This window comes from Schistocerca nitens, chromosome 1 (genome assembly GCF_023898315.1).
Source record: "Schistocerca nitens isolate TAMUIC-IGC-003100 chromosome 1, iqSchNite1.1, whole genome shotgun sequence".
NCBI classification, from domain to species: domain Eukaryota; kingdom Metazoa; phylum Arthropoda; class Insecta; order Orthoptera; family Acrididae; genus Schistocerca; species Schistocerca nitens.
In genome coordinates, this window is record NC_064614.1 from 825,223,930 (window position 1) to 825,512,287 (window position 288,358).

Consider the following 288,358-nt stretch of genomic DNA (forward strand, 5'->3'; position numbering starts at 1 on the left):
CAAGGCTGTCAGTAGTTCTAATGGAATGTTGTCTACTCCCGGGCCCTTGTTTCGACTTAGGTCTTTCACTGTTCTGTCAAACTCTTCACGCAGTATCATATCTTCAATTTCATCTTCATCTACCTCCTCTTCCATTTCCATAATATTGTGCTCAAGAACATCGCCCCTGTATAGACCCTCTATATACTCCTTCCACCTTTCTGCTTTCCCTTCTTTGCTTAGAACTGGGTTTCCATCTGAGCTCTTGATATTCCTGCAAGTGGTTCTCTTTTCTCCAAAGGTCTCTTTAATTTTCCTGTAGGCAGTATCCATCTTACCCCTCATGAGATAAGCCTCTACATCCTTACATTTGTCCTCTAGCCATCCCTGCTTAGCCATTTTGCACTTCCTGTCGATTTCAGTTTTGAGACGTTTCTATTCCTTTTTGCATGCTTCACTTGCTGCATTTTTGTATTTTCTCCTTTCATCAATTAAATTCAGTATCTCTTCTGTTACCCAAGGATTTCTACTAACCCTCGTCTTTTTACCTACTTGATTCTCTGCTGCCTTCACTATTTCATTCCTCAAAGCTACCCATTCTTCTTCTACTGTATTTCTTTTCCCCATTCCTGTCAATTGTTCCCTTATGCTCTCCCTGAAACTCTGTACAACCTCTGGTTCTTTCAGTTTATCCAGATCCCATCTCCTTAAATTCCCACCTTTTTGCAGTTTCTTTAATTTTAATCTACAGTTCGTAACCAATAGATTGTGGTCAGATTCCACATCTGCCCCTGGAAATGTCTTACAATTTAAAATCTGGTTCCTAAATCTCTGTCTTACCATTATATAATCTATCTGAAACCTTTTAGTATCTCCAGGGTTCTTCCATGTATACAACCTTATTTCATGATTCTTGGACCAAGTGTTAGCTATGATTAAGTTATGCTCTGTTCAGAATTATACCAGGCGGCTTCCTCTTTCATTTCTTAGCCCCAATCCGTATTCGTCTACTACGTTTCTTTCTCTTCCTTTTCCTACCGTCAAATTCCAGTCACCCATGACTATTAAATTTTCATCTCCCTTCACTACCTGAATAATTTCTTTTATCTCATCGTACATTTCATCAACTTCTTCATCATCTGCAGAGCTAGTTGGCATATAAACTTGTACTACTGTGGTAGGTGTGGGCTTCGTGTCTATCTTGGCCACAATAATGCGTTCACTATGCTGTTTGTAGTAACTTGCCCACACTCCTATTTTTTATTCATTATTAAACCTGCATTACCCCTATTTGATTTTGTATTTATAACCCTGTACTCACCTGACCAAAAGTCTTGTTCCTCCTGCCACTGAACTTCACTAATTCCCACTATATCTAACTTTAACCTATCCATTTCCCTTTTTAAATTTTCTAACCTACCTGCCTGATTAAGGGATCTGACATTCCATGTTCCGATCCGTAGAATGCCAATTTTCTTTCTCTTGATAACGATGTCCTCTTGAGTAGTCCCCACCCAGAGATCCGAATGGGGGACTATTTTACCTCCAGAATATTTTACCCAAGAGGACGCCATCATCATTTAATCATACAGTAAAGCTGCATGCCCTCGGGAAAAATTACAGCTGCAGTTTCCCCTTGCTTTTAACTGTTCACAGTACCAAAACAACAAAACCCTTTTAGTTAGTGTTACAGGGCCAGATCAGTCAATCATCCAGACTGTTGCCCCTGCAACTACTGAAAAGGTTGCTGCCCCTCTTCAGGAACCACACGTTTGTCTGGCCTCTCAACAGATACCCCTTCGTTGTGGTTGCACCTATGGTACGGTTATCTGTATCGTTGAGGCACGCAAGCCTCCCCACCAACGGCAAGGTCCATGGTTCATGGGATAAACATACTGAACTCAGCTTATTAATTAATTTGTCTATGTGTTAGTTCTGTTTTAACTTGTTATTCAACTGAAATCCAAGAATATTACACACTGCGTTTCATTTAATGTGTGACTGTTGATGTCCAATTCTGTCACTAAAAGGTGATTATTGCTTGTTTGAAACTGTATAAAATGACTCTGTGGGATTAAGGCTTATGCTGTTAGCCATGAACCACTTGTATGTCTGTTCAACTAAATACCCAGGTATTACAATTGCGAACAACTTAAATTAGAAGGAACACATAGAAAATGTTGTGGGGGAAGGCTAACAAAACACTGGATTTTATTAGCAGGACACGTAGAAAATGTAAAAGACCTACTAAGGAGACTGCCTACACTACGCTTGTCCGTCCTCTTTTAGAATACTGCTGCACGGTGTGGGATTCTTACCAGATAGGACTGACGGAGTACATTGAAAAAGTTCAAAGAAAGGCAGCATGTTTTGTGTTATTGTGAAATATGGGAGAGTGTGTCACAGAAATGATACAGGATTTGGGCTGGAAATCATTAAAAGAAAGGCATTTTTCATTGCGACGGAATCTTCTTACGAAATTCCAATCACCAACTTTCTCCTCCGAATGCGAAAATATTTTGTTGACACCGACCTTCATAGGGAGGAATGATCACCATGATAAAATAAGGGAAATCAGAGCTCTTACGGAAAGATATAGGTGTTCATTCTTTCCGCGCTATACGAGATTGGAATAAGAGAGAATTGTGAAGGTGGTTTGATGAACCCTCTGCCAGGCACTTGAATGTGATTTGCAGAGTATCCATGTAGATGTAGATGTAGATGTTCTGCTGTCATCTGAGCTGTCTCCTAAAGCTGGTTTTGAGCCCTTGATCGGTACATGTATGTTGTCAGCTGACTTGCAGTTTTTGACCAAAGTGTTTGAATCTTTGGAAGATCGTTTATGAAGGTACAGAACACGATTGAGATCAGTAATGGTCTTGGTGGTCCCCATGTGTTATTTCCTTATTTCCCCCATTACGAGGTTATCTTTGTGCCTGTGACACAATCTTTCTGTGAGAGCATGTGCTTTCTGTTACAAAGAAAACTGTCTATTCATGCAAGAGGGAATTAATAACACTTAAGTATTCCAAGTAAAATTTTGTGATTCATACAACAAAAGACTTTGAAAAAGTCACAGATGTTGAGAATTTTTTACAAAAGCCAAACTGAGAAGCAGGTAAAAAATTCTGCTCATTTACATTAGTCAGTATTCTATTAGGCCACCTTCCCAAACACTTCTGAAGATACTGAAAGAAGTGAAACAGGTTGTTGATAATTATAAGAGGTTTGCTTGCATCTTGCTTTATAGAAAGGTGTTGCTATAGCTTTTTCAAATGTAACAGAAAATGTGCCCCGACTCACTGATTTGTTGCAAAGGTAGCCTAATGCTAAACTGACGTCTATTGGTGGTACATGCAGTGTTTGCAAAAGTTCATTTAATAGCCCATTTTTGGTTGTTTATTGTTGGGTGCAATGTTTGCTGTGACTGAGGAAGTAATCATTGAATTAAGTAGCCAGTAATTTGGAAGTGGCACCATTTCTACCAAAGCAATTTTCTGGGGACTCAGTTTCATTTGTGATCTTATTTTTGTTTGTTTCTTGTTTAATAATGTTCCAAATTGTTTTTACATTATTCATGGAGTTATATTTTGAGCATATGCATGAGTTTCACTTTTATAACAACAGGCTCGAGAATTTTACGATTCTGGTGGTAATGGAGTTTCAACTCTTGACTACAGTGTCCTCTGAATTGAGTACAGCTCTCTTTCTTAAGCACGAGACCTCACAGACAATATTAATTTTTCCTCAGACTTTTTGTAGATGATGAAGTACTATATTAAAAAAACATGCACCTGCACAAATATTCAGTCAGATTCAAGAAAGTATTTGACAGTGCTGCAAGACTGGCAACTTGCTTTAATGTTGAGAAATGTAAAATTGTGCACCTCAAGAATATGTAGTATCCTATGACTACAGTATCAATGAGTCACAATTGGAATTGGTCAACTCAACTCATACATATCTTCTCCAATGGCAATAGGATCCTTTCAGTAGTATAACTGTCATTGTCACAAGGCCATAATCATGTGGCAGCAGCTCGCACAGCACAATAGTGAAGTGTTGTTGATGTCTTGAGCACCAAATTTACCAAATCTGAACATGATGGAACACATCTGGGACACTATCGGTCACCAGCTTCATGCTCACAAACCATCTGCCCAGACTTTACTGGAACTATTTACTTCTGCATAGACACCAGGAAAATTGCAAAGGATTTGTTGAATCCATGTGGTATAGAATCTTGGCTGCATTGCATTCCATAGGTGGACCAACATTCTATTAAGCTGGTGTTCATAATGTTCTGGCTCATCAGAGTTCAGAGTAAGATATGGGAACGTAACATATTGAATTCTGGCTCTAGACAGGGTAAACAGGCCCTACTGACTGCCACGTCAGCCAATGGCGCCATCGAATGCAGTAGGGGGGAATATGTGGACACCAAGTCTCTCTCGCAGTCATCATCACGTTTCTTGACCTCTGAACCAATACTAATCAGATGAGTAGCACCTCATCTGGGCTCACGAGGCTGAGTGCATACCATCCCAATCCTTCCACGAAGGAAAAGAATGTGGCAGTACCAAGAATCAGGTCCAGGTCGCCTGCATGTCAGTCAGCCAAGTTGACCACACTGCCAGAGGCAGGCAGTGTAAAGAGAATAAGTGAGTTATAATATAATGCAGAAAATTCTTTTTTGTTTCAGGCACTTTTGACTAGGTAGATAAAGAGAGTTGTTGTCTTTCACATGCATTTACATTTGGAAGTGGAAAAGGATTTTGTTGCTGTAGATAAGTTAAAACACACCAAACAGTTCTCATTAAATGAGTGTATAAACACAGTCTGTTGTATCTGTCTCATTTTATTTAACCATTTCGTAATAGCCTAAATACTCCTTGATTTTTCTTTTCAAGTCTAGAGCCAAGAACATAGGAACTGAGAATAGTGTATATGAAATATAAAAATGGCGGCATATGCTACAAGAAATACACAATAATTCTGATCATTTAGAGCATAGTAGATCATAAAGATATCTTTCTGGACAAAAATAGGCGCAAGATGAGATTTTTCAACAAGATTTTATGAAGCAACTGCCACTCATATGCAGATAATCATTTTATTTGTATAAAACTGACATCTTATGTATAGCTTTTAAGGAATTTATATTAAAGAGTGCAGTGACTGCCACTTCATGTCACTGCCAGATGAGAAGCAACACAGTCCAAGCAATGAAGACACAGTGTCTGGCTACAGCTACCTTGGACAATACACCAAAGAGGTAAACAACAACAACACTATCCACAATGTGCTGGAAAGACTCACTGGCTGGCCAGCAGGCCAAATTCGATATGGCCAATAGAGGGCTAACCATTGTGACCTGGAAGCACGTCTTGCCTTCCCCTATCACCACACTTATGCAGCCACAAATACTATGAGTGGCCTTATTGAAATGAGCATGCAAGCTCCTACAGCCATTTCATCTCACGTCACTATGCTAGGTTGCTATCGATGCCAACGATTGCAATTTAAATCTATGCTCCAAATTCTGGGCTAGCATTTTGGTGTCTTCTATTATTGACTGTCTACACTTGACCAGACTACCTGGACACTTTTAATTGGAATGGACTCTGGGGTGTGAACTGGACTTGTAGTTTCATTGTGTGCAATAAAAATGTGTCAGTAATTGATCTTGTGTTCTTTCAGTCACAATAAAGAGCAAAATGCAATTCTCTTTTTTAAGTTCATTATTGGTCCTTAAAGCTATTGACACTTTAGCAAATATTGGACTGCAAATAAGTTATTTTACAGGCAAATTCTCACAGTGAATTTGTTAAAAACAAGCAGCATGTTTGAGGAAACAGAATTTAGTTATTGTATTCATGAAGTGGTAACTTTATGAGAGAAAAATTTCCTGTCTGTACACAACCACCATAGAGTTTTTCAAATCTAACCTCTTTCTGAATTCACATTACAGCTGATTACCTGTGGTTCTCTTTCCTAACTACTGTGTTAGCTCCTGCCACACTGGTTAGTATGGTGTGTGTGAACATTGCTTCAGTTTTGAGTTGGAAAATTTTGTCTGTACAGGATTTCTTGTGTATTAAATTTTAGTTGATAAAGATATCTTGTGGCATAATATATGCAGCCAGGTTTTACCATATATTATTTAAATTTGTGGCACAGAATTTTATCCATTAGCTTGTCTCCATTTTATTGAGGTTTTATGAAACGAAGATCACTTATATGTTTCTAGCTCCAGTCTCATTAATAAATTATCCTAAAGGTTGATAGCTGGCAGAACCCACAACAGTTGTCACAGTTGCTGATATCCCTCATAAACAGAAAACAAGAGCAGATGTTTGTCCTTTATAAGCTACCACAAATTTTGCAAGTTGATCCCTAAATGTAATGTGCAGTGACTTTGATATGGCAAAAGGAAGGAACTGTGCAATATACAAATACTTATTAGTGGCCATATAACTTCAGTGTTTTCCATAATCATTAGTATATCCATTACCATATGTAGTAAGTATCATTTCTACACAAATACTTCACTCTGAATTCAGAAAACTGCTTCTGGATTTAAAAAAATAATAAAAAAAAAAACAAAAAACGGGTATATCAAAAATTCAGGAAATCAAACTTTTTATGAAGCAATTTGCTCTGATAGCAGCAATGATGTGGTTAATTATCATAATGCCAATTACACTGAACATAAAATTTTGTGCTTCCACTCTTTATTCATAAATATTACAAATGTATGACTATTAGAAACACATAAAATAGTTCTCCACCAAAGTGACAGTCATTTTCTTTTGATGGAAACTGCCATCTGCTGGCCTGTGAAACTTTTCCTGTGAAAATACTTTTATCACCAATGATGATATATAAATTTATAAAAAAATTGCCAACCTGGCAGTGTCCAAGAACATACTGGCAAAATTTTGAATTAATTTTATATTAACATTGTCCTAGGTTGCAGCTTTGTGTTGAACATCCACAAACATATTCATCCAAATATTAGTATCCTTTATGTGAAGCACATAGATGGGTGCGATCTGTTGCATTGGCATATTCTTCAAAATCCTGAGTATTGCCGTAGGAATCAGTCCAGTTACCTGAGAAAATAAAATTTAATTTTTTTATAGTATACAGAAAACAATAAAGAGGATGACGGAATGAGATTTTCACTCTGCAGCGGAGTGTGCGCTGATATGAAACTTCCTGGCAGATTAAAACTGTGTGCGCCGGCCGAGACTCGAACTCGGGACCTTTACCTTTCGCGGGCAAGTGCTCTACCAACTGAGCTACCGAAGCACGACTCACGCCCGGCCCTCACAGCTTTACTTCTGCCAGTATCTCGTCTCCTACCTTCCAAACTTTACAGAAGCTCTCCTGCGAACCATGCAGAACTAGCACTCCTGAAAGAAAGGATATTGCGGAGACATGGCTTAGCCACAGCCTGGGGGATGTTTCCAGAATGAGATTTTCACTCTGCAGCGGAGTGTGCGCTGATATGAAACTTCCTGGCAGATTAAAACTGTGTGCGCCGACCGAGACTCGAACTCGGGACCTTTGCCTTTCGCGGGCAAGTGCTTCATATCAGCGCACACTCCGCTGCAGAGTGAAAATCTCATTCTGGAAACATCCCCCAGGCTGTGGCTAAGCCATGTCTCCGCAATATCCTTTCTTTCAGGAGTGCTAGTTCTGCATGGTTCGCAGGAGAGCTTCTGTAAAGTTTGGAAGGTAGGAGACGAGATACTGGCAGAAGTAAAGCTGTGAGGGCCGGGCGTGAGTCGTGCTTCGGTAGCTCAGTTGGTAGAGCACTTGCCCGCGAAAGGCAAAGGTCCCGAGTTCGAGTCTCGGTCGGCGCACACAGTTTTAATCTGCCAGGAAGTTTCATATCAGCGCACACTCCGCTGCAGAGTGAAAATCTCATTCTGGAAACATCCCCCAGGCTGTGGCTAAGCCATGTCTCCGCAATATCCTTTCTTTCAGGAGTGCTAGTTCTGCATGGTTCGCAGGAGAGCTTCTGTAAAGTTTGGAAGGTAGGAGACGAGATACTGGCAGAAGTAAAGCTGTGAGGGCCGGGCGTGAGTCGTGCTTCGGTAGCTCAGTTGGTAGAGCACTTGCCCGCGAAAGGCAAAGGTCCCGAGTTCGAGTCTCGGTCGGCGCACACAGTTTTAATCTGCCAGGAAGTTTCATATCAGCGCACACTCCGCTGCAGAGTGAAAATCTCATTCTGGAAACATCCCCCAGGCTGTGGCTAAGCCATGTCTCCGCAATATCCTTTCTTTCAGGAGTGCTAGTTCTGCATGGTTCGCAGGAGAGCTTCTGTAAAGTTTGGAAGGTAGGAGACGAGATACTGGCAGAAGTAAAGCTGTGAGGGCCGGGCGTGAGTCGTGCTTCGGTAGCTCAGTTGGTAAAGCTGTGAGGGCCGGGCGTGAGTCGTGCTCCGGTAGCTCAGCTGGTAGAGCACTTGCCCGCGAAAGGCAAAGGTCCCGAGTTCGAGTCTCGGTCGGCGCACACAGTTTTAATCTGCCAGGAAGTTTCATATCAGCGCACACTCCGCTGCAGAGTGAAAATCTCATTCTGGAAACATCCCCCAGGCTGTGGCTAAGCCATGTCTCCGCAATATCCTTTCTTTCAGGAGTGCTAGTTCTGCATGGTTCGCAGGAGAGCTTCTGTAAAGTTTGGAAGGTAGGAGACGAGATACTGGCAGAAGTAAAGCTGTGAGGGCCGGGCGTGAGTCGTGCTTCGGTAGCTCAGTTGGTAGAGCACCTGCCCGCGAAAGGCAAAGGTCCCGAGTTCGAGTCTCGGTCGGCGCACACAGTTTTAATCTGCCAGGAAGTTTAATAAAGAGGATGACATCTCTCTCTCTCTCTCTCTCTCTCTCTCTCTCTCTCTCTCTCTCACTGTCACACACACACACACACACACACACACACACACACACTTTTCTAAAAGGATTTGCTCCTTTCAAATGCCATGATGTCTTCCTGTGGACATGTTACTTGTTAGTTTATAATGTTCTTTTGGGATATTATTCAAAAATATTCTCATCATTCAACCATATCATAGCATTCTTTTGAGCTGGAATGCAAATGTCAGTATCCTCCAATTGAAGCTCAAAAATATTCTCATCATACAAGCATATCGTAGCATCATTTTCAGCTCTGATGCAAGTGTCAGGCTCCTGCAGCTGAAGCTACATTTGTATGTCCTTAATTTTGTTTTTTATATTTCTGTGATAGGAAGAGTGGAGGAACTTCATAGAATTTTAGGAGGCAAAAGATGTACATGTTAAGGGCCCATCTATGACATGATGTAGTATAATTTATAGAACACTGGCTTAAAACTGAGTAACCTTTCTGTAATTCATATTAAAAACTATAATGCACATTAAAAACTATTTCAGAACTTTCAAAAGAGGTAGTGCTTGTGTGATATTACTTACTCAGTTTTCTGAACTATAGAAAAAAGTGCCTTAATATTTAGAAACATTTTTCTCTTGTTGAGATTAGGCAATCAAAACTTATCATTATCACATCACATCACATCACATCACTATCACATAAGGTGCAACAGATGGTACCTATTTCAGTGCAAATTTGAACAAATTATGATCCTCTGTATGACCAAAAGCAAAGAAATTATATTGTGTGATGATTTATATATTAACTTTGCAGTTGAATCAACTGATTTATCTACTGAGTACATTATATTTGACAACATGGTCAAACTACAAACAAGAGTAACACTTCAGTTGATTCCATGTTTATGAAACCTATCTCTACAGCAGAACTCAATTTACATGATTTGACAAATGGGCTTTCTGACCATGGAGGCTCCCTACTTAAAACACAACAGATGCACATGAGTAGAAACAGATCCTAATTACCAAAACTGATCTTCAAGTCTCATATCAAAGATTACAACAATTTAACAACAAAAGGGCAGAGTGCAACCAGCTGTGGAATGTGGCACATGTTGTAACAAATGATGTCCATCATCTGGACTCTGAGATCATGCTAAGATTATTCCAGTGATTGACAGAAAATAGTAAAAAGAGCAACCTTGCTTATGGGATTCCAATGAAGCTTGCAATCTACAGCTTTGCCCCAGAACTGATCTTGCCCCCAAGGTTCTGAATCAAATGGAAGGCTTGAACCAGAGATTTTGAAGGTTGTGTGACAAGCTAGGCTGTGACTTCTTAGGTTTGGGTCATAGGAGTTGAAAATTACAGGGTTCCCATAGTTGGGTCTTGTGTACACTACACATCAGATGCTGCTACAAAGGTAGCCAAGTGTGCTGCTGCAGGTAGCTGACTGTGAGTGTGGTGCACATAAGGTTTTTTAGATTAGGAAATTCTCCATCCAGTCCAGAAAATGACAGCTGTAGGAGACCATGAAGTATTATTGTAAGATATAAAGACAGGCTCCTAAGGTGAGAGTACTAAGATCCAAGTGACCAACTGCTGAAGCAATTGCAACGAAGCACCAGAGTTTGAAGTGCTCCTCATAGCTCACAAACACTAAGTACAGGAAGTGGGTAAAAATCCAAAATTGATATTAGTGGGATTTTGGGGTAATTTAAATGTACATAGTAAGAACATGTTAATGGGATGTGGAGGTTATGTATTCAATGCAGTAGACTCTCAAACTCAGAGATATAAATGGAAACTGCATGTGACATTCTTTGGGCAGGACTTAATATCAATGGTGGGCATAAACTGAATATTGGGTCCTATCAAGCCCCTGACTCACACCCAGATGTAACCAAAACTTTAGAGAAGTTATCACCTTGCTAGTAAATGTGTTCCCAAGTCAAATTATCGTCAATGGAAGAGATTTTCATCGTACAACAACTGAGCAGGATAATTACTGCTTTGTAAATGATGGACATGTCAAGATATCATGTACAACAGCGCTAAATGATTACTCTGTAACCACTTAGAAAAGATAGTTTAGAAGCCCTCTAGTGACAAACATATATTAGAGCTATTGGAAACAAGTGTACTTCACTTCTTTGAGTATATTCGCATTGAATCTCATGTCAATGGCCATGAGATAGCTGTAACAACTACATAAAGAGGGAGAAGTACTATATCTCAAGGAGGAATCTGAAACATTTAGTTTTGGGCAGCAGGATGTAGAGGAACTGTGGCTCAAGTTTTGTAGGATAGTTTACCAAGCACTGGGTAAATACATATGTAGCAGAACAGTTCATGATGAGAGAAGAAACTTCTAGAAATCAGTGACTACTGCACAATAGATGTAACACAATACATAGGGCTGTAGGTAGAGAGATGCTAAAGGGAACATGTTTGGCACTCTAAAGGGATGTGCTTGACCTGGCAGACTGTATTAATAGCAGCCTAACACCTTTCACAGATAAATAGTTAAAAATACGATGAAGTACTGTCTCAAAATAACTGCTAAATATTCAACCAGATCTTGAAATATTTCAAAATGGTGCAAAGAGTCACAATTTGCTTTAAGTGAACAGAAATGCAAATATGTCAACATAGCATTCTATGAATACAATATCAATTTAAGTCACAGATGAAATCAGTCAATTCACACGAATACACTGATACACCTACCAAACATCATGTAGGGCACCCGCGAGCATGCAGAAGTGCTGCAACATGACATCGCATGGACTCAATTAATGTCTGAAGTAGGGCTGGAGGGAACTGATACCATGAATCCTCCAGGGCTCTCCATAAATCCATAAGAGTACGAGGGGGTGGAGATCACTACTGAACATGTTGCAGGCATCCCAGATATTCTCAAAAATGTTCATGTACAGGGAGTTTGGTGATAAGCGGAAGTGTTTAAACCCAGAAGAGTGTTCCTGGAGCCACTCTGTAGCAATTCTGGACGTGTGGGGTGTTGCATTGTCCTGCTGAAATTTCGCAAGTCCATCGGAATGCACAATGGATATGAATGGATGCAGGTGATCAGACAGGATTCATGAGTCCAGGTACTCTGGTCAGTGTTATTTGATACAAATTCTACACACTTTAGCATATTATATGGTGAGTTGCAGTAATGTTTTGTAAGCAGTCTTATGTGTAGGTAGATTATATTTCCCTTGTATACTACCAATGAGCTTGAAGTATGCCTCCTGCTTAATAATGAAGCTTATATGATCTTTCCACTTCATATCTCAAAAAATTTTGCCAACCAGCTACACTGAAACACCAAAGAAACTGGTATAGGCATGCATATTCAAATACGGAGTTATGTAAAGAGGCAGAATATGTTGCTGCCGTCAGCAGTTGTTAGATTGGTTACTGCTGCTACAATGACAGGTTATCCAGATTTAAGTGAATTTGAACGTGGTGTTATAGTTGGTGCGTGAGCAATGCAACACAGCATCTCTGAGGTAGTGAATAAGTGGGGATTTTCCCATATGACTATTTAATGAGTGTACTGTGAATAACATGAATCTGGTAAAACATCAAATGAAACTTCCTGGCAGATTAAAACTGTGTTCATATCAGCGCACACTCCACTGCGGAGTGAAAATCTCATTCTGAAAACATCAAATCTCCAACAGCACTGCAGCCACAAAAAGATCCTGCAAGAACAGGACCAACAACGACAAAAGACAATCATTCAATGTGACAGAAGTGCAACCCTTCTGCAAATTGCTGCAGATATCAATGCTGGGCCATCAACAAGTGTCAGCATGCAAACCATTCAATGCAACATCGTATATGGTCTTTTGGGGTCGAGGGCCCACTCCTTTTCCCTTGCTGACTGCACGATACAAATCTGGATAACCTGTCATTGTAGCAGCAGTAACCAATCTAACAACTGCATCAGACACTTGTTGTCTTACATATGTGTCACCTGGCAGAGTCATATCTAGACATATCAGGGGTTCCATATCACTCCAACTGCACACGCCACACACTATTACAGAGCCTCCACCAGCTTTAATAGTCCCCTGCTGACATTCAGAGTCCATCGATTCATGAGGTTGTCTCCATACCTGAACACGTCCATCCACTCAATACAATTTGAAATGAGACTCATTTGACCAGGCAACATGTTTCCAGTCATCAACAGTACAATGTCAGTGTTGACCGGCTCATGCGAGACATAATGCTTTGTATCATGCAGTCAGCAAGGGAAAAGGAGTGGGCCCTCGACCCCAAAAGCCCATATACGATGTTTCATTGAATGGTTTGCATGCTGACACTTGTTGATGGCCCAGCATTGATATCTGCAGCAATTTGCAGAAGGGTTGCACTTCTGTCACATTGAATGATTGTCTTTTGTCGTTGTTGGTCCTGTTCTTGCAGGATCTTTTTGTGGCTGCAGTGCTGTTGGAGATTTGATGTTTTCAGAATGAGATTTTCACTCTGCAGTGGAGTGTGCGCTGATATGAACACAGTTTTAATCTGCCAGGAAGTTTCATTTGATGTTTTACCAGATTCATGTTATTCACAGTACACTCATTAAATAGTCATATGGGAAAATCCCCACTTATTCACTACCTCAGAGATGCTGTGTTGCATTGCTCATGCACCAACTATAACACCACGTTCAAATTCACTTAAATCTGGATAACCTGTCATTGTAGCAGCAGTAACCAATCTAACAACTGCATCAGACACTTGTTGTCTTACATAGGCATTGCTGACGGCAGCAACATATTCTGCCTCTTTACATAACTCCGTATTTGAATATGCATGCCTATACCAGTTTCTTTGGTGTTTCAGTGTAGCTGGTTGGCAAAATTTTTTGAGATATGAAGTGGAAAGATCATATAAGCTTCATTATTAAGCAGGAGGCATACTTCAAGCTCATTGGTAGTATACAAGGGAAATATAATCTACCTACACATAAGACTGCTTACAAAACATTACTGCAACTCACCATATAATATGCTAAAGTGTGTAGAATTTGTATCAAATAACACTGACCAGAGTACCTGGACTCATGAATGTAACTCTGCAGAACTTTAATATTTGTACTGGGTAGACCATGAATTTGCCAATATACAGAGAGCTAATACTGTTCTGTGTGAATCAATATTGCTTGTTTGAAGTATTAGATAATAACAGCTGAGTAGTATAGAAGGAGGAGGAGTGGCTTTTTACAAAGTAGCTATTTTTCTCCTAACATACATGTATATAAAGTAATTTAGATGTAATCCCATAATAATCAGATTCAGTACATTAGAATTAGTCATAATTTGTTGTTACTGTACTTTAGAGTAGTAGCCAGCAGTGGTTTTTTCTACCTGTTAACTCATTCCATATTCCTGAAGGCTCTCCTTCCAGATGGGACTGACAGGAAACAGTATGTGGATGAATGAATGGTCACAGGTTTGTCTGACCCATGAAAAGGCATCAAAGAAAACCTGAAAAACTTGAACTGGCAGGCATTTGAATATAACCACTTATGATTCACCAAAAGCCAAGTTACAGTTCAAGAACCAGTGTTTAATGAGGTATCTAGGAATATACTGCAACCCTTTCCCATTCAGACAACACTGACTTTGTGGCATCATTTACCATCCACTATTAAGTAGAAGTAGTTAGTGTACTTTAGAGAAGTAACCAGCAGTGGTTGTTTCTGCCTGTTAACTCATTCCTTATTCCTGAAGGCTCTCCTTCCAGATGGGACTGACAGGAAACAGTGTGTGGATGAGTGAATGGTCACAGGTTTGTCTGACCCATGAAAAGGCATGATTGTCATGGTTTGCATGCTGTTTAAGATAAAATAACATACAAATCCAGCTGCATACTGGCTGTTAACAGGGGAGTAGGTCCAGCTAGAAATGTAGTTGTCATTTTGCCAGCTTTTCTCTGTGCAACTTAAGAGAAATTCCAATTGTAATGTGTTCCGTATTCAAAGTTGATAACAGAGCTAAAGCGTTTAAATTTGTTGAATGAGCCACATTACTTCATAATTGCCACCACTTTCCCTGAAGCTGTAAAGCTGCTGTTGTCACAACTTGTGGCTAGAAGGATTTAAAATACTGAGTGTTCTCAGGGACAGACGTTTCAGGTCAATAAGGTGTGGCAACCTTGAAAGTTTCAGGTTAAAAGTGAGGCCCAGGAACCTCATGGTGTCTTAAAATTAAGAACAGTATCCCCCATATTCAACTCAGGAAAGTTTAAAACTGAATGGGAATCTTTAAAAGGACACACACAGACTTCTTGGTTGACAATTTAAAACTTCTCCTCCAACTGTTGAAGAGTCACTTACATGTGAGAAATTGTTGCAAGGCATGAAGAGGAAGCAAAAAAGGGCACTGGACAGGATATTTAACAATGGACATGATATTATTAATAGCTACAGTCAAGACAGCGACACTTAAGACATTACCTAGAGGGACACTATTCTCCTGCTCAAAGCAGTCAGAGAGGACATCGCTGACTCAATGTCTAAAATAGCAGGGCGAGGCGAAGGATGGTATGAAGATGGACAGAATTCCTCAAAAACCCCATTCATGGAGCTGCCCAAGGATAATATTCTACCAAAAAAGGTACTGTAGGCATTCTTGATGTCAAAAAGTATAGCCAGGAGATGACACCAGTGCAGGAAAGCCTAGTTTACATCTGTTTCTAGAAGAGCTAGGTTATCAAAGGTGATGTGATACCTCCTGAAGCCACACTAAATGCATCTAAGGAGCTGTCTTGATTCTAAGATCCAGAGAAGGCGCTATTTGCCCATCTGCTTCACGGTCTTTCCCACACCACTAGAGAGGGCAACAATATTATAACTACTTGGGTATGCTCAGTCCTTCCCAGGTTTTAAGAATGGAATTAAAATGGCCTCTCACCATAAGTCAGGAAGGTGACAGATGCCCAAATGTGGTTAAAAAGACTAAGGAGGATTTATTTGCTACACCCTGTGAGGTGCCGTAATGTACTATAAGTGACCCTATGGTGACCAGGTGATGTGTCACGAGGTGCAGCTAGGGCAGAATCCAGCTCCCTCATGGAGAAGGGGCAGTTGTATTCTTCATTAGTGATGGAACAGAAGTTTCAGCTCTGGAAATCTCAATTCTGGCTGATAGTGGTGGTAGCTATTGCAGAATAGGTCACCATGGTCTGGGCAATGTCTTGCAGAGTGGTCTATAGACTTCTGATCACCTTTACAGCAGCCACTGTGCACTTGACACCTCTTTCAGAAATCCTCCTGATGGCCTTCGATATAACTGTACTTTTAGTGGAATGGTGTAGGGTTGTCAGGAACTGTTGCTACGCTCCCTTCTCGTGCTCCGTAATAAGTCAGTAACACATTGCCCTTGCTTCCCAAAAGGCTCCAAGGTTCTCTCCAGTTGGGTAGCATTTGAACCTGTGCAGAGCAACCCACCTGGACCTGATTGCAGAATGGCATTGATCATTCCACCAAGAACAAGTTGCCTTTCCAACTGGGCTGAAGACTGTGGAATGGCTTATCCTTTTAACCAGTTCCTATACTATCCTCTTTTTCCTTCTTCAATAGGGACTGATAACATCAGCAGTTTGGTCCCATAGGACGTTACCACAATTTTTCCTTCTTCAAACAGATTGCAGTACCAGATCTACCTTTATTTACACTATTTTTACAGAGTATTAAACTTCTTGTCTCATTGTCCTCATCAAAAGAAAAAGTGATTATTTTTTTTCTATAATTAAGACACCAAATTTAAATGTAAGATGTTATGTATTACTACATAGTTTTGCAAGAAACTAGTTGCAAGTGAAACACTGAAGTTTTGTTCAAAACAAAGAACTTGAAATTATGGACAGACAAGGTGGGTCAAATTTACTGTTTCTACTTCAGGCATTGATTACTTATTCTTATGATGAGACAAACATGCCATCTACTTTAATGGAAATACTGTATACTGAAAATCTTTGTTTAATCCATTCCACTCATACTTTAAAGTATTATTCATTAAGTTTGAAGTATTGGAAATTAAGGAAAGTTTTATGGAAAGTAAATCTTTGTTAAGTTAAGAATCTTGTAAATATTACAAGACTGATGATGCTGATTTGCTATACTGCATCTGCATTTACTGGTGGTATGACTGTGTATAATAGAATCTAACTACAGTACTGAACACACACTCTTAGTTGGCCCCTCTGTGATTCATGGAGATTCGCTAACTTTGTCCCACTATGGAATGGTTATGTGCAGTGTCAACTGTAGCTATATGACAGTATTGTTCCCCCTAACAATAAGTAGCTGTTGTGAATGTAGTGTTGATCTGTGTGCACTGTTGTTTGTAGTGATTGTTAATATTATTTACAAAAAAGAGCAAAGAGGCTGTGTCTGATCCTTCTAGTGACTCACTATAAACTACATGACATATGAATCTATTACATGTTTGTTTAATTTGTACACTATAATCTGGCTGCTTTGGGGGAAAGGAGGTGGGGCTTGTCTGAGCAGCCAACGTGCTATGAGCTGATCGCAAGCTTTTGCTCTCAGCATCCTCCATTCATGGGCCAAGTAAAAGTGTGCAAGCAGTACACTGATAACCTGTAGCAGTCAGAGACATAGAAACATATAAACTAAACTATATATTGACCTTGTCAACAGCTGAGAGGCAATTTCTTCTTTTCTGTTTTAGCCTCCTGGCCTCCTGTCTTCTGGGTTTCTCTGTGGTGAGGTTTTTATTACATTAACAATGATGCACTGTGTTCATGATGTTGCTGTTATGTGGAAGGTGGTTGTGACACTGTTTTTATCAAGATGATGATGATGATGATGACTGCAGAGTATTACGGGAGCTTATGACGTATTATGTGAGGAATATGTTGATTTTATGCTTAGGAAATAATTGTTTTAAAACATCAATTATGTTCATTGAATCATATGGCAATGAATACACAATGAAGTATACGATTCTGGAGAGCAGTTAATAGTATAGTTAATGACAAGATAGAATGTAAAGTGGTAATTGTGATCTTTTGGTACTGTGTGTGAAAAACAGTGGAAATCCTTGGTTCAAATGAATAACTTTATTATGAATACAAGTACATGGGATAATGATTCATTCTTAAACAACTAAATAATCATTAGAAACTGTCTTGCCATAATTACTGTTTGCAATGACACCAGGCGGGAAAAAAAAAAAAAAAAGAAAAGAAAAAAAAAAAAAAAAAAACAGAATCTTCTAATGAAACACACTATCTGTGAAATTGTGCCTGCAAATGCAATCTGTTCACATTATGCTGGGGAAGGGGGAGTTAACACTTGAATAACTTGTTATTGACATAGTTAACTAAGGATTATTTTTCAACATTACACTATGTGGAGGAACTGCAATCCCCATTCTTAATCAAGAGCTGAAACTAGAGATGGCAGAAGCCTTGGATGCTGGTGTATGGAGTAAAGTCGTGCTGATATGATCATCATCTCCAACCTGCTCCTCTGTTGTACACAATAAACAATGCTGTAAAATGTGGTAAAACCTTCTGCATTTAACATTTTCTCAAGTTCAATATGGTTATCACACTCCAACCATAAAAAACACCTTCATACCATAACAACCACCTCCTCTGTAATTCACTCTTGGCACTCCACGTATTGGATGGAAACACTCTGCAGGCATTCCCCAAACCAAAACCCTTCAAGTCTACCCTTCACAATCACGTCACAATCACATCACCTGCTTTGGCAGCTATAGAAGGGCTGGATTTCTGAAAATGGATTTCTGAAAATTGTAATATGGAAGGTGAATCGTCAACTTTGGTTTATGGGGATAATTTTAGAAAAGTGTCGTTCATCTGTAAAGGAGACCATGTGTGGAAGACTAGTGTGACACATTCTTGAATACTGCTCAATTGTTTGGGGTCTCCACAACCAATTCACAGATGGGCTACTAGATTTATTACCACCGCATTTAATCAACATCCAAGTATTACAGAGATGCTTCAGGAACTCAAAAGGGAATCCCTGGAAGAAAGGCGATGTTCTTTTTGAGGAACGCTACTGAGAAAATTTAGAAAACTGGAATTTGAAGCTGACTGAGGAATGATCCTACTGCTGGCAACATACATTTTGCATAAGGACCATTAAGATAAGGTATCAGAAATTAGGGCTCATGTGGAGGCATATAAACAGTCACTTTTCCCTCACCCTATTTGCGAGTGGAACAGAAAGGGAAATGACTAACAGTGGTACAAGATATTCTGCACCATGCACCATATGGTGGCTTGTGGGGTATAGAATTCTATTCTGACTGTGGAATGATCCTACTGCTGGCAACATACATTTTGCATAAGGACCATTAAGATAAGGTATCAGAAATTAGGGCTCATGTGGAGGCATATAAACACTCACTTTTCCCTCACCCTATTTGCGAGTGGAACAGAAAGGGAAATGACTAACAGTGGTACAGGATATTCTCCACCATGCACCATATGGTGGCTTGTGGGGTATAGAATTCTATTCTGACTGTGGAATGATCCTACTGCTGGCAACATACATTTTGCATAAGGACCATTAAGATAAGGTATCAGAAATTAGGGCTCATGTGGAGGCATATAAACAGTCACTTTTCCCTCACCCTATTTGCGAGTGGAACAGAAAGGGAAATGACTAACAGTGGTACAAGATATTCTGCACCATGCACCATATGGTGGCTTGTGGGGTATAGAATTCTATTCTGACTGTGGAATGATCCTACTGCTGGCAACATACATTTTGCATAAGGACCATTAAGATAAGGTATCAGAAATTAGGGCTCATGTGGAGGCATATAAACAGTCACTTTTCCCTCACCCTATTTGCGAGTGGAACAGAAAGGGAAATGACTAACAGTGGTACAAGATATTCTCCACCATGCACCATGTGGTGGCTTGTGGGGTATGCGTGTAGATATCTTATACATATGCAATGCAGTTGATTAACCCAAAAGAAATGCTTCTGTTAGTTACAACTCATATTAAATGAAATAATAACTGCTGTATGATCACCTGTATCATGTCTTACATAACATGTAAGTTCACAAATAGCAATTATTGGGATTAACTACTTCAGTAAAGGAATTTTGCCTACATACAGATACATTTCAACATTCCATCAGTCCTGCTTTCAGATGATACTGTTGTATAACTCAAATTGTGAAGTCGAAAAAATCCAGGACTACATCATTAATACGCTTGATAGCTTAGAAATATAGTCCCAGTTAATAGATAAAATCTGAACTACTCAAAAACACATTTGGCACCAAGAGTCAAAATGCCATGAAATAAAAATAAGCCATAAAATATGGAAAGAGCATAAGCAGAATCTATTAAATGTTTAGGACTAAGTACATGGTGTATAACAATTGCTATCACAGGCTTCTACAGGTTGTGAAGTGAAGTTAATAGATAAAATTTTAACATGGAACACATATCAAGTAAAACTGATACAATCTTCCAACTTATATTGTATCTGACTGGTACATTTTCGGATATGGGTTCATTATGAAGTTTTATCTACTACGTCCCCTCTACAGCCCCTAGAAGTCTGTAATGGGAATTCTGAAACACTCTGTGTAGATAAGAATTTAAATATAATATGCATATTGAGCACATAACAGTTTAATTAAGTAGCTTTGCTTTCGGGATGCAAATATTATGCAGTGACACTGACTTGGACACAAAGAAAATTGCACCCTTCAGTTCAAAACAATGTAGATGGGAGTTATCCTTGCAACATATCTTTTGTTCCCAGAATCCTCCTGGCCTCAATATACAAAACGTCTCCCACACAGTTTCCCCTCCCTCTGTTCTGTCATCCACATCCAGTCCACTCCCCCACAATGTCATCAGCATCATCATCACACGCTGCACAAAGTCACCAGTTCCAGTACCATGTGTTGGATTTCTATCCCAGGCATCTACTGCCTATCCCTCCCACATTCCAATCTTGCACATCTGCTGCCTCCCTCTGAGCCATCAGCCACCCTTCCACAATCTTCCCTCCCACTCCCTGCCTGTTTTTTCATATTGCCCACTCAAACTAACACAAAAACTCACACCAGTGTACCTGCCAAACTGCAGTCCTGGCTTATGTATTCAGCCAGCACAATGTATCTACAGGATGTCCCAGCTATCCTGTCCACCCAAAATATCTCTGGAACAATAACAGCTATTGGAAAACAACTTTCACCGGTATCAATGTAGGGCTGGGGCCCATGACTGTACATATTTGGAAACATGACAAAGCACATACACAATGGCGTTGATTGCATCGCAATATTCCCATTACATCCCGAGATATTATTTGGAAGCATGACAAAGCACATACACAATGGCGTTGATTGCATCGCAATATTCCCATTACATCCCGAGATATTAAGACGCGAAGTTGACGCTTGAAACACCCGACATGCGCTGCTAGCACACGTCCTGAGGCTCAGGCGTGAACCCCATGCTGCCCGTAATCGCGATGTGATTGACATGCGTAATAACACTTCCATACTTATCAAGAGGTCCGAAACGAATAATACGGTCTGCTGCCATCCTGCATTAACGTCGTACATTCCAGCAGGTATTTATCCCATACGGTAGGGGTGATGCGGTTCTGTAGCATATCTGTGTACCGCAACGTTAGTCACAAAGTTAACTTTGCTTATCGTTAATCCGTTACTAAAAAGGTAATGCCGTTCAACGTTAAAACTTTACTTTACTGTAGATCTAGTGCAAGTGACAGTTAATCATTCACTCGTAACAGCATAATTCATGTTGATAGTTTTAGTGAAACGAGCAAGTGGACTAAAAGTTTTACCGTTGTTTAGGTAAAAATATTTTGATTTGGGAAGTTCAGGTAGGATATAGAAGATGAATGTAAACATGTTTAACCAAGTAGTTTTATTATCACATAATTATCAATGTTATGTTTATCTAATGCGTTAAATGATAAATTGTTGCAAACAAATGTTTCTTAACATCACTGGGTAAATTGGCCCTTTGTAGAAACTTCCACTGTGATACCAGCACTACATACTAAACATAGCGTTCACATCTCATGCTCAAAGTGATGCCCATTAGCTTGCATACATAGGGTCACTCTGCGGACGAAGGATGCCCTACTTCATGCTACTGTTTCCTCTTTGATGGCTGTACAAGCATCAATAATGCGTTGCTTCATGTCCTCTGGTGTTGTTGGTTCATGTTGGTAAACAGCATCCTTCACTGCTCCCCAAAGAAAATAATCCAGCGGTGTAAGGTCCGGAGATCGGGCAGGCCACCTAACTAGGCCACCTCGTCCAATCCACCTACCAGGGAACTTACGGTTCAGAAGTCGTCGTGCTCGTAAGGCGTTATGTGGAGGGCATCCGTCATGCTGATACCACATGACCATTCTCTGGTTCAGAGGTACGGTGTCCAAGAGAACAGGAAGATTGTGTCGTATAAATCTGGAGTATTGTCTGCCATTTCGGATGCCATTTATAAAGAAAGGTCCGATAATGACATCTCCAATAATCCCACACCAAACATTAACTTTCCACGGACGTTGATGCTCTACCTGACAGAGCCATTTTGGATTGTCTGCGGACCAATAATGCATATTCCTCATATTGACAATTCCTTTGTTGGAGAATGATGCCTCGTCGGTAAAGAGAACATCTGCAAAAAAAATTTGGATTAGTCAGAAGTGTTTGCTGAGCCCACCAACAAAATGTTACCCTATTGCGGAAGTCATTTCCATGAAGATCCTGGTGTAAATGAACATGGTAAGGATGAAATTTATGACGTTTAAGAATACGCTGTGCACTTGATTTCGACACACCAACTTCACGTTCAATTTGACGTGTGCTGATTTGAGGATTCACAGCTATGGTAGCGAGCACAGCAACTTCAGCACGTTCATCTGTGTGTGTTCTAGGACGATGTTGAGGTCTTGGATTTAAGCTTCCCGTTTCACGTAGACGAGATGTGAGACGACCAAACATCCGGCGCGAAGGTGATGGCTTGTCAGGGAATCGTCTTCTGTACAGTCGTTCTGCCTGAACAGCATTTCGTCCACCTACAACAGGGTACAGTACAGGTATGTAGAGTAGGGTAGAAAACAGACATATTAACTTAATAATCATAATGTTCGCTAACAGTAATATCAACAAACAAGCAATCTCATAACGTATTTCCCGTCAACGTACATTCTCCATAGATCAGCAGCATTTCTACCATATCTTCATGTGTGTACATTATACTGTACAGTATAAGTTCCATAACACAACGTTTATTCACAATGTGTACTACCTCCGTGCCGTCACTAGATTACTCTGAGGCACGACTACACTGGCAAGCGGTGTACTGCACACCAAAGCAACAACAAATGGGATGCTCGGAGGGTGGTGGAGTACAGGAGTTTGCATGGGTCGCAAATCATAAACAAGGCGAAGTGGTAACTGTGGCAGTGGTGGGAACTACGTTGGACACTTGACTAGGTAGAGCCAGGCCCTGCGCGACAGGCACAATGGGTCATATAACGCATTAGATAAACCTTATTTTGGGTGTGCAGGATAAATAAGACAACCTGATGGGTGACACCGATCGGTACTGGTTCATATTGTGTACGTAAATACGTAAAACGTGCAAGAGGGAAACCATTATGTGCTTATGAGAGTTGATGGCAGCAGACCGTATTATTCGTTTCGGACCTCTTGATAAGTATGGAAGTGTGATTACACATGTCAATCACATCGCGATTACGGGCGGCATGGGGTTCACGCCTGAGCCTCAGGACGTGTGCTAGCAGCGCATGTCGGGTGTTTCAAGCGTCAACTTCGCGTCTCAATATCTCGGCATGTAATGGGAATATTGCGATGCAATCAACGCCATTGTGTATGTGCTTTGTCATGCTATGGATTGCTGAAGAAAAAATACAGGAGGTCCATTTAAAAAAAACGTAAGTTTGTGTTAAAAAACACATATGCTTTCGTTTTAGAATGTTTCCAAATATGTACATTCATGGGCCACAGCCCTACATTGATACCAGTGAAAGTCGTTTTCCAATAGCTGTTATTGTTCCAGAGATATTTTGGGTGGACAAGATAGCTGGGACACCCTGTGTACAGATATTGTGTGTGTGTGTGTGTGTGTGTGTGTGTGTGTGTGTGTGTTTCAGTGAGTTAGCGAGTTTGTACCTTTACTTCTTAATTATTCACATTCAGCAAGAGCTTTTTATACCATACTGAAATGTAGTACTAATTTCTAATGTTTGTCCAGTATCCTAATCCGATTATTAATAAATGTACCTCTTGCCTCATGCCTGTATTTTCATTGTGGATGTTCACCTGGGAATGTGATATGTCCTATCAGCGAGGCACAAACCGTGCCCAGAATGCAGGAGCTGTCTCGATGATGCCTGGAATGTTGCTGTCTGGCAGAGGCAGGCCATCTGGCTTGACTGAAAAGTTCTGCAGGAGTGTCGAGAATGTGAGAAACAAATTCTGGCGGGCAAAAGTCTCTCCAGCACACAGCCGTTTACCTGCAACATAGACGGGTCTGTATGTGTGCATACTCTTCTTCTGTTATCAGCAAATGTCTAAAAAGTCTTAAATGAGATGCAATAAGACAAAGATAAAAATTGGGGTTCATATATAATTGTGGCAATTTGTTATGACATGAACAACTCAATGACAGTGAATACTTTCTCTCTCTTAAACACAACTTATATAATACTGTTCTTGTAGTGCTGCATTGGTCAAAGGTGGGTAGCAGTGTTACCAGATTGGATTCTTCGTAAATCTAAAAAATGTCTGTAACGCTAAAGAGGCAGTATACATACCAGCCCCAAATGGCAGGGTAAAGTCTTTCTTGCTGAGTTTTCCATCAGTATCCAAAAACCTCTCAGGTCTGAAGTTGTTTGGATCACCCCACAGATCTCCATCCATGTGCATGCTAATTAAGCATGTTATCACAACGGTTCCCTACAATAAGAAAATCACATATTCAGTTCTTTCACATATTGTGTTAATTTGTAACTCACATACAAGGGAGGAATTAGTATTCTGATGGAAAATTCACTCTCAACTGAAAGTCAAGCACTATTCATTATCCCCATGTTTTTGATATTCACTAAAGCTGAAGCCTGTAATGCAATCCCTTGTTCCAAAAATACCAGAAAAAGACCCAAGAACAACAGCATATAAATCTGTATACAGTGCACAAGATCCACAGTCTTGACTAATCCTTGTTTGCAACTAGTTTATTCTAATATTGAAATAAATGAATGTTTCTTAGGTGAAACAGGAACAGCCAAGTGTGTAGTACCAAAAAAAAATGTTAAATTTTACTCTTTATTGTTCATGATACAGCTATTTGAAAATCTAGGATGGAAAAATAAAACAATATGAATTAGTGTAGATTGCTATTCACCACATAGCGGAGGCTTTGATTGAGACAAGAACATTTTACACACACACACACACACACACACACACACACAGACACACACACACACTTCTAAATTCGATGAATCCGATAGCTTAGTTTACTTTTCAATATACTTTTAGAAATGCCTGTCTGCCACTCAACACTTCCTCTAAGGGGTGAGTAGCAATATACCATAATTTATATTGTTGTCTAGATATAGTTAAGGAAGTATTCGTAACTGAAGACTCATGGAAAGCTCTTGCACTTAAAAATCTGACTTTGCTAATAATTACTTGTTTTAGGACTCACATATCTTAATTGAAACCATCATTTTGTTCTTTATAAAGAAGAACATTTTGTCTTCTTTGAGAATTTGTGTAATTCAAAAAGATTTTTATTCAACATATTGTTGTGGTAAGAATTCCACAATTTTTGAATCTTAAAATGTAAGTGTCCATTACTTAATCTACACATCTAATATTCAGCATCCTTTGTAGCAACATATTTCAAAAGCTTGTGTTCCATTCTTGCCTGAACTGCTTATCACATTTCACTTCTGTACAAGGCAACACTCCAGACAAACAATTTCAGGAAGGACTCCCTAATGCTTAAATTTATATTATATAGTAACAAATTTCTCTTTTTCGGAAATGTGTTTCTCTCTTTTGCTGTCTGTACTTTATATCCTATTAACTTCAATTCGAACAGCAAACTCAACTGTTACTTTTAGTGTCTCATTTCCTACTCTAACTCCTTCAACATCACCTCATTTAATTCAACTACATTCCATCAACCCTGTTTTACTTTGGTGGTGTTCATCTTAACATCTAACATCTTTTCAAGATGCTACTCATTCCTTTACTGTCTGTGATGGAATTACAATGTCACTGGCAAACCTCAAAGTTTTTCTTTCTTCTCACTAAACTTTAATTTCCTTTACAAATTTCATTACATTAAAGTTGAATGAAGCTCTCATCCTAGATTGCCACCTGATGTGACCAATGACTTTTTGCACCCAAGTAGTTTTATGTTAGGAGAAAGTTCTGTTCCTAAATAAGGCTAACAAAAGAACAGTATGCCTTTCTACTTAAAAATGACTACAGGCAGTGGCAGCTGCTGTGTAAGAGCACATGAACATCCTAACTTTCGACACCTTGCGGATTTAGTGGTTATTTTTCTCTGATTGCTGTTAAACTAACATAGATGCTGCAATGTGAAAGATACGGTACTTAAATCTAACATATTACTGTTCCTCTAGACTATGCGAAACATGGAATGAGGGTCAAAAGCACACGTTCTGTTGTGCACGTTTTTAGGAGACTTTTTTGTGTATGTGCAACTCGCGTGATGTAATTTATTTATATATTTATTTATTTATTATACGAGCACGACGACTTCTGAATAGCCCGTAAGTTCCCTGGTAGGTGGACTGGACAAGGTGGCCCAGTTAGGTGGCCTGCCCGATCTCCGGACCTTACACCGCTTTACTGTAGATCTAGCGATGTGATTGACATGCGTAATCACACTTCCATACTTATCAAGAGGTCCGAAACGAATAATACGGTCTGCTGCCATCCTGCATTAACGTCGTACATTCCAGCAGGTATTTATCCCATAGGGTAGGGGTGATGCGGTTCTGTAGCATATCTGTGTACCGCAACGTTAGTCACAAAGTTAACTTTGCTTATCGTTAATCCGGTACTAAAAAGGTAATGCCGTTCAAGTAAGTATCTTGGTGTAACCTTGGACTCTCATCTTAACATGGAGTCCCACATACATGAGGTCTATAGAAAATTATGTGCCAGAATGTCCATCCTACACCCAATCCTCAACACATCTAGCTCCCTTCCCAGCTCTGTAGGAGTAAATGTGTATCAGGCAATTAATTATACGGCTGGTAATGGAGTATGCATGCCCTGTCTGGGGAAATGTGGCAAAGCAGCATCTGGACAAACTCCAGAGGCTCCAGGACCATGCCCTCAGGAGGGCACTGCATCTAACACTGGGTTTCCCCACTGATGTTCTGCACGCCACAGCTGACATCCTCTTCCTGAACGAGCATTTCCAAGAACTGGCAAGGGCCATCTATGAGAGCTCTTCCAGATCTGGAAATGACCTCATCCGCTCCCTAGGTCAGTATGACATGTCCCATGACAAGCACAAACATTGAATGACGATCTTCAGCGTATAAGTCGAACGGAAAATCCCTATCTCCAATTCCTAATCCTGTTCCCTTCCCCCTAAAATCAATCACCTCACCAACCTCAGGCAAGTACCAGACACACACAGAACAATCATGACGTTACACAGACATCCAATAATCACAACAACAAAAATCACACACACCATCAAACACTTGGAGTAAAAGCCAAAACACTACAAACTCCTCAACACACTCCCCCATAGAGGGGAAAGTATCAGATGAGAGTGAGGGAAATAAACAAATGCAATAATTGTTCAGCAGCTGTAGCCCTCGTACCATGGTCTTTTGGAAGTAGATCCAACTCACGTATTAGATATATTATTACTATGTCACTGCAAAAGAATCTTTAAGACTTTCTGATGTATTAACAGCCACCAACGTTTTTCTTAATCATACTTTCAACTACGTATTTTTTATTTTAAAAATCGTTTATGGTTCAAATGGGTCTGAGCACTATGGGACTGAACATCTATGGTCATCAGTCCCCTAGAACTTAGAACTACTTAAACCTAACTAACCTAAGGACATCACACAACACCCAGTCATCACGAGGCAGAGAAAATCCCTGACCCCGCCGGGAATCGAACCCGGGCGCGGGAAGCGAGAACGCTACCGCACGAACACGAGCTGCGTCTCTGTAAAAGCTATTTGTGCTCTGATTGTCTTGGTGTTCATAAGTACTGTGAAAATGGGTAACACTGCTTCCTGCTTCGTAGTGAAACATGCGCGCGGAACACTGTCAATGGTGAGAAATGAGTTGTTCTTAATGTTTTTCACAAGATTACATAGAAAAATCAGCTTTTGATGTTTTCAAGACACACTATGTAATAAATAAAAGACAAAGTATTTTACTTGTATGCATGGCGTAAATGGTAGCTTAGTGGAATGATTATCGTGTATGCTGGCGGGTGGCGGTTCGAAACTTGTTGTGAGCTACAATGTCTTTATGTTTGGTTTGAATACCGAAGTCATTTAAATATAGGAGTCATCAAATATACATTAATTAATTCATATTTAACCATCATTTTTCAAGAAAAATGCATGTCTTCTAGTTTCTAATGACATATCGCACGTAAAACTTTGGTTTTCATTGCAAATATACATTCTTAATTATCGAAATTTATAAAAAATTGTTAAAGACTTTTAAAATTAAGAAAACATTACACAATTACATTTTCTGGAGAAAAATGAAAAATCAGATATTCTTCATTTTAATACGCCAATTGTTTTGTAGGATAGATGTGGTCTCTCAAAGAGACAGAGTGAAAAGCATTGTAGAAACGTGGAAAACAATTTTCGCGGCATCGAGCACACTGTAAAAATGTTGCATTTTTATAGTTGTCTCCGTAATATTGCAATCTGAACCCAATATAGCTCATCTGGAGGCAAGTTAAGGGATCTGTCACGAGAAATAACAAGACATTTAAGCTGCCACATGGCAGTTCCAAGATGGCGTCAGTTGCGGAAGTATTGAATATAGAAGTTCGCGAAAATAGTGTTTTACAGTGTCTATCTTGCAAAAAGTGCACGAAACCTGTTAAAAGTGGCTTCGTCTGTGTCCAGTGTAACCATAAATTTTATTTTCGTTGCGGAAAGGTTGATCTTTCACTGAGAAGCGACGATAATTGTGCGACTATGTGGAACTGTGCGGATTGTAAACAAAGGGCTGCATCCCTTAATGGTCAAGAAACGTGTACGTGTGATGCAGCAAGGAAGACCGACAGTATCAAAAAGGAAAACCTATCATATATTACAATTATTGGACTCTTACAGGACGAATTAAAAAAACTGTACGAGAAATATGTCTTAAATCCACACAAGTCGGAGCAATGGCATGGTAAAACAAAAACCAGAGATGTAAAAATCGGTGCTTCATCCTCCGAAAATGATCTGTTGTTAATTATTGCTGAGCTATGAGAGGACACAAAAATTCTGAGTGATGAAAACAGAAGACTCAAGCTTAAATTGGAAGAGATTGGTCATCAGGTATGTCTTAATATCCCCAAACCTATGGAAGGATTGCCAAAAAGTGAAGCTACGACTAAAACGGCTCACAACAGGCGTAGCTGTAGATGGGTAACTGTAAAATCGAAGGGGGGCGCTTACACACATATTAACAATAAACATAGGCAGGACTTCGTGTTACCATTAAATAACAAATATAATTCGCTTCAAAACACAGATGACATAGAAACTGTATCAGCACACTCATCTGATACGGTGGTGCAGGACTCTCAAAATTTAGCGAACAGCCAAGGAAGGTATAAGAAAAAACGTACAATCAAGATTTATTCAGACAGTTACGCCAGAGGATTAGCAGCTATGTTAACGGAAAGCGGACCTCGTGTGATTCCAGGCCTCGCGGAAAGAGACTTTGTAGTGGTAATGGCCGGAGCAAACGACGTCAGCAGAAACGAAAGGAAGATTGCTACTTCGACACTGAAGAAGACTCTCGGAATGTTAACCCACACCAACGTGATTGTTGTTAGTGTGCCACATCGACATGATTTGCCCCAGTGGTCATGCGTGAATAAGGAAGTGGAGCAGACAAACAAGGAGTACAAAGCTATCTGTAAGCACTTTAAGAATGTTTCCCTAATTAAAATCAGTAGTTGTAGCAGAGAATGGCATACCAAGCATGGTCAACATTTCATTTATCTAGGTAAACGTGTTTTAAGTGATACAATTATCGGAATAGTATTGGATAAGCTAGAGAAGGAAAAAAGACCAGTAATGTGTTTGGATTATGTTTCGCCGGCCGCGGTGGTCTAGCGGTTCTGGCGCTGCAGTCCGGAACCGCGGGACTGCTACGGTCGCAGGTTCGAATCCTGCCTCGGGCATGGGTGTGTGTGATGTCCTTAGGTTAGTTAGGTTTAAGTAGTTCTAAGTTCTAGGGGACTTATGACCTAAGATGTTGAGTCCCATAGTGCTCAGAGCCATTTGAACCATTTTTTTGATTATGTTTCAACTGAGATGACAAAAAACTTGTATGCATAGACCAGGTTGGGTGTTCTAGTAACATAAGGACACAACCTGGTCAACTTTCATGCAGTAACAGTAGGTCATGTCAACTAAGAGAATACGCAAAAAAAGTAATGCCTAAAGTAGAGTTTAAAATATGCTACCTCAATATTCAGAGCATGGCAGATAAAAACTTAATTGTCAACGAATTTTCAAATGAAAACGTGATAGATATTCTATGTTTAAGTGAACATTGGTGTAAAGAGGATGAGCTTGGGTACAAAGTATTGGATGATTACACACTACTTAGTTGCTATTGCAGAAAACAGCACTTACGTGGTGGGGTAGCAATATATGCCAAAACACCTCTTGCACCAAACTGTGGCAGGATAGATCTCAATACCCTTTGTGATGAAATGCATTTTGAAATGTCAGGTCTAGTAATTGAGAGCCTTAAGCTAATGGTAGTAGTAGTGTACAGGCCACCTAGTGGTGACCCCCATATCTTTCTGGAGAAACTTGAGGAACTCTTAATGTACTTATGTATACCGAAATGGAAAAAATACAATGTTGTCATTGGAGGGGATATCAATTCAAGTTTTGATGTCCTGCAGGACAGAAAAACTAAAAACTGTGACAGAGCTCAAAAATGTGCTTCGACAATTTAACATGTACTATGTTAACTGCAAACCTACCAGGCTCATCCTGTCTAGACAATATATTTACAAATATTAAGAGAACTTGTATGTCCACTGATGTAATTACTTTCCCTTTCTCAGACCATGATGCAGTATATCTGAGTCTTAATAATGTAACTTCAGACTGCACCAAACCAGAATCTAAAACTGTGATTACTAGACCAGTGAGCAGAGAGAGGATGGATAGGTTTAGACATGCCCTCACTTATTTCAGTTCGGACATATGTTTTATTAGGCTTCAACACTGTTCAGCCGATATTGTATTCACAAAGTTTTTCTCCATCTTTTTAAATGTATTTGAAAATAGCATCCCTCTGAAAAAATGTACAGTGAATATTAGTAGTAATTACAAGAAAAGGAAAACGAAGGAATGGTATACTCCACAGTTAGGGCAGCTGAAAAATACTGTTATGCTGTATTCTAGTCTGTACAAAGCCGGTAAATCAGAACTGTATAAAGACCTGTATGCTAAAGCTAAATGCAAGTACAGGAAGGCAATAAATGAAGCAAAGAAACTGCATAACATAGTAAACATTGAAAAATCTAACAATAAATGCAAGAAGGCCTGGAGTGTAATAAACTCCATTGCACACTCTAAACACAAAGAGGAAATTGCCATTAACCCAGAAGATTTTAATAAATATTGCATTCAGTCCATTGAAGAAATTAGTAGTTCAATAATCAAACCACCTGAAAATGCACTTAGTATTATGGACAGATGCTTTGAAAAGCTTCCCCCAAGCACCTTCACTTTCACAGAAGTGAGCCCAAATAATATCCTAAAAACAGTGAAAAATTTCAAACCTTCAGTTAGTGTTGATTACTATGATATGTCATGTAATTTGTTGAAAGATGTTATTGATTGTGTGATTTATCCATTAACCTTTTGTGTTAACAAATGCCTAGTTGAAAGTAAGTTCCACGACATACTAAAAATTTCTAGAGTTGTGCCCATATACAAAAAAGGGGAAAAGAACTGTCCCGCTAGCTACCGACCTATATCCATGACCCCAGTTTTTTCAAAAATTTTAGAAACGATTATGTATGAGCAAGTTAGTGCCTACTTGGGTAAACTAAATATAATTAGTGATAAACAGTTTGGATTTAGGAAAGGTAAATCCACAACAGATGCAATGGACTCCCTCGTAAAATTAGTCCTAGATGTGTTCGAGGCTAGGGACTATGCCCAGGTTACATTTTGTGATCTGAGCAGAGCCATTGACTGTGTAGAGCATGACACTGTGCTGAATAAGCTAGTTTACTATGGTTTTGATGACAACAGTATAAATATGTTCAGGTCTTTTCTAGAGAACCGTCAACAAGTTGTGTGCATTGGTAGGGAGAAATCAAATTTGGTTAATGTTAGGTACGGAGTGCCTCAAGGGTCGGTGCTTGGACCTTTACTGTTTATACTAACGATTAATGACCTGCCCTTATTCATAAAATCTCATACAATATTGTATGCTGATGACACAACTTTTCTACATAAAAGCTCTGATCTAGGTACACTGAAAACACTGACCGAAAATACCATTGCTCAGTCCTCATTATGGTTCAAAGCTAATGGCTTCTTGCTAAATGAAAACAAAACCCAGACACTTTACTTTAGCCTCAGAGAGATTCCTAACTACCAGGAATTAGAAACTGTTAAATTTTTAGGTGTTACTATTGACAATAAATTGACGTGGGAACCACACATTAAAAATATATTGGGTAGGCTTTCAAGAGTGATTTTTCTAATTAGAAATTTAAAAAGACATGTTCCCAATGACTATGTGAGATCAGCATATTTTGCCTTCTTCCAAAGCATCATCTCTTATGGAATTTTACTGTGGGGTAGTAGCTGTCATGTAAATGACATTTTACTTTTACAGAAGAAAGTAATAAGAATAATAACGGATTCTGATAAAACAGAACATTGTAAACCTCTGTTTATTAAATTGCAGTGTCTTACAGTAGTAAACATATTCATCTACAATGTTTTAATGTACATTAGAAACAATGTGTCTAATTTTGTGTTGAGAAGTGATATTCATAGCCATAATACTAGAAACAGAACATCTGTAGACGTACCATATCATAGATTATCAAAATCGCATAACTCTTACCTACTTCTTGGACTAAGGATGTTTAATAGACTAAGTGCTGACTTTAAAGAACTGCCTGTAAATATCTTTAAAGCTAAATTATACAAGCTACTAGTGAACAATCCGTTTTACTCCATTGATGAATTCTTTGAAGATGAAAATACTGTATTCTAACGTGTACCTATTTTATGTAAACCAATTCACTTCGATATAGTAGTTTATGTAGAAATATATGCTCTTGACTTTGTCTATTGCTGTAATCAGCTGAACGACAATAAAATTATTATTATTATTATTATTATTACTGGAACTAATGCACCAAGCTTTGTAACACGTCTCTGCCGAGCGATGGCGAAATGCAGAGCAGCACGTCATAAAGGAGGAGGAGAAAACGTGGATTTTTTTGTTGGCTTGGGATTCTGTTGCTGATTGCCTCATTATCAATGTAGCAGTACTAAAATGTACCGTATTCCCTCGGAGTCAAATACGGAAGGAGTTTAGAGATTACCAGACGAGTGACTGTACTACCTTCAGTGGCTTCAAACAATACTTAACTGTATGGAAAATCAGCGCTTTTGCACCACACATAGCTCATGAAGAAAAATTACCCTTCTTAAAGTCAGGAATTTTCATCACTCTTGTTTTCAATTACAATACTATGTTAGCTAAGATCGAGAGCATGCTATGTTTTCCGTCCCGTCACCTAAGAAGCATATCGCCTGAGTTTTGCCATATATTACTTCTTTCTATTTAAAAATTAAACGACATTCAAAGCTATATTGTTTCTCTGCTCGTCTTTTTATACATTTTTACATCACAGCAGGTTAGTAGGATCACATGCCTGGCCAATGCTGTCCAAGTAAAAAGCACCGGTAAAGCTGTTGTCTCGTATCATCAACGAGTTGATGTACGTGTAACGCACAGCATAAAACGTATCCTAATTATTGTATTTTGACTGTACTCGAGACAGCTTCGCTTCTGCTCCATGTAAAATGAAATCTAATGAGATTCCAGCAAACGCAGAAGATTGCATAGTGTAATGTTTACATAAAGTTTGTTCTGACGATGACAGCACACACCTCAGATTGATAATTCATTCAGTGTTGTGAAATTAGATCAGACGCCAGTATATGTTAATGTTGTACTGACAGCAAACCTATTTTGTGGGTTTCTGAATGAGTTGTAGTAAGTTATGTATTTTATAATACAGTAATCCATTTGAGGCGCTGAGGATCATAAGGGCCTAAAGCACATCACTGTCAGTTACGAGACTGGAGCTTTCATTCATGCTTCTGATATCTTTTGATCCTATGGTGAGTCACGTTTGTCTGCTCTAGGCCCACATTGTATATATGAAAATTGACGAAAAGCTGTATCACTGGTTTCTCTGATATTCACTTAAATGAGGGATCGACGGTGGTGTGATTTAGGCCCTTATGGTTCTCATTTGTATCCTAGTCAAGTGACCATGTTGGTAGACATTACTACTTGAATTTAATCATTTCCACAAACGGCACTTCGTGTTTAGAGTTGGTTGTTTACTGTGCGGGAATTGGCTTTTGAACTATGTTGAATCTATTTTAAATGCTAACAAAAAAGTAAAGCTGTGAGGATGAGTCATGAGGCTACTCGGCTAGCTCAATCAGTAGAGCACTTGTCCATGAAAGGCAAAGATCCCGAGTTCGAGTCTCGTTCTGGCACTCAGCTTCAATCTGCCAGGAAGTTTCATATCAGCGCACACTCTGCTACAGAGTAAAATGTCAATCTGATAACAGAAAAGTAAATTGCTAGGAAAAGTTAGCTGCAAAGGAAATAGGGCTTCTGAGAACAGATCCTTCGGGTGAGAGAGCGACAAAAATCAAATAAGCATGACTACAAGCAAACATTTAACAAGAAACTGTGAAGTTAGCATAAGTTGTTGTGTAGGTATAGCTTAAGGATATCTGATTTTCAGCCCAGGAGTAAATTCGTGAACAAATAAATCTGTTAGGGATCTTGTAAATTTGTCCGAAAAAATGAAAAGTACGGAAACTCCAACTTATACATAAGAAGAACAGAGAGCCTAAACATTATTTCATTATTGTCCTAACCTGTACTTAACTACGTACAAAACAACGCAATTCCAAAAGAACAATTCTTTCTTGTGTCAGATAAGTTATGCATTTTATTATTATTATTATTATTATTAAACAATGGAAAATCCAGAATGGAATGCACAAATATTATGAAAAGGGTAGTTGCTACTTACCACATAGCAGAAATGCTGAGTCCCAGAACGGGACAACAAAAAGCCTGTCGGAAAGTTAGCTTTCGGCCAACAAGGCCTTTTCCACCAGAGACTGAGGTCATGAGCGAGTGAGTTGTGTGTGTGTTTTTGGCAAAGGCCTTGTTGGCCGAAAGCTAACTTCCCGACTGTCTTTTTATTGTACTTTTCTGCGACTCAGCATCTCCAATATATGGTGAGTAGCGACTATCCTCTTCATAGTATTGTTATTATTATTATCATTGTTGTTGTTATTATTGGCAGGGGCTGTAGCTATATAAACCTGTTGATAAGTATAACTGTTATACAGCAGATGCTATTAGCTTCACACTCTCAAATTTTTTTGAATCTAAAAATTTGTGAACACCCAGAATCTATACTCACGAGCTGTCACTGACTACAGATCGAAAGATAACCTTCTTTATCTTGCCTCACACATCATGTCTCCATTGTAGTTTATTATTAAATGTCAAATCAAGATAGACTAAATTCCATTTGTTACAATACAAAACCAAGTTATGAGATACATATGAACACAAAAGATGTAGTTCAAATAGTATTAAACTGTGTATAGGTGAGCTATAAATATAAAATCTATTTGTAAAAGACACTTCTTTAAAAAGTCTGTGATGATATATCTCTTGTGGACTTGTGTATAAATAACCTCACAGCACATTGGCCACTGCAGCATGTGCATACTTCTTTAACCCATGATACAAATTACTCATTAATTTTTTGGAAATTTCCAGCTCACTTGCAGATTTTTTGGTTCGACATATTCACTGCGGAAGTAAAGAAGCACATAAATAGATGTAGAAAAAATTATATTAAAACTAAAAAACAAAAATTCTGCACGTTGGGATGGAATACCAGCAAAAGTCCTTAAATTTGTGTGTAAAATAATAGGATACCCACTATCTAAAATAATAAACCAATCCTTTGAACAAGGAAGCTTCCCAGAGGTGCTGAAGTATGCAGAAGTAAAACCATTGCTCAAAAATGGGTCAAGAGATGATATGGGGAATTATTGTCCAATCTCCCTCCTTCCAGTCCTATCAAAAATTTTTGAAAATGCTGCTGCTAATCAGATTCGAAATTTTATGGAGAAATATGATATTATTACGGAAAACCAATTTGGTTTCCAGCATAGCAAAATTACTACTGATGCAATAAACAAGTTTATCGACAAGATCAGCACATCATTAGACAACCATAATAAAGTTGCAGGAATCTTTTGTGATCTCACAAAAGCCTTTGACTCTGTAAATCATGCACTGCTCATCTATAAGCTTAACAAGTATGGGATCAAGGGTAATGTTCTAAATTGGCTTACTTCATACTTGTCAAATAGGAAACAAAGAGTGATTGTCTCATCAAATGCAGCAAATTACTATTCAAAATGGAAAACAGTAGCCCAAGGTGTCCCTCAAGGCTCGATTCTAGGACCTATTCTGTTCTTGTTCTATGATAATGGTTTACCGAACAATATAAATGCTCCATCGATTTTATTTGCAGATGACACATCTGTATTAATTGAAAACCAGGAGCCAGAAAACATCCCTCTCCACATAATAAACACAATGAACAAACTAGAAACATGGTTCCAACAGAATGGATTAAGATTGAACACCCCCAAAACCCACATGGTCCAGTTCAGAACAAAACAGTCAAAGCCCCAAGAAATTAAAATAACTCATAAAAATCAGGATATAGAAGAAGTAGATTCTGTGAAGTTTTTAGGGTTAAACCTAGATAAAAATTTAAATTGGAATAAGCATGTTGACTACCTGTTAAACAAATTATGTAGCTTTGCATTTGCTATGCAATTGTTAGCTGGTGCGACAGACATGAATACAAGGAAAATTGCATACCACAGCTACTTTCAATCTGTTGTAAGGTATGGTATTATTTTTTGGGGAAATTCAAGGAATATATTGCACAAACTAAAGTTACAGAAAAGAATAATAAGGAACATGTGTACTACCCATCTAAGGACATCATGTCGCCCACTATTTGAAAAACAACAGTTATTATACATCTATGATATTATCATCTTTCTACATAGCAATTTAGAGTTATTCGAGAAAAACTGTTTCAATCATGCGTATAACATGAGAAACAAAGACAATTTTATGCTTTCCACTCATCACTTAAACCTACATGCACAGTCTCCTCAGTATATGGCAATGAAAATTCATAACAAGATAAAAGGAAAGAATGTTCAGTATGAACCTAGAGACACTGAAAACAAAGCTATATGATATACCCTTTCAAACGCTGCTACTACACTATCAAGGCGTTCATGAAGGATGAACTGAACATTTGAGCAGGATAAATTTACATATAGTCTTGTGTGTAAATGTAGCTACCCTTCACAAAAGGGAGGAAAGAAAAATAAAAGTTTATATTAATGTTAAAATTCTTTGTACCAATTAGGCCTAAGTAGTGTTATCCATTCCTTTGACATGTCTCCTGTACACTAATCATATGATTAGAAATTGTATGTTATGAGACGAATAAAACACTAGTCACTAAGACTCACTTTGGGCACAGTATAACCCTGGAGGGTGGTGTCTTCCATGGCCTTATGGGGTACAGAGATGGGGGTGACGGTTCGAATCCTCATCACCTCCCGTAGTGTTGCTTCTGTATATGGCAGGCTGCAAGAAGAAAGGAGCATAAGCACTCCAGTTTTCATTTGACATAGCTTAAAATGAATTTTAAATTTGGAAGTTGATGAGAAACGTGAAAAAATGTGGGATATTCATTGAAATTAATGGAGTTACGAATAAAGATTAGAGAGATTTGTCCACAAACTGTGTTATGAAATTATGGTGAACTTTTTATTTTTATGTAATAGTTATCACAGTTTACTACAGCCACTAGATGCCAAACCATACATCTTAGGGCAAATAAAGAAATAAACAAATCTGTGAGCAAATTTCCATTCACAAATAAAGAAGTAGGGGAGTGGGACAGTTTATCTAGAGAGGTCTTAAATCCCTGATTAAGGAAAAAAGTGAAAGTGCTTGAATTGAGGGATGAAATGAAACTCAGTGATTGTGGAGATACGTAAGAATAACCTATATAACAAATCATATATATTGGAACAAAAGAATAAAATCTTCATTGCCAAATAATTTAATTACAATAACAATAATAATAATAATAAAATAAGAGGGTCATTCAATAACCAAACAGACAAATAGTTGTACAGCAAACTGGTTTACTTAATCAGAACAACTTTTTCTCTTATTTTTCCTTGAAATTCCCTACAACTTATGTGCACTCTCCCTTTCACTTTACATATAATGTTTGTACAGCTGTGGGATCTGTGTGGTGTCTGTTCTTTCAAAGGAACAAACACCATGCATTCAAATAGTTGTATGCACTCATGCCATCTTCTTTCAAATCTTCTTCTTTCTCCATGAAAAATTATTTACCTTTATTTCGAAACAAATTTTGAACTTTGTTATTTACCTCTGTTTTACCATTGGACTTGATGTCATGCAAAGCTTCTTTCATGAGACCAAACAGACAAAGACCCAAAAGGGCAAGGTCAGAGCTATAAGGAACGTGAAGTAGGAACCCTCCCATCCATTCTACCAATAGTCTGCTGCATCGGTTGTTGTATATGTGGTTGTACTTTGTCTTGAAGAAGCATCATGCATTTTCTCTGCCCTCCTGGAAATTTCCTCCTCTGTGTGGGCTTGACTCTGTTCTCAGTCATGCCTGAGTAGTGTAGGCTGTTGATAGTACATTGCTCCTCTAAAAAATCACAGAAAATGTGACTGTGGCACTAAGAAAGATGGTTCATATTAGCACACCACCCAAGGTTGCACTTTGTATTCATTATGAACAGGTGATACAGAGTGTTTCCACTGCATGCTTTGAGTCTTGTGCTCTGACACAGAATTATGTATCCAAGTTTCATCATAAGTTAAAATAAAGAAGAGGGTACTTCACATACCACTATTATTTTCTCCTTCTTTCGTGTTGCATCTGCATATGGTGTGTGGTAAAAATGATTGTTGGGGGCCTACATATGAGTTCAAATTTCTCTGAATTTACCAACCTAGTAATTTCTACAGACCCGTATCTGAGGAAGTAAAATGATTATCAGAAATTCAACAATAAACCTCTCATCTCTGTGCAGTAGAAAATTTCTCATAGCAACTGCCATAGGATTTTCACGAGCATCTCTGTAATGCTGTCATACTTACTAAATGAAAACCTGATGAAAATTACAGCTTTTCTTTGTCCATTCTCTATCTCCTCTGTTCATGTGAGAGTCCCAAACTGATGACTAATATTCAAGAAATGATCAAAAGAAAGATTTGCTAACTTCCAGTTTTGTGGCTGAATTATATTTCAGTCAGATACTTTTAATAACTCTCAATCAAGCGTCTGACTTTCCTGCAACAAGTTTTATGTTCATTTTCCATCTTCAGTTATCCTGGAGAGGCACTTCTCGATATTTTGCCATTGTTGCTGTTTCTAGATATTGTTTTTTAATTATGTAACTGAATAGTTTTTTAACAAAATAATACTGAACTTTCCACCTGTTTAGTTGCCATACATTACATTTATTTAATGCTGAAGGTTAACTATCAGTCTCTGTACAATTCTTCTGCATCCTGCAGATCTTACTGAAGTTCACTACAATTTCCTGACGTTACTGAGTTTACAACTGATTCACCATATCATTTTCATACACCAATGAGCCAAAACATTATGACCATCTGCTTAATTGCCACTTCATATAACTTTGGAACACAGTACAGCAGAGGTTTTGTGTGTCACCGATTCGACAAGTTCTTGCTGGGGGTTCCAGAGGTATATGGCACCATATACCTACCCACGGGGCCGGCCGAAGTGGCCGTGCAGTTAAAGGCGCTGCAGTCTGGAACCGCAAGACCGCTACGGTCGCAGGTTCGAATCCTGCCTCGGGCATGGATGTTTGTGCTGTCCTTAGGTTAGTTAGGTTTAACTAGTTCTAAGTTCTAGGGGACTAATGACCTCAGCAGTTGAGTCCCATAGTGCTCAGAGCCATTTGAACCATTTTGAACCTACCCACGGGTCACACAATTCCCCCACTCCCCTAAATTATGAGCTGCTGGTTTGGGAGCATGGAGCTAGTGACCAATAGCATCCCAGATGTGTTCTAGTGGGTTCAAATCAGGAGAATTTTGTGACCAAGACATTAATGTGAGGTCCCTATCATGCTCTGTAAACCACTGTAGCGTAATTATGGACTTGTGACATTGACAGTTACCCTGCTAAAAGAAGCTATCGCCATCAGGGAAGACATCGAAAATGAGTGGATGCAAGTGATCCGCAATAATGCTCACATAGTGTACAGCTGTCACTGTACCTTCAGTCACTACCACTGGCCTCTTGGGAGCCCAGGTGAATGTCACCTATAGGATTATACCATTCCCAGCAGCCAGCATCCGTGGCACAGTATATTTTTTGAGCATCTCTTCACCTACATGATGACATATCTGATCATGACAATCAACTTGGTGTAATAAGGAATGTGATTCATTTGGCCAGGCAACACGTTACCACTGGTGCACAGTACGATCACAGAGAGCCAGTATGTGCTGAAGTCATAACTGAAAGTGTTGTTCAGTCAACATGGAAACATAAAGAAGTCAGACACGGGTCTGTAGAAGTTACTAGGTTGGTAAATTCAGAGAAATTTGAGCTCATATGTAGGTCCCCAACAATCATTCTTACCACACACCATATGCAGATGCAACACGAAAGAAGGAGAAAATGATAGTGGTATGTGAAGTACCCCATGTTCGACAACGTGAGCTCGAAAACAAATGCGCCTGCACTAGAATAGTATTCTGTCATCAGATCTGCTTTACAGAACAGGCAAGCCTCCAACCTACACATTCTGTTGTAAGATTAGGACATACAATACTTTGTCACTTACTCATGTTTTCAATCATTTTTTGTAGGTGCTCATGACAGTAGCACACGAGTAGCCGACCAGCTTCATCGTTTCAGAGATTCTTGTTCTCAGGTGCTGGGTTATAATAATCTGCCCTTTATTAAAAGCAGTTGGATTTTCCCATTTGCAACCTGTGTTACGAATTCCCTGCTCCACAAATTCTCTGCTCCACTTACATTCTTTCCTTACTACGTCACATACCCGCAATGCCACCAGGACAGATGCCTCATCAGTGTTATATCTGTCTGGTTAATTTTAGAATGACCCTCGTAGTAATGTGTATAAATATAAAGTGTGCTGAGATACGTGTGACGTGCTCACTTGGGCCGATCGTCTAGCGTGGGTAGCCTCCCGCGGCCCACGACTGCATCCAATTCGTCCTGCACCTTCCTCATCACTTCTGGGTTGTGAACCACATAGATGAGTGCCCACGTCAAGGTGGCTGATAGCACAGAGGCAGCCGGGAAGAAGAAATCCAGCAGAATCAGGGACAGCTGCTCTGCTGTAACAGCCAATGTTTCCATCCATTTACTCCGATTAGTGGATACCAATTTCTCATGATATATAAGATGTGTAAAAAAGGAAAATTTGTAATTTGTTATGCTGTAACAGTCCAGTTTGTCGATATTTCCGTTGTTGTGCTGCTAAATACGTTTGAAAAGAATGTGTACAGTGTCAGCCATAGTAGACATTTAGTATGTTGTCATGTGTCAAAAATGTAACATGTGTGAAATTTGAGTTTCTACCACCAAATAAAATTTTCAAACAACTTATGGGAATGCACACGGGTGATGTCTTTGACAATAGCCAATGTTTCGATATTTACTTTTATCTTTATTGATGTTGCATCATCTATTTGGACCATTTATGGCATTACATTTCATTACAAGTACAGTAGAGCGTCGATTATTCGAATTAATTGGGGGACATGGGTGTTCGGAAAACTGGTTTGTTCGGATAATCGAACTGTACATGTTTATTTGCCAAAAAGAAGTACTGTACAGTAATTTTTTTCATAAAAACAGGCATCTCTTTTAGTATTACAAAGTAACATACGTTTAAGCATTTTGTATCGTCAAGTTTACTTCTTCACGCAGCAGCACACAAGTGGTCGTAACAGGGAACAGAAGGTGACTGTTTGCACCCTGAGAAGCTCTTCTTGGAGGCGCGCAATCCTTCAAACTGCGCGGAGCGGCACGCCTCAACTCTAAGCTGGCGCAGCTGTTGCTGTGAACAGCTTTGATACTGCCGCTACTTCTACTGCCAGTGCCAAGCCGACAGAAGTGTGCTGATTGTTGAAACACAGCGACTGGCGGCTTGGCCGTTCAGCAGCGCCTTGTGAAGGCCCCATTAGAAGCAATGTTCAGCCAACGGTGGCCCAGTGCGGCAACTACTGTGGGAAACTTCGTTTGGGAGTGAGGGGGATGATGGACGGTAGGGTGGGAGGGTAACAGGTGCGAGCGAGTACACAGTTCGGTTAAGCGGTCGTTCGGTTGACCGACGTTCGGATAATCGACGCTATACTGTAGTATAAAAGACATTTTTATTTAGTTTACCAGTTTTTGGCGTACAAGGCCGTTATAAGACTCTAACTATCGTGATATGAAACTCTGGGCAGTGTGAAAAATATCTTGCCTTCCCAATCTGTTAGTGCATATATCCTCCTCTAGGGGCCCATTGTCAAAGAAGTAATTTTGTTGGTTTTTGTGATGTCTCAGTGCTCTATTTCCAAGTTTTGTGGTTTTTGATTAGTTTCTTCTTTGTTTGTGATTGGTAGGTGTTCAGTTTTGTGTGTTGTATCGTTTGTGGTCTGCTGCATATGGCTCCATGCATCTGCTTGCGTAGTATAGTCATTGTCAGGCTGTTGCTTACCACATATTTTCTTGGCTGCTGATGCTGTCGTTACGGCTGCAGTCATTGTTATATTATGGGAATTGATCTCCTGCGCGTGACGTTTTCTCTGAGAATCTGTTTAATCCTCTGATAGGAAGTGTACTGCCTTAATGCACTGCCAAGTTTCCGTTACGTTATTCCTTTTTTGTATTGTGTTCATCGTTACTTTGCAGTCTCTGCATCCTCTGGTTACCTGTCTTGTTCAGTGTTGTGTTTTTGGTTTGCGTGTTCATCTTGTGTGTCTGGTCTTATCTTGATCTGAACGATTTGAGCGATATATGCCTCCAACAGAAACAGAAGTGCTGGTGACAAGATGACTCTTGTGTATACTTTTATTTGTATATGTTGGCGACGCTGGCGCTGATTTTGTGTTTATCATTTGACGATGCGACTTTGGCACCAGTATATTACGACATGTTTTCATAAAAAAAAGATCTGCAGATGATCATTGCTGACCGAAACCAGTAGTCTGAGAACTTAAAAATTTGTGAACATAGACGTGAAGTAAAGCAAATTTAAATAGGAGGTACGTATGTCTGTAGGTCACTTTTTTACATGTCATTGTTACAAACGGACGTTACACCTCTATACAGACACAAATTTAAATACAACGAGCAGACACGTCAATGTCCGGGCGACCAGTTCATAATTTTGTGAAAAAAAAAGTAGTCAAACATTGTGACCACATGACCACAACGCCTCTATCCGGCTATGTTACTCAGTGTTGCACATCTGATCTTGGCCGGCCAGAGTGGCCGAGCGGTTCTAGGCGCTACAGTCGAACCACGCGACTGCTACGGTCGCAGGTTCGAATCCTGCCTCGGGCATGGATGTGTGTGATGTCCTTAGGTTAGTTAGGTTTAAGTAGTTCTAAGTTCTAGGGGACTGATGACCTCAGAAATTAAGTCCCATAGTGCTGAGAGCCATTTGAACCATACTGATCTTGGACCGTTCACGACGCACCACGAAGGAATTATCTGAATGGGACGGAAATCGGTAGATGTGATGTAGATGCACAGACAAATTATTCCCGCTCCATTCGATAATTACTTCGTGGTGCCTAGTTTTTTATATATTTTATTTTGTTTTAGTGTACAAGCCGTATTATCGTCCTTGGTTGGCGTATCACCGCCTACTGAGGGTTTACATTTCCTCGCAGAGTGTTCTCTCGTTGCATTTGTGCCTTGAAAGTGATGGGTGTTCCCCTGTCCAAATGTAAGCGGTTGTCGAAGTCGTCACCGTCTGCAGTCACGGAAGTTGTTTGAACAGGATAGATGGATTTTGGTAGTGTTGGCGTTTATTTGTTTTGTATGAAAATGAATCAGGAAAACAGTATTAAATTTTGCTGTAAGAATGGTATAAAGAGCATCAAAGTTTTATAAATGTAATATATTGATTTTGGTTAGTCTGCCTTGAGTTAAACAATGAGCAGTATAAGGGTTTCGAAGAAGGCCGTGAAGATGTTGAAGATGGTAAGTGTTGTGGTCACCCCAACACACGAAATCGCAAGAAATGATTATGAATGATCACCGAACCCCATCAGAGATGTCCCAGATGATACTGGCGTATCAACCGACTCATACCGCGAAACTTTTTCGGATGTTTTCGCTACGAAATGCGTGACCGCAGAATTTATTCTAAAACTATCAAAATTCGCCGAATAAAGGTTGCCCAGAACTCACTAGATGAGGTAAACAACTATGCAGGAGAAATGAAACATGTCATAACAAGAGGAGGAAACTTTGATATACGGATATGGCGTCGAAATCAAAGCTGAATAGTCACAGTACAAACATTGTGTATTGCCTTTTAAAAAAATCGACAAATGCGATCGAATGTGGAGGGTACGCTCGCCGTATTTTTCGGTTTTAACGGCTTAGTGAACCATGAATTCTTCCTACTGAAACATGAGCAAGGAAAATCCGAAAGAAAGACCCAGAAAGGGGGCTAAAAATTAATCAGTTTTGCACCATGAAAATGCACCTGCTCATCCCTTGTTACCTGCTCCTGAATGATTTGGCCGAAAACAATACTGTAATGATGCCCCAGCCTCCAGATTCCCCAGACATGGCCCCATGTGGCTTTGTTCTGGTCCTAAATATAAACAAAACCTTAAAGCGCCATCGTTTCGTAGGCATAGAGGGGATTTAAAACGCGTCGCTGAGAGATCTGAAAGCTATCCCAAAGATATAGAACTGTTTGGGGATTGGAAAAAGCGCTGGCATAAGTGTGTAATATCCAATAGATATAGGGAGATATCTGCAACTTTGTTTTGGGAATGTCTAGGGTGACCAGACGTCCGGATTAATCCGGACATGTCCTCCTTTTTAGCTCTTTGTCCGGGGTCCGGGCGGATTTTTAGTGTCCGGCTTTTTCGCAAAGTTGAGCGTAATACAGTTAAATTTACAATTCGTCCCGTTCTATTGCTCTTTTCTTAAATACTTTTACTATTGGCACACCTTCGTGATAAACATGCACGAAGGCGGTGTTAAGCCGGGTTCACACACGCAACGAAAGTATCGCCACAAGTCAAGTCATTCTGGAGTGGCGCTCTGAGCTACCGTTCACACAGGACGCCACAAATTCTTCGTAATTGCGCAGTTTGCAAAATGGCGTCACCTGTCTCAGCTGATTAAACGGCTGTACATACTACTAAAGAAGATGTTTTGGAAACATAAGCAATGTAAAATATTACTTACCAAAGTGTTTCTCGTCTCTCTTGTCTCGACTACATGTTTTAAGAACCGGTCTGCAGCTTCAAACCAAGCAAGGCTGGGTTTATAAATAGCGTCTGTAGACGCACGACTCTTAAGTGATTTCAGTACTTTTTTTATATTCATTCATGTAAGCATTTCGAATTTTTAATTTTGTTGTAGCTACATCAATTCCAGGTACATACTCACGCATACTGTTTACTATTTCAATTAATGCAGCATCTCTCAAATTTCTGTCTTTGTATGATTCGCTTTTGTGGTTCCAAAGGCATTCTCGTTCTTGATACACCTCCAAGAATCTCATAATTGTCGCTGTTGACCACTTTTTCGACATATTAATAGCAAACGCACAAACAAAAGCACTATCTGCAAACGAATAGGCACTACAAATGTTTGAATCCAGCCGCGAGGTAGCAATCGAATGACGTTATTCGATTGTGGAGAGGGCAAAATGGCGCAACAAAGTAGAACCAAGTTCAACTTTTTGTGGCGTGACAAAAGTTGCGCGTCTTAAATGGCGCCACCGAAAACTAGGAGTTCACACATGCAACTACAAAGCAACTGCAGTTCGCCATTAGCAGTGGCGATACTTTTGTTGCCTGTGTGAACCCGGCTTTAGTAGGTGGCACCAGGATCGTCGATGCTATCGTTGATCGACCTATAAGCGAATGCAAATATCGATTATTTAAAATTTTCGTTTCGTATCTTCGCTTTGTATTGGCTTGGCTTCCTGTAGTGTACGTGTGATTTGTGAGTGTAATTTTTAACCGAGTGAATTACGTAAAATATTTGGCTATGCCTAAACGAAAGTGTACATTTTCTGATGTCCTTTCCTGCAAATATGCGGCTTTCAAGAAAGGGAGAAATGAATTTTATGCGGAATGTAAGATATGTGGAGCTGGAACGTACGTCTCAGTGGCCAATAAAGGTAAGAAATAACTCGACAGATTAACTGTCATGGTTTTATTTCATTGTTTCGTAGTCATTCAATTTATTTGTATTCGGAAGGTTAAAGTGCAGTTTACATGTTGTCAGCTGCTGCTTGAATTGTAGATGTTGGTAGCGGTGCTTCGAATGAAGAGAGATGGTCTTACGTTTTTCGCTTTGTAAACAATTCCATGTTGTTGACAGAACAAAACAATTGGCGCCACACTGTCACCACAATCAATGTTTTCAATTATTTTTTATATTGCTCAGTTAACCACCACCTGACCATCAGTAACAATTAACTACTAGTTTTACCGGTAATTCCCGGCAGTCACGTGACTTGTCCAAATCTGACGGGTGGTATCCTCATCTGCAGTTGACCCATTAGACGTGTCCTCTTTTTTCTTCCCTTCTCCTCCTTTCTGAATCTGTTTGTCCTCCTTTTTAAACAATTGCATCTGGTCACCCTAGGAATGTCTGACTGGAGCCTGCCCAACAAACAAATACTGTCGATCACGTCTTTCACGTGACGCCTTCCGTCGACAAAAAGCGTCGTTTTGTTTTCCGTTATAAAAAAATGATTTCTAAAGAGGAATTTTAGGTACCCATTCGATAGAGCGGTCCCAAATTAGTCTAGCGCGCGATATTCGCTTTATCGATGCGTATTAACAGGGACAATGAAACTCGAAGAACAACTAGTACTCCAGCAGCAACTGAGCAGTGCTGCTGCATGGCGGTAGCAGTCGGCGCGGGCCAGGGCAGTGCTGTCGCTGCTGGAGTACTAAAGTGCGCGTCATTTATGTTGGCGGCCGAGGTTAGGTTCGTTCTGCGCAGCTGACGTCACAAAACACAGTCAGCCAATGAACAGAGAACGACGTTGCCAGATCTCGACTGCAGTGCAGAGCAGGGACGAGTATCTCCAGTTTTAGAAACGTTCAGTCATAAATAAAGTAATAGGACAAAAGCAATGTCTTGATAGCAGACTTTCTTTTATAGAAAGTTTGGAAAAAGCATTCTTTATACCAATTGCTTCATATTCTATTAATTAATTAAACCAAACAAGCAATAAGACTCCTAACTCAAGCGATAGCAAGGAAAGGTGTTTGTATCAATCTTACGAACCGCTTTTTCGCAATAAAGAACAGCGGTAATTGTTTATTTCCTATTGTACTTCGACGAAGCATGAGTAATTCATAGTCATACCAAGTGTTTGTCAGTATTTTGCGTGACATGTTAGAGTCTTCATGAATAACACAGCCTGACGAGCAATGTGAGCGTAATGGCTAAGGTATTGTGCTACAAAGTGAAAGGTTACGAGTTCAAACCTTGTGCAGCGCATAATATTTTCTTTATTTAAAAACAATATCGAAGTGTCTTACTTCACGAATTTTATTCGTTTGAATGCATATTTTTGAAATTTCTAGTGCTTTGTCTCTTCATTAACCCTTTCGAAGCTGCAGACACTTGCTCTCCCCATTCCGCGCTGTGCGCGATTTTGTCATTTCTCAATATTACATACGACACCTATGTGGTACTTAAATTAAATGAGCCGGCCGCGGTGGTCTCGCGGTTCTAGGCGCGCAGTCCGGAACCGTGTGACTGCTACGGTCGCAGGTTCGAATCCTGCCTCGGGCATGGATGGGTGTGATGTCTTTAGGTTAGTTAGGTTTAAGTAGTTCTAAGTTCTAGGGGACTAATGACCACAGCAGTTGAGTCCCATAGTGCTCAGAGCCATTTGAACCATTTGAAATTAAATGAGGTATTGTTATACAGTAAATTTTTTATGAAATTTAGGTATCTTGTCCACGTTTCATTCTCAACATTGTGGCAACTAAAATCGACCATACGGAATGTATACGCTATGGACTTTTACCTCTGCAAACTCTTCAAAATTTCGTGCAATGGTTTACTACATTTAATGCTGCACAGTAACTGCGTTGAACATCGAAACAAAATTTAGTCATTTATGGGGGGAAGGTATCAGTCAAGAAGGTGTGTAAAAATCAAATTTTTGGGCCAAATAGTTTTTGTGAAATCGAATGCTAAGTGTGTCAAAGCAGTGGGAACAGTATGTGTCTGCACAGGCGAGCAGTGCAGTGACAAAATCGCGCATAGCGCGGAATGCACGGAGCACGTCTCTGTAGCAGCGAAAGGGTTAATGCGGCCTTGGTGGCTTTACTTCATGAACTGCGCGCTCCCCCCTAAACGTAAATTTGCGAACTATGCTATACCATGGCGCTGCTTCTCTGCGTCGTGTGCAACTGGCAACGCAGCAATCTCCCGCGTCTGGACGGGCATGCGCGAGCCGCCAAGATAAAAGAATTGAACTATAGTTATTCTTCGAGTTTCACTGTCCCTGTTAATACGCATCGATAAAGCGAATATCGCGCGCTAGACTAATTTGGGACAGCTCTATCGAATGGTCACGTAAAATTCCGTTTTAAAATCACTTTGTTTGTAACGGAAAACAAAGCGACGATTTCCGTCGACACTGGGCACACGTTTAAGACTTGATGGGCAGTATTTGTTTGCGCTGACTCCAGCTACAAAGTGCAAAAATGAACTAGAAAATATCTGCCGATACATCAGAGAAAACGCACCTGACGATTCTTACAAGGGAACCTCCCCATCGCACCCCCCTCAGATTTAGTTATAAGTTGGCACAGTGGATAGGCCTTGAAAAACTGAACACAGATCAATCGAGAAAACAGGAAGAAGTTGTGTGGAACTATTAAAAAATAAGCAAAATATACAAACTGAGTAGTCCATGCACAAGATAAGCAACATCAAGGATTCGGTTAGGTGACGATCGCCGTGGTCCTGTGGTTAGCGCGAGCAGCTGTCGAGTGAGAGGTCCTTGGTTCAAGTCTTCCCTCGAGTGATAAGTTTAATTTTTTATTTTCAGTTTATGTGACAAACTCTTACGTTTTCATCACTTTTTTGGGAGTGATTATCATATCCACAAGAAAACCTAAATCGGGCAAGGTAGAAGAATCTTTTTATCCGTTCGCCAAGTGTATAAGTTAGGTGGGTCGACAACATATTCCTGTCATGTGACGCACATGCCGTCACCAGTGTCGTATAGAATATATCAGACGTGTTTTCCTGTGGAGGAATCGGTTGACCTATGATCTTGCGATCAAGTGTTTTCGGTTCCCATTGAAGAGGCACGTCCTTTCGTCTACTAATCGCACGGTTTTGCGGTGCGGTAGCAAAACACAGACACTAAACTTATTACAGTGAACAGTAAACTTATTACAATGAACAGAGACGTCAATGAACGAACTGACAGATCATAAATATGCGAAAATAAAAAAAGTAAACTTTTCACTTGACGGAAGACATGAACCAAGGACCTCTCCTTCCGCAGTTGCTGACGCTAACCACGAGACCACAGCGTTCCTGCGCTAATATTCTTCTTTATGTTACATATCTTATGCAAGGACTACTCAGTTTGTATATTCTGCTTATTTTTTTCATAGTTTCACACAACTTCTTCCTGTTTTCTCTATTGATCTGTGTTCAGTTTTTCAAGGCCTATCCACTGTGCCAACTTATAACTAAATCTGAGGGGGGTGCGATGGGGAGGTTCCCTGGTTAGGGGGGAGATTCTGTATATTACAGGGGTCACTTTGCATGATAAATCGTAACGACGTGCAGTGGAGTAATTTAAGACTACTAACATGAGTTCGTCAGGCAAAATATTAGTCATTTCCTTAAGAGAGGACACTGTTCGCTTTGCAGCACAGTAGATGGTACAGAACTGGTATCAGGATGTCACATGACCCTTAGCTGCTGGCGCGTCATGGCACTGAAGCGGTGTCTTTGTGCCAACCAATTGCATGGAATCAGTGCAGTACAAATGGTCGTCGCGAAGAGGTGACGGAATGACAGAAAGGAGTAATCGTGTCTGAACTTTCCCATGACCAAACTGTGAATGCAGTTGCCCGATATGTTGGTGTAACAACACACATTGCCCAGCGTGTCTACAAGGAATTCTAAACCAATTGCAGCAATGCAACACAGCATAAAAAGAATGGTCGTAAAATATTCTGACGGATCAGACTGTAAACGAGCGTCACGCGTTATCATTGACAGTCGGTTTCAAACTCGACAGGAATTGCTGCTGTTAGTGAATACAAGTGCCTCTTAACCAGCTGTTGAGCGAACATTGCGAAGGAAAGTGCATGCAACAGATATTTGCTGTCGGGTACATCTACATCTACGTCAACAGTCCGTAAGCCACTTAACGGTATATGGTGGAGGGTATTTTTGATACCAATGAATGATTTACTCCCCCCCCCCCCCCCTCATTTTTCCCTACTCCACTCGCGAATGGTGCGTGGGAAGAAAGATTGTCAGTGAGTCTCTGTATTAGTTCTAATTTCTGGAGTTTTCTCGCGAGATGTTTGTGGGAGAAAGTAATATGTTGCCCGACTCTTCCCGGCAAGTACTCTCTCGAAATATCAGTACTGAACCTCTACGTGTTGCACGACGTCTCTCTTGAAGCGTCTGCCATTGGAGTTTGTTGAGCATCTCTGTAACGCTCTCGCACCCACCAGTCGATCCCGTGACGAAACGTGTCGCTCTTCGTTGGATCTTCTCAGTCTCTTCTATCATTCTTACCAGGTAAGGATCCCTAATTGATGAACAATATTCAAGAATTGGTCGAACAAGCGCCCTGGATATTACTCCAAGATATTTTACGGTAGGATTCCGTTTCCAGTAATTTTGTCGTTAATAATGCAGTTGTGGATTTCTTTTCCTATGGATGCGAGATATGTTACATTTATTTACGTTCAGGGTCAACTGTCAGAGTCGGCACCATTCATCAGTTCTCTGCAGGTCATTCTGCAAATCGATACTCTCTTCAGGTGTTGCTACTTTGTTATAGACAATCACTTCATCTGCGAAAAATCTGAAAGATCTTCCGACGCTTTCTGCTAGATCATGTATACACTTTATAAACAGTAATGACCGTATTACACTACACTTCCTGTCGCAAATCTGGTCCGATACTCGGTAAGCTCGTGCTTTTTTTACTAAACGGCAGTGCGGGACGGTGTCAAATGTCTTCCGGAAGTCAAAGAACACGTCATCAACCTGAGCGCCCTCGTCTACAGCGCTATGGATTTCATGGACGAACAGGGCGAGCTGAGTTTCGTAAGATATCTGTTTGTGGAATCGATGTTGATTTTTATAGAGGAGATTTTCATTCTCCCAAAAATTCATAATTTTTTAACATAAATCATGTTCCACAATTCTACAACAGATTGACGTCATCGATACAGGCCTGTAATTATAGTCTGGTAAGTAAGATCGTGGTCGAGTTAATCAGTACGGAAATGTGTTTGATAACAAACTAGAACATACACATACATCATATATGATCTCCGAGACATGCTCGAAACCGAGTTTTCCGCATATTCATGTGGAAGAGACCTCTAAATGTGTCGAATTTGCGTTGACGGGTGTTTAAAAGTGAAGATCTTTTTTCCTTGCAAACTTCTTTTCGCTGTAAGACCACGCATTTTGAATAGAATTAGCGTCAGGCGACTGTGAGGGCCAATCTAGTTCTTGCACACGTTTCTCCTTCTTCAGTCGCTGCAAAACCTGCTGCGGTGCTTTGGATCATTGTTCTCCTACTGTGTCCAATTTTCATTTTTGTCGATGAGGCAATGTTTGACAGGTGGTATGAAACATCTTTGATAAAAGCGACAGGTAAGCTCCACTCATGTCTCTTGTTGTGTATCAGTCAAGAATTCAAAGTAAACTAATCCTGTATTGACACTGCGTGAAGGACAGAGGTTCCCTCTGTTGGACTGTAAAAGAACTAAGGCAATATATGTGTATAATGCCGACCATGTTGTTACTTAACAGACTGTATGTGCAGCTGTCGCACGATCTTTCTAGAAAATGCGAATGACCTACGTTTTTTTCCAGTCGCTAGTTATACCTTTCGTTGATTCAGCGAACTACGATAAACTGCTACTGGAAGGGGAGCAAGTTCTTTCGCATAATCTCTGTAGATTATCTCATCTGGTCCTGATACGTTTACACTACTAGGCGACCGTAGTTGATTTTCTGTTCCACGATCGGCTATCTCACAATCGGTCATTTCGAGGTTCGTATGATGGTTGAAAGGAGGGACAAAGTAACCATCTTCCGCAGTGCAACAATTTCGGAAGACCGAATTCAGTATTTCGGTCTACCCTCTGTTAGCTTCCGTTTCGGTGCCAGTATTGTCACTGAGTGACTGAATACATGATTTCAAATCGATTACTGATTTTACGTAAGACCAAAACCAGTTAGGGCTTTTAGTCAGATCGGTTGATAAAATTTTATTTTCAAAATCTTTGAACGCTTCTCTCGTTGCTCTTCTTGCGCTCATTTTCGCTTCGTTCAGCTTTTTTTTTTTTTTTTAATTTTTTGGGTACATTTTGACCGCCCCCGGTAGCTGAGTGGTCAGCGCGACAGACTGTCGACCCTAAGGGCCCGGGTACGATTCCCGGCTGGGTCGGAGATTTTCTCTGCTCAGGGACTAGGTGTTGTGTTGTCCTAATCATCATCATTTTATCCCCATCGACGCGCAAGTCGCCGAAGTGGCATCAAATCGAAAGACTTGCACCCGACGAGCGGTCTACCCAACGGGAGGCCCTCGTCACACGCCATTTACATTTTTTTTTTTTTTTTTTTTTTTTTTTGAATCGGTGGTAAAGCTCTCTTTGTTTATATAGCAGTTTATACGGCTATTAAACCCCGGTGGGATTTTCCAACGCTTAAGGCCTTGCTCGGAACATACATTGCCGGAAAAAAAATTAGTAAACCTTTCTAGAGGTATCCAGTTCACTCAAGATTTATTGCTGCAGTACTGCATAAGTAGTGCATAAAATGATTATATTTACAGATCAATAGCACAGGCGGTTCTGAGGTACCAGGTATCAACCCATGCTGAAACTTCCACATTAGTGTGTGGTGTAGCCTCCACGGGCGGCATTGCCGGCACTGGCTCCGTCATCGAGTCGATCGTGCTGACGGCGAGTACTGTCCTCGGATGCGTTATGCCACGCCTGCTCGAGCTGTTCACGTCATCCTGTAAGAGTTGTTTGATGGGTCGCACGAGTCACTTCTCGTCTAGTCATATCCCACACGTGCAGAGGTCATGCTGGCAGGGAAGTTGCCGCACGTCTTCCAAAGACGTTAATTTTCACGGGCAGCGTGTGGGCGAGCATTATCCCATTGGAAATACACATCACCTTCTTGTTGCAAGAACGGGTCTAACAACGTTCTGCACGTACCGAGCACTGGTTAGCGACCCCTCCAGAAACACCGAAGGTGACCGAGAATTGTAGCTTATCGCACCCCAAACCATAACTGGAAGAGTGCAGAAAGTTGAAATAAACAGTTCACATAATATGCAAAAAAACTGGTGATTTCTCAAACACGGGAACAGTCAAGAATGGGGTGCCGCAAGGTTCGGTCTTGGGTCCTCTGCTGTTCTTAATATATATTAATGACTTGCCATTCTATATTCAAAGATGCAAAGCTGGTACTTTTTGCCAATGATACAAGTATAGCTATCACACCCGGCAGACAAGAATTAGCTGGCGAAATTGTAAACGATGTTTTTCAGAAAATCATTAAGTGGTTCTCTGCAAATGGGCTCTCATTAAACTTTGACAAAACACAGTATATGCAGTTCCACACAGTAAATGGAATGACACCATTAATAAATATAGACGTCGATCAGAAATCGGTAGCTAAGGTAGAATATTCAAAATATCTAGGTGTATGCATTGATGAGGGGTTGAACTGGAAAAAATACACTGAGGATCTGCTGAAACGTTTGAGTTCAGCTACTTATGCTATTAGGGTCACTGCAAATTTTGGCGATGTACATCTGAGTAAATTAGCTTACCACGCCTATTTTCATTCTCTGCTTTCGTATGGCATCATATTCTGGGGTAAAGGCCTGGCCAGACAGAATGCGGCCTGGCCGTCCGACCTGTGGCCTTGAACCGCAGCCGGCAGACCGCACTGTTGAATCGCTCGTTATTGTATGATGGCGGTCACACAGAGTGCGGCTCTGACGCAGCGGCAGCCGGCCTGCCGCACCGGCCGCCGCCGGGTTGTCACAAGATTACAGATTCGCCGCAAGCCGGAGCGGCTGCTTGCCTCTGCTGGCGCACGCAACTGCTCTGTGGTCACACTGGAAGCAGCGGCGTGAGGCGGTTTTTGTCTTGCAGCTCGTAGTGCATGCATCATGAACACAGAAAGACGTATAGAGGAGGTGAGACAATACAACTTTTTTATGATGCACGCAATCCTGATTTGGAGGTAGAATACTTTTGCCCTCGATATACTCTTGATAGAAAGCTGAATTGTCAGAAATAGTGTTGTCACTGGGATCCACTATCCTTTGGGCATTTTAACCTGATTTGCTTCCCGTCTATGCTTCCAAGACAGTTCAGAAACCCCGAAAGTTCTAGAAATCCTTCTTCAGATTTCTTCCACATCTCTGTTGTAGGAGTAGGTAAATACTTGGGTTGTAGAACAGTCCATATTGCCTGGCACACTTGTTTCACAATTTCTGAGACTGTTGAACGTTGTAACCGAAATGAAAAAGCTACGGTCTGGTGACTGTCGCCTGTAGTCAAGTATGTTGAAAAGATTAAAATAAATTATGCCGATAGAACGAATAGATAAGTTAACGACCAAAGATATGTTTGTTTAAATCCAATGACAATGTTATGAATACAATGAAACATAAACAAGCTATTAAGTAGAAAGTTCTCTCTAGCGGGACATACGGAACTAGATGTTACTATCGTTTGTTGTAATAGTAAACACTTCAGATAAATTTATCACTCCACTAGTAACTACGTTGTGGGATAGCACTTTCCTCCGCCGAACCTTTCATATGATCAAAATTGAAATGGAATAAATTATATGACTTCTGTTTTAAGCACAAAGAGGTCATAAATGGTAAAACGTACTTCAAACGAATGGCTAGTCTGTGCCTTGTATCAATTGGCTTTCTCCAGTTCGTTGTGCACTTCTCGGTGCTACCTTTCTATCAGGCGATGCAGTTCCTCGAAACATTCTCGCGACATACGAAAATATTTGAAGAACCTATCTTCGTCAGACTCTAGATCAGTACACAGACTATGGTATTCTCCTAAGCTTTCTCTCTTGCTATTAATGTCGTGCATCCAACATTTCCTCTTCTTGGTGCCATTTCATATCGATAGTGCGAGCTACTCATTTCTGCACCTCTTCTTGGTGCCATTTCGTATCGCTAGTGCGAGCTACTCATTTCTGCACTTAAAAAAAAAAAAACCTCGCACAAAGATAACGTGTCCTGCGTGAAGCTTCCAAATCGTCTAACGCCAAGACAATCTCGCTACGCATGCAATCTTAATAATGGGGTTCGGCCCCTTCCACAGTGTAACAGCTGACGCATCAAGAGTGGCTGCGGCCGGCCGTTGCCTGTGTGGCGTCCCTGGCCGCAGACGGGCCCGGCCCACCGCTGCACCGTCCGTCTCAGCGGCAGGCCGGATTCTGTCTGGCCAGGCCTTTACTCATCACTGAGTAAAAGAGTGTTCATTGCACAAAAGCGTGAAATCAGAATAATTGCTGGAGCTCTTCCAAGATCATCCTGCAGACACTTATTTAAAAAGCTAGAAATCTACACTACAGCCTCACAATATATATATTCACTTATGAAATTTGTTATTAACAATCCGAACGAATTCAAAAGCAAGCAGTGTACATGGCTACAACACTAGGAGAATGGATGATCTTCACTACTCAAGGTTAAATCTAACTTTGGCTCAGAAGGGGGTAAATTATGCTGCCACAAAAGTCTTTGGTTCAAAATGGTTCAAATGGCTCTGAGCACTATGGGACTTAACATCTATGGTCATCAGTCCCCTAGAACTTAGAACTACTTAAACCTAACTAACCTAAGGACATCACACAACACCCAGCCATCACGAGGCAGAGAAAATCCCTGACCCCGCCGGGAATCGAACCCGGGAACCCGGGCGTGGGAAGCGAGAACGCTACCGCACGACCACGAGATGCGGGCAAAGTCTTTGGTCACTTACCTAATAGCATCAAAAGTCTGAGAGATAGCCATATAGCATTTAAATGGAAATTAAAAGAATTTCTTAATGGCAAATCCTTTTACTCATTAGATGAATTTTTTGATATAGTAAGTGGGTAATTTCCCAACCTCCACAAAAAAATTATTGAGTGTCATGTAATATTTTGTGTAATGTAATATCTTGTATAGACACATTTTATTAACCTGACACGTTCCACATCATTACGAAGTGTCGTATTCATGATCTATGGAACAAGTACTAATCTAATCTAATCTAAGGCCTGGGGTGAGGTCAGTATGTCTTGGAAGAATGCACTCTACAAGAGAACGCTCGCCAGGTAAACGTCGTACGCGCAAACGACCATCACTTACATGCAGCAAAATCTGCTTTCAATGCGGAAGACCACAGCGCGCCGTTCCATCTTCCAAGTGATCTTTTGACGGCACCAGTCGAGCCGTGCGCGTCGATGCTGTTGTGGGAGTGCAGGCAGGCTAGAGATGTGAGTGCCCTTAGTCCCACTGCTAATAACTGGTTCACAACAGTGCGTGTGGACACTTCTGGGCTCACAGCCTCTTATCTTTGCTGTAGTAGCTGTACGATCTGCCACTGCTGTCCTTGCAGTATGACGATCCTGGCAGGCGTTTGTGCTACGTGTGAGAGTGTTCACATGACTCATGCAGCACGTCCAACTTGTGTGGCGCAGTTCTCCGAATGGACCATCCCGCCACAATCTGACCACTTTCAAACTCTCTCAGTCGGCTTAGGAAGCACGTTGCCTGCTTACTTCACACGTTTGCACCACACTGAGCTTTCTGACGACTAACGTTCCCTATTAAAGGGCAGACACACATGGCGCTCTGGTAGCTATGTCACTAATGATCTGTTGGCGGATAACGTTGAAACCATTATCTGTACATCTACCATCCCCCAGGTGGCATACGCCGTCATTGGATCAAAATCGACATTGTCTTTCCAGGCGTACTAATTTTTTTCCTGCGGTGTAGTTATCTAAGGCGTACTGAAAGATGCTTTTGAATTTTTTCCAGTTGCACTTCGCATCTTCGTCCTCAGCACCTAATATTTGGTGTTGACTTCACAGACGCTCTCTAATTTTGTAATCTGCCACAACTGTTAAGCAAATGTTGTAATAACAACAGTTGTAGTTACTATCATAGCTTTATGACGATCGATACCTTGCTCTACGTTAATAATTCGATAAGCTCAGGACTGTTTGTTGCTAGGACGTCTAATACGTTACCTTCACGAGTTGGTTCTGTAATTTATCTTCTCCAAGTAATTTTCGGACGAGACATTCAGAAAAGTGCCACACCATCCTTCCCTGTCTCTGGCACCAGTTTTGATTGCACGACTCTCGCAATCTATACCTAGCACGTTGAAATTACCACCTATTACAACGGCATGATCAGTGAGTTATTAACCATATTCTGCAAGTTCTCTCTCAAGCGCTCTAGCCGGCCGGACTGGCCGAGCGGTTCTAGGCGCTACAGTCTGGAACCGCGCGACCGCTACGGTCGCAGGTTCGAATCCTGCCTCGGGCATGGATGTGTGTGATGTCCTTAGGTTATTTAGGTTTAAGTAGTTCTAAGTTCTAAGGGACTGATTACCTCAGATGTTAAGTCCCATAGTGCTCAGAGCCATTTGAACCATTTCTTTTAAGAGCTCTATCACTACAGCTCCTGACGCAGACGGTCTATAAAAGCATCTGATTACCATTTTTGATGGACCTTTGAAGCTTAATTTCACCCACTTTAATTATCATTCGGCATCCGTGATTACCTCGCTAGATATTATCGAATTCTTCACGGAAATAAATACTCCGTCACCACTGTAGACTAACGCTTCCTAAAGACAAATATTCCGACCTAATTGCTTTGCTATTCACTTCCGGTTTCAACCAAGTTTCTGTTCCTAATACTATCAGGGCATTATGATCTTTAATAAGCGATACTAATTCTGGGACCTTTCCTTGGAGGATCCTGCCGTTCACTGACATCATATTAACCTTTCCATATCGCATCTACAAGGACGAACCTTCTCTGAGAATATTCTGACTGATACAACTTCGATTTTGGCAGGCGTTTCTTCTTTGAGCCTAAGGGAGGTTTCTTCTAAACTAAAAAAAAAAAAAAAAGGCCACGTGCAACCCCGTACCATAGAATTCGCTTCCTGCGTATAGTGCACACCTGACCTATTGAAGGAAACGCTACAATTCTCCACCTGATATCGGAGGTCGAGAAATTATCATCTGATATCATTGAAGAATCGCCTGAGCATCTGGTTTGGAGCTTTCACTCTGCTCGAGACTAGAAGATGTGAGTGAGCTGACTACGATGCAACAAATAGTGAGCTTAGACTGCACCCCCAGTGCGATCTTTGCTGCCTTCACCAATCAACCATCTGCCGAAAGGAACCAAGGATGACTTCGGAACCCAAGCTGCAGGTGTTATTCATGCCGTCTTGTGCCACTATTTGCAGCCGGTTGCAGCCAGCCGCTCGATAGCCGCTGGCAGGGTCTCCTCAACGTCTTGGACGAGACCCTCCGGCAAACGCACCAGGTGCACACTGGCATTTATTTCCTCTCCTGCGTGCTGTTTTCCTGAGGAGGTCCATTACCCGCCTGACGTTACAGCTCCAAGGCACCAAAGGTGGCGCATGTCTCGACACTGTCGCCCGACGTCGCCGCAGCCTTGAGCACTAACCAGAAGTCCGTCGACTGTGGTCAAAGCAGCTTTCAGCTGTTTACAGATAGGAGCCAACTCTCCTTGTGTCCGCCCACAAGACCACAGCTCCTAGTCATATTTTACTGTGTAAAGAAACTGAATAAGATCTCAAAAAAAGAAAAAAGCTGTCAGGAGTGACGGGAAAGTACAAACTGATAATATCCCCGCAAAAGAGAATATTGTCCGACAGTCCGGCGGCCGGAAGCTACCCGAGAAATTTGCTTCATATAAAGACATGCACTAAAATTTATGCAAGAAACCTTAGAGTACGTTAGTAGACATTAGTTTACAGAATAAAATACACAGGTGCACAGTTATTAAAATAACAGTGGTATAGGAGAAAGGTGGAAGGAGTATATAGAGGGTCTATACAGGGGCGATGTACTTGAGGGCGATATTATGGAAATGAAAGAGGATGTAGATGAAGATGAAATGGGAGATATGATACTGCGTGAAGAGTTTGACAGAGCACTGAAAGACCTGAGTCGAAACAAGGCCCCCGGAGTAGACAACATTCCATTAGAACTACTGACAGCCTTGGGAGAGTCAGTCCTGACAAAACTTTACCATCTGGTGAGCAAGATGTATGAGACAGGCGAAATACCCTCAGACTTCAAGACGAATATAATAATGCCAATCCCAAAGAAAGCAGGTGTTGACAGGTGAGAAAATTACCGAACTATCAGTTTAATAAGTCACAGCTACAAAATACTAACGCGAATTCTTTACAGACGAATGGAAAAACTGATAGAAGCCGACCTCAGGGAATATCAGTTTGGATTCCGTAGAAATATTGGAACACGTGAGGCAATACTGACCCTATGACTTATCTTAGGAGAAAGATTAAGGAAAGGCAAACCTACGTTTCTAGCATTTGTAGACTTAGAGAAAGCTTTTGACAATGTTGATTGGAATACTCTCTTTCAAATTCTAAAGGAGGCAGGGGTAAAATACAGGGAGCGAAAGGCTATTTACAATTTGTACAGAAAGCAGATGGCAGTTATAAGAGTCGAGGTATATGAAAGGGAAGCAGCGGTTGGGAAGGGAGTGAGACAGGGTTGTAGCCTCTCCCCGATGTTATTCAATCTGTATATTGAGCAAGCAGTAAAGGAAACAAAAGAAAAATTCGGAGTAGGTATTAAAATCCATGGAGAAGAAATAAAAACTTTGAGGTTCGCCGATGACATTGTAATTCTGTCAGAGACAGCAAAGGACTTGGAAGAGCAGTTGAATGGAATGGACAGTGTCTTGAAAGGAGGATATAAGATGAACATCAACAAAAGCAAAACGAGGATAATGGAATGTAGTCGAATTAAGTCGGGTGATGCTGAGGGAATTAGATTAGGAAATGAGACACTTAAAGTTGTAAAGGAGTTTTGCTATTTGGGGAGCAAAATAACTCATGATGGTCGAAGTAGAGAGGATATAAAATGTAGACTGGCAATGGCAAGGAAAGCGTGTCTGACGAAGAAAAATTTGTTAACATCTAGATTTAAGTGTCAGGAAGTCGTTTCTGAAAGTATTTGTATGGAGTGTAGCCATGTATGGAAGTGAAACGTGGATGATAAAGAGGCCTAGTTTAGACAAGAAGAGAATAGATGCTTTCGAAATGTGGTGCTACAGAAGAATGCTGAAGATTAGATGGGTAGATCACATAACTAATAAGGAAGTATTGAATAGGATTGGCAAGAAGAGGAGCTTGTGGCACAACTTGACTAGAAGAAGGGATCGGTTGGTATGACATGTTCTGAGACATCGAGGGATCACCACTTTAGTATCGGAGGGCAGCGTGGAGGGTAAAAATCGTAGAGGGAGACCAAGAGATGAATACACTAAGCAGATTCAGAAGGATGTAGGCTGCAGTAGGTACTGGGAGATTAGGAACCTTGCACAGGATAGAGTAGCATGGAGAGCTGCATCAAACCAGTCTCAGGACTGAAGACCACAACAACAACAACAACAGCTACTAGATACTGTAACATGCCAGAAATGTGAGAATTTAGACTAAAGTGCACGCATTAAATGAAATCAAGTCACTTCTAGTTATTAGAAGCTCGTAACAACTCACAAACGAAACAGTATACCCTGAGGTGCTGCTAACGATAGGGAGCAGCCGGGTACTTTGTAGAATGGCTTGTCTCACAACGGCACTTAAGGCTGCACGCTTTCAGTGGGCCAAACAACACTGAAACTGGACAGAATCTGACTGGATGTGCGTGGTGTGGTCCACGAGTCGCGATTTTGCCTCTTTTCGAATGATGCCCGAATATGGCGTGGGGAGAAGCTAGTTGAGATCAGACAAGTAAATATCAAACTTACACACTAGATAAGCACCAATTTCTTAGTAAATAGAATTACAGGTCAAATTTCCTGTGGATAAACATCATGTGTCTTTAATGCAGTGGTTTCCATAGCCTTCTGCATCGTCATGCCGTTGACAATTGCTGATTCTTCAGTCTTTAGTGGCAGTTTGCCACCCCAAGAGCAAGAGGGTTCTCTGATCTCTCTCCTCTTTCTCGCCCTCTTTGACGAGGTAGCTGGAAGGACCAGGGTAATTCCTTATACTGAAAATCTTGGGTCGCCATTGCCTTTAATTTTTATTCAAAATCTAACCAGTTGCTGGGATCGAAATATGACATGAAGTAGTGATAAGCTGTAACGTACCAGCCAGTAGAGTGATACCAACCGTCCCGAATAATAAGGATTTCCTATGTTTGAGAATAAAAAAATTGTCCTGTATGTATCTTGTACGAGATGCTAATATCCCTTTTTTACTATTCTTCAGCTAAATTATCTTAGTTCCGTAAATCAATTTTCGAAATTAGGTTAATGTTAGGACTATATGTCGCTGAACAATTTACCGAAGTATGAACTTCTCTTACAACACGTTTGTCGGAATGCGGTACCGTACATCACATTATCTATACAATGCATGTCAGTTTGAATTGCCTTACTTAAATCGTAGCCTAAGCCAAATGTCAAAATAATTTAAATAATATAGTATAGGCCGTAAGTCTGAAAAGTTGCGACAACAATTTTATTTAAACGAGTAAATACTGACTGGAAATATGAATCAACGGTAATTACCTGTAGACAACAGACATCAATCGTCAACGGTCGACACTCGACATTAGTTCAAATGGCTCTGAGCACTATGGGACTTAACATCTTGGTCATCAGTCCCCTAGAACTTAGAACTACTTATACCTAACTAACCTAAGGACATCACACACATCCATACCCGAGGCAGGATTCGAACCTGCGACCGTAGCAAAAAATGGCTCTGAGCACTATGGGACTCAACTGCTGAGGTCATTAGTCCCCTAGAACTTAGAACTAGTTAAACCTAACTAACCTAAGGACATCACAAACATCCATGCCCGAGGCAGGATTCGAACCTGCGACCGTAGCGGTCTCGCGGTTCCAGACTGCAGCGCCTTTAACCGCACGGCCACTTCGGCCGGCGCGACCGTAGCAGCCCCGCGGTTCCGGACTGCAGCGCTAGAACCGCACGGCCACCGCGGCCGGCGACATTAGTTGTTTGTTATGCGAGTGTGATTAACATCGAGATAATAATGTGTAATTCGCCTAATAAACGAATTAAATGGCTATGTGTTTACCTACAAAGATGGAAAAGAAGTGTCCTTGACTAGTAAGCGTCAAGAACAATTCATTTGAGATGAAATGCACGTACAATTACAGCTGCCAGTATGTTTTGAAATTGTTACGAATGACAAGAAACTGTTGACTAAACCAAAAGAAATAGGTAAATACTATTTTTCAGTGGTTAGCCTCATAATAAATATGTGTATTAGTGTACAGTGTTTAAATTCTTCAGTGTTTTGTGAGCGTTTATACATTCAGAGTTCTCAATACAGCATTTTAGACTAAACTGATTAGCATTTCTTTTCTGGTTAATGCGTAGAGCGTGTCCTTCCTTTACACTGATCGGTGTAAAAATTTGGAGTTGTCATTGAAGTCTCGTTCTGGGATGCTATAGAAGTTGGCAACCCTAATATGCATCTCCTGTGAACTCCTCCGAGAAAGAGACGTGAGCACATAAAATACTGCCTGCCATCCATGTCATCTAGGAGCGAGACGACTGCAGTGAGGTAACAAAAGTTTTCCCCGACTTACAGGTAAATGCTGTCGGTTCTCCAATCTTCTCTCGCTCTTCAATTTCCCGCAGGTACGAGTCGATGAAGTCCCGCATGTATTCGTCGGAGTACGTCTTCTTGTGTTCTTCAATAGATTGCTGTGTAAATGAGAAACATACAAATTACGATGTAAACCAGAGTGAGAAGAAAGGTGAAATAAAAAGAAGCCTCCGTCAGATAATAAAATACCACATAAAGTACGAGAGTTTTACCAAAAGTAAGGCTCCCAGTGAGCTACAGCCTCAAGGGAAGCTGCTAGGCTAAATCCGACAACAGTGCCGTGCGCAGTGGTTCCCCCACTCTCGAGCCCGCCCGTCCGCGATTCGCTACGTCGCTCAAGGTTGGCTTGGCAGCTGTCAGAGATGGAAGTGTTGATCGCTGCTCCTGCCAAATGCGAGGTTCGAGCAGTAATCCGGTTTCCCCACGCAAGGAAGTTACCGCCCGTGGTTTCATCGGCAACTGAAAGGTTTATGGTGAAGAGTGCATGTCCATTCAGCAAGTCCGCAAATGGTGCAGGGCTTTTGCTGAGGGTCACACGGAAGTTCACGATGAAAAACGGAGTAGAACACCACCAGTTTCGGATGTGATTGTCCAGAATATCAACAGCGAGCTGCTCAAATATTGGAGGATCACTGTCCGCGAACGTGTTGAACGCATTCCTGAAGCTTCCCATAGCACAAATGAAAGAACTTCAACAGAAACGTTGGGTTATCGCAAGGTGTGAGCTCGCTGGGTCCCTCAGATGCTGAGTGACGGACACAACGAGCAACGCCTTGACAGTGCTCGCAAGTTTCTTCAACAATGCGAGGGGGAGGCAACAAGGAGAAGTGGTTGGACTTTACCGTCATGGGAAATGAAATGTGGGTGTTTCATTACACCCCCCCAAAAAAAACAACAATCTCGTCAGTGGCGTCACTCCAGTCCACCGCCATCAAAGAAATTCAAACAAACTCAGTTGGCAGGAAAGGTTATGGTGACTGTGTTTTGGGATCAGAAGCGGGTATTCCTCATCGATTTTATGTAACCTGGGACGACAATAAACTCAGACAGATATTATGAAACATTGACCAAACTCCGGCGAAAAACCCAGAAATGCCAGAGAGGACGACTGACGGAAGGCATAGTGCTTCTTCATGGCAATGCTCGACCCCACGTCGTTCGTCAAACACAGGAGCTCTTTAAGAAATTTGGGTGGACTGTTATGCCCCATCCTCTGTACAGCCCGGACTTAGTTCCCAGCGATTATTACCTCTTCCTAAAGCTAAAGCAACACTTAGGAGGCAAATGCTTCAAGAGCTATGATGAAGTCCGAGCAAGGGTCACACGCTTCCTCAACGGGTTGGCGGGAGACTTCTTTGACTTAGGAATACAAAAGCTGGAGCGCCGTCTTCAGAAGTGTGTCGAAAAAAATTGGAAATTTGTGGTAAGTTCTATGGGACCAAACTGCTGAGGTCATCGGTCCCTAGGCTTACACACCACTTAATCTAACTTAAACTAACTTACGCTAAAGACAACACACACACCCATGCCCAAGGGAGGACTCAAACCTCCGACGGGGACAGCTGCGCGAACCATGGCAAGGCGCTCTAGACCACACGGCTACCCTGTGTGGCAAAATGGAGACTATGTTGAAAAATAGACAAAAGTGTAAGCTTTTCAAGGGTGTATAAATTAATGACGGTAAACAATGTTTTCTATTTGTAAAAAATATGGGAACCGTACTTTTGGTTCAACCATCGTATGAAGCTAAAAGCGAATATTCACATCTACTGAATAAATTTGTGATTCAACAATGAGATAATTATTAGCGGTAATCAAACAAAAGTTACTTACCAGACTGCATCTTTCACTCTGCAGTGGAATGTGATGTTTTGAAAGTTCTTGGCAGATTAAAACAGTGTGCTTGGCACGACTTCAACCCAGAACCTTGCCTTACCAACTAAGTTACCCAGGCACTACTCACGACCCGATAATGGCGGATGTAAAGCAGTGATGCCGGATCGTGATTTGGCTCAATCACTGCCCGTGAATGGCAAGGTTTTAAGTCCGAATTTCAGGTCGGCATACAGTTTTAATCTGCCAGTAACTCTAAAAATTAGTCAGGCACTCAAAAACATTACGAAAACTCTCTCACCAAATTCGTGTCCATAATTATTAACACATTTATAGGGATTTTTAAAACGTTAGTATCACCAGATTCAACTAAAATACTGAAATAAATGGTTGTAGGTGTACCAGAAGTTGCATTGAGTGATATCTTTTTTTATTTCATGGTGGTGACTAGTTTAGGACAGCTGCGTCCATTTTCAAACCATCTGTATCGTAAGTGTGACATTACAGGCGATAGCCTGTGTACAAAAACTGTCCCTGCAGTTACGATCAAAGCGGGACTATGGCCGACAACGACAGCAAACGGACCACATAGGATGGACATTAGAGGATTTTCTAGTTAATCTCCCGTGCGAACTTGCTATATGTAAAATGTGGTCTAATAATACTAGCTGAAAAATGCTCCTCCCGGCGCACAGCAATGGCAGATATTGTCCTCTTCATCTACATCCTCTACCTCAATATTCATTCTGTCTTCGTCACCAAAAAGTTTGGCATGTGAACATATTCGCGTTCTTTTAACAAAGCACATTCTAAATGCGGAGTCTCTCTTTGTCGTTAAGCTTTCATAATCAACATCTCCCATTCACTGCCACTGTCCATGTATGTCTCTCGCCCACAGCCTTCTTTTTCTCCCATTGATATACAGTACACCCCACCGCCAGTCTGCTCTTTCACCCACACTTTCTCCTTTTGTGTTTATTTCCTACTCCTGCTCTCTCCACCATACCTCGGCAGTTCAAAACTTCTGGGTGTCCAACTTATTTAATCCCTGCACCTACGTGTTTCAAATTTCGGTCCAAAATGGGCCCTCCTCTATGCCTACGTGTTAAAGTACGTTGGTCTGGGAGGGTCTAGATCTCTAAGCCTATATGTATGGTCTCCACTGAGTTGTAATTTTTGTTTCCACTGTCTCCTCTCTCTTTTGATCCCACTGATTCTATCTCCGTCCATCTCACTTTGTCTTTTATGTCCACTGTCTCTCACTGACCATCAATATCTCCTCTCTCTTTGGCTCCCACTGTTGCTGTCTTCGTCCATCTCTCTCTCTCTCTTTCACTGCCACTCTGTCTCTCCCATCACTGTTTCTCTCTTTTCATTTCCAGATGAGTAACGGAAAATATGTTCAAAAATGGAAGAACAGAGAAAATGGATGACTGTGGAAAACAGAGAAGGAAAAATAATGTGTACGAAACTGAAACTTAAATTAAGAATGAAAACCGAACATGCAACAGAAAAATGGATGTTCTGATGTAGTGGGTCCCTTTTTGGATTAAAGTAAGAACCTTTACTCTTTATGTAGATTGTTCTTGTTCTAGTATTAATTTTGTAAACTGAGCTGTTTGTTGGAAAAACAAATGTGTTGTATATGGCAAATTTCATGACAGAGAGAAGAAGTAGATCATATGCCCAGTTCCTTGAACAAGCTTCTACTTTGCGTTGAAGAGCTCCCCAAAAATTGTGGTAGCCTAACAAATGTCACTGTGGAAAGAAAGTAAGCAAAGTAATCTACCTACTTTAATTTTATGCCACTCATGATAACATTCGCATTGCAAATAAGGATCTGTTTAGCCGTTACGATTTGTTTAGCCGTTTCAGCACTTCAGTGGCATGCTTATCCCAATCAAATTTATTGTGACGTTATAATCCCAGGAATTCTACACTGTCATCCTTTTCTATTTGCTCTTCTTCATACTTTATGAATATACTGGTTGGAAACCTCGTACATTTAATGAACTGCAAGCAGTGAAAATTTTGAAAAGTTACTGGCAGTGAGTTATTAATGTACATGATAATATCAGCAGCAGTCCTTTCTAAAACTGTATTGAACTTGCCACTTATTGCAATTATTGTATCATTAGAAAGCCTCTTTGCATCTGGCACTGTAACTGGTAAGAGATCATTACTATAGACAAGAAAAAGTAATGGCCCTAAGATGGACCGATGTAGGACAGAAATCATAATTAATTCCCAAGCTGCTGATGACTGATAGCTTAAGACACTGGTTTGTCCTACTGACACTCTTTGTTTCTTGCTTATGAGGTATGACTTGAACACCTTCAAAGCATTGCTCGTGTTGCCACAGTATTCTAATTTCCTTAAAAGGATGATGTGATGTACATAGTTAGACACTTTTGACTAATCTCAGCAGAGAACTGCAACTTACAATTTATTATGTAATAAATTAAGTGTATTCTCACTATACAGGATGACTCCTATTAATGTTTAAAAAAAAAAACCAAAGCGACGTAGATGACACTGAGACAAGTAATTTGACGTAAGACACATGAGGTCGTAAAGGTCAGGAAATATCCCAAAAATGGATGAAAAACGTTGAACGTATGACGTCACCAGATGATGTACCTCGCCGCACGTGCAATGGTTGGTCTTGCGCGTGAAGGGATGATTGAGCGATGCAATACTTACGTTCATACAAACTGTAAAAATTTCGAATACCTTTTGTAAATGTAATCTGTTGTAAACACTGAAGTTACAAAATTATTACGATACCATATTGCAGTGCCTGTGTTATTCTGAATTACCATACAAAGTTCCTTTGGACATGCATGCATGTTCTGACGGACAACTATTGTTAGGTGAAAAGGTTACGAGCTTTTCCCCTCTAATGTTTTAGTTATGTGAGTACTAACATCTTGATACTCTCATGTAAAAGATTTAGTATGTTTTAAAATAATTTTAAAAATCTTATAATAATCTACCATGCCGGTGTATATCTAAGGGTTGTTATTACTTCTGATTTATTGTTATACAGACATTCACCTGAAGATGTGGCTTTTAGTGCCACGAAACCGGTAGTGATCTTATAGTAGAGCATTAAATACCCAAGATGTCATTAAATGTAATAGCAATTGCGAAAATGTGCTACCGTCAGCTGTAGAATGTAAAGATAACAACGTAAATTTGTATCGGACCGGGACTCGAACCCGGATTTCCCGCATATCGCGAGCGGTCGCCGTACCATTTGGCTTACCGTGCACCACTCAGGGCCAGACCCAGATTTCCGTATTATGTCAACCATGCGTCTACAACCTGTACTCGAACATCCATTATGCACGTTCCCGTACAGGTGAGACATTTTACTTAAATATCGGCGGATAAATACGATACTGCAGTGCATGTGTTATTCTAAACTACAATGCACAGCTCTTTTGGCTATGTATGCATGTCAGGAATATACATAATGGATGTACGAGTACAGGTTGCAGACGCATTGTTAACGACATATGGAAGCTCGGGTCTAGCTGTGAGCCGTGCACGGATTTTCCGAGCTGGAATCCTGGCCCAGCACAAATTTTAATTGTTGTCTTTCCATTCTACAGTTGATGGTTGTCTGTATACATTTAATGTACAAAATTATTGTCCTCACTGTAACCAAGTAAAAGCCGTTCTTATTTTGTGATTATTTCCTTTTGAACCTTCTTTTTTTGTTTAAAGACATTATTCAGTAAAGAAAACGTAGGTCATCTTCTGGTAATGAGTCGGTTAGGATACTCATTTACTTGTGACGCAATATGGGAGGTTTTTGTTGTTCTGTACTTCGCAATAAACCAGCGGGACCGGCAAGTAAAATGATAAATCTTATCTCACAATAAATACAAAACTGTCCAATGCAATGCAGAAAATACTACCTGACAGACGCAAGACTCTAACCCTGAGCTCCACGCACTAAAGTCGCTCACGTGGGCCCAGAGCCACACGGACGTGAATACTTGACTTGGGTTGGGATGATCAGGTGCGATAGACCGATAGGCTCAACCGCTGCTCGTGCGGCGGTGTACGTCATCTGGTGAAGTGACTTGATCGACATTTGTCAACAAGTTTTGCGGTTTTCCCAATCAATTGTCTGAGTGTCAGTTACAGCATTCGGAGGTTTTTAAGTTTTAGTAAGAATCACGCAGCCTTTCTCAGTACCCAAACTTTTCAAAAATGCAAACTGTGGTTTGGACTGTATATTATAAGGGGCGATCGAAAAGTTTCCGTTTGAATGAATTGTTGCACCCTATATGCAACGTAGCACAAGTCAGATGCAGGTATCGAAGCAGTGACATTTAGGCAAGGGACTAGTGTGGTATTCGTGTCTTTCTGATGTGTGTGCAGTAAATGTGGAAAGGTGAACTGTTGCGACGCTATTACCAAAAGCATCCAAACAGGACCAATGTGCTGCCAAAGGACAAACACCAGTGGACGTTCATCGAAGAATGAAGAATGTGTATAGGACAGCTTGCCTATCGAAAACCACAGTTGTGGAATGGTGCGCCAAGTTCCATGCATCTCACAATTAGGAAGGAAGGGAGGAAGATTAGTCACGATTCGGCAGATCACGCCGGTCGATCTGAGACGCCAGCCTTACTCAAGTGGAAGACACTCGAGCACTCGCCCTATAGTTGTGACCCCTCCCCGTGTGATAATCATGCCCTCAGTCCCTTAAAAAGGCTTCAAAGGGTCGACCATTACTGTCAGACGAGGATGTGCAGCAGGTAGTTATGGACCTCTATGCACTGCAGGATGCGGTTTTTTACCAAACAGGTGTCTTCAATCTGGTGCATTGCTGGGATGATCGCCTGTGCTCATGGCGATCTTCCTGATTGGCATAGCGATTCTGGACAGTATGGCCTTTGGACGGAAACTTCGTGATTGTGGTCAGATGGTTAAGAAGCTGACTGTGCACTACCTTTTATAAAATTTCCGAAAATTCTGGCAAAAGTGAAGTCCGTCTTCAGTTGATACCCTTTCTTTATGGCTAATTTTTGGGTCAAAGAAATTGGGCATCTGGCGTGGGGCTTCCAACAGCCCAGGACTCTTGTAATATGTGCTGTGTGAGTAAACTGGCCATGTAACAAGAATGTGTATGGGGCGGCATATCTATCAAAAGCTGTCATTGTGGAATGGTGCGCCAACTTTCGTGCTGGTCACGATTCGACACATGACGCCAGTCGATCTGTGAAGCCAGTCTCACTCAAGTGGGAGACAATCGAATACCTGGCCTATAGAAGTGATCCACCCCATGGGATTATCACGCATTCAGTCCCCCAAAGTAAGCCTTGACGGGTCGACGATTCCTGTGGGATGAGAATGTGCAGCAGGCATTTACGCACTTGTTCGTGCAGCACGACGCTGTTTTTTCCCAAATGGGTGTCTTCAACCTGGTGCATTGGTGGGATGATTGCCTCAATGCTCACGGCAATTTTTCCTGATTGGAATATCGACGTGGGACCTTGCGGTCTTCGAACAGAAACTTTTTGACTACCCGTTACATTTGTGGTCAAATGGTTAAGAAGCTGTATGTGAGTCGCCTTTTCTAAAATTTTCCAGAATTCTGGCAAAAGTGAAATCGGGATATAATTTCTTGCCTTTAATGTCAGCATATTTTACCCAGTCAGAAAATGTTCTAATGGTTAATTTTCGCCTTGCAGAAATTGGGAGTTTGGTGTGGGTACATGACAGCTTGGGATCCTCGTAGCATGTGCTGTGAGAAGCTCTGCTGACCTCCAGGAAGAGACGCATCTTCTCGGAGCTCTGGACGTGGTCCCGGTAGCCGGAGAGGCGCGGCGCCAGCCACGACAGCCAGGGGTGCAGCGTGAGGAAGCCGCCCGTGGTGTCGCTGGCCTTGGTGAACTGCAGCGCCGCACGCCCCAGCATGCGAGCCGTGGAGTCCGCGGAGCGCGGCAGCCGCGCGCCCGTGTACACGTGCAGCAGCCCGTTGATGAAGCCTGGCGCCAGCGCCTCCGGTAGCAGCACGCTGCTCGCACCTGACGACGGACGCACCACCGCCTGCCGAAACGACACACAGTGCCGCTTGAAGCGTAGAGTTCCACTTCTTTAACTTATTCCCTGTCCACTCTAAAGGTTCAGACTGCACTACACTTAGGTGACAAAAGTCATGAGGTGGCAATATAACTGATGGCGGTAGTATCGCGTACACAATGTATAAAAGGGCAGGACATTGGCGGAGCCGTCATTTATACTCAGGCGACTCATGTGAAAAAGTTTCCAACGTGACTATGGTCGTACGACGGGAGTCAACAGATTTTGAACACTGATTGGTAGTTGGAGCTAGATGCATGGGACATTCCACTCAGGAAATCGTTAGAGAATTCAGTATTCCGAGATCCACAGTATCAAGAGTCTGCCGACTATATCAAATTTCAGGCATGACGTTGTAAGGTGTATGCTTCGCCGGCGATGGGCGAGGCATGACAGAATCTCTGACCAGAGAGTAGTTTATTGTTAGTGTTACTTGTCGCGAGTCTGCGCTAGTCTGCGCGAGTCGACAGTAGTAGTCAGTCGGATACAGTAGAAGTCAGTCTGCAGTAGTAGTCAGTCGGCTTTAGTAGCGAGTGGACAGTAGTAGTCTGCGGGAGTCGGCATGCGTCGGCTGTGTGCTCTGGTCGCGACTCTGGTCAGGACTCTGGAGGATGAGTATTGTTGTAGAAGGTAAAGAAGCAGCCTTGCGTATAATTAATAATGTATGTTAATTGTAATCTAATTTGTTCAAAAAAATGCCCCAATAATAATTTTTATAATATAAAGTAACTCATTTGAAGAAAGAGCATTCATTTCAATTTAAAGAATTTTTCCAATGCATTATCATTGCTTCCAAGAATAAAAAAAAATATACGCCAGCATTGCACGAAGCTGTGTCGATAAATAAGAGCAGAAATAGTTGCAGTTTTTATTGAGGTAAGAATTTTTGCTTTTTATTCAAAATACAGGGCCGAAGGTCAGCGCTGCTGTCCTTATAAAATTTACCAGATATTATTATTTCTTTTGGGAGGTTACATTTCGTTCATGGTTCATTATTTAATTAATATTATTGTTGGTTTATGGTCAATTTTCATTCCTTAATTTTTGTGGGGAGGTTACGCTTGGCTCCATTTCCATTGTCATTTAACAAAATTTCGTGTGGAGAGGTTACACTTGGCGACATCCGGCCAGGATCGTATTTCTTTGGGAATCTTCTGATAAGTAGTCATATATCTGCTCTTATTTACTTAAATGTAATTAGCATTTGGCGCAACGCATTTACTAATTTGTCACTCTTTCTTCCACAGATCATCGGCAATTTGTTGCTCTTTGTTGTAATAGCGTTTGTTGCATTTTGCATTGTCCTTGTTTTATTTGTGCTTAATTCTGATTTGTGTAAAAATGCCGCGAAAAACTGTTAATAGTACATCGCGATGTGTAATGAGTGAAATAGCCGACTCAAATAATTTGACCGATAGTACTTGCGACACTCAGTGTAATGATGACAATTCTCCATTTACAGACAATCAGTGCATACCGACCACTAATATTGATTTTGATCCTAGTGATGAGCAAATAAATTCAGTTGTGTTGTCTGTTAATTTAACGACAATGGATGACGTGGCACGTTCTGTTACAATGAACGCTGCGCAGCTTATCAGCAGCAAGAACATCGGCCACAACAAATTATCATGAATGAAGCAGACAGTAGGTATAATCGAGAAAGTAAGACGTCAGGAAGAAATAACAGAACAGTTCAAATAGTTGAAATGCCACAGTATCCTCCTGAAAATAATAACACGCCAGATAGAATTTGATTAAATACAGTACAGGTTGCATATTCCAGTAACGCAAGCAATACTTTTGATACGCAGAATCTTGTTCACGAGAATGTTATTTGAAACATACTTTGTTGAATGCACCACTTTTATCGCACCCAGATCTTACTAAAAAAATTTCCATTGCCACCGACAGTTCTAACACCGCTTTAGGCGTACACATTTTTCAAGAAATTGAAGAAGATGGTTGCACAGTAATTAAAAACATCGCTTTTGCAAGTCACATTCTGTCACCTGCTGAACGTAATTATACTGTTACAAAACTTGAAACATTATGTGTTGTATGGGCTTTTACCAGATTTAGGCATTTTCTTTATGGAAGACACACTACCGTTTATACAGATCATAGAGCGATACAATTTTTACTTTCGGCTAAATTTACACACGACAGATTAAGCAGATGGAAACTTTATCCACAGGAGTTTGATTTTACAACTGTTCACATTCCCGGCACACAAAATATTGTAGCAGATGCACTATCCCGTTCTCTCAGCAACAATCAGCAAGACATCGCAACCAACTTCTGCAAAGCAAATTTCAGCGTCATGTACATTCAACAAGTTGCATTTGAAAATTTCATTTCGTCGTCATTACAAGACATAGCACAAGAGCAGAGTAAGGACAACGTATGGAAAGAAATCAAACACCTTTGGCAAGATAGGAATAATGTTACCATTAGAAACCATTACACTGTACGCAATGACATTCTGTTTCGCCGCTCTCATCCTGACAGCAACAATTGGCTATTATGCATTCCTGACGAACTTGTTAACAAATTAATCTGGTATACTCATTTAAGTTACGCACATTACGGAGCCAGAAAATGTTTTCTTATACTGAGACAGAACTGTTATTTTACCAACATGGAGAAACGTATACTACGAGTTTTAGCGTCATTTAAAATCTGCCAGAAAGCTAAATCAGATACGACTTCACATATTCCTCCATTACATCCCATTGTACCTGTTAAATTGAGACACATGGCCGCTGTAGACATTTTTGGTCCGATTCCCAGAACTAATAGAGGTTTTTGCTACATCTTTGTCGCTGTCGAACTCACTTCAAAATTTGTTACCTTTACTCCGTTACCCAAAGCTACTGCTAAAACTGTTTCGAAAGCATTTGTAAAACACTTTCTATTTCATGTAGGGCATGTGTTGAAAGTAATTTTCGACAATGGACCACAGTTTCGATCTGCTATATGGACACGTATGTTACGAGCTATAAACATTTCTCCGATATATATATCCAGGTACCATGCTTCTTCGAACCCTTGTGAACGATTAATGAAAGAAATTGGTGAACTGTGTAGAATATACTGCCATAAAAAACATATTGATTGGGACACACACATACTCTCATTCCAAGATGTAATTAATTCCATACCGAATGAATCTACTATGCTATCTCCGTCTGTTATACTGAAAAATGTTGAACCACCTAACAAAATTAAAGAATTAGTAACATTTCCTACATCTCGTCGACTGCGACAGCATGAAATAATTGACATTGCGCTGAACAACATCAAACGTGCTGCAGAGCGCCGGAGAAGACAGCAAAAACAGGTTTGTACACGCCGTGAAATTCACATTGGACAGAAGATATTAGTACGTACACACTATTTATCCAACAAAGGAAAGAGTAGATGCAGTAAATTTGAGATTCTATACGCAGGTCCATATCGGATTCGCAGCATTCCTCACCCCAATGTAGTACACGTCGAAACTTTGAGAACCAGAAAAACCAAAGGGAACCACCACGTGTCGAACGTCAAACCTTTTATTGAATGAAAATACTTTATGATTTATCACACTGTAATACCATTTCCTAATTTTTTATGACCGCTTATGCAATTATATTCACATGAACACCTACTGATGATTATCGTAATTTTTTCTTGGCAAGTGCCCGGCAAGGTAAGGTTAGAAGGTTGCTTTTCTTGTCGTTACACATCAGACCGTGCATATTTTTCCAGATGAACTTACACATTTTATGACCACTTATGCAATTATATTTATGTGACTACTTACTGATGATTATCGCATTTTTTTCTTGGCAAGTGCCCGGCAAGGTAAGGTTAGCAGGTCGCTTTTCTTGTCGTTACACATCAGACAGTGCACATTTTCCAGATAAAATTACGTATCTTACGAATAATTATGCAATTCTATCTAGTGATATATTAATTTTATCAAATTTTCTCTCTATTAATGTCTTCAATTCTCGCCTCTATTAACTACAAAATGGCTCTGAGCACTATGGGACTCAACTGCTGTGGTCATAAGTCCCCTAGAACTTAGAACTACTTAAACCTAACTAACCTAAGGACAGCACACAACACCCAGCCATCACGAGGCAGAGAAAATCCCTGACCCCGCCGGGAATCGAACCCGGGAACCCGGGCGTGGGAAGCGAGAACGCTACCGCACGACCACGAGATGCGGGCTATTAACTACACAAGATACAAGCTGTACACAAACAAGATCACATTTCTTGTCGTTATACACCCTAGACCGTGCATATTTCCATTTTTATGTATGTATGATTGTTTTTCCTGTTTTGTTTGTATGCACTATGAAATAGTTAAGATATAACAAACACCAGTTGACTTTAACATTTTGCCTTATGATAGCTAAACATCGTGACTACTTTACTTTTTTTTGCTGCTACATTGTGATACACTGTGTACATTTTTGCTTCTAAACACTGTCAATGTTTTTGACATATTACGTTTTCTGTCATGCTATGCTGTATGCTCAATTATGTTACTATAAACCAGTTTTTATCTAATGGGTATATGAATTAAATGCAATACATTAATCTTTGTTCATCATTTTCAGAAAGAAATAACGTGTAAACGAAATAAATTAAACAGAAATGGGAATTTCACCTTCGGAATGAACGAAAGAGGATGCAATACCTCGTGATGAAGAGTAAATGGATCAGAATTAACAAGCATTAACAAGAATATACTATACACATCGTAGAATAGCAGTCTTAACTAATTTTTTCTTTCAGAATACGAGGCGATTGATGCAGCCTGTCAGACAGAACTACACATCTTAGTTTTAGTGATGAAATATGATAGAAATAAGGAATAGTTGTATAATGAATAATGAAGTGACTCTTTTGCAGATGATAATGAATGGTGATGAATAACGATGAAGAATATGCTATTACGGACAATGAAGTTTTTCTTTACAGGTGATGATAATAATGGAGTTATGGTGATATGGATAATGAAGTTTTTCTTTGCAGATGAAAATAATGATGAAGTTTATATATTTGCTGTTAGTTAAGAGATGCTATGTAGTTATTTAAGTATTTGTTGCAGTTCGTTTTGACAGTATGTCTTATATCGCATGGTATGATGAGTGAAGGTTTTGGAAAGGACAGCTAGAGAACATATATATTTTTATACACATTTCACTACCTGTTAATTCGAAGTTCACTGCTTTTCAGCATAATATGCGTTTCTTCTTTCAGTTTCATAATCCATTTTGTATATTTTGCAGGAGAAATTATTCATGAAATTAATGTGGTATAAATAGTTGTTTATTAAACCTATGTCGTTTATGAATGTGATCACATATACTCTACTTGTTTCATAACCTTGCTACAGCTGACTCATGACGAATGACGTTACACATCTTCATTTGCAGCAATAACTCAAAAGCAAACAAAGTAATTCCCAAATAATGCTACTAGTTTAAGAGAGTTCTGAGTAATACTGATCAGCTCTGAATAGTATGTCACTTCAATAATGACTTCTGAATAATACAAAAAAAAAATGCTTTGTAACTGGCCAATGAATACCACTGTTTATTGTAATAAGATTACCTATGATGCCAATGATTACTATAATTAGATTAATTATGTATAAATGCTATGCCAATAATTAACTCATTTTGAGTAATGACTTCTGAATAATACAAAAAAATGCTTTGCAGCTGGCCAATGAATGCCACTGTTTATTGTAATAAGATTACCTATGATGCCAATGATTACTATAATTAAGTGAATTATGTTAATACTATGCCATTCATTAGCTTCTGTTTTGAATGATGACTTCTGATGGTTTGTAACTGGGCAATGAGTGCCAATAATTACTATATTCAGATAATTTTATGAACATTATTCTGTAATACTACATACATGGTACAGAAATGTTCAGTAACTGGGCGATGAGTGCCACCAATTACTCAAATCAGTTGTTAGACTAGTGTTATTCTCAATGAAGACTACTATGTGACTTAATGTCCTTCACCTTCTGACCTAATTACCAGAAATTACTGCAATATCCATTTGTCCTGTCTATCCTCATGATCATGGAGCACTATATTTGGTTTTTGCACTAATTCTACGTTGGTCTACTTTACAAGAACATGGTGTTGACACGACATGCTGTCCACCACCTTGAGCGATGGAGATGTTATTATGGTCCCACTGTTTGGTGTACCTAGTGTACTACCAAAATGATAGCATGGAATATTATTACGACATTTCAGTGTCTTGGCTACACTGATTAATACTTCAAGGAAAAGGGCTTCAGATTGTCTCAGTTGGTGTTGTGCTTCTGTAGAAAGATATGGACTTTCAGTGCAGCTGCGTGCAACCTAAAGTGCTACAACCATGACGCAATCCTTCCCATTCCTTTCCTAATTCTTGTAAAATGATAAAGACATATACTGTGCGTGTGCACTTCCTTTCATTTGTTAATAAGATCAGTTGTACTGAAAATACTAAAGACTTCTATAGTGCATGTGCACTTTATTTCACTCCTTGATATGTTTATTTGTTGTAAAAAAAATGCTACAGAGTTTTACAGTGCGTGTGCACTCTATGCCATTTGTTAATTGATTTGTACTCATTACGTATACATTTTGTAATTCCCAGATATGTTCTGTATTACAGTGCGTGTGCACTTTCGTCATTTTGTTAACATGATTTGTATTCATTGCTTATACATTTTGATTTGCTGATATGTTCTGAACTACAGTGCGTGTGCACTTTTGCCATTTGTTAATATGTTTTGTACTCATTGTGTATACATTTTGTGATTCCCAGATATGTTCTGTATTACAGTGCGTGTGCTCTTTTGTGATTTGTCAATATGATTTGTACTCATTATGTTTATTTGTTGTAAAAATATTAGAGAGTTTTACAGTGCGTGTGCACTTTATGCCATTTGTACTCATTACGTATACATATTTTTTTTTTTTTTTTGTGATTCCCAGATATGTTCTGTATCACAGTGTGTGTGCACTTTTGTCATTTTGTTAACATGATTTGTATTCATTGCATATACATTTTGTGATTTGCTGATATATTCTGAGCTACAGTGTGTGTGCACTTGTGTCATTTCTCAATATGATTTGTACTCGTTGCCTATACATTTGTGATTTCCTGATATGTTCTGTACTATAATGCGTGTGCACTTTCGTCATTTTGTTAACATGATTTGTATTCATTGCATATACATTTTGTGATTTGCTGATATATTCTGAACTACAGTGTGTGTGCACTTATGTCATTTGTTAATATGATTTATATCCATTGCGTATACATTTTGTGATTTCCGGATATGTTCTGTACTACAGTACGTGTGCACTTTATGCCATTTGTTAATGTGATTTCTACTCATTCCGTATACATTTTGTGATTTGCTGATATGTTCTGTACTCAGTGCATGTGCACTATATTTTATTTCATGTTCTGCACCTATATATATGTATATATTCTGTGATTGTAAAGTTAGTTAATTAAGAAAAATTTGTTGCTCATGGCAAGTCCAATTGACACACCATCGCTGCCAAATTTTTGCCCCTCCAGTGGAGGGTTATGTAAGGTGTATGCTTCGCCGGTGATGGGCGAGGCATGACAGAATCTCTGACCAGAGAGTAGTTTATTGTTAGTGTTGCTTGTTGCGAGTCTGCGCTAGTCTGCGCGAGTCGACAGTAGTAGTCAGTCGGATACAGTAGAAGTCAGTCTGCAGTAGTAGTCAGTCGGCTTTAGTAGCGAGTGGACAGTAGTAGTCTGCGGGTGTCGGCATGCGTCGGCTGTGTGCTCTGGTCGCGACTCTGGTCAGGACTCTGGAGGATGAGTATTGTTGTAGAAGGTAAAGAAGCAGCCTTGCGTATAATTAATAATGTATGCTAATTGTAATCTAATTTGTTCAAAAAAATGCCCCAATAATAATTTTTATAATATAAAGTAACTCATTTGAAGAAAGAGCATTCATTTCAATTTAAAGAATTTTTCCAATGCATTATCATTGCTTCCAAGAATAAAAAAAAAAATATACGCCAGCATTGCACGAAGCTGTGTCGATAAATAAGAGCAGAAATAGTTGTAGTTTTTATTGAGGTAAGAATTTTTGCTTTTTATTCAAAATACAGGGCCAAAGGTCAGCGCTGCTGTCCTTATAAAATTTACCAGATATTATTATTTCTTTTGGGAGGTTACATTTCGTTCATGGTTCATTATTTAATTAATATTATTGTTAGTTTATGGTCAATTTTCATTCCTTAATTTTTGTGGGGAGGTTACGCTTGGCTCCATTTCCATTGTCATTTAACAAAATTTCGTGTGGAGAGGCTACAATGTCTCACCGCGGACAATGCACTCGCCGACGGTCTTCACCTAACGACCGAGAGCAGCGGCGTTTGCGTAGAGTTGTTGGTGCTAACGGACTGGGCAGAAATCAATGTGGGACGTAGGACGATCGTTTCCGCCAGCACAGTGAGGCGAAATTTAGCGTTAATGGGCTACAGCAGATGACGACCAACGTATGCCTCTTTGCTAACAGCCTGCAGCGCCTCTCCTGGGCTCGTGACCATATCGTTTGGACTCTAGATGACTGGAAAACGCGGTCTGGTTGGATGTGACCCGATTTCAGTTGGTAAGACCTGATGGTAGATTCGAGTGTGGGGTAGGTCCCACGAGGCCGTGGACCCAAATTATCAACAAGGCACTGTGAAAGTTGGTGGTGGCTCCATAAGGGTACGGGCTGTGTTTGCATGGAATGGACTGGGTCCTTTGGTTCAACTGAACTAATCATTGACTGAAAACGGTTACGTTCGGCTGTAGATAGAATTTTTGTAGATCAATGACAATGCTCCCAAGTCACATAGCCACAATTGTTCGCGACTGGTTAGAAGAAAATTCTGGACAATTCGAGAGAATGGTTTGGCCCGACATGAATCCCATGGAACATTTACGGGACATAATCGAGAGGTCAGTTCGTCACAGGATCCTGCACCAGCAACACTTTCGCAATTATAGTAGGCTATAGAGGCAGCATGGCCCCGTGTCGTAAGGGAAGAATCGTTCTAGAATGGTTTGAGGAACATGATACTGAACTCGTGTTGACGTCTCGGCCACCAAATTCGCCTGATCTGAACCTAATGGAACACATCAGGAATGTTGTTGGGCGTCAGCTCCGCCCAGCAAACCAGCGGTCCATAATTTAGGAAAACTGCGATCCTGTGCTTACATACGTGTGCCGTACACCTCTGAAAACCTACCAAGGACTAGTCGAACCCATGACAAGCAGAATCGCTGGTGTATTGCGATTCAGAGTTGGACCAACACGCTGTACAACAGATGGACGCAAAGGTTTGGCTCAACTGTGTACCAGCAATGGCAGTTTTAGAATCTTTCCAGCTGTCTTATACATTTCTGTAGACTCATGTTGGAGCAGCTTATGGACGAAATCGGGGAGATGAGAGACAGACAAAGACCTCAACCCACCTGGTCTTCGCGGCCCCCGCGGATCAACTCCACCAGGTCTCGCAACTCCGCCCCCAATTCGGCCTCCAGCTTCTCAGAGCGACGGCCGAACCCGAAGTCCCGCATGTTCCTCAGCGAGAACCGCCGCTGCTCCAGCCACTGGGGGCCATCCGTGAAGAAGATGCCTGCAGAGCCACAACAGACACGTGTACGGCCGATGTCCTGGAAGCTAGTTGCTATCAGGAAATAGAAAAGTCCTTACACATTTTAAACTAATGGCTTCGATACAGAAAACATATTGCAGTTACAAGAGTCGAAGGACATGAAAGGGAAACGGTATTTGAGAAGGTAGCGAAGCACGATTTTAGCGTATTCACTATTCAGTCTGTGCACTGAGCAAGCAGTAACAGAAATCACGGATAAATTCTGGAAAAGTGATTAAAGTTCAAGGAGACGAAGTTAAAACCTTGATGTTTGTCGGTGACACCGTAATTCTGTTAGAGACAGCAAAGGAGTTGGAAGATATCTTGAACAGACTGGACTACAGTCCTCTACGTATCGCTCCATTAAGGATCTTGAGGACAAGGTCAGATTAATTATAGTGCGCACAGAGGCATTTAAACAGTCATTTCTTTCCCGACTCCATGCGTGCATGGAACGGGAATAAGCCCTAATAACTGGTACAGTCGGAAGTACCCTCTGTCATGCTCTCCACAGTGTTTTGCATAGCATAGATGAAGATGTTGGTGTCTTGAAATGGGTTATAAGATGAACATAAGCAAAAGTAAAACAAGGGTAATCGAATGAAGTTCCATCAAATGAGTTGAACATGTGTTGAAACTTCTGGGCTGTGAGCCCGTGGTCGATATGTAAAACTACTGCTCGATGTTTCGACTCCGACTGCTGGAGACACTTTCGGAGGTAAAACGGCAACTGCATCAAATGCTCGATGGGCAGTTGCATTTATAGAGCGGCACAGAGGGCACCACCACTCGTCACGTGAAGCCAATTGCGTGATTATCTTTGATTGGCACCATCGTCCTCGATTAAAAGTCGTCGACAGTCATTCGGTTTTAGCAAAGTCGACATCGGCCGGCCGTTGTGGCCGAGCGATTCTAGGCGCTTAAGTCTGGAACCGCGCGATCGCTACGGTCGCAGGTTCGAATCCTGCCTCGGGCATGGATGTGTGTGATGTCCTTAGGTTAGTTAGGTTTAAGTAGTTCTAAGTTCTAGGGGACTGATGATCTCAGATGTTAAGTCCTATAGTGCTCAGAGCCATTTAACCATTTGAAAGTCGACATCCATCTTTTATCTAACTTAATACCTTATTTTTTTCTATTAAAATTATTATGGTGTTTGTGAATCTCCATGGCCTCTGTATACACTGATCAGCCAGAACATGATGACCACATACCTAATAGCCGTTATGTCCACTTTTGACACGGATAACAGCGGCGACGCGTCGTGGTATGGAAACAGTAAGGCCTTAGTAGGTCGTTGGAGGAAGTTGGAACCGCATCTACACACTCAAGTCACCTAATTCCCGTAAATTCCGGGGATAGGGGCGACGCGCTCTAACGCCACGTTTTAACACGTCCCAAATGTGTTCACTGGAGTTCAGATCTGGCGAGTTGGGGGACCAGCACATCAATTGGAAATCGCCACTATGTTCCTCGAACCACTCCATCACATTCCTGGCCTTGTGAGATGGCGGATTATCTTGTTGAAAAATGTCACTGCCATCAAGAATCATGTCATGAATGGGTGTACGTGGTCTGCAACCGGTGTACGATACTTCTTGGCCGTCATGATGCCTTGCACGAGCTCAACTTGACTCATGGATGCCCACGTGAATGTTCCCAGAGCATAATGAAGCCGCCACCAGCTTGTCTCCGTCTCACAGTACAGGTGTAAAGAAGCTGTTTCCCTGGACGCCGACGGATTCGCGCCGTCCCATCTGCATGATGAAGAAGGTACTGGGATTCATTAGATCATGCAACGCTCTGCCATTTCACAATGTCCAGTACCAATGGTCATGTGTCCGTTTCAATCGTAGCTGCCGATATCGTAGTGTTAACATTGGCACTGGGATGGGTCGTCGGCAGCGGAGCCCCATCGTTAGACGTGTTTGGTGCACTGTGTGTTCAAACAGACTTGCACTCTGCCCAGCATCGAAGTCTGATGTTAGTTCCGCCACAGTTCACCGCCGGTCCTGCTTCACCAGTCTGCGCAGCCTAAGTCGTCCGACATCTGTAAAGAGGGGAGGCCGCCCGACCCCACGACGTCTGGATGTGGTTTCATCTTGGTTTCGCCACCTGTCAAAAACACTCACCATAGCACTCCTCGAAGAACCAACAAGTAGTGCAGTTTCCGAAATGCTTGTGCCGAGCTTCCGAGCCATCATAATCTGTCCTCGGCAAAACTCAGCTAGATCACGCGGCTTCCCCATTCTACACACGAACAGCACGCTCACTGATACTAGATGCACCGTGCGTTTGTCTGGCCAGCAGTCATTCCTCGCCAGGTGATGCTGCTGTTACCTGGGCGGGTTAATATCGACAGTAGGTCGGTGGTCATAATGTCTGGCTGATCAGTGTAAGCGCGCATGATTATGCGTTGTGATCGCAAACACGCTCGTCCCACTGAGCTTTAGCTCATGGTGTCCATCACGGAAAACATGTTCTGCTACTGCTGATTTTAAATGAAAAAACAAGTTTACTGTTACCAGTCACCGTTTTATTTATTTCCACGACGCGTTTCAAATGTTTAAACCTCCATCATCGGGTGAATTTACATTATTTAATATGATATTTATGTGTGTGTTGTGTTACGATTTTTGGAGGAACTTGTGGCACTGCCTAGTGGAGAAAGAAGACACTATTTCAGAACATGGTTTTGGATTTCTTCTGACAAAAAATTAAACTGATATCTAATGGTAAACATAAAATAAGTAAAATAGAGTACCTCCAGTGGTCGTAGGTTCCTATTCGCTGTCGTAACACATCACATGTATACTGTAATAACTCGTCCCGTAGTAGTGACCGCAAGATGAACGGTTTTCGTGACGCTACATTTCATTTTCGAGGAAGTGCTTTACGGGGCGACGAATGGAACAACGGACACGCCTGGCAAACACAACAGTGAAACAAGAGGAGCTTTCAGCTCCGCAGCCCGTGTTGCATTCAGCAAACACCAGTCCTCCGTCTTTTCCGGTGACGAGCAATAATCAGCTCCTCATAGGTTGCTCACCCAGGATCAGCAACGTAAAATTTTCTGTATTCTGGCCCACCAAACCGAAGCTAAAATTCACATAAGTGAAAGTATTTTTTGGCAACACGGTATTAGTAATGACTCGGACAAGACCCAGTGGTAGCGTCGCAGTTGGTTACAGGTGATCGAGCAAATCGACCAAGCTACATCTCAGGCCTCTCAACCCTGTCAGTCATAGCGAACGGACAGTTTTCATCCATAAGGACTTGCAAAGCTGTCAATTCGTGTGGCTCAGAGACGGTTCCGTACAGCCTCCGCACTCACTCCACTATTGCGAGCCATTTAGGATCTTTTTAGAAGAGGGAACTCGTTCGTCATCGACAGAAACTGCACGCGGAATACCGTGTCCATCGAACTGCTGAAGCCTGCATACGGAGGACGGAGCCCTCCTCACTGTATATACCCCACAACCATTAAATTTGCTGTGGCCGAGCGGTTCTAGGAGCTTCATTCCGGAACCGCGCTGCTGCTACGGTCGCAGGTTCGAATCCTGTCTCGGGCATGGATGTGTGTGATGTCCTTAGGTTAGTTAGGTTTAAGTAGTTCTAAGTCTGGGGGACTGATGACCTCAGATGTTAAGTCCCATAGTGCTTAGAGCCATTTGAACCATTAGATTTGCAGGCACATTCACCAACATCAAACGACTGCGAGCTGCCGCCGCCTCGCAACCCTGCACCTCTTTGTACATTCTTTGGCAGGATAGTAATGTGCAAGTTCCCGCAGGTGAAAGAAGCTTCAGGTTTCACGTCGACGGCGCCACGTCAAGATGGCAGCCTAATTCAGCAGATCGAGCCTATTGGCCAATGGCCAGCTGCTTTCTCGGTCCGTGAAAGATCTTACGCGGAGGTAACGGTGGTAAATGGCAAACTGGTTTTTTGGCAATACTTTCTGTGCACTGCCAGTGCAAGTTGTTGAAAAGAGCTCACTTCCGTTCCGCTCGTGCGACCAGTCACTACACAATTAATCGCCTTCCCCAAAACTATTCAATGGGCAGCATGATGAAAGTGATGTTTGCATCGTTTCAAGCCATCAGTTCGGCACTACACGGCATTCACCTCTTCAAAAAAAGGGAGGAGCTGACGTGACAACATTGGTACATATCATGTCGTCGCCTGTGGGAGTATGAACGTTATCTCAGACTCATGTTTGTTATCTTTGTCGTGATATTGAGCGCTTGTAACAAATGATGATTATTCATGTAGCGCATGTGTATGCTATAGCACGAAAAAGCTGTAATTAATATCACTCATCGTGTTCCACGTTAATATAGAGGATGTAATAACCAATCCCCATAACGCCATAACAAAAGCTCATAGGGAATTGTGCACTTTTAAATCGAAATGGTAATTTATTAGGAATAAGCGGCATTTGAGATGTAAAAATTCGCTCCTATGCGCCAGTTTCCGTCAAAATTTCCGCTTGTCTGAATTTGCGTTGGAGGGAAGTGACTTTAAGCCTGTGTGAGTGATGGGTTCCGCGGAGCGAGATAACAGCATGTTGCTCTCGAGCAGACTTACATCGCGCCTCGATTTTGGAAGTGATTTCCAAAGTGCGAGTTACAGCCTGACGTTCTCGGGCTGCAGCAAATCTCTCCTCACGGTTTTCGATGGATTCTTGAGATCACGTAGTCCTCAGTCTTTTAGTCGTTCTGGTGAATCAAGAAAGACATGACCATTCTCTAGCCATATTTATTCATAAACGAAACGAAATCAGCATGCAGCATGTAGGCACCCAAATCACAAAGCAAACTAAATAAATTAGTTTCTTCTTAGCAATAACATAAATAAAACCCATCGGAAGAAACAAAACAATGTCGTTAAGTTTTTAATACACAAAGCGAAATCAGTAAATAAGTAGGGTATATCCCAGCCAAGTAAATTCAGTGTTAGCAGTCTTCAAATGGTTCAAATGGCTCTGAGCACTATGGGACTCAACTGCTGAGGTCATTAGTCCCCTAGAACTTAGAACTAGTTAAACCTAACTAACCTAAGGACATCACAAACATCCATGCCCGAGGCAGGATTCGAACCTGCGACCGTAGCGGTCTTGCGGTTTCAGACTGCAGCGCCTTTAACCGCACGGCCACTTTGGCCGGCAGCAGTCTTCATAAAGATAAGATTGCAGTGCTTGATTCTTTCACTGACATAACCTTCCGAAAATACTTCTGGCACTGATATAAATAATAAAGCTTTCCTAGAAGAGAAGTTAAATATAAATGAAACCTATCGCAAGAAGCAAACCAATGTTGTTAAGTTTTTACTACACAAAACGAAAACAGTAAATCCGTACATCCTAAACAAGTAAATTAGCTATTAGTCTGTATTCGTAACATCGCGGTGGTTAATTCTGTCACTAATGTAAACTTTCGATAGCACATCTATCACTGAGTTAAAAAAACTAGCACTGCCATCTACTGGTTCTTTGGCGAACAACGAAAACGAGAGTCCTATAGGTTGACTCTTTGGTGTACTATGCCCTGATGATTAAACGTCCGAACTATTAAGCTGAGCAAACGAGTTTAGATAAAACTTTAAATTACGATAGCTTATTTCTTTTGTTTTCTGATTTTGTTTAAATGAAGCCTGTATGCTGTCCTGAGTTACGCTTAGATTACCTGTGAAAGCACCATGAAAATGCATCTAGTAGTTTTGTAGATTAGCATATTCAAACAAACGGATTCGACGGTTTTACACTTTTATAGTATAGATATAGTTATAGAGGATAGATTAGGCCGTTTTTGTCCAGCTATTGTAAAACATACACACCTTGTTGCTTTCAGATATTTTGCCTCTATTCTGGGAGAACGGCAGTAGAAAAAATATCAGGTCCTCGGGAAACCGTTACAACTCGACACAGAAAAGAACACACAAAGAAATGGAGATTAAGGAGACAGGAAGTCCATTCCTATGATAGGAGAATGGTCGGTGGGAATAGCTTAACTTCCGATGTTTGCAGACTACTCCGCAGTCGTCAGATCTGCGCTTGTGCAGTTTATAGTATATCCTAGATTTTAGAACGCTGATTACTGACGCCACTATCCCATACCTGACGTGATTATCGGCTGATTTACATTCACATCGAGAAGTTGATTTTGACCAGAAAGTCGCTCATATAGAACAGTTTGAAAGTTAAGCTACCAGTAGCAGATAAACAACTGTCATGTACTGTTAACAGTGGGGCCAGCAACTTTTTCCAAAATAACGGCTTTCTTACTAATAACTTGATTAAATTAGCTGCCGTAAGTGTGAATATCACTAAGCAGTTCGTTGATAGTTTCTTCTTGCTACCTATACATATTAAGTTTTTATGATTTTCTTGTCTTATATTAAGGTGTGCCTCGAATCTTTCCGCGTTGCTAAATATTCTTCTTCTCGGAGGGGTCTATAAAATGGTTCAAATGGCTCTAAGCACTATGGGATTTAACATCTGAGACCATCAGTCCCCTAGACTTAGAACTACGTAAACCTAACTAATCTAAGGACATCGCATTCATCCATGCCCGAGGCAGCATTCGAACCTGCGACCGTAGCAGCAGCGCGGTTCCGAACTGAAGCGCCTAGTACCGCTCGGTCACGCCGGCCGGCGGAGGGGTCTACAGAACATGATAAATGAGAAGTTTTCCCTTCTTTGGGAGGGAGGATATTACGAATCTGTGATTACCTAGTTTCTTGCCGAACATCCTGTGGTCGAGCCCGATGTTGACGACGCGTCCCTGTAGGTGCGGGTTGTTGAGCGCCTCCTTGACCGACTCGTAGTCGCAGGCAGCGACGGCGGGCATGTCCCCGAAGTAGAAGCCGATCACTTTGCTCTTGTAGAGGCGTGTCAGCAGGTCCAGCACCTTGTATGGGTACTTGTAGTTGAACAGCAGCATCTGCACGTAGTTGCCCCATATCGGCATCGGAGGCGGCCCTGAAACATACGCACCGAAGATAAGCACTGCCATGCACTCCCATCTCAGGAAGTCGTCTCAAGACCACTAACGCTGCTCACAGATCTGTAGGACAGTGCTACCCACATTGTCAACGAGAGTCAGTCATACACTATCTAGACAAAACTGTTCACACGCCCCTATTTAACGGGGAACTGACCACTACGTGTCACGGGAGGCGGACCCGCCAGCATAAGAGGAGGTTGGGAGCATAGCGTTGTCAGCAGAGCAGCAGTAGCGGCAGAATGGTTCAAATGGCTCTGAGCACTATGGGACTTAACTTCTGAGGTCATCCGTCCCCTAGAACTTAGAACTACTTAAACCTAACTAACCCAAGGACATCACACACATCCATGCCCGAGGCAGGATTCGAACCTGCGACCATAGCGGTCGCGCAGTTCCAGACTGTAGCGCCTAGAACCACTCGAGCGGCAGAATGGGTCGGTCAGTAGAGCTCAGTGGCTTGGAACGTGGTCTAGACATTGGATGTCATCTGAATAACAGATCCACTAGGGACATTTCAACCCTTCTGAAGCGGCCCATGGTGACTGTTGGTGATGTGGTTGAGTAGTGGAATCGTGAGAGAACAACTACAGCAAAACCAAGACCAGGCAGACCACATCTGCTGTAGGACAAGGACAGTCGAGCATTGCGTAGGATGGTTGTGAAAAAACGTCATGAAATCAGGGGAAGATACCAATCGTGAGTTCCAAAGTGTTCCAGCAGTCCAGCTAGCACAATGAATGGGCACAATGGTCTAACAGCTCCTCATAAGCCACATATTTATTTGGGCAATGATAACAGCAATATCCACGGACAGTGGATGACTGGGAACGAGTGATTTGCGGTGATGTATCACTCTATATCCTGTGACAATCCGACGGAAGGGTTTGGATTTGGTGAATGCCTAGAGAACACAATGAAACAGATGGAACGGCGTTGGTACGAGCTAGAACGTCGACTTTGCACCAGACCCTAACGTCTAACATCGCCACCTTCTGTGGTTTCGGCTCCTGGGGAAGAATGGGCTGCCATTCCTCGACAGACATTCAGACGCCTCATTGGAAGAGTCCGCGGCAGAGTTAAAGCTGTCATAAAAGCTAAAGGTGACACACGCCGTATTAGTGTTCACTAATAGGTGTCCCGATATTTTTGAGCTGACATGTATGCCACGTATTGCAATAAATGGGAACTTTTGAATTAACAAATTATTAATGTAATGTGTTCTTAAATTGATTTAGTTATGAGGTTACGTGAGACCATACAAACCAAAGCTAAGTGATTATGGAATGAGTCGGTACATAGATTATAGAATTCTCATCAGGTTGCCCTCCTGGTTTGGAAAACAGGAAAAATTGATAAGATAGTGTACAAGTAAATCACAGTGCAGAAAAGAGTTATCAACGCAACGAAACCTCCTGAATAATGCACATCTTTCTGTACAATACTTGAGGAAGCCTTTGACGAAGTGTATATCGTTTTTCCGTTTAGCGTTCACTGAATGAATTAGTTACTTCTGAATGAGTCAATGTTGTCAACAACAAACCTCATAATGGAGGGTATGCACAACGACGGCAGACAGGGTTGTCAGATTTCCCGATTTCGGCGGGACTGTCCCGAACTTCCAGTTGGAAACCCGACTTCCGATTAAACATTCTCGAGATAGTTAAAAATCCCGAGCAGACAAAAATGGACAATATATAATATAATATTATACTGAAAGATTGTATAACTCTAATTTGCTTTTCTGAATAGCGTAAGATTGTGACTTGAATTTGGTATGCTGAAATCGGGTGCTAATTAGACCATGAAAGCGGTTTAAAACTGTGAGCTGTCTTGGGAGGTTAACCGTGCGTTTACTGGGCCACTGTTTCAGCAGGTAACTAGTCTAAGTTTACCATATTACCAATCAGTCTATCATTGATTATAATCTTTTACAGTCATACAACAACCGGTAATATATCTATATAAAAGGAGAATTTAAATAAAAAGAAAGAAATCAGTTTATATTTGCAAATTTATTTTAAAGATTGTTCATTGAAATTTCAGCATATTATACGTGAGTTATAACTGAGCTGGTGCCTTATTTACGATTGTGAGACTGTGAGATTGGAATATTACGGAACACATAAAATATGGAGTCAAGATTGGGAGACTGGATACAACACTGCATTCATAAAACAACACACAAAGAACATTGAAACGCATGCAAGAGAAAGTTAATCACTACAAACAGATTCAGAGATTACTTTCATAGCACAATCCTGTCCGTCTTGTAATTACCCTTCACGTGGTCAACTTGGTTTACAGAAAGCGTATAACTCCGCAATAATTTAGATAATAAAAATAAATTAGATCAAAAAGCAAATTACAAAACAAAAACCTCGAACTGGTTACTAACGTCTTACTATTAACCTGATGGGTCAAACAGTTATATAAGCACGTGGTACTGGTCTCACAAAGTACACGCCACGTGGGTTGAACATAAAGAAAAGTTGGTATATTCAAAATCTTTTCAAGACGATACGTTATAATCACACAAGCATTTGCATTTAAGATTGATCTTACTTAGAGTTACTGACCAACACGTGGTTCCACTTTACTCACAAAGTAGTAACAAAGCAACTACCGCCAAATAATCTGAACTGGACACGAGAATCACACTCCGCTGCAATTAAAGATAACCTTAGCCATTTTAAAGCTAACCCGAAATAAAATGATTAAATTCTCAGTTAAGCTGAACTTAACAAATCCATTGTCCTATGGACTTAACAGACACGCGCTTAGCCGGAGATCTTACCACTTCAGACGCTCGCTACCGCCAGACTGCTACTGCTGGACTGCCCTGCGCTACTACTGGACTCCAACTGCTTACTCTCCAGCTGCCAGACTCCCACTGCACTACCCAGCGTGCTCCCGAGAGTCGCTCACAAAGACCAACGGAAGGCGCCAGAGGGGCAGCTTCCTATACCAACATGACAGGGGACGGACCGGACCATACTAAGAATGGAAACCTCTCTGCTTTTAGGAACCGTAGCTACCTGTTTCAACGTTGGTCCTACTGTACTCTAGCAGACAGCCTTGTCTGCTACCCTCAAGCATGCAGCTACAAACACATTTGATCATTCATCCTCTCACACAGAAGGGAAGGGGGATGACAGTATCTTATCATACACAGTATATAAAAGAAGGCGGATGTAGGTTCCGTATGAGACTGTGTGACATGAATTACATATAAGAATTACATATAAACTGTGCTTTAAAGTGTAGTAGTGTGAGAGATCGTTCTTGTTTACGTGTAAAAGTAACACGTTCCACTACTCAGTCTCCTCCCAGATAGTCAGAAACGCCACAGTAAATTTAGAAGAGGAATTTATTCCTTAAAAGACAACAAATTTGAGAAATTAAACATGAAAGGAATCCAACAGAGACCTTTCATAACCCCAACGCTCCGGGAAAAGACTGTGCAGGGAATTTTCTGGCCATGCTAGGACATTCCCAAGCAGGCTTCTCACACCCTACTTAAACCAAAAGTGTAAAGAAAAAGGCAAAAGGTCACCAGCTACTTGCTAAAACACAATAATTTCAAACATCTTTACAATCTACCAATTTCAAAGAGAGAAAAAAAAAACACACAATCTGTGACACCTATTTAAAAGGTCGTGTAGACCTAAATCGGTCAGCAAGTAAAAACAATGGTTCCTGTGTCATTGATATGAAAACAATTTCTGGTTGTTACCCTTATGGAGTTCACCAGTATTTGCTCATTGCAAGAGCCAACTGATCACAGGCAAATTTATGACTGTTTATTAACAAGCAAAATTTATGAAAATAGCAAAGGTGCCACAGCAATTAAAAAGCAACAGGAAATAACATCAGTATTACAAGGCAGAACATTACAATGCACAATTCGCAAAAGCAAAAAAAATATAAGAGAAAAAACATGTTTTACAAAGTGGTTATCGCAAAAAAAAATTCTATATCTTATAAAACTAATAATCTGTAGAATTAACCTAACTATGTGGCACTAATTTAATCACTCTACAATATTTCAGTTAGTTAGCAAACAATGAGCACTGTGTCATTATACTGAAAGTACAATAATTGTGTGATTGTTACCCTTAAGGGGTTCCTCACAATAAATATGCCCCATGCAAAGGCTAATCGATCACAGTCCAATGAGAATGAATAGCTATCTGACTCATAAAGGAAGCAGTGCCACAGCAATGAATTTTCGAAACAAAATATCACAGATCCAATACCTAACACAAGAACAAACATTGATCAATAAAACAGTACAATAGTCAACATCTAAAACAAAACACCAATAAATAAAACACCTGCAAAATACAATAGTCAAAGTTTTTAAAAAAATATAGAACACCTGCAAAATACAAGAGTCAAAGTTTAATAAAGACCAATAAATCGAGTCCCTGCAAAACACACGAGTCAAAGTTTCTGTGACAGAAACACACGTATATGCATTGAACTAAGAACCGTATAATCACTGTTCACTTATACACTCACTAGTTCCACTGTTCCGTGGCACAATATAAGGGGAGGGGGAGGGGGTTCGTCGCCGCAGCTGTCAGTAGGGATTTTTGTCCATTTGTTGCGTGCGATCCCGCCGTCTCTGCCCTCTCATGAAGTTTCTCTTGTGTCACGTCCATCTCGATTTTGTTCTATGTTTGTATTGTCAAATTCGTGCGGTATCCTTGATTGACATGCCAGGTTGATATTCCTGGGCAAGGATGACACTTCAATGGCTCTTCTTATGTGTCACCCTTAGCGACCAGAGAACATCGAACCATGAATTACTGTCGCTTGACAGTGGGCATCCATCAGGAAATGTCGATAGGCGTCGTTGACGTCTGCAAGTTTCTTTGGACAGTACCTGTCAAAAGGTTCCACGCCCCTTGTGTTGTTTCTCCGCGGCCGTCTCGTCCCGGTCGCGTGCGTGAGGTGCGTTGCCAGGAGATGGATTTCCGCGCGGTGGACCGCTCGCCCATCTCAGGTCATTCCCTTCAGCTAGGGTCGCGCGGGGCGGCCCTCCATTAGCTGCAGGTATACGGGAAAGTGTTTGCGGCGTAGGGTCTTTTGTTGTCGGCCGCGCTCCCGAAGTGGCCTGGCTGACAGCGTGTCCCGCTGGGAAACCCGCCAGTTTACAACTAGCTGGCTGCTCCCGCTGTCTCTTAAGAGTTTTGCCGGTTCGCTTTCACGTTCTCAACTGCATTCACAGAAATTTTTCATCATCCTTATGTGATTACACAATGTCATACATAATATCACTTAGTATTGTCTTTCACAATTTTTAAGAACAAAGTTAGTTGAATCGACAATATAAAATTAAAAGTTAAATGACTTGACAATATAAAAAAATAAAAGTGAAATGACTTTACAATGTAAAAATAAAAATTAAATGAATTGACAATACAATATTTAAATCCACATCACTAATGTGGTTCACTTGTGTTTTAATAAATCAAATGCCACTTATTAATTCACTAAAATGAATAGGGTTATACCTTGCGCAAGTATAGGTTAGGAGAGCATGGGGTTCACATGTTATTTACACACACACATGCACACCTGTTGTCTATTCTACAAACTAACTACCCATACACATGCATTACTCATAATTCTACTTCTATCCACTACTAATTAATCCCACAAGCCACTTCAATGCTACTTCAACAAAGTGTTTACACCACTACAACATTTTTTATACTTCGTACTCTTCTTGACGCTCGCGGCATACGTCTTGTCACATGATAAATATGTAGAAACTTTCCTTAAACATACACAGTAAAAAGAACAATGGTTATTTACACGCAAAAACATTTATACCAGTTCACACACCTGAAAAGAGACTCGCAATTATACATTTATCATACTCATAGATTCACACATAACACAGTAAGAAAATTTCATCTAAAATTACGTTGTCACTAGAATTAATCACACAGACGGCTCTGAGAAGGTAAAATATTTTAATTATACAGGTTATATTACATTTTCTTACCCATTTTGCTTCGATTTCGTTCCTTCTTTACGTTACCTTTCGCCTTCAAATCAGTTATTTCGCCTGTGGTGGTTATTCTGGATTCATTTCTCATGAATGGCAAAATTGTGGTCACCTCTATTCTGTAAAACAGTATCATCTTAACATATTGAACTTACAACAGACACAAAAGATCCGAATCCTCCTGTAGTTTAAATGACAAATGTTTTGCTTCATCCTTATTACCTTAAACCAAGCTTTCCTTCGTTCCCATAATCAAAATTATTTAATCATCCTCTACCTTCAGGAGGGAAATTTCCTCAGTACAAATCCTATAGGCTGCAGTGCATCCCGCACCAGCGAAAACAATAAGCTGCAATGCTCACAGCATCAGCAAAACACATAAACGTCGCTTTTCTAGGACAAGTATTAACGCAGAATAATTTTTCAGGCTTTGGCTCAACATCAATCAAGATTACAAAAAGGATCCATATTTCCGTTCCATTCTCCATTTGCTGAAAAACTGCTCGTATTTGAGTACCACAATAATATTTCAGAACCACGTAAATTACACAAACCACAATTCTTCTTTCACCTTGAAGGGAATCAATATACTTACGAAATCCACAGACAGCACTTTACGTACTCAGCTATAAAGAACAAAAAGACATATATCATCAATATTCACATATCATCGCATATTGGGAAGCCAATGGTTAAACAATCGTATTATTGCATCCTGTTTTCAAGATTCCAAACTTCCTCATTCCTTTCTCAGAGTTCTCCTATCTTAAAATATTCATACAGCACGCATACTATAGTAAGAGATCCTCATTTATACTGACAGATATAGAATAGTAATAGGTAGATAGTAGCACTGAAAGCAGAAAATCGGAAACAAGGCTACTAACAGCTGGGGACCTGGGTTTGCCAGACCCATAATATCCACAGATCGGATATTCCCCTGAGTTCTTGCAATTTCAGCAACGATCTTGCTTCTCTCAGGAGCAACTCTTTTCAATTGACACAAAAAAAAGCATTTCACTTGTTCACAAGGAAACCTTTTATCTTTACGTTTGAATCAAACTAAATCCTAATTGCACAAGGAAAGAAAACAAATTAACAACATCACTTCAATCAATCACATAAAAATATCTTTATCATTATTTTTACTAACATATTATTCAAAATTCATACGCCACAAATTTAAACTAATCAATTCATTCTCCTCTCTATAAATCCTATGTACTCATTTGCCATGTCGCTCATTTGTTCCGATTGGCGCCTTCTGGGCTGATCATTTGTCATTGCCGGTTTCGTTCATTTCCATTTGTTGGATTATGTCTGGGGTTGGCTGGCCGAATTTCGACATCATGTGGGGCTCCTCCTACAATTCTACTCCCACCGTGTTCATCGTAGTAACGATGCTGGTTGCCGTACCTGTTGCGTTCACGATCTTGTCCCCATCCTCGATCATTTCTGTTGCTCCATCTGTGTTCGCGACTGTTACCCCAGTTTCTATACGGCCTGTCCCGATTATTGTTTCGTTCGCGTCGCGACGACCAGTCACGCCGTTGATTAGTACGATGGCCACGACTGCGATCGCGCTGCTGTGCCCTGTAATAACTTTGTGCCTGATTAGGCGGACATTCTTCTGTATCGTATTCCATCTCTTGGAGAAGCGTTTTAAACGTTTCCACGTCCTCTTTGCATCGTCCCGCAAGAATGACGTGCCGCAAGTGCATCGGCAATTTGGTGATGCATATCCTAATTAGTTCCGCAGGTCCGTATGGGTCGTATAAAAATTGATTTGCCTGCAGCATGTGGTCGAATAGGCGTGCAGGGCTGCCGAAACCAGACTGGTTCAAATTTGGCAGCATAATTATGCCATGTTTGACCCTATCTTGTGCCGCTTCCGACCAATAGGCGGACAGAAAGGCTTGTCGAAACTCCCGAGTGGAGTTGCAGTGACGCGCTGCCGACCTCATACGACTCGCCGGTTCGCCTTCCAAATAGCCACACATATACTCTATTTTATGTGAACTTGCCCAGTCGGGAGGAAGACAGAACTCAAATTGCTCGAGCCATGCTCGTGGATGTATGCCTTTTTGAGAATTACGGAATATCTCAAATTTTCTTACCGTAAGGAAATGTTTGAAATCAAATCCCCGCATTTCCTTCTGGCGAGGCCCTTGAATGTTTCTATTTGTTTCATGTCTACCCCTTAAATTACATTCTTCCCTGTCGTCACAATCTCCCTCGTGGCCGGAGTCCCTCTCTGCACTGTTCGTACGGCTATTTTTATTGCTATTGGCGAGTTCGGAATCACACGCCATGCGGTTTTCCAGATGCGCCACGCGTTCTTGTAAATCGCCTGTTACAGCTTTGTGCTGTCTGTTCACTTCAAACTGTCCCTTCTGGAATTTAAGAAGCGAACGCACTTCTTCGGTCTCTGCGGCCGCTACCTGTGTGATATTGTTCTCGCTTTCCGTCAGCTTCATCGTGCCTACAATGTCCGCTAATGCCGCGATCTTCTCATCTATTTGTCTCTTGTCCTCCGCCCCAGTCTGCTTCAATTGTTCGACCTGCAGTTCCAACGCGTGGATCGCTAAACTGTTGTCCGCTATTGTGTTGCTAACGACCGTGGGACAATGCGTTTCAGCCTCTTGGACCCTCGAGAGTACCTGCTGACGATGTCTTTGGCATTGTTCTCTCAGCTCTTGGAAATTCCTAAGTAGCCGTTCTTCGCTTTCTTTAGATTCGGCCTCGCCACTGCGCTTGCTCTGTTCTAACGCTTGCAGACGGTCATCGATCTGTTCAAATGTACGGCCTAATTCTTTCATAATATCGCTTTTTATTTCACTTGCCAGATTGTTTATTCTTTGTGAGATATCATCGGACACTCTCTGCATCGACTTGTCGACTTTATTTGTCTGCTGGATTAGTTTTTCGTCTATTTGTTCGCCTAGCTCTCGGATCGATTTCTCAGATTTTTGCGTCATTTGTTCGCCTAGCTCGCGGATCGATTTTTCGGATGATTCTTTTTGTTCTCGGAACAATTCTTTATTTTGTTGCAATAAGGCTTTCATGAATTCCGCCAAATCAATTTGGTTAGTTGGAGGCGAATTAATTTCTGGCTCTGATGTGAGCCCGTTCGTGCTGTTTTGCATTTCGTCTGAAGTATTCCCCATTGCATTTTCGGAACCGCCCGACGCGTTAATATTGGAAATCAAATTATCCCCTTGGTCCATGTTGCTTAAGTTGTCGGACCGCTTACTTTTAGCTTGGTTACGTGTCAGCATTAGTGCAATTTACACCCAGTACGTAACACACTAATCACAATAAATGTGTCCCCCAAAAATTACGACAGTCACAAGAAAGATACCCAACCTAGTACGCAATTTTTCATACGCAAAACAAATTTTTATCTTTGTTCGAAACCGTGGAATTTACAAGCGAAGAGAAAAAAAAAAAAACAACACACATATATAGAACAAACAAATATAGAAAACAAAACAAGACAAACAACACAACGCCGCTCAACAACGCCGTGAATCTTTTGAACGTCTGCTCGGAAACAACGCAAAAGTTGTTTGAGCGCTGTAGGGAAAAAAAATTAAGATTATAACACGCTCGCAATCTAACGTATCAGAGATTCCAGAGTCTAGCGGAATCACAGAACAGGGTCGCCATGTGAAAGATTGTATAACTCTAATTTGCTTTTCTGAATAGCGTAAGATTGTGACTTGAATTTGGTATGCTGAAATCGGGTGCTAATTAGACCATGAAAGCGGTTTAAAACTGTGAGCTGTCTTGGGAGGTTAACCGTGCGTTTACTGGGCCACTGTTTCAGCAGGTAACTAGTCTAAGTTTACCATATTACCAATCAGTCTATCATTGATTATAATCTTTTACAGTCATACAACAACCGGTAATATATCTATATAAAAGGAGAATTTAAATAAAAAGAAAGAAATCAGTTTATATTTGCAAATTTATTTTAAAGATTGTTCATTGAAATTTCAGCATATTATACGTGAGTTATAACTGAGCTGGTGCCTTATTTACGATTGTGAGACTGTGAGATTGGAATATTACGGAACACATAAAATATGGAGTCAAGATTGGGAGACTGGATACAACACTGCATTCATAAAACAACACACAAAGAACATTGAAACGCATGCAAGAGAAAGTTAATCACTACAAACAGATTCAGAGATTACTTTCATAGCACAATCCTGTCCGTCTTGTAATTACCCTTCACGTGGTCAACTTGGTTTACAGAAAGCGTATAACTCCGCAATAATTTAGATAATAAAAATAAATTAGATCAAAAAGCAAATTACAAAACAAAAACCTCGAACTGGTTACTAACGTCTTACTATTAACCTGATGGGTCAAACAGTTATATAAGCACGTGGTACTGGTCTCACAAAGTACACGCCACGTGGGTTGAACATAAAGAAAAGTTGGTATATTCAAAATCTTTTCAAGACGATACGTTATAATCACACAAGCATTTGCATTTAAGATTGATCTTACTTAGAGTTACTGACCAACACGTGGTTCCACTTTACTCACAAAGTAGTAACAAAGCAACTACCGCCAAATAATCTGAACTGGACACGAGAATCACACTCCGCTGCAATTAAAGATAACCTTAGCCATTTTAAAGCTAACCCGAAATAAAATGATTAAATTCTCAGTTAAGCTGAACTTAACAAATCCATTGTCCTATGGACTTAACAGACACGCGCTTAGCCGGAGATCTTACCACTTCAGACGCTCGCTACCGCCAGACTGCTACTGCTGGACTGCCCTGCGCTACTACTGGACTCCAACTGCTTACTCTCCAGCTGCCAGACTCCCACTGCACTACCCAGCGTGCTCCCGAGAGTCGCTCACAAAGACCAACGGAAGGCGCCAGAGGGGCAGCTTCCTATACCAACATGACAGGGGACGGACCGGACCATACTAAGAATGGAAACCTCTCTGCTTTTAGGAACCGTAGCTACCTGTTTCAACGTTGGTCCTACTGTACTCTAGCAGACAGCCTTGTCTGCTACCCTCAAGCATGCAGCTACAAACACATTTGATCATTCATCCTCTCACACAGAAGGGAAGGGGGATGACAGTATCTTATCATACACAGTATATAAAAGAAGGCGGATGTAGGTTCCGTATGAGACTGTGTGACATGAATTACATATAAGAATTACATATAAACTGTGCTTTAAAGTGTAGTAGTGTGAGAGATCGTTCTTGTTTACGTGTAAAAGTAACACGTTCCACTACTCAGTCTCCTCCCAGATAGTCAGAAACGCCACAGTAAATTTAGAAGAGGAATTTATTCCTTAAAAGACAACAAATTTGAGAAATTAAACATGAAAGGAATCCAACAGAGACCTTTCAATACTACTTTAAACAGTTCACTGTCGGGTTCATACTGAGGGGCAATATCGGAAAAATTATTGAAATTTAGAATTCTGCTTTTGGTTTTAGTCAGAGAGCAAAGCTGTCAAACGTGACTCAACAGCCGATGTTTTCGGGTAGCGAGTCAGAAATCGATCATAACAGTGCATAGTCATTCTCTGCAAAAAACACTGACAATAAGTAGTGTTGTGCAGTTTCCATCGTGAAACACTTTAACAAATGTGGAATCGTCATCAGACAGCGGAACTAAGGAAGTGTGAGTTGCAGAAAAAGAAACAAAAGTTGAGGACCGAGTTCAAGAGTGAAAGGTGTAAAGTTTACTCTTGGCTTTGAAAAAGTAAGGATATTCATAATTCTCCCCCTCCTCCGTTTGTGCCGGTCCCTTGTCCGTTCGAAACTAGACTATGGGCGTTTCGTTTATGCATCTGCACTTCCGTCTGTCTTACGCCATCTTAATACAATGCACCATCGTGGTAACCGTTTGGCCACTGGGGCCTTTTACACTAGCCCGGTTGAGAGTCATTATGAAGAAGCTGCCAAACTACCGCTGACATACCGCCGTGATTTCCTCCTCAGTAGATACGCATGCCATTTGTCTGCCATGCCTGGCCTCCCGTCCTATGTCTCCTTCTTCGATGACTCCTTTGATGTCAGTAAGAAGCGCGACCGTCTTCTCTGTTACCTCATGGAGTTCGGCTCTTGCTCCGGCGGCTTAACTTCACGCTACCGGCCACGTTCCCAACGGGTGTGAACCCCTTACCACCTTGGCTTCGTGCGGCGGGCCGTGTTCACCTTGGTGTTCATTCGCTTCCTAAGGGCCTCACTCCAGACTCGTTCTATCGCCATAAGTTTCTCGACCTTCTCACGGAACTTCGCGACATTACCTTTGTGTACACTGATGGCTCTCGTACTGACCGTGATGTCAGGGATGCCTTGGTCTTTGGCACCGACGATTTTCGGTGTTGGCTTCTGGAACGCTGCTCAGTATTTACAGCGGAACTCTTTTCCCTGTATCAGACTACATAGTACACCCGGCAACACAGGCTTCTCAACTGTCATCTGCTCCGTCTCTCTCAGTGCCCTTCAGAGCCTCTGTGCACTGTATACCGTCCGTCCTTTAGTGCAACGGATCCAGGAAAGCTGTCACTTGCTTACTCTTGATGGAGTCACTGTGATGTTTATGTGGGTTCCTGGTCACTTAGGTCTGAGGGGAAACGAGGCCGCTGACGCTCTCTGTGTTGCCGTCTGTCAGCAGGTGGTGTCACTTTGGCATCGCCATTGGTCTTCCCTTCATGGGAACAAGCGCCGGAAAATTAAACCTCTCTCACCGGCTTGGCCGACCTCCTCTCAGCCCTCTCGCAGCGAAGAGACCATTTTAACTACGTTGCATATTGGGCACTGTCTTTTTAGCCATCGCCATTTGTTAAGTGGCGATCCCCCATCACTTTGTGCTCATTGCCCTCAACTTTTGACGGTTCACTATTTTCTGACGCAATGTCACTTTTTTTAACCATTTACGTTCTCATTTATGTTTGCAGCCTGAGTTGTGGGCCGTTTTAGCGAACGACGCGCGGGCTGTCGACCGCACCGCGTTTTACACTTTATCCGTCATAACAATATGGCGAAGGACATTTGTAAGTGGGCTGTTTAGGTTTTTATGTTGGTAACGTCACGTAGCGCTCTGTATGAAAATCACTGACTGTGCTGTGTGCAGTCTGTGGCTAGTTAGCATTGTTGTAATACTCGCTATTGTAGTGTTGGGCAGTTCGAGGTGAACAGCACGTAGCGTTGTGCAGTTGGAGGTGAGCCGCCAACAGCGGTGGATGTGGGGAGAGAGATGGCAGAATTTTAAGAGCGGACGACCTGGACGTGTGTCCGTCAGAAAGACTAAATTTGTAATGCTGGATATCATGAACTGATATATATATATATATATATATATATATATATATATATATATATATATATATATATATATATTAAAGTAAATACATTGTTTGTTCTCTATCAAAATCTTTCATTTGCTGACCATGCCTATCAGTAGTTAGTGCCTTTTATTTAGCTGGCAGTACTGACGCTCGCTCTATTGCACTAGTTCGAGTAACGGAGATTTTTGTGAGGTAAGTGATTCATGAAAGGTATAGGTTATTGTTAGTCAGGGCCATTCTTTTGTAGGGATTTTTGAAAGACAGATTGCGTTGCGCTAAAAATATTGTGTGTCAGTCTAGTGTTGATCAGAATAAGTAAAGAGAGTAATGTCTGCCGGCCGGGGTGGCCGAGAGGTTCTAGGCGCTACAGTCTGGAACCGCGCGACCGCTTCGGGCATGGATATGTGTGATGTCCTTAGGTTAGTTAAGTTTAAGTAAGACTTAGTTCTAGGGGACTGATGACCTTAGAAGTCAAGTCCCATAGTGCTCAGAGCCATTTCAACCATTTTGAAGAGTAATGTCTGAGTACGTTCAGTTTTGCTCAGCTGTTTGAAAATCAAATAACGTAGAGGTTTATCAGCACAGTAATTAATCAATTTTTCAAAGGGGACGTTGCACATTTAATCTTTAGTTCAGGACCTCCGTTGTCTCTATGGTGTATTTTATTAACCTTTTGCCAAGTCCCTGTTTTTAGCTGTCTTTCCTTGCGTCGATTGGGCTTAACGTGTTGTCGTTTGTATCTCCTTTTTCGTCTTCGTGTTCTACGGTTCTGACATGGGCACGTATGATCCTAGTTATTTTTGTGTCCTTAAAACAATAATGCTCACTGTATTGTGTGCACGTCATATTTCAGTATTTCTCATGGAGGCGAAAATTACGCTAAGAACACGCAAATACTGCAACACATAGAACTGCTGTTAAAGCTATCGGCCTCGAAAACTCAAAGAGAAGTAAGCTCTTCTTTTACCTCCCATGGAACTGTAGAACAAGAAGAAGTAATAGCTGCGGAATCATCCTTTGTACTTCACACAGTTAAATATAGCCATAGTTATGTTTCCGTGGACTGCTGCAGCAATTTGTTCGTGCAGTTGTTTCCAGATTCGAAAATATCTGAGAAATGTTCACGTGGACGCACGAAAGCAACGAAAATGATTTCGTCAGGAGTAGGTCCGTATTCAAAAGAGCGGACAGTTAAGCAGTTGGACAACTCTGTTTATTATTCTGTTTCTTCGGATACATCCAGCAAAGGACACATTAAAACCTTTCCACTGGTAGTGGGTTACTTTTTTCGTAAATAAAGTGCATGTACAAAAGTTCTCCTACTTTGTGACAATGAAACGTCTGACTTAATTGCAACAGGAATTAAAAGTGAGTTTCCCAAAGCATCTTTATCGCTGAAGAATACCAGCAGTTTTTCTGCTGTCATCGCCTTCATTAATTTTGGAAAGAATAAAAGTGTATACGTCGACCTACGTAAAAATGAAAAGCTACGTGATTGTAGCAGTATGTAACTATTGTCTCTTGAATAACGTCCCGAAGCAAGGAGTAAATGCATTTAGAAGCCGTCGTTATTAAAATATATGAGTTCCATCGCTCTACTAAAATAGTCAATGAATTAAAGGAATTTTTTGCATGGATGGACAATGAATGTCAGGAGATTTTAGAACACGCACCAACACGCTGGCTCTCTCTACCTCCAGCGGTAGAGCGAATAGTGAAAAACTTTGACCCAACGGTATCGAACTTCATCTCGCAAGAGTTTATACCAAACATACTCAGAGACATTTTCGAAGATGAATTACCTCTGGAACATCTGCGCTTTCTAATAAACATTAGTGGTTATTTTGCATCATTAAATGCAAAACTTCAAAATGGTTCAAATGGTTCTGAGCACTATGGGACTTAACATCTGTGGTCATCAGTCCCCTAGAACTTAGAACTACTTAAACCTAACCAACCTAAGGACATCACACACATCCATGCCCGAGGCAGGATTCGAACCTGCGACCGTAGTAGTCGCGCGGTTCCGGACTGAGCGCCTGAACCGCTAGACCACCGCGGTCGGCGCAAAACTTCAATCCGAATCTTATAACATACTTATTTGAACTTACGAACCACTTTAGAACCTCTGTATGACAAGAAAGGAAGGAAAATTTGATAAATTTTTATTTTTACCGTCTCAGTTTCATAAATATACACTTTATTTCTGCAGTGGTTAAAGGTTTCGGCCTGACTCGCCCATACTCAAACCACACATCTTTTCCCTAACAAAAACTAGCTGTGTCACTTCAATGAGCGTCTTTGTGTATTTGTTGTGTACATTTTGACTTTGTTGTATTAAGCAATTCGTGCCTTTTGGCACCGTGTTGTGTAACTAGTAACGGTTAATAACAACGTGTGTGTTTTTGGAATGGGTTAGTCAGCCCGAAACCGGTAACCACTGTAGCAATAAATTGTATATTCATCGAATTTTCATCAGTATTATACTGTTGAGGACCTACCATCCCTAAGCAGCATGCCTCGAATCAGCAAAGAAAGGAAAAACAGTGTTATGGCTCTGTGGTCCCCTCGATCGTCTTGAAGTCAGTAAATGATGATCGTATCAAAACATATGAAAGATAACCGGCTGATTACTTGGCCCGTGGTACAGACTATGTTGCCACACGACCTGACTTTGAAGGGAAAGTGTATACAGCTTTCGAAACATGTTCCTTAAAAGGGAAACAGAGCTCAATTTCAGAATTCATAGAAGTAATTTCTCGATATGACATTCGTGTAGACAAGGGTATGATGCTCGAAGAATGTGTGCAATTTAACACGTTTCTCAAGACAGGAGAACTTTTTTAGTTTGAAGTCTGATGATAAATTTGTGAAAGTTTTTCGTTGTTATGAGAACTGTGAAAGCTTGTTCTAAGTTACCTGCTTCGTGTTTTCTATACCTCATTCCAGTGCTGCTCCAGAAAGAATTTTCAGCCTCGTGAGGAACACTTGGCTAGATAAAAGAAACTATCAATAAGGCAAAATGCAGCGCTTTGTTGTATTGTATTTTGAATTTTAGCCTATGTGGTTTTGATCTGATGGAAGGAATTACGGTTTCATTTAGACATATGAGTCTCAGCTGTATCTTCCATATTGATAGAAGGTAGTTCATGCAACTGTATTAGCCCTACTGCTACGGTGCTGTAATGGTTAGCATTTCTGCCTACTAAGCAGGAGACTTGGGTTCAAGTTCCGGCCATGGCACAAATATTAATTCATTTCTTCAGCTTCCATCACTACGTGGTTTTGTCTAGCTCCGTAAAAAATTCCGATTATGTTCAGAAAAAAGCCTGGCTACCCCGGAGGCAGAGTCAGAATTCCAGGACACCTGAACAATGGACCACACAGTTTTCGTGGACTGACACCGCAGACCAGTCCGACCTCGCTTTTCTAGCTAAGTAGATTCTCGGCGAGTGCACAGAGTTACCCCAAAATATAACAACATACGGCATAACAGACTGAAACCAAGCAAAGTAAACAAGCCTTCATGTTTCAGTGACACAAATAGTGGAGATAATCCTTATAGTGAAGAGAGCAGCATTCAGTTTCAGCACAAGTTCTTGAATATCACGCCTTCAACAAAGCTATTCATCTATCCTCAGTCCTGATGATTTAAAAATTTGGACTTCACTGACTGATCACAATGGAACAATATAATTTCGCCTTTACAAGAGTTACATGTCAAAAACCGTATGCACTGCGTTTTGATGCACTTAAGCGTTAATCTGTTCCCTGAAATCCACATAGTGATGTCACTGATAACCCTATTAAGTAGATCATTTACGTTACAGTCCAAGTCTTTCACAGTAACACTTCTGTCATTTGCAAAGCGAAAAAGATTGAATCGTCTGTCATGTTTACTGGCATATCCTTGATATAAAGAGTGTTTACCCTCATGTCAACATTAAATATTAATTATGTTTATGATGGTAACGTCGCCCGCATCTCGTGGTCGTGCGGTAGCGTTCTCGCTTCCCACGCCCGGGTTCCCGGGTTCGATTCCCGGCGGGGTCAGGGATTTTCTCTGCCTCGTGATGGCTGGGTGTTGTGTGATGTCCTTAGGTTAGTTAGGTTTAAGTAGTTCTAAGTTCTAGGGGACTGATGACCATAGCTGTTAAGTCCCATAGTGCTCAGAGCCATTTGAACCATTTTTTTATGGTAACGTGTGTCTTTTTTGTTACAGGTCCGTTAGAGAACACATGAAGTTTCTGTACAGCTTTGGTTGGTTGATTAGGGGGAGTGGACCAAACAGCGAGGTTATCGGTCCCATAGGATTTGGGAAAGATGGGGAAGGAAGTCGGCCGTGCCCTTTCAAAGGACTACCCCGGCATTTGCCTGATGCGATTTAGGGAAATCACTGAAAACCTAAATCAGGATGGCCGGTTGCGGGTTTGAACCATCGTCCTTCCGAATAAGAGTTCAATGTGCTAACTGTACAGCTGTGTCTCGTTCAACACGTTCGCCACGAGGAGCACCGCGTGAGCTGTATCGTACACATGACTTTCCGTCAGGAGAAAGCTCAGTGTGCTGTGTGGCTAGCAGAAAACAAATTACCGATAATTGTGTAGCGATAGTTTGTGTCCCATTGCGGAAAGAAAACATCTGATGACAAGTTAATCCGAACATGAATGGAAACCTTTTTAGCAACGTGTCGGTTCAAAAACTCAAGCAACGGCAGACCACCTGCTTTGAAGGACACCGTGCAGGCAGTTCAAACCGCATTCACGATGTCGCCATAGAAATCGATGAGACAAGCTACGCGGGAGCTTCAACCGCCAAAGTGCGCAGTTCATAATTTGGTTCACAAACTTTTTAAACTGTAAGCGTACCAGGTCCGAATCGCTCAGACATTACAACGAGATGATCGCCCAGTTCTATGGCCCCCGATATCACCTTACATTATCCCCTTCGAGAGAAAGATATTGTGTACAAAACAGTAGTTCCTGACATTGTCACATTGCAACAGCGCATCCGAGATGCCATTGGCACAATCACACCAGATATGTCCCGGAATGTGTGGCAACAGATTGCAACAGGATTGCACATGTTGAAGTGATGTAGATGTTGAAGTGTATTACCTATGTAAAATGTTTAGGTAAGAGTCAAAACTTAAAGGGTAGAGGCATATGTGAAGCGTATGTTGAAGCGTTTTACCTGTATAAAATGCTTATGTAAGGGTCAAAACTTAATGAGTAGAAGCATATGTGGTATAACGCGTTTCACTTACCGTATCAAATTAAGAGTTACATTGTTTTGTTATCAGAGTAAAGATTTATGGATACCCTGTATATTGTGTTGTTGTTGTGGTCTTCAGTCCTGAGACTGGTTTGATGCAGCTCTCCATGCTACTCTATCCTGTGCAAGCTTCTTCATCTCCCAGTACTTACTGCAACCTACATCCTTCTGAATCTGCTTAATGTATTCATCTCTTGGTCTCCCTCTACGATTTATACCCTCCACGCTGCCCTCCAATGCTAAATTTGTGATCCCTTGATGCCTCAGATCATGTCCTATCAACCGGTCTCTTCTTCTTGTCAAGTTGTGCCACAAACTCCTCTTCTCCCCAATTCTGTTCAATACCTCCTCATTAGTTATATGATCTACCCATCTAATCTTCAGCATTCTTCTGTAGTACCACATTACGAAAGCTTCTATTCTCTTCTTGTCCAAACTATTTATCGTCCATGTTTCACCTCCATACATGGCTACACTCCATACAAATACTTTCAGAAACGACTCCCTGACTCTTAAATCTGTACTCGATGTTAACAAATTTCTCTTCTTCAGAAACGCTTTCCTTGCCATTGCCAGTCTACATTTTATATCCTCTCTACTTCTACCATCATCAGTTATTTTACTCCCCAAGTAGCAAAACTCCTTTACAACTTTAAGTGTCTCATTTCCTAATCTAATTCCCTCAGCATCACCCGACTTCATTCGACTATATTCCATTATCCTCGTTTTGCTTTTGTTGATGTTCATCTTATACCCTCCTTTCAAGACACTGTCCATTCCGTTGAACTGCTCTTCCAAGTAATTTGCTGTCTCTGACAGAATTACAATGTCATCGGCAAACCTCAAAGTTTTTATTTATTCTCCATGGATTTTAAGACCTACTCCGAATTTTTCTTTTGTTTCCTTTACTGCCTGCTCAAAAAACTCAAAAATCCCCAGAATCATCCCCCACTTTACGTTACCCAAGTAAGATTAAAATCTTTTCACTATTTACTGGCCTTCCGGAGTGGCCGAGCGTTTCTAGGCGCTACAGTCTGGAACCGCGCGACCGCTACGGTCGCAGGTTCGAATCCTGCCTCGGGCATGGATGTGTGTGATTTCTTTAGGTTAGTTAGGTTTAAGTAGGTCTAAGTTCTACGGGACTAATGACCTCAGCAATTAATTCCCATAGTGCTCAGCGCCATTTGAACCTTTTGCCTATTTACTGACATCAATGGACAGAGATTTCTCCACATTGCTAAAAGCGACGATGTCATGGCAAATGACTCTGACACTGATTCTCCTTCCGAGATAAAATAGCCCTTGCAAAAAGTGTTTAATAGAGTGAGAGCGCTATAATGTAAAAGTGTGTGTGTCAGTTGTAGTATGTCAACAAAAAAATGTGAAATAATCTCGGCTTTCCTCAATATTTTCACCAGATGCCTCTAAAAGTTATTTTATACACACAGCGAAAGAACAAAAATCATTTATTTTAACTTTAAAGTCGATTTTATTTCATTTGCATTATATATAAACTAGGTAACATACAGAATTACGGTGATGTGCATTGATACATTGTGAACATTAACAAAACCGACAAACTGTAGGGACGGATTCCTGACTGGAAATGGAGGAACAAAGTCCTACGGACATGTGTCCTGAAATGCAGCGTTGCCATGGTAGATGGCGGTGACGAATGGAAGTTCCTCTGACCAAGTGCTGTGCGTTCCTTGTGTGTTGCAGGCTGTGTTATTGACGCAGCGTACTATTAGCAGCAGAATGGTCCGGTATTCACATCGTGTATTCGTGTACGCCCAAGTAGATGGAAACGGTCGAGAGGTAGCATGGCTTTACCAAAACAAGTAGCCTCACAGACGCCAACCACATCATACAACGTTCGTCTGTCTGAAAGGGCCCACGATCATTCAAACTCAGCCCAAAGAGGGCTTGAAATGTTGTGTGATGTGGTTTGTGGTTGGTGTCTTTGAGGGTACTTGTTTTGGTAAAGCCGTACTTCCTCTCGACCGTTTCCATTTGCTTGACCGTACATAAACGCCATCTCGGCTTGTCCCCGACGTGAATACCGGACCATGCTGCTCCTTACATTACGATGCGTCAATCACAGCTTGAAACATCTAAAGAACACACTGTAGGTGGTCAGAGCAACTTTTATTCGTCAGCGCCATCTACCGTAGCAACGATGCATTTCCGGACAAATGTTGATGGGACCTTTTTTTCTCTATTTCCAACCAGGAATCCGTCCCTACAGTTCGTCGGTTTTATTCACTTTCGTCCTGTTTGTCGTGCTGTAGCTCACAATCGGTGTTCGGGGGATAAGAAATACGAACTTTAAAGTTTGCCAGTGACATTGTAATTGTGTCAGCGGCAGCAGAGGACTTTAAAGATCACTGTAACAAAATACACTCCTGGAAATGGAAAAAAGAACACATTGACACCGGTGTGTCAGACCCACCATACTTGCTCCGGACACTGCGAGAGGGCTGTACAAGCAATGATCACACGCACGGCACAGCGGACACACCAAGAACCGCGGTGTTGGCCGTCGAATGGCGCTAGCTGCGCAGCATTTGTGCACCGCCGCCTTCAGTGTCAGCCAGTTTGCCGTGGCATTCGGAGCTCCATCGCAGTCTTTAACACTGGTAGCATGCCGCGACAGCGTGGACGTGAACCGTATGTACAGTTGACGGACTTTGAGCGAGGGCGTATAGTGGGCATGCGGGAGGCCGGGTGGACGTAGCGCCGAATTGCTCAACACGTGGGGCGTGAGGTCTCCACAGTACATCGATGTTATCGCCAGTGGTCGGCGGAAGGTGCACGTGCCCGTCGACCTGGGACCGGACCGCAGCGACGCACGGATGCACGCCAAGACCGTAGGATCCTACGCAGTGCCGTAGGGGACCGCACCGCCACTTCCCAGCAAATTAGGGACACTGTTGCTCCTGGGGTATCGGCGAGGACCATTCGCAACCGTCTCCATGAAGCTGGGCTACGGTCCCGCACACCGTTAGGCCGTCTTCCGCTCACGCCCCAACATCGTGCAGCCCGCCTCCAGTGGTGTCGCGACAGGCGTGAATGGAGGGACGAATGGAGACGTGTCGTCTTCAGCGATGAGAGTCGCTTCTGCCTTGGTGCCAACGATGGTCGTATGCGTGTTTGGCGCCGTGCAGGTGAGCGCCACAATCAGGACTGCATACGACCGAGGCACACAGGGCCAACACCCGGCATCATGGTGTGGGGAGCGATCTCCTACACTGGCCGTACACCACTGGTGATCGTCGAGGGGACACTGAATAGTGCACGGTACATCCAAACCGTCATCGAACCCATCGTTCTACCATTCCTAGACCGGCAAGGGAACTTGCTGTTCCAACAGGACAATGCACGTCCGCATGTATCCCGTGCCACCCAACGTGCTCTAGAAGGTGTAAGTCAACTACCCTGGCCAGCAAGATCTCCGGATCTGTCCCCCATTGAGCATGTTTGGGACTGGATGAAGCGTCGTCTCACGCGGTCTGCACGTCCAGCACGAACGCTGGTCCAACTGAGGCGCCAGGTGGAAATGGCATGGCAAGCCGTTCCACAGGACTACATCCAGCATCTCTACGATCGTCTCCATGGGAGAATAGCGGCCTGCATTGCTGCGAAAGGTGGATATACACTGTACTAGTGCCGACATTGTGCATGCTCTGTTGCCTGAGTCTATGTGCCTGTGGTTCTGTCAGTGTGATCATGTGATGTATCTGACCCCAGGAATGTGTCAATAAAGTTTGCCCTTCCTGGGACAATGAATTCACGGTGTTCTTATTTCAATTTCCAGGAGTGTAGATAGTGCCGTGAAAAAGAGGTTATGAAGCTGAACATCAACAAAAGTATAGTGAGGGTAGTGAAATGTTATAAAATTAAATCACGAGATACGGACGGAGTTAGATTACAAAATGAGACGCTGAAAGTAATCGATTATTTTGTTATTTGTGCAGTAAAATGGCTGGTGGTGGGCGAAGTAAAGATAATATAAAATGCACACTAGCAACAGCAAGAAGAGCGTCTCTAAAAACGACGCGTATGTTAACACCAAACAGAAATTTAAATTCTAGGGACCCTTTTCTGAAAATATTTGACAGGAGGGCAGCGTTGTACAGAAGCGAACCGTGGACGATAAACAAAGAGTTAAGACAAGATGCATTTGAAATGAGATGCTACAGAACTGGAATAAAGTTACATGGATAAATACAGTAAAGTTTTGGCACAAATATCGTGCTCATTATGTCTAGGTATGAAAGAATTTATGATGGTTAATACGGAAATAAAGATGTACGTCTGCCAGTTGTCCGTGTAATTATGGGTGATGAAATGTGCTATCACGTATGTTTGCTTGTTTACAACAGAAGAAGACCCATTTCTTACTGCGAGATATGAAACTCTGCACTTCAAAAGTTGTGGGACAAATGTTGGCAACAGTGTCAGTGTGCATACGTCTGTTATTCGTTACTTCCTGCGATGTCAGTCATTACCTGTAGAGAGCTTAAAGGAAACACTAGTATGTTTCTATACAATAGTACGAAGAGGTAAAAACAGCACTTTTTAACAGAGGCAGTTAGTAATATTCCACCACAAATGGTTCAAATGGCTCTGAGCACTATGGACTCAACATATGAGGTCATCAGTCCCCTAGAACTTAGAACTACTTAAACCTAACTAACCTAAAGACATCACACACATCAATGCCCGAGGCAGGATTCGAACCTGCGACCGTATCGGTCGCGCGGTTCGAGACTGTAGCGCCTAGAACCGCTCGGCCACACAGGCCGGCTATTCCACCACAAAAAGACAAGAACATGTCGAGAAATAGCAACGTTACTGAATATGAAGAAAAGTACTTTTATTTATTTATTTATTTATTTGCACGTCGAGTTCCGTAGGACCAAATTGAGGAGCAAATCTCCAAGGTCATGGAATGTGCCAGGACACGAAAATACAACGTAAAAGTAATAACAGATAGAAATAAAATGTTTATGAACCCGAAAAAACATCTGTCCATAAGTTTAAGTAAACACAATCAACAAGACAGCAAGAATCGGCTTAATTTTCCAAGGAACACCTCGACAGAATAGAAGGAGTGAGCCATGAGGAAACTCTTCAGTTTCGATTTGAAAGCGCGTGGATTACTGTTAAGATGTTTGAATTCGAGTGGTTGTTGTTGTTGTTGTGGTCTTCAGTCCTGAGACTGGTTTGATGCAGCTCTCCATGCTACTCTATCCTGTGCAAGCTTCTTCATCTCCCAGTACCTACTGCAACCTACATCCTTCTGAATCTGCTTAGTGTATTGATCTCTTGGTCTCCCTCTACGATTTTTACCCTCCACGCTGCCCTCCAATGCTAAATTTGTGATCCCTTGATGCCTCAGAACATGTCCTACCAACCGATCCCTTCTTCTAGTCAAGTTGTGCCACACACTTCTCTTCTCCCCAATCCTATTCAATACCTCCTCATTAGTTACGTGATCTACCCACCTTATCTTCAGCATTCTTCTGTAGCACCACATTTCGAAAGCTTCTATTCTCTTCTTGTCCAAACTATTTATCGTCCATGTTTCACTTCCATACATGGCTACACTACATACAAATACTTTCAGAAATGACTTTCTGACACTTAAATCTATACTCGATGTTAACAAATTTCTCTTCTTCAGAAACGATTTCCTTGCCATTGCCAGTCTACATATTATATCCTCTCTACTTCGACCATCATCAGTTATTTTACTCCCTAAATAGCAAAACTCCTTTACTACTTTAAGTGTCTCATTTCCTAATCTAATCCCCTCAGCATCACCCGATTTAATTTCACTGCAGTCCATTATCCTCGTTTTGCTTTTGTTGGTGTTCATCTTATATCCTCCTTTCAAGACACTGTCCATTCCGTTGAACTGCTCTTCCAAGTCCTTTGCTGTCTCTGAAAGAATTACAATGTCATCAGCGAACCTCAAAGTTTTTACTTCTTCTCCATGAATTTTAGTACCTACTCCGAATTTTTCTTTTGTTTCCTTTACTGCTTGCTCAATATACAGATTGAATAACATCGGAGAGAGGCTACAACCCTGTCTCACTCCTTTCCCAACCACTGCTTCCCCTTCATGCCCCTCGACTCTTATAACTGCCATCTGGTTTCTGTACAAATTTCGCTCCTTGTATTTTACCCCTGCCACCTTCAGAATTTGAAAGAGAGTATTCCAGTTAACGTTGTCAAAAGCTTTCTCTAAGTCTACAAATGCTAGAAACGTAGGTTTGTCTTTTCTTAATCTTTCTTCTAAGATAAGTCGTAAGGTTAGTATTGTCTCACGTGTTCCAACATTTCTACGGAATCCAAACTGATCTTCCCCGAGGTCCGCTTCTACCAGTTTTTCCATTCGTCTGTAAAGAATTCGCGTTAGTATTTTGCAGCTGTGACTTATTAAACTGATAGTTCGGTAATCTTCACATCTGTCAACACCTGCTTTCTTTGGGATTGGAATTATTATATTCTTCTTGAAGTCTGTGGGTATTTTGCCTGTCTCATACATCTTGCTCACCAGATGGTAGAGTTTTGTCATGACTGGCTCTCCCAAGGCCATCAGTAGTTCTAATGGAATGTTGTCTACTCCCGGGGCCTTGTTTCGACTCAGGTCTTTCAGTGCTCTGACAAACTCTGCACGCAGTATCTTATCTCCCATTTCATCTTCATCTACATCCTCTTCCATTTCCATAATATTGTCCTCAAGTACATCGGCCTTGTATAAACCCTCTATATACTCCTTCCACCTTTCTGCCTTCCCTTCTTTGCTTAGAACTGGGTTGCCATCTGAGCTCTTGATATTCATACAAGTGGTTCTCTTCTCTCCAAAGGTCTCTTTAATTTTGCTGTAGGCAGTATCTATCTTACCCCTAGTGAGACAAGCCTCTACATCCTTATATTTGTCCTCTAGCCATCCCTGCTTAGCCATTTTGCACTTCCTGTCGATCTCATTTTTGAGACGTTTGTATTCCTTTTTGCCTGCTTCATTTACTGCATTTTTATATTTTCTCCTTTCATCAATTAAATTCAATATTTCTTCTGTTACCCAAGGATTTCTATTAGCCCTCGTCTTTTTACCTACTTGATCCTCTGCTGCCTTCACTACTTCATCCCTCAGAGCTACCCATTCTTCTTCTACTGTATTTCTTTCCCCCATTCCTGTCAATTGTTCCCTTATACTCTCCCTGAAACTCTCTACAACCTCTGGTTCTTTCAGTTTATCCAGGTCCCATCTCCTTAAATTCCCACCTTTTTGCAGTTTCTTCAGTTTCAATCTGCAGTTCATAACCAATAGATTGTGGTCAGAATCCGCATCTGCCCCTGGAAATGTCTTACAATTTAAATCCTGGTTCCTAAATCTCTGTCTTACCATTATATAATCTATCTGATACCTTTTAGTATCTCCAGGATTCTTCCAGGTATACAACCTTCTTTTATGATTCTTGAACCAAGTGTTAGCTATGATTAAGTTATGCTCTGTGCAAAATTCTACAAGGTGGCTTCCTCTTTCATTTCTTCCCCCCAATCCATATTCACCTACTATGTTTCCTTCTCTCCCTTTTCCTACTGACGAATTCCAGTCACCCATGACTATTAAATTTTCGTCTCCCTTCACTATTTGAATAATTTCTTTTATCTCGTCATACATTCATCAATTTCTTCATCATCTGCAGAGCTAGTTGGCATATAAACTTGTACTACTGTAGTAGGCATGGGCTTTGTGTCTATCTTGGCCACAATAATGCGTTCACTATGCTGTTTGTAGTAGCTAACCCGCACTCCTATTTTTTTATTCATTATTAAACCTACTCCTGCATTACCCCTGTTTGATTTTGCATTTATAAATCTGTAATAACCTGACCAAAAGTCTTGTTCCTCCTGCCACCGAACTTCACTAAGTCCCACTATATCTAACTTTAACCTATCCATTTCCCTTTTTAAATTTTCTAACCTACCTACCCGATTAAGGGATCTGACATTCCACGCTCCGATCCGTAGAGTGCCAGTTTTCTTTCTCATTCGAGTGGTAGCTTTTTGAAAATGGCTGCAGCAGTATACTGCATACCTTTCTGGACAAGAGTGAAGGAAGTCCGATGCAAATGCAGTTTTGCTGTCTGTCGAGTATTAACTGAGTGAAAGCTGCTTATTCTTGGGAATAAGCTAATATTGTTCAAGAAATGATACTAAGGAATATATATATTGAGAGGCCAATGTCAAAATACCCAGACTCCTGAATAGGGTTCGACAAGAGTTTCGTGAACCTGCGCCACTTATTGCCCAAACCGCCCGTTTCTGAGCCAAAAATATCCTTTTAGAATGGGAAGAGTTACCCCAAAATATAATACCATACGATATAAGCGAATGAAAATAAGCAAAGCAGACCAATTTTCGTGCCGAAAGATCACTCACTTCAGATATCGTTAAAATAGCAAAAATTTTGCAGCATGAAGTCTTTGAGCAAGATCCTGAACGTGGACTTGCCACGACAGTTTACTAGGGGACTGATGACTTCAGATGTTAAGGCCCATAGTGCTGAGAGCCATTTGAACCATTTTGAAAACATCAGGTTTTGTTGAAATGTGTGTTATAAACTGTAAAAACTGGGTCTTACTGTGATTTATGTTAGTTTATTTTCTACAAGCCATGAACTTAGGTCGTGAACTGCACTATTTGAATCCAAGCCAATGCTGCACACATCATCAATTAATACTAAGTTAGTGTCATCAGCAAACAGAAATATTTTAGAGTTACCAGTAACACTACAGGCCATATCATTTATATAAATAAGGAACAGGAGTGGCCCCAAAACTGATCCCTGGGGCACCCTCCACTTGACTGTACCCCACATCTCAGCCATTCTCAACATTGTGAATAATGGCCCTTTGCTGTCTGTTGCTAAAGTAAGAGGTGAACCAATTGTGAGCTACTCCCCATATTTCGTAATGGTCCAACTTCTCGAGCAATATTTTGTGATCAACACAATCAAATGCCTTAGTTAAATCAAAAAATATGCCTAACGTTCGATACCTTTTGTTTAACCCATCCAGTACCTCACAGAGAAAAGAGAATATAGCATTTTCAGTTGTTAAACGACTTCTAAAGCCGAACTGTACATTTGATATCAAATCGTGTGATATAAAATGATCAATTATCCTTAATACACAGCCTTTTCAATAACTTTAGCAAACACTGATGGCATAGAAATACGTCTAAAATTGTCTACATTATCCCTTTCTCCCTTTTTATAAAGTGGCTTTACTACTGAGTACTTTAATCGTTCAGGAAACTGACCATTCTTAAAAGAAAAAGTACAAATATGGGTAAATACAGGGTTAACATGTGCAGAATAGTACTTTATCATTCTGCTAGGCACTCCATCATATCCATGACAGTCCTTAGTCGTCAGTGATTTAATTATTGACTCAATCTCCCCCTCGTCTGTATCACAAAGGTGTATTTCAGACATCAATCTCGGAAAGGCATTTGCCAAGAAAGTTATATGATTCCCTGTAGAAACTAAATTTTTATTTAATTCAACAGCAATGCTCAGAAAATTATTGTTAAATACTGTACATATATCTGATTTACCAGTAACAGAAATATTTTTTCTACGAACTGACTTTATATCGTCGACCTTGTGCTGCTGACCAGACACTTCCTTCACAACTGACCATACGGTTTTAATTTCATCCTGTGAATTGGCTATTCTATTTGCATACCACATACTCTTTGCTTTCATAATAACAGTTTTAAGCACCTTACAATACTGTTTGTAATGTGCTACTGTCGCTTGATTGTGACTGCTTCTAACATTTTGATATAATTCCCGCTTTGTTCTACATGACATCCTTATCCCACTAGTCAGTCACCCAGGCTGCCTATTACTGCTAGTACCCCGTTTACAACGTTCTAATGGAAAGTAACTCAGAAAGACCATGAGAATTGTATTAAGGAAAGCATTATATTTACCATCTATGTTACTGGCACTATAAACACCCTGGCACTCTTGTTCCTTGACAAGATTTAAAAAACTCTATATTGCTGTTGGATTAACTCCCTACATAGTTTGTAATTATATGTGACATTTGTTTGAGTCAAAAAGCCTTTTAGTGTTAAAATTTGTGCATCATGGGCTGAAAGACCTTTCACCCTTTTACTAACAGAATGCCATCTAGTAATGAAGAATGAATAAAAACATTGTCTATGACTGTGCTACTGTTCCCCTGCACCCTAGTTGGAAAAAACACAGTTTGCATCAGATCATATGAATTTAGGAGATCTACCAACATCCTTTTTCTTGCACAATCATGTACAAAATTAATATTGAAGTCACCACATATAACTACTTTCTGGTACTTCCTACAAAGTGAATCAAGAATCCTCTCCAGCTTAAGCAAAAATGCTCTGAAGTCGGAGTTAGGGGACCTATAAACAACAGCAATTAGAAGTTTAGTTTCACTAAATTCAACTAATGCTGCACAACTTTCAAATATCTGTTCAGTGCAGTGTCGTGATACGTCTGTGGAGTCAAATGAAATACTGTTTTTTACGTACAGGGCCACTCCCTGTACGTAAAAAACGTAGCCTGGTAAAGGAAGCCTCTGAATTATCAAATTATTTAAGTGGTGCTCTGATATACCAATAATTTCAGAGTTAACATCTATTACCAGTTCACTAACTTTATCTCTAATACCTCTTATATTTTGATGAAATATGCCAATTCCTTCTCTACTTGGAAACATTACATCCTCTGGAGGTGAGCCCTTAGTTACAGACACTTCCTTTAAGCAGGTATACCTATCAGCTGACTTCAGTCTAAAAAAGGTGCAGCTCTAACACCAACTACTACAGGAATTTTTCCATGAGTGTGTAACCTCCCCGCAAAATTTTTAAATGAAAAGAATTGAATGAAAATGCAAATAGAGCCATATGTTAGCTTCCCACAGTAATAAAACTCAATGATAATAAAAATGTGCAAAAATATTAAGTCCCCACAAAATTAACGTTAAGATGAACCTGATAAATTTTATAAGGGCAGCTGCGCTGACCTTCGGCCCTGTGAAATAATTAAACCTGAATAGAGAAACCAAAATTCTTACCTCAGTAAAACTGCATCAATATCTGCTCTTATTTTTCGGCACAGCTCCGTGCAATGCTGGCCCATGTTTAATTTTGATTCTTGGAGGGAATGCATAGGAAATATAATTTAACTTGAAATGAATCTTTTTGTTTAAAACAGTTACTTTAAAAGAAAATTATTATTGGGGCAATTCTTGAACAAATTAATTACAATTAACATGTGTTATTAGCTGAGCGCAATGCTGCTTGATTACCTTCAATAACAATATACCTCGTCCAGAACCGTGACCAGAGATGTAAGGAGAGCACGCCGCCGACCCATGTCGACGACCGCTCACTACAACCGTCCACTCGCTACTACTACTGCCGACTGAGTGCCACTCGCAACTGACTACCCGCTCTGCCGACTCCTCACACACAACTTCCGACTGGCTACTGCTGCAGACAGAGTGCAACTGAACTCTCGCGCGGTCAAGCGCAGACTAGCAACGATAAATAACTCTCTGGTCAGAGATTCTGTCATGCCTCGCCATCGCTGGTGCTGAATACATACGCGACGTACGCGTTTCAAGTGATACCACTACCACCACCACCACCCACTACACTCTCACCTATAAGCTTAGCCAGCCTCCCCTTCCCATACCTATTGAGGTGCAGGCCATGCCTAGTGAAACCCCATCTACTGATAGACCCAACTGGCTCCACTGAGATGCGATCCATGCCCTCCGCCATCAGTGCCCTCCCCAGCCCCACATTAACGCGCCTAACAGCCGCGTTAAGATGAGGCCGATCATGATGCTGAAAAAGTTGCACGAAATGCACATCAGTGCCACCAGTTTGAGTTGCTATCTTTACCAGGTCACCACCTACATATTCCCATACCTATCAAGACTATTCCCTGCTCCACTCACTATCACTACCTGATCCTCCATCGTAAAATTCCTACATAACTTCCCTAAGCTGTCAGTCACCTGAGCCAACCCTGCACTAGGCTTCACAATGCTGGTGGCCTGGTACTCACTCCCCAACACTTCCTGCAACTGCTGGCCCACACCTTTACCGTGCGAACTACCTCGCAGCAGAACCTTCTTCTTTCTGTTACACTTTGTAACTGACCTAGGCATCCTAACTGCTGAGGACTGCTGTAGGGAACATCGTCCGTCGATATAAACATGAAGACAGGGTAGAAAATCTGACACAGACAGAGTGTCCAAGGACATTTGTGAGGACGGAAGAGAGGGCAATAGTACAAAAGGCAAAGAAAGATCCACGAATCACAGCTACACGAATTGCTACTGAGGCTGAGAAAGAGTTTGGGAAGAAGGCTGCTCCTAGCACAATCAGACGAGTACTGTACAGAGAAAATTACCATGGGCGAACTACAAGAAAGCCGGCAGATGTGGCCGAGCGGTTCTAGGCGCTTCAGTCTGGAACCGCGCGACCGCTACGGTCGCAGGTTCGAATCCTGCCTCGGGCATGGATGTGTGTGATACCCTTAGGTTAGTTAGGTTTAAGTAGTTCTAAGTTCTAGGGGACTGAGTCCCATAGTGCTCAGAGCCATTTGAACCATTTTTTGCAAGAAGTAATCCTTACATCAGTCCTGCCAGTAGTAAGAAGAGGCTGCTATTCGCAAGGGAACATATAAACAAGAACATGGAGTGGTGGAATCAAGTAATTTTTTCAGATGAATCAAAATTTAGCATATCAGGACCGGATGGACGAATAACGGTCTGGCGGCAGCCCAACAAAGTGCTGGAAGAAAATTATATGCAAGCTATAGTGAAACATGGCAGGGGCATGTTGTGGTTTGGGTTGTATGTCGGCCCAAGGAATGGGTGAGATAGTCTTCATTGACGAAACAATGGATAAAAATGTATACCTTCAGATTCTAAGGAACAATTTGAAGAAGAGCACAGAAAATATGGGGATTGGAGATTGTTTCAAATTTTATCAGGGCAACGACCCCAAACATACCGCCTATATTGTGCGGTAGTGGCTCCTGTATAACTGTCTAAAAGTTGTCAGTCCCCCTCCACAAAGTCCGGACATGAATCCTATAGAAATTTATGGGATGCGTGAGAAAGATATATTCCCCATACAGTCGAAACAAGGCGTCAGGAGAAGACTGCAAGAAAAAGGGAAAATCTAAGAATTTCGTACTTACAGAAGCTTGTACGAAGAATGCCAAAACGGCTGACACAAGTGTTACAACGTCGCAGTAGAAGTACAAAGTACTAATTCCTCATTATTTCCTAGTTTGTGGCTTACTACTGTACTTTGCCCCAAAACTTTTGCGAATGCAAATCTGTGTTATTTCACGTAAATATGAAATTATTTGTTATTTATTTCTCTGTAAATATCATTCTGTCTGTTGGAATAACAAACATAATGCGTTTAATTGTTTATCTGTTATTTCTCAAAGTAAATACAAAACTATTCTGTTTGTCCCAAAACTTAATGAAAGTCACTGTAGATACCTAGTGATGAAGTACTGGATGCAATCGAGGAAAAAATAAATTTATGTCACAACATAAACTTGATTAAAAGAAGGACACATCCATAGGCACGAAGGAATAGTCAGTCCGAAAAGTATGTGTGAGGGAATGGGTGTAAAATTGTAAAGGGAAGAGATAACTACAATAAGCAGGTTCAAGTGGCTGTCACGGTTAAGTCCAACCTGAGCACGTGGTCTGTGCCTGCAACCCTCTCATTGGCCTCTTCGACCATTTGTTGACACACACCACGGCACGAATGCGCCCAGCACTGCTTCGCTAAATGCACAAGTAAAGCCACTGACCTCACATTATTTGCCGATTCACTTCAAGCTTCAGCTCAAACAAAGTAACGTTGCCCCTGCGCAGCGATGCATTCATACGCCTGTTGCACCGTGCGCTTCGTTCTTTAGAAGCAGCCGTCTCTATTGTTAACCCATTCGTGGTTGATGGGACACATACAGAGGTTGAACAGAAACGTGAAACGCCGTGAGAAGCGCATGCTTGAATGTAAATGCAGATATTAGCCAAGGCTCCATGTAGCGTTGTTGTATTTGACACCTGTGCAATGCACTTAATATGCTGCGAGAATCAGTCGTGCTCAGATCAGTATTTTGTGTACTTGTGAGTGTATTACATCGGAGCCAAGTGTTTTAGAGCGTAGGCAAATTGTTGGTCCCCGTATAGTGAGCGCTGCCATAACCAAGGTAACCGAAGTGTTTGGTGTTCTAAGAGGCACAGTATCGAAGATTTATACTGCATACATGCAAAGCGGAAAAACATCATCCGCTAAGTCACAAGATAGACGAAAGCGCTTATTGGGTGACAGTGACTGACGGTCATTGAAGAAGATTGTGACGAAATATATAGGAACGACAGCTGTAAAAGTTACTGCAGAACTGGGGTCTAGTGAAGCAGGGGATCCAACCCGTCGGCTTTGACCAATGACGTCATACATTACTCATAGATAATAATGTCCTCACTTTCAGCGATAGATAATAAAACAGTTCTGTGTTCCGGATAAGCGCTATCATTGTACATTAAAACAACAGAATGTGATTTTAAAAGAGATCGCTACACATTGCTCAAAACATTCTTCGTGTGCATTTATTTAAATAATTGGTTGTTTGCAATTCATTCGGTACTTAATTTGATTCTTAATCATATTGAGGCAATTTGGAATATTAGTTTCTTTAAAAAATGTGTGTGAAATCTTATGGGATTTAACTGCTAAGGTCATCAGTCCCTAAGCTTACACACTACTTAACCTAAATTATCCTAAGGACAAACACACACACCCATGCCCGAGGGAGGAGTCGAACCTCCGCCGGGACCAGCCACACAGTCCATGACTGCAGCGCCTGAGACCGCTCGGCTAATCCCGCGCGGCTGTTAGTTTCTTATTTTAGGACAATTTTTAGTATCTCATTTTCGTTTGTGGGTGTAGATTTGTCTGTTTCGATGAACATGGTTGATTTGAGAGAGGCTACTGGGAGTAGACATATTGGCCACTATTTGTTTTTTTACAAATGTATGGTCTCGATGCCGAGTTTGTTCACTGTCGTGAGTGCGGCAAACATATGCGCCTCACAAGTGTATCTCGTCGCCGTACTCACGACTTATTCGTATGGCGCTGCAGCAAAGATCGGTTGTGGCGGTCCATTAGACGAAGGACCGTGGTTCGAAAATCTAAGCTCTCCTTGAGAGACATTATGAAAATCACGTACTATTGGTGTTTTAGATATCCTGTGTGGCTGTGTGTCCATGAATGTCGTGTGAGTAAGCGTACAGTTGTGGATCAGTACTTCTGGGAGGGGGGGGGGGGGGTTATGGCTCTGAGCTCTATGGGACTCAACTGCTGTGGTCATAAGTCCCCTAGAACTTAGAACTACTTAAACCTAACTAACCTAAGGACAGCACACAACACCCAGCCATCACGAGGCAGAGAAAATCCCTGACCCCGCCGGGAATCGAACCCGGGAACCCGGGCGTGTGGGGGGGGGGGGTTATGGTCGAAATTGGCGAGTCTCATTTTGGCTAAAGGAAGTGCAACAGGGGGTAACCTCCGGTGCGATTATGAGTTTGGGGGGCTGTAGTTTCAGGTGAAGAGTGTGACGATGTAGTGTTTAAAGTAGTGCCCAATCGAAGGGAGTAAGTTTTGGTCAGCTTAATTGAAGATCACGTTGCAGAGGGTTCCATTGTAATTTCACATGGTTTTTCTTCATATAGGGATTCATGGGAAAAGGGTTATCAGCATCTCGTAGTTAATCACATTGTTAAGTTCAGGTCATTATCCATAGGGGCTTGCACAAATAACATAGAGGGTTATTGGTCAGCTGTGAAATCTCTTGTACGGAGGGGGAAACGTCGGATTTCCACACTTCAAAGTCACCTAGACGAATATTCATGGATGCGTAGTAATCCCCCAATTTATTGACCGTTTAAATGTTTTGTTAAACGTGTTGGGCAAATGTACCGTCCGAAATATGTCATCTAATTTCACATTAGCATGGAGGGGGGGGGGGTAAGGGGTGTGTGTGAATGTGTGTGTCTGTGCGTGTAACTGTGTGTGTGTGTGTGTGTGTGTGTGTGTGTGTGTGTGTGTGTGTGTCTGTGAGTGTTTTCGTAATGTTTTGTTTGTTGCGTACGTGGGCATGTGATTTTTGTTGATGTCTTTCTAGGCGAGCTTCGGTTCTTTTAAGAAGTTCCCGCGTGTTAAGTTCAGTTTTCCATTTTTTCTTTTACTGCATTTGCCTATTTTGACGTATTTCATTTTTGTATTACACCATTACGTATGTTTTCGTGTACTGCAGTACGTAAAAGAAATTTCGCAGTTGTCGTTCTTCTTTCGTTTCGCAGTACTAGTACCTTTACGATTTTTTCGAATCTGTGCTAGCAATATTAAAGGCGAAACGCCCGACACAACTAAAATTTGTATCCCGTCCTTCAGTTGACCTTTACACTGACACTACCTATTCGAAAAAAAACGACATATGTAACACTGATGAGATTTACCTACATATGTCAACTGGAGAGCAGGATACAAATGTTGTGTACAGCTATATAGCTCAACTAAAGAATGGGATACTATTGTCACTGCTGTGATGAAAACTATAACTTTCGGTCGATACTACTAGCAACGAAGGTGGAAAAAACTGTGCCCCATAGTGAAGTACAGTATACAAATTGTATGTGTGTCGTCTTATTGCCTGTTCGCGTACTTCAACTGAGGTACAGGTTGCAAATGTAACGTACGTCCACTTCCACGTTTTCGTTAGCAGTGTACATATATATATAGGTGAACGGAAGTATGGGATACAAATATTATGTACGTAGCTCCTTCCGCCCTCGGTAGTACTATTATCTACGAAAGAGCAGCCTATTAGTGGTAGCGGAGGCGAAAGAAACAACACATGTAAAATTTGTTTCCCGTGCTTCAGTTGACCTATATAGTTCAACTGAACAACAGGATATTAATGCTAACGGAAACGAAGAATTCGACGTACGCTAAACTTGTATCCCGTACTGCAGTTAACCAATGCAGATCGAATGAGGTTTGAGATAAAACCCGTATATACAGGGTGTTACAAAAAGGTACGGCCAAACTTTCAGGAAACATTCCTCTCACACAAATAAAGAAAAGATGTTATGTGGACATGTGTCCGGAAACGCTTAATTTCCATGTTAGGAGCTCATTTTAGTTTCGTCAGTATGTACTGTACTTCCTCGATTCACCGCCATTTGGCCCAATTGAAGGAAGGTAATGTTGACTTCGGTGCTCGTGTTGACATGCGACTCATTGCTCTACAGTACTAGCATCAAGCACATCAGTACGTAGCATCAACAGGTTAGTGTTCATCACGAACGTGGTTTTGCAGTCAGTGCAATGTTTACAAATGCGGAGTTGGCAGATGCCCATTTGATGTATGGATTAGCACGGGGCAGTAGCCGTGGCGCGGTACGTTTGTATCGAGACAGATTTCCAGAACGAAGGTGTCCCGACGGGAAGACGTTCGAAGCAATTGATCGGCGTCTTAGGGAGCACGGAACATTCCAGCCTATGACTCGCGACTGGGGAAGACCTAGAACGACGAGGACACCTGCAATGGAGGAGGCAATTCTTCGTTCAGTTGACGATAACCCTAATGTCAGCGTCAGAGAAGTTGCTGCTGTACAAGGTAACGTTGACCACGTCACTGTATGGAGAGTGCTACGGGAGAACCAGTTGTTTCCGTACCATGTACAGCGTGTGCAGGCACTATCAGCAGCTGATTGGCCTCCACGGGTACACTTCTGCGAATGGTTCATCCAACAATGTGTCACTCCTCATTTCAGTGCAAATGTTCTCTTTACGGATGAGGCTTCATTCCAACGTGATCAAATTGTAAATTTTCACAATCAACAGTGTGGGCTGACGAGAATCCGCACGCAATTGTGCAATCACGTCATCAACACAGATTTTCTGTGAACGTTTGAGCAGGCATTGTTGGTGATATCTTGATTGGGCCCCATGTTCTTCCACCTACGCTCAATGGAGCACGTTATCATGATTTCGTACGGGATACTCTACCTGTGCTGCTAGAACATGTGCCTTTACAAGTACGACACAACATGTGGTTCATGCACGATGGAGCTCCTGCACATTTCAGTCGAAGTGTTCGTACTCTTTTCAACAACAGATTCGGTGACCGATGGATTGGTAGAGGCGGACCAATTCCATGGCCTCCACGCTCTCCTCACCTCAACCCTCTTGACTTTCATTTATGGGGGCATTTGAAAGCTCTTGTCTACGCAACCCCGGTACCAAATGTAAAGACTCTTCGTGCTCGTATTGTGGACGGCTGTGATACAATACGCCATTCTCCAGGGCTGCATCAGCGCATCAGGGATTCCATGCGACGGAGGGTGGATGCATGTATCCTCCCTAACGGAGGACATTTTGAACAATTCCTGTAACAAAATGTTTGAAGTCACGCTGGTGCGTTCTGTTGCTGTGTGTTTCCATTCCATGATTAATGTGATTTGAAGAGAAGTAATAAAATGAGCTCTAAAATGGAAAGTAAGCGTTTCCGGACACATGTCCACATAACGTATTTTCTTTCTTTGTGTGTGAGGAATGTTTCCTGAAAGTTTGGCCGTACCTTTTTGTAACACCCTGTATGTGACATGAGGTATTCTTTGTTACCAATATTTCCATCCATTCTTTCCCCTTCATTATCCACAGAAAAAATACAAGTACGCGATATCCTTATCGTGAAAGTACTATTTGCCTTGATATATGTCAACTATATTTTTCGTCTCTCGTATTCCTTTCTTTCTGAACAGTCTTGTCAGCTCTTTTATCTGTGTAATAAATGCCCTCTGGCCAATTCTAACGTCATTGGTCAAAGCCGACGGGTTGTATCCCCTGCTTCACTCGATCCCAGAACTGAATGTCGCACTCGCAACTCTGTCAGCCCTAAAACAAAACTACTGGAGCGCCATAAGCTGGGACTTGCCGGGTGAGGTGAAGTTGCAGAACCACATAAGTGATACAAATGCCCCTAACAGAAAAACCTGGTGCCGAAGCCATAAAACCTGGGCAATGAAGCAATGGAAGAAAGTCACTTTGTCGGATGAGTCTTGTTGGATACTGTTTCCAACTTCTGGTCGAGTTTGTGTGTGGCTTATGTCATTTGAAGTCTACAATGCAGACTGCTGCTTGCTGCCAACAGTGAAACATGGCGGGTGTTCGGTGACGATTTGGGCAGCCATATCCCGTGGCCCATGGCTACTCAGGTCGCCTTACTGTCAAGGATTATGTGACCATTTTGACTGATCAGGTCCGTCCCATGGTATAATATTTGTTCCCCAGTGATGATACTGTGTGCCAAGATTACATGGTCCTCGTTCACAAAGTTCGCATCGACCAGGACCGGTTTTGTGAGCACGAGGATGGATGGTAGCTTTTCTCCTGGCCACCACAGCCACCGGGGTCTCAATATTGTTGAGCTTTTATTTTCTACTTTGGACAGAACGTTGCATGATCGTTATCCACCTCCACATCGTTATGTGAAGTCGCCACTGTTTTGCAGGAAGAATGGTATAATATCCCCTTTAAAACCACACAGCACATATATTTATCCATTGTGAGATGACTGGAAGCTGTTTTGAATACCAACGAGTTTCTTACATCGTATTGGGCGTGGTCATATGTCATGATTTTGGCGTTTCCATAATTTTGTCCACCCGCTCTATGTCTCACTTAACAAAATGCATTTTTGAGCGTCTCTGTCCCATGTCTGTTTTTAGTAATACCATCGAGCAACGAGCTTTCAGAATCGTGGGCTGCATATATGGAAAGCTGTGAGCGATCACGTGCGCCGGCGTACGCTAATAGGTGACACTGCAAAGACGCCCATACAGGGATAGGTCAGGAGTCCACTACACGCAGCAAGCGGCTACACGGGTAGCAGGGGTTGTGTGGCGTGGACTGGGCGGTTTTTTAGGTTAGATGGCCTCGGGCAAGTACAGAAAGGGCAACAGCCTCAAAGGGTGCGGAGCAAAGTCAGGACATGCGGGGACCAAGCAGCAATCGGTATTGTAATTGTAAACTGTCGAAGCTGCGTTGGTAAAGTACCGGAACTTCAATCGCTGATAGAAAGCACCGAAGCTGAAATCGTTATAGGTACAGAGAGCTGGCTTAAGCCAGAGATAAATTCTGCCGAAATTTTTACAAAGGTACAGACGGTGTTTAGGAAGGATAGATTGCATGCAACCGGTGGTGGAGTGTTCGTCGCTGTTAGTAGTAGTTTATCCTGTAGTGAAGTAGAAGTGGATAGTTCCTGTGAATTATTATGGGTGGAGGTTACACTCAACAACCGAGCTGGGTTAATAATTGGCTCCTTTTACCGACCTCCCGACTCAGCAGCGTTAGTGGCAGAACAACTGAGAGAAAATTTGGAATACATTTCACATAAATTTCCTCAGCATGTTATAGTCTTAGGTGGAGATTTCAATTTACCAGGTATAGACTGGGACACTCAGATGTTTAGGACGGGTGGTAGGGACAGAGCATCGAGTGACATTATACTGAGTGCACTATCCGAAAATTACCTCGAGCAATTAAACAGAGAACCGACTCGTGGAGATAACATCTTGGACCTACTGATAACAAATAGACCCGAACTTTTCGACTCCGTAAGTGCAGAACAGGGAATCAGTGATCATAAGGCCGTTGTAGCATCCCTGAATATGGAAGTTAATAGGAATATAAAAAAAGGGAGGAAGGTTTATCTGTTTAGCAAGAGTAATAGAAGGCAGATTTCAGACTACCTAACAGATCAAAACGAAAATTTCTGTTCCGACACTGACAATGTTGAGTGTTTATGGAAAAAGTTCAAGGCAATCGTAAAATGCGTTTTAGACAGGTACGTGCCGAGTAAAACTGTGAGGGACGGGAAAAACCCACCGTGGTACAACAACAAAGTTAAGAAACTACTGCGAAAGCAAAGAGAGCTTCACTCCAAGTTTAAACGCAGCCAAAACCTCTCAGACAAACAGAAGTTAAGCGATGTCAAAGTTAGCGTAAGGAGGGCTATGCGAGAAGCGTTCAGTGAATTCGAAAGTAAAATTCTATGTACAGACTTGACAGAAAATCCTAGGAAGTTCTGGTCTTACGTTAAATCAGTAAGTGGCTCGAAACAGCATATCCAGACACTCCGGGATGATGATGGCATTGAAACAGAGGACGACACGCGTAAAGCTGAAATACTAAACACCTTTTTCCAAAGCTGTTTCACAGAGGAAGACCGCACTGCAGTTCCTTCTCTAAATCCTCGCACAAACGAAAAAATGGCTGACATCGAAATAAGTGTCCAAGGAATAGAAAAGCAACTGAAATCACTCAACAGAGGAAAGTCCACTGGACCTGACGGGATACCATTTCGATTCTACACAGAGTACGCGAAAGAACTTGCCCCCCTTCTAACAGCCGTGTACCGCAAGTCTCTAGAGGAACGGAGGGTTCCAAATGATTGGAAAAGAGCACAGGTAGTCCCAGTCTTCAAGAAGGGTCGTCGAGCAGATGCGCAAAACTATAGACCTATATCTCTGACGTCGATCTGTTGTAGAATTTTAGAACATGTTTTTTGCTCGAGTATCATGTCGTTTTTGGAAACCCAGAATCTACTATGTAGGAATCAACATGGATTCCGGAAACAGCGATCGTGTGAGACCCAACTCGCGTTATTTGTTCATGAGACCCAGAAAATATTAGATACAGGCTCCCAGGTAGATGCTATTTTTCTTGACTTCCGGAAGGCGTTCGATACAGTTCCGCACTGTCGCCTGATAAACAAAGTAAGAGCCTACGGAATATCAGACCAGCTGTGTGGCTGGATTGAAGAGTTTTTAGCAAACAGAACACAGCATGTTGTTATCAATGGAGAGACATCTACAGACGTTAAGGTAACCTCTGGCGTGCCACAGGGGAGTGTTATGGGACCATTGCTTTTCACAATATATATAAATGACCTAGTAGATAGTGTCGGAAGTTCCATGCGGCTTTTCGCGGATGATGCTGTAGTATACAGAGAAGTTGCAGCATTAGAAAATTGTAGCGAAATGCAGGAAGATCTGCAGCGGATAGGCACTTGGTGCAGGGAGTGGCAACTGTCCCTTAACATAGACAAATGTAATGTATTGCGAATACATAGAAAGAAGGATCCTTTATTGTATGATTATATGATAGCGGAACAAACACTGGTAGCAGTTACTTCTGTAAAATATCTGGGAGTATGGGTGCGGAACGATTTGAAGTGGAATGATCATATAAAATTAATTGTTGGTAAGGCAGGTGCCAGGTTGAGATTCATTGGGAGAGTGCTTAGAAAATGTAGTCCATCAACAAAGGAGGTGGCTTACAAAACACTCGTTCGACCTATACTTGAGTATTGCTCATCAGTGTGGGATCCGTACCAGATCGGGTTGACGGAGGAGATAGAGAAGATCCAAAGAAGAGCGGCGCGTTTCGTCACAGGGTTATTTGGTAACCGTGATAGCGTTACGGAGATGTTTAGCAAACTCAAGTGGCAGACTCTGCAAGAGAGGCGCTCTGCATCGCGGTGTAGCTTGCTCGCCAGGTTTCGAGAGGGTGCGTTTCTGGATGAGGTATCGAGTATATTGCTTCCCCCTACTTATACCTCCCGAGGAGATCACGAATGTAAAATTAGAGAGATTAGAGCGCGCACGGAGGCTTTCAGACAGTCGTTCTTCCCGCGAACCATACGCGACTGGAACAGGAAAGGGAGGTAATGACAGTGGCACGTAAAGTGCCCTCCGCCACACACCGTTGGGTGGCTTGCGGAGTATGAATGTAGATGTAGATGTAGGGAGAAGCTGGGGGGGGGGGGGCTAACTCTCAGAGCAAGGAAAAATAGCATAGTGAGCTGTTTTTCTTGCAAGAAAATGATTTAAAGGCCTGTATTATGCAGGTTTTTAACAGGGTCGGAATTGAACTTTTTTTTATGTCTACTTATAAGTCGCTATTCATCTTCCAAAATATTAAAAATACTCCATATTCCCAGGTCTAGACTCTGCCCCCCCGCTCTGCAAAAAATCGTATGGGCGCCCTCCGCACAGAGTGTGTATCTGACGAAAAATCAAATCCAGTTACCATCTCATTCGTTCCAAGAACGTCTGAAGTGAGTAACTGTGTTTCCCTATAAACTATATAGACTCTCGTTTGAACAAAATATCTACGCTCCTCAATAATCTTGCTAATTTTTATTGCAATGCAGAGACTACAGCAAATTTCATAGAATGTAAAAAAAAAATGTTATGTGGTATGTCAAAGCCATCTACATCTACATCTACATCCATAATCCGCAAGCCAACTGACGGTGTGTGACGGAGGGTACTTTGAGTACCTCTATCGGTTCTCCCTTCTATTCCAGTCTCGTATTGTTCGTGGAAAGAAAGATTGTCGGTATGCCTCTGTGTGGGCTCTAATCTCTCTGATTTTATCCTCATGGTCTCTTTGCAAGATATACGTAGGAGGGAGCAATATACTGCTTGACTCCTCGGTGAAGGTACGTTCTCGAAACTTCAAGAAAAGCCCGTACCGAGCTACTGAGCGTCTCTCCTGCAGAGTCTTCCACTGGAGTTTATCTATCATCTCCGTAACGCTTTCGTGATTACTAAATGATCCTGTAACGAAGCGCGCTGCTCTCCGTTGGATCTTTTCTATCTCTTCTATCAACCCTATCTGGTACGGATCCCACACTGCTGAGCAATATTCAAGCAGAGGGCGAACAAGTGTACTGTAACCTACTTCCTTTGTTTTCGGATCGCATTTCCTTAGGATTCTTCCAATGAATCTCAGTGTGGCATCTCCTTTACCGACGATCAACTCTATATCATTCCATTTTAAATCACTCCTAATGCCTACTCCCAGATAATTTATGGAATTAACTGCTTCCAGTTGCTGACCTGCTATATTGTAGCTAAATGATAAAGGATCTTTCTTTCTATGTATTCGCAGCATATTACACTTGTCTACATAGAGATTTAATTTTTGTTGTTTTGTTGAAAATTAGTACGTGACATTTCATGTTTTCCATTGTCATGAGAATAAATGTGTTTTGGTACAGTTTTCATACACTTTTGCTGAATTTATCGTCCTGATAAAGTACCTCTATAAATAAAAATTTAACTTTGAAAATCCAGGTTCAAATGAAACGCAGTCCTAGTTAGGTTCATGGGACCCTCTTATCCCGCCACACTGATTTTTCAGAATCGGCCAGCTTAAAATTTCGTTGTTAGTGAAACCGACGTATTAATCACGAGGAAATGATGTTTTTGATTAAGGAAACTGACATATTAATCATGAGGGAATGATGTTTTTGATATTTTGTTTTCTAAATAAGTGGAAAATGAATTTTAACCACAAAAGGTTTAATGCGATCATTTTCTTATTCAATATTCCAGTCAGTTCTGCCCAATTATTGGTTGTACTGACAAAACCTATCAAACCGATCGTTTACAGACTCGCTACCTGTAACTTATAAGTTCTGGGGGATATACGTTTGTATGGAGACTTCAACTCTTGAACCACAGCACCCATGACAGGTGATGGTCATTTGCAACGGTTCGCGCACCCGAGATCACGTAAATACGTGATCTGGACCCCCGTACCACTACATTGTCCCCTCCTATGCCGTGCCGTCTGCGCAGGTTGAGGTCAAGTTGTTTTGTACGGACTCTGCCAGCGTGTTTCTATTCGTCTCAGAGGCCACAAGTTTGAGATTTGTACATATTTATGTTTCCCAATGCATATCAGCCTATTGCCGATTCAAAGTAAAACTATTTCATTCTGTAGCACCACCGGATGTGACTTTCATTTATCACTTGTAGCATATCTCTTTTCGCCACACTCATCTATTCTGTGTATGTGTCTAGTTTTAGGTATAAACGCATCATATTCTGCACGCATTACGTGTTTCAGTAATATACGGATTTAGACCTCGCGACTGACTGCCATTCTGCTGGTTGCACAATTTTAATTATAAATGTGTGACATTTGCACACAGAAGTATAAAACTATGAACATGGCCTGTATACAACACGTGCAAAATACCAGCATGCAAATATTTGCTATCGCAGATTTTGACGATCATACATCCAACAAATGTATTTTGGTACTTGAAGATGGCCTAAGGCTGAAATGGTACGATTGTGCAAAAAATAAACCAAAAACTAACAGTTGCAGGCGGAAATGAATCATTTAAAATAGAGGTAAAATTTGATTCATTTCATTCTACCATTCGCATAGTTGTTTTCACAGAAAGCCGTACTGCATCCACAGGTTATTTTCACTATTCTGACAGCCGACTGCATTACACAAGTAGACTGTGAACTGTCTCTCTCAGACGCGATATGATTATCAAGCTTGCATCGCCGGTTAAAGTGCAACTGACAGCCAATCTGACATCTCGACTAGTCGACATGGACACGTGAGCTAGGCGTGATACTTTGTTTGATATCGGATAATCTTGTAAATATCAAGTGCAGTGTTAATATCTGTATACAAAGGTCTCGTGATATTCAACATATTACTTCTCTGCAACGGAATGCTGAGTGAAGGCTACGGCTGATAAGTAATACAGAAACAAAGTAGCCTTATACGCCCACCATTGTATTCACTGCTTGTGTGTCAACTCCGAGTAAAGATGAGCAAAAATAGTTGCAGTTGGCGGAGGCATTTTTAACACCTGAATCAATACAGTACAATATAGCGTGAAGTGCAGGGAAGAGGGTGCTTCCCGTAGTACTATGTGTTAGGGTTATTTCCCGTTACTCTCGTGAAAGGAGCGCAAGAACAAAGATTGCTTGGACGCCTCTGTGAGAACTGTAATAAATCTTGTATATTTATATGTATGGTATCTGTTGTTTTGGTGCTGCCGCGCGGGGTAAGCCGAGCGGTCTAGGCGCTGCAGTCATGGACTGTGCGGCTGGTCCCGGCGGAGGTTCGAGTCCTCCCTCGGGCATGGGTGTGTGTGTTTGTCCTTAGGATAATTTAGGTTAAGTAGTGTGTAAGCTTAGGGACTGATGACCTTAGCAGTTAAGTCCCATGAGATTTCACACACACTTGAGCATTTTTTTTTTTTTTTTGTGCTTTTGGACACGTCCCAAAAACGTAGACACCATTTGTGTTTGATTATGTAGCTGTATATATACATGACGAAATTAAAATTCGGACATTAGATGCAATCGGGCATTGAAATAAATTTAGTGGCGGCAAGTGAAAATTTGTGCCGGACAGGGATTCGATCCCAGATTTCCCGCTTTGCGGGAGTGGTCCCCTTATCGATTTGGCTACCCGAGCACGCTTCACGTTCAAAGGAAATTCCCAACCTGTCGCACACTAAATACGGATAGTGGATGAAAAACAAATGGTGTCTGTTTTTTCGGGACACGGCCGAAAGAATAGGAACCACACATATGAATATATGCATCTCGACGGCAAATAATGATTGTTCAGAGCAGACGCGTTGTTCGTTCGACATCTTGCGGTAATCGGCGTGAGGCTGCAAGCAATGAAGGTAATGAACAGGGGACGCTACGAGTGAAGTGTGCGCGAAGTTGGGAATTTGGGTTCCATATTCTACGATGGAGCACGAGTGGTTCGTAAGCAGCCTTATTTGTAAGTGACTGCATTTTCCCAGTATCCTACCAGTGACACCTGCTTTACTTACAACTGTGCCCATGTCGTCGTTCCATTTCATATCTTCGCAAATTATAGTTTCCATGAGTTAGCTGAACCCAGTTGTGACTCACTGATATCGTAATCACAGGACATTACTTTTTCCCGCTTTGTAACGTACATAATTTTATATTTATGAACGTTCAAGACAAGCTGTCAATGTTTGCACCACTTTGGAATCTTATCGACAGCGGAGTGAATATTTTTGCCTTCATCCAGTACATCGTTACAGGTAACTGCATGATCTGCTAAAATTCTGAGGTTTCTGCTAATATGGTCTGCAATAAGAGTTGTACTGAAACAGTGACAATGGAATAGAGCAAGTTACGATCTGTTAAGGAGGGATGTGTATAAAATTGGTCAAAAAATGTTGAAAATTTTTCCCCACCTGTTGGTTCTGTAGCCTGCTTGAAATAATGTCTCCAATTTTCAGAGTTTAATTCGTGCTACAAATGTAAAAGCCGTCTTGTTTCAACTAATGCGCAGTGTCATGCCCCCTTTTCTACACGACTCTGTCGTTGTTTGCGATATTTTACTATTTCCTGCCATTAGAGAAGCCATATGTAGAGTATAGAAGGCTGTGAGCCCATTTATGATGCGATTAATTACGATTTATTAAAGAAATGCCACACGATGAAACACAAAACCCGAACAAAAGCTTTCATGATCTCATTTAGAAGAGGCGCCCAAAGACAACATTTTGCTCATCTACTGTCGTTAAAATTTCCTCATACCCTTGTTTGGTGTTCAATGACGGTAATGCCGGAAGAATCAGAATCCTTATGAGACTAGGATTTGATGCAGGTTGCTTCACTGAAAACCTGCTAAAGAAGACTGAAAATGTGGGTATTGCAAGTTTTGCAATATCGGTGAAGGATATTGGCAAAATGACACGACAGAAGACTCAGACTAGAAGATAATAGCTATATGAAAACCAAAAGGACGAAACGTATGGTTATTGCCAACATTAAGGTACTTGTTACCGGCACAAATGCAAAGAAAACCTATTTTCTCCATTGCTTGAAACTTTCATTCCTCTTTGTATGAGGAACATTTACTGGTAAACCATTGTAGATAAGAAGATGAAATTTGCTACTGACTTTGTACATACTGTGATACAACTCCCTATGGACGGAAAGTGAATTACTGTCAAATTTATTTAAATTTTTGTGAAATAAGAATTACTATGTATCTTACACATAAATTTGAAAAAAAATTATTACGAGAGTTGTAAGACAGATATAAAAAAACTTTATATGTAACTGCGTATTTTCTTGTACGTCCTCTCTTAATGTACCATCACTTAGTTACCATTCATGAAATTTTCTAACAGCTATACCGAGATAACAAGTCAGAAGTGAATATATATTTATGCGATGGTAACAGTCCCCATATCGCCCTCTTTCATCGTACGTCCATATACCCCCGAAACGCAGTTACATGCAAGCACACTCACACACACATACACATATGCATGTGTGTGTGTGTGTGTGTGTGTGTGTGTGTAAACATCCGTGGGTGTTTCGGGAGGATATGGACGTACAATGAAAGAGGGCGATAGGGGGACAATTGCCATCAGATTGCACCATCAGATGGCACACTTCAACCTACACAAACTTGAACCTGCAGCGTCTGTACCAGCGTCGCCAGATTTAATTCATCTACACTCCGTCACCCTTGTTTTAATTTTTTTTTATGTTCATCTCGTAAACTCTTTTCAAGACATTATTCATCCCGTTGAAATGCTCTACCATGTCCTTTAGCGTCTCTGATAGAATCACATGTCATCGGCACACCTCAAAGGGTTACTTTATCCTCCCTGAACTTTTATTGCTTTCCAAATGTCTCCTTAGTTTCCTTTACTGTTTTCTCGATGTACTGATAGAATAACATCGAGGAGGTGGTAGGCAACAGCCCTGTCTCACTCCTTTTCCAACTACTGCTTTCTTGTAATATTCGTCGACTCTTCATAAGTGCAGTCTGGTTTCTGTGCATGTTGTGATAACCTTTCGCTTCCTGTATTTTATCCCATCTACCTTCAGAATTTCAAACAGTGTATTCCAGACAGCATTATTACGGGGCGTGAGTCGTGCTTGGGTAGCTCAGTTGGTAGAGCACTTGCCCGCGTACACACAGTTTTAATCTGCCAGGAAGTTTCATATCAGCGCACACTCCGCTGCAGAGTGAAAATCTCATTCTGGAAGCATTATTACAAGTTTGCGCTAAATCTACAAATGCTACAAATTCTTTAACTTATGTCATAAGATACTTCGTATACTCAGCATTTCGCAGACATCCAAAGCGATATTCTCCTTCTATCAGTTTTCCATGCTTCTATAAATACTTCGTGTCAGTATTTTGCAACTATGACGTAGTAGACTAATATTAACAGCTGTCAGCACCTACATTATTTGGAATTGGCGTCACTACTTCCTCTTGAAGTCTGTTGATATTTCCCCAGCCCCGCACATTTCGCACACCAGGAGAAATAGCTTTTTTATGTCTGATTCATCCGATAAACTTAATAAATCTGAGGAAATGTCTCCTATTTCGGAGCCTTGTTTCGACTTGGGTCTTTCAATGTTCTATCAAATTTCGCGACGTATTGCTCTGCAGATTTATTCAATTGCGGACTCGGATTTATTCTCTGCGCCGCTGTGCTATAAAGTCTAATTAAAGTCGACGGCCTTTCCTTAACCCATGAAACAGCCTGAAAATTATCACTAATCGCGTACCACCAACATGTGTTTGGTACCAATCAAATTACTTACTTGTAGAAGAGGCTCAGATCAGACCACTGGATTGCTAAACGAACAATGCAGTCACTACACCGTCACAAATTGGTATCTAGCAATTTCTGCTGATAATATTCTCAATAAACTAAACAATATAACAACCTATGGGAATGGAAATGGTCCCCAAGGATAGATGCGTGTTAGTGTTGATCCTGTGTGCCTTCCAGAATGAAGAGATCCCCCAGGCAATTCCACGAAAACATTCGCCAGAACATTCCCTCCTCCGACGTCGACCCTTCCGACGATTGATGTAGGACCGTACACGACAAAGGCCATCTGTCCGATAGAGCATAAATCGCGATTCATCTGAAAAGGACACCTGTCACCACTCAGTGGACTTCCAGTTGCGCCGGCCGCTGTGACCGAGCGGTTTTCGGTGCTTCAGTCCCGAACCGCACTGCTGCTGCGGTCGCAGGCTCGAATCCTGCCTCGGGCATGGATGTGTGTGATGTCCTTAGGTTAGTTACGTTTAAGTAGTTCTACGCCTAGGGGACTGGTGACCTCAGATGTTAAGTCCCATAGTGCTCAGAGCCATTAGAACCAATTTTGAACGTCCAGTTACGGCACTGGCGTGCAGAATTCCAGGCTTCGTCACCGACGAACAGCAGTCGGCAGGGGTGTATGAACCAGGCGCTCGCTGCGGAAAGCCATACACAGCAACGTTTCATGAACGGTCATTGAGGAGACTCATAAGTTTTGAACCCATACGTGCTTCTGGAAATAAAACGCTTGAATAATGACCCTTCACAGGCGAATATGCATGCGAATGTCGGAGCTGATCAAATTGCACACCAGCTCATACAAAATGAGAAACCACCTTATTCAACCAGGCCTGGTAAGAAGACATGGGAGAGACGACCTGACCAAGAAACCAATACTCTGCTTCAACCATTTACCCAGACTGAGGTGGATTCCGTTTTGAGTAAGTGCAAAAATGGGAAAGCGGCAGGCCCTGATGATATAAAGAGCTGATGAGATAAAGAACTTTGGGCCGATAACAAAAGCATGGCTGAGAGACCTAATGAACAACTGTGTCCAATCCTGCAAGATTCCTAAACTCTGGAGGAAAGCCAAAGTTATAGCTATCCGCAAGCCAGGCAAGGACCAAAATGATCCTAAAAGCTATCGCCCTATATCTCTCCTATGTCATCTGTATAAACGTCTTGAAAGACTCATTCTACACCGACTAACGGAGAAGCTAGAGACAATATACATTCCACAGCAGACTGGATTCAGACAGGGAAAGAGCTGCACATCTCAAGTGTTGAGACTAACACAGCACATCGAAGATGGTTTTGAAAGGGAAGAGATCACAGGAACTGTATTTATAGAACAACAGCTTATGACACAGTTAATCATAGAAGACTTCTTATGATACTATACAATGCCACTAGAGACTACCAGATAACCTGTTTCATAAGGAATCTCCTTGAAAATACACTCCTGGAAATTGAAATAAGAACACCGTGAATTCATTGTCCCAGGAAGGGGAAACTTTATTGACACATTCCTGGGGTCAGATACATCACATGATCACACTGACAGAACCACAGGCACATAGACACAGGCAACAGAGCATGCACAATGTCGGCACTAGTACAGTGTATATCCACCTTTCGCAGCAATGCAGGCTGCTATTCTCCCATGGAGACGATCGTAGAGATGCTGGATGTAGTCCTGTGGAACGGCTTGCCATGCCATTTCCACCTGGCGCCTCAGTTGGACCAGCGTTCATGCTGGACGTGCAGACCGCGTGAGACGACGCTTCATCCAGTCCCAAACATGCTCAATGGGGGACAGATCCGGAGATCTTGCTGGCCAGGGTAGTTGACTTACACCTTCTAGAGCACGTTGGGTGGCACGGGATACATGAGGACGTGCATTGTCCTGTTGGAACAGCAAGTTCCCTTGCCGGTCTAGGAATGGTAGAACGATGGGTTCGATGACGGTTTGGATGTACCGTGCACTATTCAGTGTCCCCTCGACGATCACCAGTGGTGTACGGCCAGTGTAGGAGATCGCTCCCCACACTATGATGCCGGGTGTTGGCCCTGTGTGCCTCGGTCGTATGAAGTCCTGATTGTGGCGCTCACCTGCACGGCGCCAAACACGCATACGACCATCATTGGCACCAAGGCAGAAGCGACTCTCATCGCTGAAGACGACACGTCTCCATTCGTCCCTCCATTCACGCCTGTCGCGACACCACTGGAGGCGGGCTGCACGATGTTGGGGCGTGAGCGGAAGACGGCCTAACGGTGTGCGGGACCGTAGCCCAGCTTCATGGAGACGGTTGCGAATGGTCCTCGCCGTTACCCCAGGAGCAACAGTGTCCCTAATTTGCTGGGAAGTGGCGGTGCGGTCCCCTACGGCACTGCGTAGGATCCTACGGTCTTGGCGTGCATCCGTGCGTCGCTGCGGTCCGGTCCCAGGTCGACGGGCACGTGCACCTTCCGCCGACCACTGGCGACAACATCGATGTACTGTGGAGACCTCACGCCCCACGTGTTGAGCAATTCGGCGGTACGTCCACCCGGCCTCTCGCATGCCCACTATACGCCCTCGCTCAAAGTCCGTCAACTGCACATACGGTTCACGTCCACGCTGTCGCGGCATGCTACCAGTGTTAAAGACTGCGATGGAGCTCCGTATGCCACGGCAAACTGGCTGACACTGACGGCGGCGGTGCACAAATGCTGCGCAGCTAGCGCCATTCGACGGCCGACACCGCGGTTCCTGGTGTGTCCGCTGTGCCGTGCGTGTGATCATTGCTTGTACAGCTCTCTCGCAGTGTCCGGAGCAAGTATGGTGGGTCTGACACACCGGTGTCAATGTGTTCTTTTTTCCATTTCCAGGAGTGTAGAAGCTTTTTTGTTGAATTCCAGGGCAAGAGAAGCCGATGGAAATCACAGAAAAACGGATTACCCCAGGGAAGTGTGCTTGCTTCAGCTTTGTTTAACATCCACACAAATGATGAACCATTACCTGAAGGAACACAGAGCTTCATCTATACAGATGATTGCGCTATACTCCCCTGGATAAACTGTACAGCCTCGCGGTAGCTACACCCCCCCCCCCCCCCCTGACATCCGCCGAGAGGTAGTAGCAAAAAGTGAGAAGAAAAAAATCAGAAACTTCTGAAGCCCACCCCCTATATGGCTCTCAACCAACAAACCCACGACTAAAATCCAGAAAGAGCTTCCTCAGATCGACCGAGGCTCTAGTTGGGGCACCACAGCAATGCTGAATTGAACTATGGCGTGCAAGGCTTACCCGTACTGTGGGATGGATTACACTAAGCGAAAGACTACCACCCGGCTACACAGAAAATTGGAGTACATGGAGATCCCTCAACAGACTACGCTCGGGTGTCACGAAATGTAAGAACAATCTGACTAAATGGGGTTTCCTAGATGATCCGCCACTCTGTGAGTGTGGAGAAACGCAGACGTCCTTCCACCTGCCCCAATGTACCCAATGTCCAGCAACATGCACAACAGAAGACCTGCTACATGCAACGCTAAATGCAATAAAGGTCGCTAACTTCTGGAAGGCAAAAGTGCAAATAATTGTCTTGTAAATGTATATACACACGACATGTAAATATTGTACATTATTTTATACATCGTAAATGCTCTGACACGTATAAATAAATAAATAATTGAGGAGACACTGTTATTAGCCTTTTGCAGAATGAAATTGTCACTCTCTAGCGGAGTTTGCACTATCATGAAACATCCTGACAGATTAAAACTGTATGCCGGACCGAGACTCGAACTCGGGACGTTTGACTTTCGTGGACAAGTGCTCTGCCGTCTGAGCTGCCCAAGCACGACTCACGACCCATCCTCATTGCCCTAATTCCGCCAGTACCTTGTCTCTTACCTTCCAAGCTTCACAGAAGCTCTCCTGCAGACCTTGCAGAACTAGCAGTCCAGGAAGAAAGGATATGGCGGAGTCATGGCTTAGCCTGGGGGATGTTTCCAGAATGAAATTTTCGCTCTGCAGCGGAGTGTGCACTGTTATGAAACTGTATACGTTTTTTTGCGATACCGCAAACAAAGAATTGTAATAAATCAGAAGAAAAATAGCAGGTAACCGAACAACAACGCCCAATCTATAACACCGACGAGTCCTCAACATCCAGATGAAAAACATTTCCCGAAAACGAATAAAAATGCCATCAACTGGTTAAAGGGACATATGATATACTAAATATTGTCAAAAAGGGACAGGAATGAAGAATTCTGATTGTACGTGACTACGCAACACCACAAACTAACAAACTGACGATGAGAAATTTCCTTTCGTCTTCAAAAGAACTGTAATGTAAATTCTACGTTACGAATTACTCAATAGAAAATTTTTTTACAGTGTGGTTCTGAAACTGTGCGGGGGAGGAAGGAAGGGAGGGGGAATGGCGTGCAATGTGGGCGCGGTATCTTAAATGAAACAACAATTACATTTCTCTTTTCCTTCGAAAAAATGGGGTGCCGTTAATCTGGATTGAATTTCGCCCGGCGTTGGTGTTACCCCAGATCAGGTAGACGACAATGACGCCGCGGTCATATTTTTAGTATTGTCTGAAATGATCAGCCGAGCTGGGGACGTCGGCCGTCGGCGGAATCGCTCGTTGTTGGCTGCACTGTGACTTGTAATCTCAATTATTTATGTATTTACAAGCTTTGGCTCGTGCAACTCCCTACAGTCTTCCAGACAACGCGGGGAAGGCTTGACTGCACTATGACAGACACGAGGACATTAGTGGTCTGTCAACCGACGGAGGGGAGAGAGAGACTCTAAAGGCGAAAACGAGAAGGTATTTATTGCTAGACTTTACGAAAACTACAATCAATGGCGAAGAATGACCAGCCGGCCGCTGTGGCCGAGCGGTTCTAGGCGCTTCAGTCCGGAATCGCGCTCCTGCTACGGCCGCAGGTTCGAATCCTGCCTCGGGCATGGATATGTGTGATGTCCTTAGGTTAGTTAGGTTTAAGTACTTGTAAGTCCAGGGGACTGATGACCTCAGATGTTAAGTCTCATAGTGCTTAGAGCCATTTGAACCATCTGAAGAATGTCCGCAGTCTGTGTTTAGCCACTTTAGCTGCTAATATTATCAAATCTAACAAGAGACATCTTGAAAACAATCATACTGAATTAAAGGGAAAATCAAAAGAATTTTTTGTCAGGAAACCATTCGTTTTATTGTCTACCCAGAAGAACTTTCTAGAATGACAATTGTGATTTTTAAGGTTTTTTTAGACTCCTACCGGATTTAGCATAGAGCTGTTAAATACAAGAAACGACACACGGTTGCAGGAACTCTGGTTTTTCCACAGCGATTGATACAGTATCAACAATGTTTGATGACTCATTCACTCAACAGTTGAAAAGTATTTTTATGACACAATGAGTAGAAGAGTTTTAGACATTTTTGTCGATTCGCTCGAGCAGTTAATCGAGAAATTGCATAACAACTGTTGTGCACTTCCAGTGGACCATGCGACTGATATTCATAAAGATGCTTATTTCTTTGCTTATGTTCGTTTCGTTGATGAGTTTATCATTCGAGAAGAACTGCTTTTCTATGAGCTGATACTGAAAACAGCTACAGCTCGAAGCCTTTTAACATCAGTACTCTTTTTAATCAAATCGTTATATCATGGTATGAGTGCATTGTAGCATGCACAGATGAATCACTCTCAACGTGTGGAAATCATGACGGACTGCAAACGACAGTTTTAACTCCTGATACAGTATGTACTCACTGTATGGTACAACGTGAGACATTGCCCACTAAAGAAAGCACTTAGCCTTCCCCTTCACGAAGTGCTGCCAACAGTTACAGGAACGGTTAAAATTTGTAAGACAAGACCTATAAATTCAAGGCTTTTTAAAGTGCTATGTGAGATGAGTGCCGAGCACACTCAACTGCAATTTTTTGGTCACGCTCGATGTCTTTCACAGAGTAAAGTACGAAAACGTATGTTTGAACTGAGTAATAACGTATTCTGTTTCTTAAAGGAGAAAAGTCACTGGCAAACTGCGTCAGCAAGGCAGATTTTGCATTTAAACTGACCTACGCCACTGACGTTTTTGAAAAACCAAATATTGTACGAGGTAATCAGGCAACTGGAAACTTGGAATTAAACAGTGCAGGCGTCCGTAAATAAATTAGAGCTGTGGTAAAACCGAATGGAAAGTGGCATGTTAGACATGTTCCCTGCTCTAGCGTCACCGTCAGAGGGCACAGATAATCCGATACTTCCAATGGAGATAAGAGCCTGCCTTCTTCATCAACTTGCAACATTGAAAGTTTGTCTAGAAAAGTATTTCGGCGACGATTTTGACCAATTTAATTGCATTAAAAATCCATTCAAAAATGCTTCTGGACCATCATGTCTAAATATAAAGTATCAAGAACAACTTATTGATCTCACTTGTGATTTTTCACTGAAAAGTAAATTTAATGAATTGTCTTTGTTCGAGTTTTGTACACATATTAGCAAGCAATACACAACGAAAATTGAATGAAGACCCTGATTCCTTTTGTAACAACATACTTGTGCGAGACTGGCTTCTCGGCTTTGGCAGCTACGAAGTCTAACTACCGTTCACAGCTAAATGTTAAGCAAAAAACTTCGAGTAGCTGTTTCTGCTGTTACACCACGTCTTGAGAAACTTCCTTCTCAAAAGCAAGCTCATCCATCACAGTAAATTTCGGAAATGAAATTTTTAATGCTCTACTACTCCTCGTCTGGTGAATTGTTAATATCGTTCATTTCCTAGTCTTTTAATAAATAAAAAGGTGATAAAGATAAATAATTTGTTCTGTATTTTATTATTATATATTATTTACAGGTGCCAAGGGCCTTATCGACCATACGCCTGCTCTACAAGCCTCTTCCATTGCTTTCGGTAGAGTGCACTGTTTATCCATTCAGTGATCGTGTTCATCCTAGTTGTGTCCTCCAGGATGTTATCTCCCCACCTACTTCCTCTTTCTCTTGTTCTATCTATTGTCCTTCCTCATGCTATTTTAGGTAGTCCGTTTTCTTGCTATATAACCTGCCCAGTTCAACCTTCTCTTCTTTAGCACATCTACGACGTTACGGTTTTTGTACAGCTCTCTTAAGTCTTCCTTTTTTTTATCCTCCATTCCATGTTATCTTCATCATATATTGTATTTCAGTTACAATAATTCACGTAGTTTTGGATTCTGTTGCGTACAGTCCTTCTACACTGAATATGATAAAACGGAGAATAAGGCAAAGAAAATACAAAAAATTAGCCAGGGGTCGCGCACTGAGAGTTCCGTATAAACTTATTTATGTATATAGACAGTTCATCTATTCCGGGAATCGAGAATTTCGTCCATTTTTGCCTGTTATTGACACTGACACTGGCTAGATATCGGTCCCAAGGATGCCAAGATTTTCGAAACTGTTTTATTTCAATAATATGACTGACATAAAAGTCATACAGGAGGCAGGCGACCGTTACTATAACAATCGGAACTTCTTCGTTCAGGCTGAGTGGGTCACAATGGTGAAAGTCAAACGTCAGGCAGGTAATGAACTTACTGTTCACATGAGGCGTTTACCCATCATGGGATAGCCAGAAGCGGTTTCGGCGTTTCATGTTGCATGTGAAACAAAGATTCGCAAATTAGACCAGGGGCTGCAAATGTTTGTTTAACATACAATATATTTACGCGCAGCAACCGCTCGTGGATATCTGATGATAGATAAATTCCGAAACGCGTCGTATGAGGCGTAAAGTCATTCCTTGCCTGATGTTTGACTTTTAGCAAAGCGACCCAGTCAGCCTGAATGAAGAAATACCGATTGTTTTAATTTCAAGAATGACATCGAATAACAAATGACAAAATAAATATTTTTTTCATGTGATACAAATACAAATTAATAATTTCGGATTTTTGCCTTTACTTGTACTGTGAAACCTTGCTTCTTGCCAAATCTCATAATTGTAGGTCAACGGGAAGTAATCTATAGGTTTTGATGAGTGAGTTCGCGAGTGTCAAAATATGTGACATAAATGTGGAATTGCATTCACTTGACATAAATTTGATCTTTATATGTCTATATGTTCCTGAGAAAAAGGATTTTTTACAGTCGGACAGAGAGACACACGGACAACAAAGCAATCCTATAAGGTTTCTGTTTTTACCGATTGACCTCCGGAGGGATGATACTATTTTTTCTTGCGGTGGGAGGTCCAAAGTTTGAGAACCACTGGTATAGTATAGTACACTGAAATGCGAACGTGTTGTAAAGTTTGTAATTATTTATAATCTGAATTTGTTTTCTGTTATTTGATGTGATTATCTGGAAGTCTTGAATCTTAAGTTAAACAATGGAAAAAAATCCATGGTTCTTCATGTCTGATAAAACAAGATTCCACGTTTTACTTAGCAGGTATCCATTATCACGATTAATGATATTATCTGCTAGTCTGATTTCGACACATTCTTTTAGTAAACAATCCCAATACCGCGAAGCATTTGCAACTACTTGCGTCTATCTGAATCGGTCGGCTATGAATAATCATTTGTAACGATATATCGTTTTCGACAGTATTCACCACCGGAGGCGCTGCAATTCTTTTTGCGCCAGGGGGCAGCGGGAATGATCGAGCGCGTGCCCACTGCATCTAGCGCATGCGCTGTTGTACTTCCGATGCATATAAAGGTGCAGTCATTTGAGAGTGGAATCGGCGAGAGCAGATGGCGGCCAGGTGGCCCGCTGAAATATTGTGCTCAGATGACAGTTTGATCATTGATATCATTTGATCATTGATATCATTTGATATACTAATATGCCGGGAAAGTCTACATAGTCACATCAAATTTGAGTCGATTTTATTATCACTGAAGTAGCTTCACACACCTTGTCAAACCCGTGAAGGTTCATTTCGTTTCAGCTTCCCGTGTCCCTCACCTTTCCTTGTCAGGCAGTGTATATTGATCACTGAGGATCACTCGATGGAACCTCCATATATGCAATGTAGTTGAAACTTCAGCTCCGCTTCACAGGGCCAACGGCTTGCCTCCTGTTTCTCACGCGGGCAGCCGGCTGACTCCCCATTTGGCGAGCTCTAATGCGTTGCACGAAATTATTTTTACGTTCAGGCCTTCCTTCCAAACTGCTTCAGGTGCGTCACGTCTTTTCAAAACGATTCACGACAGATGCTGCTAAACAGGACCATCCTCGGGAAATCACACGACGTTCAGGATAGCATAGTAGATCCAGATCGCCTTCCATTTACCAGGATTAGCAGAAGAACAGCCCATTCTCTGTAGCCAGGACAAGAACTACCTTGTCCCGGACCCCAGAAATCGAGCCCTAACTTACACAGTAGCAACTAGACGAACACCCAGATGCGATCACGAAATGGTACGCTGAGTGGTCAGCGCGGCCGACTGCAGTGCAGGGCGCCCGACTTTGATTCCCGCCAGAGTCGGAGATTTTCTGCGCTCGTGAACTGGGATGTTGTTTTCTCTTCATTATCATCGACGTGCAAGTCGTCCAAGTGGCGTCAAATAAAAATACTTTCACTAGGCGGCCGAACAAACCCAGATGGAGGTCTCTCGGCCAATACGATCATTTCTATTCACGTATAGACAGTCTGATGATGGCTACTGGCGGCTCGAAACAGGTAACTGTATTTTGAAATGTATTTGTGATTTTTGTTGGAAGAAAAATAAAGCAAGATAAATTAATCATTCTCTTATTCTCCACTAACAACACGTTATTTTTTCTAACATTTCAGTATCAAAGAAAGGCGAACATACACGTTGACAAAAAGACCGATTTTTTGTACCCAATATTAAATCAATAACAAAAGGTCTGCCACATAAATTATTAGAAACGAAAATAATTTAGTTTCTGTGAATGCGAGGCGATTCGTCGTTTCTTTTGAAAGACACTGACGATGAAGGGTCTCGATGGTGAAGCCTGCAAAAGGTTATCTTATTTAGTCATCTTGCCGTCTGTTCACTGCTTCAACTCTCATCAGAATACAAACAGTCGACGGTCTTCCGACTTGTCGTCTCATATCCAGGCCACTTTTGCTCACACGGTGAAGTTTGTATCGGCTCCCGGCTTCTACTAAAGCGACTTCTACTACAGCGACTCGAAGCAAATAGCGCCTCATAATTTGGAACGGTTATACAGTGAGTATCGTTTTAATAGCGAAAAATGACACAGCTGAAAGTATGTAAGGCTCTACTTCCTCTTTCGTGGCTTTTTCCGCTTTTCTACGCGATCGGCATTATTATGGGTTTTCACAGTGTTAGTCACAGTAAGTGGCCGGATGCCCTCCCTCACGCCACCATCTCCGCCTCCACCCCTCCCCTCTGGGAAGGAATTTGTGTACCCCATCTGTCGCTGCGTCTAGAGTAAATCTCATGGTCAAGTGTGGGAACGTTTCCTGAATGTTTGCGTTGCGTGTGCTTAAAGCGGGACGTGAGTACCAGACTGTATTTATCTATACATGAAATGAAATCGCAATTTGTGAATACGATTATACATCAGCTGTACCATTTACTACAAGAAACACAAGAAAATTTGTGCCGGACCGGGACTCGAACCCGTATTTCCCGCTTATCGCGAGCGGTCGCCTTAACTACTTTGGTTATCCGAGAACGCGTACGGTACCGACCCAAACTTCCTTATTTGCTAGTGGGCGTGCTCGGATAGCCGAAAAGCTTTAGACGCACGCTCGCAATAAGCGGGAAATCTGGGTTTGAGCCCTGTTCCGGCACAAATTTTCTTGCGTTTCTACAGCTGACGTATAATCGCATTCACAAACAGCGAATACTTTGCATGTATTTAATGCTAGGAGAATCGGTGTTAGCGGACTACCTAGGAGGACTGCTACTGGTCATTTTGACCGGTGAAGGTTTTCTTTTTTGTTTTCAGTTTTACTTTTTAGTTACTTCAGTACACTGTCTCCATAGGTTGTTAGTGCATTATGTTTATCGTACAAATCCGTTATACTTAAAAATATGTATAACGATCGAAGTAAAGAAAGCATTGTAAAGACAAAATCAATTTAAACTTATGTTACAAATGCAAACCCTCCCGCCGGAGGTTCGAGTCCTCCTTCGGGCATGGGTGTGTGTGTCTGTATGACTTGTACTCAATCAAAGCCGCAGACAGGTCATAAGGGGCGGGGGGGGGGGGTATTTAGTTCGAAAAATAAAGAAAAATGGAAACAAATTGCTGTAGCAATAACGGGAAAATAACATTTTCTCTTTATGACGTCTTTTCAGACAAAGCCACCATCTTTGTCAAAACACTTTGCACGCACGTACTGAACACTTCCAGCACATGGACCACATATGAATTTCTGCTCTGCACACATAGATTTTTAGTTTTGCTCGAACTTTTGCATCCTCTTATCTGGCAGGTCTCCGCACCGGTACCTTACGTATTTCAGTGGTAGCAATGAATGTATGAATAGGTTCTTTCCTTGATTGTACATACACAGAGGAGAGTTCTGCTGATTTGAAAAGAAACATTCGTCGGCTAATTGTTTCTCTGTTCTCTCTATATAAAGGATCCAGGCGTTGACTGAGCAAGGTTTAGGACACGGGTGGACAACCGGTGGCCCGCGGGCCGGATACGCCCCGCGATTGATTTCAGTCCGGCCCGCAGACGATATCCCCGGGAGAGGACAAGGTGCTCACACTGTACTCCGCCTGAGACGTATTTTCGGGGACCGAGCGAAGTGGTGCGGTGGTTAGCACACTCGACTCGCATTCGGGAGGACGATGGTTCAATCCCGCGTCCGGCCATCCTGATTTAGGTTTTCCGTGATTTCCCTAAATCGCTCCAGTCAAATGCCAGGATGGTTCCTCTGAAAGAGTACGGCCGACTTCCTTCCCCGTCCTTCCCTGATCTGACGAGACCGATGATTTCGCAGTTTGGTCTCTTCCCACAAACAACCAACGTATTTTCGGGTATTCCTGCCAACGATCGCCTGGGCTCGTCACAGGCTCATGGTGCAGACCAGTGAATGTTCCGGTGTAACATCAAGCGCCGGTACGTCGGCCTGGAATGTAACAGCAGCGGAGGCTCTGAGACGACGTCAGCCAATAGTACGCTGACTAGGACCGCACCACGACAGGAGCGGCCCCTATGCGAAGAGAATATAAGCGCCGCTCCGCCAAGCCTTGTTGTCCTGGAACGCCATGCGCTCCGCCTCGCCTATCGCATCCGCCTCCCCTCTCCCAAGCGGATCCTCATCCTCTACGGCTTAATTCCGTTCCCACACCTCCTCCTTTTCCTCGAACGGATACGGATCCTTTACACCCCCCGCAAACTTGATCCCCGTCACCCGCTTGTCTCTCCCATCCTTTCCCATCCCCGTCCTCTGCTGCGCCTGTACTCCCACATCCCACCCGCTCTCCATCTCTCCACACTCCATACCCTTGTCCAAGGTGGCTTCCGACAACTCCCCCTCCCTGATGATGCCCTCATCCTCTCCAACTACCCCCCTACCAACTTTGATCCTCCCCTTCCTATCCCCTGTGTTTTTTCTCTAGAGCACCCTCTTTCCCTTCTCTCCCTCCTCTCTTCCTCCCTCCCTCCCCTCCCCCCCACAACCCTCCTATCCTCTCCCCTCCCCCTCCCTTCTCCTCTCCCACTTGCATCAACACCCTCCGCCTCTCCCTCCCACCTGCACCTCTTCCCTTTGTGTGTGGACAGTGCATCTTCGTGGGCTGGAGGTCGTCGCCAGTGCTCGTGTGTGTCTTCGCGTCAGTGCTTCAGTGTCTCTCCGTTTGTGCTCCTCCGTTCACGTGTGTAAACTCGTTCTTCCCCGTTGTGTACAATGATGAACAGTTTTTATCCATCAGTACGCCCGTGAACGGCTTCATTTATCCCGTTTTTGCCCACCATGTTTGTTTGTTTTTCTGTCTTTCTGTTTCCTGTATGTGCTCACTGTGGCCGAAGAGCGGCGTAGATAGGCCGCTGCCGGCTACTTTTATTGAAAAGATCTTAAAAATAACAATAAAGAAAAAAAAAGCCTCGGCCGCACTAGAAGAGCCGCTCTAGAAGACAAGCCATGATCCAAACGATTTAGTCGTTACTTGTGATCTACACTCCTGGAAATGGAAAAAAGAACACATTGACACCGGTGTGTCAGACCCACCATACTTGCTCCGGACACTGCGAGAGGGCTGTACAAGCAATGATCACACGCACGGCACAGCGGACACACCAGGAACCGCGGTGTTGGCCGTCGAATGGCGCTAGCTGCGCAGCATTTGTGCACCGCCGCCGTCAGTGTCCGCCAGTTTGCCGTGGCATACGGAGCTCCATCGCAGTCTTTAACACTGGTAGCATGCCGCGACAGCGTGGACGTGAACCGTATGTGCAGTTGACGGACTTTGAGCGAGGGCGTATAGTGGGCATGCGGGAGGCCGGGTGGACGTACCGCCGAATTGCTCAACACGTGGGGCGTGAGGTCTCCACAGTACATCGATGTTGTCGCCAGTGGTCGGCGGAAGGTGCACGTGCCCGTCGACCTGGGACCGGACCGCAGCGACGCACGGATGCACGCCAAGACCGTAGGATCCTACGCAGTGCCGTAGGGGACCGCACCGCCACTTCCCAGCAAATTAGGGACACTGTTGCTCCTGGGGTATCGGCGAGGACCATTCGCAACCGTCTCCATGAAGCTGGGCTACGGTCCCGCACACCGTTAGGCCGTCTTCCGCTCACGCCCCAACATCGTGCAGCCCGCCTCCAGTGGTGTCGCGACAGGCGTGAATGGAGGGACGAATGGAGACGTGTCGTCTTCAGCGATGAGAGTCGCTTCTGCCTTGGTGCCAATGATGGTCGTATGCGTGTTTGGCGCCGTGCAGGTGAGCGCCACAATCAGGACTGCATACGACCGAGGCACACAGGGCCAACACCCGGCATCATGGTGTGGGGAGCGATCTCCTACACTGGCCGTACACCACTGGTGATCGTCGAGGGGACACTGAATAGTGCACGGTACATCCAAACCGTCTTCGAACCCATCGTTCTACCATTCCTAGACCGGCAAGGGAACTTGCTGTTCCAACAGGACAATGCACGTCCGCATGTATCCCGTGCCACCCAACGTGCTCTAGAAGGTGTAAGTCAACTACCCTGGCCAGCAAGATCTCCGGATCTGTCCCCCATTGAGCATGTTTGGGACTGGATGAAGCGTCGTCTCACGCGGTATGCACGTCCAGCACGAACGCTGGTCCAACTGAGGCGCCAGGTGGAAATGGCATGGCAAGCCGTTCCACAGGACTACATCCAGCATCTCTACGATCGTCTCCATGGGAGAATAGCAGCCTGCATTGCTGCGAAAGGTGGATATACACTGTACTAGTGCCGACATTGTGCATGCTCTGTTGCCTGTGTCTATGTGCCTGTGGTTCTGTCAGTGTGATCATGTGATGTATCTGACCCCAGGAATGTGTCAATAAAGTTTCCCCTTCCTGGGACAATGAATTCACGGTGTTCTTATTTCAATTTCCAGGAGTGTATATTAATTGCTTGCATGGAAATTTTATATATCGAAGGACGTTGATTATTTGCATGTCGCCAATTGCTTGCGACTCCTCCTTGTAAAAAGGCAAAGTTAAGTATTGTCAATTGAATTTACTGTAATAAATTCCATTAATATGATTTGCTTATTGTTTTGCTATCCGTGAAAACAGTTTCCTAGGCACCCTATATTAGACAAGTGGGCTGGATCTTACAGTGAAAGTCTTGCTTAAAGACTAGGCTAGATAGAACGCTGCCTAGTGACACGTCTCAGGCCGTGGCGGATGGCCGGTGTTTACAAGGCAAGGGACGCCACACGCAAGAGCGCCGCCGTGGGGTAGCAGCCCGGTCTGGGGCGTCTTGTCAAGGTCCGCGCGGCTCCCCCGTCTGAGGTTCCAGTCCTCCCTCGGGCATGGGTATGTGTGTCGTCCTTAGCATAAGTTAGATTAAGAAGTGTGTAAGCTTAGGGACCGATGAAAAAATGGTTGAAATGGCTCTGAGCACTATGGGACTTAACTTCTGAGGTCATTAGTCCCCTAGAACTTAGAACTACTTAAACCCAACGAACCTAAGGACGTGACACACATCCATGCCCGAGGTAGGATTCGAACCAGCGGCCGTATCGGTCGCGCGGTACCAGACTGTAGCGCCTAGAACCGCTGGGCCACCCCGGTTGGCGAGTTTATTCACACAATGTCTGGCGTTAAGAAGAGGAAAGTAGATGCTGAATGTCGGCAATTCCACGAGAAATGGACTGAGGATTACCTCCTCAAGATGCATAACAGTAAACCTGTTTGCTTGTCATTATCTGCTGTGAAAGAATATAACATGAAAAGGCACTCTTCTACGACACACACTGCTCAACAACAGCTTACAGGGCAACTGCGGAAAGACGAAAGTAAGTTATTAATTTCCAGTTTGGAAAAGCAACAGAAAATGTTTGCCAAACCGAGGACACAGTGCGACACTTGGGGTAAAGCTAGTTTTATTGTGAGCAGAAACATTGCCAAGTCATTAGAGCCTTTTTCTGAAGGCGAATTCGTGAAGGAGTGCCTCTTGGGCATTGCAGATGTACTATGTCCTGATAAAAAAAAAGTGTTTGAACAAATAAGTATGTTCGACGAACGACTGTTAAAAAAAATTTGTGTGATTGTGCTGCCACATTTTACATTGCTTTTGTCTACAGCACTGATTTGCCAGACACAGTTCATTTAGCGATTTTTGTTCTTGGTGTGGATGTGGAAGAATTGTTAGCATTACTGCCATTAAAAGGAACCACTACTGGTGAAGACTTTCTTCAAGAAATTGAAACAATCATCGAAACCTTCAACCTGCAGTGGAGTCAACTCGCTGGAGTTTGTTCTGATGGAGAACCTGGTCGATTCACGAAAAGGTTTTATTGGCATATCAAATGAAAAATCTTCTGAACTAAATATCGTCAAAGAAAGTTTAACAATTCTTTACCGCATCATTCACCAACAAAATTTGTGTGCTAAATCAATAAAATGAAACAAGTCATGGACGTGGTTACCACTAGCGTCAATATCTTTAAGATTTTTGGACAACATGGTTGTGGAGAGAAGCAGCGATTAGTATGATTAATCAATAATTCAAGAACAGTCTTAATCGCATTTATTATTGTTATAATACCGCCAACTGGTTTCAACCCGACGTAGGGGTCATCTTCTGGGCGTTTACACCATTGGTCGACTGCTGGTGGTGTCACTCCTGTCTACATAACGACAGGAAACTATATCTTTAAGTCCCACGCACTAAATCACCGCCAATTCAAACAGTGTTTGGACGACCTGTGCCTCGAACATGAAGATTTAGTTTACCATTGGGAAGTGAGGTGACTGAGTAAGGGCAAAATGCTAAAACGTCTTTATGATCTTTGACAAGAAATAGCAAATTTTATAGCTATCAAAGGGAAACTATTGGATGAAATAAATTATCCCCATTGTATTTGTGATTTAGCATTTCTGGTTGACATCACAGCTCATTTAAATGACTTACATTACAAACTCTAGAAACAAAGGCAGTTAATTCACGAATGATACAGCCATCTGAAAGCTTTTCAGACAAAGATGCGCTTGTGGGAAATGCAGATGAGAGCTGGAAACTGTTTCCACTTTCCTACAGTGTCAAATCATGAAAATGTTGATTATGTTACTTAAGCTGATGAGCTGAAATCATTATCAGTGTAATTTCCAACAAGGTTTTTTGATTTCAGGAATGCAGACAGCGTGTTTGTTATATTTGCTAACCCAATAACATGTGGTGTAGGAAAGGCCCCAGATAACCTTCAGATGGAACTTATTGAACTTCAGTAAGATTTATCTTTCAAGTCTAAATTTTAAGAAGTAAATCTGGTCGAATTTTATAAAACTTATTTGACCGAAGCGCAATATCCGCAAATGAGATCATTTCCAAGAAGGAAAATGAGCCGCCTTGGAAGCACATATAAGTGTGAAAAACTTTTTTTCCTTATGAAAACAAATAAATGCAACACGCCTACAAGATTAACAGACGACAACCTGGAAAATACCTTAAGACTCAGTATCAGTGACATAAATACAGATATCAACATTCTTGTGTTAAAAATTCAAGATCAGAGCTCACATTAATCTGCTGTTGAATATTTTTTTAAATCAATAAACCACTGTAAATACATTTCTTAAGTGTCAAGTTTCAGCTTTCCTAATGGCTGATGGCAAAATTTGAGTGTTTGGCGTACTGGATTTAGACAAAGTCGCCATGTTTCACTTGGGTTTCTGTGCAATCTCATGATCATAAAAAGTTTTATTGTGGGGTATGAGTTTTATTGTTAAGAAACCAAGACGTCGAGTTAAAGTACGGCGCGAAAGTCAATATAAACATCTGAAGATGGGGTGTCGTGTATTGTCAGTCACGGACGACAAAAGTTCACCTTATTCGGTGGGCAAGCTGCTGTCAAGTAATGTGAGTTTCCGTGTGAGAGTATTGCCGAGTTTTTGTATTTCACTATGTATGATAATATTCAAGTTCTCTTGAAAAGTTTAGGGGTGAGTTCAAACATATTATCTGCAAACCTGCATGTCACAAATGTCTTCGAACTTATGCCTTACAGGCGCTGTTATCCCGTCACCTGAGTGCTGGCTTTTTTTTTTGTACAGTCTTTAAAACCTCTGCTGTCATTGGAGTGAGCAGTTTCGGCCTTTTCGTGCAGTGTAAACAAAATACGATTTGTGCGTACCATTAGCAATTCCACACCGAAGCCAGGAGGTCCTCACACATTCAATACTACTGTCAATACGTCAATATAATGACAGTCTGCGGGCGAGTGTTATCTTATTGTTAATGCTAGAAATATCGAGGAATAGTACCGATGCCATCCAAAATATTCTGTGTATTACTAACATGTATTCAGCGTGTGAGGACAATCATTTTAGTTCGACAAATCGTCATTCTGTTCACATGTTTACAGTTCTTTCTCGTATAAACATTAGCAACTAATTCTTGTCTGTTGTGGACGTATTAGAAAAGTGCAGCTGTTGAAATTGTGGGAAACTTATAATGAATTAGCTGCTACCAGTTACTTTATTGGAATTTATTTCTCCATGATGACATTTCAAGATGCCTAGCATCTCATATTCATATAACTTCAGTTATTTACATATCATGAGCATAGTTTATTTACTAACGGTGATGCAGAATTTTCCAATGGAAGTTGTAAGCTAGCTACTGCAACAAGTCATAGATAAAAGACACATTGTTTACGACGCGCAAATAAATGAAAACGTGAAGATTTGTGAATATAAATTTACTTTCAACAGTGCTATTTTCGAGTCATAATTTGTTGGCATGACTTGATGGGAAAGGGGTCTCATTCATATCGGTCCATTACCCCGAAAACATTAACATCACAGACCCATTAGTTTTGACTTTATGTGTCAGGGGCACTGGTGTCAAGTCATGTGACAATGTGGCCCGCGAGCTGAAATATGAATGTGAATCTGGCCTGTGGATCACCAGAGGTTTCCCACGCATTGTAATGGTAATGGCGGTAAGTTCCTATGGGACCAAACTGTTGAGATCATCGGTCCCTAGGCTTACACGCTACTTAATCTAACTTACGCTAAGGACAACAATCACACCCATGACCGAAGGAGGACTCGAACCTCCGAGGGGGAGGGGAGGGAGATCCGCGCGAACCGTGGCAAGGCGCCCCAGACCGCGCGGCTGCCCCGCGCGCCTATGCCTGGTCCAGGATGTTGAAAAACAGGTGCATAGGCCATCTATAGCAGCCAAACTTGACAGTGTACAGACGATACATTTGGTACAGAATATCAGCTCAAAATTTCGGGGAACTGTAGAAGCTCACAGCTTCAGGGAGTTTCTTCTATGTTTGTTCTCAACTGCAACTTACTGGTGCAATGTGCTCAATAGAAGAACATTTTTCCTGGTCTTCCCCTGATAAGAAGTAATTGTTGCGTCGTCAGATTTGTATAAAATAGTATCAGACAAAGATCCGGCAGGATACTTCACTGATGGAGGATATTCTCTTCCGCTTTTCTTCAGTTGATCCACCATGATCGTCTTCTCCCGCTGCAGTTGCTCTGCAAGATATTTTGCTGTGAAGAAATTGTCACATGATACATTTTTTCCTTTCGAAGTGTAAGGCTTCAAGAGATGCGTAACAACATGGTCTGCAACAGGTATGTTAGTGGATCTTCACTTTGTTTACCCAGGTAAGGAAATCCGTTCACCATATATTTACTACTGGAATCTGCTGCAAGCCAGAACTTCAAAACAATCTGTCTGGTTTATTACTCATGTATTGTATACTGCGGCACCGAGCTTTGCATGGCTAGAGCTGCTCATCTACGGTTATAAACGCACCTGGTTTATAGTTCTTAATACAGTTAGCTTCAGATGAATTCCAGACTGGGGTAGCTACTGCGAAGCCATCGGTCATGAGCGTTCCGGCACGAGTGTGCTTATCATCAAATCTTAAAAATCACATGACTTCCATGACCTTATTTCTTCCCATAGTGCGAGGAAAAAATGCCGGCCCCCACACTTGAGACCACAGAAGTTTAGAGGGGAAATTCATTCCTCCATACACTCCACATGCATACGTTATAGCTATGGTGGCATCTAAATGGGCAATATCAGGTACCCATGTGTCATCCTGGAGCATTTCTCAGGCTCTAATTTCTGTAAAGTTTTTCATTTTCTGTAGAATATTATTATCTACCAACACTCGCCATGCACTCTAGTAACTGACCGCGACTGTAAGTTTCTTAGTATTACTCGTTGGCTCGAGGGTTTCTACTGAAACGTCCCCTTTGAACAATTATACATGACTGTGCTTAAACTGACACACAATATTTTTTAGCGCAACGCAATCTGACTTTCAATAATCCCTACAAAAGAATGGCCCTGACTAACATTAACCTATACCTTTCACAAATCACTTACCTCACAAAAATCTTCGTTACTCGAACTACTGCAATACAGCGAGCGCCACTACTGCCAGCTAAATAAAAGATTCAAACTACGGAAGGCACTAACTACTGATAGGCATAGTTAGCAAATGAAAGATTTTAATAGAGAACAAACAATGTATTTACCTTAATAGTCATAATATATATAGCAGTTCATGACATCCAGTCTCACCGAGCGAGGTGGCGCAGTGGTAAGACACTGGACTCGCATTCGGGAGGACGACGGTTCAATCCCGCGTCCGGCCATCCTGATTTAGGTTTTCCGTGATTTCCCTAAATCACTCCAGGCAAATGCCGGGATGGTTCCTCTGAAAGGGCACGGCCGACTTCCTTCCCCATCCTTCCCTACTCCGATGAGACCGATGACCACGCTGTCTCGTCTCCTTCCCCAAACCAACCAACCAACCATCCAGTCTTACAAATTTCAAAACTCCGCCATCTCTCTCCCCACATCCACCACTGCTGGCGGCTCACCTCCAACTGCGCAACGCTACGCGCTGTTCGCACCCAGCTGCCCAACACTACAATGGCAGACAACAATGCAAACTAGCCACAGACTGCACACAGCACAGCCAGTGATTTTCATACAGAGCGCTACGTAACGTTGCCAATAAGAAAACATAAAACAGCCTACTTACACTACCAACACGTTATGACACCCTAATTTTTCCTGGTGCATGCCCTAATGCAGTTCGAGTCTACACTGTTCCTTCGGCGGCAGTCTCTGCACTTTCAACTTCCGGATGTTGAAATGGATGCCATTTTTTCAGGCTTTATTTCCTCGGCTGCCAGTAGGAATTGGTGATGCCGTTGGAATCTAACGTGTAAGCACTGGGTTACTCGTATGTTTTTGTACAGTTTCTGAATATCCATCTTCTGGCTCTCATGATTCGCCTTGTTCCGTTTCATGGGGTTGATATTCCGTATCATCTTTATACTCTTTGTCATCTTTATCATCCAGCTCCATATTCAAAAATATCTTCTCCTTCAGAGTCTTCTTCTGGTAAACTGTTGACGTAATTCAGTGATTCATCCGAACGAAAACACTGGCGCCCCATATAACGATGAGGAGCGTAAACTTCTGCAGAACACAACAACGTATTGACAGAGAACAGCAACTGAAGTATGTCCACTCTTCCGCTAAATAAAGTAAAATGTAAAGAGAGAGAGGGAACGAGATCACAAGAATGAAATAAAATACACTCCTGGAAATTGAAATAAGAACACCGTGAATTCATTGTCCCAGGAAGGGGAAACTTTATTGACACATTCCTGGGGTCAGATACATCACATGATCACACTGACAGAACCACAGGCACATAGACACAGGCAACAGAGCATGCACAATGTCGGCACTAGTACAGTGTATATCCACCTTTCGCAGCAATGCAGGCTGCTATTCTCCCATGGAGACGATCGTAGAGATGCTGGATGTAGTCCTGTGGAACGGCTTGCCATGCCATTTCCACCTGGCGCCTCAGTTGGACCAGCGTTCGTGCTGGACGTGCAGACCGCGTGAGACGACGCTTCATCCAGTCCCAAACATGCTCAATGGGGGACAGATCCGGAGATCTTGCTGGCCAGGGTAGTTGACTTACACCTTCTAGAGCACGTTGGGTGGCACGGGATACATGCGGACGTGCATTGTCCTGTTGGAACAGCAAGTTCCCTTGCCGGTCTAGGAATGGTAGAACGATGGGTTCGATGACGGTTTGGATGTACCGTGCACTATTCAGCGTCCCCTCGACGATCACCAGTGGTGTACGGCCAGTGTAGGAGATCGCTCCCCACACCATGCTGCCGGGTGTTGGCCCTGTGTGCCTCGGTCGTATGCAGTCCTGATTGTGGCGCTCACCTGCACGGCGCCAAACACGCATACGACCATCATTGGCACCAACGCAGAAGCGACTCTCATCGCTGAAGACGACACGTCTCCATTCGTCCCTCCATTCACGCCTGTCGCGACACCACTGGAGGCGGGCTGCACGATGTTGGGGCGTGAGCGGAAGACGGCCTACCGGTGTGCGGGACCGTAGCCCAGCTTCATGGAGACGGTTGCGAATGGTCCTCGCCGATACCCCAGGAGCAACAGTGTCCCTAATTTGCTGGGAAGTGGCGGTGCGGTCCCCTACGGCACTGCGTAGGATCCTACGGTCTTGGCGTGCATCCGTGCGTCGCTGCTGTCCGGTCCCAGGTCGACGGGCACGTGCACCTCCCGCCGACCACTGGCGACAACATCGATGTACTGTGGAGACCTCACGCCCCACGTGTTGAGCAATTCGGCGGTACGTCCACCCGGCCTCCCGCATGCCCACTATACGCCCTCGCTCAAAGTCCGTCAACTGCACATACGGTTCACGTCCACGCTGTCGCGGCATGCTAAGAGTGTTAAAGACTGCGATGGAGCTCCGTATGCCACGGCAAACTGGCTGACACTGACGGCGGCGGTGCACAAATGCTGCGCACCTAGCGCCATTCGACGGCCAACACCGCGGTTCCTGGTGTGTCCGCTGTGCCGTGCGTGTGATAATTGCTTGTACAGCCCTCTCGCAATGTCCGGAGCAAGTATGGTGGGTCTGACACACCGGTGTCAATGTGTTCTTTTTTCCATTTCCAGGAGTGTAAGCTAAGCGGATGAAAAAAAATTCGTTGTTGTGCCTTTACAGACATGAAACGTAAAAACTATCTCACCGGCCAGAATGACCGGCTGCGGTCCTTTAAAGTAAAAATGCTTGTATATTCTTTCAGTTTTTGTGATAGACGTTTGTCTTTTACAGAAATTATAAACCACCAAAGTACATTGAAAGTCATAAAAAATAAGGCACATAATTTAAAACGTATGCTATTTATTAAATATTAAACAATGCTCACCATCAGATTGACTGGTACGGTCCTTCAAGTGTTAATAGAGCTGTAGATTGTCAGCAACGCCTGTTCCTTGATGCATGTATGTCTGAGAGGCATTTGTATTGAATCACACAGACACTAAAAGTTACAGACAATACAGTAGCGGTATTTACCTGGTTAGATGTGGGACACCGTCTAAAACCCAGTTCCAATTGGCCCGGCTCACCGACGCTCGTTAATCCGCGAGGAGGATTCGATCCAAGGGAGACTCGCCTCCCTGAATCCCGGAAGCAGCTCGTTAACGCGCTCCGCTACTATCCGGCAGTGCAGGTGAAAGTATAGGATAATAGTAGCAAAGACGTACCAACAAATATGAATCCACTACCGAGCTGCGAATGTTTGGTTATGAAGCGCAGCTGGTTTCAGTAGGAAATATAGTCATTGTCAGTGCAATTGTATTTGAACTGTAAACTTTTCGATTACGTCCCAGTCTAAATGAGTTCAAATGCAACCCTTGCCCAATGATTGGGGAATACGGTAGATGTGTGATGAGACACCATCACATTTTTCTGCTAATGTAAGACGACATCCAGCTAACTAATGTGGTCCAAGGCGGTTAGGTCGAGTAAGGGCTGTACTGGTCCCCAGAATCACCTGACCTCAATGCCCTGGACTTTTCCATCTGCGGACATCTCAAAACTAAAGCGTGCAACACTCCTGTTGATACGACTGAAGAACAGGAGAATTAGATTGTATAGCTGTGTCAAGACGTACGAGATAATCCGCGGGTGTTTGAAAGAATTCGTAACTCACCGTAGAGCACTTCTGCATCCAAGTGCTGGTATGACAAGTGGAACTCCTCTTTCAACAGGTACGAATGCCCAGTAAATTGTAATGTGTAACGTGCTGAAGTGGTATAGAATTTTTGTAAAGGTAGGCAATGGGAGGAATTTACATTTGAATTACATTTATGGTAACTAGAAAACCCCTTATTCGCAGTTTTCTAGAAGACGCCTTCTTTGCGCATCCATGTTTGATGGGAAGCTTTTGTTTCTACTACAATATGCTTTCAGTCATGTTCCTTTCCGATACTAATTACGATAACACCCTCTTCACAGAGCTTTTAAATCTGTAAACTCAATGTAGAAGAGAGGCGATATAAAATTTAACGTTCCATCGATAACAGGAACATTGGGAGAGATTTCGTGCTTTCTAGGTGATACTGTTTCAGCGGATGAAGCGCAACGTGTAACTCTAACATTAACCTACTATAATGACTGCGTGCAAATTGTAAGGCCGTTTAAGCACTCCGTCTTCAGGCCACAAGTGGCCCATCGGGACCATCCGACCGCCGTGTCATTCTCATTGAGGATGCGGATAGGAGGGGCGTGTGGTCAGCACACCGCTCTCCCGGTCGTTATGATGGTTTTCTTCGACCGGAGCCGCTACTATTCGGTCGAGTAGCTCCTCAATTGGCACCACGAGGCTGAGTGCACCCCGAAAAATGGCAACAGCGCATGGCGGCTGGATGGTCACCCATCCAAGTGCCGGCCTCGACCAACAGCGCTTAACTTCGGTGATCTCACTGGAACCGTTGTATCCACTGCGGCAAGGCCGTTGCCTAAGGCCGTTTAAGCGCGTTAGAAAAAGCAAGAGCCATAATAGTAGGAGAAGAATGGGTAAAGCTAAGTAATTAAGTATATATACAAGATGCTCGGAAATTCCCGTTACAAACAGGATTTGTAGAGGAAGTGAGTACATCATATTTTGAATAGTTTCCGTTCTACGACGGTTTCGGTTCAGATGTTTAACTCATCCAGTTCCGCTTGAGGAATTGAATTAGGCGTGACACAGTGCAATTATTAGATCACAATTCGAAAGGAAATATAACGAAACCTCCATTTATCACTTAAGCACATTTGTTTGTATTAGCACATTCTAATTCTGTCAGAGACAGCAAAGGACTTGGAAGAGCAGTTGAACGGAATGGACAGTGTTTTGAAAGGAGGATATAAGATGAACATCAACAAAAGCAAAACGAGGATAATGGAATGTAGTCGAATTAAGTCGGGTGATGCTGAGGGAATTAGATTAGGAAATGAGACATTTAAAGTAGTACAGGAGTTTTGCTATTTGGGGAGCAAAATAACTGATGATGGTGGAAGTAGAGAGGATATAAAATGTAGACTGGCAATGGCAAGGAAAGCGTTTCTGAAGAAGAGAAATTTGTTAACATCGAGTATAGATTTAAGTGTGAGAAAGTCGTTTCTGAAAGTATTTGTATGGAGTGTAGCCATGTATGGAAGTGAAACATGAACGATAAATAGTTTGGACAAGAAGAGAATAGAAGTTTTCGAAATGTTGTGCTACAGAAGAATGCTGAAGATTAGATGGGTAGATCACATAACTAATGAGGAGGTATTGTATAGAATTGGGGAGAAGAGGAGTTTGTAGCACTACTTGACAAGAAGAAGGGACCGGTTGGTAGGACATGTTATGAAGCATCAAGGGATCACAAATTTAGCATTGGAGGGCAGCGTGGAGGGTAAAAATCGCAGAGGGAGACCAAGAGATGAATACACTAAGCAGATTCAGAAGGATGTAGGTTGCAGTACGTACTGGGAGATGAAGAAGCTTGCACAGGATAGAGTAGCATGGAGAGCTGCATCAAACCAGTCTCAGGACTGAAGACCTTAACAACAACAACACTTAATCGTCGATGCATTACAACAATGACTCGCTGTAGCGACAACCAACGTTGTTACAGACACCGTACCTACGAAGCATGTTCTGGTACACACTCTCCGTCTCACATGGTGTCTCTTCAATTTCTAGTGCAGCGGCCAGAGCTCGAGCCAGCTCTGTCGCTGCAGGAGTCTCGTAAATTGAACTTCAGATATGACCCTACAGGTAATCCACGTCATTCTATCTACCCTATTGCATACCAGGACAAGCAGCTCTTGAGACTTTTCTCTTTCTCTCAGCAGGCGTAGACGGGTTACATATCTGGAACGTGAGTTCCTATTCAAAATATTATGTACTCACTCCAGTCGACAAGTCCTAGACGCTTGTAACGGGAATTTCCGAACACCTTGTATGATCAACCAATGTTGGATGAATCGGAGGAAGAACTAAAATTTATGATGTAGAGGATCGTAAATGGGAAAAGTGTATGGAATAAGGATAAACGTAGGAAACATCAACGTGATGAGAATCAGCAAACATGAAGATACCATCGAAATGTCTTTGAAATGGAAGATTTTGGAATAAGTGAAATCTTTTACGTACATAGGAGTTTCCGTGACGGAAAATTGAAGCTGCATGGAGGCAATAAGAAGCAGAATATTTATGAATAAAAGAGCTTTCGAAGAGACGAAAATCTGTTGACAGCAAAAAGAATCGCTGTATAATTAAGAAGGACATTCGTCAAGTGTCTTATCTGGACTGTGGTACTGTATAACAGCGAATCGTGGGCAGTCAAAAAGAAAAAGCAAATACTTGGATAGTTTTCAAACGTGGACCTGGAGAAAAATGCTAAAAGTGAAATCGTCTGACAGAATGACAAATGAAGAAGTACTTATACGAGTAGGTGAGGGATGAAAACTAGTAGAAATGATAAGAACGAGGAGAACATCTTGACTGGGACATACAATGCGAATAGATTGTCTGTAACGAAGAGTCATTGAAAAAATGATTCCAGAAAAGAGGAAGACGGAAAAATGGACGAATTTAGCATCAGCCTAAGGAAGAGGAACAAGATAGAGGAAAGTGCGATGCGTCCAGTCGTAAGACAGATGTATCAAAGAAAAAAAAAAGTATGCTATTAACGGGGATGGGAGATAATAGAATATGATGAAAGCTGGTGGTTTTAAGAATGTGTATTGGACACGAGATGTAAATACTGTGTTATTTACTGATGAATTTAGCGCCACTGACGTCAGAGTCGGTAACGTAGCTATTCAAGGTCAAGGGCTCCGACCACACGGCAGCATGAAAAAAAAAAAAAGAAACGTAATTCTATGATCAGTTCTTGAAGACCTTGCGATGCCAATTAGGCGCCGTGTGACCCCCTGCCAACAGCGTCATTTGGATGCGGTAAGAGCGGTGTAGGAGTACGTTTAAAATTCACTGTGAAAGGATATTCGTGTTAAGATTTGTTTACGACGTTGCTATCCTCAGTGAAAATTATGAAGAACTGCACGATCTGTTCAATGGACCGAGCAGTATATGGAACACTGCCTATGGAATGAGAGACTAAATCGAAGAAACACGGAAGTAACGATTAACTGAAGTGAGATTAGCGATAAAGGTTAACATCAAAACCGGCTACCACGAAGTAGACGAATTAAAGGAATTCTGCAGCTTTGGAAGCAAATTAATACATGATGGACTGAGCAAGCAGGACATAAAATGCAGACTAGCGTAGAAAAAGAGGCACTTCTGGCCGAAAGAAGTCTAATAGTACCAAACATTGGCATTAATTTGAGGAAGAAATTTCTGAGGACGTACGTTTAGAGGACAGCGTTGTATGGAAGTAAATCGAATTATGGACTGTGGGGGGAAAATGGTTCAAATGGCTCTTAGAACTATGGGACTTAACATCTGAGGTCATCAGTCCACGAGAACTTAGAACTACCTAAACCTAACTAACCTAAGGACATCACACACATCCATGCTCGAGGCAGGATTCGGACCTGCGACTGTAGCGGTCGCGCGGTTCCAGACTGAAGCGCCTAGAACCGCTCGGCCACACCGGCCGGTGACTGCGGAAAACCGGAAAGGAAGAGGACTGAAGTGTTAGAGATGTGGTGCTACGGAAGCACGATGAAAGTTAAGTGTACAGATTAAGTAATGAGGAGTTTCTCAGCAGAATCATCGAGACGAGAAACACGTGGAAAACACTGACAAGAAGAAGGGACTAACAGGTCAGAACGTTGTTGCAGAAGCAATGAAAAAAACAAGCCAAATTTAAAAGACTGCAATGTATCCAAGATAGGTGATGTGTTATTGAAGTACGAAACTTAGCTTAGACTTCAGTGTGAAATGCTTTCGATAGCTTCCACAACGAAACTCTGTCTCGAAATCATGCAGAAAACTTGAAGACATACAGGGTGATAATTACTGAACTATATGAAATAAAATCGTCATTACTTCTGAAAGGTTTGCGTTAGGACGTTCAAACTGCACAGCCGGCCGCGGCGCATGATGGGAATTAGTATGCGTTGCATGATTTGGTTTAGCGACGAAGCCCACTTTCATTTGGATGAGTTCGTCAATAATAAAAATCTAGGGAACTGAGAATCCACATTTTGCAGTCGAGACGCCTCTTCACCTTCAACGCGTGACTGTTGTGGTGGGCAATGTCCAGTCCCGGAATAATCGATGCGATATTCCTTGATGGTATAGTGACCACCGAATGGTACGAGAAGGTTTTGGAAGATGATTTCATCCCCATTATACAAAGTGACCCTGATTTCGACAAGATGAAGTTCATGCAAGACGGAGATCGACCCCATCGAAGCAGGAGAGTGTTTGATGCCCTGAAGGAGCACTTTGGGGACTGCATTCTAGCTCTGGGGTACTCAGAGGCCACTGGCATGGGCCTCGATTGGCCGCCATATTCTCCGGGTCTGAACACAAGCGACTCCTTTTTGTAAGGCTCCATTAAAGACAAGATGTACGGCAATAGCCCCAAAACCATTGCTGAGCTGAAAACAGCCATCCAGCAGGTCATCGACAGCATCGATGTTCCGACACTTCAGTGGGTCATGCAGATTTCGCTGTTCGTCTGCGCCACATCATCGCCAATGATGGCAGGTAAATCTAACATGTCATAACCTAAATCCGAAAATCTGTAGTGACGTTTTCTTGTTGAATAATGCGTGTGAACGCCGTAGTTTGTTACTAATTTACGTTTTTTTTCATATAGTTCAAAAATTGTCACCCTGTGTGTAAAGTACTCCAGCGGCAAAACGCAGACAGTACCATCACTGCACTATACCGATGGTAATATGACTAGGACAGTGGCATTAAAGTGGAGTTACTAAACACAATTCAGCTAGAGATAGGCTGCTAGATTTTTTACCGGTAGAGTGGAACAGCTCGCAAGTGTTACGCAGATGCTTCGGGAACTCAAATGGAAATTTCTTCAGGAAAGGCGACGTCCTTTTCGACGAACACTATTGAGAAAATTTAGAGAACCGGAATTTGAAGCTCATTACAGAACGATTCTATTGCTGCCAACATACAGTTCGCGTAAAGACGACGATGATAAGATACGAAAAATCAGGGCTCATATGGAGGCATATACAGTCGTTTTTGTCTCGCTGTGTTTGCGAGTTGTACAGGAAAGCTGAAATTTATGCTGAAAATTATGAGAGGAAAGAAATATGAACTTCTGCAATTAATTCTAGAAGGCAGAATAGAAGGAAAGCGCCCACCAGGTAGAAGGAAGCAGTCATGGTCACAGAATATCAAGACATGGACTGGCATCAACAACTTTAAAGAGCTTGTTCAAGAAGCAAGGGAACGCCACGCCGCTTGTGAGCAGCCGACACACTACAAGTGTATGGCACCAAGAAGAGGAAGAAGAATACAGGGAAGGAAATGACTAGTAGTGGTATAGGTTAGCACCCGCCACGGATTCAGAAAATGGCTCTGAGCACTATGGGACTTAACATCTATGGTCATCAGTCCCCTAGAACTTAGAACTACTTAAACCTAACTAACCTAAGGACATCACACAACACCCAGTCATCACGAGGCAGAGAAAATCCCTGACCCCGCCGGGAATCGAACCCGGGAACCCGGGCGTGGGAAGCGAGACCCGCCACGGATTGCAGTGTGGCATACGGAGTATGTAAATAGATGTAGTTTCTTAGGATTCCTTCGTCAAAGAAGACGAAGTAAATATTCCCGAATTTGAATATAAAAACAAGGACTTGAGGACACGCTGACCGGTCAGCTACCAAGGCGGAGAGCAGGAATACAAAATAAATTAAAATCTCTCATAAAAGAAAGGTGCTCAACTAGGTTGGAGACCTTTACAACGCTATATACTACAGATTATGTGAACTAGTTCGCCTCCTAGCAGCAATTTATCGGTTACTGAAGCAATGAAGTGCTAACAGTGCATGGAAATTACGCAGGTCATTCCAGCTCTCAAGGAAAGTTTTGGAGAGACGCGTATTATTGTCCTATATCGCTGACGTCAATCGGTTGTACAATACAATTGTGGGAAACATTTTTTTCTCGCTTATTATAAAATTTTTGGCGGACGAATACCTTCTCCGAAGAATCAAAATGGGTTCCGCAAACAGCGTTCATTTGAAACTAAGCTTGTTATGTTTGTTCATGAGATCTAGAGCGCATTAGACATAGTCGCAAAGGTTGATTCCGACTTCCTTGACTTCAGGAAAGTATTCGACACTGTTCAGCACTGTCGCTTGGTGAACTAAATACGAGATTACCGCGTATGGGATCAGATATGTGGACAGGTTCAGGAGTTCTTAGCAGATAGAATGCAACATGTCGTTCTCAACGGAAAATAATTTCGGGCGTCTCTCAAGGGAGTGCTATAGGACCGTTGTTATTGACAACGTTTATCACCGATCTGGTGAATAACGTGGGAAACTCTGTGAGGCTGTTATACGGCGTCGTTGTTACCCCAGAAGGTGGTGGCGAAAAGCAGGAAGACCTGCGGAGAACCCACGGTTGGTGCAGGGATTTCTAATTGACCCTTAAAAGAAATAAATGTAACGTACTGTCCATAAAAATAAGCGATGAGATCCATTATGCCATTAGCGAGAAATGATTGTGAAAAAGAGCTACAGTAAAAATACCTGAGAGTAGCCGTGTGGAGCAACCTAAAGCGGAAGGACCACATAAAACTAACTGTAGAGAAAGAAGATGACAGGCTGAGATTCACTGAAAGCATCTTAAGGAAATGTAAACCATTCGTGATAGAAGTGGTTTACAAGATACGTGTAGCACTGATACTTGAGTATTGCTGAATAATTTTGCTCTCATTAACTCGTCATCTGCTCTATACTAACATATGCAAAGACGTTCTGTAACCAGTATCGATATGCAGTGTAGGTTCCTTGATTTGTTTCGCTCGGAGACGATGCAGCAGAAGCGTGTTGCTTGCTTCTGGTGAATCAGATGGCTAGCGGGTTACTTGGGCCATGGCCATTATGTTTGAGATACACTGTTGGAAAAAAGTTAGTCCACCCGGAAAGACGACGTCGATTTTGACCCGATGGCGGCATATGCCACCTGATGAATAGTAGATGTACTGATAACGGTTTCAGCGTCGTCCACCAACAGATAGCATAGTGCCATAGCTAACAGAGCGCCATCTGTGTCTTCCCTTTAATAGGGAGTGCTCAGAGCCAGGAGGCTCAATGTGGTGCAAACGTCTGAAGTAAGCAGGCAACCAAGCCACGGAGACGCACTTGTGCTTCCTACATCTAACTGAGCGAGTTAGAAAGGGGTCACTTTGTTGCCTTCCGAGTGGTAGGATGGTTCTTTCGGAGAATTGTCACATAAGTTGGACGTGCTACGTCGGATGTGCAACGACGCTGGTAGCAGTGATCACGTGAACTTTCTCACATCCTCAGATGAGGTACTCACACCCAAGGACGAAGTTCTGGACGTCCGCGCAGCACAGACGCCCGCCAGAATCGTCGTATTATTAACGGCAGCTACCACAGCACAGATAAAAGGGCTTGCGAGCCCTGATGTGTTACACGAACTGTTGCAAACTGGTTATTAGCGTGAGACTACGGGCACGCAAAACACCTCTAGCCCGTATTCCACTCACGCCAGCATCGACATGCACGGCTCGACTGGTGCCGTCAGAGGATCACTCGGAAGATGGGACTGCGCCCCATGGTCTTCACGATGAAAGCAGATTCTGCCTGCATGCAAATGATAGTCGTTCGCGCGTACAACGTAGACCTGGTGAGCGCTGTCTCGTAGAGTGCATCCATCCAAGACACAACGGTCCTACCCCATGTCTTACTCTCTTGGGCGCAATATGCCGCAACGCCCGTTCACCTCTGATGTTTCGGCACGTGCATAATGTTGTTAGACCCGTTCTTTTGCCGTTCTTTCAACACGAGGGTGATGTGTTGTACCAATAGGATAATTCTCGCCCACACAAAGCCTGTGAAACTCAACGAACGTGCTCTGGAAGACGTGCAGCAACTTTTCTGGGTAGCACGATCTCTGAACTTGTTTCCAGTCCAGCACGTGTAGGGCATGATGGGACGAGAAGTGACTCATGCGATTCGTCAACCAAGAATTGTTACGAAACTATGTGAACAGGTCAAGCAGGCGTGACATAAAATATACCAGGACAGTATGCGCCATCTGTGCGATCCGCTGGATGCCAGGGTTACCGACTACATTGCCACTTGTGAAGGCTACACCAAAAATGAGTGTTTCAGCATGTGTCGATACCTGGTACCTCCGAACCACTTGTGCTATTGATCTGTAAATGTCATCATTTCATGTACTCCACATCTACTGGTGCAACGATAAATCCTGAGTGAACTGGAAACCTCTAAAATGGTTAATAATTTTTCCCCGGCAGTGTACGTTTGGTTCTGGGAGACGGGTGATAATTACACAAAGGTCGGAGGTGGCAGCAGCAGTTGGTAGATTTGGTGAGAACGTTCATTTATTCGAAATTGCTATTAATAAGTAAGATCATGGACTCAATTCATTCATTAATTTTGCGCGGTAAACTTATATTGAACTGTCGTCAGATTGGTCGTCAGTTTGTATCGTCATCCACAATGGATACAATGAATTAACCAAAAAACCAAGATTAATTTGAATATTCTTTATGATAAAAAGCGACATTAAGCTCCACTTCAGTTCATTTGACTTCCATACTGCGATTCCACCAGTGCGCAGTTGATTCTATTACAGAGCAAAAATTGTGTCCGCAGTGATAAGATTTCCACCAACAAACTCTCAGTTATTCACAGACTTAGCATTTCTCAGTAATTAAATTATTAACGATCAGATTTGTTCGATGTAGGCTCATTGGGTAAAATCCGAGAATTTATTTCACGCAATTGGAACATTTCGTTAATAATATATTGTGCAATATTATTTTCGTTCTATCTTGACTACTCAGTAATATTGCCAATAATGTTCTGCAATAATACTGTGTTTCGGAATGTTGGACCAAGAAGACCTACGAAGAAGATTTGCTGCTTTGATAATTACTCTACATTCTTGTGAGCAGAAAAAAATGTGGATGAAAAATTGGTTCGAGGAGCGTCAAAGATCACTCACGAAAACTTGTTGAGAGAACTGAGGATGAACAAAATAAAGAGATTATCACTAATTTTTCTATGGTGATCGTCCAACATTTGATATATTAATGGATCCTCCCCCCTCCCCCCCTCCCTGGTCACCCTTACTTTGGCATCCCCATCCAGAGGCATTTGCCCCCTTCCCTCCATCCCGGATAAATCAAAAAACAAAATAATACAATGAGGGACGCGGTTCCAAAAAGTTTGCGCTTATCTCTTACGCCACGATACCTTCCTACTTGCAATTCTTTCGAAGACTTGAAATTTTTAACTGCAGTTTCACCTTACTCTATTTGAGAGATAATTATGGAAACGTGTCACGCAATAATACGTCCAATAGACGATGAGATTCGGGTAATTAATGTATACACAGAGATAAATAGCAATATATGCTTTTGTTCATAATTTTGCGATAGTTAATTTTTTAAAAACCTCTTCCTTCATAGCCGTACGTTATATTTGAGCAACAAATCATACGATTCATCATTTTTAAAACTACCGCTTATGTACTCACCTGGCCTAACATCCCACAAAGCCGACAGTGATTTATACTTTTCCATGTACTATAAAAATAATGCTCTTTCGTGTTGTGTCAAACTCATTTTCCACACAACAACAAACCTAACTTAACTTGACCTCCTTGGTCTGTGTAGCACGTGAGAGACTGCCAATACTGCTCACAGACCGCACAGTATTTCCAGGCAGCGTAACATATTTCCAAAGTTTTTGATGTTCTCAATATTAATGCACAGCCTCCCTATTTCGTTTCTAGGCGGTCAATATTATTGCTCATGTGGGAAATATTGTCAATATTATTGACCGTCTAGGGGCTAATTTACTACACTCCTGGAAATTGAAATAAGAACACCGTGAATTCATTGTCCCAGGAAGGGGAAACTTTATTGACACATTCCTGGGGTCAGATACATCACATGATCACACTGACAGAACCACAGGCACATAGACACAGGCAACAGAGCATGCACAATGTCGGCACTAGTACAGTGTATATCCACCTTTCGCAGCAATGCAGGCTGCTATTCTCCCATGGAGACGATCGTAGAGATGCTGGATGTAGTCCTGTGGAACGGCTTGCCATGCCATTTCCACCTGGCGCCTCAGTTGGACCAGCGTTCGTGCTGGACGTGCAGACCGCGTGAGACGACGCTTCATCCAGTCCCAAACATGCTCAATGGGGGACAGATCCGGAGATCTTGCTGGCCAGGGTAGTTGACTTCACCTTCTAGAGCACGTTGGGTGGCACGGGATACATGCGGACGTGCATTGTCCTGTTGGAACAGCAAGTTCCCTTGCCGGTCTAGGAATGGTAGAACGATGGGTTCGATGACGGTTTGGATGTACCGTGCACTATTCAGTGTCCCCTCGACGATCACCAGTGGTGTACGGCCAGTGTAGGAGATCGCTCCCCACACCATGATGCCGGGTGTTGGCCCTGTGTGCTTCGGTCGTATGCAGTCCTGATTGTGGCGCTCACCTGCACGGCGCCAAACACGCATACGACCATCATTGGCACCAAGGCAGAAGCGACTCTCATCGCTGAAGACGACACGTCTCCATTCGTCCCTCCATTCACGCCTGTCGCGACACCACTGGAGGCGGGCTGCACGATGTTGGGGCGTGAGCGGAAGACGGCCTAACGGTGTGCGGGACCGTAGCCCAGCTTCATGGAGACGGTTGCGAATGGTCCTCGCCGATACCCCAGGAGCAACAGTGTCCCTAATTTGCTGGGAAGTGGCGGTGCGGTCCCCTACGGCACTGCGTAGGATCCTACGGTCTTGGCGTGCATCCGTGCGTCGCTGCGGTCCGGTCCCAGGTCGACGGGCACGTGCACCTTCCGCCGACCACTGGCGACAACATCGATGTACTGTGGAGACCTCACGCCCCACGTGTTGAGCAATTCGGCGGTACGTCCACCCGGCCTCCCGCATGTCCACGATACGCCCTCGCTCAAAGTCCGTCAACTGCACATACGGTTCACGTCCACGCTGTCGCGGCATGCTACCAGTGTTAAAGCCTGCGATGGAGCTCCGTATGCCACGGCAAACTGGCTGACACTGACGGCGGCGGTGCACAAATGCTGCGCAGCTAGCGCCATTCGACGGCCAACACCGCGGTTCCTGGTGTGTCCGCTGTGCCGTGCGTGTGATCATTGCTTGTACAAGCCCTCTCGCAGTGTCCGGAGCAAGTATGGTGGGTCTGACACACCGGTGTCAATGTGTTCTTTTTTCCATTTCCAGGAGTGTATTTCTAATACGTTAAAAAACGTTGTAAGTGACTAAAAGGATTCCGTTCTCGTCTTAGTCGCAAACCTGCTAGTGTGCTAGACGATTACATTAATTGTAATTACGTTGCTGGTCAAAGCTTCATTTTTTTACTGATTGAAATCCATTGGGCTAGCTGTCATGGAACGATGGGCGGCGTTGCGCGATTTTAAAGAGAGATACACCCAGCAAGTGGTAAGTAAGGTGAGAGGTGGATGTAGCGGCGCAGCAAGTCTTCCTGAGTAGTAGTTGGTGAACACGATATTGAGTGCTCAGACTGCGTTTTTCGATTGATTCACTTGATACCAAGGGCCGTCAAGAAGAGAAGAAGGTGTGAGGAGTGATGGCTTGCTGTAGGATACGAGTTGTGGAAGGTAGGCGGATGCGGAAGACGAGGCTGAATGTATGTCTGTAAGTACTGTAGAAGATCGGCTTGCACTTCCTTACTTTCGCAGCTCGACTGCGACATTTTCGACGCCGGGTGCCGGAACCTGGGACTGGGAGCTTGTAACTATTAGAAGATAACACACTGCCTTCTTCTTAGTACCCTTTATCGCTGTATAGTAGACATGGGTGTTGTGGTGATACAACAGACGGTTAAGAAGAAATGCTAGGTTTATGCATGATGGAGCTCCAGACGGATGAAATTTGAAACATTTTACCATATGGTTTCCAGAGTATCAGTCGTGTGGAATGCAATGGTCTTAATACTCTAATGCAAGACATAAAACCACCCTGCAAGTTTTCTATCCCAATCACTGCAGCGACAAACTTTAAAATGAATAAAACTACTTGCTTCTACACTCTTCAGGGGTCCTACTAAGTGACCGAGCCACTTCTCACTACGAAGGTATCGACGGTGTATATCCGCCGCTCGGACTATTTATAAACCAACTAGAATAAATGTGGAAGACTACTGTTCCGTCTCTTAGGAAATTGACGGATTTTATACATCGTTTTATGTCGTAAACGTGCGTACCCTCAATCACACTTCCCGTATCAGTTGTGCTTATTAATAGTACTAGCAGTTTTGACGGACGCGGCCTTGTTTCACTTGGAAATAGTGCGAGGAAAGAACGACATGAATATTTTCGATAGTTGATACATTGAGTTACCACCCACACCTTGCTGCATGAAAATGCACGCAAAGAAACAGCGACTTCTTACGAGGGTACAAGCACCACGATCAGTAGCCAAAGGAGATGCAACACTCTTATTGCTGTTCACGGTAGAATCACAACAGTCCTACCAGCCTTCCTCCTCAACGCCCAAGTCATGGTCTGATGTTGGGTAGTTTTGCTCGTGTGTAGGATAATACACTGCTGGCCACCGTAAATGCAACACCCTGAAGGAAGCATCCGAATCAAGTGAAATTTACACCATGGGTTTGCAGCGATGAGATATGCAACTGATTAGAATTTCAGCGCAGACGCACATCACGCGCGCCTGTGGCGCCACCTCATTGCGCCATTTAAGGCTTGGCGATTTCGACGAGTGTACGTTCGGCACGTGTGTTTACCTTGTGGTTGTTTCACAAGACGATTAGTTATGCCTCGTAGACAACAGCGAACATCTTTTGATCAAGTATCCGAGTTCGACAGAGGAAGGATAGTGGCTTACCGAGATTGTGGATTATCATACAGAGAAATCGCTAGTCGTGTTGGACGAAACCAAACAACTGTAATGCGGATATGTGACCGTTGGATGCAGGAGGGTACGACGGACCGACGTGGTCGATCGCATTCACCTCGGTGCAACACTGCACGTGCTGATAGGCAAATTGTGCGCATGGCAGTGACGGATCGCTCAGTGACATCCCGAACCATAGCACAGCACATTGCGTCTGTAACGCATCATCCAGTGTCTATGCGTACCATTCGACGCCGTTTACAGCAGAGTGGTCTGTCCGCAAGACGTCCATTGCTTCGTCTACCATTGACGCAGAACCACAGACGTCTCCGTCGCCAATGGTGTGATGACAGACGGATGTGGACGGCAGAATGGAATGACGTTGTCTTTACTGACGAGGCACGCTTCTGTCTGCAGCACCACGATGGTCGGATTCGAGTGTGGAGACACCGTGGAGAGAGGATGCTGGACAGCTGCATTATGCACCGCCACACTGGTCTTACACCGGGTATTATGGTATGGGGCGGTATTGGATATTACTCTCGCACGCCTCTAGTACGCATTGCCGGTACTTTAAATAGCCGGCGCTACATATCCGAGGTGCTGGAGCCAGTTGTCCTTCCTTACCTTCAGGGCTCGGCCACAGCCATATTTCAACAGGATAATGCGCGACCACACGTGGCACGCATTGTCCAAAGGTTCTTCGTCAATAACCAGATTGAATTGCCTCCCTGGCCGGCTCGCTCTCCGGATCTTTCGCCGATAGAAAACATGTGGTCCATGGTTGCTCAACGAGTGACCCAGATTACATCCCCAGCTGCCACACCAGATAATCTTTGGCAACGTGTGGAAGCTGCTTGGGCTGCTGTACCCCAGGAACACATCCAACGTCTCTTTGACTCAATGCCGAGACGTGTGGCAGCGGTGATCTCCAACAATGGCGGCTACTCTGGCTACTGATTCTGGCAGGAACCACATGTCACAGACGTCTGTAAACGTAATCATTTGATACTTGGTCAACATGTTATCTACAAAATAAATCTTGTTGTGCTACCTCTTGTCTTTCTTGGTGTTGCATTTACGGTGGCCAGCAGTGTATATCAATCTCGCCCTAACACAACGTCTCTAGAATACACCCTCCTCCACTGTTAAAGCAGGTATATGTGGCATCAGTCCACTCTCCTACAGAACACGCTAAGTAATGGCTTAGGTCTGTAAAACACACTGATTCATCTCCTTAATACTTATGGAATAACATTGGTTGTGAGAACCAACCGTAATTCGTTAATATCTACACTTCTGGAAATTGAAATAAGAACACCGTGAATTCATTGTCCCAGGAAGGGGAAACTTAATTGACACATTCCTGGGGTCAGATACATCACATGATCACACTGACAGAACCACAGGCACATAGACACAGGCAACAGAGCATGCACAATGTCGGCCCTAGTACAGTGTATATCCACCTTTCGCAGCAATGCAGGCTGCTATTCTCCCATGGAGACGATCGTAGAGATGCTGGATGTAGTCCTGCGGAACGGCTTGCCATGCCATTTCCACCTGGCGCCTCAGTTGGACCAGCGTTCGTGCTGGACGTGCAGACCGCGTGAGACGACGCTTCATCCAGTCCCAAACATGCTCATTGGGGGACAGATCCGGAGATCTTGCTGGCCAGGGTAGTTGACTTACACCTTCTAGAGCACGTTGGGTGGCACGGGATACATGCGGACGTGCATTGTCCTGTTGGAACAGCTAGTTCCCTTGCCGGTCTAGGAATGGTAGAACGATGGGTTCGATGACGGTTTGGATGTACCGTGCACTATTCAGTGTCCCCTCGACGATCACCAGTGGTGTACGGCCAGTGTAGGAGATCGCTCCCCACACCATGATGCCGGGTGTTGGCCCTGTGTGCCTCGGTCGTATGCAGTCCTGATTGTGGCGCTCACCTGCACGGCGCCAAACACGCATACGACCATCATTGGCACCAAGGCAGAAGCGACTCTCATCGCTGAAGACGACACATCTCCATTCGTCCCTCCATTCACGCCTGTCGCGACACCACTGGAGGCGGGCTGCACGATGTTGGGGCGTGAGCGGAAGACGGCCTAACGGTGTGCGGGACCGTAGCCCAGCTTCATGGAGAAGGTTGCGAATGGTCCTCGCCGATACCCCAGGAGCAACAGTGTCCCTAATTTGCTGGGAAGTGGCGGTGCGGTCCCCTATGGCACTGCGTAGGATCCTACGGTCTTGGCGTGCATCCGTGCGTCGCTGCGGTCCGGTCCCAGGTCGACGGGCACGTGCACCTTCCGCCGACCACTGGCGACAACATCGATGTACTGTGGAGACCTCACGCCCCACGTGTTGAGCAATTCGGCGGTACGTCCACCCGGCCTCCCGCATGCCCACTATACGCCCTCGCTCAAAGTCCGTCAACTGCACATACGGTTCACGTCCACGCTGTCGCGGCATGCTACCAGTGTTAAAGACTGCGATGGAGCTCCGTATGCCACGGCAAACTGGCTGACACTGACGACGGCGGTGCACAAATGCTGCGCAGCTAGCGCCATTCGACGGCCAACACCGCGGTTCCTGGTGTGTCCGCTGTGCCGTGCGTGTGATCATTGCTTGTACAGCCCTCTCGCAGTGTCCGGAGCAAGTATGGTGGGTCTGACACACCGGTGTCAATGTGTTCTTTTTTCCATTTCCAGGAGTGTATATCCGACTGCATGTGTAAGAATACTGTTCTGGCTTGGAATACATATGTTTCGCCTGCTTTAATGTAGCGTTTCTGTGTAATACTTATATCGCCTTTGTTGAAGTATGTGTTACGAAAACCCACGTAGTTTACAGGGAGAGGGCTAAAACTGAATACAGACAGAGCATAACTTTTAAGCTTTCCTCGGTCTCAAGTGTCCAGGTACCCCCAGCTCATCTTAATCCCCCGCATTTCGTGATATTTTTGTCTAATTTTATGTATTCTCAGTCAATTTAAATAATTTTGCAGGGTCTTCGCGATTTTACATATTTCCTCGTATTCCCTCAGTTTTACGTATTTCCATCAATTTGTCGTAATTATACCAGATTTCCCGATTTTTACCGATTTTATGTCAATTTTCAGTTTTTTTTCAATAGTTTTCCAAATATATATGGTCATATTGCTGACATACCCATGTGGTGGTCGATTTTATATGAGGATATTTGCATCTTATAATAAAAGCTTGCCGTCCACTGTGGACGAGCGGTTCTAGGCGCTTTAGTCCGGAACCACGCTGCTGCTACGGTTGCAGGTTCGAATCCTGCCTCGGGAATGGATGTATGTGATGTCCTTAGGTTAGTTAGCTTTAAGCAGTTCTAAGTCTAGGGGACTGATGACTTCAGATTTTAAGTCTCATAGTGCTTAGAGCCATTTGAACCATTTGAACTAAAAGCTAAGAATTCCCCTCTTCCCGATGATCAAAATGCATGTATTTTGGATAGGACGATCATGAGAAGTATACGAGTAGAATCATGCACTTAATGGAAACTCTTGCGTTGCTGTTCGGATTTTTTTTTCATAGAATGAGGTGGCGCAGTGGTTAGCACACTGGACTCGCATTCAGGAGGACGATGGTTACAACCAGCGTCCGGCCATCCAGATTTAGGTTTACCGTGGTTTCCCTAAATCGCTCCAGTCAAATGCTGAGAAGATTCCTTTGAAAGGGCACGACCGACTTCCTTCCCCATCCTACACACAATCCGAGCTTGTGATCCGCCTCTAATGATTACGATGTCGACGGGACGTTAAACCCAATCTTTCTTCTTTTCCCTTTCGGATGTCTGTTTAGAAAAGAATTGATAGTTGGGCTGTAGGTATTAGGAGATTGGTGGGGTGGCATGTAGGCAAGGACCAGATGGACTGGAGTTTTCATTTAGGGTTTAATGGGATGGGCGGGAAAGGCCATTGAAATTACACTGGGGAAGGACGTGGTGTGTTTAGAGATTAAGGGAGGGTCAGACGCGTTAATAGAGGCGTGGCAACAGAAAAGAGTTCTCACTGGTGAAGGAGACTATAGGATGTTTCGACTCAAAAAATGGTTCAAATGGCTCTGAGCACTATGGGACTTAATATCTGAGGTCATCAGTCCCCTAGAACTTAGAACTACTTAAACCTAACGAACCTAAGGACGAGCCAACGGGGGTGGCCGAGCGGTTCTAGGCGCTACAGTCTGGAACCTCGCGACCGCTACGGTCGCAGTTTCGAACCCTGCCTCGGGCATGGATGTGTGTGATGTCCTTAGGTTAGTTAGGTTTAAGTAGTTCTAAGTTCTAGGGGACTGATGACCTCAGAAGTTGAGTCCCATAGTGCTCAGAGCCATTTGAACCATTTAGCCTAAGGACGTCACACACATCCAAGCCCGAGGCAGGGTTCGAAACTGCGACCGTAGCGGTCGCGCGGTTCCAGACTGAAGCGCCTAGAACCGCTCGGCCACACCGGCCGGCGACAAGTTTATAGGAGACGTAGATGAGGAGTAAGTGTGTAAGTAGGCTGTTTATGTTTTTATATTGGTAACGCCACGTAGCGCTTTGTATGAAAATCACTGGCTGTGCTGTGTGCAGTGTGTGGCTGGTTTGCATTGTTGTTGGCCATTGTAGTGTTGGGCAGTTGGCTGTTAACAGCGCGTAGCGTTGCGCAGTTGGAGGTGAGCCGCCAGCAGTGGTGGGTGTGGGGAGAGAAATGGCGGAGTTTTGAAATTTGTAAGACTGGATGTCATGAACTGCTATATATATATTATGACTATTAAGGTAAATACATTGTTTGTTCTCTATTAAAATCTTTCATTTGCTAACTATGCCTATCAGTAGTTAGTGCCTTCAGTAGTTTGAATCTTTTATTTAGCTGGCAGTAGTGGCGCTCGCTGTATTGCAGTAGTTCGAGTAACGAAGATTTTTGGTGAGGTAAGTGATTTGTGAAAGGTATAGGTTAATGTTAATCAGGGCCATTCTTTTGTAGGGATTTTTGAAAGTCAGATTGCGTTGCGCTAAAAATACTGTGTGTCAGTTTAAGCACAGTCTTGTAGAATTGTTCTAAGGGGACGTTTCAAGTGTTCTAGGTGACTGTGAAGGTGTGGGAACTTCGTGATATGTTACAGGTAGGAGAAGAAAGCTGATTATGGAAAGATTTGGAGGGAGTGATAAAATGTGGGAGGAGTGGATGTCCATACTACATTGGAATAGGTAAGGCCGAGTTAGATTAGGTTTTTCTGTGTATGGATAATGATAATGGGTTTTAATCCTCGTGTTCGGCTGATTGGCAGTTTTGATTGATTATGGGCTTAATTATTATTTGAGGACATCAGGTTGGTTTTTGATGGAGTGTTAGATCAAGGTATTTTATTGTTCTAGTTAGGTAGGTTAGACAGCTGTGGATTGTGGAACGGTCGGCCTGAGTGGCCGAGCGGTTCTAGGCGCTACAGTCTGGAACCGCGCGACCGCCACGGTCGCAGGTTCGAATCCTGCCTCGGGCATGGATGTGTGTGATGTCCTTAGGTTAGTTAGGTTTAAGTAGTTCTAAGTTCTAGGGGACTGATGACCACAGAAGTTAAGTCCCATAGTGCTCAGAGCCATTTGAACCCTTTTTTTTAATTGTGGAACGGAATGCTCATGCAGTTTTCTGGTAACTGTTACATGGTTCTTTTGCTGCACTGATGGAATGGCAGGTTCTGGCTAAGGTTGTACCAGAAGGTGAGACTTGGATATGGAGTTGGAGAAATCCTCGGGATGAATGGAGGGGTAGGATGTACTGCAGGGGAGGTGGTGCCATCAACAGATTAGAGGAGGTGCACAGGAGGCTTTGGGCGTTGTCTGTGTATAGGAGATAGAAGAGTAGTGTCAGGGCGGATAGTTGTGGCACGCCTGCAGTTAAGTGGGAAATTCGGGAGTGGCTGTTGTTGTTACATATGTGTAATTGTTAAGCAGAAAGATTGCAAATTAGGTGGGTGTAGCTAACTGGAAGCACGTATCGCAGGCGTTTGGAAAGGAGGCTAGAGTGCCAGACTGCGACGGTATCTAACGGTTACTGCTAGTGTATTAGTTCTTCCTAAACGTTATCCCATACGAGCAAACCAGTTGCGTCTCTACTTGTGGTTACTCGTACTTTGGCTACTTGGACTATGCGCGGCTCTGTTTAAAAAGAATATCTGAATGTGGTCAAAGGGGCGACTGCTTTCATGCTATGCAGCTAGCTCGCTGCAAATAATAACCTGTAGCTGCGATCCTGCACTCAAATAGTCCGTGTACTGACGAGAATTGCGAGTTAATAAAATACACGGAAATACAAAATAAAAAAAAATGGTTCAAATGGCTCTGAGCACTATGGGACTTAACATCTATGGTCATCAGTTCCCTAGAACTTAGAACTACTTAAACCTAACTAACCTAAGGACGTCACACAACACCGTCATCACGAGGCAGAGAAAATCCCTGACCCCGCCGGGAATCGAACCCGGGAGCGGGAAGCGAGAACGCTACAAAATAAAAGTTAAATGAATAATTGAATAACAAGGATTCTATTCAAGTGTCTATAATTGATGTAGACAGACTCGCTCGTATCGGTCACCTAGCCGGAAACCGGAACTGCCGCGGCGCGCCCTGAAACCTGGGTGCGCTAGTATTCAGACGTATAACAAATTCATCCTAACTCATATCAATACTGGGCGGTCGATTAGCTCGCCTAATATACACGTAACCTTACAAGACACGGCGCTTGTCGTGGCTGTATACGGCTCGCCTAGTCCGCTGCTGCAGCGAGTGGATACCATCGCCCTTGACTGACCTCCAAGCAGTTCTGTGAGACAGCGCCTAGCCGGTATTTGCAACTTGCTGTTTACACACACTGTGCACGCTACAAGGACACTGTGCACTCTGCTCACCGCTCGCGAGACGTGCTGAAAGCGAGACTGTACTGTGAAGTGTGCAGCAGACGGTGCTTTTGTTTTACCGTATATCCAGCATGTCACGACTTAGTGGTTGGACTGAATTTGAACAAACCACTACATCTGAAAATGACATATAGAAACTCAATCGCAATAAACATTTTCAGCATCCATAAGCGGACTGACTACATTCAGTCAGATACAATGGTGGGCAGCACTAAAGGACGAAAAAGACGATAATTACGCTGAAACCACCACAGTTTATGATAGTCCCCTGGAGACTACAAAAGGCAGGACATAGTTATTAATAGTCCCCTTGAGACTACAAAAGGCAGGACATAGTTATTAATATTGTGTGTGGTCACCACGGACGCCACTGCACGCTCTGCAACGTGCAGCCACGCTAGCCACAAGGCTGGCTAGGAATTAGTGTGGTGCAGCGTTCCATCCCTCCAGCAGCGCGGTTCACAACTGTCGGATGGTCGTTGGTGCATGAGGACCTGCTGCAATACGTCTGCCTTAACGTATCCCACACGTACTCGGTGGGATCTAAGTCTGGGGAACGGGCAGGCCGGTCCATTTGCGGAGTATCCTCTAGTTCCACAAGCGTTGTCCGATGCAGGCGCTTATTTTCATCCATAAAAACGAAATGCACCCATGAAGGAAGGAGTGCAGTGTCAAAATAACGTAATTCGCTGAGAGTACCGTGTTCAAAGATTTGAAGATCAGTACGCCCAAGGAACGTTATTCCTCCCTGTGCCATAACATGTGGACAACCGAAACGATCGTTTTCAACGGCTTTCCTGGGCGCATTACGCCATATGAGAGTACGTCTAGTATCTCTTTGCAGACTGAATCTGATCTCACCCGAGAAGTGCACGCGACGCCACTCTTGCTTGGTCCAACCCTGTGCTCTTGGCACCATCGCAAATCTTTGAACACGGTATTACTCACCGGTCATATTCTGACGCTGTACTCCCCCATGTGAGTCTTTTCAGGAGTGCTTTCAGCCCCGACGTCACCTTTGTGGATCATAGTGCGCGACCGCATCCAACAGAGCAGGTAGAGGAGTCCTAGGAACGAGAGGATATTCGGTGAATGGGCTGGTCTGCTCTTTCCCCCCAACTTAAATCCCATTGAGCACGCGTGGAACGTGTTGGGAAGACATACCGTAGCACGTCCATATGCACCAACAACCACAGAGCACCTATGAATGGCGCTAGTTGAGGAATGGACGCCCTGCTACAAGAACTCCGTACCAGACTACTCGCCTTCATGGCAGCAGGTTGCACAGCAGGCACTGCCTCCCCTTGGCGATCAAACACCCTGCTAACAACCATGTTAATGTCGAGGAGACGATCATAAAGCGACGTCACTTCTGTGTAGTTATTGCCTTCAAATAAAAGTGAATTTTAGGTTCGTCTCTTTGTGTACTTCTCTCTGTCACCTTCTTTCTAAGTATGGTACAAGTTTCATCGAGCTAGGATACTTGGCAGCACGAAAGATAAGGCTCGCTGATGACATTGCTATCCTCAGTGTGAATGAAGAAGAATTGCAGGGTCTCTTCAACTGAAGGAACAGTCTAACGAGTACAGAAAATGGATACGGAATAAATAAAAAAAGTCGAAAGGAATGAGGAGTAGTAGAAGTGAGATTAGTGACAAACTTAATATCAAAATTGAGAATCACGAAGTAGACTAAGTTAAGGTATTATACTGCCTTAGAAGCTGAATATCACATGACGCATGAAGTAAGGACACAAAAAGCAGATCTACATTACAATTCCACAGTTCACAATTAAGTTCGTGGCAGACGATTCTTTGAACCGCCTTCAAGCTTTTTCTTGAATCTTTTGAGCTCTGATGCCTCTTATTTTGCTACAATGATAATTTCTCCCTGAGTAATTGGACACCAATAAAATATTTTCGCATTCAGAGGAGAATGCTGTTGACTGAAATTTCTTAAAAAAGATCCTGCCGCAACAAAAAAAAAAAAGCCTCTGTTTTAATGATTTCCATCCCAATTCACATATATAGACGTGACACTCTCCCCTATTTCGTGACAATAGAAAATAAGCTGCTCTTCTTTGGACTTTTTCAATGTCCTCCGTCAATCCTATCTCGTAACGATCATACTGCACAGCAGTATTCTAGCGGAGGACGGACCAGCATAGTATAGACCTTTTGCATCGTCTGTGTGTGCCAATAAAACGCAATCTTTGATTCGTCCTCCCCACAACATTATCTTTGTGTTCATTCCAATTTAAGTTATTCGTGATTGAAATTCTTAAGTATTTATCTGAATTCACGCCCTTCAGATTTCAAAAAAAATGGTTCAAATGGCTCTGAGCACTATGGGACTCAACTGCTGTGGTCATCAGTCCCCTAGAACTTAGAACTACGTAAACCTAACTAACCTAAGGACATTACACACATCCATGCCCGAGGCAGGATTCGAACCTGCGACCGTAGCAGTCGCACGGTTCCGGACTGCGCGCCTAGAACCGCGAGACCACCGCGGCCGGCCGCCCTTCAGATTTGTGTGATTTATTGTGTAGAAGAAATTTAGCGGATTCATTTTATTACTCATGTGGATAAGCTACACATTTTATTATTTAGAGTCAATTGCTACTTTTCGCACCATTTAGAAATGTGTCTAAGTCATTTTGCAATTGGTTTGGATCCTATGATGACCTTACTAGATGGCAAATGACAGCATCATCCGCAAACTATTTAAGACGGTTGCTCAGATTGTCTCCTAAATCGTTTGTGTGGGGAACGCCGGATCTCACTACTGTTTTATTCAATGATTTCCCGTCGATTACTACATATCGAATCCAGTCGCACAAATGAAGCGATACTCCACAGGCGCACAATTTGATTAGGAGCCTCTTGGAGGAAAAGTGTCAAAAGCGGACTCGAAATCGAGAAATATGGAATCAGTTTGAGATTCCCTGTTGATAGCACTTATTAGTTAGTACGAATAAAGAGCTGGTTGTGTTGTGCAGCAATGATATTTTCTGAAACCGTGCTGACTATGTGACAGTAGACCGTTTTCATCGAGGTAATTCACAAGGTTCGAGCACAGTGCATGTTCCAAAATCCTACTGCAGATCGATATCAATGGTAAGGATCTGTAGTTCAGCGGATTACTCGTGGTTCCTTTCTTCAGTATTGATCTGACTTGTGCAACTTTCCAGTCTTTAGATGCGGATCTTTGGTCGATGTTGCCGTTGTATTCGATTGAAAGTATGGAGTATTATCAGCATACTCTGAAAGGAACCTAATTGGTATACAGTCAGGACCAGAGGATCTGCCTTTATTAACTGATTAAGCTGCTCCGTTACATCAAGAATATCTGTTTTTAAGTTACTCATTTTGGCAGCTCATCTTGTTTCGTTCTGGAATATTTATTTCGTCTACTTTGGTGAAGGAACTTCGCAGCACCCGGTTTTGTAACTGTCCTTTAGTGGCACTGTCATCTGTAACAATACCATTGCTGTCGTGCAGTGAAGCTATTGATTGTGTCTTGCCACCTGTGTATTTTACACACGACCACATGGAAATAAGGCATTTCTGGCCAAAAGAAGTCTGCTGGCATCAAACATTGGCCATGATTAGAGGAAGAAATTTCTGAGAACGCACGTTTACAGCACATCATTGTATGGAAGTGAATCACGGACTGGGGAAAATGGGAAAAGAAGAGAATCGAAACATTTGTAATGTATCATAAACTGAAGCGCCAAAGAAACTGGTATAGGCATGCGTATTCAAATACAGAGGTATGTAAACAGGCAGAATATGACGCTGCGGTGGCAACGCCTATATAAGACAAGTGTCTGGCGCAGTTGTTAGATCGGTTACGGCTGCTAAAATGGCAGGTTATCAAGATTTAAGTGCGTTTGAACATGATTTATAGTCGGCGCACGAGCGATGGGGCTCAGAATCTCCGAGGTAACGATGAAGTGGGGATTTTCCCGTACAACCATTGCCGAGTGTACCCTGAATATCAGGAATTCACTAAATAATCAAATCTCCGACATTGCTGCGGCCAGAAAAAGATCCTGCAACAACGAGACCAGCGACGACTGAAGAGAATCGTTCAACGTGACAGAAGTGCAACCCTTCCGCATATTGCTGCAGATTTCAGTGCTGGGCCATCAGCAAGTGTCAGCATGCGAACCATTCCACGAAACATCATCGATATGGGCTTTCGGAGCCGTAAGCCCACTCGTGTACCCTTGATGACTGCCAGACACAAAGCTTTACGCCTCGCCTCGGTCCGTCAACACCGACACTGGACTGTCAATGACTGGAAAAATGTTGCCTGGTCGAACGAGTCTCGTTTCAAATCGTATCGAGCGGATGGACGTGTACGGGTATGGAGGCAACCTCATGAATCCATGGGCCCTGCATGTCAGCAGGGGACTGTTCAAGCTGGTGGAGGCTCTGTAATTGGGGGGGGGGGGTGCAGTCGGAGTGACATGGGACCCCTGATACGTCTAGATACGACTCTGACAAGTGACACGTACTAAGCATCCTGTCTGATCACCTGCATTCATTCTGGTCCAATGTGCATTCTGACGGACTTGGGCAATTTCAGCAGTACAATGCGATACCCCACACTTCCAAAATTGCTACAGAGTGGCCCCAGGAACACTCTTCTGAGCTTAAACACTTCCGCTGGCCACCGAACTCCCGAGACATGAACATTATTGAGGGTATCTGGGATGCATTGCAACGAGCTGTTCAGAAGAGACATCCACTCCCTCGTACTCTTACGGATTTCTGGACAGCCCTGCAGGATTCATGGTGTCAGTTTCCTCCAGTACTACTTCAGACATTAGTCGAGCCCATGCCACGTCATGTTGCGGCACTTTTGCATGCTCGCGAGGGCCATCTACGATATTAGGCAAGTGGACCAGTTTCTTTGGCTCGTCAGTATAGAAAGATGCTGCAAATTAAGTGGACTGATAAGATGAGGAACGAGGTTCTTCGTGGAAACTGCAACGAAAGTAACACAGAGAAAACATGACTACAAGAAGGAAAAGGATGGTAGGGTATGTGTTAAGACGATAATTGACTTTCTAACTGTAGGACAAGACAAAGATCGGAATATACGCAATAGATAACTGAGAACGCTGGGTATGCAGGGGCTGGACAACAATATGGAAACACCGCGAGAGATGTGTGCTTGAACATAAATGTAGTTGCTGCAGGTTGCGCTGTTGCATGACGAAGAATGGCACCTGTCCAATGTCCCCAATTCGTTGCCAGTGTCAGTCATGTTCAGAATAGTGTTCTGTGTAGTTGTGAGTGCATTATAGCGGAGCTAAGTGAATTCGAAAGTGAGCAAATTGCTGGTGCTCATATGGCGGGAGCTTCTGTAACCAAGAGAGCTGAACTGTTTAAGAAGTAAACAACCGAAGATTTACACCAAATACAGCAAAAGCGGAAAATCATCATCCGCTAAGTCAGAACGCGGACGAAAGTGTCTGTGATCATGACAGACAGTCACGGAAGAGGACTATGACGAAAAATAAGAGGGCGACAGTTGCAAAGGTCTCAGCGGCAAAGATTGTCCCACTCGCGAACTTCGTCAGCACTAAAACAACACAAAGGGAACTCCATAAACAGGGAATTGGCGTGCGAACTGGAACTCTAAAACCTCTCATCAGTGATGCATATTCCTGCAACAGAAAGACGTAGTGCCGAAGCCATAAAACCAGAACCATGGAGTATGGAATAATGTCGAATGAGTGTTATTTCCCATTGTTTCCAACTTCCGGCCGAGTTTACATCCCAAGAATGATAACATTTTGGGTTTGGCTCTGAGCACTATGGGACTTAACTTCTGAGGTCATTAGTCCCCTAGAACTTAGAACTACTTAAAACTAACTAAGTTGCAGACATCACACACATCCATGCCCGAGGCAGGATTCGAACCTGCGACCGTAGCGGTCGCGCGGTTCCAGACTGTAGCGCCTAGAACTGCTCGGCCACTCCGGCCGGCATCATTTTGGGGGTTCGGTGATCATTTCGGCAGCCATATAGTGATAGTCCATGGATCCCATGTTTATTCTCCAAGATCGCGTTATTGTAAAGGATTATGTGACCATTTTGGGTGATCAGGTCCATCTCATGGCAAAATCTTTCATCCCCGATGGCGATGCTTTGTTCCAAGACGGCAGGGGGCTGTTCACACTGTTCATATCGTCCATGACTCGTTTTGCGAGCACGAGGATAAATCGTCACAGCTCCCATAGCCACCAGTCACCATATAGTGTCAATGGTCCATTGTGGTCTACTTTTTTTTACTGGATCTGTGTTCGACTGGAAGCTGTTGGCTGCACTGTCTTAGGCACGATAATACCACGTGTTTTGGTGTTTCCAATTTTTTGTCCAGCCCCTGTACAGAGTGAAACTCAACAAAACCGGCAAACTGCACGGACGGATACCTGACTGAAAATGAAGGAAAGAATGTCCAATGTACATGTGTCCAGAAATGCATCGTTGCTGCGGTAGGTGGCGCTGATTGGTGAAAGTTCCTCTGACATGCCCCGTGTGTTCCATATGTGTTGCAGGCTGTGTGATTGACGCAGCGTATTGCAAGTAACAGAATGATCCGGTATTCAAGTCAGGAACAAGCCGACGTTATTGTACGGTCAAGATGATGGAAACAATCGAAAGGCAGCGTGGTTACACCAAAATAAGTACCCTCACAGACACTAACCAAATCACACAACATTTCAAGCTAATTTTGGGCGTTTGTGTGATCATGGGTCCTTTCAGACAGACAAACGTGCAGGGAAGCGGTGGACTGTGCATACACCAACTTTTGAGGACGGGTTCTACAGGATATGCTGCCTCTCGACCGTTTCCACCTGCTTGGCCATACACAAACAACATCTCGACTTGTTCCGGACCATTCTGCTGCTTACAGTACGCTGCGTCAACCAAACAATCTGCAACACACAAGGAACGCACGGGACGTAACAGAGGAACTTTCATTCGTCAGCGCCATCTACTATGGCAACGATACATTTCCGGACACATGTTCTTAGGACCTTTTTTCCTCCGTTTATAGTCAGTTATTCGTTCCTGAAGGTTGTCGGTTTCATTAATGTCCACACTGCATATGGTACTCTTGAGATGAAGGGGTTGGCACAGGAGAAGAATTATTCATGGTTTGCCACATCACTCCGGTCTGATCATCGTCCTCCTCATAAAAAAAAAGACTCATTCACCGATGGAAAGGTGAACATCTAAGATTTTGGGGAGACCACAGTTTGTACAGCCTCCCCACGCCCTCAATTACTTCTAGTCACGCCTACTTTTAAGATGCCACAGATGTCTATGATTTTCATGACAATAACAATAAAGTATATAAAATGTTTTAATATCTTCTTCTTCTTCTCCCTTCGTGGATTAGGCGACTTCACCTACTCTATCCAACGAGGTCGAGCTATGTCTTCCTTGTTGTTCCCCCTCTGTCTTGTCCCTCGTGGTTTGTATTCAAGAATTAGTTCTGGAAGTCTGCCTTCAGACTTTCTGAATTAATGGTAAGTTAAACAAGGCAAAAACGGATATTTTAATACAAAAGTAATCATTGGCAATGTATTGTTAGTAGCAGGTTATGCTGAATGGTGTATGCAGGTGTATATGGCTAGAATACAAAACAGAGTCACTATTACAACTGCAAGCATTCCATACCATTATAAATTACAAATGGCAGTATCAGTTTGTTGATAAACTTGATAAATTTTACAAACTCGTTCCTGCCAATGTACAGAACACTAGTTTAAACCGTGTGTAATCAACTAAATTTGTATTTAATTTTTCTTTGGAATGAAAATAGCGCAAGCAGCATTCACATACAACTGAATGGTGACGACCAGCAATTCTGCTATGTACTAGCATCAAAATGTGTTTCATGCGACATAAATTACATGTATTTGTATTATCAGCCTTCAAAATTAATAGATTAATATGTTCCTCACAGCCGGCCGGAGTGGCCAAGTGGTTCAAGGCGCTACAGTCTGGAATCCTGCCTCGGGCATGGATGTGTGTGATGTCCTTAGGTTAGTTAGGTTTAAGTAGTTCTAAGTTCTAAGGAACTGATGACCTCAGAAGTTAAGTCCCATAGTGCTCAGAGCCATTTGAACCATTTAGTTCCTCACAATAGTGCTTTGTAACATATAACGTCACTACTCGAAATTCTTTATCATCTTTCTTGTCACCTATTGCTGTACACTCATAATCAGAATATTGCATGCCGGCCGGCCGAAGTGGCCGTGCGGTTAAAGGCGCTGCAGTCTGGAACCGCAAGACCGCTTTGGTCGCAGGTTCGAATCCTGCCTCGGGCATGGATGTTTGTGATGTCCTTAGGTTAGTTAGGTTTAACTAGTTCTAAGTTCTAGGGGACTAATGACCTCAGCAGTTGAGTCCCATAGTGCTCAGAGCCATTTTTTATTGCATGCCATAGACATTAACAGAGATGCCCTCGTTCCTTTTCTCGAAAATATGAACATGCTTCAACTCTGCATGAAGTGGTATGTTGGTAAAGTTTAATTTGTATGCATACAGAATATATTTAGCCACATGTTCTGCATACTTATTTACAGGGTATTAAGACACCAGAATTGACCACTTGAAATAGTCATTGTCCTTTGACTCATCAATGTCGTTCAACGCTTTTCTTCGGACATGTGTGCAAGAATAAACATTCACCATCCAGAAAATTATGACCACCAGCTAACAGCCGATATGTCCGCCTTTGACACAGATAACAGCGACGACGCGCCTTAGCATGCAAGCAATGAGGCCTTGGTAGGTCACTGTAGGGACACCATATCTGCTCACACAAGTCACCTGTAAATTCCAAGGAGGCGGACGATGAGCTCAATCACATCCCAGATATGTTCGATTGGGTTATTGGGTTCATATCTGGTGAATTGGGGGGGGGGGGGGGGGAGAATATCAATTGGAACTCGCCACTACATTACTCAAATCACTCCTCACGTTCCTGGTTTTGTGCCATGGCATTTCCTTGCTGAAAAATGCCACAGCCGTCTGGAAACATGATCCACATGAAGGGGAGTATGTGGTCTGCTCTATGAGGTCGAGCATTATCGCCCATCAATACAAAGTGTGGGCCTACAGTACCTCGCAACAACCGCACATGAGATCCCAAGATCTCCTCACGGTACCTGTGACAACAGTTAAATCTTGCTGATTCACCTGTACAATTTCATGAAAAGGTGTTTCAGTGGTCGACATAATCCCTGGCCACACCCTTACGAATCCTTCATCGATATCGGTCTCTATCCACAATGTTTGGGTCCCGAAATCGTGTTCCGCGATTGCACCAGATGCGAATCCGTCGATAATCTCTCTCCGACCAAATCTGAACACATCTGTGAAAAGAACATCCAGATGACATGTTGATGGTTCCACACTAGACGTTCCCTGCTGTGAAAACACTTCAGAGGTAAACAGGAATCAGGTCTCCAACAATAAAGGCCACTCTGCTGAAGCCTTCTGTACACCGTTTGCCTCAATACATTTCCACGAGATGCTGCGAGGTCAGATGCCAGTTGCAGTGCAGTACTAAGGAGGTAACGTCTTCCCCTTACAGCCAAATAACGTTCCTCTCTTTCTGATGTCACACGTGGTCGGCCCTTTCCTGATCTCCTAAATACGGTTTCGAACTCTCGCCTCATCCGAGATGCAGCAGAATGGTTCACATTAAGCCATCGGGCCTCATCAGTTTGCGACTCTCCTACTTTCATTCTTCCTATGACACTCCACACCTGACTGTAGGCATCTCCTCACAAGGGAACCTCCCCATCGCACCCCCCTCAGATTTAGTTATAAATTGACACAGTGGATAGGCCTTGAAAACAGGAAGAAGTTGTGTGGAACTATGAAAAAATATACAAACTGAGTAGTCCATGCGCAAGATAGGCAACATCAAGGACAATATGAGCTGAGGAGCGCTGTGGTCCCGTGGTTAGCGTGAGCAGCTGCTGAACGAGAGGTCCTTGGTTCAAGTCTTCCCACGATTGAAAAGTTCATTTTTTTTTTAATTTTCGCAAAGTTATGATCTGTCCGTTCATTCACTGACGTCTCTACTCACTGTAATAAGTTTAGTGTCTGTGTTTTGCGACCGCACCGCAAAACCGTGCGATTAGTAGACGAAAGGACGTGCCTCTCCAATAGGAACCGAAAACATTTGATCGCAAGGTCATAGGTCAACTGATTCCTCCACAGGAAAACACGTCTGATATATTCTATACGACACTGGTGACGGCATGTGCGTCACATGACAGGAATATGTTGTCGACCCACCCAACTTGCACACTTGGCGAATGCGTAAAAAGATTCTTCTACCTTGCCCGATTTAGGTTTTCTTGTGGATGTGATAATCACTCCCAAAAAAGTGATGAAAACATAGGAGTTTGTCACATAAACTGCAACAAATGAATGCAACAGTTTCACAGTCGCGCTGTTTTCCCTGTGCTCTGTCAAAACATATGTTTTTTACGTTTTCAAATGTTTCCGTGTGTAGACCGTCAAATCCTGCATATGTCCAAGCAAATCTGAACATGTCCTGGAATTTTTGAGAGCGAAGTTGATTATGTGTGGGTGCCTGAACTTCGATAATTGTCTGAAAATAAAAACTTAAACTTTTTACTCGACAGAAGACTTGGACCAAGGACCTCTCGTTCCGCAGCTGCTCACGCTAACCACGGGACCACGGCGCTCATAAGCTCACACCCTCCTTGATGTTGCCTACGTTGCGCATGGACTACTCAGTTGGTATATTTTGCTTATTTTTTTCATAGTTCCACACAACTTCTTCCTGTTTTCTCGATTGATTTGTGTTCAGTTTTTCAAGGCCTATCCCTGTGCCAACTTATAACTAAATCTGAGGGGGGTGCGATGGGGAGGTTCCCTTGTCAGTGCCATACTGCACCGTCTGTGACTGCGTACAAACGATTGTGAATGTGGGACTACCCTGCAAACACTACCCCGCTTGATAGGCACCCTGACATCATTGTTAGCGTGGTTGTCCGTTGACAGAAATGTCATCTTCCGTGCAGAACACAATATCAATGATATCTGTTAGCAGTTTGCATGATTATGTCGTGAATTAGACACAGGATGGGGGAAACAGCATTTTGTTGCTTGAATTTTAGACACTAGTATACGTGCACTGTGTATGTGTGTGTGTGTGTGTGTGTGTGTGTGTGTGTGTCTGACTAGCATTCATTCCTCGCTAGGTGACACTGCTATCTCCTGAACGGGTATTTTTGGAAATGTTAAGTCTATAATGTTTCTCAGATATGTTTGTGTATGTGTGTGCATGTGGAAAACAACTGGGGCAATAATGGTCAGCTGATAGGGTGTTTGCCATTATCCCATATATTATTGAGCGAGGCACAAATGGCCAATTTGAAAAATAAATAAATAAAAAGCGGTTCAAATGGCTCTGAGCGCTATGGGACTTAACATCTGAGGTCATCAGTCCCCAAGAACTTAGAACTACTTAAACCTAACTAACCTAAGGACATCACACACATCCATGCCCGAGGCAGGATTCGAACCTGCGACCGTAGCGGTCGCACGGTTCCAGACTGAAGCGCCTAGAACCGCTCGGCCACAGCGGCCGGCACCAATTTGCAGGGTGACTGCTATAACGCAAATACTATTGCATGGACAATAATGTTAAATTTTCAGGGTAATTGACATTACAATCTACACAGTATTGAGTGGGGCAATGACAGCGAGTTTACAGGATGACTGCCGTTACCCCGGATACTACTGGATTGGGACAATTATAGGGTGACTGCCATTACCCCACAATTTCATTTATGTTGAGTCAATGAAATATGATGTACTATGCTTATGTAATTTGACAGTTACATTGTGACTGGTTGTTCTATTTTAAAGCCTGCTAAAATACTAGCTGGGTTTGGCTGTTTCATTTTAATGGCCAATAAAATACTACGCAGATTTTAGCTGGAGAAGGAAGGAGGGAGGGAAAGGAAAGTGGGAAGGGAGGAGAGGGGCATAGTTTATCATGTGCTGATCATAACGCCATTCATAATGGTGATGGCGTCACTCATAAGGGAGTAAGGCTTGGTATGTCATGGGTATTAGAGCTATGCAGTTTGTAGCCCACACGCACTTCTCAAGCTAGTTTAAGTGCAAAGTGATTTCACTCCCAAACTGTTACAAAGTTACTCATTATTCTAGTTCATTTTATAGCTCACTTTGTATATGTTTTACACCACTTTTACATCATTTAGCGAAAATTTTCCAGGTATTTTAAATCATAAAAATCCGGGCCCTTTGATTACGAAACAAATGTTGAATATTGACTAGGATCAGCTGTCCTCTCCCCTTTACCTCCCCCCCCCCCTCCTCTGCATGCGTCCCTGTTGAAGGGATTTGAAATTTGCTGTGGCCTGGTTAGACGTTAGTGAATATACAAATACACCAGAGACATTTTATCTGTGCCATGTACAATATAGGCAAGACAGAATGAGATTTTGACCCTGCATCGGAGTGTGCGCGGATGTGAAAATTTCCTGGCAGCTTAAAACTGTGTGCCGGACCGAGACTCGAACTCGGGACCTTTGCCTTTCGCGGGCAAGTGCTCTACCAACTGAGCTACCCAAGCACGACTCACGCCCCGTCCTCACAACTTTACTTCCGCCAGTACCTCGTCTCCTACCTTCCTGCAAGGTTCGCAGGAGAGCTTTTGTAAAGTTTGGAAGGTAGGAGACGAGATACTGGCGGAAGTAAAGTTGTGAGGACAGGGTGTGAGTCGTGCTTGGGTAGCTCAGTTGGTAGAGCACTTGCCCGCGAAAGGCAAAGGTCCCAAGTTCGAGTCTCGGTCCGGCACACAGTTTTAATCTGCCAGGAAAGTTTTATAGGCAAGACAGTCAAATATCATAACAGGAAACAGTACCGATATACCGATAAAATAAGAGGTACTTACGATGTGTCGCCTTGTCGTATGAATCAGATTTCTTACTACAAAAGGTAGATGGTCCTGTGTGATACACCATCACCTACGCGGTCGATTGCTAGAAAGATGCGCCTTACCAGGGATGCAGTCTCATGGGGGGTAGAATGACACATTTACCTGGGCTTCCATGGGACCTGTGGTAGTAATCGAAGGAACCACGATGACTGTGGACTACGTGAACATTATTGAGGTCCACCTGCATCTCTTCATGCTTCGTGCTTTCCCTGAATTTCTTGACATGTGAGCAGACATCTGATACCACATACCTCTGGAGGCATAACGACGAGTTGTCGAATGGATGCCATGCAGAACAGCTGCTGATTGCATTCGAAATGTGGGCCAATGCGTTATTACATAATGTTTTAGCTTATATACACATAATCTCCAGGACAGAGTACTGTTCAGGGAGACTATGCGTCCTTCACATTTATCTGAAGATGGCCGTTTGAGACGCTCTTAACCAAAAAATGGCTCTGAGCACTATGGGACTCAACTGCTGTGGTCATAAGTCCCCTAGAACTTAGAACTACTTAAACCTAACTAACCTAAGGACAGCACACAACACCCAGCCATCACGAGGCAGAGAAAATCCCTGACCCCGCCGGGAATCGAACCCGGGAACCCGGGCGTGGGAAGCGAGAACGCTACCGCACGACCACGAGATGCGGGCCGCTCTTAACCGGTAACATAAAAGAAGAAAACGGACAAGTGCTTGGAGGACTCGCGCTCCGAGGGTTCAGAACCAATTGCATTATGTATGTACCCTGAAGAGCCAAGGAAACTGGTACACCTGCCTAACATCGTGTAGGGCCCCCGCGAGCACGCAAAACTGCCGCAGCATTACCTGGCATGGACTCGACCAATGTCTGAAGTAGTGCTAGAGGGAACCGACACCACGGATACTGCAGGCTGTCCATAAATCCGTAAGAGTACGAGGGAGTGGAGATCTCTTCTGAACAGCACGTTGCAAAGTATCCCAGATATTATCAATAATGTTCATGTCCGGGGATTTTGGTGGCCAACGGAAGTGTTTCAACTCAGAAGAGTGTTCCTGGAGCCACTCTATAGCAATTCTGGGCATATGGAATGTCACACTGTACTGCTGGACGTTCCCAAGTCCGTCGGAATGTACAATGGACGTGAATGGATGCAGGTGATCAGACAGGATGCTTACGTATGTGTCACCTGTCAGAGTCGTATCTAGACGTATCAGGAGTCCCATATCACTCCAACTACACATGCTCCACACCATTACAGAGCCTCCACCAGCTTGAGTAGTCCCCTGCTGACATACAGAGTCCTTGGATCCATGATGTTGTCTCCATACCCGTACACGTTCATCCACTCGATACAATTTGAAATGCGACTCGCTGGACCATGCAACGTGTTTCCAGTCATCAATAGTCCAATGTCGGTGTTGGCAGGCCCAGGCGAGACGTAAAGCCTTGTGTCGTGCAGTCACCAAGGGTACACGAGTGGGCTTACGGCTCCGAAAGCCCATATCGATGATGTTTCGTGGAATGGTTCGCACGCTGACACTTGTTGATGGCTCAGCATCGAACTCTGCAGCAGTTTACAGAAGGGTTGCACTTCTGTCACGTTGAATGATTCTCTTGAGTCGCCATTGGTCCAGTTCTTGGAGGATTATTTTCCGGCCGCAGCGACGTCGGAGATTTGATGTTTTACCGATTAATGAAATTCACGGTACACTCTTGAAATGGTCGTACGGGAAAATCCCCACCTCATCGCTACCTCGGAGATGCTGTGTTCCATCGCTCGTGCGCCGACTACAGCACGGCGTTCAGACTCACTTAAATCTTACTAATCTTGGCATCGTAGCAGCAGTAATCTATCTAATAGCTGCGCCAGGCACTTGTTGTCTTACAAAGACGTTACCGACCGCGGCGCCGTATTCTGCCTGTATACATATCTCTGTGTTTGAATGCGCATGCCTATACCAGTTTCTTCGGCGCTTCAGTGTAGGTTTTGATGAGTGAGCTTGCGAGTATCAAATGTGTGAGATAAATTTACTTAATCTATGATTGCATTGACTTACAAGCTTACATTTTTTAACGGCCAATGGACCGTTGATCTTAGTACTGACGGAATTTCAACTTGATGACTCTACCCGTTCCTGAGAAAAAAGGATCTTAATAGAGAGGAAACAAAGTGATCCTATATGGGATCCGTTTGTAATGATTGGGGTTCGGAAACCAAAACCGGTGTTTCTCGGAAACCAATAACGGCCTTTCTGTTGGGAAATAAACATTATTTTAGCAAAAACAGAAATCACGGTTATTCCAAACCATGGAAACGTAGCAGTTCATAAAATTGCATAATATATTTAAAAATCTGAGTTTGTAATTACTAGAAATGTGTACGCCCTCTACCCTACGGAAGGAAGTGTAATAGGAATGTTCACAATGCAACGTAGATGTGTCATGTGAGGCCCGGTAAAACCGGCGCACTGCTCAACTGAATGTATAAGCAAGATCTGGACGGTGGTAGCACTTGTTAAACCTTCTGCTAGTAATCACGCTACGGTGCTAGTAATGAGTTTCAGCTGTGATTCGTGTTGTTGCTATTAAGTGCTACTTTTGACCAGCTTCGGGCAGTGAGACTTTTTCAGATATCATTGTGATTAACTTTGCGAAATTATTAGTGTTATGGAAGTAGTCAATAACTGAACAAGGAAAAGTAGGAGGTCTCTAATAAGGCCAAGGTATCTCTTGCTTCATTCATTGGTTGTAACAATAACAGTAACTTGTTTTCTTTACCGAGAAGCACAACATACTGTCCTCCGTCGTAATTATTTGTGGTTTATGTGAGAGTTGAAACCTGTGAACATTCTTCTGACGGAGAGGTTATTATGGTGGAAGTGACGATTTTGATTTGTTTTGGTAAAGTAAATAAGCCTAAATTAATGACAATTCGTTCCTCCTTTCAGAAACAAATCATGAGAAATTATAACAAAGCCAAAACGAAAGGACATTTGTCACACGAGGTTTTAGGAAGAGCGTTAGATGCAACTGCACACGGAGTGAGTGAGAATCGTTCCTATGCAATTTAGAATCCTTCAACAAAATTCCCGCAGTCACAGTAATGAAACAGAAAATTTGAAAAACGAACATTTGACTACTGGCTTAAATGGATTTTTCTTGCTTCATTTTACACTTGTTTTGTTTCCTTAAATTTTTCTGTTTATAAATGTCACGTTTTTTTCAGTCCATGAGTGCTTTTACTTTTATACTAGAGTCATTTGCAATTAGGTTATTTTTTTACAACAATGTAACTATATTTAATCTGACGCTGTGTTTTATTTTCTATTTCTCTAATAACACTGCTCAAAAGATTTTTAAATTTTTGCTTCACTTCATGAGCAAATTCTTACTAACTTCGTTTTAGAAAAACGAATATGACAAAGAAAAATTTTTAGCAGCCTCTAGTTTCTTTGATACACAGTAAGTTGAAATGTTTTATTATAATAGATTGAGAAAAAACGATAGTTTTGATTGTGTGTTCCAGCAACATCGAAAGCCCCTTTCACCTTTTTTAATGATAAATACATTTGAAGTGTTCCAAATTGATGGAAGAATACTTGGCATTTGGTTGGGTCTAAAGGGAATTATATGGTGGCTTTATGAGATAGTTGTCTTTTGGCTTACCTCTTGTGAGTTCCGGAACATTACACACAGATTATCCGTTGTGAAGTAATGCAGCTTTCAAACTAAGCTGGAGAGGTCTATGAATAGCCTTCAATCAGTTACACAATGATTCAAATTCAAGTATTTTCATCGAGCTATTAACTTCGCAGGAAGCAAAAAGATTCTTTTCCTTCGGAAGGAAAAGGAATCGGATCTCTATGACGATGTCTCTACTGTGAGACTTTGTCATGACGTCTTTACCCCAGAAGTTCTGCCTTCTCCTTCGACAAATCAAGGTCTCGAATGAGATTGCTCAATTACACTTGACTTAGTGTGTGAGGTTTATCACTTTTTTCGTCAAAATCAGACCCACGGGATGTAGATGGCTTACAAGGGCTCTTTTTCTTTCGTACTGCCTTTATCTTCCACTTGAAGCTGTGACGGGAGTAGGAACTGGTAAACTACCTGAATAGTGGCGTAGGTTGAATGGCAGGTGGGATTTCATTCACAATCTTACCTTAATACGTGGACTCGAACAGAAAAAATTATTTTTGTGATTTGTGGCTTCCCGCCAAACCTTAGGAACACCAAAAGCCATAGACTTTTTTTTTTAATTTCTCAGCCATTCTCTTGATATAACTGAAAAAGAGTTGCAACGTATATACGGAGCACATGACTTATTCCGGTCCCCTACCTTCATACCAAAATAATGCTGATAGTCTTCACAAGAGGAGTCATATTGCGTTTCTGTGACGAAAATGTTATTTTACTTCAAATTTAACTAAAATTAGCACTGAATTTGCACATTCTCGTGGCGTTTTGATTCGACGCAGTTACGCTTCAAAAGCAGTCGAAAAAGGTAACTCTGCGCCAGTTACAACACAAATAACAAGAAACACACGTGCACAGAAACAGTAATAGTGTTTATAACATACAGACAGCTGGAGTCATTTAACAGCTGTGACACCTCCAAAAAGATAATTACCCCCTAACTAAAAGTGTAGATCAGGAAAAAATGAGCGTCATTGTATCTCCAAACCAAGAGCTAGTCTGTCATTTTTATCGTGATTTTTGAATTCGGGAGATGGGAAAACATGAGAATAAGCAATTTTGGAGCCCAAAACATATCCATTGTTGGGCAGTGCATTGAGTGAGGGCCTTATCTAGGACACATGGTTGTAAGACGACCGAGTTGATGACTAGCTGTTAATTGTTTACAGCACACCATGCAATGTTATGAAATCTTTAATTTCCCATTTATTCACACAATAAAGAAGTAAATTGACTTTCTGTTATGCAGAACCTTAATTGACACAACTACCTTACGTAAACAATGTATGGGATAAGATCAGCAGCACTATAAGATTGGTCGTTGGGATGATGTTGTGTGCAGGAAAGCATCGTCGTCGGACAGTGTTAAGGAAGTGCGGAGAGACTTGGATAAGATTTCCATTTGGTGTAAGGAATGACAGTTCATGTTAAATGTGCATATATGCAAGGTAATATCCATAACAAACCGAAAGAACCCTATAGCGTCTGATTATAAGGTTAGTGGTGAAGATCGCGAACGCGTCACGTAGCTATACGGAATGGGAAGATCATTATAAAATCAGTATTAGGGAAGGCGAATGGAAGACTTAGATTTGTTGGAAGATACTCGAAAAGTTTGGTGGGTCTGTGAACGAAGTCACATACAGTGCATTAGTGTGAACATTTCTAGGGTATTGTTCCAGAATTTAGATCCTTATCGACTAGCCATGACAACAGACAGATTGAATTCAGAGACGCACTACTAGGATTGTAGCGGATCGGAATAGCCCATGGGGGTACTGAGCGCCTATAATTAATGCGCAGTTCCTCTGTGGGCTGTAATTACCATATGGCAGTGAAACCTGGTAGACATTCTAATGCGTTAATGTGGAACCAATTTACGCTGGAAAAAATCAGTTCCAGTTTTGGGCACCAAGTGCAAATGTGGGGCTGTTAATGCAAGAAGAGGTATAGAAATATTAGGAACGGGAGTTGGCCAGAAAAGGTCAAACAAGTGAGCAAGGCACATCGTGGTTTTATTGTTAACCGCCGCTTGCTCAAGTTTTTAATGTGAGTGTTGGAGTCCTCGACAATATGCTGTAGAGCGCCAAATTTTCACCTGATGGCCAAAATTAGAATAATTTTTTCCGGCGTAAATCGGTTCTGCATTAACACGTTAGCATATCTACCAAATTTCGCTGCCATACGATAATTAAAGCGCACACTAGACCTACGTGAGTAGCCGCGCTTTAATATCCTTTATCCACCTGGTATAATGAAGGGAGTTGTCATGACGTCAGATACTTGAAGAAGGCGACTGTCATGTTAGTATGGGTAAACATTAACTCCTGGTTGGAGTGTTTTGATACAAACAATGACAACTTGCATCATTTACAGGTGCACTGGACGTTCTGATTAATGTGAAGGGATAACGTTTCATTCGTACCGGCCAGGTTAGCCGAGAGCGCTAATGCGCTGCTTCCTGGACTCAGGCGCGCCGGTCCCGGGGGGGGGGGGTTCCACATCCCGCTAGGTGAATACTGGGCTGGTCCTCACGTTCCGCATCAGTTACACGACTCACAGACATCTGAACACGTTTGCTCTATTCCATGGATTACACTAGACGCTTACAGCTCGGGTACACTAATTCCATCCCAGGGGGTACGGGGTGGCGACAGGAAGGGCATCTGGCTACCCTTTAAAATTAACCTTGCCAAATCCGTTCTAACCAGCTGACCCTGAGAAACCGTGGGACACGGCACTAGCACAAGAAGAAGAATAATCATGTTTCATTCGAAAGTGGACTCATTCAAGCGATATTTTCTTTTATATACATGAGTATTACAGGGTGTTTCAAAAATGACAGGTATATTTGAAACGGCAATAAAACCGATACGAGCAGCGATAGAAATACACCGTTTGTTGCAATATGTTTGGGACAACAGTACATTTTCAGGCGGACAAACTTTCGAAATTACAGTAGTTACAATTTTCAACAACAGATGGCGCTGCAAGTGATGTGAAGGATATAGAAGACAACGCAGTCTGTGGGTGCGCCATTCTGTACGTCGTCTTTCTGCTGTATGCGTGTGCTGTTCACAACGTGCACGTGTGCTGTAGACAACATGGTTTATTCCTTAGAACAGAGGATTTTTCTGGTGTTGGAATTCCACCGCCTAGAACACAGTGTTGTTGCAACAAGACGAAGTTTTCAACGGAGGTTTAATGTAACCAAAGGACCGAAAAGCGATACAATAAAGGATCTGTTTGAAAAATTTCAACGGACTGGGAACGTGACAGATGAACGTGCTGGAAAGGTAGGGCGACCGCGTACGGCAACCACAGAGGGCAACGCGCAGCTAGTGCAGCAGGTGATCCAACAGCGGCCTCGGGTTTCCGTTCGCCGTGTTGCAGCTGCGGTCCAAATGACGCCAACGTCCACGTATCGTCTCATGCGCCAGAGTTTACACCTCTATCCATACAAAATTCAAACGCGGCAACCCCTCAGCGCCGCTACCATTGCTGCACGAGAGACATTCGCTAACGATAAAGTGCACAGGATTGATGACGGCGATATGCATGTGGGCAGCATTTGGTTTACTGACGAAGCTTATTTTTACCTGGACGGCTTCGTCAATAAACAGAACTGGCGCATATGGGGAACCGAAAAGCCCCATGTTGCAGTCCCATCGTCCCTGCATCCTCAAAAAGTACTGGTCTGGGCTGCCATTTCTTCCAAAGGAATCATTGGCCCATTTTTCAGATCCGAAACGATTACTGCATCACGCTATCTGGACATTCTTCGTGAATTTGTGGCGGTACAAACCGCCTTAGACGACACTGCGAACACCTCGTGGTTTATGCAAGATGCTGCCCGGCCACATCGCACGGCCGACGTCTTTAATTTCCTGAATGAATATTTCGATGATCGTGTGATTGCTTTGGGCTATCCGAAACATACAGGAGGCGGCGTGGATTGGCCTCCCTATTCGCCAGACATGAACCCCTGTGACTTCTTTCTGTGGGGACACTTGAAAGACCAGGTGTACCGCCAGACTCCAGAAACAATTGAACAGCTGAAGCAGTACATCTCATCTGCATGTGAAGCCATTCCGCCAGACACGTTGTCAAAGGTTTCGGGTAATTTCATTCAGAGACTACGCCATATTATTGCTACGCATGGTGGATATGTGGAAAATATCGTACTACAGAGTTTCCCAGACCGCAGCGCCATCTGTTGTTGAAAATTGTAACTACTGTAATTTCGAAAGTTTGTCTGCCTGAAAATGTACTGTTGTCCCAAGCATATTGCAACAAACGGTGTATTTCTATCGCTGCTCGTTTAGTTTTTATTGCCGTTTCAAATATACCGGTCATTTTTGAAACACCCTGTAGTTGCCATAGTTACTTTTGCTGTAGTGATTTTATTTCTGTAATTTGACTTAAGATTTCCTGCTATGCAACTCGAAGAGCGCTCTGGCTGAACGCTATGGGAAAGAAATACTGCAAACCGTCCATACATAGAAAAATATTGTGTTCTCAACATTTTCGGGAAGTGGACATAGTCGGAACATCAATTTCCTCATTCCGTATTAAGGAAAGTGCTGGATTGCGAAAGCAACATTTTCACGTCACGTGCTTCTCTTCTTAATTATTCGAAACGTGTAATCTGTGCCAAAACGGAATTTACGTTACCGAGGCCAAATGCGTCGAATTACTGGATTAAATATGCCTTTAAGACCTGAAAAAGTCTGGAAATGGCTCCCTGACATAAAGTTATTCACGAAAGCACTATAATATTCACTGTTTAAAATAACTGTTGCAAGGACACTACAGAAATTAACGACAAGAAGCAACTGTATATATTAGTTTGCTACCGTTTATGGGCTACTAACATGGTGGCACCTGCATCAAAGCAACGTACAGTGTAAGTCTGCAGCATCAACTCCCCTTATTATACCGCCATGGCATAGCCCGTACGGAAGTCTAACGGAAATGTTCTGGGAAAATAAATGGGAATGTTTGGAATCACAAAAACGCGTTGAATAAGTGTACAGTATAGATACTCAAGAAAGACAGTGTGACAACACAGATTGCCACGTATCTCGCTTAGGGCTGATGAGAATAAGAGGGGTTAGGAGGCGTAGAGAGGCGTTTAGGCACTTTTTCCATTTGCTGATCAAGCGAATGGCAATGGACAAAAAAAAAAAAAAAAAAAAAAAAAGAAGAAGAAGAAGAAGAAGAAGAAGAAAGGTTCAAATGGCTCTGAGCACTATGGGACTTAACATGGATCCCCTAGAACTTGGAACTAATTAAACCTAACTAACCTAAGGACATCACACACATCCATGCCTGAGGCAGGATTCGAACCTGCGACCGTAGCGGTCGCGCGGTTCCAGACTGAAGCGCCTAGAACCGCTAGCAATAGACACATATAAAGTAATCTCCACTACGCAGGGTAGAGTTCTTAGTAGATGATGTATTAACGCTGTGTGATCAAAAGTATCCGGACAACCCTATGCAAAGCGGAACTGACCATTAGATGTCACGAGAGGCTGACCTGCCACGTAACTAACGGCCCCGCAGACACCGCACAGTGAAGGACCGGTGGAGGGGGGGGGGGAAGGGGAAGGAGGGCAGCGTACTAATGAAGCCTCGTATTTTGGGGTGGGGGCTAACTGACTTTAACTATTTATTTAAAAAATTTCTTCTTATAATGAATTTCGCCGTGGACGCTCATTATTGAGAAGCGAACAGAAGTGTACCAGCAAACGTTTCGGACCCTTTCTTGTTAACAAAAATGCTACAGCATCTGCTGGCCAGCACTCCGCGCAGTGCAGATTCCACCAGCGCTATTTTTCTTCACAAGCAGCCGCTTTGGAATGCGCTACTTTCGTCATTGTGTATTTCTTCCATTGGCGTTGACAAGTAAAAACTGTCTCTTAGGTTTTTTGTATGTTTGTGACGGACGCAGTGTTACAGTGCAAGTAAACTGTTAACAGAAAGTGACTCGGTCATCACAATTGTGTACACAAGTTATATGCGTAATGCACTTTACTTCGACTTCAGCTAAGCTGTATTTGTGTTAACGGAAAACGCAATTGTGGTTTTTCTTATATGGACTGCTCTTAAACGCTTGCATTACGTTAAAACCACGATGTTTAGAAATAGGTCCCGCTTAGTGCGACTCAAAAGAGAAATTTAAGTGCCTGTCGAGACGAAAAAGTTGAAAGGAAGGATGACAGATGTAATATTCCACAAATCAGCTACACGCCCAGAACGGATATGTACTAAAATTAGTAATGAAAGTTAAATTGGAGATTGACGATTTAAAAGTTGAAACTGAAAGAAATACATATGAAAAAACGAAACGGGAGGAGTCTGACAGTTTGAAAATTCATAGAGGACACGCTACCAACTGCGAAAGTGAATCGGGCGTAAAGTCTGGTGATGCAGAATTTGAAAACGGGCCACCAGCAACAGACGCCAATTCACCACGAACAGACTGTCCTTGTTCTTCCCAACTTCCAGATAATCAGCAAAATCTACCTTCCAGCACTGATAGAGGATTATTTCAAGGTAAATTGACTCAAGAAACTAAACTAAATATTATGAACAGAGAGTGATGATGATGTTTCGCTTGTGGGGCGCTCAACTGTTCAGTCACCAGCGCCTGTACAAATTCCCAACCTGTGCACAGTCCAGTCTAGCCACTTTCACGAATGATGATGGAATGATGAGGACAACGCAAACAACCAGTCCCCAGGCAGAGAAAATACCCAAGCTGGCCAGGAATCGAACCGGGGACCCCGTGATCCAGAGATAGCAACGCTAGCCACTTTTTTTTTAATCTCATTTTTGTCCGTTATTGATCATTGTATTTGTTCGGGGCGGACGTCCCATGAAGCTTATTGACATTCATCGTTGGTCCATTCACTCCGTCTTTTTTATTACAGAGAGGAGCTAACCCTCTGACCGAACAAGCTGAGCTACTGTGCCGGTACCACTAGATCACGAGCTGCTGACTTAAATAGAGGGTGACAAACCACAGAGTTCTTTTCCTAGAGACACCGAGACCAAAAGATCCAGTCCGGAACCGCACGACTGCTACGGTCGGAGGTTCGAATCCTGCCTCGTGCATGGATGTGTGTCATGTCCTTAGGTTTAAGTAGTTCTAAGTCTAGGGGACTGATAATCTCAGATGTTAAATCCCATGGTGCTCAGAGCCACCAAAAGGTTATTAGCTGCGATTATTATTCTGATTATACTAAAACAGGTCAGAAAATTGAGCGATTTTAGCGTTGCTGTTCTCCTGCTTTAAATGCAGAACGTTATGTAGCGTGCTGGTTATTCGAAGACGGAGAAAATCCATGGCGTCGGGGTCAAATTAATGAATACATCAATACATGAATTTATTTCACTTGTAAACTGAATGTCTAATCTTTTAACATTTGTTCTTTGAAAGTTTATAAGTAAACAAGGTCCCCAAAATTTTGTTTGCAGGTGGCCCCCCAAAACCTTTGTTACGCCACTGCCGCCAGTATTAAAGGAGGCGGGGAGTATAGTGTTGTCATCAGACAAGCAGCAACACTAGAATGGGTTGGTCGAGAGAGGTCAGTGCCTTCGAACGTGGACTAGAAACTGCATGTCACCTGAGTAACAAATCCATCAGGGACATTTTAACACTTCTACAATAGTCCATGTTGATTGCTGATAATGTGTTTGCGAAGTGAAAACGCGAAGGAACAACTCCAGCTAAAAAAGACCAGGCAGTCCACATGTAGGCCAACTGACGAACAGGGACCGTCAAGCAATGCGGAGAGCAATTGAAATCAGTGGTAGGAATCACTCGTGAGTTACGAAGGGCTACCAGCAGTTCGGCTAACAAAACGACTGGGGCACGATGGTCGAGCTGCTGCTCGTAAGACACACTTTTATGTATTCAATGCTAGGCGGAATTGGATGACTGGAAACTAGTTATTTGGAGTGATGAATCACGTTATACCGTGTGGCAATCCGATGGAAGTGTTTGCATTTGGCGAATGCCTGGAGAACGTTACCTGCTATGAAGCGCAGTGCCAATAGTGAGGTACAGGGGACCTGATGTTACGGTATGAGGGTCTGTTTCCGCAGTTATTATGTGGTCCCCTTGTTGTTGTTGTGGTCTTCAGTCCAGAGACTGGTTTGACGCAGCTTTCCATGCTACTCTATCCTGTGCAAGCTTCTTCATCTCCCAGTACCTACTGCAACCTACATCATTCTGAATCTGCTTAGTGTATTCATCTTTTGGTCTCCCTCTACGATTTTTACCCTCCACGCTTCCCTCCAATACTAAATTCGTGATCCCTTGATGCCTCAGATGTCCTACCAACCTAACCCTTCTTCTAGTCAAGTTGTGCCACAAATTTCTCTTCTCCCTAGTTCTATTCAGTATCTCCTCATTAGTTATGTGATGTACCCATCTAATCTTCAGCATTCTTCTGTAGCACCACATTTCGAAAGCTTCTATTCTCTTCTTGTCCAAACTATTTATCGTCCACGTTTCACTTCCATACTTGGCCACACTCCATACAAATACTTTCAGAAACGACTTCCTGACACTTAAATCTATACTCGATGTTAACAAATTTCTCTTCTTCAGAAACGCTTTCCTTGTCATTGCCAGTCTACATTTTATATCCTCTCTACTTCGACCATCATTAGTTATTTTCCTTCATATAGCAAAACTCATTTACTACCTTAAGCGTCTCATTTGCTAATCCAATTCCCTCAGCATCACACGATTTAATTCGACTACATACCATTATGATCGTTTTGCTTTTGGTGATGTTCACCTTATATTCTCCTTTAAAGACACTGCCCATTCCGTTCAACTGCTCTTCCAGGTCCTTTGCTGTCTCTGACAGAATTACAATGTCATCGGCGAATCTCAAAGTTTTTATTTCTTCTCCATAGATTTTAATTCCTACTCCGAATTTTTCTTTTGTTTCCTTTACTGCTTGCTCAATATACAGACTGAGTAACATCGGGGATAGGCTACAACCCTGTCTCACTCCCTTTCCAACTACTGCTTCCCTTTCCTGTCCCTCGACTCTTATAACTGCCATCTGGTTTCTGTACAAATTGTAAATAGCCTTTCGCTCCCTGTATTTTACCCTTGCCACCTTCAGAATTTGAAAGAGATTATTCCAGTCAACATTTTTAAAAGCTTTCTCAAAGTCTACAAATGCTAGAAACGTAGGTTTGCCTTTCCTTAATCTATTTTCTAAGATAAGTCGTAGGGTCAGTATTGCCTCACGTGTCCCAACATTTCTACGGAATCGAAACTGATCTTGCCCGAGGTCGGCTTCTACCAGATTTTCCATTAGTCTGTAAAGAATTCGTGTTAGTATTTTGCAGCGGTGGGTTATTAAACAGATAGGTAGGTAATTTTCACATCTGTCAACACCTGCTTTCTTTGGGATTGGAATTATGATATTCTTCTTGAAGTCTGAGGGTATTTCGCCTGTCTCATACATCTTGCTCACCAGATGGTAGAGGCTACTTACTGTACTTAAAAAAAAAGACGCTAAATGCAGAAGGATATGAACACATTTTACAGCATTATGTACTGCATACAGTAGAGGAACACTTCGGAGACAGTAACTGTTGGACAATAATATCCCTGAAATGATTCCAGTACTAACAGAACGCCTTTGGGATGATTTAGAACATTTACTTCGCAGCAGATCCCAGCGTCCAACACCGCTACCTTCTCTGGTTTTGGCTCTTACGGGAGAATGGCCAGCTATTCCTCCACATACATTCAGACATCTAATTTAAAATGATCCCAGCAGAGTTCAAGCCGTCATAAAGGAGTAGGTGTGTGGACACTTTGGATCAGATAATATTGCTGTAGAAGACTTGATGGACGTGGAACTCTGGTTTCTGAGGACAGAAATACAGCGGGATTGTAGATTCCTATTGCCTGCATCGTCCGCTAGGTTTTAGCTAGAAAAGAACAATTCGACCGGTTTGTACGTGATTATGGATTATTTACTTATTTCGACTATAGTCCTTTTCTGATTGACAGATTCAAGAGAAGTAAGAACGTAGCTGACAAGCAAAAAAGCTGCACTAAGCGAAAATGAGCGTGGGGAGAGCAATGAGAGAAGCGTTCAATGATTTTGAAAGTAAGACGTTGTCAACCGACGCGAGTAAAAACCATAAGAGATTTTGGCTGTATTTAAAATCAGTAAGTGCGTCAAAATCATCTATTCATTCTCTCAGCGACCACGCCGGCACCGAAACGGAAGATAACAGGGAGAAGGCCAAAATACTGAATTCGGTCTTCCGAACCTGTTTCACCGCGGAAGATCGTAACACTGACCCTCCTTTCAATCGTCGTGCGAACGTCGAAATGGTAGATATTGAGATAATCGATTGCGGAAATGAAAAGCAGCTACAATCGCTTAGTAGTGGAAGCCGTTCATTTTGTTTTCTTGCAGCCAGAAGTCTTGAACATGCGATGCAATAGGAATGTAGAAATGTCTGTGCTTCTTATGTTTGAATCTATGTGTTTATATTCCGTTGATATCAACACGGTTAAGTTACAGTTCTATCCAGTGTCACAAGTGTTTCTTCACGAATGTGTTGTAACTTGGCACCGGATTCATGATTTATATCCCTACTTACGCTTACATTAGAATCATTTTGAGAAACATCTGTGTCTTCTGATATCACACCAACTCTTGGAGATCAAAAAATAATTCAAATATTTCGTGAATCACGTAGGAAAGGGATGAAAAACAAATATTATGCTCACGACGCATCTGAAGTTCTCCTTTCTCGCCGCTTGGAGCGCTAGTGTCGCTCCCGCTGTCAAACGGTAACAACTTTTACAGCAGTGAGTGTCGCGACTGTTATGTTAGACTGTGTTTATACTCAGGTAGCGCGTACCCACCTGGTGGGAAGTTGTCAGGCCTGGAGAAAGTGACGAACAGCAGATACAGCAGCAGGCCCACGGCCAGGGCTGCCAGCAGTATGCCGACCAGAGCCATGGCGATCGTTCAGCGGCGGAGCGCGAGCGGTTCTGGCTGTGGCCAGGGCACTGTAGAACTCCCGAATGAGTTCCCCCTCCACCACTACTAGCCGTCCCCACCAGCAGCAAGAACACAGCGGCTGCGTTCCCTGATAGGATATTCTTCATAACTGGGAGTACTAAGACGCATTCTGATAGCGCGTCGTGTGTTTGGATCAAAAGAACCTTATGCCTTCTTTGCAACACAGCAAATGGAGGGGAACACAGACGAACTAGTATTCGCATACGATTCAGCTGTTTCATTACCATTCGCTTGTACCTGTGAACAAGCGTCCATACTGGAGGAAACGAAAGAGAACGACCATAGCAAGTCTTGCGTACGAACGCTAATAATCGCCACACACCTTTCACTCAGTACAACACTTAAGAGGTTGTCAACGAAATGTGTATTTGAAGGCCATGCCTACTGCGTGACTTCATCAGGCGCGAAGCGATGTGATTTGTCCGCTTCACAGCTTTGCTGCCATATACTTTACACATTGCAGAACGAATGCGCGAAAAATATCGATAAACAGAAACATCCAAATTTTTCGTAATTATATCGATATACATACATCGTTAATATGAATGTAAGATATACCGACGAATCGACATTAAGTATTGAACTGTGAAAGTGATTTTTTTTTTTTATTATCTGTCTTTTCTTGATTCATAGGCAACTACAGTTTTCATCGGCAGATTTTTTGAAATTTGTGGTAAGGTCTTATGGGACCAAACTGCTGAGGTAATCGGTCCCTAAGCTTACACTCTACTTAATCTAACTTAAACAAACTTACGCTAAGGACGACACATACACCCATGCCCGAGGTAGGACTCGAACCTCCGACGGGGGGACCGGCAGATTTCTTGCCTATTCCAGTTACTAGCAGTCTTTGAAATCGAAAAGTAAATGTCTTCCAATGGCTTAATTTAATTTCGTACTCAGTTCTGCAAATGAGCACCAGATTTGAACATGAACGTATCTATGCCGCATATTCGTGACAGTTTGTTACTTCCGAGTGTGTCATATCTACCATTGCAAATGATACATACGAGGTGCAAAAATGAACGCGTTTGGTGACAGCACTATATGACAGTGGTGAAATTACCACTCCCCTGTCCCAACTATAAAGCAGAATATGCGCTCTCATTACCCCTGAGTGCCTGGATCAAAAAAAGATAGATTAGATTAGATATACTTATGGAGACCAATAGTCAGGAGATCCTCTGGGACGTGGAATACACCAGAAAACAAGGATACACAATAAATATTTACTAAATATGAACCATGAACCATGGACCTTGCCGTTGGTGGGGAGGCTTGCGTGCCTCAGCGATACAGATGGCCGTACCGTAGGTGCAACCACAACGGAGGGGTATCTGTTGAGAGGCCAGACAAACATGTGGTTCCTGAAGAGGGGCAGCAGCCTTTTCAGTAGTTGCAGGGGCAACAGTCTGGATGATTGACTGATCTGGCCTTGTAACATTAACCAAAACGGCCTTGCTGTGCTGGTACTGCGAACGGCTGAAAGCAAGGGGAAACTACAGCCGTAATTTTTCCCGAGGACATGCAGCTTTACTGTGTGATTAAATGATGATGGCGTCCTCTTGGGTAAAATATTCCGGAGGTAAAATAGTCCCCCATTCGGATCTCCGGGCGGGGACTACTCAAGAGGACGTCGTTATCAGGAGAAAGAAAACTGGCGTTCTACGGATCGGAGCGTGGAATGTCAGATCACTTAATCGGGCAGGTAGGTTAGAAAATTTAAAAAGGGAAATGGATAGGTTAAAGTTAGATATAGTGGGAATTAGTGAAGTTCGGTGGCAAGAGGAACAAGACTTTTGGTCAGGTGATTACAGGGTTATAAATACAAAATCAAATAGGGGTAATGCAGGAGTAGGTTTAATAATGAATAAAAAAATAGGAGTGCGGGTTAGCTACTACAAACAGCATAGTGAACGCATTATTGTGGCCAAGATAGACACAAAGCCCATGCCTACTACAGTAGTACAAGTTTATATGCCAACTAGCTCTGCAGATGATGAAGAAATAGATGAAATGTATGACGAGATAAAAGAAATTATTCAGGTAGTGAAGGGAGACGAAAATTTAATAGTCATGGGTGACTGGAATTCGTCAGTAGGAAAAGGGAGAGAAGGAAACATAGTAGGTGAATATGGATTGGGGGGAAGGAATGAAAGAGGAAGCCGCCTTGTAGAATTTTGCACAGAGCATAACTTAATCATAGCTAACACTTGGTTCAAGAATCATGAAAGGAGGCTGTATACATGGAAGAAGCCAGGAGATACTGACAGGTTTCAGATAGATTATATAATGGTAAGACAGAGATTTAGGAACCAGGTTTTAAATTGTAAGACATTTCCTGGGGCAGATGTAGATTCTGACCACAATCTATTGCTTATGAACTGCAGATTGAAACTGAAGAAACTGCAAAAAGGTGGGAATTTAAGGAGATGGGACCTGGATAAACTGAAAGAACCAGAGGTTGTAGAGAGTTTCAGGGAGAGCATAAGGGAACAATTGACAGGAATGGGGGAAAGAAATACAGTAGAAGAAGAATGGGTAGCTCTGAGGGATGAAGTGGTGAAGGCAGCAGACGATCAAGTAGGTAAAAAGACGAGGGCTAATAGAAATCCTTGGGTAACAGAAGAAATATTGAATTTAATTGATGAAAGGAGAAAATATAAAAATGCAGTAAATGAAGCAGGCAAAAAGGAATACAAACGTCTCAAAAATGAGATCGACAGGAAGTGCAAAATGGCTAAGCAGGGATGGCTAGAGGACAAATGTAAGGATGTAGAGGCTTGTCTCACTAGGGGTAAGATAGATACTGCCTACAGGAAAATTAAAGAGACCTTTGGAGAGAAGAGAACCACTTGTATGAATATCAAGAGCTCAGATGGAAACCCAGTTCTAAGCAAAGAAGGGAAGGTAGAAAGGTGGAAGGAGTATATAGAGGGTTTATACAAGGGTGATGTACTTGAGGACAATATTATGGAAATGGAAGAGGATGTAGATGAAGACGAAATGGGAGATAAGATACTGCGTGAGGAGTTTGACAGAGCACTGAAAGACCTGAGTCGAAACAAGGCCCCGGGAGTAGACAACATTCCACTAGAACTACTGATGGCTTCGGGAGAGCCAGTCATGACAAAACTCTACCATCTGGTGAGCACGATGTATGAGACAGGCGAAATACCCTCAGACTTCAAGAAGAATATAATAATTCCAATCCCAAAGAAAGCAGGTGTTGACAGATGTGAAAATTACCGAACTATCAGTTTAATAAGTCACAGCTGCAAAATACTAACGCGAATTCTTTACAGACGAATGGAAAAACTGGTAGAAGCTGACCTCGGGGAAGATCAGTTTGGATTCCGTAGGAATGTTGGGACACGTGAGGCAATACTGACCTTACGACTTATCTTGGAAGAAAGATTAAGAAAAGGCAAACCTACATTTCTAGCATTTGTAGACTTAGAGAAAGCTTTTGACAATGTTGACTGGAATACTCTCTTTCAAATTCTGAAGGTGGCAGGGGTAAAATACAGGGAGCGAAAGGCTATTTACAATTTGTACAGAAACCAGATGGCAGTTATAAGAGTCGAGGGGCATGAAAGGGAAGCAGTGGTTGGGAAAGGAGTGAGACAGGGTTGTAGCCTCTCCCCGATGTTATTCAATCTGTATATTGAGCAAGCAGTAAAGGAAACAAAAGAAAAATTCGGAGTAGGTATTAAAATTCATGGAGAAGAAGTAAAAACTTTGAGGTTCGCCGATGACATTGTAATTCTGTCAGAGACAGCAAAGGACTTGGAAGAGCAGTTCAACGGAATGGACAGTGTCTTGAAAGGAGGATATAAGATGAACATCAACAAAAGCAAAACGAGGGTAATGGAATGTAGTCAAATTAAGTCGGGTGATGCTGAGGGAATTAGACTAGGAAATGAGACACTTAAAGTAGTAAAAGAGTTTTGCTATTTAGGGAGTAAAATAACCGATGATGGTCGAAGTAGAGAGGATATAAAATGTAGACTGGCAATGGCAAGGAAAGCGTTTCTGAAGAAGAGAAATTTGTTAACATCGAGTATAGATTTAGGTGTCAGGAAGTCGTTTCTGAAAGTATTTGTATGGAGTGTAGCCATGTATGGAAGTGAGACATGGACGATAACTAGTTTGGACAAGAAGAGAATGGAGGCTTTCGAAATGTGGTGCTACAGAGGAATGCTGAAGATAAGGTGGGTAGATCACGTAACTAATGAGGAGGTATTGAATAGGATTGGAGAGAAGAGAAGTTTGTGGCACAACTTGACTAGAAGAAGGGATCGGTTGGTGGGACATGTTTTGAGGCATCAAGGGATCACAAATTTAGCATTGGAGGGCAGCGTGGAGGGTAGAAATCGTAGAGGGAGACCAAGAGATCAATACACTAAGCAGATTCAGAAGGATGTAGGTTGCAGTAGGTACTGGGAGATGAAGAAGCTTGCACAGGATAGAGTAGCATGGAGAGCTGCATCAAACCAGTCTCAGGACTGAAGACCACAACAACAACAACAATGAAAAGATATGCTAATGTACCTTCCACACATCCCAAATGAAATTGCCCTTGTAGATGTGGATATACAGATGGCTACCAAATATTAAGCGTTTAGTACACTTCGCTGCAAATGATAATTCTTAGGCTATTGTAGCCACACATTATCAGATAAAAAAGTAAAATAAAAACAGTTTTATAGTACTTATTTACAATGATCGCATTACTGCACAAAATTTGTGCAGAAGTCAGATTGCACGCAATATTCCCATTATGTGACATTATTAATAACATACACACATCAATAAGTTCTGCTAAGAAATTCATCAGCAGAGTAGAAAGAGTTGGCCACCAATAAATCCTTTAGACTCTTCTCAAACCGAACTTTATTATTAGTTAAACTTTTTATGGGTTCTGGGATGTTATTGAAAAAGTGTGTTGCTGAATAGTGGACACCTTTCTGAACCAAAGTAAGAGACTTGAAATCTTTGCGGAAGTTATTCTTATTTCTGGTATTGATTCAATAACTGAGCTGTTGGTCTGAAAAAAAAAAATCATCTTATTTGGCACGTCTATATTTCAGAAAATAATAAACATACAGGATGATTCACGAAGATATGCAAATATTTTAATATATTATTCTACAAGTAAAACTAAAGAAGAAAGTTCATATAAACATACACTATGTGATCAAAAGTGTCCGGACACGTGGCTGAAAATGACTTACAAGTTCGTGGCGCCCTCTATCGGTAATGCTGGAATTCAACATGGTGTTGGCACACCCTCAGCCTTGATGACAGTTTCCACTCTCGCGGGTATACGTTCAATCACGTGCTGGAAGGTTTCTTGGGGAATGGCAGCCCGTTCATCACGGAGTGATACACTGAGGAGAGGTATCGATGTCGGTCGGTGAGACCTGGCACGAAGCCGGCGTTCCAAAACATCTCAGAGGTGTTCTGTAGGATTCAGGTCAGAACTCTGTGCAGGCCAGTCCATTACAGGGATATTATTGTCGTGTAACCACTCCGCCACAGGCCGTGCATTATGAACAGGTGCTCGATCATGTTCAAAGATGCAATCGCCATCTCTGAATTGCTCTTCAACAGTGGGAAGCAAGAAGGTGCTTAAAGCATCAATGTAGGCCTGTGCTGTGATAGTGCCACGCAAACCAACAAGGGGTGCAAGCCCCCTCCATGAAAAACACGATAACACTAAAACACCACCGCTTCCGAATTTTACTGTTTGTTCTATACACGCTGGCAGATGACGTTCACCGGGCATTCGCCATACCCACACCCTGCCATCGGATCGTCATATTGTGTACCGTGATTCGTTACACCACATAACGTTTTTCCACTGTTCAATCGTCCAATGTTTACGCTCCTTACACCAAGCGAGGCGTGGTTTGGCATTTACCGGCGTGATGTGTGGCTCATGAGCAGCCGCTCGACCATGAAATCCAAGTTTTCTCACCTCCCGCCTAACTGTCATAGTACTTGCAGTGGATCCTGATGCAGTCTGGAATTCCTGTGTGATGGTCTGGGTAGATGTCTGCCTATTACATTTTACGACCCCTCTTCAATTGCCGGCGGCCAATAGACGAGGTCGGCCTGTACGCTTTTGTGCTGTACATGTCCCTTAATTTTTCCACTTCACTATCACATCGGCAACAGTGGACCTATGGATGTTTAGGAGTGTGGAAATCTCGCGTACAGACGTATGACACAAGTGACACCCAGTCATCTGACCACGTTCGAAGTCCGTGAGTTCCATGGAGCGCCCCATTCTGCCCTCTCACGATGTCTAATGACTTCTGAGGTTGCTGATAACTGTATATAGTTAAAGTAAACCACGATTTCCATTTATTTTATTGTTATTGATCTGGTGAATCTAATAAAACACCCCAGACGTGTATCTGCAGTAGTTTTCCAGTACATCCAGAGAAGCAAGAATTATTACACAAGTAAATTTGTTTACTTTACATTAAGAATGTAGAAACGTTTATGTCATTGTTGGCAACCGTTAGTGAGTTGTATTACTCGTTTCCTAACCTTGAAACGAGTTAGTTTTCTGTACTGTTCAGTGAAAGAACATAATAACAACAGTGTATTTAAGTGTAACCTCTGGTATGATTTTCTTTTCTCTTTTTTTTTTTTTAGTAATTTAATTGAAAGCTTTGTTGCTTTGGTAAAAATAAAATTGGTTCTTTTTGTCGTGACAGAATAAATCACTATTAATCACACCAGATTTGTCGGAGAACAGCAGCAACATGTGTAATTGATCCAGCTTTAAGAAATTCTATTACCTTTTAGCGGAAAATTCGTGCGGTACTCTCCGACGTTAGAAAAATCGTGGTGTTCCGTTCGGAGCAGGAGGCGGCTGTCTTTTCTCATTCGCGGTATCGAAAATTACTAAAAAATGAACAGAAATTTTTTTCGGAGGAAGATCGCGTGGAGAAAACAGACAGAAGTTACATGAAAGAAACCTAAGGGACCAACTAATTGGATTTGTACGAACATATAAACGGAACTGAAAGAACTTGGAATAAATACTATAACGATGCCGTCACGACAGCCTCCTGTTCCGACAGAACACACGCTGGATCATAAGCTGCATAAATCTTTTAAACAAAAAAGATTGTCACAAGTATAATTAATGAAAATAAGGTTGAGAGATTTTCTTTGAAATTAATTAAACTTCAAGGCTTCAAGTATTATATTATGAAACGGAAACTTACATTAACATGGCCACCCAATGTGGCGGTGGAGCGAATTTTCATGACACACATTCTCGCTTGTTTGTGGCTACACATATTTTTAATCACTTAAACTCTTAAATTTACAATAAAATGGTTATATCAGTATGGAGCACAATACTTTTGCGTCCGACTTGCAACACATTCACAGAAGAGCTAGAGAGCGGCGCGGCTCCCTGCAGAAGTTAAAAATTGGCAATTGTTATTTTGAAACATAGGTGCATCGTTTTTTTTTTACTGATCGATAGCAGCGTATAACAGTTTATAGCTATCGTGATATTCTGCGCTTTTCAGGAGCGCGGCAAAGATATCTGGTTACAACATTCATTGGTATATGTTAAAAGTTCGCACATACTGACGCGAATACAAAAAAAAAAAACTTTTACATGTTAAAAATCGCAGTGATAAAGGCTGTAATATCACAATGCCTCCCATGTGAGGCATGATGATTCCGGAAGGATCATCAGGACTCACATGTAGTTTCAAGACATTACTGTGTTTTATCATCTGTTTACTTTCGTTCTAACATAAAATTGGAATGAGTTTGTCATCTAGTTATTTTATGCTTCCAGTACAGTTATGAAAACAAATAGTCTTTCAGTGTCTTTTGTGCACTTTGGCACTTCTCTCAGTTCATTGTACGGTGTCCTTGCACTGTTATCTTAATTGCTGTTACTGTGAAACAAAATATGACAAAAACAATCTTAAGTCTAACACACACAAAGATAAATGAATAATACTCTATATAGAAAACAAAACATGTCAGTAGACAAACATACACAGATACATTGAAATAATTACTTAAACAGTCCTCTAAAATTGTCTGTGACCTGTTTGGTCTCGTAATGTTTTTTATCCGTTTCATTAGATTCTTTTAGAATGTCGTTGTTAATCAGGACGTTTCACTTGACACTACACTGTACACTTTTATTTGTTACGCGCTCACTTAACCGGAGTCTGCAACGTCTATTCTCGTTCGGTGAGCGGCGTCGTCCGAGAGGTCACGACCCTGGGTAGCGTCTTTTTTTGTGTTCGCTCGTGTTGCCTCTCTAGTGTCTCGCATCAAGCGTCATGTCGTTTACATGCAAATAAACAGAAAGAAACCTGTGTTAGGTTCGTGCTATAATGTAGACTTACAGGTATTACTTGTCTTTATTTAACTATCTATCGCAAAATATCCGACGTGACTGATTAAATGGAAATTAATTTGAAGCTAAGACTTCTCTTTTTACAGAATAAATAAAGTTCATAATTAAGTTTCACTGTGATAGCTTTAGCAATGTCTCTTGCGTAATTGTGAGACGGAAAACATTCTAAGGTCAATGACACGCCTCCACAGCGCGCGCGTCGGTTGTGTTTCAAATGTTAATTCAAAAAATGGTTCAAATGGCTCTGAGCACTATGGGACTCAACATCTTAGGTCATAAGTCCCCTAGAACTTAGATTTACTTAAACCTAACTAACCTAAGGACATCACACACACCCATGCCCGAGGCAGGATTCGAACCTGCGACCGTAGCAGTCCCGCGGTTCCGGACTGCAGCGCCAGAACCGCTAGACCACCGCGGCCGGCCCAAATGTTAATTGTTGAGTCCAATTGCAAGCAGCTCCGCGCTGTTGCCGGTTACTAGTCCAGTGCAACACGCGCTCGTGTATGCTCGTATGAAGTTTAACGTGTGTCACTCGCGCTCTGCTAAAATGAGAACACGCGGAAAACACACGTCTAGTGTCCTTTCTCCATCGTCGATCGGCGTATCGAAAACTTGGGTAGAAAATACCACCGTCTGTTTCGAGGATTTCACACGACAGTCCCTGCGACCTGCCATGCTGCTTACGCACAGGTAAGTGAAGCCAACGTTTTACATATAGTTTGCAAAATGCTTTGCTGTGATCGCTGTCACTACCTGCACTTGCGTGTACACATGTCACTGCACACGTATTTTGTACACTTTATCACTCGCATTTTGTTTAGAACGTCTTAGAGTGTCTGCAAATTCACATCTCCCATCTCACATTGTGATTTCAAAGTTCACAGTTCAAGTTACTCACAGGTAAATACATTACAAGATTAAACAATGTCCATAAATTACATACATACATACATACATTTCTTAAGTTTGCTTACAGTCACAAAATTCTGTTAACCTTTTCAGTCACGCCACGCCGGATTAGCGTATTGAATACCACTACTTGTGCATCAAGGCACGATTATTTCGGTTATTCTCTCTCCCTTTTACAAAGGTAATTTTTTTTTTAAAACGAATCTTTTAAGCAGCTTGTTATTTCGTTTCTCTTCAAAATTTAGTGTCACTGTTTATGTAGAGCACAGATTGAACAAATTCTGTCTCTACTGGTCGAGCATACTCATGCATTTCTCTCCGGAAGATTCATGCTTCATAAAGTTACTGGCTGCAAGTACTACTCGCGGAATGTATTATAATCTCTCAACATTGCTACTCGCGATACGCGATTAGAACAAAACTTTCGCTAACGGATCTCTCCCACAAATTTCGTTTCCACTTCAACCGTCTAAGGAGCACTCAGATGAGCCTGTCAAATTCTAATCCTCACTTTTTTTTTAATGGGATAGGATGGGGAAGTGGAAGAGGAGAGGATCAAATATGAACATAAATACACTATATATATATACAAATTCTAGCACAACTACACTAGGATATTTTTGTGACCTTAGATGCATGACATGCGTCACGTGTGCCTTCAAGTGGCTATTCTTTAATCTAATATCAGATCTTTGTTTTATTATTATAATGTGAGTCATATCTGGTGACAGCTTTCTAGTTTCTCACGCTTCCTTCTGGGCGATTGTCGGGCTTGGCTGTGAAATAGCTAATTACTTTAGTGCATCTTACATGTTTAAAGAAGAAACGTTTACCATCAGGAATACTTCAGACTTGTCAGTACGACGTATATGTTTCCATGTAGTGGCACTCTCGACTACATGACCTAACAGCTGTTGTAAAACAGAATAAAGGAAATGCTTTGTTGCTTAGCTATTAAATCTTTATGAGGCTTACTGTTCGTAGATGATACTTTGAATCTGAGATTGAATCTCCTGAAAACTATCAAATACTACGTGATACTCTCTCTCTCTGTTATTTACTGCTTTTGACAGTTCAAACACTTGGCTACACAAATCTGTTTAATTCTGAAGATCGCGCTAACAAAAGGTATAGTTCATGGCGGTGTTACAATAACGCACAGTTTACACGCAATAGGCTGTACTCTGTACTCTTAAAGACTAACATTCCATCTTGAGGGCTGAAAAAGAAATTGCTTAACCTAATATTTCACATACATATATATTCATTGGAGTTGGAAGGTGGCAATCTGCTACTTCCTTCCGTATCTCCTTTCACCAATAACGGCATTTCTCAATGCCAACAGCCAACTTGGACTGCTTACACCTATGACTAACTTAAAACTAACTGAGAATCTGTCCTCTCAAATGGAATGTGCTTTCTTTTTCGTACGCCATAATAAATCAAATCTTCAATTACCTCCATAGTTTTTCGCCAAAGTGTGAGTACTCGTATAGGTGTCTTTGAATACCGAAGTGTTTCACAGGTTAAACCTTAGGCTAATGTTCCTTTGCTTGTTACTTTGCCTCGTTATACTTCTTGAGATCCTGGTGGTGATACAATCCTTTAATTCTGCCAGATGCTGGATCCGCTATTAGATAACATCCTGTATGTGGTTTTCTAATTACTACAAATGGTCCGTCGTACAATAGCCTCTATTTCCGATTTCTTTTCAACAACTTCGATGGCTTAAAGTGTGTCCGTAAAAACACCTTTTCATTAATATCATATGTAAGAGCCTTAGATACTTTCTTGTCATAAGACTTCTTGCGTAGATTCGCCTGTACAGCTAAGGATACCAATGCTTGCCTAAGTTTTGCATCTAAATCTAATTCTGGTTCTACAATTTTAGGTATGGGATCTAACCATTCATTTCTTTCCCGATGACTCGTCATTAATTCCGCAGGTGTAAATCCTGTTGAGAAGTGTGGAAGATTGTTGACAATCTGCTCGAATGAAGATACAAAGTCAATCCAACGGGTTTGTCGATTAGGTATGTAGGTTCGAACGAATCTATTGAACTCTTTGAAGATACGTTCGGTGGGATTAGATTGCGGTCTGAAACGAGATATAAGTATTTGTTTGATGCCATGTCTGGCAAGAAAATTGCGCCTTTGTCTGCCAGTGAAATTCGATGCATTATCTGATAGAATGGCCTCCGGCTTGCCAAATCGAGGAAAATAGTCTTGTTCGATTCGACGGATGATCGGAAGTGCACTGGATGATTTCACTGCATAAAGTCTCACATGTTTTGTGAAAAGATCCATCAATGCGACTAGGTATTTCACCCCTCCCCTCCCTTGCGGCAAGGGGCCGGCGAGATCAAGGGCCAGAACTTGATTTGGTCTCTCAGTAATAATTGGATTCAGAGGAATTATGTTCGAATGGTTGACGGGTTTTGCCTTCTGGCAGATAAGACATGTACTTAACAACTTGTGGATTCGATGGTGCAAGTTTGGTACATAGCAATACGCAGAAATCTTTCGTTTGCATTTTTCAGGTCCATAATGACTCCAGGAAAGATGTGTGTACAAGATAAGGTGTTCAACGTATGCGTGTGGTATACACACACACCATCTACCAGAGAGGAGAGAAGTTCGATGGAATAAAACATCGTTGTGTAGTTTATAAAATTTGGACAAGTGGTGATCGGGTTTTGTTAGAAGAAGTTGTTTGACCTTACGCCATTTGGGATCTGTTTCTTGGAGTATACGCATCTGCTTGCAGAGCTGAAGGAAATACTTTCTATGTAGTGGGTCTTTCATTAGAAGAATTCGGTAGTTAGACATCTGCTCGATAAGTTCACTGGACTCGGGAAGTCCTTGCGGCATGCGTGACAAAGCATCCGCGATAATGTTGTTTTTACCCTTGATGTATACTATTTCGAAATCATACTCTTGCAAGAAGAGACTCCACCGTGTAAGACGAGGATGAAGAAGTTTACACGAGAGCAAGAAACTAAGAGCTTGGTGATCAGAAAAGACCTTAATTTTCCGACCATGGATGTAGTAATTGAACCTTTTAAAGGACCATACAATGGCCAGAGCCTCCAACTCTGTCACCGAGTATGACCTCTCACATTCTGTGAGAACCCTACTTGCAAAGCTGATAACTCTTATCTCTTCTTTTCCATCAATTACTTCTATTTGAAACAAACAAGAACCAAGCCCCTGAAATGAAGCATCTGACGAAATACAGAATTCTTTATCCATGTCCGGATGGAACAAAATATTGCTGTTAAGAAGTGCTTGTTTAATGCGATCAAAATCTGCCTGACACTCTGGCGTCCAATGCCAGTGAGTATTTTTCTTTAGAAGATCATGCAATGCTTGACTGTTCATCGACTGGTCCGAAATAAACTTTCTGAAAAAGGAAGTCATTCCGAGGAAGCCTTTCAACTGGCGTTTAGAAGAGGGCACAGGAAAGTTTTTAATAGCTGCTAGTTTGTCTGGATCTGGGGTAATTCCCTGTGATGATACAAGATGTCCTAAAAATTTAATCTCGCTTTTACCAAATTTAGACTTATGTAGATTAGCTGTGACTCCATAGTCAACAAACCTCTGGAAAACTTTGCTTATTATGTCTAAATGTTCTTCCCAAGATTTCGTAGCAATCAGTAAGTCATCAACATACACTGTTACTCGATCCAACAGTTCAGGTCCTAATACATGATCAAGTGCAGCTATGAATACGCCTGAACTCACATTCAAACCAAATGGAACTACTTTGAATTGGTATGATCTACATGCAAATATAAACGCTGTATATTTTCGAGACTGTGATGTCATCTTGACCTGCCAGTAGCTCGATCTCAAGTCTACCGATGTGAGGAATTTTACTCCATGAAACCTTTGTAATTGTTCATCCATAGCCTCAGGTCGAGTTCTTACTGGAATAATTATTTTATTTATGTTTCTTGCATCCAAAACTATACGTACACTACCATCCTGCTTCAAAACTGGCAATAACGGACTACTGTAAGGTGAGTCTGGCGGTTCAATGATCTCCCACTTAAGCATTTTACGTATTTCATTTTTCACAGCCTCGCGCCTTGCATACGGGACAGAGTACGTTGTCTTGCAAAAAGTAGAATGGGGAGCGACCTTCATGTCATATTCGTAGTCACGTATTACTCCAGGTTTCGAAGAAAAGACATGAAGATACCTCATAAGTAAGTGCAGTAAATCTTGCCTTTGTATGTAATCAAGTTCACTTGATTCGCTTACTTTATTCAAAATCTCTTCTCTAGTCGGAAGTCCGTCATCAGTATCAAAATCCGTCCAACTGTTACCCTGTCTTGTCATGTGTGCTTGGTTCAAACACATTCGCTGTACCAGTCTGCGAACCTTAACTTTGTGCTCAGTGTTGACTCTTTTGACCTTGCTGCGCAACAATTGCAGCGTTACCTCCTGTTCACCTACTCGGATTGTACAGATATCCTTTTCTATATCAATCACTGCCTTATTCTTCCTCAGGAACTCCATTCCTAATAAGCATGACACTGACAAATTCTTAACTACTAGAAATACACACATGAAAGAAGTAGAATTAATCCTTATCGGTACCTGAGCTTGCAAATTGACTCGCTGTGATAAAGATTGTAAATGGTCCGCCTGGTCGTAGATATTGCTAATTGCTGTAATCCCACTATTTCACTCCAATTTACGGAGCTTGTTAGCACTTGATGTTAGGTTGGCGCCATTAAAATGTATTGTATTGTAGTAATCGCTGCTGCTTGCTGGATCGCTGCTGTGTCTCGATGCTGATGCTGGCTCTAAATCTGGTTGTCTAGGGTAAACACATGAGGTCCCGTGTTTTTCATGTGCTTTTGATGATAAAGAACGAGCGAAACCAACACATATGTAAACATCAAATATTTATTACTTTAGTGGCCATATTAATTCCACTGTCCACCAAAGACCATAACACAACACAAAGTAGTACTTCCTTTACATGTTCTTTGCATTGTTTTGCCAAACAATAACACAGAAACACACTTCACCAAAGTGACATTCCGACTGCCCCGACTGCCTCCGACTGCTTTTCGACCCTTCTCGCTGCTTGTATTTATAACATTGTCAAAGAACTACTAAAAAGAGATATAGTTTATAAGTCACAAGTACATCTGTTGTTATAATTTGTGCAGAAAAGTTATTAATTTGCATCGAGTGACATAATTTAACATGTTATTAAAATGACAGACAGATTTGTTGACTTGACAGAATAATTCTTTGTTACAAAAAGGCTGTTTTTTAGAAGTTTGTCAATTGACTTCTCTAATTTGCATAAATAAGTAAGTAACATGAATTATGAAGAATTACATTGGTTTTCGTCTAAAATAGGATTGATTACGTGAATACTGAGTGAAAACGCTCCTAGTGAACAAATAGGTTTCACTGGGTGATTTTTATTTAAGGAGATCCAAAATACCTAAGTTGGCCACTATTCTTCGTACTTCATATTAATTATTTAAGATGAACTTAGTGTTTTTACATGATGACATTTGCTGTATCAGTGATCAAGTGATATTAACTTTTGTGTGGGTCAGTTATTCATTATAATTTAATGGTTTGACTGTTTATGGAGACATGTTATGCAATCATTGTTAACATACACAATAATTTTTCTATAATCATAAATACTCGTTAAACTGGTTGAATTTGGAAGGGATCGCATACTTCATTAAAGTAAAGCCTTTAATATGTTCCGTTACAATACCCCCCTCGGGTAATATCATTTACAGAATGTTAATGATATTAGCCGACTAGGACAAATGTGTCAATTACTATGCATAATGTGTATGTATACAACAACCGTTACACCGTTTCAAAATGACTTTTTTCTGCAAATATTTTAGTTGTGTTGTTTCAAATGCACTTTGTGTTATGGCTCTCAGTATGACAGCATAATAAATATATTTAGTAATATATGAAGGTAAAAAAACTATAAATCTTTGCTCCCAGTGAGCCACATGGAAAATGATCAAAAACAGACACAAATATATCACATGCGATCTTAAGATATATAAAAAATATATGTAAATTATTTCAAAGTCAGCTCTCATTGAGTCACAGAATAATCAAGATAATAGAAGGAACATAAATATATTACATAGATGGACAGGTCAGATGTCCATAGGAAAAACAATGCAACTGTCTGCTCGTTTTGAGCCACATAAAGGAAATGAAAACAAAGAACATAATTATAAGTATGGACATGATATATATATATAAACACAAACACTAGAGAAGTCACATGTATGAATATAATATGCATTTAAAAAAAAAGAAAATATTTAAAAAACTTGTCTCCCATTGAGACACATAGTCAAGATAGTACAAGAACATATTAATACCAAAATTGCACACTTAATTTGGTCACAACATAACACAAACATCAAACTTGGTGAACATCTGATTAGCTGTAGAAAATTGTACACAAATCTTATGCCTAAAAAAGAATAGTAACAAAATGATGGGTCTTGCACAACAATTTTTTCATTGTCTTTTATATTTGGTGCAAGTATGTCCCATATTCAACAATACAAAAAGAAAGTAATAAATGTTTGTCACCTTCTTGCCCATTGCAAGTAAAGAAGATGTCTCAAAATTTAATATTCAATAGTGACAATAAAAATATAAAAACATTCTCTCAGAGATCTGGAACTTTTCCAGGGTCTGTAGCATGAGTGGTAGTTGCTATTTGACACACCCAGTAAAAACTTTGCTGATAACATGCTTTATGGAAACTGGGTAAGTAACTGAATTCAAACAGGGAAATGTGCTTAATCCTGTTTATATGGTTTCAATTCAGTGATGTTTCTTAATCCAAATAACCTTCTTGATCTGGGAAAGATAAGTCTATACGCAATAGGATGTGGGCTTTCTTTTATTTCAAATGGACCAATGTCATTGTTTACTTTAACATATGGACAACCTAGCTCAACATCTTTGTCTATTTTAGTATTTTCAAACAATAGATCATTTTCAATTTCTTTAGTTCCTAAGTCTAATGTCTCTTTCCTACATTTAGCCACATCCCTCTCTGTTTGCAAAGCATTGACATTTAAATATAAACCTTTGTTTTTATCTGTTCCTCTTAACACTGTGTTGCCACTCAACAAATTATTGTTTTCACCCCATTTTTTATAAAGTCCACTACGGATTCTTATCCACCATATAGGATACAAGGTTGCACTTACCTTTGCTAATTCTTTCCAAAAGGCATCTTTCTTTATACAGTTTCCATAGTTGTTCCACAAAACTTCTAAAAACTTTTCCTCTTTTTCTTGAACACCAACATTTACATTCCATCCCTTTATATTTTCTTTAATATTATTCTTATTACCATTCTCATAGATTAGCATTTCATAGCTCACAATAGGCAATAGCTTGTCCTCAGATACACATTCCCTAGTCTGCATTTCACTTAAATTAACCTCATTATTACCCATGTTTGTCACATCACTTACCTTTATCTCATCATCACTTCTCAATTCTACAAATACTTTTATTTCTTCCTCCACACTCTCATCAATAACATCACTTGATTTAGGCTCATTATTTAAATGTCCCTCTATTTCTTCTTCCTCCTCCTCCACAACAACCTCATCTTCAGTTTCCCCCCTATGTATCTGAATCTCAGCAATTGAGTCTTTGGCTCCATTAAACACTTCGTCATCCCCCTTCATATCAAATAAACCCCCCAAAATAGATTCTACTTGTGGTGTGTCTGACTTGTTATTAACACCAGTATCTTTTTCAGCCCAACTATGGAACTCTGCAATACCTTCAACTTCTGCACTTTCACTAACTACCTGTGCTTGAATACTGTTTTTATTAACTGTATCACTTTTACTCATAGTATCCAAAAAACCTTTTATTAAATTCTAATTTATTCGTTCTAACAACATCAGTATTTTCATGGTACTTACTCTTTACATTGTATCCTCTCCTTTTCCAGTTCCAGTTATGTGTTGTCCTGTCATAATATTGTCTAGCCCCAAAACTACGGACATCTAGTGGGACTGCCCACCGTTTCCCGGCTGGTTCCATCGGTCTGTCCTTTTGTAGTTGTCGTTTTTTTCACTAGTTTCAACAAACCCCCTTCTATCTTGTTCTCTTCCCCAATACCTATTTCTATCATTCCTGTTATCTCTCCTCCATCCTCCCTCCTGTGTATTGTTTCTGAAATCATTTTCATATCTCCTATCTCCCCTATTTGGAGCATTATTTCCAGAATTTTCAAAGTCTCTCCTTCCATAATAATCTCTATTTACATTCCTGTTCCACCCCCCATACTGGTTGTTGCCAGAGCCAAAACTTTGGTTATTTTCTCTTTCCAAGGCCCTATCTAATCTATCTACAAATTTCAGGAACTCTTCCATTGAATCGTCTGGTCCATGGACCAATTCCCACTGCAGTCTCTCTGGTAATCTTCTTTTTAAAACATCAATTTGTGTCATAATATCAAAAGAGTTATTTAAATGAGCAAGTTTTTTCAGTTGATCTCTGCAAAATTTTTGCATTCCCCCTACTTTCCCTCTATACACTGGTCCATTTAGAAATTCTGACTTTAATCTGGCTTGTATGGACTGTGACCAAAATTTACAAATAAATTTAGCTTCAAACTCTTCAAACGTATTCCAAGAATCATTATTCTCATTTGCCCAGGATAGGGTCTCCCCTTCTAGAAACCGTTTTACTAACTTAATTTTTATGTTATCTGACATTCCTACAACAAACATATCCTTACATTGGTGAATAAAGTCAATAGGGTGCAGATTTTCACCAGGAAAGCATTTCACTTGGATGTGCCCATACATTGTATTTTGATTGTAAATCGTTTGTTTGGACATCAATGCGTCCTCCAATTGTGTATATTTAGCGTGTATATTTTCTACTTTTGTATCTACATTGGTGGTGTACAGGTTGTATTCTTGTTTAAGGTTTTCTGATGTTTTGTCTATTCTCTGATCTAATCTTCCAACTTCAGTATCTACTGTGTTGTAGATGACAGCAATGCTGTCTGTGTTAGCTTGTATGTTTTCATTTAAGCTTTCAACTTTCACTTGAAATTCTTTTCTGAAGTGTATCAACTGTTCACTAGTGTTCTTACTGAGAGTAGTTTTAAATTCCTCACACTTCTCATTGAGATGAGTACTTAATAAATCAAAATCCAAACTTAACTTATCCAGTCTATCTGTGTTTTCTTTAAGTTTCAAACTTACTTGTTCATTTGATTGTTTAAAATCCAACCTTAACTTATCCAGTCTATCTGTGTTTTCTTTACTTGATTGTTTAAAATCCAAACTTAACGTATCCAGTCTATCTGTGTTTTCTTCACTTGATTGTTTAAAATCCAAACGTACTTCTTCACTTGATTGTTTAAGTTGCGAGCTTATTTGACTTGCAAACCCTGCTAGCCACTCTGTTAAGTTTAATTGTTCCCCATCCCCTGGTTCAATTTTTACATTTCCTACGATCTCATCACTCTCAGGTAGAGACATGTTCACTATTAATTATTTTAAATGACAACAACAAAATACCTTGCTTTTTGCTATGATGTCGTGATCGGTGTTCTTGTTGGCTTTCTTCACTTATATTCAGTTTTATCGAAGCTGAAGTCTTGATTGATGAATTCCATTGACATAATCCAGACGTTAGTCTTCCGAGCGGTGTGATGATAGTTTTTCGTAGTCGCACAAACACAATTTATTTATTTATTTTTGACATATTTTCACTGTTGACACACTGCACAAATAAACTTTTTTGGAATGCTAAGTACTTACGAAATTTATCGCTGCACTATTATCATCGATGCACTTAAAGATCCCGGACGAGCCCCCACTTTTGTAAATGGTCCGCCTGGTCATAGATATTGCTAATTGCTGTAATCGCACTATTTCACTCCAATTTAAGGAGCTCGTTAGCACTTGATGTTAGGTTGGCGCCATTAAAATGTATTGTATTGTAGTAATCGCTGCTGCTTGTTGGATCGCTGCTGTGTCTCGATGCTGATGCTGGCTCTAAATCTGGTTGTCTAGGGTAAACACATGAGGTCCCGTGTTTTTCATGTGCTTTTGATGATAAAGAACGAGCGAAACCAACACATATGTAAACATCAAATATTTATTACTTTAGTGGCCATATTAATTCCACTGTCCACCAAAGACCATAACACAACACAAAGTAGTACTTCCTTTACATGTTCTTTGCATTGTTTTGCCAAACAATAACACAGAAACACACTTCACCAAAGTGACATTCCGACTGCCCCGACTGCCTCCGACTGCTTTTCGACCCTTCTCGCTGCTTGTATTTATAACATTGTCAAAGAACTACTAAAAAGAGATATAGTTTATAAGTCACAAGTACATCTGTTGTTATAATTTGTGCAGAAAAGTTATTAATTTGCATCGAGTGACATAATTTAACATGTTATTAAAATGACAGACAGATTTGTTGACTTGACAGAATAATTCTTTGTTACAAAAAGGCTGTTTTTTAGAAGTTTGTCAATTGACTTCTCTAATTTGCATAAATAAGTAAGTAACATGAATTATGAAGAATTACATTGGTTTTCGTCTAAAATAGGATTGATTACGTGAATACTGAGTGAAAACGCTCCTAGTGAACAAATAGGTTTCACTGGGTGATTTTTATTTAAGGAGATCCAAAATACCTAAGTTGGCCACTATTCTTCGTACTTCATATTAATTATTTAAGATGAACTTAGTGTTTTTACATGATGACATTTGCTGTATCAGTGATCAAGTGATATTAACTTTTGTGTGGGTCAGTTATTCATTATAATTTAATGGGTTGACTGTTTATGGAGACATGTTATGCAATCATTGTTAACATACATAATAATTTTTCTATAATCATAAATACTCGTTAAACTGGTTGAATTTGGAAGGGATCGCATACTTCATTAAAGTAAAGCCTTTAATATGTTCCGTTACAAGATCCTACCACTCCTGTTACTGAACAACCTTGTACTGGTAACGTTAAAATTTTCATCCCTGCAGAAACTTTCTTAAACATACATAGTGATAAAGCATTTACGTTTGCACCAGTATCAATAATAGCATCTATTGGTGTATTGACTATGTAAATTTTAGTCATTGCTTGTACTTCGTCTTCCCATACGTCATTCAAGTCTGTCTCAATATTTTCCTGCAACAAATCGTCTCTCAAGTCAGTGTCGCGATCATAACGTATTACGTTAAGTCGTTCAAGGTCGAGTTTGCCCCCATGATGTCCCGAAGCATCCCCAAGAAGGCGAAAAGGTGCTGCCTTTAGTTTTCCGCTTTCTTGTGATGCGACTGAGTTGATTCTTCTGTCACATCACTTGACCATTCTCGCTGGTTTTTTTACGCATTGTGTGTGTTGATTTGTATCAAACCCTTGTTGGTACTGCACTTGGTTACCAGGCTGAAAAATCGGTTCATTACTTGCCTGCGTAAAATATACCGGTGGATTGTATTGTTTTCTTGGTTTATTGTTATTGTATCTAAAGTCCTGTTGTGGTGGCGTGTACTGTTGTTGTTGCATGAATGGTTGTTGCTGAGGCGTGTATTGCTGTTGTTGCTGGTGTTGTGGCTGCCCATAGGGTTGTGGTGGAGGTAGCTGACCTCCGCAATTTTGATTGTTGCAACGTTTACCCTTGTATTTGTTCCCATTCTGGTAGAAGTTACTACCGTTATTGTTTGATTGGTATGGGGCATTCCCGTAATACTGTTGTTGCGTGTTGTATATTGAATTGTACCGTTGGTTGCGTAATGCTTGTTTTTGTGTTTACCATTACGGTAACCATTGTTTCGGCCTCTATTGCGGTTATTGTACTGTTTGTTTCCGTATTGTGTTTCGTGTGAACCATTTCCATTACTACCGTTTCCATTCGAATACGTGCCTGCGTTGTTGTTCTTACGGTTAGCATTCGCACGCGCGTCTTCGTGTATAAGATCGAGCGAATCAAGGACGGATAAAAATGCGTCCTGATCTTCCTCTGACACGTTCACTAATTTTTCGCGTATGGAAATGGGTAGTTTTGACTTAAGAATCATAATAACATCTTTTGTTGTTATGGGAGTGTCCCAATATTGTATCTTTCTCAAGTACTTTTCAAAGTACCGGCGAAGTCCGCCACTGTTCGAATGGAAAGGTTCGGCGTTGTAGACCTCTTTGCGTAGGCGTTGCTGAACACCTGCGCTCCAAAATTTGCTTAAAAAGTTCTTCTCAAACTCGCTAAATGTTTTGCACTTATCAACCATCTCGGTTCCCCATATAGCACTTTCTCCTTGTATGTATCCGGTAATGAATTGTATTCTCTGTTTGTCATTCCAGGCAGCTGGAAAGACTCCTGAAAAGTTCTTTAGGAAAACGACTGGATGAATATTTCGCTTTTCCGGTTGGAATGGTTGAAAAACTCTGTGTTTCAATACACTCTCCTCTTTCATGAGGGTTGTGAGTGTTAATTGTTCAGTGTTGTTGTTGTGTGAATCGTTAAATTCATTTTTCGGTCGCGGAATGTACTGTGGTGTGTTGTGTTGTCTGGTATTGATGTTCATCTGGCTCAGAATGTAGTGAGTGTTTCCCGTCACTCTGGTTATCATACTGTAGTGTTTGAATTTGCTGTTTCAGGTCGGATATCTCATCTGTTACTTGCTTCCGCCATTCCGGCAAATCCCGGGTAAACACTCGGTCTAATTTGGCCTAGTTCAGTACAAACAGTGTCTCCTGAACTGCCGGGTGCAGATAATATGTCTAAGGTTGCGGATTTAACAACATCTTTCAAGTCACGTGTAACCTTCTCCTCAACAAGCTTCTCTTGTACATCAATCCATTCTTTGTTATGTTCGGTAAGTGCTTTAGTGTGCGAAGCAACACTACTGTTAACTCTTTCCTCAATAGTTCGGTCCGAAATGTCATTCGCCATTGCACTTACTTTTGATTCTACAGTGGCTACCGCTGTCTACCTGTCTACCTGTCGTGCAACTGTTTTATACGCAAGTTTTACCGAATCGGTTTCTTTGCGACACGCTTCGTTTTGAGTTGTGAGATTCTGACCAATGTTATCAATTTTGTTATTCAGAGTGCTTATCTGTGTTGTCAAAGTGGTTACTTGCGCCGTGACGTCACCCTTAACCGAATCTATCTGTGCTGTGAGAGAGCCTACTTGCGTAGTGAGGGTACCTACTTTCGCATCAATGGTGGTATTTACGTCATTCCTAACTGAGTCAATCTGTGTTGTCATATCCGTTTTCAACTCTGATAAAAACTTGTCTCTGTCTTTCTCACGTTGTTCGCGATCACGTTCGCGCTGTTCCCTCTCCTGTCTGTCTAGTATCAATTCCTGTAAAATTTTGACAATGTCAATTGATACCGTTATCGGGGAGGTGGGTGTTTCCTGCTGAGTGTCGTCCACGTTAACTACCTCTTGTCTGTCGTCTGTCCTGGCCGTCGTTCCGCGTGAGCGGAGTCGGTAATGTTTGTTAACAGTGCCGTCGCTTTCGTCTGCAGAGTTCGCGCTCGATTGTCCGTCCGCCATAATGAAATTCAACTATTGCCAACTTAAAATGGGTACTGCCAACTTAAATTCTGATTGTCAATTATTCTTTCCGCGCAAGTTAAAGTCGCGGCGCGTTCGTCAAATGTCTAATGTTACGTGGGTAATAACTGACACACGTCTGTAGCAAAAAGATAAGATGGAGTCAACGCCGTTGAAACAATTGATTGCCAACGCTGTTACACAGAAAAGACTGAAATGGCATCCATCTTGAACTTACACGCGAATACTAACTACAGTATAAAACAAATAGTCAAGCAAAAGGTTACAGAAAATGTTCAAATATTTACGTAGAAAAAAAAGTGGTTTTTTACGTTAAGCTACAGAAAGGATAGAGTAAGGTCGAATTTGAAGGTCAAATGAGCTACTCTTTAGACAGAACTATGGCAAACGAAAATTTGGTACTCACTCGGCGTTGTCTTCAAAACTGCAAATCTGCGTCTTATTAAATCCCAAGATATTTGTGTAAATACCGCGTCCTTCAATATTGCGTATATTTATTGCTCATCCGTAATTTTATGCAGCATTGGGTTCCAAAGAGCGATACATGAAATAAGACAATCATATATTAGTACCGTGACACTTTCAATATTTTAGTCAAGTCCCTGTTCGGGCGCCAGATCTGGTATGATTTTTTTTCTTTTCTTTTTTTTAGTAATTTAATTGAAAGCTTTGTTGCTTTGGTAAAAATAAAATTGGTTCTTTTTGTCGTGACAGAATAAATCACTATTAATCACACCAGATTTGTCGGAGAACAGCAGCAACATGTGTAATTGATCCAGCTTTAAGAAATTCTGTTACCTTTTAGCGGAAAATTCGTGCGGTACTCTCCGACGTTAAAAAAATCGTGGTGTTCCGTTCGGAGCAGGAGGCGGCTGTCTTTTCTCATTCGCGGTATCGAAAATTACTAAAAAATGAACAGAAATTTTTTTCGGAGGAATATCGCGCGGAGAAAACAGACAGAAGTTAGATGAAAGAAACCTAAGGGACCAACTAATTGGATTTGTACGAACATATAAACGGAACTGAAAGAACTTGGAATAAATACTATAACGATGTCGTCACGACAGCCTCCTGTTCCGACAGAACACACGCTGGATCATAAGCTGCATAAATCTTTTAAACAAAAAAGATTATCACAAGTATAATTAATGAAAATAAGGTTGAGAGATTTTCTTTGAAATTAATTAAACTTCAAGGCTTCAAGTATTATATTATGAAACGGAAACTTACATTAACATGGCCACCCAATGTGGCGGTGGAGCGAATTTTCATGATACACATTCTCGCTTGTTTGTGGCTACACATATTTTTAATCACTTAAACTCTTAAATTTACAATAAAATGATTATATCAGTATGGAGCACAATACTTTTGCGTCCGACTTGCAACACATTCACAGAAGAGCTAGAGAGCGGCGCGGCTCCCTGCAGAAGTAAAAAATTGGCAATTGTTATTTTGAAACTTAGGTGCATCGTTTTTTTTTACTGATCGATAGCAGCGTATAACAGTTTATAGCTATCGTGATATTCTGTGCTTTTCAGGAGCGCGGCAAAGATATCTGGTTACAACATTCATTGGTATATGTTAAAAGTTCGCACATACTGACGCGAATACAAAAAAAAAAAACTTTTACATGTTAAAAATCGCAGTGATAAAGGCTGTAATATCACAAACCACATAGTAATTGTCGTGGTTACTGTTATTATTTTCTTTGCGGACCTATGTTTATATGAACTTTTTCCTTTAGTTTTACTTGTAGAATAACATGTTAAAATATTTGCATATCTTCGTGCATCACACTGTATACAATGAATTTTTTTTATGAACGGGAAACTTATAAAGTTTTTTTTTCTATACCTTTTCATAGGTGTTCAATATGCCCTCCTTGAGATGCATGGCATACGTCAACTCGGTATTCAAATTGTTTCCAGGCTGCAGCGAGTATGTCTTGAGTTACAGCTTCCACAAATGCTCTTATCTGATGTCTCAGTTCTGTCGTTGTTGTTGGTAACGGAGGCACATAAACAGTCTTTTATAAACCCCCGCAAGAAATAATCACATAAACTCGGGTCCGGTTAAGTTGGAGGCCATTAATGTAAGGCTGAATCATCTGGTCCAGTGCGACCGATCCATCGTTCAGTAGCCATTTGATTTAAGAATTTCCGCATTTCCAGATGCCAGTGTGGCGGTGCCCCATCCTGTTGGTAAATGAAGTCGTTCGAATCAGTTTCCAACTGTGTGAGAAGAAAGTTCTGATGCATATCAAGATATGTGCTTCCTGTAACAGTGTCCTCGGCAAAGAAAAATGGACCATACACCTTTTCCCGTAAAACTGCACAAAACACATTAAATTTTGGGGAGTCCCGCTCATCTTGTACAACTTCATTTGGTTGTTCCGTACGCCATATTCTCACATTATGACGGTTCACCTTTCCATTTAAATGGAATGTTGCCTTGTCACTAAACACTAAGCCAACAAGAAAACTGCCATCTTCCGTCTTGCCAAGAACGAAATACAGAACTTAACATGTTGTCGTTTGTCACCTTCACGAAGAGCTTGCGGTTGCTGAATTTTATAAGGTTTCATGTGTAAACGTCGACGCAACACACGCCAGACGGACATAGCTGTTCAGCTGCACGGCTACCGGATTGCTGCGGGCTCCTTGTGAAACTATGGCGGATGCGTTAGACGTCTGTGTGAGACACTCGGGGAAGGCACGACGATTAGCCTAAACACAAAAAACCTGTTTCTCGGAATTCTTAATGCCATCGTCTAATGACCTGTGCTATAGGAGGATCCACAACATACCTAGTACAATAGTCGCGCTGAACGTAGAACACAGAACGCTTTCTATTGCCCCGACACCATTTTTACTAGAACTGAAGTGGGCGCACACTGCTGCTACCTAGCGGGAACCATGTAAAACTTGAGAGTTTGCTCTTTCCAACAGTACGTTCCTCACGCACACATCTCAAATAACATAATAGTTATGATTTTTTAAAAATCGGATGATTCTTTTTGACACACTCTGTATTTTAATGACAAATTTCATTAATGAATAAATATATTGAGAAGCAGTAGTTCATATCCCCAGGTCCTTAAACAGCCCGCTGCAGGACATTCTTGAGTTAACACCACAAATGATTCGTATTGCACGTTTTTGGGCTCGGAAAACTTAAGCTTGGCTTGATGAGTTACCGTAGAAAATAATCCCGTATGACATGGTGGAATGAAAGTAAGCTCAGCACTCTAGCTTCTTCTTATTTTTATATCACCTGTTTCTGACAACAATCGCATAGCGAATAGAGATTTGTTTAGGCGCTTCAACAGTTGTGATATGCTCCTTCAATTTAAATTTATTATTAAACTGTAAAATTTATCATCATCAGTGATACGTTAGCCATGGAATTACAGCCACCGTGAACGTAAGAAATTAGGCTGATCAGGTCTCTCGTATACCTTTAATTTTAAATAGCATAAAAGAAACAAATGCACCCTTGTCATGTTGAATAATCGGGTTTCTGCCGGTTAATCGCGTCTTTCTACATCTTCATCTACATCTACATGGATACTCTGCAAATCACATTTAAGTGCCTAGCAGAGGATTCATCGAACCACCTTCACGATTTTCTATTATTCCAATCTCGTGTAACGCGAGGAAAGAACGACCACCTATCTCTTCCGTACAGGCACTGATTTCCCTTATTTTATCGTGGTGATCGCTTCTCCCTATGCAGGTCGGTGTCAAGAAAATATTTTCGAATTCGGAGGAGGAGGTTGGTGATTGGAATTTCGTGAGAAGATTCCGTCGTAACGAAAAACGCCTTTCTTTTAATGACGTTCAGCCCAAATCCTGTATCATCTCAGTGACACTCTCTCCCATATTTCGCTATAATACAAAACGTGCTGCCCTTGTTTGAACGATATTCCTGCACGCTATTTCAACTGTGTGACTCATAGTGTTCTTCAGGTGCTGTTTGATACTGATTCCAGTGTGGAACGAGTACAGTACTTAACGCCCTAGGCGCTCCGTCAGCAGTCCGCGCCGTATCAGGCGTTCTGTCCGTGGTATGCGCCGACCAATATATCATCAAGGGTGCTGCACACGACGCCATTGCGACCACAGGCGTCCGATCACCTTCCTGTGATCTTTGATCTCGCCACTGACGGAGTCGCACCACCGGAGGGCCGCAAGCAGTACCGCAACGTCAACTGGGACTACTTCCGGGACCACCTAGAAGAGACAGTCGCCGCCATGCCTGACCCAGAGGACGAGGGCGCCGATGCGGCCCTTGCCGCATTCACGCGTCTGACGCACGAAGCGGCAGCAGCAGCCACGCCGCGTGAACGAAGACGTAGACGGGAACACTCGAAGCAGCTCCCACCAGACATCCTCCAGGCTATCCGGGAGAAGAACCGTCTGTTCCGGGAGTGGCAGATTACGCGGCAGCCGGCAACGAAGGCCACCATCAACCGCATGCGTCGCGAAATTAAGTACGCGATTGCAAACCACCGCAGCCGCGACTGGGCTGGAAGAATTTCCAATCTCAGGATAGAGGGCGGATCCGCCTGGAGAGTGACCAAAAGCTTCTTGCAACAACGCCAGCGAATGCCGCCGCTCCAGGTCGGCGGTGACGTCATCACCGAGCCCGACGCCAAAGCCGGCGCGTTAGCCGACGCATTCGCCGCCAATTTCACGCCGGTGGAGGACGTCGTGGACGAAGAACACGCCAGTTTGGTAGAACAGCGCCTCTCTGTGTACCTGGCGCACAGAGAGGTGGACGACGTCATGGCGGAAGTGACGGAGGATGAGGTCGCGCAACAGCTCGCTCGCCTGCAGACAAGGGAGGCGGGAGGGTGCGACAACATCAGCAGCGAGATGCTGAAGATGCTGTCGCCGAGCGCCGTGCGGCAACTTACGAAGATCTTCAACTCCGTGCTCGGGACTTGCAGCTTCCCATCTGCGTGGAAACATGCGGAAGTTGTAGCTGTCCCCAAGGCCGGAAAAGACCTGCGGCTGCCGCAAAACCACAGACCCATCAGCCTGTCGCCCGCAGTTTCGAAGGTCTTCGAGAGGCTGTATGTCAGGAGGCTGTGGCGACACGTCGGGGAGGAAGGCCTGCTCCCTGACGAACAGTTCGGCTTCAGGAGGGGCCACTCCACGCAGCAGCAACTGCTTCGACAAGTAGAGCAGGCGATGGGGACGCTGGAACGTCGCGAGTATCTTGGGGCGGTATTCCTGGACGTTTCCATAGCGTTCGACAGCGTGTGGCACGACGGCCTTGTGTATAAACTACTTACACAAGGCCTACCGGTGTCGCACGCCCACCTGCTCAAATCCTACTTGACTAGGCGCACCTTCCACGTGCGCGCCGACGACGGGACGTCGACAGCACCCCCCAAGGCCGCTGGAGTACGGCAAGGGTCCGTCATCGGCCCCTCGCTCTACTCACTGTACACCGCCGACGTTCCGAGGAGGCGGGGCGTGCACGTTGCGCTCTACGCGGGCGATACGGCTCTCCACGGCAGAAGCACCAACGCCAGGCTGATGCGTCACCGCCTGCAATCGGCTTGCGACGTCCTCGGAGCTTGGGCCACCAAATGGCGGCTCAAGTGTAACGCAGCCAAACGTCAGGCGGTGACCTTCACTAGAAAGAAGATTCCTGCCGAGCTGCAGCCACTCAGCATCGTGGGAGACCCTATCTCATGGTCGAACACCGGACGCTATCTAGGCGTCACTCTGGACCGGCGCCTGACGTGGAAGGCGCACATCAAGGAAGTAAGGGGTAAAGCGCTTGGCAGATTGCGCTTGTTGTCCCCCTTACTCAACCCAGCGACTACCCTGCCCCCACACTGTGGCATAACTCTGTACCTGACACTAATCAGGCCTGTGTTAGAGAAGGCTGCTGTGGTGTGGGGCAACGCGGCCGACTCGTCCATCGCAAAGCCGCAGACGGTACAGAACAAGGTTCTTAGGTTAGCGCTTCACCTGTCACGAGACTTCAGCACCGGACAACTCCACAGAGTAGCAGGAGTCCCGCTGCTCAAACACCGATTCCGGCAGGCGGCGCATCGTTTTTACGCGGCCGCCCGGATGTCGGAGAACGAGCTGACACGCAACTTGGAAAACCAATTGCACTGGTGCCCGACCACAAGGTGGCCAGACCTGTTGCTGGAGTGAAGGCACGCCGTAACATGAGGCAGATGAACTAAAAGAAGCAACGCAACCGTTAGGAAGATTCCGACGAGAGGACAACTTCCAACACACCCAGGAAGAAGTAGGAAAGGCGTGATCGTCTCACCCTACAACACACCGGAGTACGAAGGTCCGTGCATTTGCGTAGCGTAGCGTAGCGCCGACCAAAAGAACAGGACGACCTCCTCCAAGTCAAGTAGCATGCAGTGCGATAGATTCCAAACCCAATACCTGATTATCGGCCGGCCGGAGTGGCCGAGCGGTTCTAGGCGCTACAGTCTGGAAATGCGCGACCGATACGGTCGCAGGTTCGAATCCTGCCTCGGGCATGGATATGTGTGATGTCCTTAGGTTAGTTAGGTTTAAGTAGTTCTAAGTTCTAGGGGACTGGTGACCTCATATGTTAAGTCCCATAGTGCTCAGAGCCATTTGAACCATTTTTTTTAACCTGATTATCTCACACAGCATGCTGAAAGCAATAGATTAAGGCAATCTTGTAAATGCAGTGCATCTTGACACCTGAAATGTATTTGTCTTAGCACAACACAAATGCTTACTAACGAAACTACTATCACATGGGGTTTCACTTGAAATTTGTGAGTGGGCTGTATACTTCTTGGTAGGGAGGATGCAGCGTGTTATCACGGATGGAGAGTCATATAGAGATGTAGAACTACGCTCTCAGGCAAAGAAAAAAAAAAGATGCACCAGGAAGACGTTATGCAGTTTGGTGAGAAATTTATATTTGTACAGTTGTCGACTGAAAATGTCAAACTGTAAACTTTGGCGGTCAATGGATGAATGTGTGGCGCTGTAACGCAGTTGTGCCGCGCAGCTGGCAAGGACATTAAACAGGGGACTTGTCGATACCATTCATTCCGTGCACTCAGTTGGACGGTAACTATACCTCGTAGAAAGGCGCGTGAACAATATACGCAGGTATCAGCGTTTGAGAGAGGACGGGTAGTTGGGCTCAAAGTAGCCTGCTGGAACAATCGGCGAATCTCTCGACGTATGAATAGGAGCGATGACACTGTTCGACGATGTTGACAAGAATGGGTAAACCATGGCCGAACACAACGTGAACAAAAAAACGGTACTACGGCAAGAAAAAAGGAATAAAAATGAGATAGTGTTAATACTATCATCCTTCTTTACCTCCTCTGCATTAGTGCAGATGACGTGTCACTGAGCACATTTGTACTGTGCATGCAGTACACGTGAGGTGCCTAGTTGTTTCCACTGCCCTGTGTGGAATACATAAGTTCTTGTACACTTCACTAACCTGCTGTCTTCATGATGATGATGTCCCCAGCGCAGAAAACAGCACCCGGGTCGTGGATTCTTTTTCTTGAGGCTGAAATTAACTTCGCAAGGAACTGCTGCTACGAATAAACTATAACTCATTTGGGATGCCACTCGCGTTTTTATTGATATAGACACGAGAAACTATTCTTGATCACAACGTATTGAACATATCTTTCCACAGTCATTATATCTGGCTAAAATAACATGAAATACATCCTGTCACAGACAACATGTCTGTCTACTGGAACCGTCAGAACTGGAGAATAAAATTACATGAATCAAATACTACTATTACAGACAACATGTCTGTACCTAGTGACGGTCGGAACTGTAGTAAATAAAATTGCATGAAACAAATATTGCTATAACAGACAACATGTCTGTCTATTGGAACGGTCAGAACTGGAGAGCCGGACTGCCCGAGACACTTCGGGCGCCAAGCCAGCAAGGCGTGACCCGAACGCCACCGAAGTGCATCGGCAGTAATCTCGTCAGTGTTTCGTTTTAGTAATACTTAGCTTTTAATAATTTTGAAATGACTGATTGATAGCTGGGTGTTGAGAGATGTTCATTTAAAAAAATGAAGTAATTTGGATGACAGGTTTAATCAATAATAGCAACTAAAGCTTAACGTTTTCGCGCCCTACCGCCGAACACAGCAGCCAATCACAGAGCAGCATCATGCAGGCGGTCTTTCTCACGGGAATGGTGCCGAATCTAACATCTGTCACCGGTACCTCATCCCACATTGCGTCATCTGTATGCTTCTTGCATCTCCACTGCCCTGGGAATAGCTTCCTGGAGCCTAATATGATGGCTGAATAAGTCGGAAATATTACCGTACACCTAAAGAGACGACAGAACGTGACGACTGAGCAATCGTTAGAGAGGCACTCAGAGCCCTGGATTTATCATTATCATCTGTCCTAAGTCAACCTGTGCTTCAGTGAGTACAAGGGCCATTAATTGGCGGGTCACAGAAAGGTCGCTCAGCTCACGGCGCCCCTTGCGTCTATTACCATTGTTGCCGGCACACCAACAAGCTCGTTTGGGGTGGTGTCGGGCACATTCAGCGCGGAATCTCGTCAACTGGAGAATAATTGTCTTCAGTGATGAGACCCGCTTCGAACTGAGGCCAGACGGCCAGCGAAGACGTGTCTAGAGACGTCCCGGACAGCGTTGGTGTACCAACTTGATTGTCGCCCGCCATACGGCCTGAAAATAGAGTGATGTTCTGAGACGGCGGTCGCATCTGGCGGACCGCGGTGCAGGTCCGGACCGCGGAAGGCCAGAAACTGGCGCTCCAAAAATATTTTGAAAGTAAATTACGTACTCAGATTATTTAAAAAATCTGTAGATAACAATTCGTTTGGGCGCCACTCTTATAACTTTTTCAAGCAGCGCAAAAGTAACTGCTGAATAATTAGAATTCCTAATGGTTAGTTATAGGCGGATTAAACACATACTTGCTATGCTGTGTAGTGCAGGAGGATGCGCTGAAGAGCGGGGGCGGAACGGAGCAGGCTGTACGGCCGGCGCAGCATGTAACGTCGATGCATATAAAAGCTCTGTACACACGAAAGCAAGTTTTATTTAATGAACAAGGAAATTTTATAAACCGATTTCAGAATCTGGAAACCTCTGAAATAATTTTTGTGTTTGTAACTCGATCGGTATCTTAAAACTAGTTTATGAAACATCGGTCGAATTCACTCGTTGGCTGCGATCTTTGGCAACTGTAACGTTCCCTGGCAGCACACACACTATTAATAAAATGAAATGACATTTAATTGTACTATGTACGCCGCTATGAAGCAATTCGTATGTATTGTAATTGTTTAACAAAAAATATTATTTAATTTTGTATAAAGGACGTTGGTTATTATTGTAATATTTTCTGTAATAATATTCTCGATGTATTTATGATTGTAATATTTCTATACTCATAATGCAATTACGAAATATGTTAATATCTGCGATGAAAAAATGTAAAATATAGCCACAGAGGAAAATAATGTTGTAAGATTACAAAGAGATAGTCGTAATCAGTAATAATATAAATAGCACTAGATAATGTCGTCTTCCTCGAGAGCTGAGAGAGAGAGGAACCTGTGACGTAGCATTATATGAATGAGTAGACTTCTTTTGTCTGTATCTATCTTTAGCCGCCATTAGAGGAGAAATTATAAAGGTGTGTAATTTTAATTATTGTTATGGTCTAAATACATTATAATTTATCAAAACTGTGTACTACTAATGTAAATTAGCTTGCCCATGTCATCTATAATATTTCTTTAAAGAATTTTCAGCACTTTTAGCGATTATCGTTGGTGTTGCTGGGCTGTGCCGCGACCGAACGATTTGCAGCGGCTGCACATTTAAAAAATTGTTCCGCTATAAAATTAACCAAACCCGTAAATCGGGAGCAGGTAAAATTAGCAGTGAATTACGAAATATTTTTCTTTTACAGCGATCCTGAGGCTGACTGGATTTATTACTGGTTTTATATTTGTGCATTCATAGGCGGATAATTAACGTTGAAGTTGTTAATCTGTTGGTTCTTTCAATTTCTAAAGCAAATAACTTAAACGTATAGTGAAGTGTGTTTTGTCAATGATAATTAAACGTTCAGGTCGGCTTGGCAATATTTAACCATTTTATGCTAACAGACACAGTCTTGTGTTCCATAGCTAACGCCGGGAAAGAATTCAGTAAATATTTAAAAACCCACTGCATCTAGAAAATATGTGCCAATGCCGAAATACGTAAAAAAATTTAATTTAAATAATTTTCAAAGTCATAAATGTTATTAATCAGTTAGTTTGAATTTATCAGCATGAGAGGGTTGCTAAAGTTCACGTAATTTTAAATGTGCTTAATTCTGTCTAAATGAATTTTTATTACCACACGTAAAAAAAAGGGGCTCTACAACAAAGTTCGTACTGAAAGAGTAAATAACAAAATATTTAAAGCCATTTCTTACCCATTTTCATCCATTCATTTTTACATTATATATATATATATATATATATATATATATATTTTTTTTTTTTTTTTTTTCTCGTCAAACAACGAAGCATTTCCATTGCAGTGCGGCTCCTTTGGTGTGAAGCAACATACAATTTGAAACCGTAGTAGCTCCTTTGTGATGCGTCGGCACGTGGTGTGTGCCGGGCGCCAGTATTTTTATAAAGAACGAAACTAAATAAAGTATACAAATTTTATGCTCACTTCGTTAGTAGTTGTTGCGATCTCGTACGGAGCGTTTCGGTATTGTTGTGGTTTGATGCAGCTCTCCATGCTACTCTATCCTGTGCAAGCTTCTTCATCTCCCAGTACCTACTGCAACCTGCATCCTTCTGAATCTGTTTGGTGTATTCATCTATTGGTCTCCCTCTACGATTTTTACCCTCCACGCTGCCCTCCAATACTACATTGGTGATCCCTTGATGCCTCAGAACATGTCCTACCAACCGATCCCTTCTTCTAGTCAAGTTGTACCACAAATTTCTCTTCTCCCTAATTCTGTTCATTACCTCCTCATTAGTTATGTGATCTACCCATCTAATCTTCAGTATTCTTCTGTAGCACCACATTTCGATAGCTTCTATTCTCGTGCAAACTATTTATCGTCCACGTTTCACTTCCATACATGGCCACACTCCATACAAATACTTTCAGAAACGACGTCCTGACACTTAACTCTAAACTCGATGTTAACAAATTTCTCTTTTTCAGAAACACTTTCCTTGCCATTGCCAGTCTACATTTTATATCCTCTCTACTTCGACCATCATCAGTTATTTTCCTCCCCATATAGCAAATCTCCTTTACTACTTTAAGTGTTTCGTTTCCTAATCTAATTCCCTCAGCATCGCCCAACTTAATTCGACTACATTCCATTTTCCTCGTTTTGCTTTTGTTGATGTTCATCTCATATCCTCCTTTTAAGACACTGTCCATTCCGTTCAACTGATCTTCCAGGACCTTTGCTGTCTTTGATAGAATTACAATGTCATCGGTGAACCTCAAAGTTTTTATTTCTTTTCCATGGATTTTAATACCTGCTCCGAATTTTTCTTTTGTTTCCTTTACTTCTTGCTCAATATACAGATTGAATAACACCGGGGAGAGGCTACATCGAATCTTACTACGTTTCTTTGGCGTCGCATTGAATGGACTGAATAATATTGTTTTCGTTGTCTGATAGTTCCAGTCTGTCTCCCATCCAACAGTATTGTTGCTGTTGTTAAAACTGCCAATTTAAAGCAACGCTACGAAACAACTCATCAGTGGCTCCATAAAAATTTTGCTCTGGATAGTGAAGCTTGTCAAGAAGAACTCTAAGATATCTTGCTTTAAAAAGAAAAAAAATCATGGTCTTCCTATTTCACTGTATGAGAGAGCAGGGTAAATCTAGTGTTGCCAGATCAGGGGTTTTCCCCCAAAATTTAGTGGGAAGATAGATGGAAAGGGTTTTCTGAAGGGGCTTTATTTTTGTGATTTTTGGGAGGATTCTGAGAGAAAGACAGAAAGCGCGCGCGAACGAAGCGGTTGAGATCATGGAGACAAGAACAAAGGACTGTGCACAACGTGCTTCAGCAATGGACACGGAATCCGTACCTCTTGTGGCGGCGCTGCGGTCGGCAACATCTAAGACGTATATATATATGTAGACGGAGCTATGATGGGAACGGTTTACTTTAGTCTCCAAGGCAACGGGAAAGAGCTTCGTACCGCGCAAGCGCTGAACGGTGTGGTACTGCTATTGGTGGATGTTGCGGATCTTCGCGCCGCTCGCGGTAGAACACAGAACTATCGAAAGAATGGATTTCCAGTACCCTGGTACTACGTATTCTCCTATCCTCTGCACACTTCTTCACTCTATTCTCCATAGCTGAGATTCTAACGTGGCCAGGTACCTGATGGCCTGTGTAGCAGCGTATTCTACTCTTTAAAATTACAAAGTAAGTTATAATTGTCTTTCTAAAGTACCACGAAATGAACAAGAACATCAATGAATAACGATTGGTGCTTATAGACTATTCATTCTAGAATGCCAAAAGAAACCACGAAACGATGTCAACAAAAATATGCGAAATTCTGGAAGACTGATCCAGAACTCAAAGGTTTGTAGCCAAGCTTTTTTTTAAAAAAAGAAATTGGAGATAATATATCGCATTCTAGTCGAAATATTATATTCTCCTTACCATACTCAGTTCGAGAAAAAGAATAACCGAATGTGATCACGGAAAGTTTAAACTGAAAAGTAAAATGAGGTTAGGGAGATAACATAATTTCCCCAGTCACGTTGTTTTCATCGGTCATTGTTTTGCAGCAATACGTAATGAACAGTCATGTAAATGTTGATTCTTTCGATAAATATTTATTATGCAAGAATTTCTTCAAAGCTTCCAGACCAGGACACTAGCCATGATTTTCGCAATATTTTCTTAAAAAAGGTAAAATAGGTTAAGTATGCCAGTTGTCAGTGTGTTTCAGTTCAGTTCGTGGAATGCCTTTGAACAGGAGCTTGATTTGGCAGTGACTGACTATTACTTCCAAGTGTTGCACATTCATTTTGTTCCATTTACATGTACTTGCTTGCTTGTTTTTCTACATGAGTTCATTAATCTGTCTGGCTTACGAATGAATCATGGGGATATTTCTATTAGCACGGCATTTTGAATATTTTCATGCTTGCACTCGTGGCGTTTGATATGGAGGTGGTGTGAAAGTTCTTTTTAACTAATATTTTTACATTTATTCCGTTCCCCAGGCAGTTGAGGTGGTCTTTGCAACTCATTAAAAAATTGTCTAAAACTTGTCAATCTGGTTTAATTTGCACTGATAAACTTACAGATTTACTAAACTCGAATTTAGTTAACGAACAACATTACTAAGTTTTTCAAATAATGAATCAAACATCCTTACATAAAAATGTCTATTTTTATATCAATTAATATCATCAGAACGCTTAAGTATTCGGCAGTGTCTCTTTATCATAATAGGGTATTTAGATTATGAGTTGCATTGTATGAAATACAGCTACGTAAATGAAATCAACATTTCTTCCTACCCGAATGTTTTTATTAATAGTTCAATGTTTCTATCAAACACAGATGCCTATTTGGAATTTTAGGAGGTTCAAAGAAAAATTTAGGGTGATTTCGAGCTGATCCTAGGGGGAACTTCTTTAGGAGTTGGCAACACTGGGAAAATCTGCAGAAGCAGCGATGCGTATGTGTTGAACGCTTCATAAACAAAAGCAGCCATTTTCAGACTCTGAGACAGTAAAAAAAAAAAAATGTATGTTGGAAGTGCCCGTGGCACTTTCTGAAGAGGCAAGGGACGTTGTTGCTGCAATTCAAGGTTTCCAGTGTCAGAAAGAAAAAATACAAAAGTAACCGAAATTTTGGCTGCTGATAATAAAAGTAGTTTGCGCTAACTTCTGAAGAAGGTTTCTTGCTACGCCATAACACTAGATGAATTATGCGACGTTGCTGATGAAAAACAAATGCCCATTTTCGTGCGATTTTTGGATACTGAAAATAAAGAATTTAGGAAAGAATTGCTAACAATATTGCCGCTAAAAGACAAGACTCGGGAGAACATTTATTCAAGACTTTTGATGGCTTCATGACGAAATTAAACATTAGTTATGGTAAAATGGTGTCTGTTTCAACTGATAGGGACCCAGCGATGATCGGCAAATAAAAAGGACTGGTAAAGAGAATCAAAGATAAGAATATCTGTGCATAATTCACCAGGCAGCCCTTTGTGGAAAACTTGCTGTGACTCTGAAAGAAGTAATGGACAGGTTGTTCAAGTTGATTAGTTTTATGAGGTCTCGTTCTGCTCTTCAGGACAGAGAGTTCAAAGAGTTTCTTTCTCAGTGTGATTCGGCGCATTCTGATTTACTGCAGTACAATAATGTTCATTGGGTAAGTAAAGGTCAAGTGATTGAAAAATGGCTCTGAGCACAATGGGACTTAACATCTGAGGTCATCAGTCCCCTAGAACTTAGAACTACTTAAACCTAAATAACCTAAGGACATCACACACATCCATGCCCGAGGCAGGATTCGAAAATTTGGATTCACAAGAAGTTCATAGCAAACAAACGCAATACGCTTGCTGTGGTTTTCTTGAAAGAAATTCTGAAGCATTTAAATGCGCTCAGTACTGAGTTACAAGAAAATGAGAAATTAACATGTGATCCGATACAAGGTGTGCCTCCATTCCGTTGCAAGCTGGATATGTTTGAAAAAGACATTGCAAGTCAAGAATTTTTTCACTTTCCAACAATTTTTGAATGTAAAAATCATTTCGAAACAGACATTTGAGTAATCTCAAATTTTATGTCAGATCTTAAGAAGGAAGTTGCAGCAGTCTTCCAAGACTTTTCGCAGATAGAGAAGCTGTCGTGATTATTAAAATTTCTCCAGCTGCAGAATGGATGGACGTGGCTGCGAAGTTCTGCCTTTCAAAACCTTACTCCAAATGGAGATAATAGACTTGCAAGAAGACATTCCCTCGCAAACGTATAAAACTGGATTCGATGAAGAGTTTTGGACTAAACATGTCCCAAAAAGTATGAAAATTGCAAAAAAATTAGCTATATGCGTGGCTACTGTGTTTGGATCCACATATACTTGTGAAATTTCATTTTCAAAAATGACTTTTCTGAAGAACGAGTATCGCTCAAGATTAACGGCCGCCTACCTTGAAGACACAATTCGCTTAAGCTGCTTCCCATGTGAACCTAACTTAAAGAGATTGGCTCAGGACCGCAAATGTAATTTCCCTCATTGATTTTTTTTATATTTAATATTTTGTGAGTGAAAATTAAAATAAAAGGTAAAACTGAATATACTTTTTTCCTTGTTTTTTCATTACAAATATGCCTGCCGATCTATTGTATGTCATATTTTTTGTGAGCGAAAATAAAAATAAAAAATAATGAAGAATATAAGTTTATTTGGATTTTTAATACAAATAATACAATCTGTTGTATTTCATATTAGTTTGAGAGTGAAAATGAAAATAAAAGGACTGAAAATTGAAGTAAAAAATTAGTAAGGAATATGAGATTTTACTTCTGGATCTCGTTAAAAATATTCAGAAGCATCCAGACCCCGTCTAAAATGACTTGCGAAAACATTGGTCTGGGGTGTCATTTCATTTCATAGGAAGACTCTGCTGGCCGTCATCTGGGACACCCTTACAGCTCAGCGGCACGTCGATGATGCTCTACGCTCCGTTTAGTTGCCCTTCATGGTAAGTCAGCCTGGGCTTACATTTCAGTAAGATAATGCCCGCACATGTCGAGAGTTTCTACTGCTTGTTTTCGTGTTTGCCAAACCGTACACTGAGCTCCACATCGCCGGATCTTTCCCAATTGAGAACGTTGGGATCATTATGGACAGGGGCCACCAATCTGCTCGGGATTTTGACGATTTAACACGCCAATTGGACAGAACTTGATGCAATATTCCTCAGGAGGACATCCAACAACTCTGTCAATCAATGCCAAGCCGAATAACAGCTTGCGTAAGGGCCAGAGGTGGAGAACGTGGTATTGTCGTGCTCCTTTGTGAAGGTCTTTTTCTCGAATAAACCATCCAGTTTTTATGAAAGTGTAATCATTTTTTGTCTGTACATGTACATCACATCTACCGATTTCCATCCCATTCGGATAATTCCTTCTTGGTGCTTCGTCCCCCCCCCCCCCCCCCTCCTTAGTTTGTAACTTCAGGACTGCCCTAGGGAAATGTACATTTATAAGCCGGCAGACATTAACAGTAACCTCAAATTTTTTTGCAGATGACTGAGTTATCTACAATAAAATATTGTCTGAAAATAGCTGCACAAATAGTCAAGTAGCGCTTGACAAGGTTTCAATGCTGCGCACGTATTGGCTGCGTGCCTTAAATGTTCAGAAACGCGAAACTGTGCAACCATCTACACGAAGAAACGTAGTGTTCTGTATGACAAAATCGATAAGTCATCCTACTACTACAGTATCGATAAGCCGTAATGGGAACCTGTCAGCACATACCTGGGTGTAACAGTTTGTGAGGATCTGAGACGGAACGGTCGCGTAGGTTCAGTCGTAGGTAAATCAGGTGGCAGACATCGATCCATTAGTAGGATAGTGGGAAAGTTCAAACAGTCTACAAAGAACGTAGATTAAACAACACATGTGTGACCCATCCTAGAATGCTGCTGAAGTGAGTGGAGCCCACACAAAGTAACTCGGGCTCTGAAAACACACAAAGAAAGGCAGCATAAATCAGCACAGATTTGTTTGACTCATGGATGAACTAAAAAAACTGGATTAATAGACCATTGATGAGAGTCACCTATCCCACGAAAATGTGTTTACGAAGTTATAAGAACCAGTATTAAGAGAGGAATGCCTCGAGACCAAGGTTAGAATACTTGCAACGCCCACAGAGGCGTTTAAGCAATCGTTCATCCCTTCTCCGTGCGAAAATGAAAACCTAACACGAGGCACACACTGCAATGCTCTTCACAGTCCTTTCCAGTGTCACGATGTAGAAGTAAAAGTGAATATATTTTCGCATAGGTCGGTCATACTATTGTACTACATTTTCCATTTTGGTGTCTTCTTTATCTTCACTTTAGTCGTTTGTTTTTGTGACCTATTACTAAAGGAAGAGAGGAGCTTTTATTTTTCTCTTTGGGTGTTTCCCCAGAAAAAAATGCAAACTACACATGGAGTCTGAAAACAACTATGAAGTGCGGTGTAGACGCTATTTCCCTTTGTGGACCCTAATGGTCGTATTATAGAGATCGCTACAAAAGCACATTCCTAGATTCCTCACTTTTAATTAGAACCGCTTCAGACAAATTTGTTCTGACTGTGAGCACTATCTGTAGCTTCAGACACCACAAATAACGTGTATGAGATGGTAACATGGCTCCGAAGAGGGATGACCTTTCAATGCCCATGTAGTGTGAGAAGATTTCTGTGCCTGTATCCCTCCTATGTACGGAAGCAAGGACGCATGATTCTGTGATTGGGTTAAGTTTGAACTTTTGCGGAATAGATGGAACCTATAGCATGACGTGGTAGTTCTGCCAACTTGAGATAGTGATGGAAGGTAGCAGAGAAGTTTGTCTGCAGCCATACGGCACACCAAGGAGAGCCCTCGAGTTCTGATCGTTATGTTGACCAGAGTCTGGACGTATGTAGGTGCTTTAGCCAACCAACCGAGTAACTTCTCTTGTTTCGCGGGCGGTCGGGTACGATTACCTAAAAGTCGACTCCCCTTCCCCTCCCCCCACACACACTTTACTCGAAAAATTGTGCCTTTTGTAGCTCTCTCGTGCCAATCGCCCGACAAAAGTTCGTCTTTTGTCAGTGCGGCGCTGTAACAGCATCACCTCCTTTTTTAGGTGATACCGTCTGTAATCGCTGATTAAAGTCGGTCGAGACATGTATAGGCTGCACACGAAATTGTTTGGTCAGTTGTGTTTTTGCGAACACTCCGAATATGTTCTGGGTACATGTATCAGTATGACTTTTTTCTGGGTAATCGTATCGCTAAACGATTTTTTTGAATTAGGTAATGTTAAAGATATTTACAAAGGTTTCTTTGCTTCTTTTTTAGGGTTTCGTGCGTCAATCAGTAAAAACGGGACACTTATAAACATATCAAAAAAGTTTTGCATCACCTGCGTTCCGAGAATTCCGGGACCTGTACAGAAAATTTGGAATAGAGATCAACATAAACATCATCTCTGCCCTTTTTTTGCTCATGAAAACCACTCTTTGCATGTTGTACTACCACACAGCGAAACCTTCAGAGGTGGTGGTCCACATTACTGTACTCACCGGTACCTCTAATACCCAGTAGCACGTCCTCTTGCATTGATGTGTGCCTGTATTCTTCGTAGCATACTATCCACAAGTTCATCAGGGCACTGTTGGTCCAGATTGTCCCACTCCTCAACGGCGATTCGGCGAAGATCCCTCAGAGTGGTTGGTGGGTCACGTCATCCATAAAAAAAGCCATTTCAACCTATTCCAGACATGTTCTAAAGGGTTCATATCTGGAGAACATGCTGCCACTCTAGCCTAGCGATGTCATCTTAAGGAAGTCATTCACAAGATATGTACGATGGGGGCGCGAATTGTCGTCAATGAAGACGAATGCCTCGCCTATATGCTGCCGATATGATTGCATTATCGGTCGGAGGATGGCATTCACGTACCGTACAGCCGTTTATGGTACCTTCCACGACAACCAGCGGCGTACGTCGGCCCCACATAATGCCACCCCAAAACAGCAGGGAACCTGCACCTTGCTGTACTCGCTGGACAGTGTGTCAAAGGCGTTCAGCCTTACTGGGTTGCCTCCAAACATGCCTCCAATGATTGTCTGGTTGAAGGCATATGCGACACTCATCGGTGAAGAGAACGCGATCCAATCCTGAGCTGTTCACTCGGCATGTTGTTGGGCCCATCTGTACCGCGCTGCATGGTGTCGTGGTTGCAAAGATGGACCTCAAGAATGTTCAAATGTGTGTGAAATCTTATGGGACTTAACTGCTAAGGTCATCAGTCCCTAAGCTTACACACTACTTAAACTACCCTAAGGACAAACACACACACCCATGCCCGAGGGAGGACTCGAACCTCCGCCGGGACCAGCCGCACAGTCCAGGACTGCAGCGCCTGAGACCGCTCGGCTAATCCCGCGCGGCCAGATGGACCCCGCCATGGACGTCGGGAGTGAAGTTGCGCATCATGCAGCCTATTGCGCACAGTTTGAGTCGTAACACGATGTCCTTTGGCTGCACGAAAATCATCATTCAACATGGTGGCTTTGCTGTCAGGGTTCCTCCGAGCCATAATCCCCAGGGAGCGGTTATCCACAGCAGTAGTGGCCGTTGCGAGGCCTGTGCGAGGCATGTCATCTACAGTTCCTGTCTCTCTGTATCTCCTCATGTCCGAACAACATCGCTTTGGTTCACTCCGAGACGCCTGGACACTTCCCTTGTTGAGAGACCTTTCTGGCACAAAGTAACAATGCGGACGCTATCGAACCGCGGTATTGACCGTCTAGGCATGGCTGAACTACAGACAACACGAGCCGTGTACCTCCTTCCTGTTGGAATGACGAACTGATTGGCTGACTGGCTGACGGACCCCCTCCGTCTAATAGGCGCTGCTCATGCATGGTTGTTTAGATCTTTGGGCGGGTTTAGTAACATCTCTGAACAGTCAAAGGGACTGTGTCTATGACACAATATTCACAGTCAACATGTACCGTCAGGAGTTATGGAAACCGGGGTAATGTAAAACTTTTTTTGAGGTGTGTAGGATCCCTTTGTTGTCCGTCTGTCTGTCTGTCTGTCTATCTGTCCGACTGCTAAACACCCATTGTCTCAGAAACGGGTAGACATGTCGAGTTGAAAACTGTCACATGCTAACGTCAACGGTCACTTGTCTCTGTAAAAACTTGGAGTTTCTAAGTCAGTGTAATCAAAAGATACGATTATTTATGTCACATATCTTGAATCTCATAAATTCACTCATCCAAACCTATAGGTTACTTCCTGTTCGCCTAGCACCATGAAATATGGCAAGCAAAGTTTCATAGTCCAAGTAAAGGAAATAAAATCGAAAATGGTCAACATATAATTATAAAACAATGACAAAAGTATTTTTTTCTCCTTTGTTGAGCCCCTTCTTCTAAGCAACGGGTAGATGTATCAAGTTTCACCTCCTGTCAGATACTAAGGTCTATTGTCTCATGGTGCCGGCCGGTGTGGCCGAGCGGTTCTAGGCGCTACAGTCTCGAACCGCACGACCGCTACGGGCATGGATGTGTTGATGTTCTTAGGTTAGTTAGGCTTAAGTAGTTCTAAGTTCTAGGGGACTGATGACCTCCGAAGTTAAGTCCCATAGTGCTCAGAGCCAGTTTTGTCTCATGGTCATGATGAGTAAAATTCAAGATTTTAAGTCATCGCAATCAAAAGGTATGGCCATCTACGTAACATATTTTAATTCTCGCAAACTCACTCATCAAACCATATAATCATGAAATATGACAAGAAGCAAGGTTTCACAGTACAAGCAAATGACCAAGCCCGAAAATTGTTAATTTGTAATTATATCACGCGAAAATTTTTTTTTATGATTCTCGAAAGTCTTGGAATTTCCGGAAACGATATATCGCCGGTATCGGTATCAATAACAAGCAAAAATCGTCGTGATTCTCTGTTCCCAGGATGGATGAACTATCTATATACCAATCAAGTTCGTATGAAACCCTCAGTATACGAGTCCTGCTCGAACTTACTTGGATTTTTTTTATGTTCCTTGAGTATGGATTGTGTATTAAACCGGGGACCTAGAAACGACGTAGAGGCTTCGTCCCGCCGTAGCCCTCAGTGGTTCACAACCCCAAAAGAGGCCACAGCAGTCCACTTACCCCACCGCCGTCCCACAACGGACCCAGGGTTACTGTGCGGTTCGGCCCCCCCAGTGGACCCCCTCTCCCCCCCCCCCTTCCACCAGGAACGTCTCATACCAGTCGAGTGTAACCCCAAATAGTAGAGTAATGATGGTGTGCGGGTACGTTGAGACAGTGTTTGGGCAGCAATGGGGTTAGGTTAGGTTAGGTTAGTGTTGTTTAACGTCCCGTCGACAACGAGGTCATTAGAGACGGAGCGCAAGCTCGGGCTAGGGAAGGATGGGGAAGGAAATCGGCCGTGCCCTTTCAAAGGAACCATGCCGGCATTCGCCTGAAACGATTTAGGGAAATCACGGAAAACCTAAATCAGGATGGCTGGAGACGGGATTGAACCGTCGTCCTCCCGAATGCGAGTCCAGTGTGCTAACCACTGCGCCACCTCGCTCGGTTTGGGCAGCAATCCCCGACATAGTGTAACTGAGGCGGAATAACGGAAGAAGGGGAACCAGCCCGCATTCGTCGAGTTAGATGGAAAACAGCGTTAAAAACCATCCAATGGCTGGCCGGTACATCGGACCTCGACACTAATCCGCTGGGCGGATTCGTGCCGGGGACCGGCACGCATTCCCACTCGAGAAGCCGTGCGTTAGACCGCGCCGCTAGCCAGGCGGACTGAGTACGGATAATGAGATCTATGTGAGAGCACTTAGTTCTGATCTGAACTGCCGCCGCAATAACTAATAGGTCAATGTGGTCATACTTATCTAAATTAATCCCTTGTATAAACTTATTATAAGTTAACTGGTTCGAGCAATGTAGATTTATACACTCCTGGAAATGGAAAAAAGAACACATTGACACCGGTGTGTCAGACCCACCATACTTGCTCCGGACACTGCGAGAGGGCTGTACAAGCAATGATCACACGCACGGCACAGCGGACACACCAGGACCCGCGGTGTTGGCCGTCGAATGGCGCTAGCTGCGCAGCATTTGTGCACCGCCGCCGTCAGTGTCAGCCAGTTTACCGTGGCATACGGAGCTCCATCGCAGTCTTTAACACTGGTAGCATGCCGCGACAGCGTGGACGTGAACCGTATGTGCAGTTGACGGACTTTGAGCGAGGGCGTATAGTGGGCATGCGGGAGGCCGGGTGGACGTACCGCCGAGTTCCTCAACACGTGGGGCGTGAGGTCTCCACAGTACATCGATGTTGTCGCCAGTGGTCGGCGGAAGGTGCACGTGCCCGTCGACCTGGGACCGGACCGCAGCGACGCACGGATGCACGCCAAGACCGTAGGATCCTACGCAGTGCCGTAGGGGACCGCACCGCCACTTCCCAGCAAATTAGGGACACTGTTGCTCCTGGGGTATCGGCGAGGACCATTCGCAACCGTCTCCATGAAGCTGGGCTACGGTCCCGCACACCGTTAGGCCGTCTTCCGCTCACGCCCCAACATCGTGCAGCCCGCCTCCAGTGGTGTCGCGACAGGCGTGAATGGAGGGACGAATGGAGACGTGTCGTCTTCAGCGATGAGAGTCGCTTCTGCCTTGGTGCCAATGATGGTCGTATGCGTGTTTGGCGCCGTGCAGGTGAGCGCCACAATCAGGACTGCATACGACCGAGGCACACAGGGCCAACACCCGGCATCATGGTGTGGGGAGCGATCTCCTACACTGGCCGTACACCACTGGTGATCGTCGAGGGGACACTGAATAGTGCACGGTACATCCAAACCGTCATCGAACCTATCGTTCTACCATTCCTAGACCGGCAAGGGAACTTGCTGTTCCAACAGGACAATGTACGTCCGCATGTATCCCGTGCCACCCAACGTGCTCTAGAAGGTGTAAGTCAACTACCCTAGCCAGCAAGATCTCCGGATCTGTCCCCCATTGAGCATGTTTGGGACTGGATGAAGCGTCGTCTTACGCGGTCTGCACGTCCAGCACGAACGCTGGTCCAACTGAGGCGCCAGGTGGAAATGGCATGGCAAGCCGTTCCACAGGACTACATCCAGCATCTCTACGATCGTCTCCATGGGAGAATAGCAGCCTGCATTACTGCGAAAGGTGGATATACACTGTACTAGTGCCGACATTGTGCATGCTCTGTTGCCTGTGTCTATGTGCCTGTGGTTCTGTCAGTGTGATCATGTGATGTATCTGACCCCAGGAATGTGTCAATAAAGTTTCCCCTTCCTGGGACAATGAATTCACGGTGTTCTTATTTCAATTTCCAGGAGTGTAGAAACTGTATTTAAATTTGATAGTAGAGCGATATATCTTCACGTTCTCGAAATGTTGGTTTGTAGATGTTGCGTAAACGTGGCACGTGAGGCGCCCAGTCCTATCCGAGCAAAACGTAAATCACCTAGTTGTATCACCTGTCATATCTCGTAAATGGTAGAACGTATCGAAACAAGGTTTGTTTTTTGAAAATTACAGCATGCGAAGAGGTACACATTTCGCCGTATGATTAAATGTCAAAGTTTTTTATCCATAGGAATATGAACGTGACTGCCGTTTTCCCGTGAATCAATTACTTTTTAACTGCGTTTAATAGCTCAGGAATGAAGTACAGTGACATAGATCACATTAATATTTACGATACTCTGTAGAGGGCTACAGAACGTAAAACGAAACCAATTTGCTGGTATGTCGTAAATGTGATTGCTAAGTAACTAAAACTTTCAGCTACTTCATGTTGGATTAATAACTTTTCTTTATTTGCAATCTTAAGAATACTTTGTAGACACATGTAACAAGACCAGTTTGCTAACTAGTCTTTCCAGCATCACTATTTAAATTATCTTTATAGGCAGGACACATAGCCTCTGACACTGTAACAGAGTTTGTTTTACCAAGAGATCGTATATCCTTGAGTGCAACCTCCTTCGGTACCACACAACAAAAATAATACCCTGCACATAGTCTTTAATATCAAAGCTCTGAAGGACAATATAACACATTAGACGGGAATTTTCATTGATTTCAGACTTTCAAGCAGTTATTTACGGCCACGATTGCGATAATTATCTTACGCTTTCCACTTTCGCTGTTATTATACAACATTCAGTTTCACATTTGCTAGCCACAATACACAATTTGTTTCTTGACAGAACTGCTTGACCACGATAGACAGAAAATAGAAATACTTTCGTATGAAATCGATGCATTCTTTGTGTTCAAATGTGTGTGAAATCTTATGGGACTCAACTGCTAAGGTCATCAGTCCCGAAGCTCACACACTACTTAACCTAAATTATCCTAAGGAGAAACAAACACACCCATGCCCGAGGGAGGACTCGAACCTCCGCCGGGACCAGCCGCACCGTCCATGACTGTGGCGCCTAAGACAGCTTGGCTAACCCCGCGCGGCGATGCATTCTTTAATCGACCAGCATATAGCCACACGATGTCTGAAGTCGGAAAAGCCTCCAAATACGCATGGCACGATTTGCAAAATTGCATTACGATAAATCTGCCTCGGTGGCTCCTACACAGTTTGAGGACTGCCTGTGTATTCGAAGGCCATGGGTAATATGTAACCTGTCATTGATTGTTCGTTCAGTAAGAAACTGATAGTGTCCCACAGAATTTGACAAACCACAAATTACAGAGTGGCTCACACCGTAATTAAACATCATCATTTGTTGACGAACACTATAAGTAAACTGTGTAACAGTTGCAATTATTTTTCACAGTATAAGGCTGACTGCAGTGAGCAATAGTGATGCGTAAAACGTACACTTCACAAGTTACATGTGCTGAGCCTATATTAAACAAATATTTGAGCACGAAATGCGCAGCTCACCTAGCTAACCGAAGATATTGTTAGTTACTGCTAGGTTACATTGAACAGAAAGATAACTAGTCTCGTTATTTGTTTGTTGTGGTCTTCAGCCCCACACTTGACTATCCATTGCAAACCTCTCCACCGCTGCGCAGCTACTACAACCTACAACTATTTGAACCTGTGTATTCTACAATTTTTAACCCCCAAACTTGCCTCAGCATGTCCTATCAACCAAATCCTCCTTTAAGTTATGTTTTAAATTTATTTTCTCCCCAATTCGCTTCATTATCTCTTCATTACTTATAAGATATACCCATCTAATCTTCAGAATTTTTCTGTAGAACCACATTTAAAAAGCTTGTATTATCTTTTTACCTGAAATGTTTATCGTCCAGATTTCGCTTCCGTATAAGGCAACACTCCAAGCAAAGCCGTTCAGAAAATACTTCTTAACACTTAGATTTATGTTAGACGTTAAAATACTTCTCTTTTACAGAAAAATTTTTTCTTGCTATTGCCAATCAGCACTTCGTCTTTTTTACATCTGCCTTTGTCATCTACTGCCTTTATTGTCTTATTCCCTTCTCTAATTCCCTTGTTCATTCCCCCATTATCCATGATTACCGTAATTAGTATTCATCTTATAAACTCTCATCAAGACATTCCCCCTTCCGTTAAACTGATCTCACAAGTCTATTCCCGGCTTTTAGGTTTACCAATGACATTGTAATTATGTCAGTTTTATTTCTGTTTCTCCAATTTAAACTCCTTTTTTTTCAAATTTCTTTCCCCTAACGGCTTGCTAGATAGAACAACACAGTGATTGATTGCAGCCCTGTCTTACTTTTTTCTATTAAAGTTTCCCTTTCATGTCCTTCCATTCTTATAGCTGCAGTCTCGCTTACGTACAAATCCTATACATAAACTTTGACTCGATGTATTTCATCCCTAATAGCTTCACAATTTGAAATACCGGTTCTCAATCAACTTTCTGTAACACGACATTCTATTGTAAAGGGAAGAGACACTTCATTCAATCACAAACATGAAACCACGCAACCATGGACGCATAGGCGGCGGCTGAGATCGGGTCATATTCGTGTTGACAGATGAAATCAGCTTGACAGGGGCACAGATGGGGTTGTCTCTGGACTTCTGTCCATAGGGCATCACAGTGATTGCTCGTTTCCCATGGACACCTTTCGCGTCCAGTGAAAAATTAAAGCTTACCCTAAAATTGGTGAATGTTTAACCGCACGTGTCACTGAAGAGCCAGTAGGCTCATTGAGAGCGGAAAAGATGGACGATTACGCGTGTGAAGACGCGCCTTCGATATCCGCATTAGTTTAAAGTTACTGTATGTTACATATTATAACTAATTTCTGAACTGCAAAAGTGAATATCTTGGCAATGCACTATACGATTATAATAAACTAATGTAAGGTTGTTTCTTTATTTTTTTGTTGCTATTAAAGCGGTACTGATAGACAATAAAAGCGGGTTAAAAGCTGTGAGCTGTCTGGGGAAGTTAACCGTGCATTACTGCGCAACTGTTTCACCAAGTATCTAGTCTAGGTTTACCAAATTCCCAAACAGACTAACATTAATTATAATCTTTTAATAGTCATACAACAACAGGTAATATATATATAAAAAAAGAGAATTTAAATAAAAAGAAAGAAATCAGTTTATATTTGGAAATTTATTTTAAGATTGATCATTGAAATTTCAGCATATTAAACTCGATTCATAACTAAGCTGGTGCCTTTTTAGGATTGTGAAAATGTGAGATTGTAATCTTACGGAGCACATCAAATATGGAGCCAAGACTGGGAGACTGCATACAACACTGCATTCATAAACTAACACACGAAGAACGTTGAAACATATGCAAGAGGAAATTAACCACAACCAACCGATTCAATTTTCACCCAAAGAAGTTACGTTCGTAGCACAATCCTGTCCGCCATGTAATTACCACCCACTGGTATACTAAATTCATACTAACTCTCTGTGAAATCTTCCCGAAAAGAATAGCTGAGGGCTACTTTGATGATTACACCACATGCTTCACGTGGTCAACTTGGTTTACACAAAGAGTGTAACTCCACAATAATTTTGATAATTAAAATAAATTAGATCGAAAAGCAATTTACAAAAGAAAAACCTCGAACTGGTTACTATCGTCTTACTATTAACCTGATGGGTCAAACAATTGTATAAGCACGTGGTACTGGTTTCACAAAGTACACCACACGTGGGTTGAACATAAAGAAAAGTTGCTATATTGAAAATTATTGTCAAGACGAGACGTTATAATCACACGAGCATTTGCATTTAAGACTGATGATCTTAGTTAGAGTTACTGATCAACACGTGGTTCCACTTTACTCACAAAGTAGTGACAAAGCAACTACCGGAAAATAATCTGAACTTCACACGAGAATTACACTGCGCTGCAATTTAAGATAACATTAGATATTTTAGAGCTAAACCTGAAATAAAGGTGATTAAATTTTCAGTTAGGCTGAACTTAAGAAATCCATTGTCCTACAGACTTAGCAGACGCGCTTAGCCGGAGATCTTACCACTTCAGACGCTCGCCACGGACAGACTGCCCTGCGCTCCTCCCGAGTGTGCTTCCTGAGGGTGGCTCACAAATACAAACGGAAGTGGCCAGAGGGGCAGCTTCCTATACCAACATGACAAGAGATGGACAGGACCATACTAAGGATAGAAACCTCTTTGCTTTTAGAAAGCGTAGCTACCTGTTCCGACGCTGATCCTACTGTTCACTAGCAGACAGGCTTGTCTGCTACCCTCAAGCATGCAACTAGAAATACATTTGCTCATTCATCCTCTCACACAGAAGGGAAGGGGGATGACAGTATCTTATCATACACAGTATATAAAAGAAAGTGGATGTAGGTTCCGTATGAGACTGTGTGACATGAATTACATATAAAAAGTAGTGTGACAGATCGTTCTTGTTTATGTGTAAAAGTAACACTTTTCACTGCTCAGTCTCCTCCCAGATAGTCAGAAATACCACAGTAAATTTAGAAGAGGAATTTATGCCGTAAATGACAACAGATTTAAGAAATTAACATGAAAGGAATCCAACAGAGACCTTTCATAACCCCAACGCTCCGGGAAAAGACTGTGCAGGGAATTTTATGGCCATGCTAGGACATTCCCAAGCAATCTTCTCACACCCTACTTAAACCAAACGTGTAAATAAAAGGCAAAAGGTAACCAGCTACTTGCTAAAACACAACAATTTCAACAAATCTTTAAAATCTACTAATTTCAAACAGAAAAAAAAGAACACAATCTGTGACACCTATTTAAAAGATAGTGTAGACCTAATTCGGTCAGCAAGTAAAAACAATGGTTCCTGTGTCATTAATATGAAAACAATTTCTGGTTGTTACCCTTATGGAGTTCACCAGTATTTGCTCATTGCAAGAGCCAACTGATCACAGGAAAATTTATGACTGTTTATTAACATATCACTTGTCTCACTAGGGGTAAGATAGATACTGCCTACAGGAAAATTAAAGAGACCTTTGGAGAAAAGAGAACCACTTGTATGAATATCAAGAGCTCAGATGGCAACCCAGTTCTAAGCAAAGAAGGGAAGGCAGAAAGGTGGAAGGAGTATATAGAGGGTTTATACAAGGGCAATGTACTCAAAGACAATATTATGGAAATGGAAGAGGATGTAGATGAAGATGAAATGGGAGATAAGATACTGCGTGAAGAGTTTGACAGAGCACTGAAAGACCTGAGTCGAAACAAGGCCCCGGGAGTAGACAACATTCCATTAGAACTACTGATGGCCTTGGGAGAGCCAGTCATGATAAAACTCTACCATCTGGTGAGCAAGATGTATGAGACAGGCGAAATACCCACAGACTTCAAGAAGAATATAATAATTCCAATCCCAAAGAAAGCAGGTGTTGACAGATGTGAAAATTACCGAACTATCAGTTTAATAAGTCACAGCTGCAAAATACTAACGCGAATTCTTTACAGACGAATGGAAAAACTGGTAGAAGCGGACCTCGGGGAAGATCAGTTTCGATTCCGTAGAAATGTTGGAACACGTGAGGCAATACTAACCTTACGACTTATCTTAGAAGAAAGATTAAGAAAAGGCAAACCTACGTTTCTAGCATTTGTAGACTTAGAGAAAGCTTTTGACAACGTTAACTGGAATACTCTCTTTCAAATTCTGAAGTTGACAGGGGTAAAATACAGGGAGCGAAAGGCTATTTACAATTTGTACAGAAACCAGATGGCAGTTATAAGAGTCGAGGGACATGAAAGGGAAGCAGTGGTTGGGAAGGGAGTGAGACAGGGTTGTAGCCTCTCCCCGATGCTATTCAATCTGTATATTGAGCAAGCAGTAAAGGAAACAAAAGAAAAATTCGGAGTAGGTATTAAAATTCATGGAGAAGAAGTAAAAACTTTGAGGTTCGCCGATCACATTGTAATTCTGTCAGAGACAGCAAAGGACTTGGCAGAGCAGTTTAACGGAATGGACAGTGTCTTGAAAGGAGGATATAAGATGAACATCAACAAAAGCAAGACGAGGATAATGGAATGTAGTCAAATTAAATCGGGTGATGCTGAGGGGATTAGATTAGGAAATGAGACACCTAAAGTAGTAAAGGAGTTTTGCTATTTAGGGAGTAAAATAACTGATGATGGTCGAAGTAGAGAGGATATAAAATGTAGACTGGCAATGGCAAGGAAATCGTTTCTGAAGAAGAGAAATTTGTTAACATCGAGTATAGATTTAAGTGTCAGGAAGGCGTTTCTGAAAGTATTTGTATGGAGTGTAGCCATGTATGGAAGTGAAACATGGACGATAACCAGTTTGGACAAGAAGAGAATAGAAGCTTTCGAAATGTGGTGCTACAGAAGAATGCTGAAGATAAGGTGGGTAGATCACGTAACTAATGAGGAGGTATTGAATAGGATTGGGGAGAAGAGAAGTTTGTGGCACAACTTGACTAGAAGAAGGGATCGGTTGGTAGGACATGTTTTGAGGCATCAAGGGATCACAAATTTAGCATTGGAGGGCAGCGTGGAGGGTAAAAATCGTAGAGGGAGACCAAGAGATGAATACACTAAGCAGATTCAGAAGGATGTAGGTTGCAGTAGGTACTGGGAGATGAAGAAGCTTGCACAGGATAGAGTAGCATGGAGAGCTGCATCAAACCAGTCTCAGGACTGAAGACCACAACAACAACAATTAACAAGCAAAATTTATGAAAATAGCAAAGGTGCCACAGCAATTAAAAAAGAACATGAAATAACATCAGTATTATAAAGCAGAACATTACAATGCACAATCCGCAAAAGCAAAAAAATGATAAGAGAAAAAAAACATGTTTTACAAAGTGGTTATCGCAAAAAAATTCTATATCTTGTAAAACTAATAATTTGTAGAATTAAAATAACTATGTGGCACTAATTTAATCACTCTACTATATTTCAATTAGTTAGCAAACAATGAGCACTGTGTCATTATACTGAAACTACAATAATTATGTGATTGTCACCCTTAAGGGGTTCCTCACTATAAATATGCCCCATGCAAAGGCTAATCGATCACAGTCCAATGAGAATGAAAAGCTATCTGACTGATAAACGAAGCAATGCCACAGGAATGAATTTACAGAAAAAAAAATATCACAAATCTAATACATCAAACAAGAACAAACATTGATCAATAAAACAGATCTGAAAGTACAGTAGTCAACATCTAAAAAAAAACACCAATAAATAAAACACCTGCAAAATACAAGAGTCAAAGTCTAAAGAAAAACAATAAATAGAACACCTGCAAAATACAAGAGTCAGTCTAATAAACACCAATAAATCGGACCCCTGCAAAACACACGAGTCAAAGTTTCTGTAACAGAAACACATGTATATGCACTGGACTAAGAACCGTATAATCACTGTTCACTGACACACTCAGTACTTCCACTGTTCCGAGGCACAATATAAGGGGCGGGGGAGGGGGGGGGGGTTCGTCGCCGCAGCTGTCCGTAGGGATTTTTGTCCATCTGTTGCGTGCAATCCCGCCGTCTCTGCCCTCTCATGAAGTTTCTCTTGGTGGCCTGTGTCACGTACATCTCGATTTGGTTCCATGTTTGTGTTGTCAAATTCGTGTAGTATCCTCGTTTGACACGCCAGGTTGATATTCCTGGGCAAGGATGACACTTAATGGCTCTTCTTTGTGCCACCCTTAGCTACCAGAGAACATCGAACTATGATTTACTGTCACTTGACAGTGGGCATCCGCCAGGAAATGTTGATAGGCGTCATTGAAGTCTGCCAATTTCTCTGGACAGTATGTGTCAAAAGGCTCCACGCCCCTTTCTCCCCTGTCTTCTGTCGTTTCACCGCGGCCGTCTCGTCACGGTCGCGAGCGTGTGGTGCGTTGCCAGCAGATGGATTTCCGCGCGGTGGACCGCTCGCCCATCTCAGGTCATCGCCTCCAGGTAGGGTCGCACGGGGCGGCCGCCCATTAGCTCCAGGTGCAAGGGAAAGTGTTTGCCGCGTACCCTTCTTTTGTTGTCGGCCGCGCTCCCGAAGTGGCCCGGTTGACAGCGTGTCCTGCTGGGAAACCCTCTAGTTTACAACTAGCCCTCCTCCTCGCTGCTCCCGCTGTCTCGTAATAGTTTAGCCGGTTCTCTTTCACGTTCTCAACTGCATTCACAGAAATTGTTCATCATACTTATGTCATTACCAAATGTCATACATAATACCGCTTAGTATTGTCTTTCACAATTTTTTAAGAACAAAAGTGAGACTTATTCTTTTTTTTTAATAAAAAAATTACATGAATCGACAATATAAAAAATAAAAGTTAAATGACTTGACAATATTAAAAAATAAAAGTTAAATGACTTGACAGTATAAAAATTAAATTTAAATGAACTGACAATATAATATTTCAATCCACATCACTAATGTGGTTCACTTACGTTTTAATAAATCAAATGCTACTTATTAATTCACTAAAATGAATAGGATTATGCCTTGTGCAAGTATAGGTCAGGACAGCATAGGGTTCACATGTTATTTGCACACACACACATGCACATCTGTTGTCTATTCTACAAACTAACTACCCATAAACATGCATTACTCAAAATTTTTCTTCAATCCACTACTAGTTAATCCAACAAGCTACTTCAATCTACTTCAACAAAGTGTTTACACCACTACAACATTGTTCTAATTCGTCCTCTTCCTGACGCTCGCCGCATATGTCTTGTCACATAATAAATATGGAGAACTTTCCTTAAACATACACAGTAAAAAGAACAATGGTTATTTACACGCCAAAACATTTATACCAGTTGACACACCCGATAAGCGACTCGCAATTATACATTTATCATACTCATATATTCACACGTAAAACAGTAAGAAAATTTCATCTAAAATTACGTTATCACAAGAATTAATAACATAGATGACTCTGAGAAGGGTAAAAATATCTTCATCATACAGGTTATACTACATTTTCTTACCCATTTTGCTGCGATTTCGTTCCTTGTTTAAGTTACCTTTCGCTTCCAAATAAGTTATTTCGCCTGTGGTGGTCATTGTGGATTCATTTCTCATGAATGGCAAAATTGTGGTCACCTCTATTCTGTAAAACAGTTTCATCTTAACATATTGAACTTACAACAGACACAAAAGATCCAAATCCTCCTGTAGTTTAAATGACAAATGTTTTGCTTCATCCTTATTACATTAAACCAAGCTTTCCTTCGGTCCCATAATCAAAATTATTTAATCTTCCTCTACCTTCAAGAGGGAAATTTCCTCAGTACAAATCATATAGGCTGCAGTGCATCCCGCACCAGCGAAAACAGTAAGCTGTAATGCTCACAGCATCAGCAAAACACATAAACGTCTCTTTTCTAGGACAAGTATTAAAGAAGAATAATTTTTCAGACTCTGGCTCAACATCAATCAAGACTACAGAAAGGATCCATATTTCTGTTCCATTCTCCATTTGCTGAAAAACTGCTCGTATTTGACTACCACAATAATATTTCAGGGCCACGTAAATTACACAAACCACAATTCTTCTTTCACCTTCAAGGGAAGCAATATACTGACGAAATCCACAGACAGCACTTTACATACTCAGCTATAAAGAACAAAAAAGACATATATCATCAATATTAACATATTAGCGTATATTGGGAAGCCATTTGTTAAACAATCGTATTATCGCATCCTGTTTTCAAGCTTCCAAACTTACTCATTCCTTTCTCAGAGTTCTCCTATCTTAAAATATTTATACAACACGCATACTATTGTAAGAGATCCTCATTTATACTGACAGATATAGAATAGTAATAGATAGATAGTAGCACTGAAAGCAGAAAATCGGAAACAAGGCTACTAACAGCTGGGGACCTGGGTTTGCCAGACCCATAATACCCACAGATTGGATATTCCCCTGAGTTTTGCATTAATTCAACACAGATCTTGCTTCCCTCAGAAGTGACTCTTTTCAATTGACGCAAAAAAAACATAAACAGCATTTCACTCGTTCACAAAGAAACCTTTAATCTTCACGTTTGAATCAAACTAAATCCTAATTGCACAAGGAAAGAAAAAAAATTAAAACATCACTTCAATCAATCACATAGAAACATCTTTATCATTAATTTTTACTAACATATTATTCAAAATGCATACGTCACAAATTTAAACTAATCAATTCTTTCTCCTCACTGTCCTCTCTACTTCTCACTGTCCTTTCTACTCATTTGCCATGTCGCTCATTTGTTCCGATTGGGCGCCTTCTGTGCTGATCGTTTGTCATTGCCGGTTTTGTTCATTTCCATTTGCTGGATTATGTCTAGGGTTAGCTGGCCGAATTTTAACATCATGAGGTGCTCCGACTATAGTCCTATTCCCACCGTGTTCACCGTAGTATCGATTCTGGTTGCCGTAACTGTTGCGTTCACGATTCTGTCCACGTCCTCGATCATTTCCGTTGTTCCATCTGTGTTCGCGGCTGTTACCCCAGTTTCTATACGGCCGGTCCCGATTATTGTTCTGTTCGCGTCGCGACGACCAGTTACGCCGTTGATTAGTACTACGGCCACGACTGCGATCGCGCTGCTGTGCCCCGTAATAACTTTGTGCCTGATTAGACGGGCATTCTGCTGTATTATATTCCAACTCTTGGAGAAGTGTCTTAAACGTTTCCACGTCCTCTTTGCATCGTCCCGCAAGAATGACGTGGCGCAAGTGCATCGGCAATTTGGTGATGCATATCCTAATTAGTTCCGCAGGCCCGTAGGGGTCGTATAAAAATTGATCTGCCTGCAGCATGTGGTCGAATAGGCGTGCTGGGCTGCCGAAACCAGACTGGTTCAAATTTGGCAGCATAATTATGCCATGTTTGACCCTATCTTGTGCCGCTTCCGACCAATAGGCGGACAGAAAGGCTTGTCGAAACTCCCGAGTGGAGTTGCAGTGACGCGCTTCCGACCTCATGCGAATCGCCGGTTCGCCTTCCAAATAGCCACACATATATTCTATCTTATGTGAACTTGCCCAGTCGGGGGGAAGACAAAACTCAAATTGCTCGAGCCATGCTCGTGGATGTATTCCTTTTTGCGAATTTCGAAATATCTCAAACTTTCTCACCGTAAGGAAATGTTTGAAATCAAATCCCCGGATTTCCTCCCAGCGAGGCCCTTGAATGTTTCTATTTTTCTCATGTCTGCCCCTCAAAATACATTCTTCCCTGTCGTCAAAATCTCCCTCGTGGCCGGAGTCCCTCTCTGCACTGTCCGTACGGCTATTTTTTGTGCTATTGGCGAGTTCGGAATCACACGCCATGCGGTTTTCCAGATGCGCCACGCGTTCTTGTAATTCGCCTGTTACAGCTTTGTGCTGCCTTTCACTTCAAACTGTCCCTTCTGAAATCTAAGAAGCGAACGCACTTCTTCGGTCTCTGCGGCCGCTACCGGTGTAGTATTGTTCTCGCCATCCGTCACCTTCATTGTGCCTACAATGTCCGCTAATGCCGCAATCTTATCATGTATTTGTCTCTTGTCCTCCGCCCCAGTCTGCTTCAACTGTTCTACTTGCTGTTCCAGTGCGTGAATCGCTAGACCGTTGTCCGCTATTGTGTTGCTAATGGTCGTGAGACAATACGTTTCCGCCTCTTGGACCCTCGAGAGTACCTGCTGGTGTTCTCTTTGGCATTCTTCTCTCAGCGCTTGGAAATTCCTAAGTAGCTGTTCTTCGCTCTCTTTCGATTCCGCATCGCGACTCCGCTTGCCCTGTTCTAAGGCTTGCAGACGATCATTGATTTGTTCAAATGTACAGCCTAATTCTTTCATAATATCGCTTTTTATTTCACTTGCCAAATTGTTTATTCTTTGTGAGATATCATCGGACAATCTCTTTATCGACTTGTCGACTTTATTTGTCTGCTGGATTAGTTTTTCGTCTATTTGTTCACCTAGCTCGCGGATCGATTTTTCAGATTTCTGCGTCATTTGTTCGCCTAGCTCGCGGATCGATTTTTCACGTGATTCTTTTTGTTCTCGGAACGATTTTTCTGATTTCTCTGCGTTTTCTCTATTTTGTTGCAATAAGGCTTTCATGAGTTCTGCCAAATCAATTTGGTTAGTAGGAGGCAAATTAATTTTTGGCTCTGCTGTGAGCCCGTTCGTCCTGTTTTGCATTTCGTCTGAAGTATTTCCCATTGTATTTTCGGAACTGTCCGACGCGTTAATATTCGAAATCAAATTATCCCCTTGGTCCATATTGCTTAAGTTGCCGGACCGCTTACTTTTAGCTTGGTTACGTGTCTGCATTAGTGCAATTTATACCTGGTACGCGACACACTAATCAAAATAAATGTGTCCCCCAAAAATTACGACAGTCACACGAAAGATACCCAACCTAGTACGCACTTTTTCACACGCAAAACAAATTTTTATCTTTGATCGAAACAGTGGAATTTACAAGCGAGAAAAAAAACACACACACACACATATAAAACACACAAATATAGAAAACAAAACAACAAGACAAACAACACAACGCCGCTCAACAACGCTGTGAATCATTTGAAAGTCTGCTCAGAAACAACGCAGAAGTTGTTTGAGCACTGCAGGGGAAAAAAATTAACATTATAACACGCTCGCAATCTAACGTTTCAGAGATTCCAGAGTCTAGCGGAATCACAGAACAGGGTCGCCATGTGTAAGGTTGTTTCTTTATTTTTTATTTTTGCTATTAAAGCGGTAGTGATAGACAATAAAAGCAGGTTAAAAGCTGTGAGCTGTCTGGGGAAGTTAACCGTGCATTACTGCACAACTGTTTCACCAGGTATCTAGTCTAGGTTTACCAAATTCCCAAATAGACTAACATTAATTATAATCTTTTAATAGTCATACAACAACCGGTAATATATATATAAAAAAAAGAGAATTTAAATAAAAAGAAAGAAATCAGTTTATATTTGGAAATTTATTTTAAGATTGATCATTGAAATTTCAGCATATTAAACTCGATTCATAACTAAGCTGGTGCCTTTTTAGGATTGTGAAAATGTGAGATTGTAATCTTACGGAGCACATCAAATATGGAGCCAAGACTGGGAGACTGCATACAACACTGCATTCATAAACTAACACACGAAGAACGTTGAAACATATGCAAGAGGAAATTAACCACAACCAACCGATTCAATTTTCACCCAAAGAAGTAACGTTCGTAGCACAATCATGTCCGTCATGTAATTACCACACACTGGTATACTAAATTCATACTAACTCTCTGTGAAATCTTCCCGAAAAGAATAGCTGAGGGCTACTTTGATGATTACACCACATGCTTCACGTGGTCAACTTGGTTTACACAAAGAGTGTAACTCCACAATAATTTTGATAATTAAAATAAATTAGATCGAAAAGCAATTTACAAAAGAAAAACCTCGAACTGGTTACTATCGTCTTACTATTAACCTGATGGGTCAAACAATTGTATAAGCACGTGGTACTGGTTTCACAAAGTACACCACACGTGGGTTGAACATAAAGAAAAGTTGCTATATTGAAAATTATTGTCAAGACGAGACGTTATAATCACACGAGCATTCGCATTTAAGATTGATGATCTTAGTTAGAGTTACTGATCAACACGTGGTTCCACTTTACTCACAAAGTAGTGACAAAGCAACTACCGGAAAATAATCTGAACTTCACACGAGAATTACACTGCGCTGCAATTTAAGATAACATTAGATATTTTAGAGCTAAACCTGAAATAAAGGTGATTAAATTTTCAGTTAGGCTGAACTTAAGAAATCCATTGTCCTATGGACTTAGCAGACTCGCGCTTAGCCGGAGATCTTACCACTTCAGACGCTCGCCACGGACAGACTGCCCTGCGCTCCTCCCGAGTGTGCTTCCTGAGGGTGGCTCACAAATACAAACGGAAGTGGCCAGAGGGGCAGCTTCCTATACCAACATGACAAGAGACGGACAGGACCATACTAAGGATAGAAACCTCTTTGCTTTTAGAAAGCGTAGCTACCTGTTCCAACGTTGGTCCTACTGTTCTCTAGCAGACAGGCTTGTCTGCTACCCTCAAGCATGCAACTAGAAATACATTTGCTCATTCATCCTCTCACACAGAAGGGAAGGGGGATGACAGTATCTTATCATACACAGTATATAAAAGAAAGTGGATGTAGGTTCCGTATGAGACTGTGTGACATGAATTACATATAAACTGTGTTTTAAAGTGTAGTAGTGTGACAGATCGTTCTTGTTTATGTGTAAAAGTAACACTTTTCACTGCTCAGTCTCCTCCCAGATAGTCAGAAATACCACAGTAAATTTAGAAGAGGAATTTATGCCGTAAATGACAACAGATTTAAGAAATTAACATGAAAGGAATCCAACAGAGACCTTTCACTAAGTGTCTACGGATACATCTCGTAGAACTGTGTCGGACTGTGATAGCAGATTTACTGAAATTATTCACATAATTATATGAGAGGCTGAAAAGTGGATTTTGCGCAATTAAAAATAGTTTTTCTTACTGAATAAATAGAAAAAGTTTAAAAGTAGTGGCAGTACCATAAAGTTTAGATATATAGGAAATTGTTTAATCTATAATTTAAATTGTTTGTTAATGTTCACACTTATAAATCTGAAAACGGAGGGAAACCATAGTAATTATTGTTCATAAATAAACTATGGCAGATAAAAGAAAACTGATAATAGCTTAATATTTGTATTTAATGTACCATATGTGTGTTAAATGTTATTTTAAGACTTTCAGCAATTTTCATAGTCAGTAGTTTAACTGACTTCACATGTGCTTAGCCGAGGTTTAGTGGCTGAATTACAGCATTTTCTGGGGAGAGTCTATGTTCGGATACCTTTGGAAGGGCCAGACTGTGTTAGTCTGTGTTTTGAGAAAGTTTTATCTGATGATGGGTGAAATAGCCGCTAGTTCGAGTGTGTGAATTATTCAGTTCCTACTTTCGGACAAAGAAATTTTTCGGCACCTGAAGGATTTGTTAGTTTTTGGGTTACGTGTGATACAAGCCGCTCTCAGTTTTAATGTTTAGCCATTGTGGAATTTGTAGTTTGAGATACTGTGAAATTTTATCGGTTTTCTTAAGATAATTCACGCTATTAACTTGTTTATTCAGCCGCCTCCAAGATCTTAAAAAACGCGGTTAGGTTCCAGTTTGCCGCACGATGCGCCAAATTCTAAGGCCCGTTGCACACTTACGCGGATGGTCCGCGCTCCGCGTTCCGCACGCGGTTGGCGGACCCGCGTCATGGGTTCACACAGTCGGGCGGATGCGCGCGGTTGTGTGCAGTCGAGTGAACGCGGTCTTCCCTGCACTGCGCTGGATCTCATCTGTGGTGTATCACATCGTTCTGTTTGATCGGATGTATAGAGGTGAGCTCGCTGCAAGTAAAAGTCATTTCAGCCTATATGATATACAAAAAGAGAGATTCCACGCACGAGAGACGGTTTTGGTTGCATCCTATGGTGGAACAAAGGTGTACGAAAGGAGCGTTCGTCACATTGTATTCCGAATTGCACAAAGACGAAGACCAATTTAATACATATTTTAGTAAGTCTATTCGTTGCTTTGACGAGCTTGTCGGCAAAATACAAGACAACCTGACACTTGAAAGTCTCATAAGGATACCCATTACTCCGACAGAATGAGTAGCAGTAACCTTAAGGTAAGAATATGAATATGTATACGGATGACGATTAATTTTAATAATATATTTAATCATTCAAAGCTTTGCTACAACATTCGTTTGGCAATAGACAATTTTACATTTGTATTGTATTACTACTGAATTCCAATAATTTTTATAACATCTCCCAAGACGTTGATTGGGCTGGAGAGGGATGGGGAGTCGCAACTTGTGTTTGTACGGAGGGATCCTCGCGATACTGCATTGATTGGTTAGGATGCTGTTGGGATATTGAAGCTGGGGCGTAGGTAAAAGAGGTCGGTGGATAGTGGAAAGAGCTGATGGGAGCTGGGGGGTGTATGTTTAAATTAGCCTGATTTGTTTGCTTAATCGACATAAGCAGTTGAAGTACCTGAGTACGAACTGATCAACATTTAATGTCTTCACAGAGGGCAACAGCGAAACGAAGAATGCTCGGTCGTCGTCTTCCTCCTTTTCCTTGCCATCTTTTAATAATGTAAGTAAATTATCTTCAAATGTTGTGTTCTTAATAGGCCTCTTCCTCTTGAAGGATTGTTTTTCGGTGTTGACATTCAGTTGGACATCATGGGTTTGTTCTTCAGAGGGTTCGTCTCGACTATTTTCTGCGAGTGCATTGTTGTTATACAGATAATCTTGCACGACCGATACTGAGTCAAAGTTACTCTCTGTTGGTGCATCTCGGAGACGGTCAAGAAAGTGCAACTGCTCATGGAAGATGTATTTTGGTCTCTTAGTTGCTGCTGATCCGGACCTCGTTTGCTTTATTCTAGTGAGGCTTTTAAAATAGGTGTGGTGTCACTGCCAGACACCACACTTGCTAGGTGGTAGCTTAAATCGGCCGCGGTCCATTAGTACATGTCGGACCCGCGTGTCGCCACTGTGTGATCGCAGACCGAGCGCCACCACACGGCAGGTCTCGAGAGACGTACGAGAACTCGCCCCAGTTGTACGACGACGTTGCTAGCGACTATACGTACGAATCCTTTGCTCTCATTTGCCGAGAGACAGTAGAATAGCCTTCAGCTAAGTTCATGTCTACGACCTAGCAAGGCGCCATTAGCCTTAGATAGCTTGTATCTAAAGAGTCTCACTTGTATCGCCACAATCTCCAGATGTCTCATCAAGAACGATGTATACAAAGGATGGATTAAAAGATAAGTACCAAAGGAGCTACTTATTTTCTTTATAGCATTCATTAAGTCTCCTGTTTCAGACCTCACTCCATCCTTCGTGAGTTAGCGCGTGCATCTTGGCCGCCTCTTTCAATTAGTGTGCGTAGTGTTGGCAAGTCTGCCGACACTACAATAGGCATCCCGTGCAGTTTTCCATCTGGTCTGGACCTTATCAACTAAAATGACAAGGCCGATATGTATTTTATTACTGAGGACGCGTACATATATTACGTTAGGAAGGACTACATCTAAGGTTTTATGTCAGCGTAGCCGACTTAGTACCTAGAATTAAGTCTACTTTCCTCTGTGAATGTACCTAAGTATTAAATATGTGCTTTACACGTTACAGGTATCTTGCAAGCGGAAACACATTTACAGATCTGCATTACTCTTATTTAATGGGTGCATCAACAATTGGACAGATTACAAGGCAGGTGAGCGCCACTATTTGGACTACGTTAAGAGAAGAATGCATGCCTGAGCCCTCAACAGACAAATGGAACGAAATTAGCCATAGTTTCCAAAATGTCGTCAATTTTACTGATTGCAACGGAGCCCTGGATGGAAAACATATTCGTCTAGTAAAACCTATCAAAAGTGGATCACTTTTCTTCAATTACAAGAATTATTTCTCCATTGTTCTTATGGCCATCTGAGACACTAACTATTGTTTCACGTTCATTGACGTCGGAGGATACGGAAGGAAGTGTGATTCAGATATTTTTAAAAACAGCGTCTTTTGGAGGAAAATGGAAAAAGGAAAATTAACATTACCCTCATCAAAGCCACTGCCAGGTACACACGACTCTCCAGTGCCATATGTTCTTGTGGCAGACGAAGGCTTCGCATTAAGACAACATGTGTTAAGGCCGTATGCGCGAAAAAACATGACTCACAAAAAGAAGATTTTCAGTTACCGAGTTATGCGAACCCGAAGGTTTATTGAATGTACTTTCGGAATATTAAGCCACAAGTGGAGGGTTTTTCACCAGCCCCTGAATGTCAATCTTGATCTAGCAGTATCTATTGTCAAAACGTGGTGTATTTTGCATAATTTTGTTCGAGTAAGAGACGGATACAACTTTGAAGATACCCTGTACGTTACCGGCTTCGAAGATGTGGCCGAAACTACACCTGTCAGTAAATCGGGTAATACTGTACGAGATAAATTTGCGGAATATTTTGTCGGTAGAGGAGCTGTGCCCTGGCAGGAATCAAAAATTCACTGAACACAGGCCACTTATCTCAATGACAGACATTTGCGGTTGTGTACAGTTTTTCTACATAATCAATGTTTTTACAGTGCATAAACTGAACTTGTGAATGTCTATAATTCTATAATTGTAAATCATTGTATTTTGTGTATATAACTACAATAAAAACACAAGAAAAGTATGCGACTACGTACCACACTTTTTCTGATCTGCCTCGTTCAGACCTTCAAAGCCGAGTATTATATTTGCACAGACGTCTAGCCACGCCTTCAATCGCATTTCACGGTTCTTGTAGTCCCCATGCGATGGATCCCATATGTGAGGATTTCCTTCAACTTCGGCAATTAACATGTCTGTATCGATTTCACAAGACATTCTGGAAACTTCTTAAATCACACCCACATTCACCACACTAGTCAACTGCTACGGCAGAAATGAGGTACTCTGCTTCTACTGCGCGCGCGATATCCGCAGGACTGTGCACAACTGTCGCGGACGGTCCGCGGCGCGCAAGGGAAGGGCTGCGCGGACGACTCCGCCGCTTGCGGACCGTCCGCGTAACTGTGTGGTGCCCCATTCCAATACGTGACTACCAACCGCGCGCGGAACGCGGAGCGCGGACCATCCGCGTTTAAGTGTGCAACGGGCCTAAGACCTGCTGCACCCAGAGGTCCTGGCCGCCACTCGCTCAGCCGCCGGAAAGCCGCTCCACATCCCATAGCAACAGCAGCATACCAGTGCAGCATTCGTCAGCTGCAGTAACGGAGTCGCAGTTACAAATTAATTTATTGTGAACTGTGAGTCGCGATTTTTTTATGTTATTATCGGAAATAAACTCGACTTTGTGTTACTTTGGAAAATACTTGAATGCGTAAGTGATTTTTGCATTTGCACGCAGCGGTACAATACGTAACACCCTCTCGCCAGCCTACCTCTCTGGAATGCTGTCAATTTGCTTGGTCAGCACACATGTGACCGGTCGCAGTGTGACGCAGTAGTAAGCCACTGGCCGCCGCCCGCAGCGCGCCGTGTTAACTATCGTGGCCTCGGGCGCGAATATGTCTCTTTTCTTAGCTCACCATGGAGCCTTTCGATACGACCGTAATTAGGATGTCAGTCATAGTGATGGTGGGTGCGCGTAGCATGCGTGTTTTATCAGCTTTTGTTAATAAAACTGTTTAAACTTACTTCTCGATGTTCGCTTATTGCCGTACCTCAAGGACCCACAGCTTACAAATCCTGACAAATATTTCGTCTAATTATCATCTGGGGCAACAACACAAACAATCCCCTTACAGAAGTGGTGTCAGGAGTGGGATAATTATGGAAAACCTACAGTCCTGAAGAGGTGCAGCACAATGTGAACTTCGAGCAGCAGCATGAACATCTTTTGACTACGCGGGGACATCCAACGCTGGAATTCAGGTTGGTCTACTCCAGTTTGGCTAGAATGCGAAAGGAAAAAGCAGAAAGAAGCGAGCGTTAACGTTCCGAAAGACTTGGCAAATGATAGTTCATGCAGTACAGATACAACTACAATAAAGAATTTTTCATTATTGCCATCAGTACCAGTGTTTAGCGGGAAACCCGAAGATGATGTGAAGGTACCGCCCTGTTAGGATCGTGGACAGAGTCCGGTAAGCTAGTGGTTGCCAAATTAAGAATTCAGGGAGCAGCACAATATTTCATTAGCGCGGAGCCTACTTGCGTGAAAACAGAATATTACAATGAGTTTAGAACGATTGTTGTTCAGAGATTTAAACTTAGAACGCGATCAGATTTTACAGAGCAGCTTCACAGTTTGCGGATGCGACTAGACGAATCTATCAAGCAGTTTGCCGACAGCATTCGAAACATCAACGCTCAAACGTACGAGTTAGTAGAAGATGAAAATGAAAATCGCATTCAGTTGTTCGAAGCCGACCAGAGAGCCTTGGACACATTCATTCGTGGGTTGCAAGGAGACGAAGAAAGCAAAGCTGTTCGACTGGCGCCATGTAAAACGTTTCAGAAAGCAGTAGAATCAGCTGTTGGTTTCGTTGAAGCACTAAGACGGCCGAATGAGATGCAGAAACAAGGACGCAGAGTTTTCAACGCAACAGTACAATGCTACAGATGCAATAAGCTGGGTCACAAGCGTAACGGTTGTAAAGAGAATAGAATCTGCTATCATTGCGGGATGCAGAATCATGTTTCGAGAGATTGTTGCAACAAGAAGAAAGGTAATGCGAACAACAGACAATGTGTCAGACCTTTAAACGATTACGGGGACGTACGGGCCACCACTCCGTCCGCCCCTTGTCAGAGACAGTGATTCCTGTTAGTTCCAGCGAAAATCAGACCGAAAATGACTTCGTGATAGGTTCTGTATATCGTGGGAGAAACATCAAACTACTGATTGACACAGGAGCACAGAACTCATTAATGTCGTGTGGCATAGATAAACGGGATAAACTGAAACCGCCGCTATTAAAAGTGCGAAGGTTAAACGGAGGAAAGCTACGTAACTATGGAGAAGTTGACGTAGAATTAATTCTTAGCCAAGGCCATGATGAAGGTGAAAATAAAGATAAATACACAGCAAGGGTGCAAGTAGTTTCAAATAACGAAACGCGTTATGACGGTGTACTTGGATTTGATTTCTTGTCCGCTAACGAGGCAGAGATATTTTGCCTCAGAAAGGAAGTTCAAATTAGGCCGTAGCAACTACAACCTGGGAAATCGTACTCAAAGGAGCAGCAATACTGACGTCGTAGGAACGGACCGCCCAAACGATGCATCAGTTCAAACCGTCCGAGTCGATGTTCAAATTGATCAGCCTCAGCAAATTCCCAAGGGAGCAGGAAAGACAATCTACGTTGAAGTTAAGTCAGCCCGGTGCAAGAAAGGAATTTGTTATTAATTGAGCGAGCCGAGAAAGAGAGTTACTGGATACAATGCATTTTTATGTTGCTAGAAGTGTAGGTGTCGCTACAATGGTGAGACAGAATGTCGCAAAAGTCCCAGTTACAATAACGAATATGAGCAATGAGGATGTTGTTTTGCCACGAGGAACGAAAGTTGTTGAAGTGTCGAGCGTAAGTTAAAGTGACGTAATACAGATTCCAGATGAGGTAACAAATGCTGCAGTTATAAACACAGATTTTTGTAACAGCACCGCAAAATTACAATGAGGAGACGAAGTTAATAATGAACTGAAGTGCAAGATTCGGAAGAAGATAGACCATTTGACAGCTGAGGAACAGAAGATCTTAGCGCCTGTTTTTTTGGAGTACGCAGATTTATTCCGAGAACGTGCAAATTTACCTGTCACTTATTTAGTTCAGCATCGTATTCATACAGGGAATGCAGCCCCAATCACACAGAAACCTTTCCGAATACCATTCAGTCAAAGAGAGTTGGTCGAAGACATGGTTAAAGAACAATTAGAAGCCGGAATTATAAAACCACGAGATCCACCGAGGTGTTCACCTGTTGTAATTGTAAAGAAGAAATCAATTTCTGGAGAACCACAGTTCCCTTTTTGTGTTTATTATCGATCTATGAATGCTGTGACCACACCCGACATTTACCCCTTACCAAATTTAGAGGAAATCTTGGATTACTTGGGCAGATGTCGAATTTTTTCAGTATGTGATTTAACAAGTGGTTATCACCGGGTAACAGTGCATCCAGATGATCAAGCCAAAACTTTATTTGTAACAGCAACAGGAGTATACAAGCATCTTCGAATGCCATTTGGACTTCGTAACGTTCCAGCTACATTTCAACGCCTGATGGATTCAGTTTCACGAGGGCTCACCCCAACACAAGCTGTTGTTTACCTAGATGATGTAATAATTTTTGGTGACAACATGAAGCAGCATACTGAGAGACTACAAGCTTTTTTGAGCGTATAAGAAGCGCAAACGTGTTTTTATCAATAGATAAATGTCATTTTGCACATAGTAAAGTTAACTTGGTCATGTTATAACCAGTGAAGGTGTTCGACCTGCTCCAAAATTAACTGAAGATGTAAAGAATTTTCTTGAACTACAGAATTTGAAAGAACTACAATCATACTTGGGATTTTCAAATTTCTTCAGACGATTTTTAGCCGGTTATGCGAATATAGCATGTCCAATGACACAGCTACTGAAGAAAGGAGCCACATTTAACTGCTCAACAGAGTGCAAAAAGGCAATGGAAGAACTTAAAACTGCTCTAACCACAGCCCCAGTGTTAGCCTATCCGCATTTCAGTAAACCTTTTATTCTTTCAACAGATTCATCCAATTTCGCCATAGATGCAAACTTGTCTCAAGAAGTTGATGGTCATGAACATCCAATCTCATTTGCTTCCAGACAATTAAACAAAGCAGAATGTAATTATACTACTACTGAGAAGGAGCTTTGTGCTTTGGTTTTTGGTATAACACATAACAGATGTTTCTTAGCAGGAAGAGAATAACAGTCATTACAGATCATGCCTAACTTAATGGTTATTGAGCCTAAAGGATCGAAGTTCCAGTTTAACAAGATTGGCATTAAGACTGAGTGAGTATTAATTTAAGGTTATTCACCGAGCTGGTAAACAACATGTGAATGCTGATGCAATGAGTCGAAAAGTCAGTGTTTGTGTTACAATAAGTCGAGAAGAAGAGTTAAAGGCAGCTCAGGAAGAAGATCCACAATGCAAATTATGGAAAAATGATCAACATTTTGTCGAAATAAATGAATTATTATACAAAACCACTAGTAAAGGAAACCGCCTAGTTATTCTAGAAAGCATGGAAGAGCAAATCATGAGAGAACAACATGATTCTTTATTATCAGGACATTGCGATAAAAAAGCAACAAACATTAAAATAGCTCAAATGTTTTGGTGGCCGAGCAGCAAAGTTGACGTTTTCGAGTTTGTTTCACAATGTGATTCCTTCAACAGACGGAATAATGTAGGGAAAATTAGAGCACCATTGCAAGAACTGCCAGAGACAAGTGAACCATTTGAACGAGTAGGACCAGATGTCGTAGGAACGTTGTCTAAGACTAAAGATGGAAACAAATACATATTGACAATGTTAGATCATTTCTCTAGATACCTTCTCATGATACCAATACCTGATCAGAGCGCTGAGACTATAGCTACAGTTTGTATAAAAGAATGGATTCTTAAGTTTGGATCACCATGAAGTGTAATTAGTGCTAAAGGAACGAATTCTATGAGTGAATTACTTAAACAGACTTGTAAGCTCATGCACATAGGACTACACCAGCACACCCTGAAGGAAATGGAAAAGTCGAGCGAGTCCACAGAACAATTATTATGTGAGCAGCAAACACGACAATTGGGATGTCTGTTTACCGTACTTGATAAGTTGTTACAATGCAAAAATACACAGCTCAACTGGCCTAAGTCCATATGAGATCGTCTACAGAAGAAGAATGCATTCACCCTTGGACTTTGCACGATCGACTGCCAGAATCAGCAATGAACACGTAAGGGATCTAGCACGCAAGCTAAGGAAGCATGGAGGGGAGCGAAACAGCGAAATCATCAATCCTTTCTTCAGCAAGCAAGACAACACGACCGCCAAGCGGCAGTGCCACAGTATCGAGTTGTAGATCTTGTGTATCTGAGCAACGTGGTGTTAAAGAAGAGTCACGTCAAAAAGTTTAAGAAGTTTTGGAAAGGACCATATCCAAACTTGGAGGTGTTGTCGCCAGTCACTCTTAAACTCTAATTGCCCTTTCGTTCGATTGTTGTTCATGTCAATCGTGTAAAACCATTTATGGAGAGACTTACTGTAGTATCGCACGACGACGAGGACTGACCGAGAGGCAGACCTGCTGTTCTCAAACCCAGGAAGCGAGAATTGCGAGGTCGCAGTCCAGACTTCGAGGCCGAGTCATCGCCACGTTCCGAGCGATCCTGTTCCAGACACCCCTACAATCTGTATAAACGTGTGTAGTTTGTGAGAGTGCAATGCGTGTGGTTATTTCAGGCATGTGCTTATGTGAATGTGTTGTAAAAATTTAGTACTGAAGCTATTGCACGAGTGCACAAGTGAAACTAAACCTTTTATTCCACAGGTTACCACAAGAAACTCAGTTATTTGATGTTCATTGTTAACTCAAGTATTTAGAACTAATACACCATGTTCATTTTTATTCTACTGTTTGCTATGCTAGCGTGTTCTACTAATGCTGTAGCAATAGTACCACAGAGTAGAGATGTTTTATTTGAATCATGATCAGACATGGTAGTTTCAACAAGTAATGCAAAACTTGTCCTCAAGTACAATCTGAGTGAAATCCAGCAACAGTTCAGTTTTGTAAAGAAGCAAATTGATCTGATTCGTTCTGTTAAGGGTTATGATACAATTTTGGAAATGGGTACATTTTGGTATAATAACTGGATCACAGCTAAAATGCAGGTAGAGTCTACATTTGCTAATTATGAACAGGAGATTTACTGTTTTTAAAGCTTTTGCCACACAAAACTTTAATTAGGTGTAAACGTGCATGGTTTGATTTTGGAGGGAGTATCCTTCGTACTGTATTTGGTACTTTGACTATCCGAGATCTACTGGAAGTTAGAGGCAAAATATTAGCTCTTGAACAATAGTCCAGTACAGAATCAACTAACCTCTCTAATGAAATTATCGTATTAAAGAATATGCAAAGAACCATTACTAACCACACAGCTTTCATTGAACAGATTGTAAAGAAACTTATCACACTTTTCCACATAATTCGCAATGAAATGAACGCATATATCCAAGAACTATTCCAAGGATTAAATGCTGTGAGTGCACACTTAGATTTAAACACTCTTTTGTGCTAGAATTGATGCCCTTAACTTAAGAACGGCCTTAGAAAGTAGTTCAAATGATTGTTTGGGTAGTGTACTACTACATCCAGAACAATTTTTACAGATCCTACTATCAACTGAGCGAGAGCTAGATGCAACCTATAGTATGATTTATCCTTTTAACTCTTACAGTTTATATGCTTACTATAAGTTAACCACCACACTACTTAATGACTGAACATGAATTAACTGTTATTGTTTCTATTCCAGTTGCTAGATCAAAGCATAAATTTGAAATGTATAAGATTTATACTTACCCTGTGAAATGGAGACAGTCAGGTATTCATGTAAAATACGTACTGAATGATTATCTACTGATCAGCAAGGATCGAAGATATTTTGTGTCCCTAATTGAAAATGATTTGCATATGTGTAAATGCAGTTATAAGTTAATTTGCCCTGAATCAGCAGTATTCTTAGATATTAGAGTGTACAGCTGTGAGAAAGAATTGTTTATGAATCATCCCCCAAGAGATGATTGCCCTAGAATTTTAATGCATCTTTATCATCCATTTCCTAAACAATGTTCTGAAGGTGTAATTTTCTCATTTAACTCCACCTTTGATGCCACATTTACATGTAAAAACTATGATACACCTGAGATACCCATTACACTCAAATTGTATAGTAGTGGATTAATCTTGAATGCAACACATTGTGATTTATCATGTGAACTATTTGATATGCCCAATGTATTGACAACTACATTTCATGCGACTGGACATTTGCCATTAATGAGAATGTTATCTGTTTATTACAATGATTCATACATACTAACATATGGAAAGCATTCCTTATCAAGTTTTTCTGAAGACAATAATTTAATTAAGGACATCCATGAAAATGTAATCTCTTTCAATAATGAGTTAAACTTCATTGAAGCAGAGAATAGAATTAAGTCCTTCGATTTATCCAGTAACGTTGATGCATACTTGATTTTCAGTATTGTGTTTTTACTGCTTTTTATTAATTTATATTTTGTCAACAGCATTTGTCATGTATGAAGTTATCATCCTGAAGCCACTCTTCTCTGTACCAAACGTTACTGTGTCTGCAAATGAAATACATGTTGCATTACCTTCTGAGGCCACAAATGGGCGGTAGCGTTCTCGCTTCCCGCGCCCAGGTTCCCGGGTTCGATTCCCGGTGGGGTCAGGGATTTTCTCTGCCTCGTGATGACTGGGTGTTGCGTGATGTCCTTAAGTTAGTTAGGTTTAAGTAGTTCTAAGTTCTAGGGGACTGATGACCATAGATGTTAAGTCCCATAGTGCTCAGAGCCATTTGAACCATTTCGAGCCACAAATGGCGCAATAGATTCATAGCGCCCAGGAGGTCGTTTGAGACACCTTAGGTTGTTCTTTTTGTCTGGGGAGAGTGATGTAAGGGTCTAGGGGTTGCATGGAGCCTTACAGTATGTAACACGCTCTCATCAGCCGACCTCTCTGGAATGCTGACAATTTGCTTGGTCAGTACACGTGTGTCCGGCCGCAGTGTGACGCAGTAGTAAGCCACTGGCTGCCGTACGCATCGCGCAATATTAAGTAGCGTGGCCTCGGGCGCGAATATGTCTCTTTTCTTAGCTCACCACGGAACCTTTCGATACGACCGTAATTAGGGTGTCAGACACAGTGATGATGGGTGCACGTATCATGTGTGTTTTATAATTAGCATCTGTTAATAAAACTTTTTAAACTTCTTCTTGGTGTTTGCATATTGCCGTACCTCATGGACCCACAGCTTACAAATCCTGACAAATATTTCGTCTAATTCTGTTCTGGGGCAACAACACAAACAGCCCCCTTATGCATTTATATTAAATACTTTTGTGGAACATTGGGTACATTGCGACGAATTTAAGTTGGTGGCCCATAGACTAACCATAACCATTGAAGTGTTTGTGTTGTGTAATGTGTGGGTAAATCTTCCCATGTAGTAGCATGTGGGGCTCCGTGCTGCTATAGGACCTCTGAATCCTTTAGAACTTTGATCTTAGGCGAGTTGATGATATAGATTTATTTTAGTCATCCACACCAGATGCACATTCCAATACAACCTGTACGGCCGCATGTGGGGTATCATTTGGGATAGTTCAGAGTGAACAGATCCAGAATGCAGTGTAGGATTGCATCATGTGAAACAGTGCCTCAATGGTAGAACAGTTTCATTGAACATCGTTGCATGCCAGTGAGCCGAGACTGCTGCCGCAGCACTGAAGTACCAGCTGTTACAGCTGTGATCGCCACCAGCGCTACACACTTCGCCGTGGCGACACCACCAGCTGCCCCCAGAGGTCCTGGCCTCCACTTGCTCAGCCACCCAGAAAGCTGCTCCACACCCCACCGCAACAGCAGCGTAGTAGTGCAGCATTCTTCAGCAGCAGTGGCGGAGTCGCAGTTACAAGTTGAGTGTTGTAACAGCCACAATTTCTTTTGTAATTTCAGCGTTTGTACCAGCCAGACCTCTGGAGCACGAAATTGGAGAAATCAAAAAATCTCCTTGCGATTGTGAATACACAGCTAGTGGAAGTAAATCTCAGAGGCTCGACAAAAAAAAGGGGAGGATGCAACAATGATGGACATACTTGGGTCATTGATGAGCGAGATGGGAAATCTGAGAACGTATGTGGGAGTTTATAAGATGAATTTAGCGATAAAATTAATGGATTAACCAGTCAAGTGAAGTATTTATCGATAAAATTTGGGACGGTGGAAAAAAATGTGTTTGCCTGAATTTATACAGTTGAGACTGAGTCGAGGGTTGAGATTAGTTCAGGCAGACAATTATTGTAATGCAGGGGATGAGGAGACAAGGCATTCTCTTGTTGAGGTGGATAGAAAAATTGTGGCTAGCTGTGATGAAACAAAAACTTTATTGATGGGTGAATTGGTAGTTGCTGTTAATAATAATGAAATTAAAAATGTCAATGATAGGATAAGTAATTTTGAATTTTTTGTCCTATGGAAATGTAGGGTGGCTTATGACGCAGGCACACTGTGGTAAAGCCTTTTCAATGGAGAGTAAGTACCATTCTGTAGATTTTCTTGCAGCATGCAGGGACTGTCATACAGGGAATTAGTGAGAATTGTAAAATTAAGTTTGTTTAGAGGTTGTCGGAGGGTTCTGCTCAGAAATGGGCAAATAAGTGTGCTGAAAAGTTCACTTCATGTGAAGTGTTTCAACAAATGTTTTTAGAGACTGGAGCTAAGCAAAGCAGAGTAGGCTACAGAATGAATTTCTAAATGAACCAGTTTATAAGGGTGGCAAATATTCAATGAGAGAAATTTGTTAGGAAGAATTAAGGAAGTTAGTACATCTAGACAGACCTTTTAGAGCGTTAACTTTTATCTCTACTTTAAGGAGGAGATTACCAGGAAACTTGCAGCGGAAACTTATACATTGCCTCACTGATTCTATTGAAAACTTTTTGGATTTGATATAGCAATGTGCTCTAATCCACTTGGGGGTAATGATGCAGGAAATAATTGTAGGGAGCATGGGAGAAAAGGAACAACATGACTTGAGATAACAATCACCAAAATTCAAACAGAGGTAGAAATTAAAATGGAAACTGGAGGGAGAACAGATATAGGTATAGAAATCAAAATAAAAATTGGAGAGAAAACAGAGGAACATACAATCATGGAAAATAGGAACCAGTGGGATCCAGAGGGGAATGGCTACCAGAATTAGCAAAGGCCTGTGTGAGAAGATAGAGATAGGAGAGGAGAGGTGAATAGTAGAGGGCAGTAGGAACAGAATTTTTTAAACTATATGTTCCATCTGGGATCTGATGTGGAACAAGACACAATGACACAGGAACAGGCAACAGGAAAATAATAATAGGAAAAATAATGGGGTTTCAAAATAAGTATGTAAGGCAGTAAACGAGGAAAGGATATTTCGTGTGGAGGACATCATAGGCCACGATGGGCTATTTGGGGGATGCTTTAATCAGTATGATACGAGGAGAGATTGTAGAAAAAAATTGACTGAAAACCCAGGAATCAAGGGGTGGAAATTAAAGTTGGCGGTTTGTTTAATGAGAGGGATCACAATGTGATAGATACTGAAGTAAACAATGTTGGCTTGGCAGCTATGTTAAATAATGAAAATGTACCAGTTGTGCAACTGGATAAAGTGAATGTGTACCATGAGGGAGAGAATGAGTGTGTGACTGAAGACTTGGAAAACAATGAATGGAAGAGGTTGAGACTACTCCAGTGGGAGTTTATGTGGTAGATAATAAACTAAATACTGTTGGCTTGGCAGGTATGTTCAGTCATGAAAACGTATCAGTTGTGCAAATGGATAAAGTGAATATGTGATGTGAGGAAGAGAATGAGTGTGTGAATGAAGAAATGAAAATCACTGAAATGGGTGAAGTTGAGACTACTCCAGTAGAAAGTGATGTTATTTATGTGAAGGCAGTAGTGCCTGTTTCTTGTGTTGTTATGTTGGAGATGTGGAGAAATTGATAAAAGACTGGGTAGACAGGGCCAAGTGGTTTCAGAAGTAGGCACCTAAGGACTGGGATTGAATCAAGTGTGATGATGCTAGGCAAATTAGTGAATTAAATAACAGGACTCATGAGTATAAAACTGTGAGTAAAGAAATATCCAATGGCGATAAAGATTTTTGTGTTAGTGGGGGAAAATGTGTTTATGATAGGAAAAGGCAGTGTGTTCAATGATGACTCAGAATATAATGATTTAATTAGTGGTAGTAGTCAACATGAGGATGGAATTAAAACCTTTCTTATTCCTAGTGATGAGCAGCAAATGGCTATAGATGAGTGATTTAAATACTGAATGGATGGGGAATGATGAGTGTCATTATGACAGTGATAACTGGACTCACTTTGCAAAGTTTCACCATTAGTTAACGCCAGAGACCTGGTAGGAAGAGAAAGATAGGGTTTCCAGGAAGCTAGAGGGGTTGAGTATAGGAAGTTTAAAATTTAGGGAGGCTTTTGAAGTAATATTTGCAAAAGATAATGATATAGAACATTCTAGTGAACATCACATGTGTACTCTTCTTTTTACCTTGCCACAGACAGACTATGAAATAGGTGCTGCCAGTGGCGGCTGCTGTGTAAGAACACTTGAAAACCTCTAACTTCGCCAATGTAATGACTGTTACATAATTTTGATGATATGAAATATAGATGTTTGTTGAATTGTATTTAGGTTAGTAATTTGGGGGCTATTTTGTCATGTGTATGTTAGTTTAACTTAGTTTAATTTTTTTGTGGTGGTCACTGAAGTGTATATATGTGTGCTTAGCTTAAGAATTTTGGAATGGTAATTTTTGATACAGGAATTTGTTTGTTTATTTAAGGGGTAATATTTACTGCATAACCTAGATTTAAGAATTTTGGAGGGGATAAGTATATTGGGGAATGAGAACTGTGACGTAATTGATGTGAGGTACAGCTAGTGGAGAACTTAAGACTGGCGTGCTACAAGCTACAGCAGCACAAGAGTATATGATATGGAAGAAGGCTGAGGATCTTTATGGATGAAATTTTATTTGCTGTTATTTTGGAAGGTGACAAATGCAGCTGCATTTTTATATAGATGGTTATTTTGGTCACACACAAAGCTTATTCGTGGTGTGTGTGTGTGGGGGGGGGGGGTGAAGTTTGTAGCTCATATGGGATTTACGTGCCAGAGGATGGGAATGAAATAGTGTACAGTAAGTTACCTGGTTAGAATCAGATTCTGTACTGTATTGTGTAATAGGATATTTATAAATTTTTATTTTTATTCATTTGCATAAAATTTATGTCAAATAGTAATAAACATCAGTTAACTTAATCAACTTTGCAGAAGGAGTAGCCAAGGTTGTAGCTGATAGCTATCATGAAACCCATCATGTGTCTAGATATTTCGAGTACCATTTATGTCAGATTTTCATTTCACTTTGGTTTCAGAAACATTCTCTCTGTGTCGTACAGTTGCAATGATTAGGGTTTTTCTGTCCTTGAATAGAACAATTTGTTGCTACCAACATGAAAAATCTATGCCTAGCATGCATTCCATGCACACATGATCGTCTGCGTCAGTTTTCGCCATGCAATTTTGTTTGATTGTGTCAAGTCCGGATGGAAAGGGGGGAGTTTTTATTCCGACCGATCCTTGGCATTCAGACGCTTTTGCTGGTAGGAAATTGATTGGGTCGTTTTTGTTTCTTGCTAGTTTCACGTCAATTGACTGGCAGGAGACCTCGGAAAACTACGCCAAAAGTATAAGCTGCATCAGAATTACGATGAGGCACATACGAAGACAACGAAAGGTGTTGTGTAATGTTTGTGTAAATATTTTACAGTGAAAGAAATAAGTAAAAGTGCAAAGTTAAATTGATGGTGGAACTTGTCCACAGACATTAAATTCGTTCATTTTTTGTTTGACTGAGTGTAATGTTATTCATATCTGTTTAGGATAACAATGTTTGGATTTAGATGGAAAGTATTGGTGCATAAGTTCATTTATAGATTCGTTTAGTTGAGTTGGTTTGGTTTTCGTGTGAGAGATTATGGGGTAAATTATTTCTAATAATCCAGTGCTATGTTTGGTGCTACTTGCGACATCATTTACTGTGTGTATAGTGTAGCAACTGGGGCTATTGTAACCCGACAACCTATTGTAATGTGAAGAGACATCTTATTCAGTCACAAACATGCAACCGCGGACACACAGGCGGCGGCTAAGATCGGGTCATATTCGTGTTGAAAACTGAAATCAGCTTGACAGGAGCACGTAGAGAGGCAGTTTCACACTATGCTTCACAGATAGGGTTGTCTTTGGATTTCCATTGGCCGCTGAGGTGACTGCGGGACCGGGAAAACCCGTCCGTTTCTCATGGCCCCTTTTCGCGTCCAGTGCAAGATTAAAGCTTATCCCAAAATTAGTGAATATTGAACCATATGTGTCACTGAAGAGCCAGTAGGCTCACTGAGAGCGGAAAAGATGGACGATTTCTCGTGTGAAGACGCGCCTCCGATATCCGTATTAGTTTAAAGTTATTGTATGTTACATGTTATAAATGATTCCAGAACCGTAAAAGTGAATATCTTGGCAACGCATTATGCAATTGCAACAAACGAGGTGTGTACGGATACATCTCGTAGAACTGTGTCGGACTGTGACAGTAGATTTACTGAAATTATTCACATATTTAAACGAGAGGCCGAAAAGTTGATTTTGCGCAATTAAAGACAACTTTTCTTACTAAATAAATAGCTAAAGATTAAAAGTAGAATCAGTATTGCAAACTTTGGATATACAGGAAATTATTTAATCTATAATTTAAATTGTTTGTTAATGTTTACACTTATAAATCAGAAAATGGAGGAAAACCATAGATGTTATTGTTCATAAATAAACTATGGCAGATGAAACTTATAATAGCATAAGATTTGTCGGTAAATTTCATTTTGATTTGATGTATCACATGTGTAAAAGGTTAAAATTAAGAATTTCAGTGATTTTCATGTTGAGTAGTTTAACTGACTTCAGTGTTGCTTGACTTAGATTTAGTGGGTGAATAACAGCATTTTCAGGGGGGAGGGGGGGAGGTCTACGTTTGGACGCCGTTGGAGGCGGTCAGGCTGTGTTTGTGTTTTGAGAAAGTTTTATCTGACCATGGGTGAAATAGGCGCTAGTTCGAATGTGTGAATTATTCAGAATTCCTAGTTTCGGACATAGAAATTTTTCGGCACCTGAAGGATTTGTTATTTTTTGGCTTGCGTGTAATACAAGCCGCACTCAGAAGGTTTTAATTGAAACTTCCCCTTTGAAAATTAAGAATGACAGTGCTGGAAAAACTCTTACGTTATTTGATACAGAAACAGCTGAGTAAAACTCAACGTACGCAGACAGTTTTCTCTTTACTTATTCTGATCGAGCGGTCTACCCGACGGGAGGCCCTCGTCACACGACAAAAAAATCACTAAACTGACACACAATATTTTTAGCGCAAAGCAATCTGACTTTCAATAATCCTTACAAAAGAATGGCCCTGACGAACAATAACGTATACCTTTCACGAATCACTTACCTCACAAAAATCTTCGTTACTCGAACTACTGCAGTACAGCGAGCGCCAATACTGCCAGCTAAATAAAAGATTCTAACTACTTAAGGCACTAGATATCCGTTCATGTCATCCAGTCTTACAAATTTCCTTTTTCTGACGGACACACGTCCAGATCGTCCGCTCATAGTAACCTCTCAAAACTATGGCATCTCTCTCCCCACGTCCTTCTCTGCTGGCGGCTCAGCTCGGACTGCCCAACGCTTCGCGCTGTT

At 42.2% G+C, this 288,358-nt stretch overlaps 1 protein-coding gene and 3 non-coding genes across 5 annotated transcripts; 3 read left to right on the forward strand and 1 right to left on the reverse strand.

Moving 5' to 3' along the window:
* Positions 1-6,713: 6,713 nt before the first annotated feature.
* On the reverse strand, positions 6,714-208,811 carry LOC126262717 (probable cytochrome P450 304a1). Of its 2 annotated transcripts, none has more exons than XR_007546756.1 (10): positions 208,664-208,811; positions 88,402-88,650; positions 81,493-81,656; positions 71,648-71,932; positions 64,011-64,128; positions 41,811-41,991; positions 38,067-38,184; positions 24,726-24,867; positions 24,193-24,425; positions 6,714-7,094 (listed from the first exon to the last, which is right to left on the reverse strand). XR_007546756.1 is itself a non-coding variant. In XM_049959512.1 (10 exons), exons 1-9 carry the CDS (start codon positions 208,758-208,760, stop codon positions 24,253-24,255), a joined length of 1,527 nt encoding a protein of 508 aa, XP_049815469.1. In that variant the 5' UTR covers positions 208,761-208,811; the 3' UTR covers positions 6,714-7,094; positions 24,232-24,252. The 2 variants fall into 2 exon arrangements, 1 of the variants encoding a protein (XP_049815469.1); XM_049959512.1 differs by having other exon boundaries at positions 24,232-24,425.
* Trnas-cga (transfer RNA serine (anticodon CGA)) lies at positions 7,777-7,850 on the forward strand. Its single transcript has one exon. It is a non-coding gene; the product is annotated as a tRNA-Ser (tRNA).
* Trnas-cga (transfer RNA serine (anticodon CGA)) lies at positions 8,079-8,152 on the forward strand. Its single transcript has one exon. It is a non-coding gene; the product is annotated as a tRNA-Ser (tRNA).
* On the forward strand, positions 8,429-8,502 carry Trnas-cga (transfer RNA serine (anticodon CGA)). The gene has a single exon. It is a non-coding gene; the product is annotated as a tRNA-Ser (tRNA).
* Positions 208,812-288,358: the final 79,547 nt, after the last annotated feature.

What these genes read in the sequence shown, in the direction of transcription:
- LOC126262717 (XM_049959512.1), bottom strand. Translation starts at nt 208,760, where the DNA reads ATGGCTCTGGTCGGCATACTGCTGGCAGCCCTGGCCGTGGGCCTGCTG. An exon ending in GATGTTCGGCAAGAAACTAG is followed by an intron (nt 81,657 to 88,401) that starts GTAATCACAGAT and finishes GTGGCTCTGCAG; the next exon opens with GCATCTTCTTCACGGATGGC. An exon ending in AGGGTTATACTGTGCCCAAA is followed by an intron (nt 24,868 to 38,066) that starts GTGAGTCTTAGT and finishes TTCTTATTGTAG; the next exon opens with GGAACCGTTGTGATAACATG.